A 288,358-nucleotide genomic window follows, 5' to 3' on the forward strand; every position below is an offset into this window, starting at 1 on the left:
AAAGTGTATGTGATCGATTTCCTCAAAATCTACTGAACGGATTTTCATGCGGTTCAAGAGGAAGGTTTACGGAACGGCTAAGCCGATTATAATGAGAGTTTAACTGGAAGTGTGCCGGGAAAACTTTGTGACACACTGATTTCAACGCGGGCGAAGCCGCGGGCACAGCTAGTATATATAAAAACGCGAAAGGTCATTCATCACGAAATCTCCGAAACTATAACACCTACAAACTTGAAATTTGGCAAGTAGGCTCCTTATAGGACGTAAACATCCGCTAAGAACGGATTTTACGAAACTCAACACCTAAGGGGGTAAAATGGGGGTTGGAAGTTTGTATGAGAATCCCATGTTTTTGACGTAAGAGACTTGAAATTTAAAATGTAAGCTCTATAGATAGATGGTGAAAAGGTGTCCAAATAATTTATCTTTAGAAATCAACCCCTTTTTGGGTTAAAACGGGGGATGGTAGGTTGATTCACTCATCACGAAATCTCCGAAACTATACCACCTACAAACTTGAAATTTGGCAGGAAGGCTCCTTATAGGGCGTATACATTTGCTAAGAACGAATTTTATGAAACTCTACCCCTAAGGGGATAAAACGGGGGTTGGAAGTTTGTATGAAAGTCCTATGTTTTTGGAGAAAGAGACTTGAAATTTAAAATGTATGCTCTATAGATAGTGAGAAGGTGTTCAAATAATGTATCTTTAGAAATCAACTCTCTTTTGGGGTTAAAACGGGGGATGGTAGGTTGACTTACTCATCACGAAATCTCCGAAACTATATCAGCTACAAATTTGAAAGTTGGCAAGTAGGTTCCTTATAGGGCATATACATTTGCTAAGAACGAATTTTATGAAACTCGACCCCTAAGGTGATAAAACGGGGGTTGGAAGTTTGTATGAAAGTCCTATGTTTTTGAAGTAAGAGACTTGAAATTTAAAATGTGTGCTCTATAGATGTTGAGAAGGTGTTCAAATAATGTATCTTTAGAAATCAACTCTCTTTTGGGGTTAAAATGGCGTATGGTAGGTTGACTCACTCACCACGAAATCTCTGAAACTATAACAGCTACAAACTTGGAATTTTGCAAATAGGTTCCTTATAGGGCGTAAACATCCGCTGAGAACGGATTTTACGAAACTCGATCCATAAGGGGATAAAACGGGGGTTGGAAGTTTATATGAAATTCATATGTTATTAAGGTAAGAGACTTGAAATTTAAAATGTATGCTCTATAGATGGCGAGGAAGTGTCCAAATAATACATCGTAATCTATATATATAAAAGAGAAAGGTCACTGATTGACATCACGGGAACTCAAAAACCGCTGGATGGTCCATCCATCCAAGATGGACAAAGATGAAATTTGGCAGGGAGGTAGATTATAGTTAGTAGACGTCCGCTAAGAACGGATTTTGCGATATTCCACCGCTAAGGGGGTTTAATTGAGGTTGATAGTTTGTATGAAACATATACAGCAGCTATAAGTTCGCCTGAAAGGCTATTTATACTGCAGCCTGAAAATAAAACTAAAAATATGGTGTATAGAGAGGTTTTATAAAAATAACTATTAAATTATACTAAATTGTGCGTTTGAAAAAGTTACTCAGAGTGATAAACATTTCAAGTGACTGAAATAAAAAAATAATTTGCGTTAAGCAGCTTAATAGTAATGCATATCTTTATAACCACGCGGACGTAGTCGCGGGAAACAGTTAGTGTATTATAAAACAAAGTCCCCAAAAGCGTATGTGATCGATTCCCTCAAAATCTACTGAACGGATTTTCATGCGGTTTCATCAATGGAGCGAGGGCTTCAAAAGGAAGGTTTACGGAACGGCTAAGCCGATTTTGATGAGAGTTTACTGGAAGTTTACCGGGAAAACTTTGTGACAAGCAGATTTCAACGCGGGCGAAGCCGCGGGCACAGCTAGTTATTAATATTATTATATTCCCGTAAGCATTTTTTTTCAACATAAGTCATAATTTTCCTTTTAAAGGCGTGTTACCGTACTCACGAAAGGTATCATGCAGAAAGAGTCTATCTAAGTAGTATCTTTAAACTGTAATGTTAGTTCTAAGTTTTTTTTAATGGATAAATAAATAAATAAATAAAGTGAAATTAAAAAAATGGGCTAGGATTTTTTTTTCACGTTGAACGAACAACAGAAATGAAATTAAATGAAATAAAAATATTTTTTTCGACATAAGTTGAGACTACACATACTATAAGCTAGCGACGAAAAAAAATACAAAAAATAACAAAAAAGAAAAAGAAAAATCGACTGAAAAAAAACTGATGAAAAAATTCTTGGTACTCTCTTAAAATTTTCAGTTCTACAGTGAAAAAAAAACTCAATATGAACATGAAATGCTCAGGAACACGGGACAGAACACCCCATTTGAAAGAATCTAGTAATGAGTCGAACATTCTGTGTATTAAATGTAATTGAAAAAAGAAAAAACTAACCAGGTCAGAGTTAGACGCCCTAGATAGGCATTCTTTGTGACACCTTAGCAACAATACGGTACTTTGATGCTGTGAGCATACCTGGTCGATGGATTGCAGCTTAATAACTGGGTCGAGATGAAAACGGCGTGAAATTTCTTTTTAAACGATTTGTAGGTGAGACTTTATGGAAAGTACAATTTAAACATTTTTGCTAATTTTTCTTATGCAATTACGTTTCCATTAAAATATATTAAAGTATAATTCAGCAAAAAAAATTACATAAATAAGTAACATAAGGAAACATAAACAAGAGTTTAAACAAACAACGCAAAGATGTACAAAGGCGGTCACTAGAAGAACGATCTCATTCAGACAACCTTTGAGAACAGAATACAGTGCTTAATGCACAGATAGAAAACACCAGATAGAAAATGCAAAATGATTTAAAATGAGACTAGAAGTAATAGAAATTAACAAATAAGTAGTAGAAATATGATTGACGTGAATCTAACTACTGGAATAATTGTATTTTCATATAAAAATAATAAATAAAATTATTTAAATAGGCTTCAAAAGCACTTTCGAATAATCGTCATTTTACAAATAAAAATTTTTTAGATTATTATTTTGAAGTGAAGCTACCACTGATTCGGAATGTAGATTCTGTAAAAAAATGGCAAGAAACTCCGCAGTTATTCTTTGGAAAATATTATATAACGCTTTAGCCTGTAACATCCCATTACTGGGCATAGGCTCTTTTCCCATTTAGGGGAGCATTAGGGGAGCTTAATCCACCACGCTGCTCCAATGTGGGTTGGCGGATATATTCCCTACTATGAGTATCGATCGCTATCAGGCGTAGATGATAACAACCGGGACTGACGGCTTAACGTGCTCTCCGAGGCACGGTGGGGAGACCCACAAGAACTGCAGAAACAAATATTATATAAACTATGTTTTACTACAAAATTAGTAATCACTTCAGCCTATGGCAGTCCACTGCTGGACATAGGCCTCCCCAAGTTCGCGCTAGACATCCCAGTTTTCCGCAGTCCTCATCCAGCCTACACCGGCAATCTTTCGTAGATCGTCGGTCCAACGGGCCGGAGGACGTCCCACAAAATTAGTAATATCTTACATGAATTAAGTAGTTGATCAAGGGTCATATGATTGCTACGGAAGTCATACGCTTTACAGATTATGTCGTATTTTCGCTGCAGTAAGGAAAACTGTACATTAGAACATTTTGATTAATGCCAGGTGTGGCGCAATTTCCATTTTATGATGGTATTATTGAGTATTCAAGTGTGCTAAATTCCTTAAGAAAGAATAATTATATAATTTTGGAGACTGTTGCATCTTTCTCGGAGAAATTTTTAAAGCCAAAATTCGTCAAAAAGTACTTTAGGACTATAAGGGAAGAAGGAAAACCCACCTTAAAATGACGATGCGAAATATGATTTAATGGTTTTCTATATTTCGCGTCAAATGAAAGAGAATTTCGGAGTTATCAAATAAATTAACAAATTAATAAAACATTTTGAAACTTAGAAAAATTGAAGACGCAATTAAAATGATTTGGAAAATGAAAGCAGCTCCATTAACACTTAATATCCGCTATTAAATAAATGTGTCCTCAATAGCTCGATAGATAGAAATAGTAGATTAAACAAAAAATAGTTGAGGGCATAAAATTTAACACTTACTACAAGTATAAAGTCATTGTTGTTTATCACGACGATCATCAATTATTACAATATGTTCAAAATAATAATTAAAATATACAGTGCTACAAGATACAGTTCGTATCTTGCAAAGATTAAAAAAAAAAAAACAATCTCAAGTGGAATTTGTAAATGTCTATAGGTCACATTATTCGTTATACAATTGATTATTATATTATTGTTAAGCTATTTATTTCGTTTTTTTTTTATAAATTAACGTTTTCTCGAAAGCTATCCTTAAAATACAGAATTTATTTACATTGTGTTTAATTTAAATATTAAAAAATATATATATATATTATTTAAAGACTTTCACTAGTACTAGGCACTGTCGATTTTGTCAATGTCACGTGGGCTAAATTGTTTATTTTTACAGACAAAAAAAAATGGCCAGGCTTGTCATTGTTAAACTACAACTTAAAACAACAACCAACATAAAAAAGTAAATCTAATATAATAAATTAAATCAGGATAGCAGGAGGTAAGAAACAACTATCTGCTTTTAAATATCGCTTTATGTTATTTTATTTTCGGTACCTTAATAAACGAAAACGTCCATAAACGTTCCAATAAAAATTTAATTATCCACTGTTTATATTGACTTTCCCGAATCATAATTAAGAGTCAAATTAATATTACCCTACTTTAAGGTTATGTTTAATGTTTTAAATATATAGCACAACGTGGATAACCTTTGGGCATATTTTAGCATATAACTATTTATCCAATATAACTTGAATAATGTAGCCTCAAACGATATCTTCATAATTTTCTTTCCTCTAAATGATCTGTTATCAAACCAAAGCGCTATTTTATTGTTGTGTTATATCGAATTTCAATAATAAGTTCTTTTTACACTCGTTTTTTCGTTGTTTTCCAAATAAAACATAATTATCCATAAAAATGTGAAATTAATATTTAAAAAAATATTAATCTGTGTTTGACCACTTAAAAGAGAAATAATTATTAGTTAATTGCAATTTGATTGGTCCGCGGTGTTAGTGAGGTGCGCCGTTTGACCGATAATTATTGTTTTCATCGTTCGTACATACGAGTATATGTTTCATATCCTAATGCGTTTTTCATTTTTTAGTTATTACCGATGACGAATAGATGAGAGAAAGTTCCACAATTAAGCAATTAATGAGTTTTTAATTGTCACGTAGTGGTATTAGTTTTTATTTTATTTTTGATTTTAAAACAATAATATGCCTAGCGTTAACCAAATAATTTTGAGAAATATGCATGTTTTGGAAGAAAATCTGATACGTGTAGCTATTCGCCAATCAGCATCAGCAGCGTGATAGATTAAGTTCCAATCTTTCGTTTCAATAGACGTCTATGACCAGAGTTGTAAGTTTACGCTTTACGCTTCAGCCTGTAATATCCCACTGCTGGGCTAGGCGTCTTTCCCCACGTCGCCGACCGATAGTCGGGGGACTTCGGCCAGCCGGGCGACACGGCCCCACACTTCTGAGAGGTGGCCTTGTTTGTGAGCGAGGCCACCCAACCATTGTGCCGGGACCCGGAGGCTTTATACGGGCCTACCGCTGGGGCGAGGTGGCAAATGCTAACGCGACCCCAACTCCCCACCCAGGCGGACGACTGCTCACACGTGGTGGTTTTTAGTCAGTAGGAGTCTGACATAACCCTCTGGCACCCCCGTGCTGGAGGGTATCCATGATGGATTTTCCCTACGTAAAAAAAAGGCGTCTTTCCCCACAAACATGGTTAGGAGAAGGATCAGAGCTTAATCCACCACGCTGTTCCAATGCGGGTTTCGGATGAATAATTTTATATAGCTGCGTATATATAATTATTATATAGTTGAAGGTTTCTTCCTATCGAACTATTTTTCGAAAACTTCATAACTGTATTATAATTCAATTATTAATATTATTTAATAATTACAAAAACATTCAACGGACAGTCTCTGTTTATACTGATTTCTGAATAAATTTCCAAAATTTTAATATTTGCAACACCAATATACAGTTCATTAAGAACAATTAGCCTCTCTCCTGGGATCGAGGATCTCGCTACATCCGGTTCCAAGATGGCCGACCGGATATCCGCAAGCTCTCAAATGATGCCATCCTAATATAGTTTGCTTGACTATTTATTTTATATCTTGATAAATATTATTAGAACTCCGTAAACGTTGTCTTGCCGCTAAACGCTATTTAAAAATAGGGGTTGGTGGTAGAAGCGTGCGCATTTTTTCAATGCCAAATCATAATAAAATAAATAATAAATAATTTATCTAAAAATTAAAAAAAATTAGGGGTGGACAACCCTTAATATTTAGGGGGATGAAAAATAGATGTTGTTCGATTCTCAGAGCTACCCAATATGCATACAAAATTTCATGAGAATCGGTCAAGCCGTTTCGGAGGAGTTTAATTACAAACCCCGCGACACGAGAATATTATATATTAGACTAGCTGTGCCCGCGGCTTCGCCCGCGTTGAAATTAGTGTGTCACAAAGTTTTCCCGGCAAACTTCCAGTGAAACTCTCATCAAAATAGGCTTAGCCGTTCCGTAAACCTTCCTCTTGCCCATGGTGAAGCCCTTTCTCCAATGGTAAAACCGCATGAAAATCCGTTCAGTAGATTTTAAGCGAATCGATCACATACACTTTTGGGGACTTTGTTTTATAATACACTAACTGTTGCCCGCGACTACGTCCGCGTGGTTATGAAGATATGCATTACTATTAGGATGTTTAACGCAAATTATTTTTTTATACCAGTCACTTTGTTGCTTATCAAACTGAATAACTTTTTAAAAGGCACAATTTAGTATAATTTAATAGTTATTTTTATAAAACCTCTCTATACACCACATTTTTAGTTTTATTTTCAGGCTGTATATGTTTCATACAAACTATCAATTCCAACTAACCCCCTTAGCGGTGGAATATCGTAAAATCCGTTCTTAGCGGACGTCTGCTAACTATAATCTATCTCCCTGCCAAATTTTATCTGTGTCTACGCCCTATAAGGAACCTACCTGCCAAATTTCAAGTTTGAAACTGTTATAGTTTCGAAGGTTTCGTGATGAGTGAGTCAACCTACCATCCCCTGTTTTAACTCAAAAAGAGAGTTGATTTCTAAAGATACATTATTTGGTCACCTTTCTACCATCTATAGTGCATACATTTTAAATTTCAAATCTCTTACTTCAAAAACATAGGACTTTCATACAAACTTCCGACCCCTGTTTTATCCCCTTAGGGGTCGATTTTTGTTCAATCAGTTCTTAGCGGATGTCTACGCACCATAAGGAACCTACCTGCCAAATTTCAAGTTTGTGGCTGTTATAGTTTCGGAGGTTTCGTGATGAGTGAGTCAACCTACCATCCCCTGCTTTAGCTCAAAAAGAGAGTTGATTTCTAAAGATACATTATTTGGTCACCTTTCTACCATCTATAGAGCATACATTTTAAATTTCAAGTCTCTTACTTCAAAAACATAGGACTTTCATACAAACTTGCAGCCCCCATTTTACCCCCTTAGGGGTCGAGTTTCGTAAAATCCGTTCTTAGCGGATGTCTACGTCCTATAAGGAGCTTACCTGCCAAATTTCAAGTTTGTAGGTGTTAAAATTTCGGAGATTTCGTGATGAGTGAGTCAACCTACCATCCCCCGTTTTAACCTTAAAAGGGAGTTGATTTCTAAAGATACATTATTTGAACACCTTCTCATCATCTATAGAGCGTACATTTTCAATTTCAAGTCTCTTACTTCAAAAATATAGGACTTTCATACAAACTTGCAAACCCCGTTTTACCCCCTTAGGGGTCGAGTTTCGTAAAATCCGTCCTTAGCGGATGTCTACGTCCTAAAAGGAGCCTACTTGCCAAATTTCAAGTTTGTAGGTGGTATAGTTTCAGAGATTTCGTGATGAGTGAGTGACCTTTCGCTTTTATATATATTATAGATAACACTTTGACAAAAAGTTTCATCATTACAGCCTATACAGTCCACTGCTGGACACAGACCTCCACAAGTTGACGCCAAAAATAACGTGAACTGATGTGTTTTGCCCATAGTCACCACGCTGGGCAGGCGGGTTGGTGACCGCAGTACTGGCTTTGTCGCACCGAAGACGCTGCTGCCCGTCTTCGGCCTGTGTATTTCAAAGCCAGCAGTTGGATGGTTATCCCGCCATCGGACGGCTTCTTAAGTTCCAAGGTGGTTGTGGAACCTTGTTATCCCTTAGTCGCCTCTTACGACACCCACGGGAAGAGAGGAGGTGGCTAAATTCTTTAGTGCCGTAGCCACACAGCACAAAAAGTTTAAGTCAACATTATTTTGTACTGAAAATTTGAGATACAGAGTATTCAGTGTACTAGCTCGTAGTACGGTCTCAAATTAAGAAAAAATACTAAAATGAAACACAGAGTGACGTCCAGCCAAACTTCAAATAAATTATTATTTAATACAATCAAGTCTTTACAAACAGGAACGAAGGAATTTTATTTAATGTCAATAATACCACAATCAGATAAATTAAAAAAAAATATATTTCATTTTATTCCTTATAATTCTACCTTATATATCATCGAATAATTCGCTAGAAAACATTACAAATATATACGTATTATAGCTCTATGAAACGTTTGTCGAATACTCGTATATTACCGGGAAACTCATAAAGGCAGTTGTTCTACCTTACGATCCGACATTTCCTATCACTGGTCCATACTAACGTCCTGTCCGGATCCATAAGTAAGTTTGTGGTTCTCTACATGCATTGAAATCAAAGGAAGCTATATATTTTTACTAGTTTCGAATAAATTTTTCAAAAGCTTTTCTCTATATATTCACTAATATTCTAAAGATGAATAAACAAACTTATTTGATGAGAAAATTCAGTATTACGCCCTTATTTGTTAAAATTCTCAAGATCGTACTTTTTAACTAAGCTAGTGAAGATTTTACATTGGTAATAATTCTTGAAATTATTTTGATTGATGATGTCATCATAACACACAGAGTGACTCCGACTTGTAAGATTTTCCTAAATGACTCAAGAATTGTGTGTCTTCACTAAACCATTCAAATTAGTACATCGTTACAAATTGACTCATGGCAAAATTTTGGCTAAGCGATTCCAGACCGTATCTTATCAAATAGTAATTCAAACCTTTACGAAGGTAATAAGCGTTTTTAGATCATATGCCTTAACTAAGCGACTCGAGAGTCAATGACGTCACAGAGCGTCTTATGAGTGTACGTTTTCGTTAAGGACTCGAGACAGTGTATGTCTACTAAGAAACTCCGGATAATATAGATTCATTAAGAAACTCTTTGTATTCTATTTTTTTATACCCTATATATATTATATATTATAGTTTTAGATTTTTTGACCTCAATAAATACAAAAGTTATCAGTCCAGTTCGTTTTTTGGCGTATATTGCTGTTTTTATAATAAATAAAAAAATATAGGTTGATACGACAACTAATATAAGGGGACAGTAACCGTAAATGTTACCAATATATTGTTAACCGAAGTTCGGAAATTCAACGCGGATTAAATCCCAAGGGACGTCTAATTACATAATTATATTTGATTTAACTTTGTGTACTAATTTTGGTTGGGTATTGTTTATCTTTATAATAATTTTCATAACACGGTAAATGTTGCAAAGCCATCTGTTGGGCTATTTAAGAGAGTTATTTAATTTAATTTTCACCAAAAGTTTTAATAGACTTCATGATGGGAAAAGGATCATAAAGTCAGACTTAATTTATTGCAATTTAGAATTAAATCATAAAAATGACGAATATAAGAATCGTCTCCACTTCATCTTTAACTAAATACTTTGTGTTAAATAAAAGTAACAATACATTACACATACAACTTTTGGCAGCTTTTTTGCAATACACGAACCTTAGTTAGAACCGGTATCAACCAGAACTTGACCGCATACCGAAAGCCTCTAAAAGCCGGTCGTAAAAAAATAAAAATCTCAATAGAGTGCTTGAACAATGGCCTGGGGGGCAGTTTTTCACGCATGTACGGAGTTTATATACACCCCGAACATTATGTGATGTCAGTTGACAATAATGTGCTATTGTATTGGAGTATTTTATCTATATATTTTGACGATGACGCACGATTCCGTTGTGGAGTGATGGCTTTTGTTATTAAAGTAGGTATTTCCTTGTTGCCCTGTCGCTTAAACATTGACTATACATTTATCTTCATTAATAGATGTATCTCGTGTTTAACGATGTTGGTCAAACTGTTTGTTACGATTAGGTTTTCAGACTTAAGCTTTTTTAATAAATAATAACTTCTAAAATATATTTTTTTAAAATAATACCCAATCAATTTAATATCAATCTCTTGCCGTGGGTGTCGTAAGAGGCGACTAAGGGATAACACAGTTCTACTACCACCTTGGAACTTAAAAAGCCGACCGATGGCGGGATAACCATCCAACTGCTGGCTTTGAAATACACAGGCCGAAGACGGGCAGCAGCGTCTTCGGTGCGACAAAGCCAGCCCTGCGGTCACCAACCCGCTTGCCAAGCGTGGTGACTATGGGTAAAACACATGAGTTCACGCTATTTTTGGCGTAAACTTGTGGAGGCCTATGTCCAGTAGTGGACTGTAAAGGCTGTAATGATGAATTTAATAAATTGAAAATAATAAGTCTATAGTGTAAATGAAAACATTTAACTATTATGTTGGATCTAACCGCATAGTGGTCATTTACCACTTTCGAAATTTATTTGAACTAAATTACAAAAAAAAAGTTCGTGTGCAATTCACACTCGGCAGAAGTAAAACTTCTGAAAGGTAACCTACGAGAGTTTTTTTTTCACGGAGAATATAAAATACTGTGTCATATATTCTATCTCATTCTCCCCTATACATTGACGTGTTTGTTTCTTTATCGTGATGAATTTTTGTTTCATCGAGATTCAAATCGAAACGAGAAAGTGTCCGTTAAATTATAAAACCATGTATAATCGTATAAATTAGAAAATAATCTGCTTAGAATAACGTCTTCAATAATTACTTTTTACTTTCGATTGTGGCTTTAAATAAAAATATTATTGTTATTCGATACCAATATCATTTCTAACGAAATATCTGGCCCTTTGTTTTTTTACATTAAATGACATCCACAGGTCCATCTTAATGGCCTGTTTCGTTTTCGTTACATCATGCATTTTTATTTTTGCTTATCTTCGTACGTTTCTCATTTAACTTCAGATCGGCAATTCTAAGACTGCCTCTAGGCTTCTGTTATTCATGCATCATAACTACTGTGTACTTGTCAAACAATTACGAACCTATTACGCCTTTCTCATATTACGAGTAACTAAGAGGATATTAGTTTGTATGTTTGTAAATAAATATTGTATTAGCACAAAATTTATGACTTATTTTAACTCTCTTCAAAATAAATTTTAAAAGTATAAACACTTGATGATGGTGCTCATTTAGATGTTGATGAACCATTTAATAAAATATCTATTATCTGTCTTCTATGGACATATGAGTATATAAAATTTTCTCTATCTACGTTATTTAATTCATAAATGAAAAATTGTTCACAACCAAAGACTGCCCACAGGACACAGCAATCCTGTGACAGCAGTGAATAGCTACACGATGTAAATTTAATTAATTATCAGTCAAGTCCTGCATGTGTGTGTTTCAGCAAAATCGGTGATGACGAGTAGGTTGACGAATAGTTTAACTGAATTAGGGCACAGCAGGAAATTGCTTCTTCTGTTGGTGAGTAAAGGGAGCTCCTAGGGGATTGGCGATAGGGCCGGTAACGCGCTTGCGTTACTTCTGTTGTTGCAGATGTATATAAGCTACGGTAATCGCTTACAATCAGGTGAGCCGTACGCTTGTTTACCGACCTAGTTATATAAAAAGGCAGCATCTTATTGTTAGTCCTAGTTACGACCAGTGATCCGTGATCATTAACTTAGTCTGTTGTCAAACTCGATTAAAATTTAACACTAATAGTGTCAAAATGAAATAAAACATAATCCTTATTTTACTTCTCACACGTACTTTACAAAATTTTAAACCGTAATATATTCATGAAATACAATTCATTGAATTCCAAAATTCTTTACTACTCTTCCACTTGCACCATCGTTACTACAAACGATGATTCTCAATATGAACTTTATTTCTATGGAAGTAAGGTTGGGATTGGTTTCACTAATAAATTCTATTATGCTGAAGATGTCACATCCAGGATTCTCTCGTAACAAGGTTGTGCACTGGATGTTTAGAATCGCCCATACAATTCACGTGTAGGCTTTTATACTTATATTCTATAGTTATATTTTTATCCAAGCAATTTTTTTAGATTGAAAAGGACTATTTAAGTTTAAAGTGTAAAGTTTTTGGATTTCATCTTTATCACAGCTTTTTCGTTGACGCTTATGCACATAGATTCCGTCACCTTTTTTTTTGTATTAATGGTAGCAGATTCAAATCGATAGCATTTATTCTAAATTTTTTTGCATTCGGTGAAATAAACAAAGAGTTATTTTAAACTATCAATAAGTATTGATTCTATTATGCTTCATATTTTTAATTAAACTTGTAAATTATGTAGTTAATAATAATATAATAATGTCTGTAGGTTATTTATACTATCAATTATTAGCCTTAGCCCTTCTGCAGGATATTTTTCTTGAAGTAATTTGATGACTAAAGTAACAAGTAACATACTTGTACTAACAATTTTAGTACGACACTGACATCTTGAAGTTGAACAAAATATTGATCACGCTATTATTAACTCTTCAGTCTATAATATCCCCCGCTAGGCAAATGCCTCTTTCCCCATTTAGGAGAAGGATTAGAGCTTAATCCATGATGCTACTTCAATTCGGGTTGGCGAATATATTCCCTACTATGAGTAACGATCATAGTAGGGAATATATCCGCCAACCTGCATTGGAGCAGCGTGGTGGATTAAGCTCTGATCCTTCTCCTACATGGGGAAAGAGGCCTATGCCCAGTAGTGGGATATTACAGGCTGAAGCGATGAGTAACGATCGCTATCAGGTGATAACAACCGGGACCGACAGTTTAACGTGCTCTCCGAGACACGGCGGAGAGACCCACAAGGGCTAAGAACCAGACCGGAAATAAATAATTGTATAAACAGAAACATCGGCGGGAATCGAACCCGTGACCGTCGGTGTTTAGGCGCTGCCGACACGGCACACGCACCATTACACAGCGGTCTTCAACGTATTATTAGTAGGGCTAGTTAATATTTTAATTATTTAGATAAAAACAAATTAATATGTATAATTGATTGCATTAACACGAGTTACAGCAAAAACCAGAGAATATTTCTCAAAAAAATTCTCTACCAATGCATGAATCAACTATTATTCTTCCAAATCACTTATTTCAGATACATTTTATTCAGAAATACATAAATTTACAATGTTCCACTCCTAAATCAATTTTACAAGCCCATTTACAAAATACATGAAAAAAAAATCACAAGTCAAAAACATACGGATTCCGTGTATCAACGATCCCTCATACCGTAAGCCAAATAATAAACTACTTTGAACACCACGCGCAGAGATTGTCTAAACAATCGATAGATATGAAGCAGCTGAGAACCTATTGTGTCCGCTCACATTTGCCCATGAATACTGTGTATCCTGAACCAACACAATAGAAATTTGTGGTATGCAGCTCAAACTAAAATCCTTCTTAAGCTCAGCATAAAAAGAGTCTTTATTGCGTAAATGGTTTTGCGTATTTTGCGTGGATACATGGAAGACTGTATCTGGGGTTGTATATGGACCTCATAGTAGAATCAACTGCAGAATGTCTGTACGTTATATTGGGTGGAATTGCGAGAAATAATGGTTTCGATAAAGAAATCCCCCGAACAAATCATTGGGATAGAATTCATGGAATACATTTGGGTGACATACTAGTTATTTGTAATCTAATTTTAAAATATCATATAAATTACTAGCTGACCTGGCGAACTTTGTACCGCCTTCTTTTTTTTTTCTTAAATATAATAATTAATATATCAAAATAAAATATAGCCTATCTTTCAAGTTGGATCGAACTGCACATGGTGTGCGAATTTTATTATAATCGGTTAAGTGGTTTAGGAGTCCATTGAGGACAAACATTGTGACACGAGATTTATATATATTAAGATAGTTAGTCTTAACACACGTTTAATTAAATTGAAATTCAATTTCAGAGTTCTAAAATTAAAAATATTAAAACGCTTTTAAAAATTGAAGCTGTGAGTAAACTCGAGTGGCTTTTGTTAGTTCATCACACCCGATAGAAGGGTTATGCGTCGAGTCATATGCAAATTTGGTTTGGTTGCGGATAGCTTTCTAAGGGTAGATTTTGTTATACAATATTCCGCTCTGTCAGATCCATCAGCCGCTTTGTGGCGAAATGATACACTGAAATCTTGGTATATCATATGGATGGATTTACAAAGCAAGTTGGGTCTTATGTGGTGTTTACGATAAATTTTACACATCGTCATTGCATAATATTATATTTACTTTGAGAAGGTATCATTTGTCAAAAAATAATAAAAGACTTTGAAGGAAGACTGAATGAATGAAATGAGTACATCGATTGGTTGTAATATTTTTTATGGTATGTCTATAATCTAACAATCCTTGACAAAATAAATTCATTTGAAGATTTAAATATTATAAGCTTTTCTAAATAAATCTGTTGAGTAAGGGCAGAGGAAACTCTTTATTAACTATATATAATAACACATAATATGATATTTAATCTAAGAGGTATAGAGTAGGTTAGGTTTTTGCCGTGTTGTGGCACAACCTGTACGAAGCAAAGACCTAATTTGGAATTCAGGTACCCTAAACTATAGACTATTTGCATTTTTTCATTTCACCTCTATTTTTTTTCAAGCAAACCTTTTTATTGCAAAAGAAAACAATATTGTTCAGCATCAGAATACATTTATGCCCTTTAATGCAAGCTCCTTGTAATCTGTAATAATAAAAAGATATTTATTATATTTCATAAACCGTATTAGTATGAATTAATAAAATTTTATTAAACACGTGTTATGCATGGATGTTTGTGCAACCACAATAATATCGGAGTAATAAACTTGAGTTACGAGCAAATATTATTGATCTATCCATTACTGAAATAGAGTTCACTTTTACTTACGCAAGGGATCATAGCCCTTATCTCAATTGTTTTCGGAATAAAATTCTTTGAATGTATTTAAATTAATACCAGCGTTGTCGTCTGTACATATCTTTTTAGGAGGCGTTCTTGATTTGTATGATGTAATATTAAAATTGTATTTCTTGAAGGAAATCTTTTATCTAAATATATAGTGATACTGTAATGAAAGCTGTACCAGCAGATGTTTTCATGCATTTAGATTTACCAAACACGTGAAGAATTTTTTCCTTAAAATTTTGGATAATATGATTATTTTAGATCAGCCTAATTGCTTTTTGGATAAGTCCGTTTAAACATATAAAGAATTTTTTTAATTCACATCATGGTCTTAGGTGATCGTAGTGTATTGCAACGTCACCGAAATATCATTTTAAAAATAACAATCGTGGTTATTGCCGTAGAATCAAGAGCGATAATGAAACCAACTTTTTGCTTTATTAGCTATGCCTCGCGATTTCATTTAATTTCTCGTTAATTTGAATAAACTTACTAAAATATTATATAGCATATTGCCTTCCCCGGTAAACGGACGAACCAAAACAAAAAAAAAAAAAACAAAAAAAAATTCAATTCAGATCAGCAGCTCCTGAGATTAGTGCGAATAAATAAAGAAACAAACAAATAGATCCTTCAGTTTTATTTGACTAGCCCGTTGGCGCAGTTTGTAGTAACCCTGCTTTCTGCTCCGAGGGTTGTGGGTTCGATTCCCACCCCGAGTCTGGGTGTAATATAAATATTTATTTATATATTTATATATGTATTATTTATAAGTATGTTTATCGAAAAAAAATATGTAGCTATATACCAGTCGGCTGTAACCTATAACACAAGCATTAAGTTGCTTACTTTAGGGACAGACGACCGTGTGTGTATTGTGTAAATATTTATTTATTTATTTATTTATTTATTTATTTATTTATTTATTAAGTTAGTACATATCGACCTAAGTGACCAAAAATTTTGCATTGTGATCATACAAATAATTTATTACATACATTTTATTTGTAAGTTTTTTTTTAAATATGATAGTAAGCGATTGTTGAGTTGATCGTAGCTTATAGATGCCTGTAACACTACAAGTATCGTAATCTATATCACCCTATAGGGGGGGCACCTAGAGCTCTGGTCACCTTTTTCACCACATTGACACAACACTGCTTTAAAGCAGTATTATTTAGCTGTGATCTTCTGTAAGGTCGAGGTACTCCCCAGTCGGGTTGCTCTAGATTTTGAATAGGATATTTCCGACTGTGGACTAACTCAGTGAAAATACTAATAGTCAACACTCGCAACTTACTTTTAAATTTGACAATTTTTTACTTTTTTTTTTGATAATTTACACGTACGTCAGTACGTGTACGTAATATTGATTCAACTGTAGAACCTAATTTGAATACTCATCATTTTATTCTCTTAAAAAACCTGTTTGACACGAATAAATTTACTTATATATAAATATTAATCGTATTATTATATTTATATTTTGAATGTAATTTATTCACTCTTCGAGCGTTGATATAAAGGTAGAAACATAATAAATAATAATGAATGAAAATCGATAAAACGAATGGAAAATTTTGACAAAGTTGAATTTCAATTTGCAATATTTATCCGTCTCATTACGCGTTCAGAAGAGCCATTGAGATAATGTATAAATTCATTAAAAGTTAAATGTTTACGTCAATTATGTCATAGCCTATAATAACTGTCAGCAGCATACTACCACGCTTTACTCAGAAAGGAAAAAACTCACATAGAATTATGTTCATTTAAGTAAACAAGCAGTATCAGTTGAAGTGACAGTGGCCTGGTCACTTACTCTGCAGGACCGATAGCTGTTGTAGTAGACGTGTCCTGGAGTGAGACCGTGTCTTTGCAAACGCAGTGTGTGACGTCTTTTGGCCCGCTGGATCTACGTGAGATGTCTTGCGGAAAACTGGGATGTATGGTACAAACTTGGGGAGGCGTATGTTTAGCAGTGGACTGCAATAGGCTGAACTGACTGACTGACTGGTTGAAGTAAACACAAAGAACGTATACATACAAAGAAAATAAAATTAAAACACATAGGTATATATAAGTATGAGTATGAAATAGAAACATTCTAAAGAATTGACATTCATAAATGAAACAATTAAGATTTGGGTGTCAATTTGTTGGACATTAAATTAAATTAAAGAAAATTAAAAAAAATCATTTATCTGCATACTAGTAAACTGACACATAAAAGGGGAGCACTTATAGGTAGGATTTATTGATCTGGCTGCTAGCCGCAAGTGTGCTATTACTATAAATAAACGCCTCACACTCAATGGCCCCTCACACTTTCATTCACCACAAACACATACGCCTAGACCACGAAATACATAATAATAATACTATATACAACTGTATGGATTATACAAATCTCATGAGTGGCAATCAAACCCTCAACCGTGAGTGTAACAGCAGTAAAATGATTTTTATATAAAAAACGGCTACTACAAGCCCACCTAAAGGACTTTAATCTATCACAGATGTGTCCCAGTACCTGGCCAACTCAACTGATAACGTTGTGAGGGACAAAAAGGTCAACTCCGCTAGATTAAAAATATATATATAATATATATATATAAACGATTGATTTATATTAAATTTGATGATGCTCTTCAAATGCTGTGGTCGAGGTCAAGATCGAATATGAAATTTATGAGACACTTTTGTTCGGACTGTAGCGGCAATTTCTGATTTCAATTAAGTTTCCTACATGTAAAAATTAATCATCGATTCTCTGAATAGAATGGAACTTCCGTCATATCGTGCAGTTACTGGCGTATATTCGTTTTAACGTTGTATTACAAAGATAAAATTTTTGGAAATTCGAATTTATAGAATTCTGCAATGTAACCATATTATGGTAGATATATATATATATATATATATATATCTACCATAATATGGTTACATTGCTTGTACCATATATATGGTATATATATGGTACAAGTTAATGTTGCTTATCCATTTTATTTATTTATTTTTATTTTTTCTATTTTAGGGACTTTTGTCTGCCACTGTCTGACTGTGTATGCCAGCCCCATCATACCCTAATTCCCACTATGTCTAAGAAATGGAGAAAGAATCATTGATGATGTAAGATCATCTTAACTAACAAATTTGCTGCATCAGACAAAGGTTCTGTTAACACAGATAAAAATGTACCCATATAATTTTATTTGGTGTAGAATAAAGTGTAAAAATAAATAAATAAGGATTGGTAGATTTAAGTGTTTAATTTTTGTTCATGTGTTGCGTATGTGTTGTTCTTATCATTCCATGACTTGGTCATTATCAAGCCCATTGAACATCTGGAGCACTTTGAAACTAAAATTGTTTTTAAATGTGTTTATAAATGACCAGGATCTTGATAAACCAAAATTATTATAAAAGTAAAATATACACCGTCTTCTTCTTCTTCTTCTTCTTTTATGATGTAGGTTAAATTTTTGATTGTTTTATCATTTTTTAGCTTAAACTACTTATATTGTGAAGTTTACCTTAAGGAAATCTGGTTAGTTGGTAGAGGCTCACGAAGAAGCAATTTTTTCCTGTTCGATTTCTGAGACTAATCTTAACCACACCAGTTCGATAGTATCTGATAAAGATTTGGAATGGAAGTGAAATACATGAGTTGGGATGGGACTTGTAATTGTGTAGACATGAAAGTCGAAAAAATATTTACGCTTAAGCCTGTAATATCCCACTGCTTGGCATAGGCCTCTTCGTCCATATAGGAGAAGGCCTGGAGCTTAATCTACCTTGCTGCTCTACAGCGGGCTATCACACGTATTCCATACTATGAGTAATTATTGAGTATAGTAACCTAGCCTGCAATGCTAGATTACTATATTCATCTATAGAAAATTGTAAGTCGTCGCTGTCACTTAACTATGCCCTTTGAACAGTTAAACCATAGTAAATTAGCACGCCATGTTCAAATAACCAGCTGAATTAAGCATTCAGACAGATCAATTTGAATAAATATACTATCGAATACATGATTGTTTTATTCGGAGCGATATAATCTAGAATTATCGCATAAATAATTTATATTTTATAATTTTTTATTTTAGCATTTTTAAAGCAACTTAAAAAAATAAGTAATTTAGTAATTGTGTTAAAACAAAATTAAGTAAACAATGTTATGATTACCATTTCAAAGTATTTCGTCAAAAGTTTTAATTAATAATTTTATTCAAACGCTGTTTTAGCGGTAAGTATTTGTAAGTTATAATTATTTTGATTAGTCGATACGTAATATCTTAATATTATAGTAAAATATTCATATTTATAAGATAATTTATTTTTTTCATAAAAATATTTTTTGTAAATACATAGTTTTCATTCAAACGTATATAGTCCGGTCAAAATAGCCATTTCAAATAACTAAAATTTCGACAGGGCTGAAGTTTGGTATAGATCTTAGCTACCCCAGTAGAAGTAGAGTGCCAACTATACTTATAGATCCCATGAGTGTTAGTTTTTCAAGGTTATATAAAAATAAATATCTTATAACATACACATACTTGATGATGATGATGATGATGATGATGATGGTGGTGATGATGGTGATGATGATGATGATGATGATGATGATGATGATGATGATGATGATGATAATGATGATGATAAATGCTGATACACACACAGTCGTTTGTTCCCATATTAAGCAACTTAATGCTTGTGTTACAGGTAACAGCCGACTGTTATAGCTAAATATTTTTTTGATAAATATAGATATAAATAATAGATATATAAATATATAAACACACATATTACACCCACACTCAGGCGGAAATCGAACGCACAACCCACGGAACAGAAAGCAGGGCAACTACAAACTGCGCCAACGGGCTAGTCAAAGGTTGAAGCTCCAATTTTTGATTTTCTCATTACATTTACTTGGCGTATCTAAGGTATCTAACAAAATTCGGTTAACTTGAAATGTCGTCATTTGATCAGAATTATTTTAAATGAACTAATATTGCTGGAAAATTTATTTTCTTCTTTAAGGATCTGCTAAGACTTTGAAATCAGCGTACACCCCCTGTTAAAGCTTGTTTGTCAAGGAAGTCTTTGGACCGTAAAATATTATACTATGACTCATTGAAATAGCCGTAAATGTCAACTGACTGAAAACAATGGAAATTTGGAGAAAAATAAGTAAAAGATAAATGTTTTTCTTTTTCTTTTTGGTATAGATATTATTACTTCTCATACAAAAACGTTGATTTTCAGTTAGAGTATATAAATTATTTTCTATTTTAACGTTTTTATTAAAAGCTTTTTATTAGAAGCATTAAAAATTGTTATATCGACCGTAAGCTGCCAATAACTCCTAACTCACATTTTTACTGAAATTGTTTTTTTGCGCCATCTGTTAGCTTTATATCGTAATGATAGAACCGGCAACTTATTTTAGCCGACAAAATGCACTAAGCATCCAAAAAGTCATTACACAAATACCTACTGTCTACAGCGAAATAGTGTTTGGGCGGCAATACCTCCTATCTACAGTTTCAAAATCCAAGTTTATTATTTTTACAGTAGTTAATATAAAATTACTGTAAAAATAATAAACTTTGATTTTGAGTTCGTAAATACCATCCGTAATTTTGTTAATATTTAGTTTTTATACCTAGTCTCCTGTAAACTTGATCTCAAAGCACTTAGGAGGTATTGGCAGCTTACGGTCGATATGTTTCTTTGCTTCATCTACTAATTTATATGCGATCAAGTTAACCACACACACACAAAAACACTCACAAAAACACACACACACACACACACACACATACACACACAACACGTTAGTTAGTTTAGAGGCATAAGAAACCGCACATAAATAATTCAATTATTTTGTTTGAAAATTAAAATAATATCTATGTACAAACAAAGTAAAACATCTATACAAATAAATAAAATTGGAGTGTCTGTTTGTAACATTAAAATAACCGCTTTGTACTAAATGCATATAGATGTATACACGGTACACATACCAAAATAACATTTTTTACAATTTTTGTCTGTCTGTTTGTCTGTTTGTTCCGGCTAATCTCTGACACGACTGGGCCGATTTTGACGGGAGCTTCACTGACATGATGTAATAAGGAGTAACTTAGGCTACTTTTATTTTAGAAACTTATTTATTTTAATGCTCTGCGAACTAAAAAATACTTTTTTGTTAAATTCCACGCGGACAAAGTTGCGGGCATAGCTAGTTAATTAGACTCACATACGTTATACAAGAAAACGACATTTCCTAGGAATATGCACATAAAAAGACAATACTGCTTAAAAGTTTCGTTTGTGAATTGGCTATAAATTAGCCAGCCGATAAATCGGTTAGGTTATACGCCAGTTTGAATTAGGTTAATGGTTGTTAGCCATTTATTCAAGCAGTGCACCATGGACGTAAGTTATGGCCGCGGTTGTGCAGGGCTACTTTATGGTAGTTGATTTTGAAAACGCAGTAGTCTCGCCGTCTCTCATTAGTTTCTTGAAATTTAGGCGGGTTTTGGTCTAGGTACAGTCGGTTTTCAATAATGTATGCATATTATTGATTTCAAACTTTTTTCAGTACTTATAAAATAATATATAAGATTGTGTTTCTAACCTGGATGCCTATAAATTACATAGCTAATAAAGTTGCAATACTTACACATATTATAAACAAATAACATGACAGATAGAATTGTTATTTTATTTTAACCGACTTCCAAAAAGGATGAGGTTTTTTCGTTTGTAAGCAAACACAATTATTATCGTCAAGATGCATAGTAACGTTTTTTGGACGCGACTAATTATTAACTTTATATTGTTTTTGGGTCCAACTGTACGTAAAATGTTTGCTAAGTGAGTCGCTGTTTACTAATGTTTGATCAGAATCCCTGATGTTTGTCCCTGTGGCAGTGATGTCGATAAGCTAGGACATCACGGTCTGTCATGCCTAAAAAGTGCAGGCCGCTTCTCGAGACATGCCGCACTTAACGATATCATACGCCGGTCCCTTGCCACCGTCAACGTGCCAAGTCTACTTGAGCCGACTGGTATTGCAAGAGACGATGGCAAGAGACCGGACGGTATGAGTTTGATTCCATGGAAGATGGGCCGGGTGCTGGTATGGGATGCAACCTGTTCAGACACGCTGGCCCCTTCCCATCTACATGGAACCAATAACAGAGCTGGTGCGGCTTGTGAAGCGGCGGAAAAAAGAAAAGCAGACAAATACAGGGGTCTAGGCTCCGAATATGATTTTGTCCCATTCGGTGTCGAGACCCTTGGTCCGTGGGGTCCTAGTGCTATAACACTTTTTAAGGAAATATCGAAAAGGTTATTCGACGTCACAGGAGACCGAAGAGCTGGCAGCTACTTCGGACAAAGAATTAGTCTAGCTATTCAAAGGGGGAACGCTGCCAGTATCTTCGGAACCTTGCCTAAAGGGACTCCTTTTAATATTATTTTTTAATTATTATATTATGTATATATATATATATACTTAAGGTTTTTTAGTTTAATGTTATTTATCTAATTATTATTATTATGTTCTATAGTATATCCAACAAGAGTATATTTGAATAAGTTCCTGCCTTGTCATAAGTTACTACAGTACCCAATAAGAAAACTTTCGACCTTCAGTAAGATTTTATATTTTGATCAGAATTAACATGTTCATGTATAGAAATACTCAGAATATAGTTTACACTATAGACCTTATTCTAATCAAGCTTTCAGATTTTATGTAATGCTCTGTGGATGAAAAAAATAATTAAGTTGGTGAAATAGCTATTTCATGTATCAAAGTAATTGATATTGGATTATTAATTTGTTAAAAGACAACTAACTAATGAACATTCATATTTTGTATTTTATAGTCGTAATATTTTTTAAGATAATCTAACTTAACAGGATATGCTTTTTTTCAAATATTTTTTATGGATTTTAATACAGTAATTATCTTAAACAAACAGGAACTAAATAAATTAGTTATATATACTAACATTACTTTCTAAATATAAATATATTTACAGGCAACTTACACGTAAGATAAAAAAAAATTTTAAAACCTTTTTCAATTTTTATATCAGAATAAAAAACATTTAACTACGATAAAAATTTGTTAAAACTTATTTTGGTATTGTAAAATTAAAAAAAAAAGCTTGCCTTTCATTTGAGAAAACTGAATTAATTTAATCGTAACCGCTATTAGTGTAATGTTCTAACCTCGTTCAGTTAATTTGAGTGCTATCATTGATACAATTTATAGGGTTTTTATTTGCATTATATGGTAAGTAGTTCATTAAAACTCTTTACTATCTGCTTACTTAGTAATTAATGTAGAGATTTAGAAGTATCCGATACAGATGTTTCAGACCCTACAACTTATATTAAAATCCTTAGTTTCAAGAGTTCTAAAACAAAATCAGACAAAAAATCATAAATTCGTGATACATGATAATTGCCATTGTACTCCAGAACTTATCTGTTTAGACAAAATTATCAGAAAGACCTTAGCCATGAAAAAAACATTGGCAACTTTTGATAGAATACATATATGCTGCGTGGTTACGACAGCTGTACGTCTACCATGAGTTTCCAGAGACGATACACGTTAGCGAGTGTAGTAGAAAATTTGTATGGCAAGTTGAGCAGCGCCTCTAACGGATACTATCATTACTATATTTGGTACCATAAGTTTTCTCAGGACAGTTAAGTTAACTACACTCGTAAATGTCATTCTAGAGCGCCGATATTTTCATACAATTCGCTACCATGAGTAACATATTTGACAGATGTCACCCTGTTTAACGTTACTATTATAGTTGCGTCACTCACTTGAAAAAATCTTGCGAGAAGTTTATAATTATTAGGTTTATATACTATTTAATTGCATTATATTTGGTAGAACATAGCCCCGTTTCTAAAACACAATTTACGATATAACAATATTATTTTCTATATTCAATTTACGAAATAATATAATAATATAATACAAATTATACAATTTATTTATAAAATTATGATCACGATTTACGTTAATAAAGAAAGAGATAAATAACCATAACACTTAAATAAACACTTACTTTTTCATATAATCCACCATAAGTTCGAACTGGGAAGCATTAGTTCTCATTTTTTATATTTTGTTGTTTTAGAATTATTGTATAACAATTAAACAATATGATTGTTTCACAAGTGTTTGACAACAACTTAAGTTAGACATTTAAACTGACGGAATAAATTGAAAAAATTTAAAAGTTCGGAAGTAAGAATATAGCCACCCCTTTTCTTTCCGTCGGTGTCGTAAGAGGCAATTAAGAGATAACACAGTTCCACTATCATCTTGAAACTTAAAAAGCCGACCGATGGCGGGATATCCGTCCAACTGCTGGCTTTGAAATACACAGGCCAAAGACGGGCAGCAGCGTCTTCGGTGCGACAAAACCAGTCCTGCGGTCACAAACGTCTGCCCAGCGTGGTGACTATGGGCAATACACATGAGTTCATGTCATTTTTGACACGAACTTGTGGAGGCCTAGCCCAGCAGTGGACTGCGATAGGCTGAAGTGATGATGATGATGATTACATATGCATGATAAATACATATGCATAAAAGATTTGTAATCAACATTTTTGATATGAAAGTTTTGATATGGCTTAAGCGTGGAACACCTAACTGGATCATTATGATGCGTCATTTTTGTAAGTTTTTAAGTAAAATATTTTTACGGGTAACAGATCCCTCCGGGCTAGAACACTGATCATAACAAGAATGCGACGTTGCAAACGTAGATTTCTCAAATGACAGAAAATACTTCTGTAATGAGTTTTAGTGACCGTTTAGTTACATTATACACCACAAATCTATTCTCAAGATGCAGAAAGCTATGGTGTGGTTTTTTAATCAAATTTAGAATCAATCTAACTTGATCTAGATCACATAGGCAGTATCTTCGATATTATAGCTAAAAGTACCATAGAATTAATATTAATAAAACCTAATTTCATCCAATATGCACGTTCCTCTCCTTCTCGATAATGGGTAAAACTATGCTGTACAAATCGGTAATAGGGCAACCTTATCTACCACCATAGTCTCACAGTTAGACTAAAATCAGTCATCCATCATCAAAGTCTACCGATTGCCATCAAGAATTAACTACCCATGACAAAATATATACACGTCGTTTACAAATTAAATTTGAACCATATACAAATCCAATACATCGTTAAAATAAATACGAAACTATTTGAAAATCGAATACGTCCGACGTTAAGAACAAATTTTCTGACACACGTGAAGTTGTAATCGATTTACGTGCTTGAAGCTGGTAAGTTAAATGAACATTTCCATTTGCTACTGGTAATGAACGGTACGACGGTCTGTATAGTACAAGAGTTAAGTAGTTAAAAAAATGTTTAGTAACTAACTGTGTCCCGGGGGCTTACATGCCTTAATTTAAGAAACAAAATACCTATAGCCTTCCCCGCGGTTTCACACGCATTTATTTAAGGAACAAAAGATCTTCCTCGATAAATGGGCTATCCGAAACAAAAATAGTTTTGTCTATTCGAATCAGTATGGCCAAGCAAACAATCTTTTCAGCTTTATAATATTGGTCTTTATAGAATGATTCACTTGTTACTGTAATATTTTGTACTATAATATTTATTTGTGAAGTTACTCTAGTTCAACAGTTTTTGACGTTGCTTTGTATATTTATAAAGTTGTCACATAATTTAAAAACTTATATAATAAATAAACGCTTCACACTCAACGGACCCCATTAGTATAACCTCCTGTGCCGGGGGTCCGGAAACACACAATACACAAGCACAAACGCCCAGACCACAACAAACATCTGTATGGCCAACACAGATGATTGTCATGTGCGGGAATGGAACCTGCGACCGCTAGCGCAACAACCAGCGATGTGACCGCTGCGCCAACGCGTCGTAATAAAAAAAAAAACAAACAAATACTAAATTAAAACTCATGTAACTCAATGCTAAAAAATTAACAATCTAAGGTAAACAAATATATAATTAATTTTAAAGCAAACTTCCCGACTAGATGAGTAGTGTTATTGCTTTAGTTATTACTGGAGTGCGACCGCAAAACTTAATTAAGTGCCTATACTCAATAACTATTAAGTCTTACTAATAAATCTTTATGTAAATATATTAATTATTAATTCCAATACAAGTCGATTCTTGTTTAATGAGTTTCGAATATTAGTTAGTTTTGAAAAGGGATAAATATTTAGTCGCTTGACTTGTTTTTATGAATTCAATTCTAGAATATTATTTAATAATAGATAATATTAGGTAAGGTGAAATATAGTGGATTAGGCTATCTATAATATAAAAATGAGTCGCTGAATGTGTTGCTAAGTGCAAAACTCGAGAACGGTTGGACCGATTTCGCTAATTCTTTTTTTAAAATATTCCTTGAAGTACGAGGATGGTTCTTACGGAGATAAAAATTCAAAAAAAAAAATTAAAATTTCCGGAAAAAGTCTAAAAACAACACTTTTCTATACTCCCATACAAAAAATTTGTGATAATACTTAAAAGTCAATTTGAACTTTAATACCATACGATAAAGTTTGTGTTAGGCGATACGAAGTTCGCCGGGTCAGCTAGTTATATAATATAATTATCTTATATTTAATTAGCCTTTTGCTAGGATGTTTTTTCAGTTATTCAGTCATTCAGTTCAGCCTATTGCAGTACACTGTTGGGCATTCCCAAATTCGCGCCAGACATTTCAGTTTTTTGCATTCCTCATCCAGTCTAACTGCAATCTTACATAGATCGTCGGTCCAGCGGGCTGAAAGACGTCCCACACTGCGTTTACTGACACGTGGTCTCCACTACAGCAAGCAAGTTGAAGTGGCAGTGGACTGGTCACCTGTGTCGCAGGACCGATGGCCGTTGGAGCAGACGGGTCCTGGAGTAGAGACCGCGTCTTGGCAAACGCAGTGTGGGACGTCTTCCGGCCCGTTGGACCGACGATCTACGTAAGATATATATATCCGACATAGCCCTCAGAATTAGCAAGTTAAATGTTTTTTATTACACTAATATTAAGAAGTCTTGATATTACAATATAAGTAAAATATTTTAAGTTTTTCGTAATTTTAAAACTATAAGTTTAATCTACAATGATATAGTTTATCGTGAACATAAGTTACTGATAAGGTCGTCAAAGATTTTGTCTGATAAACAGATTGTTATCGGTCAAATATACTAGATTATTTGTTTCGATATATTTTATAACAATACTGTTAAGATTCAGTAAAATTGACTCATCAATTCTTGTCAAGCGAACATCATAAAAACTTAAAAATGTAATGCTGATATTCAGAAGAAACTCCGCCAACCCGTATTAGACTAGCGTGGTGCCTGATCTAGGTCTGATCCTTCTCCTACATGGGGAAAGAGACCTATAAGCAGTGGGATATTACAGGCTAAAGCGGAAAAACAAATATCACACTAAAAACTGTTTTGTAATTCTAAAACATTCAAACGAATCACACGTACGTTTATATAAAATTTTCGAACGTGAATATCAGTGTATTATTCTTAATTTAATTTTTAAGTTTCGTTTTAAAAGAAAGATTTAATATTTTAGCTTCAACTGCGAAATTAGACTGTCCACTTTGTCTATAAAAAAAACAATAAAGTGCTAACACTGGAATCGAATAAAGGAAAAGGAATTAGGTCCGAAACTAGGAAACTGAATTTATAGTTCAACCCGTGCAGTGACCATGATGTTCCTTAATGGATGGAAAATTCCAAAAACCATTTTATTGAAAAAATTAGTTTCATTAGTTTCAATCAACTTATTTGTACTGGTGTTCTAAAGCTGAGTTATTTCTTACTATTTTTTAATTTTTTTTTTATTTGATAAAATTACAGCATAATCATTGTTATAAATAATTTCCATCTCAACGATTGTAATAATAATGTTTCACACTTTTTTAAACACAATACTGTCGTAACCAGTTACATCTATCATAACTATGTTAAACTTTATAATTTTTTACTATTAAATATAGCGCTAAAAATAATTTTAATACAAAAAAAAAAACGAAATAAAAACGGAAAAAAAAAATCCTACAGTAACATTGGTCACAATAAAAGCTACAATCTCAAGAGGTATCGAGCAAACTAATCTAGTACACCTGCTACAAGAAAAATGTTGCCTTAACACACCGCCAGTTCGACCTTTTCAGTTTTCAAACTATTAAACAAATACGTTACAAGTGCAGTTTAAGAACTATCGAGACTGGACGAGAGCTCTCCGGGAGAATTAGCGTACTATGTTTATAGTTCTCAACAGAAGTGATAAACAAAACTCTTTATACTTAACAAGTTGTGTCCCGCGGTTTTATGAGCGAAAAACATATTAATATATTATATAGCCCGTTGGCGCAGTTTGTAGTGGCCCTGCTTTCAGTTCCACGGGTTGCGGGTTCGATACCCGCCTGAGTATGGGTGTAATATTTGTATTTATATATTTATACATGTATTATTTCTATGTATATTTTGTATTAATATAAAAATTGTTATAATGTTATCTGTAACACAAGCGTTAAGTTGCTTACCATAGGAACAGACGACCGGGTGTGTATATTATAAGATATTTATTTATGTTTATTTAATTATATATATGGGTGTGTGTGTGAGTGTGTGTGTGTGTGTATGTTCATCGAAAAAAAATGTAGCTATACCAGTCGGCTCTTACTTATAACACAAGCATTAAGTTGCTTACTTTAGGACCAGGCGACCGTGTGTGTATGTTGTTGATATTTATTTATTTACTTAATTTATAAAGCCTATACACTATAACCTTTCTCGTTAAATATACTATCCAACGCAAGAATAATTTTTCAATTGGAACCCGTAGTTCCTATTACAAACTTTACATATTTATAATATCAATATGGATACTACAGCTATAACCATTTCTTATATTTTGAATTCCCTGTCGGCGCATTAAACAGTAAATCTGTTGTTCATTTATGTTATGTTATATTATGTATCACATATATTAGCGCCACCTATGTGCATATTTACATTTATTTCAAAAATTTACAGGATGTATATATAAAATAATTTAATTGTAAATTAAAACATAAACTGTAACAGAAAATAAGTCGTTTAACTTTTATATATAAAAATAACGGAAAATCAAAAAAAAAACGTGACAATATACATTTATAAATAAATAAAAAGGATATGCAGCTAACAACGCATTTATAAAATAAAAAAATAATCCCCTTTGTACTCAGAAAAAAGTTATTTTATTTTTTAGCGTTACTTACGTTTTTCTTCATTTAACTAAATAAAAACTATAAGTTTCTTGGTTAACACCAATACATTTCCTAATCTAAAATTAAACCATTGTATTCTAATATTTATGTTCATTTATTTCTCATTAACAATATCTTCTCCGGTACTCTACTATGCAAATTACTAGGAATAATTACCATAAAAGTGTTTGGTAGGCTTTTGCTATTAGCTATAGATAAATTGAAAATTTACAAAGGACACAATTTTCCTAAATAAAAGGTATACGACATTAATTCTAATAATCCTTTCATTATACAAAAATGTTTCTTATGTATTTGTTTTTAGAAATATATTTTGCATAATAGATATTAATTTACTTTTTCTTTTTTATACAATTGTTTTAATTTATGGTAAGCGATTACCATAATAATTAGACGCCTGTAATACTAGAAGCATTGTCAGCTCGTTGTCGACCCCAACCTCCTAATACTCCGAGGGGTTTGTTGACCTTACTCACCACAGAAACATAACACTGTTTGAAAGCAGTATTATTTGGCTGTGATCTTCTTTAAGGTCGAGGTACTTCCTCAGTCGTGCTGCGCCAGATTTTGAACAGGATATTTCCTGCAGCGGCTTAGTTAAATTTTTTTCCATATTATTATTACTTTCTTTTATAGTATTAGACTAGACAGGTTATATCTTGTCACTGTTCATCATCATCATCATTACAGCCTATACAGTCCACTGCTGGACATAGGCCTCCACAAGTTTACGCCAAAAATAACGTGAACTCATGTGTTTTGCCCATAGTCACCACGCTGGGCAAGCGGGTTGGTGACCGCAGTACTGGCTTTGTCGCACCGAAGACGCTGCTGCCCGTCTTCGGCCTGTGTATTTCAAAGCCAGCAGTTGGATGGTTATCCCGCCATCGGTCAGCTTCTTAAGTTCCAAGGTGGTTATGGAACCTTGTTATCCCTTAGTCGCCTCTTACGACACCCACGGGAAGAGAGGGGGTGGCTAAATTCTTTAGTGCCGTAGCCACACAGCACTGTCACTGTTACTACTGCTCTTTTATGGTTCACGTAAGTATATTGTATACGACTCTAAACTTCTGCTTAAAACAAATTCTGACAAATCGGCCAATCATTATTAAGCAATCTTTCAATCATACAACAAACATTTTTCTTTATGAAAAATTTTTTTTTTCCTTAAAACGCCGATAAGGATCAACAAAATAATGGTAAGATATAAAGGTTTATTGGCAGTATATAACTATCTCTTGCATCCTTCACAGAATTAAAAGAGACAGAAGAACAAGAAGACAGCACTTTATCATACCTTGTTACTAATAAAAAAAAAAATAGATACAATTGAAAGTAAACACAATGAAGGAATTGCAGCAATAAATTTGACCGCATCGATTGCTGGTCCCGTTGCGATTTATGTTTCAACCCTCGTCCCGAACCCGAAATGTGTAGCATCTGATAGTAAAATAGACATGTTCATTTAAACGTGGATTTGTCGATCCGAATTTATTGGGACATAACACTAAGATACAGACTTCGACTGTAAGGAGTCATGCACACTTGCATAGTACATAAAGGTTCAGGCACACTTGAAAACTGAACCCTAAAGTAATTTTGAAAGATGGACCAAACGTTACAAGCAGTTTACAGTTTTTTTACAGAGCAAGCAGTTACAGTTTGTTTACAGTATTTTTACAGTTTTCTTTTCATTGTCTCCGAAAATCTTACATAGTTTTTTATATAAATCATCAGAAACTAAAGATTTTATCGACAAAAAAAAAACAAAAATAGATTTTTTAGAAAAATCAGATAATATTTTGAAGTGAGAATTTTCGATTGAATCCGCAACTGCTAGCGTGTCTGTATCATTCATTCATTTGTCACGTATCGGATAATGTAATAATTATTTTATTAAGTCGATGTTATTTGGTAATAAACAAAAATTTAAATAGTACAGTACTTTTGATAATTACTACTTGGAAACCTTTGATGGGTCGCTTCTGAGTTTATCTCACTCGTTTTATAATTAATATCTGTGTTTATAAAATTTAGGTACGACTAGATAAATACTGAATTACTTAGTCATGGATTTACTTTAATTCTAAAAAAATCCCAAAGCTTCTGTGTACGTAAAGAGATTTTACATTACAATAATTGTTGTGGTGTTGCGGCTACGGTAATCGCTTACCATCAAATGAGCCGTACGCTTTTTTGCCGGCCTAAGTGTATAAAAAACAAACTTGTACAAGTAGTTGTAGTTGTACAAGTAATTGTAAGTGTAGCTTGGAATATTTTTGTCTTAAATTACAGATAATTGTAACTGAGACACTGGAATATCCAGTGCTTTGTGCCTCCCAGTCACGCACTAAAAGTTCTTTAGTATTTCTGTAAGAACACGGTTAGTTCACAATCTGCAACAGCACATGTTCATTGTTATAGACGATCAATAAATAAAAACTTCACACGGGACTCGCTTTGAATTTCTACGAGTATGATTTGCTTCTTACTTATTAAATTGTACAAAATAATTCTTTCATAATAATAATTTTGACATTACCTTCGAATACGTATTTTTTCAATAAATATTATTTTGTCAAGTAATAAAATATTGGTTTTATTCATTAATTTAGTCATACAAATATTTTTATATTAAATTTAGAACAATATTATAATTAATTTATTTTAAATTTTGTTTTTAATATTTAATAAAAAAATAAAACTTAATTTCTATTATTGTGAATAAGAAATTGATCAAAGAATTATATTTATAATAAATAAGTTGCTTTTCATTACTATTATTACAAAAAAATATTTACAGCAGAAACCTGGTCTCGGAAATCTTGAATTTATTGTTTAAGTCAGTTTTGAGAAGGGAAATGTATGTGTCCCAATGTTTTAGGCCTATTTACCTCCTTAAGAGAATGTATCGAACAATGTACCTATATGAAAAATGACGTATTAAAAGTACTTCATACTCCGACTTGAATGAAGAAACTTTTTAATTTGAATTAGAAAATTCTAATAATACACACAGAATTTTCAAATGTTTATCACCGCCTAGCAATAAATTAACTTTAAAAATAGGTTTAATATTGAAATACTCAGACACATTCTTTACTATGAACCGATACCATCTCTAGAGAATAATAAATAGTTATTAATTTATAGTTAAGGTTCATCATCATTACAGCCTATACAGTCCACTGCTGGACATAGGTCTCCACAAGTTTACGCCAAAAATAACGTGAACTCGTGTGTTTTACCCATAGTCACAACGCTGGGCAGGCGGGTTGGTGACCGCAGTACTGGCTTTGTCGCACCGAAGACGCTGCTGCCCGTCTTCGCCCTGTGTATTTCAAAGCCAGCAGTTGGATGGCTATCCCGCCACCGGTCGGCTTTTTAAGTTCCGAGGTGGTAGCGGAACTGTGTTATCCCTTAGTCGCCTCTTACGACGCCCACGGGAAGAGAGGGGGTGGCTATATTCTTTAGTACCGTAGCCACACAGTACATAGTTAAGGTTATGCAAGATTAAAAAAAATTGGTACTTTTAAAATGGTTTAATTTCATTGTTAAATTAATTAATATTAAAGGGGCCGAATGTCACATGAACTTCACCTCAGCGTAGATAGGGTTATTATGAACCACAAACAACGATCCTCTCTCATTAATGCGACCACACATGCAGGGACCGCTCTAAAAAATCATTATCCGACACAAAGGCATGTTCAGACGTGCCACGCCTTTGAAAGAAACCTTTTCAGACAGCTTTTTTGCTTTTAAAGAGAACCTTAAAATGTGAGGTCTTTTTGTATTAATTTTCTCCGCCATTTTTAATTTTAACTACGTGTGGTATTAGCTTTGTCTGCATGTGTATTAGTACAGTTAAGATGGAAAAAGTAGACAGAAAATGTGATTTTTTCACATGAAAGGTCACGTAAATGCATGTATCGTTTCAGCGTATAGTATTTTTAACCGACTTCAAAAAAAGGAGGAGGTTACTCAATTATACCGTGTATATATATATATATGTTCAGGGATAACTCCATCGTCTATGAACTGATTTTGATAATTCTTTTTTTGTTGGAAAGGAAATATTCCTAGTTTTGTACTGGATAAGGAAACCAGGATTTGATGATGGGATCCCAGAGAAATAGAGGGAAACTCTCGAAAATCCGCATAACTTTTTACTGGGTGTACAGATTTTAATGATTTTTAATGTAATCGAAAGCCGATGTTTATCATGTGGTCACATTTAAATTTTATCGAGATCTGATTACAACTTTTGGAGTAATCTTTGATAATGCGTATTTACTTGACTATTTTTCGCCTACCTACGTTGTATTACTTGTCGATAGAATTGAAGTCGGTTTTTCTTCGTTTGCCTACAAACACAATTATTTTAAATGGTTTGTTAGTCAGTTGTAAGAAAAACGTTGAAAATAACGACTTAAAAGAAAATTTGTTACGTTTTTTTTGTTCATATTAAAATGTGGCAAATTGAGCTCCAATTCTTCTTTACGAGAGGAGAAAGAGAGACTACTCTTTTCACCTTTTTCGGTTTTACTGCTTTTGCGTTGATTCTGGCCTTTTTTTGTAAAACTGTCAAGATACTTACACCATCACGGTCAGTATCAACTAGGTGACCATTCTGTGCTGAATATCCACTTAGTTGAAGTTGTTAGTTACTAAAGTTTGATCGGCACGTGATTGACCAGGCCTGATTATTTCAACTTTTGTTTGCCGTCGTAACATTCCTGTTCTGATATCTACACTTAAAGTGTAGACTATTACTACTGCCTTTTACGTGATCCCATTAATATCTGGCAAACATTCAAATTCCTTAGCTTTAATTAACATTGTGAATCCAACTTCATAACACGAACAATACACACGCCCTTGATTTTGTAGCTAAGTGATACATGTATTTCATACATCTTGCGACGTTCTGGTCTACATAAACTAATAACTAAATGACGTAATCACCATATTAAAAAAGCACGATGACGTCAGATACGATGCTACAAACAAATGATTTTAATTCTAAATTTAAATCCCTGAAAATTCACGAATAGTCCAAAATTTTAATGATATAAAATCAACTAAAACCTCCTTTCCATCGATAGATGAAATAGAATTTTGCTTTTGCATAAAATCGCCGGATGCATCGTACTCCATCACTATCATGCTCTGAACGATACGCGTGTAATTTAATTATCGAAGGCCGAGTACCTATATTTTGCTTTATAAATGCGATTATTACTGCCGATTTTTTTATAAATTTATTTTTAAAATTTATGTAACATATTTTATAATTTTTAAAATTAAATTTTAAGCCGTAATTTTAAATTAAATCCTAAAATAATTAAGTAAATAGCTGTGTTTCTGTCAATTCTATATTTATAATAGAAGTACTTTATAAAATAATGTAAAACGAATGGAAAATCATAAACATTGAAGGCAAAGGGAAAGCATTTGAGGTAAGTAATAGCTATTCGATATAATAATAATAACTAAGCTCTATTTATTCCTTACACATAGCTAACATTAATTCTAAACATCATTTGTAGTGTTAGTATTATACTTATTCGAGTTTGTTAGTGTATGTTATTAAACTGCGTTAACGCGTTTTGTTTAAGGACCGCTTAGGCGGTGAAAGCCTCCTCCATTTCCTTCCATTTCGCTCTGTCTCTTGCCAAAGCCATTCGATATAACAATGCTATTTGATATAACTGTGTTTTATTTCAGTTCAAGGTTCAAGTATCCGAAATATTATTACTTTACTAAGCCTACAAAATAATCAATAAAAATTAAAATATCCTATAGATTAGATATCCTTTTCATTCAGCCTAATGAATATTAATAGGTTTCCGGGCTACATTATACGGCATCAGACCATATCGATGAGACTTACTTTTTTTGTGTATATATATATATTAAGTGGTATAAATCTCAGAGAGGCTAACATCTACTAAAATAGGCTATATAGAGCTCATAAATTAACTGTGCCAAAGATTGTCAGACATATCAGCGTTTTTATATTATAGTTCTTTATATGTTGACTAGTTCAAGCAATCACTTTTGTAGCACTATTTTGTCGACGCTTCCATTTTTATTTTAACCGACTATAAAAAATAGGTTACTTTGTCAAATACTGACCAGACAGACCTTGTCATGCAAATTGTCAAACGAGTAACATATAAATATATAAAAATCTGGATCGAGACACCCTAATCACTTAAGGTCAGTTCAAATACTCTCAATATTAAAATAGGTATCTCTGGTTTTGTTTTTTAGTGATTGATTTTAACACATTGTATTTGGCTGATGTCAAAACTCTTTTCCTACTAAGCAAATTCAAGGACAGAGTATTTAAACTGACCGTTAGCTGTATGAAATATACGTTACGACATATTCTCATTCCTAGCAAAGGTACAAAAAAAAAATGAAAAATCGGTGAAGCCAATTTAGAGGAGCGCGTACACAAATACCTTGATACGAAGGTTTTATATATTAGAAAGCACTTTATTTTGATTTAATTATTATAAATAAATTTGAGTCGCGTTTGAAAAACACAGAAGATACTATTTCGTTTTAGGTACTCATTACAAACAAAATGTTTTATCTGTTTTTTTTTTTTTGTTTTCGTCATTTTAAAATTAAATATAATAAATAAATTAAATTAAAAGAGCTATAAAAGCTTATTGTTAAACAAAAAAATAGAAATCCTGTAAAATAAAAGACTGTAATAGGATTAAGAGAATTAATAAATTATTTAACCGTTGCTTCGCGTAGTGGAAAATGATTAAATTGTATTTAATTGCGAAAAAAAGTTAGGATGGTGAATTCAATTAAATAAGGATTATATTTTATAAAATAATATATGAACTTATTAAAGTAAACTGATTGATTGATTGATTGGTTTGATGGCTAAAAAAGTAGATAAATTTTCTAATAACTTGATTCTGACGTTTTTTCGAATTAACACTGAATTTGGAATTTCGCCTGTGAAAACTCCTCTATGGCAGAGTCGAGCAAACTAGTCTAAGCGGGACATGTATAGTTTGAGATAGATAAAGCAGTACTCCTTGCATCCGCTTTGGACTAAATTCACAACTTTCCAGACGGACCGTGGCTATTTAAACCATAAAGGAAGGTGTTTTAACAAAAGACTAAAGTAAGGTAGCCTCGGATTTTTATTATCTTCTAAGACGACATTTAATGATAACTAACAGTTTGGCTAAAGATTTGATGGAATGTAGGAAAAACTTATTAATTTTAAGAAGGCCTTGTATTAAAAATTATATGAGATTTGGTAATTTTAATTTTTTTTTCAGTGCTGTGTGGCTACGGCACTAAAGAATTTAGCCACCCCCTCTCTTCCCGTGGGTGTCGTAAGAGGCGACTAAGGGATAACAAGGTTCCACAACCACCTTGGAACTTAAGAAGCCGACCGATGGCGGGATAACCATCCAACTGCTGGCTTTGAAATACACAGGCCGAAGACGGGCAGCAGCGTCTTCGGTGCGACAAAGCCAGTACTGCGGTCACCAACCCGCCTGCCCAGCGTGGTGACTATGGGCAACACACATGAGTTCACGTTATTTTTGGCGTAAACTTGTGGAGGCCTATGTCCAGCAGTGGACTGTATAGGCTGTAATGAATTTTTTTTCAATGATTAAGGCAATTTCTCGTGTAAGTCCTAACAGCTATGGTTTTGCGAAATGCCACGAAGACACACCAAATACGCTTCTTTTTCAGTAAGGAATTGTATTACGTTCATGAGTGTCAGGGTTTTCTTTTTATTTAGTATAAGTCTGCAAAAAAACAAAAAAATTGTTCATTTGTCTTTCTACAGGTAGCTTTATTTTAATAATATTTAAATAGCATTGTCATAATTATTAAGATAATTATTACACAACCCGGGCGAAAACAATACAGAACATCTATACAAAGTACTGTGAATGTTAACCTTACAAATTCAGGTATATGTCACGATAACAATGCTGGCGTTAAGTATAGAATACATGTAGAACCTACCTTTTTATCTAGAATATAAATACAATCGTATTACAAAAGTACCCCAACGATTCCATTGTGTGACCAGACTGAAGCCCAATTCCGTTTTATCCATACAAGTTATTATCTCTTCAAATATACAAATGGCGGCAAAAGACAATTATTTGCCTTGTAAACATGATTAATTGAGCCCCTAACGTTTTCTATTTTCTTCAAGGAAAAATAGGCGTTATTGTAAAGACTTAAAGGCTATATATGCATGTTAAATGATAGCTCTTACACAGTATTATTGCAAGCGGTAGCTTGACTGCTACCTATTGTTTTATTAGCAAATCTGTTTGATTAAACTTCGGATATAATTCAGTTAAAATTATACATTGTCCCCGATCTAATAACATATATAATATAGATCAATATCATTCCAGCCTATTGCAGTTCACTACTGGACATACGCCTCCACAAGTTTACGCCAAAAAATGGCGTTTACTCGTGTGTGTTAGCCATAGTCACCACGCTGGGCAGGCGGGTTGGTGACCGCAGGGCCTGCTTTATCGCGCTAAAGATGCTACTGCCCGTTTTCGGCCTGTTTATTTCAAAGTTGGATGGTTATCCCGCCATCGGTCGGCTTTATAAGTTCCAAGGTGGTAGTGGAACTGTGTTATAGTTAGTAGTCTTAGTCGTCTCTTACGACACACACGGGAAGAGAGGGTGTGGCTATATTCTTTAATGCCGTAGCCACACCGCATATAGCATATAGATCAATATGCAAGCTTCTTTTGCATAGTAACAGAAATCAATTGGATTAAAAATATCTTACATTTGGGGAAGAACTGTTCTATCCAAAGTAACGATTGGAGCTGATTCCGTCTATTTACTCCAAGGCCCATACTAAACCCGATATATTTCGGACAAAGATTACGTGCAAGAAATTTTTATTTGCGGTAATATCACCAAAGTTCACGAGTCTCCAAGCTTTAGCTCTTCGGTACTCAAAATTCATTAAGTTCCTTCATTCAGGATTAGAACTAACCATACCTCGGTTACTATCAAAAAGCTCTATAGACTGTTATTGATTAATCTCAAACTTTCAAATGCCTTTCAAAAAATATCTAATACATGTGATTTATTGTTAAAATAATCAATATTTATGTACGTCGTCACTCATTATTTTTAAGTATCTAAAGTATCTATAAATGTTGATATCAAGTAACGGTTACTAACTACTTCTTTACTTATCTAAGACAAAACCTAATATTTATTTATTTATTTATTTATTTAGTAAGAGCCACCAACAGAATTACATGTTTAAAAAAACTACAACCAGTTATATGTCAAGGTATTAAATATATACATATAATTCCTCTTAAAGGTAGTTACAGCATGCGCTTTAGATAATTAAGTCGTCTGCTTATTAAAAAGATTTTGAACATTCAGGATTTAAACAAAAATAAAAAAATAACAACATACAATATAAAGAACTATGACTATGACTTTTAAAAATTAATATAAATTAATATCAGTGCTACATATGTTTTGATTTGAGGAATCAAATGACTGTTAAAAGATGTCTAATGACTCGTTTTTAACCGTAAATTCTCTGTAGAGCCTACTTAGTCTAGGGATGATATTCTATATAATAGTTATTTTATTATTTAAAAATTACTACAAACTAACATAACAACAAAAGTAACAAACAAACGTAAGAAAGATTCAACTTCTTTTAATTCTTAAGATATGCGGATTAGCTAACAACCATTATAACTTGAGCTTCTATTAATAAGAGAGCCAAGTCAAAACATAAATAAAATTATGATGTCGTAAAATAAAACAACTAGTTACAAAATTATTCAAACTCAAACTTTAACCTGTTTAAATATTATTGTGATCTTTTAATTATGGATTCAAATTGTTTGCACAAATCCAAATCCGAGCAACTCAGGTAATTAATTTATAACCCACGTTAGGTGAAATTTGAAAAACCCTCTCAGACAAACCTTAAAGCAATGCATAAAAAGCTTAAATTCCTTTGGAATTATTGTATACCAATGTTACAGCCATGTCTTCATTTCGTTTGGGACAAAGGTGTTAATTAGACCTAGAGACGCATTTTGTATTTTATCAGACTGACTGTCCAGTTATTTTATTGCGTCATATAGCGCTGTATTGCTTTAGAACTTGAGTAATTAACGATTTTTTTTTTATGTCACTAGGTCGGCAAACAAGCGTACGGCTCGCCTGATGGTAAGCGATTACCGTAGCTTATAGACGCCTGCAACACCAGAAGCATCGCAAGCGCGTTACCGACCCAATCCCCAATCCCCCCAGGAGCTCTGGTCACCTTACTCACCAACAGGAACACAATACTGCTTGAAAACAGTATTATTTTGCTGTGATCTTCTGTAAGGTCGAGGTACTACCCCAGTCGGGCTGCTCCATATTTTAAGCAGGAAATTCCCGCTGTGCCCTACCCCAGTTAAAAGAAAATAATACGTTTGATTAAACTAAATGAATTAAGTAGTTTTATAATCGCATGATAATATATATTATAATATATTTTCATATAATATTTTCATACATCAATAGTTCTTGAGGGAAAATACTAAGTTATCTAGTACTTGGTATTATATTTAGAACTGGTTTCAATGAATGGATGGATATTAGGGAAAATGTTGGCCACGATTTAATCCGCCTGCTTCAGACTTAAGTTTCTTTAAAATTCGGACATAATTTTTCGACGGCCACGACTTAGACAGAAGATCTTAGTTACTTATTTGAGAAAAAAAAATCTCTAGCATTATTATAGCTATAGTACAACATATTCAGTAGACTTTTAACCTTATTCGTTAGTTTGAAGGGGTATTTGTTTACTGTCCCTCATTACGGAAGATTGTACGAGTTTCTAATTTGTAAACTATTTGATCAATTTTAATGTTATTCATCGTAAGAGGCCTTTGAAAGTTCGTTATTTAACGGAATCTAGATTAGCTATTTTAATTTCATACACGTGCTAGAGGCGTGTAATTAACGTGGAATTAAAAGATTTCGAAAAAAAAAACTTGTTACGCTTAATAAATACTGCTTTGCTTTCTATGGATTTATGGATTACCATAACCTAGAAACGGTCATTAACGGAAAATTGCATTAGTGAAAGTGTTATAAAAGTATACTGAAATATTTTGCTTATTATGATAAAATTAGGTATGATATTAACCAGATCTTTAATTAGAGATTTGAATAGAAATAGTAATTGTAAACGTTTGTTATTATTATGATAATAAAATAATTTTTAACAAAAAAAAACCGACTTCAAAAAGGAAACTAAAAAGTGAAAAATAAATTTACTTAGTACAAAGTAATTCGTATTTTGATTTAGTTAATCAGAAATGATTAAATAAATATTTTATAATTTTGAAGTCGGTGCCAAGTAAAACAATAACTACTCTAGTATCTACTCGTAAGTTGTATTCAGTTTTCTTTCATAATTTATTATTATTCTGTTATTGTTTTGACATATCTAATAATATTTTTTGTACTTGTTTGTTGTGTGTGTGTTGTTTGTATTTGTTATTGTAGCCAGGTTGTTGTAGTATTTACTGTAATGGCACTTATAACTCATACAGGTGCAAATTTCTCATCAATATAAACGAATTAAGTTAAAAAAGCACGTAATTGCTATAAATCGTTGAAGAGTTCCCTCGACTATCTTTCTTCTCCATCATCAGATCGACTCCAGACCTTTATTAAATAGTAGTGCTTTATAGTTACGATTTTTGAAAGTTTCCCTCGATTTCTCTGGGATCCCATCATCAGATCCTGGTTTCCTTATCATGGTACCAAACTATAAATGTCTCCTTTCCAACAAAAAAAGAATTATCAAAATCGGTTCATAAACGAAGAAGTTATCTCCGAACATACATAAAAAAAAATATATATATATACGGTCGAATTGAGTAACCTCCTCCTTTTTTTGAAGTCGGTTAAAAAAAGCGAAGACATTTTAATAGCTTCCAACACAACAATTTGCAGAACAATTGACACACCTTATATTTTTTTTAAAGTTACCTTATCTACTTTTTCGTCGGTAGAAAGTGTTCTTAACTAACACTTGCGGCTTTTTAAGTGTTGCAACTGCAGTTTAAGTGGTTGAACTTGGCTTGGCTAAGGCGTATATTTTACGGTAACAGCTTGAACAAACCCAACTGCTTGGTTAAACCTCGTATCTCTGTTTTCAATTACTTGGAAGAAATTCACGACGTGCGAGGCTACAAGCAACTTTATGTGAAATAATTTTTAATTAGAAGTGTACAACGTAATCATAGTTAACTGTGATGACCTTAGCCTTAGAAAATGATTGACTATGTCAACTACTGACTATGTCAAGGGTTGAATTTTTTTTTGTGAAGGTAGTGAAAGGTCATTTCATTGAGTTGGAAGAACATCATCATTCGGGTCTATGGACATAAACGTCCAGCACAGCACCCTCTATGTTCCTTCCATGCCTCTCAGTTAGATTGTATAATAAAGTATACTTTGAATAACACCATCAGTACAGACAACGGATTCGGAAAGTGGTCACAGTACTATTAAGCTGATTGTCATTAATTTGATCCCTTTTCATGACAATTATTCGTATCAGGCATAAAGACGTTTGTCAAGGTTTAGGCGTTTGTGATATTTTTGAGGATTCCCGAATTCCCAATGCAGAATTTTTACTTCCTGTGAGTGGTTGGGTGTGAGGTGTTTACAGAACGAAATCAAAAACTTGTGAACAAACAAAGCATTCATTGCAAGAACGTTATATGAGCGTCAGTTCTATGGTACGAGCAAGGGCCATCAATTTACATAACATCGACGAAAGGAATATTACTTGCGCTTAAGTACATTGACATAAATAAGTTTTAGAGCCTTGAAGGCTGTTTATATTTGAGACATACCAGTATTTTAATTGAGAAAATATTTTCATCAATACATAAAACACCAGTAACATCATTTTTATAAAGTAAATTAAGATTTTATGATTAATTTAAATTATGCTTTTGATGTGTCTGTACTGAAGCCGTTAACTTCATAATGACCATTCGAGTAATTGTGCCTAGAATTGACATTGACATGTCATTGACAGACTGCTATTTCTTATAAGGAAGTTTTCTACGTGACATTGGCGAAATCATCTGTGCTAGTTTGGCACTGTTGGAAGCCATTAAGCTGAATGAATGAATATAAGGAAGTTATGTTTTGTTTGTACCGATGACATTGAGTGATTCATATGGAAGTAAAGTTGCGGGTGAAAACTAAACGGAAATTCACAATAAATACATAAATCTCTCTCTAACAAATCGAATGCTCAAAGTCTAAATCAATGAACCCTGAAACTCGACATTCGAACAAATTGATTTCAAGTTCCACAAATCTTACCGGGAGGAAGTTGAAATTTGGGTGTCAATAGTTTAAACTAATTTAGTTCGATAGAAAATTTTGTTTTGAATTCTTCGGAGTGCGGACGTCTCTAACTCACAATACAGAATCGAAAACGAAAACAGTGAAACTTTAAATTTAAATGCAATTTATCTAGAGTTCTATTTTATTAAAACAACAGCAAAGTTTGTTTATGTATATTTTTATTTATAAAACTAATATTACTACCCACATGACTATTGTTGGAAGCAGACGTGTTATTGTGTATTCCCTGAGTAAAAATTCTCTATTTCAAGTTTAATTAACTTTCAATAGTGTTTCAAGTACAAAGCTTTTGGTTTAATGTGTGTTTCAACTTTTGCATATATAATCTAATAACTTTGAAGTTGTTTTCCGCTATTTTAAAACTAAATTAGTTCATTAAGAGTGATATTGAAGTGACCTTTATTGTGAACCTACGTGAATAAAATAAAAGATCTTAAAGTCTTCAAATCAAGTCACTCTGTATTCATATGTACGCAAATTTCACAATCTGTAGTTACTGATACGCTGGTGTAGTGGCGTTTGCATTTTTACCGCGCCAATTAGTCGCCGATCCTTGGTTCAAACCCCGAAAGTTCTTACGTAGATCGTTTTCATATTTTATATTCTGAGTTGTTTCTTGTCGAATACATTAAATCAATATGAAGTACGAATGTTGTAAAGCAACCAGAGGTGGAGCCACCGACTGCATTATGTGTACTAAGTGCAAAAAAAATTACCACCTTCAATGTTTATTTCCATCGAAGAATAATAAAGATATTCCTACTGATAGCAAAAAATCATGGATATGCCCAGAGTGTTCGATAGCTCAGCCTCGTCATTTGAACAAAGACAACACGCCTGTTCGTAATACAAACATCGACGAGAACATTAATCTGCGCAGAGGCGGGTCATCGACGGTAGTTTCTTCGCCTGAAAGCGAATCGTCTACACCTAAAATGATTGACACCACCGCTGTTATTGAAATCGTTAAATCTGTTATTTCCACGGAGATTTCTAGCCTCAAAGCTGAATTTAAATCTTTTATATTACCGCTCGAAAATGAAGTAAAAGCTTTGAGGCAGGAATTTCTAAGTATAGGCGAAAGCTTAGACTTTTTTAATACCAAATTCGAGGATCTAAGTGCCAGATTATCGCATTGTGAGGCTGAAGTTAAGCTGTTTTCTAGCAGGGCGATTGAATTTGAACAACTGAAGTCAAAATTAGAATCCATGGAAAACGTGAACAATGATAGGGAACAGTGGGCTCGCAGATCTAATATTGAAATTTATGGGGTTCCTGAAAGAAAAAATGAAAATCTGTATTCTGTCCTACAAAATATAGCAGAAAGAGTTGATGCTAATTTGAATATAGACACGGATATTGATTTCGTTACGAGGGTAGCTCCAAAAAACAATAATAATAAGAAGTCTAAGCCTATTATAGTGCGGTTTTTGTGCCGGTGGAAGAAGGACGATTTTTTATCACTCGCGCGTAAGCGTAAGTTAAATTGCAATGACCTGGGTTTCAATTCTGACAATCCTATTTATTTAAATGATCATCTCACAAGTTCGAATAAATCACTCTTGCACTCAGTTAAGAAGATGGCTAAAGAAAAATGTTATCAATATGTATGGGTTAAAAAATGCTGTATTATGGTTCGTCGCACAAATTCTAGCCCGGTCATGCATATAACTTCGCTTACTGATTTAAAAAAGATGGTTTAAGAACTACTTTTATGTTAAAGGAACTGTAGTCTGTTTTTTGTTAAGGTTATTGATTTTGAATTTGAATTTGATTTTTATCGTATTCTTGATTTTAATATTAATATTACTTTTGGTTTTTAATTGTGATTGCGATTTTTATCTTTATCATATTTTGGATTTTATTTTGCATTATATTTTGCATTTGATTATGATTTTTACTTTAATTTTTATTTTGATAACGAATTTGATTTTAATTGATATAATGATTTTGAATTGTGTCTTTATTGTGAACATGGTTTTAATTGTGATTTTAAATGTTTTTTTACATATTAATTTGATTGTTATTTCTAATTTAAATTTCATTTTATTAATTTTGAATGTATTGATTATTGTTCGATGTTTATTATTTTTTATTGTTTTATTATTGACTATTTTTTACTTTTTAAATAATTATGTTATTATGAATGGGCACATTATAATAATCTTTACTAGTTTTAGCTCATTAGGTATCGGTGAATTTTATGTTATGGTTAGACTTTGGTATTTCAGGCTAATTAAGGATAATCTGAGAATATTTTATGTAATTGTTATCGTTGCTTTCCATCATGATTAATCCGCTCAATGTATATTACCAGAATGTTCTCGGACTTAGAACTAAAACGAACGCCGTGTTTAGAAATTTGTTGCAGCAGGATAATGATATAGTTTGTTTTACTGAGACCTGGTTGCATAAGGGTATTTTTGACACTGAAATATTCGATTCCCGTTACACCGTATACAGAAGTGACAGGTGCTATGATTTGCGAGGTGATAGGATGGGTGGAGGAGTTTTAATTGCTGTTAACTCCAACCTCTCTGTTTATTCTTCCTCGCAAATTATGTTAACTAATAAGGCGGCTGAAGTTTTAAAAGTTTCAATAAGGACTACTTCTTCTCCCGTTTTAAGACTCCTACATGTATTTTGTTGTTATTTTCCACATTGCAGGTCTCAGTACGAAGTCCAATGTGAATTATACGAAATCATTTCACAGGAGTGTCTCTGTCGGGTTGACGATATATTTTTGTTGGTGGGTGATTTTAATATCTCTGAAGCGACATGGTCAGAAGAATATGGACATATGAAAATTTGTAATTATGGCTCTGGAAGTGATTTGGTAAACTGCTTGTACAATTTTCTCCAATTTAATGATTTGAAACAATTTAATTCAATTTCTAATAAAAATGGTCGGGTTCTAGATCTTGTTATTGGTAATTGTGACTGTACGGTCGATAAATGTATTGTTCCCCTGACGATTGAGGATGCTCACCATCCAGCTTTGCAGGTTAAGTTAGCGATACCTACGCAAAAACGAGGTAAAACAGTCTCACGTTCAATACGTTTATTCCGTCAAGCTAACTATGTTGATATTAACGGTGCTCTGGGAAGTGTTGATTGGTATGACATTCTTAATGATCATGACATATCCCGGGCAGTTGATGTTTTCTATCAGACCGTGGATTCAATTATCTCTGATATGGTTCCCACTAAGATTGTAAAGTCTGTTGGAAACTATCCGTCTTGGTATACCCTAGCCTTAAAAAAAATTATAGCAGAAAAGTTAAAATACCATAAAAATGGAAGATTTATAATAGGATATCTGATTACCACACATTTGTCGTTTTACGAGAACGACAAAAATTAGTACAAGTACAGTGCTATGATGATTATATTCATATGACGGAGGTCAGGATACGCAACAACAGTAAACTCTTTTGGTCTTTTGTTAAGAGTAAAAGAACATCCTCTGGCCTTCCTGACAGTCTGTTTTGGTTAGACAAAACTGCTAGTGACGATGAGGAGGTATGTTCATTGTTTAATGACTATTTTAAATCAGTTTACAGCGATGGATCCATAAATGTAACATTTAAGAAGCAAATTCATAGCTGTGGTGGTTTGGATATCGGCCATATAGAATTGTCAGTATCTACTGTTAAAAATTATTTGAAATCACTGAATGTCAATAAGGGATATGGTCCCGATTATATACCACCTATATTTTTAAAGAATTGTTATAACTCATTAGCCTACCCTATTTTTCTCCTTTTTAATAAGTCATTAAGGTCTGGCTCTGTGCCTATTGCTTGGAAGCGCTCGTTCGTGGTACCAGTATTCAAATCAGGCGATAAACATAACGTTCAGAACTATAGGCCGATATCTAAATTATGTACCATAGCTAAAATGTTCGAAAAAATTATCTACGATAACATCTATCCATTTGTACGGGGTATTCTGATTGATGAACAACATGGTTTCGTCGATAGAAGATCCATTGAAACTAATGTGTGTGAGCTGATTCATCGTGTACTGAAAGCTATGGATGGTGGTGGCCAGGTGGACGTCGTGTATACCGACTTCTCGAAGGCTTTCGATAAAATATCCCATAACATACTTTTAAATAAACTGGAGCAAGTTGGTATACACGGTGACCTACTTAGGTGGTTATCGTCTTATCTTCGGGACAGAAGTCAGGCAGTGACAATAAGAGGATTTTGTTCATCTTTTACTCCTGTTTCTTCTGGTGTACCACAGGGCTCTCACCTTGGTCCGTTGCTCTTTAATATCTTTATAAACGATATTTGTAAAGTTTTCGAGCACTCTTCGATATTATTATTTGCAGATGACTTGATGGTTTTTAGAAGGGTATCTGTGCTGCCAGATTGTTTGCTATTACAAGAAGACTTAAATAAATTATGCAAGTATTGTGAGGATAATCAGCTTTCTCTAAATGTTAAAAAATGCAGCGTCATCTCATTCACACGTAAAAAAACGCCGATTTCTTTTAACTTCCATCTAAACGACAAAATTATTGACCGCGTTGCGGGGGTGAGAGACCTGGGTATTTACTTGGATAATAAGTTAACATTTGGGAGCCATATAGATCAAATTGTTGCTAAGTCTTATCGGATGCTTGGCTTTATACTTAGGGTTGGTAAGGATTTTAAAGACTACTATACTCTTATTATTCTTTACAATGGCCTGGTGCGCTCTTTGTTGAAATTTGGGTCTACTATCTGGAACCCTCAATATAAGATATATGTTGAGTCCGTTGAAAAAATACAAGCTAAATTCCTTAAGCATTTGAATTATAGGTTTTGTCGCTCTTATCATGACTTGCCTAGTTTCAATTCACTGGAAGTTCGCCGTACATTAAAAGATCAAATCTTTCTGTATAAACTAGTCAATAATGTTGTCGATAGTCCTTATTTACTAAGTTGTTTGAACTTTAATCTCCCAAAATTTTTTAAACGTAAAAATGAGCTTTTTTATTTGCCCAATACTAGAACTAAATATGCCCAAAATGATTTTATTCGTCGTTCCTGCAATATATATAATAAAAAATTTTATAACGCTGATATATTCTCATGTTCGTTATTAAGTTTTAGACGTAACATTAATCAATTAATGAATCAATGAATTTAATTATTTTATGTTTTATTTGCTTTTTATTATTTTTTTGATTTTCATTTTATTTATTAACATTTTCAATTGTTAAGTTACTCAATTTTGTGTTTTAATTCTAATTTAATTTATTTTTATTTAAATTATAATTTGATCTTAATTTGATTTTAATTTTAATTTTATTTTGATTTTAATTTAATTTTGATTTTGTATTTGTATTTTATTTCTTGTTTTAGATATTTTATTTCTAATTATAAATTTTTTTGCGCTCTGCTTACTGTGTTAGTTGTTAGTGGAAATTTAACTGGTATATGCACTATCTTGTTGATGTTCTTTTTTACTTTGTGTTATATTTTACTGTTTGTTTCCCAAATAAAAATAAATAAATAAAATAAATAAATATTTTAACTCGATTTTTAACGTATGTAGCATAGCTAGAAGTTGCCCGTATTGAGGCAGGAACCAAAAAGAAAAGAATTATTCCTCCCACTCGCCACCGGGGTAATAGAGCGCTCAAAATGCCCGTGGGCGCTCTAAAGACGAAGGCGGCCTGCACGTGGCGGGCCAACCGTCGGGGCGTCGCGGTAGCATACAAAACCGATCCCGTGGCGCCCCGCCATGGAAATGAGGGCACCGCTGTGTTTTAGTGGGTAGTCTGGGTTGGCCAGGAGTCCCACACTCCCGCCGGCCTCGTCGGGTGCGTAAAAGCATTTCCCCGCGAAAAAAAGGAACCGAAAAGAAACGCAGAAAAAGAAAATAGTTAAAAGACATTTGTCATCACAGATATAAAAATATAACTGAGGTAGGGCACAGCAGGAATTTCCTGCTTAAAATATGGAGCAGCCCGACTGGGGTAGTACCTCGACCTTACAGAAGATCACAGCAAAATAATACTGTTTTCAAGCAGTATTGTGTTCCTGTTGGTGAGTAAGGTGACCAGAGCTCCTGGGGGGATTGGGGATTGGGTCAGCAACGCGCTTGCGATGCTTCTGGTGTTGCAGGTGTCTATAAGCTACGGTAATCGCTTACCATCAGGTGAGCCGTACGCTTGTTTGCCGACCTAGTGACATAAAAAAAAAATGCTCCCCGTAACTGTTGACAACAATAATCTATTAAATTCTAGAATTTATGGTAAACTGTAGCAGATCTTATCGTAAGCAATAAAATACCATAGATATATAGAGCAGATATAGTCAGAAACTGATAAAAAGGATCACTGATGTTAAGTAATTGCTGGATCCTATAAACAACTGCAACGCTAGAGGAACTATAAGTGTGTGTCATTGCGCGTTTGTATGATTAATGTGTATGTGAACGTGTGTGAGCTTGTGAAATTTGATCCTTAGATTTTTACCAGTTGTAACCCAACCCCGTTTGTGATTGCGAATTATAACTGAGTACGCATTTTGAATTTCATTCTTTTTGCTCAAGGGAATGGTACCAAATTTCGAAATAGCAAGTACTTAAATCTAATGATCGTGTGAGCTCAAATTGTAATTTTTTCAAATTAATTTTAATTCATTTAGTAGTTTAGAATGGTACGCAGCTATAATACTTTGGAAGTGTGAGGAACATGGTGTTGAGTTCCTCCCCCCCTATCGAAAAGGTACCGAACCCACCAAATAAATATTTTCAATGTATAAAAAGATAAAAGTTGTATAAGTGGTACAGTTCAACTACTTAATTTTTATTAAAATTACTTTTATTTACTTACTTATTGGCTTTTATAATTTCCATCAGTTCATCGCTGTCCCTTTCAAAATAATCACTTCTTTACAATGTTGTTTCAGGGGAAGACTAATTTGCAACTGATTTGCAGCCGTTACTCGGAATCGAATAACAAAAGCTTGCATTGTTCGTATAACAATGAAGCTATCGTTTGCTGGTATCGAATACACATTTAGCACTGGTGATGTTTATTTAGAATTTATATTTGAAAATTTGTGATACGCTGTACATTTGCTATCAGGCTGGTAACAATTAAAGTTTTGTTATTTTTTTCATTATAGTGTTTTCAATTTCATCTGTATAAAAATATAGATATATCCAGCAATAAAAACAAAAATTAACACGGTGGTTTTAAAATGGAGAAGTGAGTCGTTGATGAGTAAAATAATAACTGAAATTTTTTTGGCAAAGTTTTCTCTATTGGAATGAAAAATCTAGTCAACAAAGTGTATATATCCTTTATTGCAAGGTTGAACTTATTTCAGTCACCAGTCAATTCATGATAGTAAGAGACGATGAGACTGCGGAGCAAAGTAGTGCAGCAATAGAAAAGTATGGTCACGCGGGGTAAAATATTTGTAGTGTAACTATTTGACTCGTATTTATTCTTATCATCATCATCATCGCTTTAGCCTAATATAGTCCACCGCTGGACTTAGGCCTCCGCTAATTCACGCCAAAAATGGAGTGAACTCATGTGTCTTGCCCCATAGTCACCACCATTTATTCTTATGTATGACAAAAATTAATACTTCGTAAAACGCTAGCTAGTGTTAGAGAGCCAGTAGATTTAGTAACGCTGTTTAATCCAATACAAGCGGCAAAAGTCATAATTAGTAGAACATATAACAATATTTTTTTATCTTTTTTAACGAGTAAGCTTTCCAGTTTTTTTTTTTTTTAATTTTTTTGTTTTCAACATTTTGATTAAGTTGTGAATTAAATTGACTACAATTAAGTGATCTTAAGATGACGATTCAGAAGTGTTTTGGAGTTTACTTAAATAAATTAAATTTTGTTTTTGATCAACGATTCTTTAATTCTTCTTAAAAACTTTTTAGATTTATTTATTGGTTTGAATTAAATAAAGTAAATACGGGACATATTTTTATGCTTGATACAGCTTATGAAACTCCTGTGATATTTGTTTTAAACATACGAATACGCTTTTCTATTCGAACATTTTTATTTAAAGATTTTGTGGTCTTTGCATCTCTGCTTTTTGCTTCAAGGGATTGGGGTCCAGTTCTTGTCCTCAACCTGGATATGTATGTATTTATTTATATAATAATTAATAAAAAGTTTTAGCTGTATAAGTTCGGTAAGTAAAGAGGTAGAGGTACTTTATGTAGTTCTGTGTTTTTGTGTTGCAGGCGTCTATATGCTACGACATGCGCTTACCAGCAGGCGAGCCGTAGGCTTGATTGTAGAGCTAGTTGTATAAAACAAAATTCGCCTGTTACCTATAACGCAAGTATTAAATTAGCGATGTTAGGACCATATGTGTATGTTAAATATATTAATTTTATATTTATATAATCGTGCAACCTTTGCGCAGACTTAATTAAAATCGTGTTTCTTAGTGCTACAAAGAAAATTATTCCATAATGCTGGGAGCTGTGTGCAGTCGGTGGTAAATGTTGTAAGTGATTACAGAGTTTTTGTTCTAAGGTAGTAAGGAAGAAAATTGCAAAACTTCAAACGCTAACAAGGTTTCGCTACAAAATATCGTTTCGTAGTAAAACAAAACCGAACACAACAACACAATGTGTTTCATTAGTAAAATAATTCTTTAAAGATATAATTTTTCACTTCAGTCTGTAATATTCCAATGCTGGACATTGACCTCTTTCCCCATGTAGGAAAGTTTGATCCACCACGCTGCTCCAACGCGAGTTGGCGGATATATTAGCTATTGTGAGTAACGATCGCTATCAGACGTACATGATAACAAGCGGGACCGACGGCTTAATGTGCTCTTCGAGGCACCATTACACCAGAGCGGTTGTCGATATAATTTTTACTTTGTTTTAATTTAAATATTTAACTTTTCTGTTAAAAAAATTCAAAATTGTTTGTGATAATTGTTTTTTTTTTACTTTTGTTTTTAATAATTTTAACGTAATATGGCAATTATTTTTAAACGAAAACTTTAAGTGACAGGAACTAAACATAATATAACCTCTTTGCTATAAACTTCAAAGACGGGTACCACCTGAAAAGCGCTTTATCTTTTTGATCTTTTTTGCATGGTATGTAACTGTGACTATTATTAAATTTTTTTTTATTAATTTTTCATGTACAACTATTATACACTAACAATTACATACTCGTTGAAAATAAATTATAAATTTTGTAAATACGTTTCACTGAAAATACATTGTAACTTAAATTTAACAGAGGCAACAAAAAATACAAAATTTACAATTATAAGCAATTTTATAAACACATTAAAAAAAAAAAAACTCATAATATGTATATGGTCATAATATGTCCAATTTGGTTATTAAAAAATATTTTAGTTCAATATTATTAACCCAAATGAATAAAACTCGTCATGATTGCAAAAAATTAACATACAAAATTAAATTTAAAAAAAGAAACAGTTACTTACCTCAACGCTCGCCATACCTGCGCAAACCGCGATCCTTTATTGTGCCAGTGACAAACTACATCAGACATTTAATAAAAGCCACGCTGAGAAACGTCCAGCCCTTTGTTATGGACTATTCGTGAACGTGAACGTTTCTAAACTGTACGTGGGCTTATATTATTAACAACTAATATTTTAGATTAAGAACATTTTAAAGCATATTTTTGAAACTTTCAATGTCATTTGGGATATTTATTATTTATTTATTTAACACTTTATTGTACACCAAACACATAAAATAAGCAAGCAACATTAGCAATAATTTGTAGAAAAAAAAAATGTACAAAAGGCGGCCTTATTGCTTAAGAGCATCTCTTCCAGGCAACCTTAGGGCAAAGGAGATTATATATTGGCGGTGTAGGTGTAGAGTATATTTTTATAAAAAATAATAGGAAAAATAATAGATAATAGTATTTATATGAATTACTAGCTGTGGCCGTGAATTTGTCTGCGTGGAATTTAGCAATAAAGTTATATAGTTCAGTTATATAAATAAATTTCTAAAATAAAAGTAGTCTTAGTTACTCCTTACTATATCAGCTATCTACCAGTGAAAGTCCCGTCAAAATTGGGTCAGTCGTTTCAGAGATTAACCAGAACAAACAAACAGACAGACAGACAGACAGACAAAAATTGTAAAAAAATGTTGTTTTGGTATATGTACCGTATATACATCGCATTATTATTATGCATTTAGTAAAAGTGGTTATTTTAATATTACAAACAGACACTCCAATTTTATTTATGTGTATAGATTTCGATGTACGATTTTGGTAAGTAAAATTATCGACAACAAACAGACGGTATGGCGTAGTTTAAGTCCACATACAAATTATTTGTTTTGCTTATGACGGAATGTTATTCTACGTCGGCGAGTATCAGTAAACAGCACAAGTATTAGACAACTCAACAAATTTAGCACTCGAAAACATATCATTTCTAATTTGAAGGACGAAAATTTTTCATCATGATCAACACACATGTATATTGCAAATTTATTTTTTATTCGTACAAGCATATCATCTATATGCTGTTAAAAATCGTAATTATACCTAATATTCTTGCAAAAGTACCATAAAGAAAAATGTCAGTACTAAATAAAGTACAGGCAGTATTTTCACAAGCATATAAGCGAGGTCTAATACAAAATTCTTTCCGTATCGCTAACCAATTATCTAACAGTGGACGATACAGGTTTTCCTAAATAGCTGTTCGCTACAGTACGTGTGGGTAATAAATGCAAATTGGGTGAGCCTCCCGATACTGCCTAAAGTTCGGGCTTGTTTCCATTTGTTTTTCTTAAAAGTCAATACTTTTCAGAAATAATAATTGTGTTTGTTCGCAAACGAAAAAAATTGACTTCAATTACATCGACAAGTAATACAACGTAAGTAGACGAAAAAAATTAACAAACACACTAGTTGTCACTACGAACTCTGGAATCCCATAATTGGATCCTGGTTTCCTTATCATAGAACCACCCTTATATTTATATGCATAAATTCAGTAATTCATTAACCTCCTCCTTTTTTAAAGTTAGTTAAATAAATGATAAATACAAATTTTATTTTGTGATGTAAAACCTAAAACTAAGTTAGGTGCGGGTTCTAGAAACAACCTACTGTGTGGCTACGGTAGTAAAGAAAATAGCCACCTCTTCTCTACCCGTGGGTGTTGTAAGAGGCGACTAAGGGATACACCAGAGACAGTTCCACTACCACCTTTGAACTTAAAAAGCCGACCGACGGCGGGATAGCCATCCAACTGCTGGCTTTGAAATACACAGGCCGATGACGGGCAGCAGCATCTTCGGTGCGACAAAGCCAGCGCTGCAGTCACCAACCCGCCTGCCCAGCGTGGTGACTATGGGCAAAACACATGACTTTGCGCCATTTATTAGCACGAACTTGTGGAGGCCTATGTCCAGCAGTGGACTGTAATAGGCTGAAATGATGATGATGATCTAGAAACAATCTGTTTGATTTTAATTGATGGAACTATCTGCATTCAGATGCAAGATAGTTCGTTAAAACCGAAAATTCATACGATATCTTATTCAAGCTTTAGTTATTTATATTTTGTCCTATTCAAGATATCATATTGGTTGAATGTAATTTTTAATTTATTTTTATCAGAAGATGTGCGTCGCGGTTTCACCTGCATTAATTTGAGAAAAAAAAAAAAACGTTTAAAAATATTTTTTAAACCATTACTGTCCGACCATGGCATCGTTTAATTTGATATTTTATTATCTTCTAAATTAGGCGTCCAAATTAAATGCTATAAAACATGTTCAACCAATCAATCACTTCAGCCTTTCGCAGTCCGCTGCTGGACATATGCCTCCACAATTTCGCCCCAAAAATGGCGTGAACTCACGTGTGTTGTCCAAAAATGTTAATCTTCATAAAAATGCCTTGTCGTTCAACAACCATACAACTGTCTGATAATGATGCAATAATATCATCTTTTCTTTTTTTTTGTCATCATTGAATTGTTGCAGAGTTATTTTAAAGTCGTCTTCGAAAATAATGCATTATTTTAGAACAAATTTGATTGCCATAAACATTTTTGATGCGCATTAATTACGTCACACTTAATTTTAGATTAGCTTTAACTGTTTACGCAACGCCCGAGACGGAAGCTCTCAAAAGGGATTTTTTTCTCCCATTTTTGCAACATTTCTTATAAATGCTCAGCTCCTATTATTTCTCTTATAGCCTTTCTCTGTAAATGGACTATCCAACACAAAATGATTTTTCAATTCGAACCAGAAGTTTCTGAGATGAGAGCGTTTAAACAAACAAACAAACTCTACAGCTTTATAATATTTTTATTATAAATGTGGCAACAAACCAACCAAACGGTTCGTTCTCTTGAAGCTAAGTCGTTGTATCCCATAAATATCAAACGAAAATCTCACTATTTCGGATAAGTTTCATAATTACAAACTTTTTCAGCACATGTTCAGCAGTGAGCAGTTACATTCAAATCGATCAATCAGAGATCACAATGAGACTTATGGTCCAAAATATCAACAAAGTCGATCGATCGTGAGTTCAATAAAGTTTTCAACATCAAAAATAAATTATATTTGAGCTCCACCAGTGTCAACATTGATGTTTCGTACTAATCGTATATTGCTTAGAAATGGAAACATTCCTTCACATCCTTTTAGGCTGTGCTCGTTCGCCAGGTATTTTCGTCCATTTTATCAGTTGTGCGTATTGTTCTGTTCGAAGATATATGGCCGAAATAATTGAGTGTATCATTCTACGAGAGAATAATGTTGTATTTTTCCTTGAGACTATTTAGCGACAGAGAACCATATAGGTTTTTGTATAGATGTTACTACTTTGAATTTTATTTAATAGTAATAACGTGGTTGGCTTTCATACAAAATCGTGTATGTCGTTTTGTGAAATAAAGGGCAGTACTTTTTTTTAATAAAGATATTTTTTTTAAAGTGTGTGAATGTGTGTGTCAAATCCGACGCACAACTGGAGTTCACTCCTCCAGATCGACTGTCTAAATAGCCACAAAAAGGATTACTAGTCTAGAAAAAGATTAATACCATATCAAATGGTAAATACACGAATCAAATAACGCCAATGACGATGAATGACATTTTGTAATAACGCCATCTATCGCCAGATAGCGTTATTAGAAAACGTCGTCGTCTATGGGAACACTATTGGGTTTTACTTATGGCGTCACGAGAAACGTAACGAGGTCAATAGTTCAGTAGATTATAGTCCTCATTTTTTTTTCATATCGTGGGCCTTATATGAAAATCGATTGTTTAGGAGTATACTAAAAATAAAAATAATCATGATTTAAAAAGACAAAATTTATAGCCAAATTTATATAGTAAACAGTAAAGATTATTGTTTCCTGGAACTCACGTACAAAGCATTAAATATTTTACGTATATAATTGTCATTACCGTGGCTAATGCGAATGATGATAATTTCAACATATTCGAGGCGTCAAAATAGTAAGCACGAACAATAATCCGAAACAAACAAAGCCTGGTAATGATCATTAGTCGTTATCACGCACCACGGGACGCTGTTTTAATCACCTTTAATAAGGAGAGTCGCTGTTATGACGTTATATTTGTCACTGAAAAATATTGTTTATTTCAAATACTAATATAATTTCTTGTGTTTCATTCTCTGCGTGGGTTCTGCTTCTTCTACATAGAAAAATAGGGTTATTCCCAGCAGTGAGATGTTACAAGATGAATCGCGAAATCTTCCTGCACGAACTGACAGTTTTGAGTGTGTAGTTATTAGCGAAGTAGTAAAATAAATTAATCAAAATACAAAGTATGCCATTTTTTGCAGTGCACTAAACAGTAACAATTACACATCCAAACTCTAAGATGTAGAATGGACCACGGCTTCATACTACTTCATGTTCATGTGTTTTTAACTTGTAAAATTTGCCAAAAAGAAACTTTTACGTATCGCACAAATACTTTGTACAAAACTGAACTTAATTCTACACCACCTGATTCCTGTTTTGCAAACCAGAAAATCCCTTGTGACCTTTTCAATTTTATTGGCAACACGTGTTAGAAAAAGTACATAGATAAATAAATAGATGATATCATCCAGTTACTGAACTAAAACAATTAAGTTTGTAAAAGTAAGTAATAAACCTTTTTTTGTTTAATAGGAATTCAAAAATGGAAACGCAAAAGAAATCAGATACTAAAAATATTTTTAAGCCGTAGTTGATAACTCCAGCACAGATTAATTAAAAAAAAAAAAAAAAAAACAGTACGTTTTGTTGTCATTTATCTCAAACCACTGGAAATCTTTTAAATGAACTTAGTTTTTAGAGTTCTTATAATCGGTAAACAAGCGTACGACTCGTCTGCGTTGCCGACCGCAATCTCCTCCAGGAGCTCTAGTCACCTTAATCACCATTGGAACACAACACTGCTTGAAAGCAACATTATTTAGCTATGATCTTCTGTGGGGTCGCGACACTTCTCCAGTCGGACTGTGCCCTACCTCAGTAGAATAGAATATCTTATATATAAAATTCTCGTGTCACAATGTTAGTTAAAATACTCCGTAACGGGTGGACAGATTTTTATGAAATTTTGTGTGCATTTCGGGTATCTTAACTTATAGGGGGGTTAAGGGGGTTAATAACATATATGTCAGCGGGTTTATATATAAAAAAGACACTCGACAAAGCCTACATGATAAGTAAACTAAGATGAATCTATTTCCAGTAATATTTTAGAAAATATTTAATATAGATAATTATTTATAAATATACATTAGTGAAAATTTTTTAAATTTATTTTCCACAACCGACATTTAGTGTAAAATTACATATATTATATTTTATTATTTCAAAGCATAGATCACGCATTGGTAAACGAAGCATAAAATCTCGCTGAGTATATTATCAAATAAAAAAAAAAAAGCGTAATTAAACGTGAAATAGGTGATTCGTTTCATGGTAACATGTGCGGGTATCGTTTTTTCCTATTAATAAGTTCTAATTTAATATAACAAAATATTAATAGTTTATGTAATCTGTTATTTTTGCGTTTTAACAATTGGAGCGTGAGTTCATAATTTATCTGTGATAAAACGACACTTTTCATATATCAACATACTATATAGCTCTGTTTGACATCTTTCAATTTATAGTTTTGTAGTAATGTATACAAATAAATAAAATTGTAGTGTCTGTTTGTAATATTAAAATAACCGCTTTTTACTAAATTCATATGTATGTATACACGGTACATATACCAATAACAATTTTTACAATTTTTGTCTGCCTGTCTGTCTGTCTGTCTGTTTGTTACTGCTATTCTCTGAAACGGCAAGACCGATTTTGAGACGGGACTTGTACTGGCAGATAGCTGATGTAATAAGGAGTAACTTGGGATACTTTTTTTTTTATAACTCTGCGAACTGAACAATAACTAATTAATTTACAAATTCCGCGCGGACGAAGTCGCGAGCACAGCTAGTTGTCATGAATAAATTTTCCTTGTAAACTATTTTGTTTAAAAATTTAATTTGTTTTCAATATAGTTGCGTTTATGGAGTACTTTGCTGTTAAATTAATATAAAAAAAATAGTTAAAAACATAAATCTAAGCAATACATATCTACTGCTTGATGTACGTATTTGTTTTCAACGAAATCTTCTAACACTATGACGATATAAATTTGTCTAGATTAATTGATTTAAGTTAGACTATTGTACTATTTCTGACTAAACTATCAATTAAATCTTCAATAACCTTCATATTTTAACCGAATTAATTTTGAAGAGTTCTGCTTCACTAAATTTTGACGCATGCTTTCAAATTATGCAGTAATAGAAATTCAAATAGAAAAGCTATTTTAAACAAAATTACCTCATTAATCTAAACTATCACTAAAAAAACTATGGTAATAATTTCACCACATAAATTTATATTATTTATAAATATATACATGCCATATGTAATACGAAAGGGAATATAGCTTATTCTTTTAAATTTTATAATTAAAACTTCTTCCATATTGATACGACCGTGAGGGTTACATATTAAAGATAATACAAAGTACAACTAGAAATATGCAATGCCTCTCATATATCATCATATAAACGCTAAGGTTTAAAATGTTTGCCTCCCTTTTTAGAAAAAAACCACACATTTACTCCACATAAAATATATATCATTTTATCGATAATTGATTGCTCTACCGGCATCAACAACAAAAAAAAATTATTGCTTCTTTTTTTGTAAATTAATTAATTATTAAAATTATCTATATGACGTTTTTAATTTTAAAACAGCGTCAACATAATTGCCGATCTGTAATTTTTTTATTGTTGCAGTTACAAATCAAGTCACGTATAATAATACCATTTTTGTCCTTTTGTAATGTTAATATAGGTACTTATTTAGTGCGAATTATTCGCACGGGTAAAGCTAGTATTTGTCATATTTTTAGTATTATATTCTGAAACCATAACGAGAAACTTGCTACTATGTGATATCTTATCGCGATTTAACACTTAATGTCGGTTGTGAAAATTTTCATTTGAAATATTTTTACATAAGTATATTTAAAAATAAGTAAATTTATTATTAATATTGAATGTATATTGTTATTTATGTTGTTTTCATGTTTCTTACTTTAGATTCTTGTGTCTACTTCATGACTGTTGTACTAGTAGCGTGTAACATAATATTGATAAGCGTATTAACATAAAATTGATAACAATTAATTAGGTTGATCGTTGATGTATGTTTACTGTCTTCTTATTTTTATGTAGTTTAATAAATAAGTAATCTAAAATTTTATTACTATCAAAAGTCGTTCTGTATATTTCAAACTTAAAATTTAGATACAAATTAAAATAAAACAAAATAGTGTTATATAAATTCAAGCTAAAAAAGTTTAAAAAACAAGTTTTTATATTAATGTGTACAAAATTATAAAGTAAATTTTTCCTTAAAACTCTTTCTATCAACATAATATAACGTCATTACAACATTTACATGTTACAAAAGCTTATCGCGAGATTTGAGTAGGTACTAATTACATTTTAAGAAATATTACTTAGAAAATTAGAAAAAATAAAATCAATCACAGCTAATCTCTAATAATAATAATTATTATTATAAGTGTGAATGTGAGTTTATTTGTTACGCTTTAACGCTAAACTACTTAACAGATCATCATGAAACTGTACAGATATTCTTATGAATATTAGAAGTAACATACCTTTTACTAAACAAAAAATCAATGCGATCAAAGCCGCGGGTAAAAGCTAGTCTTTTAATATTATATAAAATACAACAGGCGTGAATGAAACTAACTTTCTTCTTAAGGGAGTGTTTACTAAGATATTTCCTAAACGTAGAGTCTAAAACATTTTCCTTAGCGAGAGACAATCTGTGTTGGTATGATACTCTATCGCACGTTTATTCCATAAGACGTTATGATCATTCCAATGTTGCGTCAACATTTAGGCAGAGTTCCGTGTGGAATCTGGCGTTCCTTTTCTTCAAATTATTTATTTTTATTTGTCAGTAAATTCATAATTTTATCGTCTCGAAAATGTTTTTGTTGAAGTAGTTATTTCGATTTAATTTTTAAGAATAACTAGCGACCCATCCCGCCTTCACACGGGTGCAATGCTGATACTATCAACAACAAAATACATTAGAAACCTCTAAAATTAACCGTGTTTCTCTACCACATTATGGATATATTATTATATGTATAAACACACTTCAGCTTATCGCAGTCCACTGCTGGACATAGGCCTCCCCAAGTTCGCGCCAAAAATGGCGTGAATTCGGGTGTTTTGCCCATAGTCACTACGCTGGGCAGGCGGCTTGGTAGCCGCAGGGCTGGCTTTGTTGAACCCAAGGAACTGGTACATATAATCTTATATATAAAAATGAATCTTAAAATGTGTTCGTAAGCGTATAACTCAACAACGCCTAGACCAATTTTACCAATTCTTTTTTTTTAAATGTTCATTGAAGTCCAAGGATGGTTTTTACGACGAGCAAAATTCGAATAATTTCCGTGAAAACGCTAAAAACAGCCCTTTTCTTCTTGCCATACAAACGTTTTCTAACTAAAATGTAAAGTTACTTTGAACTTTATTGTTATTCAATAAAGTTTATGTTAAATAATATTATTAACATTTTACGTAAGTTATTAATGATTAAATTGATCTTTTTCGTAGACCGCATTTTAATTTAATTTACATACAGTAAAAATGATATTAAACTAGCTATTTAACATTACCTATTTATATTGTTGCGGGTGAGTTAACAATGGAAAATTCCCATTTTTAAACTATCGACTCCAAATTTGGTACGAATCTCCTATATGTGGTGTAGAAATGATCGATGAGCGAATTTTAGGATAACTCATGCCCAATAAGGATTACGGGGGTGTGCGTTAACAATGAATTTTTACCAAATTTTTTAACCATTTGTAATTAGATCCAACTTGGGAGATAGGGTAGTTTTTATCTTAATTGTACCCGATAGGTGGCGCTGCTATTGGTATGTAACTGCGGAACTACTGAACAAATTTTTATCAAATTTTGTACGCATCTATAATTTTGTCCAACTTGGGAGATAGGGTAGTTTTTATCTCAATCGGACCTGGTAGGTGGCGCTGCTATCGGTATGTAAGCTATCAAATTTGGGAGCATTTTCCGGGCAGGACAACGTCTGCCGGGTCCGCTAGTACATAATAAAAATAAACCTTCCTCTTGAACCTCTATTTATTAAAAAAAACAAAAAAAAAAATTCGTTGCGAAGTTTTAAAGATCTAAGCATACATGGACAGACAGCGGGAAGCGACTTTGTTTTATACTATGTAGTGATTAGGTGATATACTTACATTATATCGATTTTATCCAGACCCATTGAATAGAATTGACACTGAATATCTGTCATTGGTGGTCGTGAATTTTAAATATATTTCTTACTTTTTTAAATATATGTACTTAAAAAGGGACAAAATAAAAAGGCTTCAACGATCGAGAAACTTCTTCACAGTGCGTTAAGCAACTTTATATTCGACTCTTGATCTAACACAAATATCCACTATGAGCGGGTATCAACCTGCGACCGTTGGTGTTCAAGCGCCACCGATACGGCACACGCACCATTACATCAGAGCGGTCCTCTGGTTTAATAATGGAATTAATTAAACTTTACTTATTTCTTTTTACTAATTGGTAAATAAACAGGACTCAGAGTTCTGTTCGAAGGACACTTATATCCAATAATGTTAACTTACATTTAAATCTAGATTTTAACAATTAAAACTAAATTTGCATTGTGCTGTGTGGCTACGGCACTAAAGAATTTAGCCACCCCCTCTCTTCCCGTGGGTGTCGTAAGAGGCGACTAAGGGATAACAAGGTTCCACAACCACCTTGGAACTTAAGAAGCCCATCGATGGCGGGATAACCATCCAACTGCTGGCTTTGAAATAAACAGGCCGAAGACGGGCAGCAGCGTCTTTGGTGCGACAAAGCCAGTACTGCGGTCACCAACCCGCCTGCCCAGCGTGGTGACTATGGGCAAAACACATGAGTTCACGTTATTTTTGACGTAAACTTGTGGAGGCTTATGTCCAGCAGTGGACTGTATAGGCTGTAATGATTGTAATGATTGCATTAAAAAAAAAATTAACAAACCCACCTAATCTGTAGTGCAACAGCACGACTATGTAATCTTCATCTTCATCTTATCATCCTTTTTAATAAGAAAAGATGCTATTACTCTGTAGTGAAAAAATTATAGGCCTTTATAATACAATACATAATAGCTGTGATGTACAGTAAACAACACACGTGCGTTTTATTATTTTGGGATCAAATTTACTAGCGTACCGTACCTCTTAAATAATTGTGTTTGCTAGCAAACGAAAAAAACCGACTTCAATTATATCGACATAACGTCACTACGTAAAAAAAACGCACTGTTCACCAGTACAATTTTCGAAGGTTTCCCTCGATTTCTCTGGGATGCCATCATCAGATCTTGGTTTTATTATGATGGTACCACCCAAAAAACAAATAAGCAAAATCAGTTCATAAGCGACGAAGTTATCACCGAATACATATCACACGACAAAAAAAAAAATATATATATATATATGTACATATATATATATATATATGCCATATATATATGTGTGTGTGTGTGTGTGTGTGTGTGTGTAATTTTAAATCTTTATGTCAAAGCACATTTTTTTTCAACCAAATTTCATTGGCACGTTAAACCACTTTAGCGATAAAATCGGTCAACGAATAAATTTCAGTATACCAATTATTTACTTCGAAATTTCCTCGGCCCTTTGTTTTGCACATGCTTTACCTGCGAAAAGCAGTAAATAAATGCAAATTGTTTGGGAGCGCTCTCTCTGGCCTGTCCCCTCACGCTTCCTTCCGAAGCATCGAGGGGACACTCCCGTTAAGCCTTGCTTTTGATACTTTGAACTGGGTAGTTTATTTATACAAGCCGCCCAAGGTAGCTATCAAACGTTGTCTAGTATGTATTCTTGTTAAGTGCAGTGCTTTAGATGTTATGTTTAATATTTGAGTAAAGATTGCAAATTTAAAAAATCTTGGTAGGGAGGGAGTTTGTATGTCTATCGAACTTGTAAAGGGGTCCAGACCCGTTTTAGAATTTATGCGGTGCCTGGCTCTGTCGGGTTCCAGGATGCAAACAGTACCACCTCTTGTCCAACTCTTGGTGACACCAAACCATCTTCGAGATTGCAAAAACAGTTCGTGTCGGCCCTTGGTGAAAAATTAAAACAACGCGTCCTATGCCTTTTAAATATTCTTTTTGCCATTCCATACTAATAGGCTAATAAATATAATAAGACATGGAATCAGGAGTAATCGCAGGAATTCTGAGATGATCACTCAGCAGCTCGGAGATATGGGACTAAGAGCTATCACGTTTGGATTCTGAAATCCTTAGGACCAGCAAAGTCATTCTGAGTGACCACATTTCAATCTCTTCATACTGTCTTGGAGGAAATTCTACTTCTGGTTCTCGAGAGCAGGGAAAACAAAAATACAGAAGGAATCGGCAATGTACGGCAATTGAATTTCTAGATGAACTGGTCCAGACAGAGTTGAATGTCTTTAAATCTCTTTAGGATTCAGCTAACTTAGTGGCGAAATGTTCCTTAAAATCAGCCAGGTTACTTTTTAAGGACTACATTACAGTAGAATATTTTTTACAAATTCAGAGGTGTAAAATTCTTTGCACAAATACACACAACGTTGCTGGCAGATTTGAAGAAATCAAAGCCTACTTGAAGAATATTAGATTTTCAAGAGAGAAAAAAAAACTTTTGTTGTCAAAATTTTAGAGTCTAATTCATTGTCAGTACTTAGAGATCAGGTTTCCAGCTCTTGTCGGCGTGAGATCGTAAATTTCACGTCCTGAACTACCGTGGCATGGGCATTGTGTTAATAGACGGGCATTTACATGGCGTAGCCTTTGCTTACGTGTAAATTAATACGCCTTTTTCATCATCATTTATTTATGTTAAGGGTCTACCTCTATATTCTTATTATAATTAATTAACGAGAAAGAAAATATTGAACTTATATAAACTATTTTTCTTCTTTATTGAATGACACTAAACACAGTCATTATATAACTGTACGGGTCAACGGACATTGGGTAATATGATTGTCTTTCAAACTAATAATCGACTTAATTTAGGTTATTTATTACGAAATTGTTATTTGTCTGATGCAGATTTCTAATGAAATTGTTATTTGTTTGCTGCGGATGACGTCTGTACTTCTGCTTATAAATAATCAAAATAATCTTAATAAAATTAGTGTTAGATCGACTTTTATTGGATTTTGTTTCCCTCATAAGCTCCTCACATGTCATCTCTCATTCAACCAGAGACTGTACCATACAATAAAAAACCCCCGACACAATAACCCGAGTTGCCTTTAAAAAGTAAAAAATAAAGAAACTCAATCTTCAAGTACCAAACTATGTAGGAGTATTAATAATTCTAAAAAAAATTCATCGCGTTTGGGAACCTTTTTGCGTCGGGGATTAACAAAATAGTAAAGTTTTAAAAAATATCTTCAATACGTATTGGATGGGGTAAAAAGTTTCTTCGTATTTTATATAGAAATTCAAGTTGAAATTACACAAAATTTATTTACAAACATTACAATATATATGTACCATTTTATATGATCAACGATCAATATCTTCAATACTGCTAAGATTACTTCTTAAGAAAGAATCGCAAATGACCACACGGTCCTTTAAGTTTCTTTCAGTGAGTTCATGTGGCATCCATATATCAAGCTTTTTTGTATAGCCAGCCTTTTTCAAAAGGTCAAAAACTGTTTTATGTTTGATTATCAGGTCTTCAGCTATATCGTAACTACTCAAATGTCAATTTAGCTGTACTTTTTCAAAAAAATTGTCAAATTTATCTGTAACTGGGCGACCAGAGCGAATTGCGTCTTTGACATCAAAATTTCCTGACTGAAAACGCTTGAATCAACTTTGTGCTACTCTACTGACTTTATGACAACGCGTTGGCGCAGCGATCACAGCACTGTCTGTTGCGCTGGCGGTCGCTGGGCCATATAGATGTTTGTCGTAGTCTGGCAGTTGGTGCTTGTGTATTGCGTGTGTTTCCGGACCCCCGACACAAGACAAAATCCTAATTAGGGCTGTATGGTACAGTCTATGGTTGAGTGAGAGATGACATGTGAGTGAAGGTTATGAGGGAAACCAAACCCAATAAAAGTCGATCTAACACTAAATTTATTAAGATTATTTTGAGTATATATAGGCAGAAGTACAGACGTCATTTGACGTCATTCGTAGCAAACAAATATCAATTTCATTAGAAATCTGCATAAGTAAAATAACAATTTCGTAATAAATCAGCTAAATTAAAGAGGTTACTAATTAGCAAAACAATCATATTGCTCAATGTGCGTTAACCCGTACAAGGGCCATTGAGTGTGTAACATTTATTATTAGCGTTTGTTATTACTGACCCTGCATTAGATCCATAAATTTCCAAGACCACGACCAAACGTACTGAGAGTTGATTTTACAAAGTTGATACGTTCTTAAGTTAACTTACAAACTTTTACGGTGGACAGTAAATTTTTTTTTATTATTATTAGTAATAATATTTTACCACTTTACCTACCCTGGTTCAGAAAGTTAAGGACTTCATATTTTATAACTTGTTTAAAAATGTATCGTAAACTTGAGTTATTAAGTAATTACTAACAAGCGGTTCAGCTTGTCCGAGTAATCGGTGGCAAAAAACGATATTTTCTGTGATACAAAGCTTTAAGTTGTTCTCAAAGAACTTATTCCAACAAAGTTTTAGCTAAGTGTTAAGTGCGATATTGTTTATAAATGACCATCTTCTTGTTTGTTTCTGATAGATAAAGTTTTCAAATAGTGTTATTTAAAGATATAGTCGCTTTATTTTAGTTAAACGTTTCATGGGATTCACCCGTGTTAATCTAATCTATACAATAAATAAAATTGGAGTGTCTATTTGTAATATTAAAATAACCGCTTTTCACTAAATGTATATGGATGACACGGTACATATACCAAAATAAAATTTTTACCATTTTTGTATGCCTGTCTGTTTATCTGTCTGTTTGTTCCGGCTAATGTCTGAAACGGCCGGACCGATTTTGACGGGACTTTCACTGGCAGATAGCTAATGTAATAAGGAGTAAATTGGGTTACATTTCTTTTAGAAATTTATTTATTTTATAACTCTGCGAACTGAAAAATAACTTTTTGTTAAATTCCACGCGGAGGAAGTCGCGGACACAGCTAGTGTAAAATAAAAATGAATCACTAAAAATATTCCTAAACACAAAACTTGAGAATGGCAGGACTGATTCACCTAATTTTTTCCATTAAAGTTTTCTAAAACTTTTTGAAGGTTTTAACGGAATGAGAAGTAAAAAAAAAAATTGAACAGAAATGAGATATTTTAGAAGACGTAACTATTATTGCAACTTCACTCTATAGCTAGTTATTAACAATTACTAAATTGATATTATTTTCCTCCTCGTGTTATTTCTGTTTGTAGCCTTATTACACAATACACTCACACAATGGTCATAGCAACTGCCTTAGATGTTAATCTGTGTTTTTGTCTGGTTTACGCTTTTGTACTTGTATGTCATAAGTTATTTTCCATTAATCACCTTTATAATAACGTAATTTATTTAACACTTTATGTAATATGTAATTATATAATTTTACTTTGTGCTTTACTAAATTAGGACTTTTAATATAAATTGAGCTACTATAAACAGTATAAGATCTTAGAACATCTATACAAATACCTGGCCACAGTAAGGGAACATTTAATTTACAAACTCAGAAATTTGAAAACTAAATTATATAAATTTTTCCCTTTTTAATATCACGGTTCAGCTTGTAACATTCCGCTGCTTGGCATAAGTTTTTTCTTCATTCAGAAGGATTGGAGCTTAATCCGCAACGCTGCTCCACTACGAGTAGGTGGATCGTGTGAATACAATGATTGTTAATGTCTTTGTCAATAAACAATTTGCAATGTATAAATAAATAAATCATACTACAATAAATTATTAATGTGATAAATGCTTGTTGCGTGCTTTTTATTTTCGTTCCCAAACACATTTTCTATAGATAATATTCCATCACCATATATCTGTTACGTAGCTATTTCGCTCTACATTATTTCGTATCTCAGAATCCGCACACCACATACGTTCCGTAACCAAAAGCATATTGAAAAAAAAATCCTCTCGGAATACGTAGCATCGGATTACTTTGGTTTAGGAGGTATGTGGAACAAAAAATCGGCTACACCTAGCTTAGTCGCGTCTCTCGTATCTTGTTTTATTGCAGTAATATGTGTGTCTAGGAGATTGTGTGATTATTCGTATTCCGATGAAATTTCGTAAAGATGTTGTGTGTTTATTTATTCCCTCTCTTTGATCCTATTAATTTTGACATGTGTTTTATTTAAAAAATATGAAACTATATTTCTGCTACAAGGTGATAATGGAAACTTCTTTATGGAGAAAATTTGATAGAAATTGCTATTAATAGTCCACTCCGCTTAACTGTATGTTCACGGATAAGTATACATCAAGAATAACAATTGATATCGGTTATTTGATCGGAGACCGTTTGCTTTATGTGTTATGCAAGGCACGGTGGGGAAACTCACATGGCAAATAATGAAAAATACTAGTCCGCAATGATTAAATATATATTTTTGTCATCAGCAAAATGTTTATATTGTGAATTTCAATTTATTTTCCGATTCTAGTTCCGAGTCTGAGTAAATAATTATTATACGTGTTACAAATTAATGTTCATATATTTAAAACAAAGTTATAAATATTTATGAATTACTTTACTATTACATAATGCCTTGTATATGTTTTGGGGTAGAGCACAGGATAAAATATTCCGCTCAAAGTTTGGAGCAGACCAACTGGGGAAGTATCTCGACCTTACAGAAGATCACAGCTAAATAAATAATAAGGATCTCAAGTAGAGTTGAGTTTCTGTAGTGAGTAAGGTGATCAGGGCTCCTTGGGTGGTTTGGGGGTAGTGTCTGCGCCGCACTTGTGATGCTTATAGAGTTGCAAGCGTCCATAGGCTACGGCAACTGCTTACTATCAAATGAATCTAATGTTTGTTTAGCTACCTTAGGAACATTCCACTTTGTGTATAGGTATTTAATATTAATTAGGTGCCGTGTTTAATTTTTTAAAGGAATTTTAAAATAAAACATCAAATTAACGTTTTAGAATATTTTTCGTTTATTTTCGCTCCTCAATATTTCACTGAAAATCGACATTTCGACAGAAAGACTTCGTTCAAACTATTTACATCTCATCATTTTCTTTTTTATAACATAATTAATTTTAATTCTCTATAAAGATTTAGATACAACATAATAATTAACTAGTAACATAATTAGATATTAAATATCAGTTTGTAAATGAATAAATAAATAAAAAATTGGACTACTCCGTGAATAGACTTCGATGGTATTATTCAGATTAATACTTTATTTATGAAAAATCAAAACCACAAAAAATATGCCATTAATGTATAAAAATTGTACTAAACTTTGTATAAATAACTTACTATAAAATTATGATTATTATATTAAACCCTAAACCTTAATCTTTATGACGTAATGATGGCGTCACAAACTACATTTTCCATAATAAAATTAAATAAGTTACTTTCAAATAATTTGTTAAAATTAATTTTAATTTAAGTTTAAAGTTGTTTCAGACGAGAGTTAAGTGTGTATTTTTTTATTAAAATGATTACTTTCATTTTAGCGACAAAGGAAATAAAATAGCGACTGAATTTTAAAAAATTATCTTAAAATAATAAAAAAAACTTAGTTTAAAAAAAAGTTTAGTTTAGTTGAATTTGACGTAAATTATATTTAATATTTAATCAACTTTGAATTTATATATACAACATTCTGAACAATACCATCGACGAATACCATAAACTCTGACACCGTGTACTTACATTTTAACAACTCTTTCAACAAAAATCGTTTATAATAAATAATAAATCATTATTTATTAATATTAACAGTTCAAAATTATTATTATATATTGATACGAACAAATATTTTATAAAAAAGATCAAAACGTGTCTTAAAACATATGAGATTATATCAAATTGTATTATACAAAACTTTTATAATATTAACGTTTTATATACAGTCTTCCTTAACGGACAAATTTGTAAACTAATTTTGTAGATGTCTCAATTTACATAAATTTATTACATATCATATTATATCTGGATACGGTGTTCAAGTACACAGGAAATCTAAGCAATTATTTTTATTATATAAACGTATAAATTTAAAATGAATAAATTAATTAAAAGAAAAATCTTGTATACTTGCACTCCGTGGCCAGATAGTAGATGATCAATTTCGTTTCCTGTGCAACCATTTCTTAAAATTCAGCTACGGTACTAAGGGTTAAGTTAGATAATATACAGAATAAGTGCATTTTCCAGCATCAACAAAAGTTTATCTTTCACATAACTAACTGATAGAGTTTGTCAGAACCACAACAGTGCATTAGCATGTTTGTTAATAGGTATTATGTAATAGCATGCAAAAAATAATTGAGATGCGTCATTTCTATTACATTTTTCTTCATATTAAAATTGTTGTGATAGACCTTCTAGGTTGACATACGGCCAGTTTCAATACTTTATCTATCTCTGAATTTGGTTACTCGAGATAGAATTTTTGAGTAAGTTTTATACATATTGTGTCAAATACGAGTACTATCGTTAGTAGGCAAAACCAGAGTTAGGTAAATTATTTTAAACGACCAATAAGTTACGTTCATATCTGTACATAAATTTCACATCACAATATAATTTGAGACCTCTACAATCGATAATGAGTTTAACATATTATCACAATTTCGTGATTATGATTATATTAATCGTCTTCGACTGTACAAATTGTTAGGAAAAAAGTATGAAACGTAATTTGATTCCATTACAGACTTTTCTCCCTCACGACTCGTTTAACAAATTCATTTATTTATATATTTTAATTAAACATTATTTCCGTTACCTACTCTAATCGTAATTATTAAATTAAAAACCAGTTGATTATGCGTTATTTTTTTTTACATGACATTTATGAATTTCACAACCATTGAAAATTAATTTAACAAATTAATCTAGAAACTTTATTCCAATATAAACAAAATATTATGAAATTTATTTTATTAAATCACTTAAAATGATTACGTATTTCAAATTAATATTTATTCATAATTATAATCTAGATTAATCGTGAAATCGATGATATTTACAGTAAATTTACAAACAAATCGTAACAAAGTCCAATATTTCGTTTATCCTAACTATTTAGGTTATTAAAATTAGGCAAGATGGTCTCGGCGTTTTCAGACATTGTTTTCAATTATATCGAAATCTCATTTTAATCAATTTACTTAGTAAACACAACAATACTACGTAATCTTTGCAAACAAACACTAATTGCTTAATTATAACAGAATCTTAAACGATTATTTTATAATAAAGAATAAATATTATTAAATAAATTATACAACGAATTAATATCTTCTAAACGGAAATACAACTAATTTAATTTTCATCGTAAAATAAAAATTAATAGTAAAAAAACAGTATCGACAATATATTAAAGACTAAAATAATTTACAATATATTTACAATGAAAGTTCAAACTCCTCACAGCAACACGTATTAACGTTATTTCGTTGCAAACAATACAAAACATTATCCGAAACAGCCGAAGTCTTACCTTACAATACGTCCGTTAAAATTGAGCATTATTTACATGTCCTAGAGCTGCGTGGTCTGTCAGAGGGGCGTGTCGCGCGGGGGGTGCGGGTGCGGGTGGGGGTGGGGGTGGGGGTGTGGGTGCGGGTGCGCACGGGGCAAGGTGCGCAGGTGTTGTAGTGGGATACAGCGCTCGTTTGTACCCGTGTTGCGGGGTAACGTGCACGACCCGCTCGCGAAGCCCACTGGAGGCGGTATACCCGGCGGTGGAGTCTAGAATTTTACATAAGAATTAATTTGTGTATAATAAAATTTGTTGTACACATTTTGACATAATATATAAATAATGTACCCAAGAATATATCTTCTCTGGGTTACAAATGATAAATAAAAACTTTTTGTAAATGCTTTATATAAGGCCTTTGACATATTTCTTAAGTTCTATTATTTTTAAAGTTTAGCTGACTTTTTCCCATTATTTTCGAGCATTTTTCCAACGAAAAAATTTTGTTTTCATTCTGTAGTTTATCTTCGAAAAAAATGTATCCAATTGTTTTTCAATCGACTAGTACACTTCTTCTCATTTAAGCTTTTGTGTTTATAATAAATAGTAACAAAAGTTCACAAGTATTTTAGAAATTTTACAATTGCTAGAATATTTTTTTTCAATTTAACTTTTATTCCAATATAGTTACGAAAGATGTAAGTTTTTAAAAACAAAATACTATTGAAATAATAAAAAACAACAAGTAACAAATTTTCATCGGGTATATTTTTTTCATCCAGACATCTGTCCCGATAAACCTTGTTAGCTGTAGCAATATTTTTTATTGAAAAGTATTATTTTTACGAATATTGTAAACAATTTTTTGTAAAAAAAAAACAAGTTTTATTAAACAATAGGTAACAATTAAATCTATGTACATGACAGAAAAATTAATGGCTATTAAAATACAAAAAAGTGATTGTTGGTTTATTCGAGTGACTCATTGTTATATTCATTGTATAATAGTGAGTCGTCTATGACTATGGCGTCTGCAAAGTCATCAAATAATTGGGAATATTAAAATGACAATCACGCTAAGTTGCAATAAACTCTTTAACTTATTCGGATGTAAGTGAAAATGTTGATAGAGACTGCGAAAGCTTAAAAATTTATAATTTTTTTAGCACCTCAGATTGAAGGTATTAACAGATTGTCTAGTACAATGAGTTGAAAAAAGACTTGAAAGCTAATTAAGAATTTCTTTCCAACAATCCTGATACCTAACTCGCCAACTATTTAAGTAATCTATATAAAATCTCTATATTGTTATAATATAATTTGCACACGAATGTACTACCAAATATCCTGCCAGAATTTGACTTAATTCCGCCATTCACGCTTCCTCAGGATTATGAAACTTTGTAAACAGAAATAATGTGGTGATTATATCTTAAATTATTACCGACATTACCATAGCTTGAATTTCTTTAAAACATTTGAGTAACCGTAATTGGTCATAAAAATATTTTATACTTCTTTTATTATCTTTATGCTTTGGATAAATCCTAAATTCGGAGTGGATTTTTGTTCTAGACATGTTGATCATTATTGAGGCAATTTCTTTACATTTTAGGGTTATCAGTAGGATTAGAATCGTTTGTCTTTTGTGTAAATGTCATGTGTCTAGTTAGTGATGGCATCTGCATCTTACTCACAGAGTCAGCAGGCGGCGCGGTACGTAACGCGCAGTAGGCGGGCAGGCTACCGCGAACGCCTGCGATACTGCCGCGCGCCCTGCTGCTGGGGGGCGAAATTGTCGACACTTGCTGCTGTCGGTAGTAGTCCATCTAGATGTAAATTAAATACGTAGTATCCTAGATTTAGTTAACAATACAAATATCCACACTTCACCATATTTTGTATAAAAACATGATACAAGCTACTTTCACATTGAAAATGTTGTAACGATAATATTAGTACTACGAGTAGTGTACACACACATATGTGTAAACTATATGTGTAGTATATGTAAATAACTCATTCGGAGGTATTCAAGATATCTATTTAAGTATATAAAAATGCATTTAAGCGTTTTAAAAATTCTATTAAATTTAAATTTGAACTGCAAAATATTCTACAAAAATACACAAATATTAAATAAAATTAAAAATTAAAAAAAAAACAAAATGCGAATTAGTATTTCAAATAAGCAAGTTGCAACAAGATCTAAGAAAACCAGACAAGAAATTCTATGATTTTTCGTAAATGAATATTTAAATAAACGTTAGTAGCAAGTACAGGTATTGATTTTTTATTATTTTTTATTGACATTTAAATTAGTTGATAAGAGTGGAAATACTATCTTAAGTGACGTTATTACTTTGTAAATGAATATACAAAACGATAAAGTGTGAGAGTGAATTTGTATTTATATGTATTTATTTCAGGTTATTATTGCCCTTAAAAATTTGAAATCATTAGAATTTTGTATTAGAAATGGCAATAACGTTACTTTTCATTTTTGAAAGTACCTTGTCTATATTAATACTCTCTCGTGGACAAATACATAGAAATGTTTTGAGAACAAAATTAAGAAATAAAACATTAGTAAATGCAGAGCTAAATAACTTATAATATTACTGGAAAATTCTGTATGATAAGTTTTTATTACCTGCATATGGTCAGTATCCGATGGTATTATATCAGGGTTTCTGTCATCACTCTCACTATCGTCTTTCTCTCGCAGTTTATCTGGAGACGCTGGTTGTGATGGAGGAGGACCAGACCTTGGCTTTCTCTTTGCACAACGCTGTCTGACAGCGATCATGAAAAGCACCAGTACCACCATAAGAACCCCACCACCTCCAACCGCGGCTGACATCGCACCAGACATTTGGAAGGCAGTTCTTGGTAAATCTGTTGGATAATGTTCTAAAATTAACCGATAGCTCAGACCGCTAAAGGTAAAATTAGTTTAAAAACCGTATCTATAGTTTATTTTTATTTTATGGATACAATAGCAACTTAAAAACTGCGGGTTTGATTTATGCCGACCCCTTAATTCAAATCCCTGATCCCAGCAGTAATGAAATTTTTACCATTAGATAATTGCAATATAAAGTTTAAATAAATATTTGTAAAAAATTAAACCCTCTTCAAAAAGAGCTATATTTATGACATATCGAACAGTTAGTAAGAAGTATGTAGGAGAAAATTTATATTAAATATTAATAATTATAGGAAAAAAAATTAAGCATCGTATAATTTACCAAGGCTTTTATCATGGACGTGATGTTTTTCTGGAGGCCTCAAAGTGCTAGCCCTCAGGGGGTAAGGATCTCCTCTCCCTTTAGCATTATATGCTAAGACAGCTGCTGCGTAAACGCGTCCTGGTACGAGACCAACAGCCGTGAACCGAGGAACTGCACTGGACACGTTAGCGACTATTTCCTGTTAGAATTATAAAAACAATTATTATAATATATATTATTATTAATTTTTACACGCAAAAGTATCAAATGGCTTGATTTGTAATATTAATTGAAATTTAACTTTTTTTTTGTCATATAATACGTTATTTTTTTTATACAACTAGGTCGTCAAGGAAGCGTACGGCTCACCAGATGGTAAGCGATTGCCGTAGCCTAATAGACGCCTGCAATACTAAAAACATTGCAAGGGCGTTGAAAACTCCAATCCCGCTAGAGCTCTGGTCACCTTACTCATCACAAAAACACAGCATTGCTTGAAATCAGTATTATTTTGCTGTGATCTTCTGTAAGGTCGAGGTAATACCTAAGTAGGGCTGTTCCAAATTTTGAGCACGCTATTTCCCACTATAACTCAGTTAGATATATACACATTGATCTCCTTAATGGAGTTTTAGAACACGATGAGTGACCATAAATAATCAGAAATATATTGCATTTAAAATCAACCCAAGTATAATTGTGAATCATGCTTTACCTGAGTGACAATTTCTCTAACTTCGAGTAAAAAAGACTGTGGCATTCCACCGTTGAATCCTTCTGAACAACGAACTCCGAACGAAGTGAGTGACGCATTCACAACCGTGCAATTGTGAACTTGATCAGGTCGACCTAGTAAACAAATGTTTGTTAAGACACATTTGTCTAGACTTGTAACAATTATAGAGAAGAATAACAATGGAAAACAAGTTTCTCTACATTTTTTATTAATTTTTACGTGTCTACATGCTATTATGTAATAAAAATATTGTTGTCATCAATGTAGTATGTATTAAAATATTATCTTTTCTACGTGACATTGGCGAAATCATATGTGCTCATTTGGCACCATTGAAAGCCATTTTAACCTGAAGAAGAGAAGAAAATATTATCATCAATTTACTTGGGAAACTTATAAGCTATAAAATTCCGCATAATGTTTCAAGACTTAAAAATACTTCGAACGTGATTAATCTGTTCGTAGATATTTCACGGCCATTATATATTGATATAGATTAAGTTGTGTATCTAGAATGTCGACAATTTTTTTATAAATATGGAAATCTCAAAATGATAGTCGCATTATCTATCTTCATCATCATCATCATTACAGCCTATACAGTCCACTGCTGGACATAGGCCTCCACAAGTTTACGCCAAAAATAACGTGAACTCATGTGTTTTGCCCATAGTCACCACGCTGGGCAGGCGGGTTGGTGACCGCAGTACTGGCTTTTTTCGCACCGAAGACGCTGCTGCCTGTCTTCGGCCTGTGTATTTCAAAGCCAGCAGTTGGATGGTTATCCCGCCATCGGTCGGCTTCTTAAGTTCCAAGGTGGTTGTGGAACCTTGTTATCCCTTAGTCGCCTCTTACGACACCCACGGGAAGAGAGGGGGTGGCTAAATTCTTTAGTGCCGTAGCCACACAGCACTTATCTATCTTAAATGAAAGTATTTCAAACAATTTGATTAATGGTCCAATTAAAGATTACACCATCTTTACTGTTCATACATATATCTGTGTGTCTATAGCTTTTATCTTGACATGACATCAATACTTTCTTACTTGTTATACTATCGATTTCTCCTAATGTATTTTGAGAAGAATACAATTCTTTTGGAGTGATACTTGGCACCGAATCCGATCATTGATGTTAAATCAAGCGAGAATATGGCATATCTAATGAGCAGAATATATTTATCACACATTTTGTCTATGACTAATTTCCACAGCTTGATGATGAAGAGAGAATTATATTAACCTAATTATTTTGTAAGATCTAAGTTTAAGTTAATGTTATAACATTATTCAACATTTACGAGAACAAAATCATTATGAATGAATTTTGTGTAAGCGTATTTCACAATACGAATTTTTCATTAAAAGTAAAACTTGTAAGTGTCACAATACAAATTTTTTTGTTCAAAGTAAAACTTACTCTTGATTATGAAAGTCGAAGCATTTCAGCAGAAATTTTATAACATTTTCATATTTCACTAATCGCTATTTAGTATCTTAGACTACCATATAAGAAACATTAAAATGCAACTCGATAGGGTTCGACAATAATAACAAATTATATGATGTTTCAAATACGCTGAGCCGTATCGCAATTTTACGCGTAGTTGCAAACAAGGCATGTTTCCACAAACTTGGACTATTAGTTTTTCTTGAGGTAACAGATTAGTAGTATACTTACCTTTTGAGTTTATCATGCTACTACTTAATAACAGCTTGTACAACTTACCTGCAGCAATTATGTGATAAACGCAAGGCACTCTTTGTTTTCCAATTCTGTTATGTGCCCAACAAAGGAGTGTACCGTAGTCCATCTCTGTGTGTGGCGTGTAGGTCACCGTGGAACTTGTGCCCGATCTTGAAACGTATGTGTCGCTAACTTCGTTACTATTCGCAGTGTTGTTGAATGTCCATCGAAACTGTAAAGAGTTTTGTCGTTAATATTTTATATACTAAAAAGCTTCTTACATAATAAGCTCTTTTAATATATAATTGTGTAAATTTAAATAAATAAATAAAACTAATTACTAAACATTTGGTATTTTTAGTTTTGTAATTGATTAAAATGAATTATAAACAACACTTGGTCTTAAATATCGAAAATATACATCAAAATATTTTTATTAATAACTAATAGCGATACGAGTATTATAATAGAGTTTTTAAAAGAATAAAAATACCTATCAAGGACGAATAATAAAACTTACAAAATAATTTACATTAATTTTTTCTTGTAATACTTTTTTGACAATTTATGTAATCAGTTGGTTTTGTAGTCCTAATGTCTAATTGCATGCTTTTCTAGTCAGCCCTCAAGTCAAACAGAAAAAAGTCATGATCATAAATCAAATTATTAATATCATTTACAAGAAAAGTCTTTATTATTATAACGATGTTTGAAAAAAGTGTTTAGATTTATAGAAGTTATCTAAAATAAAATAAAAAATAGAATATAAAGCATACTCGATTTTTTATTTTAGACCACACGACTGAAGTAAAACTTCTTTAGAAATAAGGCTTACACTGTGTCTTAGATATACGAAACGAAACGAAACTGGCTATAAGAGAAAGAGAGAAAGAAAATGGGTCCTCGCATCTCTCTCTCTCTTCCTCCGTTCGCCTCACCCAATCACACTTTTCATAATGCTCTCGTTATACATTCACCGGCTTACTCCTCAAGTCAAGCGTAGAGAAGTTTTACTTCAATATTTATATCAATATCGTAAGTTAATGAAGAAATAAATTGTTTACTGAAGTGATGCCAATCTTTCGAAGTAAACGTTATTTAGTTCACAGTTTGCAAAATGTTTTGATGTGAAAAAAAAATTGTAACTCATTTATAAGTTTTGTAGCGAGTTGAAGAAAAACGAGCAAGTCGATTGCCCGCACACTGTACGAATGTTCTCTGGCAAAAATCTAATATGCTATACCAGTTTGATAGAATCAAAATTTCATAAAAATGATTATCATTTTCAGATCCTAACAAATAAAAATAAGAAAATAACAACCACTTGACATTTAACCGCCCAGACGACACACACCTGTATGGCCTGAACAAACATTTTTCATATACGGTGATCGCAACCGTGACCGCTGGTGTATAAGGCTCGTAATTGTTCTGCGTTTTTTTTTTATAATATGATTCTGTGCTGATTCCTGTAGATTTGAGTCCTGATAAATAGTTTTTGAGCCACCTTGAATAATATCGACGTAGGAAAGCATATTTGCTGTAAGTAGACAAAATACCTAAAGTGACTTTTTACTACCATTGGAATCAGAAAAAAAAGCCGCATCGAATGACCCGGGTCGTGTGTCTCTACGATGAAAAAAAAATTACATACGCCGTTGAAAACGCCCGTACTTATATTTTTTTTAGCAAGATTAAATGCTGTATGTAGACCAAAATCTAGTCATTTTAGACATTTTGTACTTACAGCAAAAGAAAGACTGCATTTTTTGCTTTACAAATACTTACTTCTTCCCATTTAAAAACTTAACGCTACTTACAGCATTTTTGTGGCGTGTGATTTTTACATTCGTTTAACCTACAGTCTTAGTTTTTGTTATTTACAGCAAATCATCACGTATTTGCTTTAAAAGCTCACACCACATAAGGCATTTTAAAAACCTGTGATTTTTTAGAAATTTGAGATAATGCATTTTGATAAATCATTTATCAATTCATTTTACTGTTACGCCATTGAAAAAATGATAGTACTTTGAAGTTGTGTCGGTGTTACCGCATCGCTACCGGCTCCGCCCGCACCCTTTGTTCCTTGTACGACATTCTGTTATTGTCTCATTATAAGCGTGGCATTTGATTTGAAACGTCGTGTGTGCTGAGTATCCGTAATAAGTGGCGTGATTTAGATTGAACCTGAGTATTATATCACGAAAACGTAAGTAAATTTTCCGAATAATTATTATTAAGTGTCGATAATTATTAATTACGTATTGTATCTTAATCGAATCTATCTGATACAAGCAAAAATATTTGTAATTTGCCATAATTAGGTTTAAGCATTTTTTCTAGGTAGTTTCAAAGTATAAAAATGATCAATTTACTTGTCCGTCTACAGATTTTTTTATGAATATCGTTACACCTATAATCCCTGACGGAGTAGGCATTTCACCGACGTATTTAGTCTCCAATGTGACTGGTGGCGAACCAACCAATATACTACGAGCACAAACCCGGTTACGAGCTGCAATTGAGGTAGTTTCACAACAGTAAAACCACATATTACACTTTGACATAGCCGGGAATCGAAACCGGAACCTCATGACCTATAATCAGCAATCACAATCAATAGACCAACGAGAGTAACAAGATATTTTTTTAAAGCTGCATTGCTTATTTTAGATGGCGAAACGCAGGGAATGGATGGACGAATTGAGACCTCTTCAAGAAGACATTGTTGAAGAGCATTCAAGAAAGAAATCTAAAATACAAATATTAAGAAACGAACTATACCTACAAGGCAATTTAATTCCGTCGAAATTGAACAACAAAACAATAAAATCACAGACCGATGAATCTAATAATTTTTCGCAAAACAATTGCAAAACGACACCACGACATACATGGAATTTGGAAAAGGACATGACTAGTAGCAAAGAATTGACTCCAACTTTTCGAAACCCAGAAAAATACATAGCTGCAACCGACCATATATTAAGACAAATTATACCGCCACCGCTTCAAGCTTCGGGCTTGAAGGAAATCCCAACAGACTTGCATAAAGATTGCCAAATCACCCACGAAACATGTATTACAAACCACGCTAAATTAGATTTTACTGTAACCGTCGAGAATGAAGATGTTTTGGATGAAAGTATTCCACATTTAACAGCTTGTAAAGCCTACTTTTCAGTTGAGAATGATGGTAAGCAAATCAAAACCCAACGTCTCTATTCTATCCCAGAATTAAGTGGTGATGTTGAGAGCAATATGGAACAGCCTCAAAGTAAATCACCAGCTACTGAGAAGAGAGCTATGATCGAAAGCAACGTAAAATTGATGGACCCTGAAAGTCTACCCTCCGGTCTTAGAACATGTGCAGCATTAGAGAGCCACGTGCAAACGCAACTTCAAGGCCCATCTCTAGTTGCTACTCAAAGTAACGTGCTACAGTTTCGGCGTCCATCTCTAGTACCTTCAACGAGTTTTGCGATTGAGAGCGACGTAGTGCAGGTATCATCTTCAAGCTATTCTCTGATTCCTGGCATAAGTACTGCTACAAATGGCGTTGTGCAGATGCAATTTATTCCTGAAAACAGTTCTACAATTGAGAGCAATATAGTGCCAATAAGATCTCCAAGTCTATCAATGTTCCCTAGAACGAGCGACAGCAACCTGGTACAGATACAGTTTCGAAGTAGTTTACCAGCCCCTGAAACAAACAAAATACAGATAACAGAGGACAGAGGTACCAGAAGGATAAATCCTAAAAGATGCAAATAAAAACTAAATTTCGATAAATGTTATCTTGATTATGTGGACGATGTGGATACGTTATTATTAAATGAAGCATTTGCATCAGATGACTCAACAGATTGGAGTGAAGAGGAAGAGTCATCTGATGAGATGGAAGATGGAGATCAACACACTAAAACTGCAAAAAGAAATAAGAACAAGCAAGGCAAACATAAAGACAAAATAAAAACAAAGACAAATCATAGGCATATAAATATAGAAAAAAATAAAACAAAAGCGTTGATTAAAAAAGAAAATGAAGAAAAAAAGGAAAAAGGGAAACAATATTTAACTAGAAAAGGAAAATCTATTGAGGAAAAAAAAATGAAACCAAACCCATGTACTGGCAAAAAATGTAGAAATAACTGTGAAAACATAACCGAAGAACGGCGTATAAATTTATTTAACTATTTTTGGAATCTTCAACCCATCCAATCTCTCCATCCAATCAATCCATCTCAATGGCCTACTATTGTAGAAATAGCCAGGAAGAACCCCTTTCCTTACAAAGTAACCACACTTGAAGGAACAAATTTTATGGGATTTGAAGAAATAACAAATAATACTTTTAAGAAAAACCAAAGAATCAATATTTCAAAGATGCGTGTGGTTACATTTAAAAGGTGTAAACCAAATGTGATGTATGTGAAAAACTCAATGTTGCCACAAACTGAAACAATTGAAGTGCAATTGAGCAGCCTCAATAGTGCAATGCCGAAATCAAATTTATATTTGACTAAGTTACCAATATCCCAACAAAAATATAATGACTTAAAAAAATTAGTAGAGAAAAAAGTGATTCCAAATATTTACGCCAAAGAATATTTAGGTTTTAAGTACAGCTGTAAAACAAATGACTGTTTACCTGAAACCGATGAAGATGACTGAAAAAAAAATGTGAATGATTCGCGATAGCATAATTTTAATATCAATGGTTTATTTACTTTTCCTTAAATATGCTTTTGATTGAACACAATGTCTTCATGTTAAGTTTCAATTATAATTGTATTTTGTTATATCTTTCGTTCTATAAAATGAGGCAAATTGGCACTAAGTTTCTGTTTTTTAATAAACATTTATTTTAAATTATTTTAAATAAACATTCTTTGATTGGATACAATGTTTTTATTTACATCTTGCATTCCTAACTAGTTTTAGGGCCTTACTTTTTATATTGAATATTTTATTTTTTTACGTTTTATCTCTTATATATAAGAGAAAAATACTTTTTTAATTCATCGTATTGTTGAAACGAACTTCCGGCAGTTTATTTAGAGTTTCAAATTTTGTTTCAACAATTCAAAAGACCACATTTTTCTTACAAATGGTAAACGACATTTTTTTTCAACCAAACATTACATTACCGACTGACTCACTGCATTTCTAGATCTAATCATACTTATAAATTGAATCTAACATTTTGAATTGCAGTACCCAAATAAGTAAATTTACTACATACAGCATATTTACCGCCTGTAAATTAATAATATTTCCATCTACGCGTACATTTTTCTTCCTTAGTTACAGCATTTTAAAGGTAGGTGATTTAAAAAACTGTTTGCTGTAACTAGCCAAACATATACTTATAGTAACTTTGGATAAAAAATTTACATTGCAAATAGTGTCTGGCAGCTAAATAAACCTATGTTTCAAAAATGGTAGCAATATCATGGATAGGTCTGACACTATTAATTTTTTTCCGAAATCAATAAAGTTTCTTGGCTCTGGTGAACAATTGCAATATGTCTACTTACAGCAAATATGTTTTCCTACGTCGATATGTATTGTACGCTACTAGTCGATGTAAATTATTTTTTTATGTTTCAGAACCAATATCTTACACCTCAATTTTCACTGAGGTAGGCTGCAGCAGGAAATATCCTGCTCATGATCTGAAGCAACTTGAGTGGAGACGTACCTCGACCTTAAGAAGATCACAGCTAAATATTACTGTTTTCGGACAGTGTTGTGTTCCTGTTGTGAGTGAGGTGGCCAGAGCTTCTGGGGTAGATTGGGGGTAGGGTTGGCAATGCGCTTGCAATATTTCTTTTGTTACAGGCGTCTCCAAGCTATGGTTAATCACTTACCATCAGGTGAGTGCTATGCTTGTTTACCGTTTGACTTGTAAATTAAAACAAAATATTAGCAAATGTTAACTGAAATTAACATCGCTGGACCTAATTTTCTGATTTGGTTTTTCTTATAATCTGTGGTCAAACTTAATAGTAAAATGTTCACAGCGACAAGAAATAGAGCACACTGGAATCGAATAACTAGAACAACAAAGTTATGGTTAATACAAGATTTCTCGACGTTTCGCATCTCAAAGAAATGTATCTTTATTTTCTTTAGCTTAGTTGGATGGTATTATTCTGAGTTATGTTATTTTACCATTTACGCAGAGTACACTTTGAGGATTACTTTAGAGACGTTATCAAGTCTAGTTTCGTCATTTGGTTTTTCGTTTGTGCTGTATTCATTAAAATCCATAATTTGTACTTAGTTTGCATACATTTTTTTTATAATAATTAAATTTTCCTTGTAAGGAGTAATTTATACACCAACCAATCGTCTGTAGGAAAAAACTTTCAGTGATAGAGCGGCTACTCGATTTTTATTAAAAAAAATGTCAAATATTGTATTCAATGTGTGTAATAAAGTATTAAATGAACAAATCCTTGTATCAATAATACACAATGAGTTTGATTTTTTAACAGACTTCAAAAAAGGAGCAGGTTACTCAATTCGACCGTATATATATTATATATACGGTACGGGTGTATTTTCGGTGATAACTTCGTCGTTTATGAACCGATTTTGGTAATTCTTTTTTTGTTGGAAAGAAAATATCTCACGTGTAGTACCGTGATAAGGAATTTGATGATGGAATTCCAGAGAAATGGAGAGAAACCCTTGAAAATCCGCATAACTTTATACTGAGTGTTCCGATTTTGATGATTTTTAATTTAATCGAAAGCCGATGTTTATCATGTGGTCACATTTAAATTTCATCGAGATCTGATCACAAATTTTGGATTAATCTTTAATAACGTGTATTTACTTGACTATTTTCCCGTCTATCGACGTTGTATCACTTTTCGATGTAATTAAAGTCGTTTTTTTTAATTTTCCAGCAAACCAAATATTATTTTAAATTTTTATATTTGTAATTTCTCCCTCTCTATCTTTTTTTCACTCTCTTATTTTAATGTGTTTGTTCAGAAATACATTCATATATACGTAAAATGCCTTGTTTAAGCTTATTTGATGAAGCACTACTTTACACATTAACCGGTCTAAAAAAGAATTGTTAAAGATAAAATACATAATGAAATAAATTTCAAACTAATTGCTTCTTTACAGTCATATCCTATATTTGAAATTTCTAAAAGTTATATGTGAATAGTAAACGTTGATAAATGACGCAATAATTAATGATGTTTAATGATTGAACTTTAGGCAAACATTGTAAATAATTATAACATCTGTTCATTTCGAATCAACAAACATGACCATGCATAATTATATTCTAATACTTATTAGCAATTCTATATTGACATCATATTTAGCGAGATCAATAGTAATGGAACGGAAATTACCGTTGAATAAACTTTATTCTTCCACGTCATGAACTTTTACCATTTATTGGAACAACGCTTCGTAAACTATTTCGCGTCCATCAATCAATTTTACGTCACCTTTATCAAATAAAAAAGGATTTAGGGGAAGATTTATTTCATTTTTTACTTTTCTGCTGATGTTTCGGTCAATTTTATTAAGTACTCGCTGTTCGCTTTGATTTTTATAGGCTGGATTTCCTTTACCGTTGCGTGGGTTTTTGTTGAGGTCTCAATGAGTGTCTCAGTTCATTTATGTTTTCGACCAGTTTCAAAAAAGGAGGAAGATTTCAACTAGAATGTATTTTTTATTTACGTTACCTTATAAATTTTTACTGGGTATACCAATTTTGATAATTATTTCTTTATTTGTAAGCCGGTGCTTGTCGTGTGGTATCGTTTAAATTTAATCAAGACTTGGTAAGTACTTTTTGACTTATCTGTAACAACGCGTATGCACAAGACTTTTTTTCGTCTATCTACGTTTATTACGGATCCATTTGATTGATGGCGGTTTTTTTCGTTTGCGAACAAAAACAATAATTTTAACAAATATCAGGCTCAGCTGATGGTAGGCGATTACCGTAGCTTATAGACTCCTACAACACCAGAAGTATCGTAAGCACGTTCCCGACCCTACACCCAATCCCTCCAAGAGCTCTGGACACCACCCACCACAGGAACATAGCACTGGTTGAAAGAAATATTATTAAGCTGTGATTAACTTAAGTTCAAGATACTTCCCCAATCAGGTTGCTCCAAATTTTAAGCAGAATATTTCCTGCTATACTTCATGTACAAAAAATTCGTGTAAAATAAATTGAAGTTACGGCTAAGGCACGATAAGGCGATTTTAACATTACACGTTCACGTTTATATTATTTTTTTCCATATATATTTTTTTAGCTGGTACCCGCGACTTCGCCTGCGTAGGATTAGTAAGCACTTCGAGTAGCTTATTATCTTCTCAATATCTATCTTTATATTAAAATTCATCAAAATTAGTTCTGCGATACAAAAATTAATTTCGTACTACCAAATGTGCATTAGAAATATATTATCAATTTTTATTGTATTAATGGTTCGCTGTTTTTGCGATAATTGCTTACTCATGAAAGATAGATATACTTCTGAGGACTTTTTGGTCGATCTAATTAAGATAAATATTTCTCTTATACATTATATACGTGTAAACCTCTACAGGTTTTGCAGCATACGTCAGAATGCTCGCAGATGGCAGATTTTTTCCGACATACTTGACAATTATCATTATATTTTGGACAATGTTTATACTATTTTTATAAATTATAGCCTATCTGTTATTCTAATTTATAAGCTGTATTATTGTAAACTTTCATTAAAATCCATTCAGTAGTTTTTGCGTGAAAGAGGAACAAACATCCATATATCCATATATCCATACATCCATACATCGATACATCCATACATCCATACACCCATACATACAAACTTTCGCGTTTATAATATTAGTAGGATTATTGCTTATTAAAAATAACTTTGCAAATAAATAGGAATTGTAACTGTGGAACACAAAATTTAGTTTACGTTTCTATCTGATTTGAACAGAGCTACTTGTATAATATATCAATTGATATTTAGTATCTAAAATATACTGTAAACTAAACTATGATGGACGGCAATATTTGTATGAATTTACAATTCCACCATCATTGGATAGTTTAAGAATTCTAGTAATTAATAAATAAATAAAACAAAGTGTATGTCAAAAATATACGTGTGTTATGCGAAGTGTTACTCAGTAAGTCATCAGAAACTACAAGACACTAAATATTCTGATAACATATGTGTAGTAGATTAAAAGTTTGTTTTCATTTTTGAATATCTCATTAGTGCAGTTTGTAGTGACTCTGCTTTCTGTTCCATACGTCGCAGGCTACAACTTAATGCTTGTGTATATTCACCTATAACACAAGCACTAAATTGATTACCTTAGGAACAGACGACCCTGTGTGTGTAATTTAAAAGATATTTATTTATTTAATTAATTTACGTCGATATACTTACGCTAACTTCTGGCGGGTTTGCATCAACGTGGCAAGTAATATGAGCACGCTCTTGTTTGGCTACTCCATGTACCCTTTGCTGGGAACTCCTGCAAGTTGGTGCGTCTATAACAAACAATTTATTTGTCAGTATAGCTGTTAAATTGAAAATGATAAAAGAATGGGCCTTCTTTAATTGTTATTGGTAAAAATATCTGACGTAGGTACAACGGTATCCAACTTGTATTCAACTTTCTATTCGTAACCTTTAAAAAATTCTAGTTTAGTCATTGAATTGTGAAGTCGTTGTTTTATCCCCTGCTCAAAAAACATATCAGAATATTATTTGCGAAAGAAACTTTGTCAGAAATCAAAAGGAAAAGACTCTAAAGACGGTAAGACATATGAAACTCACATAAAACGTCCAAAGAGAAAGGCTTGCTCTCCCCATCACCTTCAGCGTTGAAACCAACACATGTGTAGTTACCAGCCGTCTTCCTCCCAACACCTTGGAGTACCAGCGACTGATTGCTGATTATAATACCCTGACCTACGTTATGGTGCAGGGTCTTACCCTATAAAAAATTAAATATACAACAGTTGTTATACAGACTAAGATTCTGGGTAACTCTTATTTGAAACGGAACCCTTGACTATTAATAGTGCTCAGAACAATTACAAGCAAACAGGAAAATCCCTACTGGTTCACATATTGTTTTCTAATGTTTACGCGAATTTTACTCATTTAATAAAACACTTTTTTCGGATTTTATCGCGGTTTATTGTTAACTTTTGATTCCCGACGTTTCGGATACTTTACAGCAACCATGGTCACGGGAGGAGTGACCATGGTTGCTGTAAAGTATCCGAAACGTCGGGAATCAAAAGTTAACAATAAACCGCGATAAAATCCGAAAAAAGTGTTTTATTAAATGAGGAAAATCCCTTTTTAAATTCCCTTTTTTAAGTCTCAATTAGTCAATAGTTTTAGTGATCATAAAATTTTAAAAATTTGAAAATATTCAATTTATTACTGAACTTTTTTTTTATAAAATAAATTGAAATTATCGACATACATTTAAATATAATTGACGCTAAACAAACATTACAATTATGATTTGTTTATGAAGTTACATTAGCAGATATAATAATCTAGACAATCAAAATAAGATATTATTTTTTTTATTATATTCGGTCAACTAGAAACTAAAACGACAAATTAATATTAAAACAATCTAATCTAAAACAATCTTCAGAAGTATATTCTGAATTTGTCCAACTTATGTTTGATTCAAAATACTTAAATTTTTTCCATTGAATATATTCCTTTTTTGTTTACGTATCCGTACTTCAACATTAAATTAATTTAAAAAAGCCATAGCACATCAATCTTCAAAACAATTTTCGATTGCTTTTAGATTCGTACGTAATTATATACCTTTGACATAATCTCGAAATTTATTGAATATGTTATAAAAAATATCAATTTCAAAGGGATTTATAAAGAGGTTCATTTCAATATAAGTACTTACGTTGTGTCTCCACTCGACTTTATAAACATAGGGATGGGCTTTGATGATGCAATCGAAGTACACATCCGTGCCCTCCCTAATATTAGTCGGGTCTAAATTAGTGCCGAGCCGTACCATCGTTTCTGGAACATCTGGTGGGGAAATTAAATTTTATCGTCGTGTTATAATAGTTAGGTTAAATTTACGATATTTAGTGTGTCTAGATGATTTAGTTTGTTTGTTGCTTTATGTTTTTATATATCTTTATAAAAAGTTATTTGTGAATTCGCAAATTATATTATAGTTTCATTTATTTTCGATTATATGTTGATGATCCGTCTCCTCAAGATCGTTTGTTACGTTTTTTTTTTTAAACTACTGGTAATAAATGAAAAAAACTTAAGGTAGAAAATATTACAGCGCCTATTATAGTTTTTTTTCTAAGACGATTTTACTTTTATTTCCAGAAATTAATTAATGACCATTTAACTATTTCACCAATATTTTCATCTGACTAAGAGCAGTAGGTGTGGGTTTAGTATAAATGTATGTGATACTTAAATATTTCTCCAGTGGACAATTGTAGCAAACTGTAAAAATTGAACATTTCACACACACGGAGACTATTTTAAAAGTTTATTTTTTAACAGATTTTTTTCTCATATATCAAAGGCCCAGAAACATACATACACAAGTAAAACACCCAAACTACGACAAACATCTATACGGCCAATACAAATATTCGCCATAAGCAGGAATCATATCCGCGACCGCTAGCGCAACAACCAGTACTATCACCTATTACTGATACGCAAATGCATTATCAAATATTACACTTTTTTTCTAGAAACATGGCTTAAATAAAGTTAAGCTTACACTGAATATCCAGCAGCCAGTCATCTTCAAGAGCAGGTACTGATGGCATCTGAGGGTTGGAGGCGCGACACGCTAGTTTCGCTCCAGCATCAGCTTTGGCCAGTTGAATGGAGACTGTTGACGTTGTTGTGTTGCCATCCGTTGATAGCTGTTAAGATTTTTTTTAATCAATAATATTAAAACGTTGAACTAAGCTTTAGTTGTAATCGCTAAAGATAATATAATGGTAAAAATGGCATTTATTTCTCTAAATCGCGAATAGTTAAAAATATGATTTCGTATGTTTGTATCCTTATGTCATGAAATAATATTTTTAGAAGTTTTAAAAATATCATTAAACAAACACATTTTCGTTTTATTTTTCTAAGAGCAAAAATACAAAAGATAAATAAAATATTTCTAGAATATAGAAAATTCTTAAATATTTTTCTCGCGTTATGCACGTAATTCATTTCTTCGAGGCAGTGTTTCTCAATCTCTTTAAAGTAGGAAAACATGTAACTTTTATTTTTTTCTTCATGTAATGATAAATCGTTCTATATTTTTTTTCAAAACGAATATTAGCTTATGTATTTTAAATATTGTATTAATTTTAACTTAATAAATAAAAATTTTAACACCAATGACCAGTAACAATAAAGTCTTCGCCTACTAACAACCAAGTTACACCTGTACGCTTTAACAAAATATTAAACATGGCAACGTTAAAATAGTCAGTAGTAAAATGTCAATAAAAACATATTGCGGATATCATTATTTTGAGATGAATTTACTAGAGATGATCTTCATCAATCTGCTTGATCATCATCATCATTTCAGTTTATCACAGTCCACTGCTGGGCATAGGCCTCCACAAGCTCACGCCAAAAATGGTGTGAACTCATGTGTATTACCCATAGTCACCACGCTTGGCAGGCGGGTTGGTGACCGGATCAATCTGCTTAATGGATAAAAAAATATTTTATTTCTACTTTAGTATCTTAAATACAAAATTCCTGGCCAGGCTATATTATATTTGTCAACCGCTATTCAAACCAGCGCTCATTTTGATGTAAGATTTATTTAATAAACAAGTGGGTGAAAGTAACTAGTATCAATATATATTAATATAATTATCTGTTTATACGTGTAAACCCAGTACTTATCGCACGAAAACTTCTACAGGTTTCGTACCGTTGGTAGGTATTAAAGTTATTGTTTAAGCTTATGGGTGCATTTTCAAATAAAAATAAATTTTTAAATTTTGAATTAACTGTAGCCTGGTCAGTATTTTTTTTTTTTTTTTTTTTAGCTAGCCTTTTCCTACTTTTTTCTAATATACCAAAATAAATACAAAAAAAAATGACAACAGGTTGAGAGCCACTGTCTCAAGGAGTAAGAATAACAAATGGAGTGACTCCAGTTCTGGATAGCGTCACTGACACGTGACATCACTTATCTCTAACTCTTCGCAAAGTTATTTACGGCCGTATTTCCACGTCTAATTTAATATTTGTTGCAACAGTTCTTTGAGACGGGATGATAGGTATTATTTTTATGAATTATATTTTTGTTCAATGATATATATTAGAGACTATTTGATAAAGTTTTATTAAATGTCGTGTTTGTCACATTGTACGCAGTTACTTTTGATATTTGTATTGATCGACATGATACGAAAACACTGAATACATTTTCGAACATGGTAATAGAATTTAAGAAAGAGAGAACGTTCAAAATTTTCGTAAATGGTTATCGTAGACTGTAAACACCCACAATACCAGAAACACAACCCTACTTTCGTTGTCAACACAGCACATCTCTTGGGGATATTTTACTTACTACAGGAACACACACATATGCTAATACTTAAAAGTAATATTATTTGACTGTGGTAATCTTCTGTCCTTTAAGATGTCTATATACAAGACACGGCAATGTTCTTGACTATTAAGTCACTTCATAGTTATTTGACCGTTACCTCTGCATGTCGCGTTTAATGAGTGGTATTAATATGTAGTTACGTCACATTTGTTCATATAGCGTGTAAATGTTAGGATCGATTTCCTAATACCAAATAACATTCGTCTGAATTCGATTAGGCGTTTTTGGGTCAGACACAACATTTTAAATTTGCGGTTCCGAATTCAGACAACCCAAATTAATTTGGGAATTTAATTGAAGTGATGTAACCTTTAATTCTAATTTTTGTCTAAATTTGAATGTTTGTCCTACATTAAAGTATTATGAGCGATTACATTTAGGTCAAAATAATTCTTATGATAATGTGGTGTCACTTATTAGGAGAAATAGCGGTAAATTTTTCAAATGGTTTTGTCATTGAGCGACAATTACAAAATCAAATCGCCAAAATTTTCGAGTTAAAACATGACATATATTAATTCCAAACAAACTTTTGACATGAAAAGAGATATAATGATAATAAAATTTAATATTCTTCAACAGAGGAAATTTAGAAGTCGTTATATTCAAATGTCCGCTTTATCAAACAAATGAATTGGCCTTCAATGTTTTAGACGTCGAAAATAATAAATCCGTAACCTCTCCCTCATTAAACCGTAAATTTAATCTGTTCTCATTGAAACTAATTCCTTTAATAAAAGCGATTTAATTAAATCGTCTTCTATCGTATGAGTGGATGCATTTCGTTTGATGCGATACGACAGGTATTCACTCGTTACAATGATGAAATAACTTTGATGGCTTTGTGCTACGTTATTGAAGGGTATTTGTTAAAATAATTACAATATAAACGTACGTTTATGGAACGTATGGATTGTGTATTGAGATCGGAAAATTATGATACATATGGAGTTAGAATTTATCTTTATTTATTCATCTAATATATAAAATTCTCGTGTCGCCGTGTTTGTAGTTAAACTCCTCCGAAACGGCTTGGCCGATTCTCATGAAATTTTGTGTGCATATCGGGTAGGTCTGAGAATCGAACAACATCTATTTTTCATCCCCCTAAGTTACAGGGGGGAGGGGGTTAAGAGGTTTAATAAAAAGATGGGGTGGATTGAGAAGGTTAATAAAATATATGGCAAAACAACGTTTGCAGGGTCGGCTAGTATACGTATAACAATATAGTGAGTGTATGTCATTACGGAATTTCAGTAACAATCTCAGTCACGTCATTTATTTGTAACCAGTGCAAGCATTTTTAATCGACGAAACAATGCTTGTTGTGTATTTCATATTGAAAAATAAAATATTATGTTTTGTTTTTTCCTTTTACTAAAAAAAATATTTTTGTGCCAGCAATTTTCGCAAATATTGATTAATGGAAAAAAAAAATATGGATATGGATATGCATATTGGAACATATATGACATTTTCATTGAATCAATTTTGAAATATAAATATTAACATTTTATTCATACATATATTTTTATTTAATACTAGCTGCACCTTCGCGCGTTGCTATGCTTTTTAACCGACTTCAAAAAAGGAGGAGGTTACTCAATTCGACCGTATTTGTATTTTTTTATGTACGTTCGGGGATAACTTCGTCGTTTATGAACAGATTTTGATAATTCTTTTTTGTTAGAAAGGAGATCCTAAGTGTGGTACCATGATAAGGAAACCAGGATCTGATGATGGGATCCCAGATAAATCGAGGGAATTCCTCAAAAATCTGCATAACTTTTTACTGGGTGTACTGATTTTGATGATTTTTAATTTAATCGAAAGCCATAACATGATCAAATGCATAGTTACGATTCTATAACGGAAATACAGACAAACATTCATTTTTATAAATATAGATCAAATAAGGAAATTTGTAAACTATCGATTATCATTATTAAATCAGATTAGTTGTGTCACGTTAAACAATTTAAGAACCAGAATCAATTACGTTATAAATTCAAATCAAATATAATTACATATATTCTAAGATAAAGTTTCTAAATTTTCCATAGCCTATATTCTTAGCTCGGGTCTCCCTTACGACCGATTTGAGTACGCCCGAAGCGCTGGTTGTCCCATTCAATCTACATTTATTACATCTACGTGCCCTTATTTTAAGTTGACTTCGCGATGTTGTTCCTCATGGCAATAAAGATTACGGGTACCTCGATAAATTCAGATGGCGCGAAATTAGCTTCTTTGAAAGTTACGAATTGATTAGGCATAACAAAGACTGCCTTTATAAGTGGTTATAGAATGGATGGAGATTATACTTTATTAAATTTTGTTCCTTAGTTGTTGAGCGGCCAAGTAATATTAGCTGTTATGTACGTCACTTAAAATCGGAAAGAAAAATGTGATTATTTTAACGGGAAAGTTCATTAGTGTCGCAATTGTGCGGGGAAAACATGTTCTGCTGTTAGAGATTTTTTTTCTGAATGATGTTAAAAATATGTTAGTTTTAATGTATACGAATTATTAAATGCTTATTTTTCCTATAAAGTGTTTACTTCAATACCTATTTATAATTTAATATCTATTTGAACGAGGGTGATGTAATTAAGATTCGAAAATGATAGCACTACGGTGAAATTTATTAAAAAATATATTGAATGAAAAATTAATTATTGATAACGACAAAAATGTGTATTAAATTGAGACTGACTAATGAAAAAGAAAATTTATTTTATCAAAAAACTTATTGACGATTAATGAAAATTATATTTCAGAAATTAAAAAAAAAAATGTTATTGAAAGAAATCGTCCAACTAGTTCACAAGCAAATCAGGCAATTCATGTTAAATAATATTTCAAAACTTGTATATTTGAAATCCTATGTCAAAGAAAATTAAACTTTCTCACCGTCTCCTTAGCGTTGTTTATCCTGTGCCCATTCTTCCACCAGGTGATGGACGCGGGCGGACGTGACCCAGAACTTTGGCAGAGAAGATCGTATCTCCTACTCGCTGATAGAGGCTGATTCGATCCGAGAATATGTACGTTCAAGGGAGGAACTGAAATAGAAATTGTCTGATAATCTCATGCAACTATCGGTCAAGTCATGTTTAAGTGATATAGGGATATCCAAGTTGAATTAAACTTTGGGTCATTGAGTTTGTAATATTTACAATACCTACCAATACTTATAATACCTACCAATACTTATAATACCTACCAATACTTATAATACCTACCAATACTTATAATACCCAATATTATTTACCCAATATTTATAATATTAACCGTGATGCTTTCATTCAAATTATTTCTTGTATTGAAAATTTAAAGAACATTTTTAACAGAGTTATTTTCAGTTATTCTTTTGTCGCTATGTGCAAATTGCACTATATGAGTTTAACGTATTTTTAGATGATAACAACCACTAGTGGTCGAGTAGTCGCCTAAAACACCGACGGTTTGCGGGTTCGATTCCCGTTCGGGATGGATATTTGTATTTGTACAAACATTTCTTTCCGGTTTGAATGTCTGTCCTTGTGACTCCTCACCGTGCCTAGAAGAGCACGTTAAACCGCCGGTCCCAGTTGTTATCATAAATACTTGATAGCGATCGTTACTCATAGTAAAGAACATATCCACCAAACTGCAGTGGAGCAGCGTGGTGGATTAGGCTTCAATCCTTCTTCTATATAGAGAAAGAGGCCTTTACCGGTGGGATGTTACAGGCTGAATTCGATGCCGATATTTTGATGGTACACATTCTCACGTGCAATAATTCAGTATAATTGTCATTCTTATAGTAGCCCACTTGCAATAGAAATAAATAACTATCAAATTAACAGTAAAAAAGTGTACAAGAATAAGATTCTATATTCCAAAACCCACAATTTTTTTTATAACACCACATCATGGTTTAAAAATATCAAAATTATCTTAACAAGGAAACGAAATACCAAACCATGTAATTTATATATACTTTTAACACGCTAACACCTCAAAGGATTAAAAGACCTAACAAATTTAACTGAATACCAGTAAAAGGCATCACATTGAACGTGGAGTAATACAAAATTTAAAACAGCATAAAATTGTTCAGACCTGACTCGCAATGCTCACCCGAGTAAAGAATTTGCTACTTTTATAACGAGCAAAGTTGACAGGCGTCGTTTTCAGTCTTCGAGCGAAACGAATGCTCGTTCTGATATTTAGATCATCTCAATGTAAAGAAAAGTTTCAAGTGTCTTCAATTATTTCTTTCGATAAATGAAGTTTTTACATTTTCCGTATCCTTTTTTATTCTTAGTTTCAATTAATAATACAATACTTAATTCAATATCACTGAAACTTTACACCAAAACGTTAAAATGTACTTCAAAAAATTGCGTGCGTACAAAGTACGCATGTCAGAAGTACTTCTTTGGCAATCTAATTGAAAAAAAAAACTAATTAAAAAAAACGAATTGAGAAAAAAAAGCCAACTTCACGCATAAAACTACTGTTTTCAAGTAGTATTGTGTTCCTGTTGGTGAGTAAGGTGACCAGAGCTCCTGGGGGGATTGGGGATTGGGTCGGCAACGCGCTTGCGATGCTTCTGGTGTTGCAGGCGTCTATAAGCTACGGTAATCTCTTACCATCAGGTGAGCCGTACGCTTGTTTGACGAACTAGTGAAATAAAAAATAAAAAAAAAATACAAATACTGACCGCACCCGACGTTGCTTAACTTCGGTGATCGGACGAGAAACGGTGTATTCAATGTGGTCCATACCACGGTTTCATATCATGATGAATTTTTTATTCCAGTTTTTTTAAATAGAAATTGAAAATAAAAAAAATATAAATAACCTATTTTTGTATAATAGTATCTTCTTTCATAATGTAATACGTAAAAAGAATATTGACCTGGTACTGATTTGCTCACGATTTAACCTGCGACCTCCACGAGGTTCTTTACTTTATAAGCTTAAAAGCAGTAAAAAACTAAGGTTTGAAAGAAAATATTTGTTTTACCTTCTGACCCAGAAAGAGTTTTTAATTTTTCAAGCGTGTTAATTTCGTTTTGTATGTAAAAACGTTTATTTGGTTAACCATTACAGAATTCATAATGTCATGAATAATTTTAAAATGGAACGTGTCGAGTGGCTTATTATTTGGATGTCGCGTTAGCTCCGTGGTCTCTGGCATTTTAAGATTTTTTCGACTGATTTCTACTTAAACATATATCGTAGAATACATTAAGGTTCATTATAAAATTATTATTTATTATAAGGTTATAAGTTATAAGTTCATTATAAGGTTATTATAAGGTTATGCTTATTAAATTTCTCTTCTGTAGCATTCTTAGTAGAATAGTATGTAATCGTATATTCTATTTCATCTCTTCACAAAATATTTAGTTATGTGATAGAAATGTTTTGTTATCGGGTCGGATCAGAATATAATAATTAATAATAAACGCTTCACACGGATCCCCCAGTAGGATTTTCTCCTGTGTTGGGGGTCCGAAAACATACACAATACACAAACACAACGCCTAGACCACGACTAACATCTATATGGTCGATATATAGTCGTTAATGCGTGGCAGATGCAGGCTGCACTTCAATCCCGGCGCTTTTTTCGATAAGCATATCGCGAGTATAAATCAAATAAAATTACCGTCCGTATTTTTTGACCACTTGGTGCGAATCGATTGCAACTGTAGTTTATACAACTGTAGGTGTATAGTAAATTACTGTACTTACAATTCATATCTAATGTAAGCGTTGTTTCAATAGGGTGTGCTCTCATGTGGTTTGACGCTCGACATGTCAGCGTTGCTCTGACATCGGCTCGGGTCAGAGGTCCCACTCGGAGGACACCCCTCACCGTGGTCCCTTGTAACGTCGTTGCCGGAGTGTCTGTTTCCTCTTCGTTCCTGAACCATTTGACCCAGGGTCTAGGTCGACCTAAATGATAGTGGATTTAAAGTTAACTATAGTTATGACTTGAAATTCAAATTCTATGTAAATTGTTTTGAAAATATTTGACAGATTATAGAATCAAAGATATTTAGAATTTACAAAAATTAGTTAATGATGGACATCTTTTTATTAAATTTTAAATATTTAAACAATACAATTATGCATAAATAAAAGTGAGGGTAGGAGAGTATTATCACGACTGGAAATATTAATATAGAGATTCTAAGGTAAAAATAAAAAAAAAAATCTAAAAAAAATGAAGTGAAAAATATGAGTATTAAAATCTTCAATATATAATTTTTACAAACTCACCGCCGGATACGTCGCATTTGAGCGTGAACGTGTCGCCTTCGACGTACGGTCCAACTATTGCTTGTTTCACGTCACCCTTGTCATCAGTAATCACCATTTTGCTGGGTGGTACTGTTGAAGTGAATAATACATACATTAGCGATGTAAAGAAAAATAACATACATACTTATTTAATAAATATAAAAATTAAACGGGTGGACGTATGTTACCCATTTTGACGGGTGGATGTATGATACTCAATCACGGCTAAATAAATCTAGTGGAAATTTGTCACAGATATAAGTTTAAACTTGAAACAGTACTAGACCATTTTCATAAAAAAATTGAATAATTCCTGTTTAAGAATTATTTTTTATAAACAGATTTTTGACACGATATTTTTTTGAATAATTTAGAATTTTTTACTTTACCATAAAAATTTTATTACAAATAATCGTACAATTCCTACACATTAAAATTTCCACGCAAGCCATGAGTGATAGCTCGTAAAGTATAAAACGAATTTATGACTGTTTTTATTGTTAATAGTGCAGCTATTGAATGTCTTCATCGATAGTCAAATGTAATACTATTTTAATAGCCCATAATATTATTCCACAAAAATATTTTTAATGCACACCGTGAAAATGTTCCAGAAAAAACTGCTTCAAAATAATGTTAACCCTTAATTACTCGCACAAAGAATATTACATTACTGCTCGCATGGGGTCACAGATGACCCCAAACAGTATAAGTAGTTTTTAATATATTTTGAAATATACAAGTAAATGAAACTATTTTATTATTAAAGTGCTTTGTTTATTCTATAATATCTATAAGTAATAACATGAATTACTAACCAATTATACAAAAACAAGTTAAACTAAAATTATTATCAATAATCAACAATTTGTACTTAGGTATACTGAGATCATAGTATATACTCGTATTTTTTAGGAACTCTCCCAATCACTCTTGTAACACTGTTGAAAGTATATCTCAGAATGATCATAGCACACAAATCTTGTACATTTCTTGCATTTTGTTGGTACTTTGCGATCACATTTCCTCGGCAGCTGTTGCAACGTCCGCGTTTTGCAGTGGTTGGCGGGACGCGATTTTCCAACTCATCCACTTCCATCAGACGTTTTTTTACCTCCTTAGGAGTTGCTCTGACTTCAAGTTGTCGTTTTTGGTTATTATGAATAAGTTTAACAGACAATTGCCACAAGAAATTACGCCTCATGTGAGTACGTGATTTTTCGGTATTTACTCGATGTACAATGAGTGCATTTATGCCTGAAACATTTATCAGATGGAAGGAAATGGCTAACGGCGACCGTTTGGTTCACCTCCCTACATTGAATGTACTACACAAGTGATCATTGTTGTCCATTCCTCTATTAGTGCTGTTGTAAAATGTTATTATTTCAAGTTTTTGCTTGTCAGTTGAGGCTGGGTCGATATGAGCTACATGAGGCATGGAAGATAACAACACAACAGCTTTATTTGGTTTTTGAACATAAGAAACCTGACCCTCCCACTTCTTCTTCATCAGAACCACCAACCATTGCGCAATTTGCTGTTCTCTCCTATCCATGACTAACTCTGACAAAAAGACAAAGCTCGTAGTAAAACGGAATTTTTTGGTAATTTCATTGTATAAAGATGAAAAAAACATATTTATAACAAACATTTATTCACTGAACATACAATAACACAAACATAATTCATAATACACAAAAAAATACATAAAATAAAAAACTTACCTCTCCCAAAAAAGTAACGTAATTACTCGCACGGGGTCAGCGCTGAAGAGTGCAGCGACGCATCCTTCCACTCCTGTGACTTGGTCACTAGTAAAATACAAACTTAGACGCGCGTTATGAAGCTAGCGAGGGCGCGAGGGAAATCGGGCCGCACCAAGTGCTTCATTTTTTAATCCAAAAATGGTTTGACCCCATGCGAGTAATTAAGGGTTAATATAGATTTTACTAAAGTATTATTTTGATTCATCTTATAGTCTACATGGACTGAGCAAAGCTGGAAAGTTGCCATATTAGTTTTGATAATATCCAGGAAATGTGAATTCGATCATCCGCTTAAAGGGTTTAGAATTTCAAATCTATACGACAGCAGCTATAAAGACTTTAAGCAGTTCTTGATTATGACAACGCAGAATGAAATACGTTCTTAGCGATTCGCTAAGATTTTCAATGTGCTGCATCTAGTGCAAAGATGCTGTTTGACAGCTCTGTAGTACAACAGAATAGCATAACATGACATGGGTGTATTCACGGTTGAGCAAAATTTTACCCATTCTGACTCGAAGCTAATAATAATTGATATTTTAGACTTTAATAAGGAATTTTTAGGCGGATGTAGCCAAAACCTCCGCAAGCTATTATTGAAATAGTGTATATAGTGAAAGTTGCAGTACATTGAAATAAATTACTATTTATCGACTTTTTTTGCTCCACTTTTACAAAATTCTGGGTACCGCCCATGCAACGTGAAATTATAATGTTCAGAGTTAGAATTTGATAATAGTTCGATGTGAGGCCTGTGAATTTTAAACAAAACTTTTTGGCTAAGAAATTAAGAATTTCAATTGATGTAAAGTTATTTGATACGGCGGCGGGAAGACTCTGAAAATCAATAGTCATATTTCAGCGAAGTATATTTCTTTTCTTTACTTTAATATCGTTCATTTTTTAAATGAATATCGTTGTACATTCAATTAGAAAAATAACTGTAGAATATGTTGTACGTATAATTAGAAGAATAACCTTAGAATAATAACAATAAAATTTAACCTATCTTAACAATAAAGTTAGTTTTTGAGTCAGTTTAATGGTATATTTTCACAAAATGGAGCCAGATAAAGATAACGGTGAGCAAAATATCTATACAAATAAATAAAATTCGAGTATCAGTTTGTAATATTAAAACAACTGCTTTTTACTAATTGCATATGGATAAATACACGATACATATACCAAAATAACATTTTTTACAATTCTTGTCTGTCTGTCTGTTTGTTCGTTTCTGCTAATCTCTGAAACGGCTGGAGCTGATATAGTAAGGAGTAACTTAGGCTACTTTTATTTTAGAAATTTATTTATTTTATAACTCTACGAACTGAAAAATAACTTTTTTGTTAAATTTCACGCGAACGAAGTCGCGGGCACAGCTACACCAAATAAGAAAAATAATATAATGTCTATAAATTGCCTTTTTTGTGTATCTGTCTGTATTCAAGAAGAATATTTTTATCATACAATACAATAAAATATAAATATATTTTATTGTAAAACCAGTAACAATATATGTTACATAAAATATGCAAGAAAAAATAACAATAAAAAAAGAAATGTAAAAAAGGCGGTAAAAAAGAAAAAGGAAAGGTACAAATTATTCTACTGAAATCAATAATTTAATAAAATATTTTACTTAAGTCATTCCGATTTTCATTCAATGTTAACTCTCAATTGCTTATTTACACAAAAAAAGTAAATAAAAATTGGATTGTAAGGTATTTTTCTTTGAGACATTTCAACGATGTTATCACATACCCACTTTCTTCGAAATCATGGGATATTTAAGTTTTATTTATTTAGAAACTTACCACATTATTCCCGAATGAATGGGACTATGCTTTGTTCCTCAATGAAATATATATATCAATGTTCTTTCGAGATAGATCCTAAGTTATTAAGCTAAAATAGTTTTTATTCTGCGGCTGAACAAAGCTTTCTGTCCTATACAAGAGATAGGTCCAGCTTAGCTACCGCAGTTTGGTGGATAATTATCTTACTACGACTCCAGTATCATCTGGTTTTTATGAAAACTAGTTGAATGGATGTTGTTGTGTTTTCTTAAAAATGGTATACAGCCTCAAACCCACAACCAACGTCATTAACGTAATTTTCAAATCACAGCTGCTAAGCGCATTAGCTACATGTGTAACAAATTTTATTGTGATCGATGACGTGACTGAGTTAAAAAGTAAATGAAAATAACTTCCTAAGACAATATTATCAAGAAGAGCTGTTATCTAATTAAGTATAAGCGTTATGATTTATTTAAAAGAAAAACACTCGTTTTGTTTGCGTTTCTTGAACAGACTCTCGGGAGCTACCATTCTATTAAGACTACTCTTAAGGCTTTTTATAGACTGCTATTTTTTGTATAATTTTACATTTATATTTATAAAATATATTAATTATAATCTGGATGGTTTTTATTAAATTATTGTACATTTATTTCAGTCGACGTCTCTTGTAATTTGATATGCCCTCTCATATTAATATTTTTTGTTTAAAATAATGTACTTATTATTGAAAAATTTTTCATTACAAACTTTATGTTATTTATAATCCATACTAATATTATAAATGTGAATGTAAGTTTTTTTGTTACGCTTTCTCTCGAAAACTACGTAACCGATTATCATGAAACTTTGTAAACATGTTTTTCGAGGTATTAGAAGTAACATAAGATACTTTATACAAAAAAAAAAAAAAAAAATGCGGGCGAAGCCGCGGGTAAAAGTTAGTTTTATATATATACGAATTGTATTAGTCTTGGTTTGCAAATAAAATAAAAATAAAAAACAAACATAATTTTCGTGTTATAGAAGAACAAATTTTAAATCATTGTGACTACATCAGTCAAATAATTAGGTCCTCATTTATATACCATGTGTATCAAAACGTATACAGAATTCATAAAGTTTCCACAATTGAGATTTTTTTTATAAAGTAACAACATTAGAATAACAGCTATTATTTAGGCAGCAAGCCCAGTTGTATTTTTAAAACTGGTGTCTTTAGATAAAACCCGTCTTTAATTTTTTTAGCCTTTTAATGTATCTTTAAAATTTCTAGTTTTAGACGTAAAGAAAATAAGTATCTTGTTACATTTGCTTTTACTATAAAACCTTAATGCAAAACTTACATTAACTTAAATATTTTAAAAGTTCGGTTCGTCTAAATCCAGTTCTGAATGCAGCTTAAAGCATACTCAGTAAATTTAGTTTTTTCCCCCTCATGTTTTAAATAGCTTGGCAAGGGTAATTTCGTAGAATATTCTAGCTAAAAGTGTCGCCTGTTAGGTACGAAGTCTAAGAAACCCCTTTTGGCATTTTACCAAAGCAGGAAAGAAAGATAAACTGTACTGCGATAAAAACATATCCACAAATTCATTTTCTCCTTAGTTCGTTTTAAAACGCTTTACAAACTGTTTTGCTCCATATCAGCTTTGAAGTGTTTATTACTAGATTTTATTTGAGGCAATGTATTTGTCAAGTAAAATTATTTCAACAATTTCATTTATATATTAGTAAATTATTCGAAACGAAAAATCAAAAATTCATGTGATTTTTTAATGCTAGCCACACTTAATATTAATAACCAAATAGATGAAATAATCGAAAATACTTCATTTGAACAAGACAATCAATGATCGCCTTAATTATATTTGTCGAAATATTCTTTATAAAAACAGTATGGTTTTCGATTCTTGGATGTTTTAATGGTATTCCCAGTAAATCATTAAATAGTAAATTGCAAAAATGCATACTGATGTATTTATGTTATTTTATGTTTAAATTATGAGCCTTTGTGCCTTTCACGGAATATTGTGCAGACAGCTCTAAATAATCTTATTGGCTGGAGTCGAGTGCACTTCAGTATGATACACATAAGGGAGGTCTTGAAGTGCCTTTTTGGGATCCATATGTATGAATACTTGAATATATTATTTCGTATTTCTTTAGAATTTTGTTACTTTAAAATGAAATTTACAAAGGATGTAGCGTTGCGATTGACGTCGTTTTGCGTCTTTGATTCAAAATATGTCTTGAAGTGAAGAAAAATTTATTTCGACGAATTCAAAGTGAGAAGGCAACTTCTGTGAAATACTTAACTTTTCGTTACTTGTTGAAGTATCAATTATGTTTGTTTTATTATAGCTTAAATAAGTGATCTCATATTTCCGTTTAATAGTAAGTTAACTCCGTTTAATAGTCTAAAATTGATCCTTCGAAATTTAAATTTAATTTAAAAAAATTGATAGTTTTTTAGAGTTAAAATTTATTATGTTGACAGTAACACAAAGTGTTAATCCTAGTATTACAGCTTATTAATATGACATCGTTCCTGAAGCCACAGCACTTCCCAAATAACCTCATTGTTACTATCGTATTAATCGCCTCGACACTGGATTTACGTCAATGTTAACGTTTGTAGATAGCCAAGGTTTTGTACATAGTAATTATTTTCGTAAAATTTTCCATCTTTTATTTACTATCATCATATATATAATGCGCCAAGGTTAATATGTTTGCCTCCCTTTTTAGAAAAAAACCTTGCAATTATTCCACATAAATTATATATCATTTTATAGATAACTGCTTGCTTTTCCGGCGTCAACAACTACAAAATTTACTATTGTTTTTGTTTTTGTAAATTAATTAATTATTTATTAAAATTATAGAGGTATAATGATGACTTTAATTTTATTATTTTATTTAATTTAATTTTGAAACAACGTCAACATGATCGACGGTCGGTAAATTTTTTAATTATTTTGGGCGAATTATTCGCACGGGTGTTGTTAGTGTCTCTGTGTGTTAGCAATATGTAAAGTTTTACACTGTTTTGACTACCCAGTTGACGCAGTTGTAGCCCTTTCTTTTTCGGGGGTTGCGTTCCTGGGTGTAATTTATTTATTTATATATGTGTTATTTCTATGTATATTTATCAAAAAATATTTACCTATAACAGTCGGCTGTTACCTAACACAAGCGTTCTTACCGTAAGAGCAGACGACCGTGTGTGTATGTTATAAGATTTGTATTAATTAACAAAATACGCATGTTTGTACTATATAGATGCTTGAGAATAGTTTTAACAACATTTTATAATTACTATTGGTGATTAAATATCGTATAAGTTTGTAAGGGCGAGTTAGCCTAAAAGTGTATTAAAAATATAAAAATAAGCGAGCTATTGTTAAACAAATTGTTAACTTATATGAACTAATATTCAATATATTCAAAATTCCAAAACAAACAAAAATTTATATTTTGCTGTAAGTTGTAATATTTTCAACTTCCCTATCATAAAATGAGGATATACCATTTCGAAATGAAATTACGTTAGCAGTCGATTCTCTCCAACATGCTACCGCCTCGTGTGTATTTTAATTTAATTTGGAATCATCATCATCATCATTCCAGCCTATTGCAGTCCACTGCTGGACATAGGCCTCCACAAGTTCGCGCCAAAAATTCGCGAACTCATGTGTTTTGCCCATAGTCACCACGCTGGGCAGGCGGGTTGGTGACCGCAGGGCTGGCTTTCTCGCACCGAAGACACTGCTGCCCGTCTTTGGCCTGTGTGTTTGAAAGCCAGCAGTTGGGTGGTTATCCCGCCATCGGTCGGCTTCTTAAGTTCCAAGGTGGTAGTGGAACCTTGTTATCCCTTAGTCGCCTCTTACGACACCCACGGGAAGAGGGGGGGTGGCTATATTCTTTGGTGCCGTAGCCACACAGGATTCATTCATTTTTAAAATAAATTAGACCCGGACTTGGACTTTTATGAAATTGTAATACATTTCTCTATGGAGTCGTTATATCTTTACGTTTCCATTATTATAATACCTTCATCTGTATGATATCCAGTATTTGTGAATAGCGTCGAGATTTAAAAGAAAAGTGTATTAAAATACGAGTAAGAAGCTTCTTTCGATTTCTGCTATGTTAGGATTTTTCTAGTTTTGTTGGTTTAGTTACGGTAATATTATACAATTTATCATGAATTATAGAATTTTATAATCAAATCTGAGGACAGAGTTATGTTTATTAAATATATAATGTACTTGACGTGTTTTTTCTATGTAAATTTTTGTTACACTCTTCATTGAGGCTAGCTTCTGCCCGCGACTTCGTCCGCGTGGAACTGTTTCTTTGGGCTAACTGGGGAATCTCTAAAAACGAAAAAAAAATATATATCTGATTTTGAAACATTTTTCATTGTTGCTCCATTGCTGTTGATCTTAGCGTGATGATATATAGCCTATAGCCCTCCTCGATAAATGGGCTATTTAACACTGAAAGATTTTTTAAAATCGGACTGGTAGATCTTAGGATTAGTGCGTTCAAACAAAAAAACAAACTAACTCTTCAGCTTTATATTATAAGTATAGATGTGTGTTACTCTAAAAACCTAACTAAATTTATACTCAGAATATTAATTACATACAAAAGTAAATCAATATTATCTAACTTATGACATAAGTAGGACTTACCTATTACAGTTAAATTAACTCTTGAATTTCTAGTTTGTGCCTGTTTGAAGTCTACCCTACATCTGTATATTCCTTGATCTGTTGCTCGAACTCTGTCAACGCCGAGTTCGGCTGGTCTCCTCTCTGGCAGGAAGTACGCTCTTGATGCGAACACACTCTCGTCCGACCACCGCTCGGCTACACCGAAGTCTTTTTCTCTGGCATCCACGCTGTGGAATAAATTTTATAATATAGAAATTTAAACATTTTTTCAATTCGAAGAATTGAGTCAATACCATTACACTCATTACAATTAAATAATATAATTTTATAACTATTTTAATTTTAATTTCACTCAATAATCTAAAGTTATTAGTGATCGATATAATTCTTATTTATTATTATTATTTGTAATGTAATCGGTAAATTGAATAATTTCACACTCTCTGTAATCTCATTCATTTAAGTTTGCTTGGTTTCGTAAGGCGCCACGTACTTATTATGTGTTAATAATCATTGGAAACTGTTCTATTGATGATTTTTGAAATATGTGCTTCATATATCAACATTAAGTCGAATATATTATGTACCTAATTACCTAGTGATAATGTCGACAAAACTGATGTCCGGTCAAACTCGAATAAGTTTATGTGGCATCTTATTAGTAGTAATTTATTTTATATTCTTACATGTATTTTAATAAAATAAAAATTATTTATTTATTTATTTATTTATTTTATTTATTTATTTATATACACTGTTTGTTTCCAAATAAATAAATAGACGCAACGTGCATTGCAGTTAGCGAATGCAATTTAACGAACGGTTTTAATTAAGCTGCTTCGTCTGCTGAAAGACAAAATGATTATTTATTGACAAATTCCATGAGATGTCAACGTACGTTATTTATTGACAAGTACGATGACTCAAACTTGTAACTATTAAATAAAAATAAATAAATAAAAATAGTTAAATTTTTAATAACAATACATTTTGATTGTACATCCATAGTGTATTTGTGTTAGTACCAATATTTACATACAAACTATGATAATTATTGTTAGTAGGATTATAACAAAAAACAAATTAAAACATAGTTGTCCGAAGGTTTATTGGCATAGCAATTTTAACGATTTTATCGTATTCAACGTTAAAAATCGTTTAAGCTTACTAAACATAATCTTTGAAAAAAATAAAAAAAAAACTCAAGCCTGAGTTAAGCTATTTATTACTACAATTTGCTTACAATTTACGAAGATTTTTCTTTTCTTTTTACAAATTAAGTAACACCTAAACAAAAGCAATAAAAGAAAAATCGTAATTTTGAAATTCACAAACTTTCTAACTTCGAGATTAAAAGTAATCATACAAATTTTCCACAACTTAACCTAAATTTTCATTATCACTTACCAATTAGATTTTCTCTCTTAAATTATATTTGTGCAGACAACTCGAAATATCAAAGTCAGAGCTTTTTTTCATTAAATGATAACCGTATCTTAACTCTAATTTACTGAAGCGATAATATCATTGTGTTTTTGTCATTTTAACGACTAGCTTATGATTTTGGAAATGAAAAAATTAAATATGTCACTTCAAACATAATGTGTCATAAGCATATACATGTACTAGATGCACCTCGCAATCTCACTCGCGTAATTTTGGGATAAACAGTATGAGAGTAAAACTAGAGATTCATTTTTGGTCTCTAGCTTTGAATTTCAACTTGACTACGAACTTCAATTTGACGACCCGTTGGCGCAGCGGTCACAGCACTGGATGTTGTGCTGGCGGTCGCGGGTTCGATTCCCGCTCACGACAGACATTTGTATTGGCCATATAGATATTTGTCGTGGTCTGAGTGTTTGTGCTTGTGTATTGTGTGTGTTTCCGGACCCCGATACAGGGTGAATCCTAGTGGGCTAGGTCGACAAACAAGCGTACGGCTCACCTGATGGTAAGCGATTACCGTAGCTTATAGACGCCTGCAACACCAGAAGCATCGCAAGCGCGTTGCCGACCCAATCCCCAATCCCTCCCCAGGAGCTCTGGTCACCTTACTCACCAACAGGAACACAATACTGCTTGAAAGCAGTATTATTTTGCTGTGATCTTCTGTAAGGTCGAGGTACTACCCCAGTCGGGCTGCTCCATATTTTGAGCAGGAAATTCCTGCTGTGCCCTACCTCAGTTAAAAGTGTGAAGCGTTTATATTTAATTTTATATAAAAAACAGTCTAATAAATAAAAGATAATCGCGTGGTTATTAAATATGATGAATTAAGTATAATTAACATAAAATGCAGCATTATACCCCAAAAAATCTTTGTTTGCAAGTTTCGGCAGATTATTTTTTTCATAAGGTCTTGAGAATTGTGTTTCTTTTAACAAATACTACACATTAGTGTAAGATACTTGGTGCATCACAAATTATGGCACAAAATATAGCTTTTTTAAATCTTATATTTCCTCCTTTTCACTGCAAAGGTCACTAAGTCCAGGCTTATCATCTCATCGTCACTGTCACAAAAATTATGTGGTGTCTTGGGACACCAGGTCGGAACGAAGTTCCTTCGGATAGTATAGAAGCAACACAATTTAAATAAACAAAATGTTGAATTTTATATATATTTTCTAGTTGTTGATTTTTTTTTTATTTTGTTGATTAGTAAAAAATTAGGAACAAAAAATAATAATAATTCAAACTATTAAGTGAAATAAAAAAACATGTCTTTATTAATTTTTTTCGACAGTATAAAATTACATAAATAATTTAAAAAAAGGTTTACTAGTAATATTTTAGTTTTACAAACGTCATATTATACAGTCGTGTGACTGATATCACGTCACTTCCGTCATATATTTTTCTTACGGTTTTAGTATCAATTTTTTTTCAGTTCGATCGCCCAGCCAAATACCAACCCTGCCGTAAGGAACTTCGTTCCAAAAGTGTATATATGTTAAACATGTGTATTTAGATGTCTCCTAATGTCACTGAAGTCTGACTCACTTCAAATTCACGAATAACTTTTTTGATTTTCCTCACATACACCACCTTTTAGGCACACAGATATTTCTGGTGTTGTAGGCGTCCAAAGGCTACAGTAACCGCTATTTGCCACGATAGATATAAAAACGATATTTATTACAACATAATTAATATGCGTTTTATATGATAATATGGAGCTCTTAGCAAAACTATAAGAGCATGCGCCAATTTTGGAAAATACATCAAGAATAACTTCAGATCGACAAAAGCTGGTTTGTCTCTTGAATCATGTGATAAGCCAATGTTATTTTTAGCGACATGTTTCTGTAATCGGCTTAGTAATGTCGTATGAATAAAACATACAAGTCTTGACTTTTTACCTTTAATCCTATTTCGACCTTGGTTGCTTGTTTCATATTTCAACTTCTGAATCAAACAATGAATAAGGGAATGTTGAACTGGTAGAGAAACTCCTATGTACAGACTCCTATGTATTTGTTTTTATATTTATCCTACACATAAAAATATGAGCCTCTAGGAGTAGATAGGCAATTCGGAAAAAAACATTTTATGGGTAAGAGAGGTCTATCTAAAGATTAATAAGTTTAAAAAAGCTAAGACTATATACATATTTAATTCACCTAAAATTCAGATTTCTGTCATAGACGAGCGTAAAAAGGACTATTTATACATACATACACACATATATACTTACACATATAAAAATATATACATACATACACACACACACATAAATATATACATATATGTACACATAAAGTAAACTACAAATCGCGACATTTATGACTTAATTAGCGACATATAATGCTTTTTAAGGCGTTGCTTGAAGCAAGCTTGTGATGGAGCTTGTTTTATTAAAAGCGGAAGAGAGTTCCACAGACGGACGGCATTAACAGTAAATGAATTGGAGTAGAAGGAGATAGAATGGGGAGGAATTTTCAGAAGAAAATTGGATTCGGATCTAAGGGAGCGTTCATGGGAATCGCAAAGAAACGTGAACCGTTCTTTAAGGTAATGAGGGGCATTAGGATTAAAAAGAACACAGTAGAGTAGAGTAAGTACATGGGTATTCCTGCGAAGGTGAATTGGGAGCCACTTGAGTTTACTGCGAAAATCGGAGACGTGGTCATATTTGCGAAGACCAAATATGAACCTTATACAGAGATTTTGAAGGCGCTCAAGCTTATTTAGTTGCTCCTCTTTGAGATCCAGAAAACACGTATCTGCATAGTCAAGGATTGGTAAAAGTAGTGATTGTGCCAGCGCAATTTTGTTAGGCAAGAGAAGAAAGTACTGGAGTCGACGGAGTGAACCGACGGCTGCAAACAATTTCCGGCTTAGCTCAGTTAATTGAGGTGACCAAGAGAGATGACGATCGAAAGTTATTCCCAGATTTTTCACTTTATCGCCGACATTCAAAACAACTTTGTTGAAGAGTACAGGAGGTAAAAGTAACCAATCAATGCTACTGACTAGTTTTGGACTACCCACGATAATCACTTGAGACTTAGCAGGATTAACTTATTTAGTCATTATTTAGTTGGTGAATACTCGTGGGTAGATCAGCCAGCTTAGAGTGAGTGTATATTTGAAGATCGTCTGCATTCAGGTGATAGAGAGAAGATAAGTTGGTAGTTATTGAATTTATAAATAAAGAAAAAAGAACGCCGACGCCCATACAAGTAACTTTGAAACCAGTCAATTACTGGTGGAGATATGTTAAAGGAACTTAACATAGACAACAGTATATCGAAGTCCACAGTATTAAAGGCATTACTAAAATCAAGTAAAGTCAGAACCGTAGCCGGATTGAAATGGATTTAGAAGATTGTTTAAGGAAAGAAATGATGTCAGCTGTTGGTGAACAAGACGCTCTAGAACCTTGGACAAGAAAGGTAGGATAGATATTGGGCGGAAATCGGAGAAGTCAGATGGACTGGATTTCTTAGGTACAGGAAATTCATTGGAGTATTCATTGGACTATAATAAATTGTTGGAAACGAGACGGAACTTTATATTTTCTTGTGCATAGTATTTTAAATGGTAACACTAAGTACTGTATTATTATATATTCCATTATTTTAACAGCTAGGTATATATTTCTATCAAATATTTTTCATTTATTTTGAAGTATCAATTCATGTTTTTCAACAAAAAAAGTGATAAAACGTTCTTTCGTTTTTAACAATAATGGTAAAAAAAAATCACAATGTGATATTACAATATACCTATTTCATAAAATATAATCGCTTTAGTTAAACCGTATTTTGTGAAAATGGCGCGTAAAACACACAAATAAATACAGTCAAATCTAGAACCTTCTATTGAGAAGAATCATTGGATTAATCTCAACTAGAAATGTTTTTGTATCTAACGTTTATCTTTGTATATAACATAATTATATAAGAATAAGAAATACGTACGAATAAAGTATTTCGTCAAAGTGTGTGTTATGTTTACGAGTAACATGATACTGAAAGAAGTCGTGACAAATTAAATAATGAGAAAATGTCACAGTGTTACCTGTCACAAAAAGCTGGTATGAAATAACATACGTATGTCCTTAGCTCGCCTTGTTTAGAGTGATTGAAGGTTTGTAAATTCATTTAATTTTTATCCAACTACGAACGAAAGAATATTCTTCATTCGATTGTGTATAATTTTTATTTTAATGTTGCAATGTTATAACTGGTATCGTCATCCGTTAAATACTCTAATTAATAATTTAAAAAAAATGTCCAGGCGAAATTCATGTCGTCTTTTTTTCGTAAACATATTTAAACATTTTTTAATATCATATCAAAAATCGACCGTTCCAGCGGGGATCGAACCTGCATCTCTGACAGACCGTTTCGGTTGCTCAAACCAATTAAGCTATGGAGCGATGTACCCGCTAGATCGAAATTTTGATATGAAAATTTTATATTCGGTCTAAGCAACCGTGGCGCCGTCTATAGTGAGTTCTTTACAGAAACCCGTTAGTAACTATTTAAAGTTTAATATTACAATGAAAATCTTTGACAGGAGACGACACAATGCTTTTTTTAATTTGTACGATTTTATTTTAGTGTTACTCACACCGCCGCCTTACTGACGCCGCGTTGGCGCAACGGTCACAGCCATGGATTGTACCTGTTGCGCTGGCGGTTGCGGGTTCGATCCCCACACATGACAAACATTTGTATTGGTCATACAGGTACAGGAGCAAAGACGCGCCGCCAAGTGACGCGTCTTGCGACACGACTTGTCGTGCCGTGAGGCGCCTCGCGTTCCGGAACGATGCTCGTAATAGCCAATCATAGGGGTATGGGTATGTACAGTTGCGCTGCGTCTAGTGACAGGATCCTGATCTGCGTAGTCACTGCGCCGGACGTCTCGACCTGGAGGGTAGCGGGATCCGAAGCACGGTGCACCGCTGGCCGACCGCAGGCAGTAGGGGGCCCAACTAGTAGGTTCGCCACCTATGAAAGGCTGCCCCGCCACCTAGCGAAAAATCCAGGGATGGCTTCCATCGTGCCGGTTGGCGACCGGTGAGAGGACCCGATGGCGATTTCCTGGGGGGTTCGGGCGTCCCCGCAGTCTCCAGTCGAGTCTTCTTTAGTGTGGTTTCTGCAAAAATCGTGGAGTCTATAGACGCAGCGCCTCGTACAACTACCATTTCCCCTCCTATTCACCCCTTGACCACAATGAAGAACAAGAAAAAAAGTAAGGTTAAACAGCGGCTGCACCTCCTCTCTCTCAAAGTGCACCTCACCAACATACGAGGATTGCACTCAAATCTCGTTGCAGTCCACCACCACCTGGAGACTGAGAGGCCGCATTTACTTTTTCTTACGGAGACGCAAATTGGTAGCCCAGCAGATGTAACGTACCTGCAGTACCCTGGGTATTCGCTCGAACATAATTTTAAATCTCACGCTGGAGTCTGTATGTTTGCTCGTGATGATGTTTGCTGCCTCGCTCCTTGATGCAGGTAGTGCCTCACCGCCCAGACATCCACCTTGCGACTCTGTTATGTCAGAACTACGCATTCGCCAAACTGAGGTTTTGAGAGTACTCCGTAACTTGGACGTGAATAAGGCTAGTGGTCCTGACGAGATACCAGCAAGAGTACTTAAACACTGTGCTCCTGAGTTGTCTCCTATTCTCACGCGCTTGTACCGCCTCTCTCTAAAATCTGCTCAAGTCCCTAAAGCATGGAAGATTGCCAACGTACAACCTGTACCTAAAAAAGGTAGTCGTGCCGACCCGGCTAACTATAGACCTATCGCGATCACCTCCATACTGAGTAAAAGTTTGGAGCGTATACTGAATCAAAAGCTCCTAGCATACCTCGAGTTGAATGACCTCCTGTCGGACCAGCAATACGGTTTCCGCCGTAACAGGTCCACGGGGGATCTTTTAGTGTACGCCTCGCACATCTGGGGCGAAGCCTTGGACAAGCACGGAGAAGCGCTAGCTGTCTCACTTGATGTATCGAAGGCATTTGACCGGGTCTGGCATGAGAGCCTATTTAGCAAGCTTTCAGCTTACGGAATACCCCCGGGCTTGTGTGACTGGATATCAGATTTCCTGAGTGGACGATCATTTCGGGTGGTCTTAGATGGCTCCTCGTCTGAGTTGATGGCGGTTAATGCCGGTGTCCCTCAGGGATCAGTTCTCTCTGCAACCCTCTTCTTGATTCACATAAATGACCTCCTCAGGCCCGGTATCTTTGGATACGCGGATGACAGCACTGTTACGGAGAGATACGTGTCCGGTCCCCGAGCTGGTGGGGCTGAAACTCATGAGCATAGAGAGGCCCTGGTTGAACGCATGAATTTGGCTTTGAAAGAGGTATCCGATTGGGGTGACGCCAACCTAGTCAAATTTAATGCTTCCAAAACACAAGCGTGTCTTTTCACTGCTAAACGGAGTCCATTCCCATTAGCCCCAACTTTCCGGGGTGTATCTGTTCCGATCACCGATAGTATTGATCTTCTAGGCATAAATATTTCGTCCAATATGAACTTCGGACAATGCATAGAATCCAAGGCAAAAATTGCTGGTAAGAAACTTGGTATCCTCAATAAAGTCAGGCAGTACTTCACACCGGAACAGCTTCTTACTCTCTACCAAGCACAAGTTCGATCGTGTATGGAGTACTGCAGCCACTTATGGGATGGCTCTGCCAAGTACCAGCTCGCTGCTTTGGATTCTGTGGATCGACGCGCCAGAAGACTCATCGGTGACAAATCGCTGGTTCGCTCTAGACTTCAAAGTCTCGAACATCGGCGCAAGGTTGCCTGTTTGTCGGTATTTTACAGGTTATATTTCGGAGAGTGTGCTCTAGAACTATACAATTTGGTTCCACCATCACCTTTCTACCACCGAACCGCAAGGCATCGCATGAATCTGCACCGCTATGTGGTTGAAATCCCACGATCTCGCACTAAACGATTTGCTTCCTCGTTCCTAATTCGCACCGCTAAAATTTGGAATGCCCTTCCGGCTTCCGTTTTTCCAACGAACTATAACTTAGGTATCTTTAAATCAAGAGTGAATAGGCATCTTTTAGGCAAGCGCGCACCACCTTAGGCTGCATCTTCACCTGACTTCAGGTGAGATCGCAGTCAAGCGCTAGTCTATATATTTAAAAAAAAAAAAAAAAAAAAAAAAAAATACAGGTGTTTGCCATGGTCTGGGTGTTTGTGCAGTCCTTGTGGGTCTCCCCACCGTGCCTAGGAGAGCACGTTAAGCCGTCGGTCCCGGTTGTTATCATAAACACCTGATAACGATCGTTACTCATAGTAGGGAATATATCCGCAAACCCGCATCGGAGCAGCGTGGTGGATTAAGCTCTGATCCTTCTTCTACATGGGGAAAGAGATCTATGCCCAGTAGTGGGATATTACAGGCTGAAGCGTGATTTACTCACACATTAGGGTCAGACTTACTGTGTGGGTAACACAAAAATAAAAATATACAAAGTAAACATATTTATTTTAGATTCAATTTTCTTTTACACAAACATTGTCTTGATAATAAAGAACACAAAAAAAAAAGAATTATCCAATTCTGTGTAGTCACTTAGACTTTATGCGTGCACATATACTTCAGCGATTAATTTTAATTTATATACCAGCTCTGAACACTTATGTACACACTTTGTCACTTTTTTCTAACATATTAATACTAACTTTCGAGTAAACACGTGCTTCTGCAAATATATTCAACAAAAACGTTAGCAGCGTTCACATTAAATGTATCAACATCCGCCATTTCATTTAATTGCCGCTATCAGCCCTGTTCAAATATTTATTCAAAAATACAAACGCAAAACTATTAGTTAACTCACACTTAAGCCAAAGTAAAACGTACCCTGTTTTTGTTCGTAGTACAAATATTAGCATTACATTTTGTGAGATTACAGTAGACTTTGGTCCTAGTTTGAATTTGATTTTTTAACCAAGATTAAATCTTTACATAGAGCAGTCGGTGGTTTTATTTATGAAGACATACATATTTTATTTCTCAATTTTGTCAATATACGTATATTTTTTAAATATTATACAATTATTATTCATTTACTGATTTTCCTTGCGCGGTTTCGCACTTGTAGATAAGACGGTCGTAGATATTTCATTTTGTACCATTATATAACTTATGCACTTACTGATAAACGTAACATTCTACAAGCGAATGAATTTTTAAAATCGGTCCAGTACTTTTTGAATTATTCCATTACAAAAAAGACAAAAATGAATGTGAAAATCGGACTTACTATAAACATTTTAAGAATTTTGATTTCTACTCTTAGGATGAAATTAACCTTTTTTAATACTTTTAAAGGCTGCATAGCAATAACAGTTATGTTGTCTAATGAATCGAAAATGTGTAAGTAATAATGTTTACACTATTTTTTTATCATCAATAAACAAAAACATAATAGGAAATTCCAGCATACACAGTACATACTAAGTGATGGGGAGCGGTTACCGTAGCTTACAGACGACGCCTGTAACACCAGAAGCATAGCAAGCGCATTGCCGATCCTTACTCTAACTCTCTCAAGAGCTCTGACCATCTTACCGAGCACAGAAACACAACACTACGTACGAATAGTATTATTTGGCTGGGATCTTCTGTAAGGCTGAGGTACTTCCCCAGAATATATCCTACTGTGCCCTACCTCTATCAAATAATCAAACTACATATCTAAGAATAAAGTTTTGTCTGCAGATCTATGACAGGACAATAGGAAATCAACAGTTTGTTACAGTAGTGAAATGAACTATACAATTAAATATGAGTAAAATACCTGTAAATAGGCGTGCCTAAATCTTCTCTGTACCAGAGAACTAGTAGAACTGCATCGTCTTCGTCTTGCGTGGCGACATCACACGGCAGGTAGGCTGGCTCACCCGCCACTGCTACTACTTGCGTCAGTGGCGCTGAAAAGAAGAAATAGTCTTCTCAATTTACTGATATATTATAACAGACAAATACTCTAAGCATTAACGTTTGTATTTGTCAAAGGACAGGTGAATTATTGTATAACTCTGTCTCGCTAAAATTACTAAGTTCTTTTTAAGTATATTTCGTATGTTAATAGTTATTATAAAATGGTAAGTCTTTAGATTAAGAGCCCTCGAATTATCTAACTTCAAAATTAGACCGTTTATCGACATAATTTCGTTACAAAAATAAAATAAAATAAAAATAACCCTAACCTATTTAATTTCAAAATTAGACCGTTTATCGACATAATTTCGTTATAAAAAAATAACCCTAACTTATCTAACTTCAAAATGACGGCTCTTAATCTAAAGAATAGCCGTTAAAATATGGATAGTCACAGAAAAAAATCCATACGATCGTGACGCGTCAAATCTTGGAACGTAGCTAGCATTTCAGACACGTTATATATTTATAGACCCACTACTAGTGATCTAATATTTCTAGATTTAGTAGCTTTACATAGTTTATGGCTAATTCATTCGTATCATATCCAAATTCCACTACATGTTTCTTACAAACTATTTTATCTACATATCAACTAACAAAAATTTATTTTAGTATATTTTTAGTTTGGTTGACACTGTTTCCAGTCAAAGGAAACTATAGAAAAATCAAGAAAATGCACTTCCAGTTGTTTATGCAAATCCAAGGAACCATAAAATGTAACTGAGAAACAAATAGTCGGTAAGTAAAGCTAGTGGTAACGGATATCCGGTTCTTGCTGTCCGATTATCTATTCCCGTTACCCGGTCCGGGTAGAATGAGAAAATATAGTCAAAAGCTAGAGTATCCGTTACTGGGATCGTTCTAATTTATGCACTAGTGCATCTACGTAATGGAATATTGTTGTTTCTTTTGCAACCGTTTCAAAATGCATCGCTTGACCAGGTAATTAATTATTCGACGTCTTTTCAAGTGCACGAAAAATGTTGGAAGGAACGTATTAAAGTTCTGTTTCGAGGTCTTTTAGTTTCGGTTTTGCGTTTCCAATTATTTTTTGAGCCTATTCGATGATTTATTGATCATCATGAAAATAAACTTCTTCATTATAACATTGTTTACTCCAATTTTTAGATTATTACTTATTTGAATTTAGAATAAAATATTGGAAACAAAAGTATCGGCAGTTTGTGTTATAAAGTTAACATAAAAAAATTAAGTAGACTATTATTAAATTACAAATAATAGAATAAAAATTCAAATAAATTAGGGGAAATTGAAATAAAAATGGAAGTGAAATCCCATTTAAACCAAAAAAAAAGAGAGTATAGATACATTTAACCAATAATGCAACAAATCGAACTAAAATGGAACCAAATTGGAACAAACGCAACCCTAACAGCCAACTCCCGCCTAACAAGAGATCTTAGTTAACAACCAAACGTCCAGCATTCAATCCAACTGACTATTTGTAGAATAGGGATAACATTTTCGACGTATACTCTTGTTATTGGTACACGATGCTACAGGAAACGCTATTAATTTCCGAACGTCGAGCTCTGTTCGTATCCTGAGTGTATTTCAAGATGTAGTTTCACTTCTAATGGTTTTTTTACGATTTGTTGTCCGATATTGGAGAAATTCAAATGTCCATTTCTTACAATAAGCTTTGTTTTTAGTTGACTACAAAAAAAATATTTGCTCGCTAACGAAATAAAACCGACTTCAATTACACTGACAAGTAATACATCGTATGCAGACGAAAAAAAAAGTCAAGTAAATACGCATAGATAACTCAAAACGTACTCGTAGCATCTGTAGAACATGACTGAGAATACTCAACGAAACATTTATTTCTCACTTGAAATCTATAGTTATTGATTCATAATACACACTTTTAACTACATTGAATACGATATGACACTAATCAATTATACGCCACTTTTCGAGCAGCAACGCTAGCCGCACAATAATTAAACTTCTTCTTCAAAATTTAACTGCTTCTTCACTTATAAATTATCATATTTATAGGACAACAATACCGCCAATACATGACGAAGATGGCGACTAACCAATCAGAAAATTAGTATTAATTATTCGGAAGATGGTGTCTCCATCTTTCCGGTACTTCAACAAATAATAATCAAAATAATAATGATATAATCTTATAAAATTATTACAAGGTCACATTTAAATCATAACAGTATTTATTGTGCAACTACCCTGCAAAACAGATAACAAAGATAGTGACTGACTAATCGTAAATTAATAGGTACCATAATTAACCATTCGGAAGATGGCGTCACCATCTTTGTACTGTTCCGGTATTAAGTGAGTAAACAATAATAGTAATATCGACACAAAATCCAATATTTTAGTAATTGTCAGAATTACAAATTTAAATGCTAACACATCACAATCGTTTTTTTTTATTGGATTTGATACACCAATTAAAAAGTTCTGAGGTGACACACATAAATAAAATACAGTTGAATTGAAACTTCTACTTTTTAGAAGTATTTTTTAGTAGGTTAAAAAGGAAGAGCGTCTATATCAGTCTTTATGTATTTTTGTACGGTATGATAGCCTATATAATAATATTGTCACCCATCGATTCCTTATGTTAACACGTACATGGTACATGGTAAAACGTAACGCTTTTCTCAAAGAAATTAATGTTATTATTCAAAGCTTAACACATACAAAATTCCTTTCGTATATATTGAATTTTTTAAAGTTCTTAGAACATTTGCGTCAAACTTTTTTGTTTCTACTTAGTTGATCCTATACAGGGTAAATATGACCAGCTTTATACTTGTATACCTGATATGTGGTTGATATCCTCAGTGGTAGTAAAAAAAAATGTGTGTGTGTGTTAACTCAAACGCACGACTGGGGTTTACTGCTTCAGGTCGACTTTATAAATAGGCACAAAAAAGACTTACTAGTCTGAGAAAAAGATTAATACCAAATCAAATGGTAAATAAACGAATCAAATTACGCCAATGATTACAAATGACGTTTTCTGATAACGCCGTTTCTAATTCTATCGCTAGATGGCGTTATTAGAAAACGTCGTGTATGGGAACCCTATTGGGTTTAACCTATGGCGTTATGAGAAACGTAACGAGGTCATTCGTTGAATATATTATACTCCTCATATTTTTTTCGTACCGGGACCTTATAAAGTCCATTCTTAATGAGTAAACACCAAAAAACTAAATTACCCAAGATGTTAAAATCAGAGCTGTGGTCAAACAAGACCTGTACTGAGTATGCTTTAAAGTGAGGTCCCTACACCTGTATATTATTTATTACTAATAAATAAATAAATATCATATAACATACACACACGACCGTCTGTTCCTACGGTAAACAAATGTGTTATAGATAACAGTCGATTGATATAGCCATAGTCCTGTTTATATAAATATACATAGAAATAGTACATATATTCAATTCAAGATTCAGGCGGGAATCGAATCCGCAACCCGCGGAGAAGAAAGCAGGGTTACTACAAACTACGCCATCGGGCTAGTTTATTACTAACAATTTTCACTATCTAAAAAGTGTTATTTAAATAAACGACCCTTAATCGAGGGTAGTGTCGGCAATGCACATGGAATACTTCCATCAGGAGAGCCATAGATTTCTTTCCTGACCTAGTTGTATAAAAATAAAACAAGGCAACTCAACACAAACACAAACCCATCTCGTGGTAACCACCTGTAACGAGTTTAAACATTAATCAGATTGATTCTCCTACTTTCCGTGGTACACCTATCCCTGTGTCCGATACCCTCGACCTCCTTGGCATAGAGTTAAATTCTAACCTCAACTTTGGCAATTACATTGAGTCCAAAGCGCAAACTGCGGCCAGAAAGCTTGGCATCTTAAATAAGGTTAAGCGATATTTCACGCCTGAACAGCTTCTTACGCTGTACAAAGCTCAAGTCCGATCGTGCATGGAATATTGCAGTCACTTGTGGGATGGCTTAGCTAAATATCAACTCGCCACACTGGACTCAGTGGAACGCAGAGCCAAGCGGCTAATCGGTAATGCCAGTTTGGTGAAATCTCTTCACACTCTGGCTCACCGAAGAAAGGTTGCCAGTCTAACGGTCTTTTACAGGTTGTACTTTGGGGAGTGTACCTTGGAGCTGCACGAGCTCATACCCCCATCTCCTTTCTTCCATCGGACTTTCAGACGTACCGCAGGCTTTCATCCCTACTTGATTGATATACCTTTCATACGTACAAAGCGCTTCGAATCATCTTTTTTAATGCGCACAGCCAAGGAATGGAATTCCCTGCCGGCGTCTGTATTTCCGAGTTCATACAACCCGAACATGTTTAAAGCGCGAGTGAACAGGCTTCTTCTGGGCGAACTCGCTCCATCTTCGACCTCGTCTGTGCTCTAGAGCTAGACTGAGGTCAAGAGTAAGCCCATAACATAATAAAAAAAAAATGTGCGTTATGATAATATAATAAATTTAAACGGACATTCTATGTTTGCTTACAAATTAGGAAAAAAAGCAAAAAAAAAAGAGTGGAACATAGTTTTTTTCAGTCTAATCGAGACGGAATGCTCATATTTACATATCTCACAAATAGATCATGCGGGTCCTTTGACACAAACGAGTAAACAAGTAACTACATGTTGATGATAGTTGATTCGCTTACTAAGTTTTGATTTAATCTTTATATCTTGATTAATTTAGCCGGTGACATTCTACTCTTCCCGTGGGTGTCGTAAGAGGCGACTAAGGGATAACAAGGTTCCACTACCACTACTTAAGAAGCCGACCGATGGCGGGATAACCATCTAGCCGCTGCCATTGAAACACACAGGCCGAAGACACGGGTTGTCTTCGGTGCGACAAAGCCAGCCCTGCGGTCACCTGCCTGCCCAGCGTGGTGATTATAGGCAACACACATGAGTTCATGCATTTTTGGCGCCAACTTGTGGAGGCCTATGTCCAGCAGTGGACTGCAATAGGCTGGAATGATGATGATGATGATTCCACGGATAGCTACTGGCCCGTTTCTCTGCGTAGGAATTTCAGAGTTTCGAGAGAGAGGGAGAAAGAGGTTGAGGTTGATTATGTAAAAAAATTGTATTGAAAATATTTATCAGCCTTGGAGTAAAAATAAGACAAATAAACTTGATTATAACTATAGATATTCCACAAGATACAATTTGTATGGAGTCATTTGAACTAATTTCCCAATTATAAAAGTGTATGTGTGCAATTCACACACGGCAGTAGTGTAACTTCTGAAAAGTCGTAGGAAGGTAGCATTCGTTCCTTTGACGATGATTAGGGTCTCGTAAAAAGCTCATAAGCACAATACAAAACGCCTTGCTTACGCGTTTCCTTCACATTTTTGTGTTTGTTTCTTTATCGTGACGCATTTTTCGTTTCATCGATGTAAGAATTATAACGATTCTAAAGAAGTTTTACTTCAAAATTTGTTTTCTATAATGAAAAAAAGCTTAACTTTTATAAAAATACTAGCTGACCCCGCAAACTTTGTTTTCTCATATATGTTATTAGCCCCCTTAATCCCCCCCCTATAACTTAGGGGTATGAAAAATAGATGTTAGCCAATTCTCAGACCTATACGACATGTACAGAAAATTTCATAAAAATCGCTCCAGCCATTTCAGAGGAATATTGTAACTAACATTGTGACAGGAGAATTTTATATATAAGATTTTATGTAATGTAATGTAAGTTAAATGCCATACGACGAACTCGAGTGTTGCGGTTAGAAGCAATTTGTAGCGACCAAATTTAACACGATTTTCAAATTTAGTAACGTATGCTTTTCTAGAATATAATGGACAGTATTTATCTTTGTAAATCTCAATTTATCCTAATGATAGTTTAAGCTAGGAACATTAAAAAAAATAAAGATAAGGATTAATAAATAATATTTTGTTTTTGGAAATAAATTTCTTTTTTACTGCTTTCAATAATAATAATAAAATACTATGAGTCAGATTTATTATTATACCTTTATTTGGGATTAAAATTTAATAGAACATAATTATTTTATGACTATTATTATTATTTTTTATATTATTATTAGTTACACAACAATTAAACAGCAAAGTTTCCATTATTAGTTAATTCATAACAGCACTATAGCATTGTTTTAGAGTATCGTTTATGAAAAATATGTAAAAGAACATGTATTTACATAGTTATTACATATTTATTACTAAAAAGGTTTACTCATAATGAAAAATATATAATTTCAAGTTGGAAACCTTGTCCATAAAAAATAAATTAACATTAAAACAGCATAATATATATTAGTTTAAACGAAAACCAGATATATTTTAAGCAAAGTTCTAACATAAAATTAGCATAATCCCAACAAAGCGTGCAATAGTCACCCAAAGTTCCGATGGTCTCTCTTAAATATTATGTTAATATAGCTATTATCAAGCGGCCCATTCGTCGTAGCACCAAATTGTTTAAAAGCGTTATTATCCTCAAACTGCAAATCCAAATGGGCGGAAAGTAATAAAGATTGGATAGCACAAAGGAGAGAATGGAAACACGGTGATGAAATAGCTATAAATCGACCGGATCTTTTCTAGTTTTACCGTTTTTATCATAAGTGTAAAAAAGATAAGATCCAATTCGGTTTGTAAAATAAAATTCAGATCAAACAGTATTACCGCGTGAAAGTTTATTTCGAAATAAAAATAAACGAAAAAAATACACGATGATGTGTATTTCAGTTTTTGTTTTCTATATTTTCAGCTAACAGCGCTATACACGTTTATGCGTTATTTCGTACGAGCACTTGTACAGCGCCACTAGCTAAAAGTCCGGAAATTAAAATTTGACTATAGCTATTTTAGAAATATATTTTTTAAATTATTTTAGCTACACATCACTCATCATCATCATTTCAGCCTATCGCAGTCCACTGCTGGACATAGGCCTCTACAAGTTGGCACCAAAAATGGAGTGAATTCTTGTGTTTTGTACATAGTCACGACGCTGGGTAGGCGGGTTGGTGACCGCAGGGCTGGATTTTTCGCATCAAAGACGCTGCTGCCCGTCTTCGACCTGTGTATTTCAAAGCCGGTGGTTGGATGGTCATCCTGCTATCAGTAGGCTTTTAAAGTTCCAGGTTAATAGTTGAACTGTGTTATCCCTTGTTCGCCTCTTACGACACCCACGGGAAGGAGAGGGAGGCTTGATTCTTTACTGCCATAGCCACACAGATAAGGGAGTATCTATTGGTAATACTTGGAAAAAGAAACACAAAAAGACAACAATAATATTGTCATTGTTGTATGTGTGTTTTTGCGATTTGCATAATAAACATTCCAGTGTAATTAAGGGCACGCGAGCCAACTTGAATTTCACCGTTAATTACTTTGGCAACACATTCAAGCTGTATAAGAAACATGTGTGTTTACAATGCTAATGATATAAATATTTTATGTTGCAACACAATATTATATTTTAGAGTTTGTTAACCTTAATTGTCTCTATTGTATATTTAAAGTCAACTGTGATATTTATAATTGAAGTAGCTATCGATGGAATACAATACAAATTCACACTAAGTTTCATATGTGAATCTCCTTGGAGTATACTCGTATATGTATCACCGATAAAGTTAATTATTTTGTAAGATTTAGTACAACTTCATTTGATAAGTTTTTAACAAATGCAAAACTGGATATTTACTTTGTTTAATTTTTATTTTTATAGTACCTAAAACTTCTTTGCGCATGCTTGACTTAGTGAGTAAGCTGGTAAATGCATGTTTAGAATGTTATAAAAGTGTGATCGGGTGAGTGGAATTAGTGAAGCTAGAAAGAGAGAGAGTTACGTTTCGTAAGTTTTACTTCAGTCGTGTGGTCTAAAGCACACTCGTTTTATTTTCCCCTTTTCTTTATAATTATAGAAAAATGACTAACAAATATACCATATATTCCGATTTACGTACGAACGTGAATTAACACGTACGTACAACTTTGTAAATTTTGTATGATAATGTAGTTTAACTGACTTAAATATAAAAGTTACCTGAATGCTCTGTATTTATTCCAGCTATTATAGTATGAATGGAAGCTGTTGCTACCTTTTCTACGGACAATTTTATTTCAGAGCTCTGTTTTACCTATTTGTTCTGCGTTAAAAAGTTGCAATTGTGCCAATTCCACGGCAAAGTGTCTGAGAGCCCACGCTGACTTTTGGCTGGGTTCTGATTTTTTCGTTTAATCGTTGGACGATTTTTAATAACAACTTACAGTCGGTCAAAATATTTCGAACTATTTTACATTGATGTAACGGAGTACTTATTATTTAACGTCATATTTTGACTAAGCAATTATATTGACATCACGTTGCATAGTTTGAACATTTAAATTAAAAAAAAAAAAAACAAATGTAAATAAATGGTTGTATGCGAATAAAAAACTGGTATTCAAACTTATAATTTAAATGAAAAAAAAAATTTTTTATTTTCAAACACTTAATAATATCCAGACGAAAAGAGAGCATAGTACCTACCAAGTACCAAGGGCTAAGGCTGAAAAAATACTGATTATTAACATTTTGTGATTTTCATTGCTAGAATTAATACCAATTTGTATAGAACTACCGTTTGTTTTTCACTTATAATGTAAACATAAATTACTTATTACTTAAATACGTTTCCTTTATAAGGAGCAATACTTTAATTTGTATCAATTTCTTTTATTATCCGATAACCACGAACTTAGGAATAGTTTAAAAGCATTGTTTTTTTAAAGATCAAATTTTTCTGACATTTTCTGACCCCTAAGATCTTGCAGTTTATATATGGATCTTATTTTGAGACCTAGTGCCTATCAAAAGCCATGAAAAAGTTCTTAAAATACTTTTATTTTGATAGTTAATGGACATAGGTATCTTGTTTCTATACAACATTTTCTTCTCTAATAGAAATAGTTTATCTGATTATAATGTCGTATAAATAAACACACGTCCCAAAACTGTTTCCTAAGGATTTTCAAAAATCCGGTTCATATTAGGCGCAATGACCTACAGAAAAGAAAAAAAAAAACTAAATATAAAATTAACTGTAATACAAATATATGATGTAACACAAATATATGATGACATTCAAAGTTCAACTTCCCTATGTAAACTATATTCTAACTGAAAATTTTCGTAACTCGTACAATACTGTAACATTATCAGCGACTCAAATACCACATGACCTCGTACTTCCCCTGGGAAATCTCACTTGTCTCGTCGTGAGATATGACGTACTGATACGTTAAGGCTACCACACGAGTGGTTTATATGAGGACATAATTCAAATAAACTAAAAAAATAAAATAAAAAATAAAATAAAATAAAATAAAATTATCGTTAGGTTATAGTTTTATCATTTGTCGTTTGTATATTTTACTAATAGGAAGTAATATTTAAATTTAATAGTCGTATAAAATAACTTGTAAATTTATTTAGATCAGTAATAAGTATGTCTGACAAAGTTATCAATTTGCATTTTATCACAATGTATAAAATGGTAAATGAGATTGATTTTGAACAAAATCCTTTATCATTAATCCTTTATCATCCTATATCATTTCATTTATTACGATCGATAAATATAATATATAATAGGTAATTCTATTATAGGTTAATTTCTTGCATATGTTGTCATGCCAACAGCCGCCATTTCAAAACCAAAGTCATCCATACATATTAATTTTTTGTTCTTTCTATGGTCACATACAACAATTACGAGTATATCCAAGATTCATCTCATTTTCGGCTCTTTTACGAATCGATCAAATTTGTTATTCCTTAATAATTTCTAACTTCTGATATTGACGAGATATTTCTGATTCTTACATTAGATCGGTAGATTTATTTTTTAACCAATTTTTCATAGAAAATTAGAATACTTTTAATTTTACTCCAAAATTATCCGGACGATTCCTACAAAAACAAAACGCGTGGTGATGCTAGCTTATATACATATGAGGACATTTGGCGGAAAAGTAGTTAAAGGACTCGTTTTTATTTAACCACACGGAAACCCAAGAAACTCGAGGAAGTAATACAACAACATTTGTATGTTATATGTTACATCATAGAACATAAGCATACGAAATGACTTTGATTAAATATTGTTTTCTTAGATTATAAATATATTTATGAACTTTATTACTGTTATACGTTTGTTTAATGTGTTATCTTTTTAACTGATTTCAGAAAAGGAGGAGGTTATCAATTATGCTATTTTTTTGTGTATTATCTCTAACTTTTTATTGGGTGAATCGAATTCGATTCACCAAATTTTCTAATCGAAAGGTGGTGCTTGTCATATTGTGATCTCTTTCAAATTTGATTGAGATTTCTCTAATAATGCATATTTACATGACTATTTTTTCATCTACCTACGTTAGTAATACTGGTCAATGTAATTAAAATTTATTTTTATTTCTTTGCGAGCAAGTTCCACCATTTTTTCAAAGTTGGTTATAAATAGAATGCCAAAGAATTAAATATTAATTGGGAGCAAGCTTGTTACCCAAAGTACGTACGAATAATTCGGAGAATATCAAATGATTATGAGCGATTATTGAAAGCGCTTATCGAAACGCCGGACACTGGAAGTAATTAGCGGCAGATACGCTTGACGTTAATGACGCTTGCGGCGTACAATTTCTAGAATTGCTAACGTTATGTATCGGTAAATATACAATATCATTCAGAATTTCATTATCATACTAATTAATACAATTATTAATTTCACTGTAAAATTACGTATGGTCAGATACTTTTTGTTATGTTGAATTTGTTAACGTTGACTATTGTATCGGCAAATTCTTGTCAAATCGTTAAATACGTGACCATATGTAATACATAATTAACATACATAACATAATTTAACTTAAAAATTTCAGTACATACACACAATCATGGATGTTACAAATCTAATTTTATCTCTTTTACAGTGATAAAGTTAGAAATCTAAGTACGCCCACAGCGTACACAGCTAGTCATTAGGTTAATAAATAAAATAATGTGTCTGTTTGTTGTTTTTATAAAATTTCCATCATCAAACAGTTTTATAAAAGTAGTATTTATTCAGTTTGATAAAATTTATTCTAGTCCTTCACACGAGAAACGACATTGGCTGTTACATTGCAACCCTTACACTTTATAAAGTAAAACTTTTTTAGCTCCATCTAACTTATATTTCCATCTCAACTTCCGTTCGCCTTATCCGATCACATTTTTCGTAACGCCCTCGTCACACAGCTTACGCACTAAGTCAAGCGTGCGTAACAAAGTTTTACTTAAATAACCAGCACATATCATTAAATTAAATAAACAAGTTGCCAAAATGATCGCCGAACTTCGTGAGAATATGGCAACTTACAAAGAAGAAAATTAAATTAAATATACCTACTACGAAAAGTCCATAACGAATATGAGCAGAATATTATACCTAAATTTACAGTAACTTGACATACGTAGTTAGTTATGTTAAAATAATTCTATTTAACGTTCTATTTTGTCACTTGTTACGAATTTCACGCGGGTTCATTTCGAAATCAGCTCGGAATTTGTTAGACTTCAAAGTAATAATCTTCTGTTACGATAAAGTTTTCAGTTTCAAGATGGAAGTAATTATACTTGAGTCGCAGCGTTCCCCCATCTAACGACTTGTATGGAGTTGAGCGGAACAGTACATTTTTGTGGAATTATTAGCCATCCTCTACATTTACGCGCATCAATCCCGTATTTAGGAATAGTTTGAGTCCAATAGTAGCAACCGCCATTTTTATTGCTGGGTGAAGGCGATTTAATACATACATACATACATATACATATAATCACGCCTCTTTCCCGTAGGAGTAGGCAGAGACCACTTCTTTCTACTTGCTACGATCCTTACATACTTCTTTCGCTTCATCCACTTTCATTATTCCCTTCATACATGCTGTTCGGTTTAGGGTACTCTTGACCTGGCCTTTTTTCAAGACGCCCCCCCCCCAAGGCGATTTAATACTATCATATATAGATATTTGTATTGGTTTAAATATTTTATTCCGGTCGGGATGTTTGTCCTTGTGGGTCTCCGCGCCGTGTAGTTAGGCAGTGTAGTAAATTAAGCTCTAACTCGTCCTCAAAATGAAGAACCAGAGCCATGTCGGTAGTGGGATGTTAGAGAATTAATTACTTATGAAAAAAATTAAAAGTAGGATAAGTTTATCTGGTTTTAAACTATATCTATGCTTAAGTTTATCTTTTGTTTTAACAGAAGAATAACAAGTATCGTATATTCAAACTTTAGGTTTTACAATACTTAGTAACCAGGCTACGGCGTGCGGATTAAAAATAAGTTTTAGTTAGGCAGCGGCGTGCAGTTATCGTGAAAGAATTTTTATTAATTACGCATAACTTCTACGGATTGACGGATTTTTCATTAAGGCAGGGAACAGCAGGAAATATGCTGCTAGAAATCTCGAGCAGCCCGACTTGGAAAAGACCTTAAACTTACCGAAGTTTACAGAATTATACTCAAGTAGTATTGTGTTCCTGCTCTTGAAGAGAGCGATGCTTCTGCTGTGGCAAGCATTTATAGGCTACGACGGCTACAGCCAGGGGACCGTATGCTTGGTTGCTACCGTCATATCAAAAAAAAAAATTCTGAATTTTTAACTAACAAAATATGAAGTAAATGATTTAATATATTAACAAATTTATTTATTTTAAATGTCTAAGATGTACAAGTAAAGAGGTAACAATAAAGTAAGTTGATCACATTTACTATTTTTATATTTATTGATTTGACTGAAATATCTTTAACATATATAAAGATATCTATATATATATAATATCTATAAGACAAATTACTAAAACTTTTAGCATATTTAAAAACTTTAAAGTATTCATAAATCTTATTCAAAAATAAACTACTATATATAATAGACTAGCCCGTTGGCGCAGTTTGTAGTGACCCTGCTTTCTGCTCCAAGGGTTGTGGGTTCGATTCCCACCCCGAGTCTGGGTGTAATATAAATATTTATTTATATATTTATATATGTATTAGTTATAAGTATGTTTATCGAAAAAAAAAAATGTAGCTATATACCAGTCGGCATTAAGTTGCTTACTTTAGGAACAGACGACCGTGTGTGTATTGTGTAAATAAAAAAATAAAAATAAACGCAGTGTAGTCATGTCTCAACGTGTGGTCAAAGCTTATAATAGACGCTGTCTGTGATTCTCTCTTAATTCAGTATGTCATCATCACTCGCATTATTATTTAATATTTTGATATTTAAAATAAATATAAAAATATAACTATTATGTAGATTTATAAATAGAAATGAATTGCTAAACTTGTTGCTAAGCGTAAAGTAACTAGGCTAATTTTGCTGTTTTTTCAGATTTTCTAATAAATAATAAATCAATAAATAAATATATCATAACATACACACACGGTCGTCTGCTCCTATGGTAAGCAACTTAATGCTTGTGTTATAGGTAACAGCCGACTGTCATAACTATATATTGTTTTTATAAACATACATAGAAATAATACATATATAAAAGCAAATATATGTAAACATATAAATATATCCTAATATTACACCCAGACTCAGGCGAAAATCGAACCCGCAACCCGCGGAACAGAAAGCAGGGCCACAACAAATTGCGCCAACGAGCTCGCAATACTTTATAGGATATTCCTACCCAATTAAAACCTAAGAAAATTGCGCAGAAACAACTTTACGCGTTTAACACAATTGACACATGTCTAGTCAGGTAGTATTATATATACGTAAAATTATATACAGGTTAGATGTTTGCCTCCTTTTTTAGAAATAACCTCACAAGTACGCCACATAAATTATATATCATTTTATAGTTATTTTTTGCTCTACCGGCATCCACAACTAAAAAATATATTATTGCTTTTGTTTTTGTAAATTAATTAATTATTAAAACTATACACTCGTATATGACGGCTTTAATTTTGATACAACGTCAACATGATTAACGGAATTATTCGCACGGGTATTTCTAGTGTAACATAATATTCTAAGACGTAGCTTTATCTAATTTTAATATTTAAACAACAATTTTGTTATTGTTATCAAAATTCTTTAAAAAAATGTAAATAAAATAGGAAAAAATTTCATTTCCTTTCTTGTAATGCTACACTTAAAGTGGGTTAGAAGATTAGACTTACCTTTCCCAAACACCCTAGATACCGTCAAACCCTTTGGGAGCTTAGATAAAAATAATTCGAATAAAATTATGGTCGCTAAAATTTTAATTGTTTATTGAATAAGACGTCTCGTCCTTGTTGACAAATATTTAGGATATTTATAATTGGTATTTTTTCCTTTGTCATTTCTCACTTAAAATGATTTAAACTTAAGTGATTATAAATTTTTTTGCTGCTTCAGTAATTGTTGATTGTTGTTTTTGATAATAATTTCTACGGTTTTGATAAAGTTGATTTATGAAATTGAAGGATAAGTCAAATCATTCTCTCTTTGTGCATGTCTCCGACTGCATGTTATGTACGACGTTGCATAAAGTTTCGAAGGACTACCGTATTAATATATTTTAAATGTACAGCGCAAAATGTTTGGTATTGTTTCTATTTATTTCGCTGACTTTGTGTGCATATTGAATTTTTATCTTGTTCCAGATTTTTCAGTTGATTTACTATTAGTTGTTCTTCACGCAGGCGGGTTTTTTGTTTTTTTTTAATTATTATTTTTTTATCTATCTATCTATACTAATAAACGGAGAACCGGTTTTTTGTTCAGTTATACTGCGATGACTACTAAACCGATCGGAATAATTCTGATACCATAAGATGCAGCGTGTTTAGGAGAAAGTTTTAGTACCCAAGTAGAAACTTTTTCGTGTTCCTTAGCCAGACCGAACCGGACATGCCCGATCTGGACCGGATATGTAACGCATAAGGATAAGGTATGTAACGCATACAATTTGTCTGGACCTGATCAGGATGAGATGAGATTTCCTGATCGGGTCCAGATCAATCATCTGCGTTACATAGCTTGTCTGGTCCGGGTCGAGTATGCCCGGTCCGATCCTTTTAAAAAACACGAATGTATATTCTTGAAAAAATTGTTTAATAAAAAAAAGTGAATTGATATTATAAATATGTTGCTTAACATAATTATTATTATATTTATTTCCGTTACTTTTTTTCCAATGTATTATTTATTTTTGTTTTTACTATAAATATCACTTATTTTTATTTATTTTTATATTATTAATTAATTATTATTATAATTGAATTTTATTTATTAACTTCAATTAATTAACGACTAATTAACTACTTCCTACTACTTACGACTACTCCACTTTGTTGAAATAGACCCCCTGCTAGACTGTCCTGATAACTGTATATATACTAAGTGCGCTTAAAAACATCGATAGCGTGATTCAGGCTTAGTCCACGTAATTTCTTTCAGGCTATCCTAATTTGGACCAGACCTGGTCCTGATGCAGTTATGCCTTACCATACATGGTTATATTTTACACCAGGCTATCCTTATCTGGACCGGACTAGGTCCTGATCCAGTATGCCGTAATATACTTGATTGTATTTTACATCAGGCTATCCTTGTCTGAACCAGACCTGGTCCTGATAGGCCTTTCATAGACAGAGGTCGCTTGTATTTTATAAATTATATTCAAATATTCGAAACTATTTCTATAGTAACATACCCTCTATTAATTAAATATGAAAACAATAAAAATACGATGCATAATAATATAATAACATATACAAATATTGTTTTAAAACTACATATGAAACCAACCAGTTGCTCTAATTAAGCTTTCGCATTAAACTAACGCTAAACAACACACGGAGCTATGCTTTTTTACGAGCTGTAATTAAAACTGAATTACGTTTCATTGGAGTTAGAAAAACGAAAGAACGCGACAACTGAAAACTAATTAGAGCGAGTACGTTAATGTCTGACTTAATTTAATTTCATCGGCCTTGGTGCCATCTTGTTGCATGTGAGGGTATTTGAAAGTCAAGTTTCGTTACGAGAAGTTTGTTTAATTACGACGGTTTGAGGGTTATAATTTGCATAGTATTTGTTTAATGTGAATACTCAATAAAAAAAATATATTTTTAAGGGTAAATTTATTTCATAACTTGATTATCTGTCATACTCGTACTACCACATGTCATATAATTGTATATATATTTTTGAAGTAAAAATTTCTACACGCACGCTTGACTGGGGAAGTAAGCTGGTGAATGCGTGACGAGAGCGTTACGAAAAGTTTGATTGGGTGAGGCGAACGAAAGTTGAGAGGGTATATAAATTAGTGAATGTAGAAACAGAGAGAGTTACGTTTCATAAGTTTTACTTAAGTCGTGTGGTCTAATGCACACCCGTTTTTTTATATACATATTTTTAACACACACACACAAAATTGTCTGTTCCTAAGGTAAGCTATTTAATGTTATAACATTAGGTAGCAGCAGATTGTTATAGTTACATTTTTTATTCGCAAAATACATATAAGTAACACATATATAAATAAAAACATATGTTAAACCCAGACCCGGATCGATGATAGAACCCAGAACCCGAAGCAGAAAGCAAGCTCATTGCACACTGCCCCATCGGGCTAGCCCAAAAAAAAAATTAATGGTTATCAAAATTATATTATCAAGCTAAAATGTTGCCCTTGTAGTTGTTGGTCGGTTCACTGCAAGTTGATAGATAGTTTCTCTACAAAGAATAACATCATCAGGTACTTATACTACCTTATACTAATATTTTAAGTAATTTGCGAAGTGAGAGATAATATAAATAAGTATATAAGATAAAATAAGAATAAGTAAAGTAGATAGGGCTATTCGTAGGACGAATAGAACTAGAAAAATTATTTATATAAAAACACAAACAATAAAGCTTTCAAGCAGTGTTGTGTTCCTGTTGGTGAGTAATGTGACCAGAGCACCTGGGGGGAATTGGGGATAGGGTCTGTAGGTTCTGGTTTTGCAGACGTCCATATGCTGCAGTAATCACTTACCAACAGGTGAGCCGATGTATATATAAAAAAAAAGAAAAAGAAAAACAATTATCTATGTCAAAAAAAGGAATCGAACCCATGACCACATGATTGCGATTTGTGGTAATTTAAGCACAACTCCACGAGGTTCATAATTATCATTTATCTTCTATTTGTAAATCGTAATTAATGCGCTTTAATACGTATTAGATTAATTGAAATTTGTGGTTCAACGTTCTGCTCCACTTATCCCTAATAATATTATAAATGTGAACGTAAGTTTGTTTGTGACGCTTTCACGTGATAACTATTTAACCGATTATTATGAAACTTTTTACACATATACTTGGAGGTATTAGAAGTTACATACGGGAAACTTTTTATTAAAAAAAATACAATGCGAGTGAAACCGTTGGTAAAAGCTAGTATGAGATAAAAAAAGCATAATCCTTGTTATAACATTAATAAATAGGTAATCAATTAAGGTTGGAAACATTAATATATTGTTCAAAATCTAGATCGCATGAATATAAACTATATAAATAAAAATGAATGTTGCTAAGCGCATAATTCTCATATCGAGAATGGCTCGACCAATTCGGCTAATTTATTTTATTGTATGCTCCTTAAGGCCCACGGAAGGTTTTAATACTAAAAATAAAAAGTAAAAAAAAAATACTATTCACTTTTTACAGAACGAAGTCTGTTCGGGCAGCTAGTATATGATATAGATATCTTGTATATTGTATTTTTTATACAACTAGGTCGGCAAATAAGCGTATGGCTCACTTGATGGTAAGCGATAACCGTGGCTTATAGGTGGCTTCAACACTAGAAGCATTACAAGCGCGTTGTCAACCCTACCCTCAATCCTTCCAGGAGCTCTGTTCACATTACTCATGACAGGAACACAACACTGCTTAAAAGAAGTGTTATTTAACTGTAACCTTCTGTAAGGTCGAGGTACTTCCCCAGTCAGGCTGCTCCAGATTTTGAGCAGGATACTGCACCTCAGTTGATATAGTTAAGACGTAGAGACATTTCTGTTGTATGTAAAATCATCACGACATCTCATCTGTATAAGTTCAATCTATTTGGCCTTAGTCCGTCTATTGCAGACGATTTAGACAGTGTCAGACAGACACCGCGTCGCCTAGAACACTCTTCAGGAAAACGCAGAGTTGAGAGTTCAAATATATTGCGTTATTCAGTATACATAATCGCTATGTCAATAATAAAAATACCTTTCTCATCTTTAGCTATGGCGTTTTAAAAATTAATAAATAATAAACACTTCACACTCAACGGCCCCCAGTAGGATTTTCTCCTGTGTTAGCGGTCCGGAAACACCCAATACGCAAGCACAAGCACAAGTATAGACATATTAGTCATATTAGAAATATACTCGTAGATAAAAAATGTTTAAAATATTATACATATTTACCATTCACAGCTTAAGAACTAAATATTTACAGATAGTTTTGGTATAAATCATGTCCGCGTGGAATCGTGCCAAGGAAAGATTAGAATTAGACATATTAGAAAAATACTAATAATAAAATTAAAATATATAATATATTAAAATAAATAAATAAAATTATACGCAAACTTGGTAAAATTCAATAATTAGTTCTAATACCCACAAAGAAGATACAATATAGAACTTAATATTAGCTTAATCATCTTGGTGTATTTGCATCATTGAAAGCCATTAAACCGAAAAAGTTAAGTTAAAAGAGATCCTGGAAATGGTATCAATAGCGGCAGTAAAATTTTTATTTAAAGTGTTATGTTTTGTACACGTTATACAGAGGCGTTTTACTTATTAATGCAGCGTATGTTAGTATGTTGAAATTTTTATCTGATTGATAGAAATGCAGTTACTTCTTTCCTTCTACAAGTATGCTTACGGCAAAATATGTTTTGAGATGTCTCTTTTAAGAATAATCCCTTCAAAGATTATTGTAAAATACGACGAGACGGGGCAGTTGTCACTGTTACTGGCTGTGTCACATAGCGAATAGTCAGTCAATCAGTTGAGCCTATTGCAGTCCACTGCTGGACATAGGCCTACCCAAGTTTGCGCTAGAACATCCCGGTTTTCCGCAATCCTCATCCAGCCTACATCAACAATCTTACGAAAATCGTCGGTCCAGCGGGCTGGGCGGGAATTGTACAGGAATTAATTACATGTTTTTGACGTCTTAGCGTTATTGTACTTGTTTATGTTGTGTATGTATGCTCTGAAAACTTGACCAGTATTTACATCCTACTGGACCGTTGCGTGTAAGATGTGAGATGACACTCAATGTTTCCAAACCCTCGTTATAGAGGCTTAATCCTATTAGAGGCAGTTTGGTTTGCGGTAAGTATTATTACTTATATATAAAATGTGTGATTTTTAGCGGAATACATACAAAACAGTAAATCGTAGTCAGAATTTGAACAATAAAACTTGTTTTATTATTATTTAAGCATTTACTACCAGTAATAAAACACGTTCGCTCGTTTTTATTTCAACAGAATATTCGAAACGGTTTTGTTCCCATTAAGTCTAGTGCCTGAAACGGAGATTGAAATTTATTGGCAGATAATAAAATCAATTCTAGTATTATACACGAAAATGTTTTAGAAACTGAAAAAAATGAAAATAAAATATTGCAAATTGTTTCACTTTGAACCCATAATGGCTTTGCACGTGTGATATTAACAAAAAAAAGAAGAAAATATGTAGTTTTTTGAAAAAAAAAAATGAGCGTGTGCAATTCACACACAGCAAAAGTAAAACTTCTGAAAATACGTAGGTACGTAGCCCGTTGCATTTTGTACTGTCTACGATGATCATGGTCTCGTGAAAAAGGTCGTAAGCGCCGTGCAAAGCGCGTCGCTAACGCAGTTAGAGCAGTAATGTCTTCCATCTCATTCTCTCCCATACATACTTTTTGTTTCATCGAGTTTAAAATCACAACGATTCTAAAGAAATTTTATTTATAAATAAAAAAAACAAATGTCAACATTACATATTTGTTTATCGTTATAGAAACCGACGGCAGAAGAATATATATTGAACATTATGTTTTATTGATTTTCGTCCAAGATTGATGAGATAGCCCTGAAGATAGCTCACGTAAATCTTGACCGAAAGGGGTTAGCAACGTTGAATTTTTTAAATATATGGAATGTTTACGAATTCAGGACGAGCAAGGAGTTCAGCTCGTGTTGGTCGTGAAGTAGCCTCTCTTAGATCTCAGATTTTCATCAAAACTATTACAACGAAATAGTTTAAGAAAATAGGGTATAGGCTTCCTTCATAGGGTTTTCCCTGTGCCCAATATTTGGACATTAACTGACCACTATCATAAAATATTATAAACCATCACGACATCCGTTCTGGTGTAACGGTGCGTATGACGTGTCGGTGGCATCTAAACACCGACAGTCGTGGGTTCGATTCCCGCTTGGAGTGAATATTTGTGTTTACACAAATATTTATTTCCGATCTGGTTGTTAGACCTTGTCTCATTACCATGCCTCGGAGAGCACGTTAAGCTGTCGGTCCCAATTGTTATAATCTACACTTGATAGTGATCGTTTCTCATAGCTGGTAATATATCAGCCAATTCGCATTGGAACAGCGTGGTGGATTAAGTTCTGAACCTTTTCCTAGACGGAGAAAGAGACCTATGCCCAGCAGTGCGATATTACAGGCTTTACAGGCAGCATTATCATGAAATACAGTAGAGAGTTAATATTTATGATGCTAATGGTCTTTATTGTTACTGAACTGCATTTAAATTAAAACGTATGATTGTGAATACACATTCGTGAAAATGATGTACGGGTTGTTATTTTAAAGGACATTTTGTCGGAGGTACAATCAGTGTACTTACGAGAGTCACGCAAGCGGAAATTTTTGCAATTTGAATTTAAAGGAAAGATAGAAGGCCCTGTGCCAGCGCTTATACACATCCCAAAGACGGCGTTGTTAAATTAATATTCTTTATTTCGTGTACCGAACCTATACACACGTGCCCTGCTTACACCCACGCACAAAAGCGAACAAAATAAAAATGAAGCATAATAGAAACATCGACCGAAACATAACTAGGTGCCCAATAAAAACAAATCATAATACTAAACACGTTACCGAGCTGTTGTTGTTTACTCGTAAATGGATACACCGACCACATTACGTATTCCGTTGAGTTCCTTCCATATTTCTTCATTCTATGCAATGAATCTCTTTTAAATTGTGTTAAATTGTGCGACCTTTTTTCGTATAAACTAAAGTAATGTTTTTAAATATCTACCTATTGAAAACTAGACTGAATATACCTCTAAACTTTCAGTAGGTTACCCAGTTCAAAATATAAAAAAGTTGACCAGAACAAACTATTGCTAATTGATTTTTGACAATACGTGGCCAAGTTCACGCCAGACATCCCGGTTTTTTCGCAATCCTCATCCAGCCTATACCAGCAATCTTACGTAGATCGTTTAAAATCAGGTAATCCTTCGTCTTGTTATATGCTCGTTTTCATGAATATAATGAATACTCTTGCATTCAAGTGTCAAAATGTCTTAGGTAATTGAAAACCAAAATTTTGGTTTTAGCTCCTCAGTTTTATTTGCTTTATTATGAAGAAACTACAGCTGTAGAGCTTTTTCACGCCATTTTTTTAAAATATCTATATTATACAGACATAGTCGTCTTTTCCTAAGTGAGAAACCAGCTGGCTGATACAGCTATATATTTTTTTTGAAGTAAAATTTCTTTACGCAAGCTTAACTTGGTGAGTGAGCTGCTGAATGCGTAACGAGAACGTTACAAAAAGTGTGATCTGACGAGGCGAACCGAAGCTGAGAGGGAGATATAGGTTAGTGAAGATAGAAAAGGGAGAGAGTTACGTTTTTACGAAGTTTTACTTTATTCGTGTGATTTAAAGCATACTCATATTGTTCGGTAAACACATACATTAAAATAATAATCACATAGTATATAGTAGATAGTATAAAACAAAGTCGCTTCCCGCTGTCTGTATGCTTAGATCTTTAAAACTACGCAATGGATTTTGATGCAGTTTTCTTAAGTAAATAGTATAATTCCAGAAGAAGGTTTATATGTATAATACATGCATTAATTTAGTAAAGGAACACTGATAGTTTTATAGAGGTTTCTAATGTGATGGTTTCTAAATGTGCACATTTTTTGCAAATATTTATTTTATACTAGCTGTGTCCGTGACTTCGTTCACGTGGAATTTAACAATAAAGTTTTTATACAATTCGCAGAATTATAAAATAATTAGACTTCTAAAATAAAAGTAGCCTAAGTTACTCCTTATTATATCAGCTATCTGCCAGTGAAAGCCTCGTCAAAATCGGTCCAGACGTATCATAGATTAGCCGACAGACAAAAATTGTAAATAATGTTATTTTGGTATATGTACCGTGTACACACCCATGTGCATTTAGTAAAAAGCGGTTAATTCAATATTACAAACAGACACTCCAATTTTATTTATTTGTATAGATTTTATATTTAGTATCAGCATTGCACTCGTGCGAAGCCGCGGCGGGTCGCTAGTAATAAATAAATAAATACATATATCACACTCAGACTCGAGGTGGGAATCAAATCACCCGGAGCAGAAAGCAGGGTCACTACAAACTGCATCAACGGGCTCGTCACTTTTCGTGAAAGTATGATATATAAGTCGAAAGCAAATTTCCAGTTTAGTACCATCTAAAAGTATGAATAATCTAGAATTTTCACTAAAAATTATCACAGACCAAACTATCTACAAATATCTTTTCCAACGAACGTTTTAACTTAAATAAAAAAATAATCTGATTTAAGCTTACTGATAATATTATTCTGCTTGCATTTTCCTAGTTACGTATATATAGCCTCATACGTTGTATGTTATTTATTTAAGCATCAAACATTAATATATACATTTAGCGAACAGCAACGCTTGCTAACGTTTAATTCAGACATTAACTACACTTGAATGTGAAGTGGTATGCGAATGTGCTAAATTATGCTCTTAGGTAACAATTAGCGGCAAACAGGAACGGAGAAATAAACGGAAATTAAAAAAGTGAGTTATTAATAATAATTTAATTTTGTTGTTTGAATTGAAAAATACTTCATGGTTGGTAGAAGAGTCAAAATTATGACTGAGCTGTATCTATGGGTTACTAATTTATTTACCATACAATGTTTTTTAAGTAATCAGACAAAAATGTTAGTTTAAGGCCATATCCACGTAAATTAGTAACACGAATAGTGGCAGCAAATTGTGAGAATGTATTTATGGATATAAGTCTGTTACTTTTTAAGGCGAATCGTCTGAATTCATTGTGGTGGAAGTGGTTATATACTTATTTTGAGATACAGAATAACCAGAATATTGGTTTATTTGTCAAAATCGAAATAAGTAAAAAGTCATATAAATTAATTTAATGGACAAAAATATACCCAGTAAAATTTGTGAGGTGAAGTTTTTTTTAAATATAATTTTAATTTCAGTGTAACACGCTTTTCATAACCCAGCCATTCCCTAATCAAAGCAAGATTATTTAATAATCCCAGTATGAGATTATTGTTTTACGTGTGAATAAGGCTGTGACAAAGAGCCTTTGTCGAATACTTTCATTTTCAATTACTACTAAAGCCGTGAGAACCAATAAATATCCTCTTTCACCTCGGCTCACCTGATGGTAAGAGATTACCGTAGCTTATAGACACCTGCAACACCAGAAGCATCGCAAGCGCGTTGCCGACCCAATCCCCAATCCCCCCAGGAGCTCTGGTCACTTTACTCACCAACAGGAACACAATACTGCTTGAAAACAGTATTATTTAGCTGTGATCTTTTTTAAGGTCGAGGTACTACCCCAGTCGGGCTGCTCCATATTTTGAGTAGGAAATTCCCTCAGTTAAATCAGGTATGAAGCATAAAAGTTTAAAAGCTTGTTAGTGTGTCGTTATCCATTTTAAATATAGAAATACATTAATATAAATGTTTGTAAGAATGTATGGATGAATATTTATTCTGTCATGAAAAACTTACTTAGCTGATTGTAATGAAATTGGGTACGTACAGCTAAGCTAACTTTACTCATTAATACACGAGAACGAACATCAAAATCAAAAATTATTATTGAAAGCGAAAAAGTACTTTAATACTATAATTTGTTAGGTGAAATAATCACCTAACAAATAACAAAACACAGCAAATTCCAACATATGACAACTTAAAATAAATTTCAACAGTAATGACACAGACTGACAAGCGTAAATGAGTTTAACATATAATTATATCTGCAAAGGTAGGGAAGGCTCGACACAACCCATTGATTGATTGGTGTGAGGTACGGGGAGATACAGTAAAAGGCGCACAAGTGTTCCGGACAACGCTCTGATTTATTCTGCATACATATAATGAAAATACATGTCTTATAAACTAAATGTTACTACACTACACCACCGGGGCAAAATAAAAAAAATAAAAATTAATTACATAATTAAGTTTTTTTTTTTTTTTTGTATAAGTATATAATGTAAATATGAAAAGTTTTAATAAGTAAAAGTAATAGTAATAAAACAATTAGTATGTATCTAAATATAGTATACAATAATTTGAAATGATTTAGAAATAAACATTAATTATTTATCTTTTACAAAAAGTTTTGTTCTATTTTTATGAATAATTTCAATTTTATTATTTCTCAAAATTTTTACATTCGGTTCCTGCTCTTCAATAACTAAATACGGGCCATTATACAAGGTATCTAATTTTCCTCCTGTTTCATTTTTTACTAATAACATATCATTTGGTTTGTATTTTATTTTATTTACCTTTTTATCATATTTCTGTTTTCTTTTCTCTTTAGACTTTAACAAATTTTCTCTCGCATCCCTATTAGCTGTCTGTAACCTGTACTTTAATTCTAAACTGTAATTGTCTGGATTGTATAAAGGTTCAATGTCAGAAGAAATTCTACTAGGTATTTCACATGATTTTCCAAAAACTAACTCGTATGGTGCATATCTTGTACTTGAGTGAATTGTATTATTATATGTAAAACACCAAAATGGTAGCCATTGGCTCCATGTCTCTGGATGGTTATCACATTGTATGCGCAAAAATGAACCTAAATGTTTATGTGCATTTTCAAGAGAACCAATAGTTTGATGATGGTATGCAGTAGAACTTAGTTTTTCTATATTTAGTAACTTACAAACCTGTTCCATTGTATCCGATATAAATTCAGTTCCACGATCCGTAGTGATGACCTTTGGGATTCCGAACCTTAAAATGAAATTATTCACAAAATTCTTAGCTATACTTACCGTTTCCTTATTTCTAAGAGGATATGCCTCTACAAATTTACTTAATTCACATTGTATTGTTAATATATATTTATTATCTTCTAAATCTCTATCTAATGGACCTATTATGTCTAGAAAAACTTTTTCCAAAGCAGAACTAGCTGTGGTTGTAATAACTAGGGGTTCCTTAATATGCCTAGAATGTTTACTTTTTTGACATTTTTCACACTTTCTAACGTAACTCTTAACATCATTTTCTATTCCTGGCCAGTAGAATTTACGTTTTATGTTATTTACCATTCTGCGAATCCCAGCATGTCCGCTTGTGGGTAGCAGATGATAGTCGTTCATAATAAATTGTTTTTCCTCGTCACTATCTATTCTTTTTATACCTTTCAAAATACAAATCCTTGGACCGTTATATTTATTTTTACTTTTTATTTCTTCTATAAGACTCCTTATAAATAACGCGTTATCTTCTTTCTTTATAATGCATATTTCTCTAATTTCTAACTTTTCACATATTTTCCTCAATTTTTCCACAAAAACGTCTCGCGTATAATGTGCTTTAAAATCAAGGTTAACATATAATATATTTTTATTTTTATTAAATGCGAAACATTCAGATTCGACATCCATATATTTTTTCTCTTTCATTTTTCTTAGTTCTTTCCCTTGTATTAAACTTAACTCAACTGATCCACTCGGTATTCTAAGTATTTCCACAACACTTGGTTGATCAGGCCAATTGTTCGGGTCAATACTTGGAATATCGCTTATCATTCTATCATCTCCACTTTCATTCTTTCTTTCTGCCTCTTTTACTTTCTTAGCCTGTGCTCTTGTTGTTACTGCTAATAACCTTTCATTCATAGCTTTCAAATCTTGGGAAGTCATACTTATTCGCGATAAAGCGTCCGCTATTACATTTTCTTTACCTTTCACGTATACTACTTTAAAATCATACTCTTCTAGTGCTAACCGAAATTTTAAAAGTCTACTTGAAGGGTCTTTTAGTCCAAATAGGTATATAAGGGGTTTATGATCCGTCATAATAGTAAAAGTACGTCCAAATAAATATGGTCGAAAATATTTTACACTCCAAACTATGGCAAGTAGTTCTTTCTGTATAGTTGGGTAATTTAATTCAGCTTTATTCAAAGGTCTACTAGCATATGCTACAGCTCTCATGTTATTATTACAAAGTACTGCACCTATTGCTGTCCCTGAAGCATCAGTTTGTAATATAAATTCTTTTGAAAAATCAGGGTATTGTAGAATGGGTGGATTTATTAAAGCATTTTTCAAAATATTAAATGATATCTCACACTGTTCAGTCCACTCATATTTGACATTCCTCCTACAAAGTTTATTTAAACAATTAGTTAATTCAGCAAAATTTTTAATAAACTTTCTATAGTAATTACACATTGCCACAAAACGTCTCAACTCATCGACGTTCGTCGGTATTGGGTAATTTTGAATAGTCTTAATTTTGTCTTGGTCTGGTTGAATTCCTTTAGAGGATATCGTATGGCCTAAATATAATAGTTCTGTTTTTAAGAATTGACATTTACTCGGATTTAGTTTGAGATTGACTTTACGTAAGCGTTCGAAAATTTCTATTAAGTTTTTATTATGTGATTCTAAATTTCTTCCGAAGCAAACACAATCGTCTAAATAAATAAAACAATTTATATAGTTAAGACCTGACATAGCTACTGACATGACTCTAGAGAAAGCGCTGGGACTGATCTTTAGCCCCATAGGTAGACGTTTCATTTGAAACTGACCTGTACTAGTTGTAAATGATGTGATTGGTCTAGATTCGGGTTTTAATGAACATTGATAATATGATTGACTTAGGTCTAAATGAGAGAAATAAATTGCGCCTGATAACGAATCCAATATCTCTGTTATGTTTGGTAATGGAAATTTATCATCCTGTATTACTTCATTTAACTTTCGATAGTCTATAACTAATCTCCACTTTTTATTATTTTTGTCATCTGATTTTTTGGGTACTAACAATATCGGACTGGACCATTCACTTTGTGATGGTTCTATTATGTCATCAGCTAACATTTGTTTAATTTGTTTATCTACTTCAGGTTTTAAACTATGTGGTAATCTATATGGTTTTATATAAACTGGATTTACATTTCGTTTCAAATTAATTGATTGTTCACACAAGTTAGTAGTCGTAAGCTTATCACCGGGTAAATAAAATATGTCAGCATACTTTGAACAAATACTCTCTATACTGTTACGTTCACTTGTACCTAAGTGATCAAGTTTCAAAGATTGCAACAATGTTTTTGCACGTGTAGAGTTCGAAGTACACTTATCAAAAGAACAAACATTATACTCTTTTAATGGTAATAGCTGAGGTTGAAAAATTGGAATAATAATTTCTTTGTCACTAGTATTCATTAATCTAATAGGTATTATGTTATTTTTTGGTTTTACTATTAAACTAGCTAAAAATAAATTTTCTTGTAATTCTTCCTGTACAATCACACTATCTTCTTTCACATCTGAATTTAACTTTATATAATGAATAGTTTCGCATCGTGCTGGTATCGTTATATAGTCTGTACATAATTTAGGTGAAGTATATAATGGTATCTGGCTTTGTTTTTCATTTGTTAACATTAATATATTTTTCTCTAAATCGATAATCGAATAAAAATTGTTTAGAAAATCTAACCCAATTATTCCATCTGATTTACAAGGTAATTCCTCAAACAAATAAAATTTGTGTTCATAATTAGTTCCATCTAACGCCTGTAAAGTTAAATAAACATAACCCTCTGAATATGTCTTGCCACCTATACCGTTAATGACTATAGGGTCTTTATGTATCGGTGTATGTTTCGATAATATACTACTACGAATAGCCGATAAAGATGCACCGGTATCTAGTAACCACGAACATTTTTTTCTATAGATATTTAAGAATATGTATTTTACATTGTTTTCGTAATTTAAAATATAATTTTTAGTCCCGAAAAAACTGTTTCGGTTCAGTAGTTTTTTCTTCTTCAAGTTGTACCGAACAAATATTTTGCTTACTACGGTTACCGCTACTATTGTAAACTCGACGGGGACCTCGAGTCGGGGTCGAGTGGTTTTTGTTAGAATAATATCCTGAATTATTATAATTATTTTTAACATACATACCTGTACGAGGGGTATTATTGAGATTGTTGTTCCGTCCACGATGTGAGTAAAAATTAGTTTTATTGGTTCGTCCGCCTCTGCCTCTTTGGGAAGACCTATAGTAGGGGATTCGATTACCTCTTCTTTGCGCGTTGAATATATTGTTAGACGATGAAGGTTGTCCCAACTCCTCGTCTTCAGCAGCACGGACTGCATCCTTCAACTCGGAGTAGTCTCGAGCTGATATAATTGTGCTGAGTCGCCTATTACGTAATCCATCTGCAAATCTTTTAATCGCTAATTTTTCATTAATAGGTCTCAATATCTCACAAGCCTTCGGGTTTCCGTTGCTCTGTGCTATAGTGAGGCCTACAAATAACTCAGATAATTTATCTCCATACTCATGAATTGACATATTATTTTGAGATAAGTTATTTAATTGGCTAAGTATCGCATTTGCTGATTTTTTTGTTAATAAAGAATTTCTAATATCATGGATTAAGCTCTTTACATCACTATATTCGCTTTTTAATTTTAATTTAGCACATTTAGTTAACCTGGTTTTTAATACAAATGAAATTAATAATTTTTTCTGTGTGAAATCTACAAGATACTCATCATACATTTCAATTCCGTCAATAATTTTTTCAGTAGTTTCTTCCGTATTATCCATTACGGGAATTAAAGAAGTAGCAGTTTTTAAGTCGAACCTATCCATTTTTGTTATTTCCGATTTTTCCATTATACTATCCACACAATTAATTTTGTAACTTAAAATTTTATTATATACTAATTCAATGCGTTCTAATATTCCATAAACATAATCTTTTAATTCAACTTTACATTTTTGTTCGTTAAAAATATTAATAATATCTTTATATTCACGAAATAGTTTTTCAGCTTTTACAATTTTTTTATTCACATTACCTGTATATTGTAATCTTCTAGTGGGACCTAATTTCCTTAAATCAATTTGAATTTCACTTAACTTATTTAAAATAATTTCTAATTCTTTTTCCATATAGTTTTAAACTTACAGTCAATATTACACATAGTTCTTACATATTTTACGTAAATATGGTATGAAATCTATACACAGAAATTAACAATAGAGGGGAAGGAAAGGTTTTCACTTCACATATTTTCACTTTTCATTTATATTATTATTACTTTTTAACTTTTTACTTTCACTATTCACTTTTCACTATACCGTATCTCCTCCGTCAGCGTTTGTAGGGTTGAATCTGCCAGAAAACCTCTGCCGAATTCTCGTAAAAAATTCAGACTGCATTCTTTTTTCTATCCATTTCCTTTCTTTATTTCTCCAGCTTTTCCATGCCAAGTAAACCATAGTACAAACAAAAATTATTAGGGCCACGGTGATTAAAATATTACTCGTTTTTATGTTACTTTCGATTTCTGTAATTCCTCCAGTGTTACTCCCTGCAGCGGCATTCTGCGTTATTAATATTTCCTTATCTTCGTTTTTCGAGTAATTTTTCCCCATATTATTTATTAATTAGATATAGTTTTAATGAAGGTCTCACTTTATTCACTGCTCGTTATAAATTATAAATTCTTTAAAAGTTGCACCGAGGCACGCTGGAATCCGTCGCGTTTGCGTTTTGCGCCGGTCACCCGACACTCGCAACCGCCACGGCATGGCAGGGTCGCCATGAGGTGTGAGGTACGGGGAGATACAGTAAAAGGCGCACAAGTGTTCCGGACAACGCTCTGATTTATTCTGCATACATATAATGAAAATACATGTCTTATAAACTAAATGTTACTACACTACACCATACAGACATACATTAAATAATATAAGTCATCCTAGGTACACACATGTAATGGCGTTACTGAGGGACATGTTTGCTCTTAATAAATAGCTAAAACTATTTGTCATTACTATGTTCTGTTTACACGAGATTAAATTACTTTGAACATTCAAGGAAAAATTACTTTAAGAACACACGCACTCGTTTGTTACGTAGGAATTTTCTTATGTTTGTAATAATACATAATTGTAATATTACAAACATAAGATAATAATATATTTAATTGTAGCAATCAGCACTATTGATATTAAAATCTCAAGATTTAACAGGCTTATTAGCCTGTTAAATCCCACTGCTGGGCAGCCTATTCCTTCATATTGAATAATTGTGTTTGCTAGCAAACGAAAAAAACGGACTTCAATTACATCGACAAGTAAACATCGTAAGTAGACGAAAAATATGCAAACGCACTAGTTGTCACTACGATTTTCGAGGGTTCCCTTCGATTTCTCTGAGATTCCACCATCAGATCCTGGTTTCCTTATCATGGTACCACCCCTGTGATATCTCCTTTCCAACAAAAAAGAATTATCAAAATCGATTCATAAGCAACAAAGTTATCCCCAAACAAACCTCCTCCTTTTTCGGAGTCGGTTAAAACGGGCGGAAAATCAATCCACAGCGCTGCTAAAACTCAAATTGGCGGATATACTCTCTGCTATAAGTAACGATCGTTATTAGATGACTACGATAACAACCGGAACCTACAACTTCACGTGCTTTCCAAGCAAAAGTTACGCTTTCGAAATAGTATTCTTGTAAGCGATTTTTTCCATACTTATTTTCGATATTCTTTTAATACCGATAAAAATTTGTTGTTTCCTCAATTTATAAGGAGTTTCGTAAGTAACTTTCAACGGGAAAATTTAGCATTATCAATACGAGTCGTATTTCCAATTTTATAAGACGAAGATATTTCCAATATTAAGCGTATTACTTTATGTTAATACTTATTTAATAAGTTAGAAAAAGTTGAAACGGCACAAATAATCGTCATTAATTCCAAATAACATCTTTGTGCCATTAGCAGTCGAAACACATAAACCTAGTAGGAGTGTTTTTTTTTTAATTTTCTGCACCTTCCTACATTTTCCTTGTTTTATAACTTCTAACTGGCGACAAGATAGCTGATGTATTTTTGCCCAGCGATTCAACGGGAAAATGCTGCCAGTATTCTAGGCACTATATTACACGTAATCATGTAGATTTATACCTGCAACTATCTGTAAATATTTTTTTCTTAAGATTTGATTTATAAATATTTACAACATTGTTAAATTTTGTAATAAATATTTGTCTATTTTAATTAGAACTGTCAACTTGTTTAAAGAATTTTATTGAACTCTTAGTCAGAATTTATTATTTATTTTTACATTAGAAATCCTACATATTAATAGCGTTTATATATTAATTATGAGAGGAAAATAAATACGGCTATAACCATAGGTTCATTAAGTGATAGATAAAATCTTATATTATCTTACCCCTTACCACAGTTATGACTTTAACTAGGAATTGCCGTAATATTTATGTCAGTCAAGATTTCGATAAATAAATTATGAAAATTATTCAACAGAATCAGGTTTAATACTTTACAAACAAATCTTTCATTATATAATAAATATGTATTATTATTTTGATATATTCAATTATTATACTTAAGAAAAAAAAGGCGGTACGAAGTTCTCTAGGTCGATTAGTGGGCTGTAATATATCTTGTGAATCCTTTTTTTCTAATTTAAACTTTTGTACACTATTTCTTGATTGATACTTTTGTGCTGCAACTACTGTATTACATTTATATTGAAAGTAATCCGAGGATAATGGTTCTGATTGTACAACAACACATATGTTTTAGTTATAATACTTGTTTATTTTTATCTACTGTACAATTATTTTTTGATCTTAATAAAATTAAATAAATAAAATATAGTTTATACTGGTTTTACAAAATAAGTTTTTCAATTTTGTCTTGTATATGCCTTTAACTAAACGAGTTACTTTAGCTTATCGCAGTCCATTGCTGTCCTCAAAAAGCTCCTCATTTTTAGCCAATCATAAAAAGGAACATCGCTATCGTGTTGCTTACCCTACTTTCGCTTTTAAAACAGAAAGTCGACGGGAGCTCTGATACTCACCACAAGAGCAAAATACTATTTGAGTATTATTTGGCTGCGACATTCTGTGGGACTGAGGCATTTCCCCAGCAGCTTTCCCCACCCCTACTGTACCTTAGAAAAATAATCAGAATCAAATTAATCTATGTATATTATTATAGTAACGTGATACTATAATTATACAATGTGTTGTTATTTTGTTTAAAAAACCCACAAACACAAACATTTATTCCAATTATTATTTATACCTTCAATATTGTTTTAATTACCTACAATTACCTGTAATGAGCGTTCTATTTATAGATACCTTTTTTTATGTAACTAGGTCGGCAAACAAGCGTACTGCTCACCTGATAGCAAGCAATTAAAAACCTGTCACTATTTTTACATTTTAAACAGTTTTTGAAGGACATTGAGTTTCTCATTTCACGATTTCATCGCGTTGTCTTGCGTGTATGTTTATCTTCTTAAATTGCTTTGAACTTCTAAGCGTAGTAAAAGTTTAGTTACATCGTTACGTGCTTTCATTCGCAAATCGTTTTAGATATCTAGCACTACAAATTTAAAAATCGTGTTGTTTGTGAGAACGTTTTAAATACTAAACTTTATATAAAGTTTCTTGTAGATTCCTAATCTAAAACGTTTTTCTAAATTACCGGGAAATTATAAAAGAACTGAAAATTTGCTTTGTATTGACAATCTTTTGGAGATTTACTTAGGAGTGATCTCACATTGTCACTCAAGAAACCAAAAACACAAAAATAAATGTCACACACTAACTGCCCTATGTAGGCCCTAATAGAACATACATAAATTATATGTCGAATTCTAGAAACTCACTATTTAACGTGATATCTTGTACATAGAATAAAAAAATCTCACTAACGTGATTTCAAATTAACATAAAAGCACAGTCTAATCTAAATTACTCAACAACGCGTTGGCTTAATGGTCACAATACTGGTTCGTGGCTGTTGCGCTGGCGGTTGCGGATTCAATTTGTATTGGCCATACAGATGTTTTCCGTGCTCTGGGTGTTTGTGCTTGTGGGTCTACCCACCGTGCCAAGGAGTGCTCTCCTGTAATTAATCAAGCCGTCGGTCCCGGTTGTTATCATGTATATAGGGAATATATCCTCCAACCTGCACTAAAGCAGCGTGGTGTATTAAGCTCTTATCTTTCTCCTACATGGGAAAAGAGGCTAAAAGAGGCTGAAGCGAGCGAATCTAATTATCAGGCTATTTATTAAATGTACATAACGATATATTGCACGATAATACAAATCAGCAATAATTATAATAAAGCAAAGTGAGCTTTGTAATTAAATTACAAGTTCGCTGGATATCACCTGATTAGTTCTGTCTAATATCGCTGAATATGTATGCCACAATAATTTCATAACATGTTTATGATTGTATAAAACGAGCTGTTTCCCGCAGTTACACATGTGTGTATTTAAATAATAAAAATAGCCTATAGTTTTATTTGGTAAAGATCAACTCAGAGTATCCTACACAAAAAAAAGTAATAATTTGGAATCAGTGGATCCTGATATTAGCGCGTTTAAATAAATAAAAATACAAACAAACTTTTTGGCTTTATAATATTAGTTTCGGTTCCTACGTTATTTTTTTATAAGTACCTTTGCGGTTTGCGCAATCGAATTTCAGAGAATAACTTTTTTTTTTAATTTTTTTAACGCCTCACAGTCAACGGACCCCAGAACTCTCATCTGTGTTGGGGGTTCGGAAACACACACACAACAAACAAGCATAAATACCCAAACCACGACAAACATCTATATGACCAATACAAATATTTGTAGTGAGCGGTGATCTAACCTGCGACCGCCAGCGCAACAGTCAGTACTTTGACGCGTTGTCAAGGTTAGTGCTGGTTGCTGACATGTGCTTAAATCGTGATTATGACTTTTTTTTTATTTTCCTCATAAAGATTCAAATCTTTATATATTCAAATCGCGATAGATTAAGGTCCAATACTTTTTATGTGAGGAATATACCTCTATTAGCAATAGTATCGTCATTAAAAGAATACTAATTGTATTTAACTTTTAAAAGACAACATTTACAACAATTGGTCCCTACTTAATTATTTAAAATCATTATGTTACATTGATTCTAATTCAAGTTATAAATCAAGAATCAACTTGAATAAAAAATGAGGTTAATATTTTAAAACTGTCAGATACCATAAGTATTACTAACTCAATGTTCAATAAAGGCGTGTCTTTGATAGATGGCGACAATTTGATCTTTGACGATATCCCACTTTTATCATTTTCCTAGAATTTAATAGTGTCTTCATAAAAAATGCCTTCAGAGGTATTTTGGTTTGCGATATTAATTTCTGGATATTTTATTATACGGAGAAATTTAATAGAACATTTTTCTTCACGTTTTTTGATAAAGCATAATATATTTTTTTCTTACTAGTCTTAACCGGTTACAAATTTAATTTGATGTATTATATACACATGCTGGTTTAATTTTATATATTATAGTAAGCCCTTTTTGTATGTACTGCTTAATTTTTGGTAAATATTTCAAGACAGTTAAAAGCGCTTTTTTGATAACTTCAACGAATAGAAGTATTTTAATTGGAATAAAAACTTGACTTTTTTTACTTTAACACGCTTAATTGCTTTTTTTGTCTGTTGTGAATTTACTCTAATTCTTGCTACATCTAAATATGAGTAGTGATCGTTTGGTACACATTTCAATGGGCGTCAAAACTAAAATATTTTGCAATTATAACGTATAAATTCACAAATTAAGAAACTAAAAATGGCAACCTAAAAGAAACAAAACTTATCGCATTTCATAAACCATGCACAATATTTCCTTCCAATGACAGGAAAGGAAATGTCAATAGTAAGGAGCTTTGTTTTCAAGATTTCGGAAATAAATTTAACGCCCAAGGCCGAGGTTCCCAATATTCCGAATAAATCCCGAGTTGAATAGACTCCAAAATTGCTATGATCGAAACGATAAGGCATATCTGCGTTATTCTTGGTTCTTTAATATTTTTACAAATAGGTTTAGTTTGGTTGAAAAGATTAGAGGATTCAAGAGCATTAACTAAAATATCATCCATGTTATTAGTAAAACAATTGAAAGTGTCTTAAATCTGATTTAGTACGAAAATAATTCAATCTTATTGCAGTTTTAAAATTTTACACCTGTGTAAGTGAAAATACATTCCTTTTTATTTTCAGCATGAAGCTGAAAAGGCAATCAGATAATAATAATTAGAGTATTTTATTATTGAGGTTTTCTCCTTGAGTGATGTTTTAATTTTAAAATATCACGGTAATTAAATAATTTTATAAATATAAATACTCCAGTCGTCGTATCATAGCTGGGACACTGAGTTTTCTATGCTGAGTGTCCTCTGAAAATTTAGATCAACTGTTTCACAAAAATAGCACACAACAAACATATTACTAAATTCATAAACTCATATTTCTGGATGAAGAATTTGCACGAGAATTGTTTTAAAGTTTGGAGATAAATGTCAAATAATTTCGACAGCAGTAAAGCAAGACACTTTTAGATATATGTTCATCTGAACAGTACGCTTAATGGACACCACACCTGAGGATGTTTCGTTATTATTTTAAGTGTTCCGTACATAAATCTAGTACAGTATATGTCAGGATTTATTTATTACTGTTTTTAACTGTCTGGAAAATGATGAGGGATTTTCATTAGAAAGTATTACCAAATTTAGTTATATAGCTTAGTTTAATTAATGGTAGATTGACGACGCGTAAGTGCAACGGTCACTGGCTTGTGGCCGTTGCACTGGCGGTTGCAGGTGAGATACCCGCACATGACTAACATTTGCATTGGGAATACAGATGTTTGCCGTGGTCTGGGTGTTTGTTCAGTCGTTATGGGTCTCCCCAGCGTGCCTCGGAGAGCACGGTACTATTTTTCCTAACTACTTATAATGAAAACAGTCCATACCCGTTTCGTCTGTACCTGCTATCGTCAAAAATTGAGAATCATTTTTGAATTGAGAATCAGCTTTAAAGTTCGTGTTAACATCGTTCGAATATAAGATTAACTCTAATAAAATAATTTTTAACAAAAAAAAACCGACTTCAAAAAGGAAACTAAAAAGTGAAAAATAAATTTACTTAGTACAAAGTAATTCGTATTTTGATTTAGTTAATCAGAAATGATTAAATAAATATTTTATAATTTTGAAGTCGGTGCCAAGTAAAACAATAACTACTCTAGTATCTACTCATAAGTTGTATTCAGTTTTCTTTCCTAATTTGTTTCATTGACTATTAGGTTGAATACTGTTATTATTCTGTTATTGTTTTGACATATCTGATAATATTTTTTGTACTTGTTTGTTGTGTGTGTGTTGTTTGTATTTGTTATTGTAGCCAGGTTGTTGTAGTATTTATATATGTGTATGTGTTAATTACGTTAAATCGTTATAGATTTATAAACGAAGTGAAATTATTCTTAAAAATTATTTAAAATATATTATAACAAAATTAACCCAAATCCACCAACCGAAGCCATCGATTGTTACTCATATTAAGAAATATATCGGCCAACCCGTATTGGAGTAGCGTGGTGGATTGAGCTCTGATCCTTGACATAGGGAAAGAAGCCTATGCCCAGCAGTGGGATCTTACAGGCTAAAGCGAATTAATATTCGTGTTAATCAGTTCTTGTCTAATTATAATAAGGATTTTTAGCAACAAGAAGACTAAAATAACGCTGAAATACCTATAAAGGATTTTTTATTTGTATTAGTAAACAAATGACTTTTAGAAAAAACTTTTAAAAACAACTTTATGTTTTTCGCTTGTGGCCATCGATATCTCTTCTATCGATCTTTGATTCTAAGCTTTTATATTGATAAACATAATAATAGCTGAATTGACCAACTTTTTTTTTGAAATTGGATAAAAATAAGAAAACATTTTCGATAGTTATTTATGACCAATATATTGAGGGAAACATCTTTCTTCTTCTGTAACAATCGCCAGACTATTTTCCAATACTATTGCGTATGTATTAATAAAGAATAAGAAAAGTTGTTTTTTGTTCTTTGATCGAGAGATTTGTGTCAGGAAGGTCTTTTTTTATTAGACGTAATAGTTTTTGATTGTTATATAAGAGAACCATTAATAGTCTTCAAATAATAAAAACAGAAAATAAAAAGTAAAGTGTCGTGACGATAAGCAAATAGAAATCGTATATAAATTTTTAAAATAATAACAAAATATGACGACTGATATTTATGACTGATATTTACATGACCCATACAAAAATTTGTCATTCTACGCTTAAGAATGTAACACCCCACTGCTGGATAGTCGCCTCGTTCTCCATATAGGAGAAGGATCGGAATTCAATCCACCACGGTGCTCCACTGCTGGTTTGCGAATTCATTCCCTGTTATGAATTTGTACGTAACGATGACTATCAAATGTCTATGATTACAACCAAGACCTTATTTTGCTCTCCGAAGCACGGTGGTGAGACGCATGAGGACAGACAACCAGACCGGAAATAAATATTTGGACAAATACAAATATTCATTCCGATCGGGATTCGAAGTGTAGAGAGTTAATAAAAAAAAATCAATAACTTCATAAGTTAATATTTACATTTGCGCAAAAATATTCAATAAAATTCACATACCATAAATTCCAGCAGTAATCTTCAACAATATGGTTTTACAAGTCCGCACATATGATCTCACTCGGTTTGGACAGCCGCCCGAATCCCATAGATTTTCATAGCTATGCGTGATGCCAGCGTGATGTACTCATAAAGTTAATGGTGGCTTGAAGTCTTTGTTTTCTGCGCTGATGAATGAACTTATTTTATAACATTTTTGAAATTGTCTTATTTCTGGGTAATTTTATTACATTTTCAAAGTACCTTGTACAAAATATAACAAAAATTTGATAATTGTGTTAGCCTGCAAAAGAAAAAAAACTTCGAGTGTGTGGGTCTTCTTGACATGCCCGTGGGTCTGTCTGGGTATGGGCCTCGAGGTTACCCTCTTTACCCGGGCTTTCTTCACCGGGGTTTCGCCTCCGGGGTTATATCCTTTCAGCCCTATTTGGGCCAGGGTCATAATGCCCTTAGGGTCTTCGCCTTGCTTGGGGTCTTCGCCTTAACCTTGAGGTCTTCATCTTTACTATGTCGGGATGTCCTCCCCCGCGTCGTTCGGGTCGTCGCCACCACTGTCCGCGATGGGTCGGCTTGGCGGTGGTTGCAGGAGCTCGCGTGGTAGAGGACGCCCTTCTGGCGGTCTCGCATGTAAGGGGGCAATCCCGTGGAGGTATACGCACGCGCCTTTGTCCGCGCAAGCAAACATGGCGCGCGCCAGTCGGCGCACGTACTCCTCCACGGTAGGCATCCTGGTGTCTCGATGGAGTACGTCATTCTTGACGTACCACGGAGCTCCTGCGATCAGGCGCAGGCAGTGGTTCTGCTGGACTTGCAATCTTCTGGCCTGGTGCGCCGAGCAGAGAGCGTACCAGGCCGGGGCCGCATACGTCAGGCGCGAGCGGACGTAGGCACCGTAGACCATCAGCTTGGTTCTGAGGGCAGTCTCGATGTCCAGACGGAGTGAAGTTTCGACCGGGCTGCTGCCGCATGGCTCACCGCACGATTGACGGTGGGAACTATGCGCAGCCTCCGGTCGATGACCCCCAGATAAAAGATAAGATGAAAAAAACTTCAATCACTTCAAAAAGTGATACATTTTCGACGACGCGTTGGCGCAGCGGTCACAGTACTGATTGTTGCGCTGGCGGTCGCGGATTCGATCCCCGCTCACGACAGATATTTGTATTGGCCATATCGATGTTTATCGTGGTCTGGGTGCTTGTGATTGTGTATTGTGTGTGTTTCCGGACCTACTGGGGCCCGTTGAGAGTGAAGCGTTTATTTGTTTTTTTAATCAGATCTCAATAAAATTGAAAAGAGAACACACAACAAGCACCAGCTTATGATTAAAAAAATAATAATAATCAAAACCGATATATCCATTAAAAAGTTATGAGATGATATATTACTAATCAGATCTGGACCAAATTGAAATGGGATCACATGACAAGCCTTTCGGTTAAAAAAGAATCAACAAAATTGGTCAGCCTAGTACAAAAGTTCTGAGGAACCTTCTCCTTTTTTGAATTCAAATAAATAAAATAGCCCAAATGGTCCATCCGTTTTTGAGTTTTGCTCTTAGATATTTTTTTATTAATTCATATCAAGTTATAGTTAGTAATTGGTCAATAGTGTTTCAAGACCAGATATTTTATGGTCAATCGTAATATTTAAAATTTTGTCCTGTATTACATTATCAGTGGGTATTTGATTTTTCTAATAAAATTTCCAACGTACATTTTTTACACCAATATATTCCAAACGAGGTAATAAAAAATAAAAGGTTAAACTTGATATTGAAAGGAAATAATTTAATCCAAAAAAAAAAAACGGATAGCAACAAATCAACCCAAAGGCAACTCAGCTGCAGCTATAACCATATCTCATAAGAGCGATTATCGGATGCCGCATCCAAATAATTCGCACACAATCAACATGATATATCTTTATTCCGCACACACGAAACCCATCCATCTAGCAATGGTACAACGTGACCGTTACCCATATTTATTGCTGCGTACAAAATCCGGAAAGCGGTCAGCATTGATCGATGGTATTATGTAGATTTTGTATCGCAAGTATATTATGGGCTTCCGCGCCTATCTCGTTATTGAATTTGTGAAGGGAAAAGAACAAGAGAATATTTCAATTTAGTCAAAAGTGTAGTGTGTGGTAGTTTGTAGTGTGTGAATGTTATGTATTTTTTTTTACTTGGTCTTTCATGAGGTCACTTTATTCTACTACAAAATCTACTTAGTATTTAGCTTTCATTTACTTTCTTTTTTTTTCAATTTTTGTTATATTCATTCTTCTCGTTTTTGGGTATTCTTTATTTTGTTATTGGTGTTGTGTAGGAATGTCAATCAAATCTATGAGTATAAAATTTTTTTCTTTTATACATTCATAAAAATCTAAAACAAGCCTTTATGCTAGTAATTATTTTGTTCGTATAGAGTATATTTTAATATCTATTAATCTTCATATATAGATCTATGTTATTGTGTACAATAAAGCTGTTTATTATTATTATAAATATAAATATCTTATAACATACACACACGGTCGTCTGTTCCTATATATGATAAATATTATTTTTCCTTACTTTCAACTTAATGCTTGTGTTACAGGTAACAGCCGACTGTCACAGATAAATATTTATTTGGTAAATATACATAGAAATAATACATATATAAATATATAAATACACATATTACACCCAGATTCAGGTGGGAATCGAGCCCGCAGCCTGCAAAAATTGCGCCAACGGGTTAATCAGTTCATTAGTTGTCGGTCGGATGGCCAAGAAAGTGGTGTACCAGTTTTGATTTAGTTTACTGGTCATCGAAAATTACAACAAGGTTCGTTATTGACAGATATTACTGAAAGAGAGATATAATAATGACGTAAACCTAATTGATAAGTATTCACACGTCATTATTATAATAACATTTTAATCTCTATTAGGTATAAATAATATCGTTACCGACAATCAGAACAAATAAAAAGACGGCAATAGAAGTTGTCAGATCGATCTGCAAGCGAAACTAATCTTTATCACCTATGAATCTGCAAGCGGCATCCAACCTTAGGGTGGTACACCACTTTCTTAGCCGACGGGTCATGGGTAATAATATCTATCAAATATCTACTTTTATTGGTCCAATTTTGAATCAAAAGCGTCGACGACGCGTTAGTACACATGTGTCACATTGTATTGGACATACAGATCTTTGCATTGGTCTGGGGCGTTTGCGCTTGTATATGGTGTGTATTTTCGAGTAACCGATACAGGAGCAAATTCTAAAAATATAGCACAAAAAAAAAGATAACATACATCAAAGTGTGGATTTACTCGTTCCTTTGTTAGTTCTACATTTAATCCAGGCTTTTAAAGCTACTTAATGTATAAAGAAAATCTAGGTGAAAGAGATATGCATAGTAACCTGAGGGGAAAATCCTCAGTCATGGCATTCATTTAACAATCCGCAAGGGAAGGTTAACAAGTTACCCGCTTTCCTATTACTGAAACACTTTGACCAAGTATAAGAGATTACCCTGCACATTTAGGTAGCGATTAAGTTACAAACGCTTAGTATAGCATAATTTGGTCTAATAGTTGATAAAGCTTATTTTTTATTAAATTCTGATAACCCTTTATCACGTTAAATCGTGTTAATTATTATGTGTACTAAGGAAGTTTAGATGGCAATTACTTTTTTTATACAGAATAACTTAGGTGTTTAATGAAATTAATATTGTTGATTATTGATTGGATTTACTTTTATCATTGTCCACTGAATCATTGGGCTTTGAAAAGTTCCTATATACAAGCTACATGACTTTACACGGTTACAAAACATATTGAGTAGCCCGTTGGCGCAGTTTGTAGTGACCCTGCTTTCTGCTCCGGGGGTTGTGGGTTCGATTCCCACCCTGAGTCTGGGTGTATTGTATATATTTATTTATATATTTATACCTATATGTATTATTTATAAGTATGTTTATAAAAAAAAATGTAGCTGTACCAGTCGGCTGTTACCTATAACACAAGCATTAAGTTGCTTACTTTAGGAACAAACAACCGTGTGTGTATTGTGTAGATATTAATAAATTAATAATAATAAATTAATGTTGTTGATTAGGATGAAAAGCATGTCATCAGATATTTAAAACTATAACAGTAAGCGCGCTTTGTTTCCCGAGTACGAACTCGGGAATACGAATTTACTATACTATTCTAAGTCATTGCTATGATTTGTAAAAACTTATGCTTTTATTAATTTTTCACCTTCCTTTTAAACATTATATACTAAATAACTATAATAACTATAGACTCTGAAAAATAAAAATGTATGCTCGCTTTCTAGCATTAGTTAAAATACGTAATATTTATGTAAAGTTGGGTTAAACATTTTAAAAACACTACTTCTAAATCTTTGCTGAATGCCAATAGTTATCAATGTTAAATTCATATACTACTGTAGTGAGTGTGAGTGTATGTATACATTTAAAAAAAAACCCGTCAACGTCGAACTATATGCTTTACTAGACAGTCACAGGACTGTCGATTTGTAGTTCTAATGATAAATCACCTATGGTATTATATTGCATTTTTAACGAAAGGCATGGGTATTTAGAGCCGAATAAAAAAAAATCATAATATACTACTAACCTTACTTGATTTAGCCTGTAACGTCTCACTGTCGGTCATAGGCTTAAATAAATGTTTTTATTTTTATTTTTATCTGGAATAATTTACAAGTAAATTACTTTGAAGGTTTCAAAAGTATAGCATTTGTCTATATAAATGAAATAAACAATTTTGTCATACTTTCAGATGTCCAAACTATTTTTACCAAACTATTTTTATGCGGGCCGAGACAACGTGTCATATCACGGAATGTTTCAAAAAGTTAAGGATTCTGAAGCTATTTTCCTTTACCTAAATAAATATTATTTTTCATAATTTCCTTTTTTATCAGGTTAAAAATTAATAATAAATAAATATCTTATAACACACACACACCGTCGTCTGTTCCTATAATAAGCAACTTAATGCTTGTGTTACAGGTAACATCCGACTGTTAGAACTATTTTTTTAATATACATACAAATAATACACATATAAATATATAAATACAAATATTACACCCAGGCTTAGGCGGGAATCGAACCCGCAACATGCGGAAGAGAAAGCAGGGCCACAAACTGCCCCAACGGGCTAGTCATGAATAATGAAATAATGAACAATTTTTGTTTGTAGTTTTAAGACGCACCATTGCCACGATTCCATATTATTTTGACAAAGTAGGTAACCCAAAAAATGTAATACTATATTTAGGTTCTCTATTGACGGATATTGACGGACGGTAAGTGGTCTTAGTTTTTAGAATAGCTAGAGAATTATTGTCTCATTATTTAGGGTTCTGCACTCAAAAGGTGCCAACCGAGTCATAAAACTTCACAGTTGTTAAGTGTGTTTTTAAGCGACTGTACATAATTATACATTTTTTTTTATTACTGCAATAACAAGAATTTTATTAAAAAAAATATCAGATGAAGTTAAAAATAGTATATTAAATGAATTAAATCTATTACCTCTTAGAGGTACGTTTCTAGTTCGATCGTAATAAACATGTATGATAAAGAAATGCGCGGTAAAGAACCCTGGCCTAACTTTAGCCACTTCCATTTTCGTCGGCTTTTACTTGGGTTCACACACTCATAAAGATGCTGAATCCGATGAAAAAATCTGTCACGACTCTTTTGTTATTAGGATATAGAAATACTATTGGAAAGGGAAACCAAAAAAAAAATACCTTACGACCTCTTTCTCGACTAAGTCTTCGTATTCTGTCAACTGGGTCAACGGGCTTTGGGTCGTGTAAAAATATAAATATATATATACCCGTATCTTCTCCCGTGTAGTATCATTCAGGGCTTTTGTTCCCGTTTCGAGCGGGGATTATCTCGCTATGATATCTAGGCTGAGGATATCTACACGTTAGCACCAAAGGGGTGTAATTGCATTTGCTTTCCTAATTAGGTGTTTAAATATTTGTATATTTTAATTTCCTTTTGTAAAGGTGAAGGCTTTTCTAACCAAAATCTAGCTAAGTATTATTATTTGAATAATTAACTTGTGTTTTGATAATTTTTGTTGACTTGTTAAGTATTAAGCATGTATATATGAATACGTATATTTTGTGTGTATGTGTTAATGAATGTATGGTGTATGTATGTATTTTATTGTCCATTATTTAATTATAAATTTGTTTATACCTTTTAAATACGATTTTGCTCAATTTCTTATAACTATAAACATGTTTTACATGCCTTAAAATTTTCTTGGTTTTATTTCACACAAATAGTACAAATATCGGTCTCCCCATCTTGTCTCGTCAGCGTGGTGAATTAAGCTCCAATCCTTATCCTATATGGAGAAAGAGGCCTATGGCCAGCAGTAGGATGTTACAGGCTGATTCGTCTTGAATTCATGGTTATGATTTTCTTATATTAGAATACATAGAGATTAAAACTGAACCAGACAGTATAATATTTTATAAAACACTAGCTGTAGTCCACGGTTTCACACGCATTAATTTAAGGAAAAAAATTGCCTATAGCCTTCCTTAATAGATAGGCTATTTAAAGCAAAAACAACGTTTCAATTCGTTACAATTGAAGTAGTTCCTGATTAGTGCATTTAAACAGGGCTTTAATAAGCTTTATAATATTTTATGAAAAATAGTTATTCCATTTTGTCATAACTCTATATCAAATTTTATCTTTATAATATGATATCAACTAAAAAGGATAATAATACACGAAATCTCTTAGTGCTGAATTATTAGAGCCATTATTAAAATCGCTGGATACGCGTTAAAACCACAGAGGGCCTACTCGAGTTTCATATTCCTATAATAAATCACGGTACTTATATCATCAAGGTCGTTACGCTGTGAATGAATTTCCGGGGACTACCTCTGTACAATAACGCCGTATCTTAAGTATCCATCTAAAGGTGAGTTCATATTATATAACATGTTATAAAATATATTATAAAACACTATCCAACACATCTACTTTATCGTCGATAATATTTCTGAGCGATTGGAGCACTGAACTCAGCACGTTGATGTTTTGTTATTCGTCTTTAATTGTAGGTAAAGCTTATGTCAACTATTTATACAGACTTTACATACGTTAATCATGGTCTGGACGATTGTATTTGTATTGCATGTTTGTAATATCCTGCGTTAGATTAAAAAAATGTTACTTATAAGTAGGAAAATTATCCATGAAGATACAATAGAACATCGTAATAATTAAGGCTCTATCACTTCACCTCTATGAAGAGAAGGCCTTTACCCAGCAATGAGAAGTTTACAGGCCATTTAACTCTAGTTCACTATCGTGTATGATCTATATTAATAGAATTATGCTTGTTTTCAAACAAAAAATAAGCTGACTTCAGTAAAATGACATCAACAAATAATACAACGCAGATATACGAAAAACTAGTCAAGTAAATACGCGCTATCAATGATTACTCAAAAAGTAATTATCAGATCGCGATTGACTTTAAAACTAGTCAAGTAAATACGCGTTATCAAAGATTACTCAAAAAGTAATCATCAGATCGTGATTAAATTTAAGTGATACCACACGACAAGCACTAAATTTCGATTAAACTAGGAATCATTAAAATCAGTACACCCAGTGAAAATTATGAGGTAACAAAAAAAAAAGACGAATTTAATCTCCCTCTTTACAAATACAATAAATTACTGTGTTTTATAATTTTAAATAATCTAGCCTTCATTTTATATTACTGAACCCACTGAATAGACGAAGGCAGCTATGTTACTATAGATAAAATTTAAATTATATGTAAAATAATTATGATTAGACTGTAACGCCTACCTTGAAATAGAAAAAAATTAAAATAAAAACTGCATGTTTTTAGAATAAAAAAGGACATGGGTTCATAAGCCGGTGGATGTATATCACATGTAAAAAAAATTATGATTAGACAGGCAAATCTATGAATTTATATTTTAAGAAGACATCAAATACGGGTGTTACCTTTGACATTAACTTGTCTTGTGTGTTTTAAGACGAAAAAATAATAATAAGCCAGAATCCAATTTAAGCCTTAGATTTCGCTGAGCTACTCGTATTATTTAGACGTCACAAAAGCTATTCTATCCAAAAGATATTTTAATTATATTTATTTCAATTATTAAAAATCTTTTTATTGCAATTTTTTTTAAATTTTAGTACAGTATGTTTTGTTTTCTTGAATTATTTCACCGATCACCAAAACTTAACTACCAACGGATATAATCTCTTTCGTTGTTGTATTCGTCAAATAAAATTAGACCTCCTTTCCTGTATCAAAGGATTTTTCAACAGAATTTTGGATTCATATTACCATACCATTATCATCTAAACAATACTAAGAGAACAAAATAAATAGTTCCACGGAACAACCAAATTTTCCTCTAATCCATCCACTATTTACCCTTAATTGTAGCTTACTTAAATAAATAGAAGTTCCTATGGCAAACATTCTAATTCATATGTCAATACGAGGCAGATGCGGGTAAGGGATTGTGCACAAAGACTGAATGCAAATTCGTATGAACCCGGATATACTCACGGTTTTACCCGGACCAGTTACCCGGACCACTTTAGTTCATTTGAAATCTCAGCTAAAAGTATGCGTGAAGCGTTTTGAAAGCTTCGAGAAATTCGGCTGTTTTACGAATGTTTAAATTTCAAATTTATATTTTGTAAATATTTTCTGTATAAAAAAATTCTCTTCACGTAATTTATTTATTATAAAAACTACAATCTTGTAAAAATATTATTTGTTATAAAAAAGATTTTCGAAGATATTTTAAATATCTTTTAAAATGTTTCGCTCCTGCAAATACATTTCTATTCGATATGAATTTTAAATTAAAACATTATTTAAAAATCGTTTGAGTGTGAATTCGAATTTCTAGAAATTAGTCTCGCAAACTATCGTAGTTTAAATTAAGTACTAAAACTAGATTAACGCAGAAACATGAGTTCCTGTGTGTTGAAATTTATCGACTAATTCATTCGACACGCTACACTTTAGTTTATTTACTCGTTATAAGCGTTAACTCTACATGAAAAACTAATTTCAAGTCAATTTTTTTTTAAGTTAGGTCTGTCGAAGTATGTGTTGTACCTTAATTATACAGTACAATATGAGAAAAGTTACATAATGAATCATTATTCAATACTAATAGTTGTGTTTGCTAGCGCATGAAAAAAAACCGACTTCAATTACATCGAGAAATAACATAATGTAGGCAGAAAAAAAAATACTCAAGTAAACACGCGTTATGAAAGATTACTTAAAAAGTAGTCATCGGGTCTCGATCAAATTTAAATGGGACCGCAAGACAAGTATTAGCTTTTGATTAAAAAACTAATATTGAAATCGGTCCGCCCAGTCAAAAGTTCTGATACATAAAAAAAATACAGTTGAATTGTGAACATCCTCTCGTTATTTGAAGTCAGTTATAAAAGGACAATTTTGATATCTATTCATTAGGTTATCGCAAGTTGTTAGTTAGCAGTTAAGTATTTTAACATGTAAGAAGGTACCAATGTAAATTTTTATAGAAAGGCCGGCGAGAGCAATTTGCTTACCCTAAACCTACTAAAAAACCCAATTGTAACAAATATCTCATTTTATTTTTATTATTTTATTTATTTAAATATTTTTGAACACAAGCACAAAATGCAACTTTTTGAAAAAAGTAACGATATACGTAAGTAATATTATATACGTAATAATCATGTTGCATAAGTCGCAACAACCGGCCTTATTGCTAACGCAGCGACTTCTTCCAGGCCCTATGGCAGCGAACTAGAATTGTTAGTGCGGAAAGAGACGCAAAAAATGTAATATCGAACATAAACATAAATACATACATATATAAAATCTTTAGCTTTCGGACAGGATTTCTAAGAATTCTTTCCCTTACTGCTTTCCCTGAAGCCTATTTCTGACACAAACAGAGGAGGTTTCATTGTACATATTAATAGCCCGATACACAAACATTCGACTAATACGTAGCGTAGCGTGCTTTGTGTAATGCAATCACAGCGATTCGGTTCTTTATCTTATATTTGTTCTATCTAATTCGGTTCTATATGGTAATCACCCCACTCCAATTTCATATCACAAAATATTTTAAAATGTATAGGCGCGAAAATGAGTAAACACGATGAACAATAATATAAAAATGACAGATTCCAAATTCAAATGTAATATTTCATTTTATTTTAATTGTAACAGTATTCATGGCCAGATGATGTATACACTTGTTTATTGTTTGTGTGTTAAGTAACAACATATTGTGAAACTAAATATTACAAAACTATACTACGAATAGATAAAAATCTATCACATGGATATCGTTTTGGATATGTTATAATTTGTCATTTTAGTAGTAGTGACAATAACTGTTCTGTGACATCATATTAATTTCAAGAATATAACAAAATCAAAAGACTTCAAATCACTTAGCTATTTTATATAGTTAAAAGTTACTTAGGGCATTATTTAATACAAGTAAACATCAGTGGGTTATCGGGATCTAAATAAAAAAGCAATGCTTCGCTTATTTTAAATTCAGTATTATAACATCCTTATTTTTAACTTTGCACTAAATTAAAGCTTATTGACATTGTTACTGACACTTTTTTTTTATGTTTTATTCATTATTTAAACACTTGAAGTTCACTAAATTGATTTTAAATTTCAAATTTGTTACGCAGCTAATGTTTCATGCGCATCAAGCGGTAATTTGAGGTTCGTGTTTAAATCATTTTCATCCTCCTCGAATATTCTGCCTAGAATAAAATTAATTCTGTGACTATTCAGTTGAAATTTATGAATGTAATGGGGTGGAACCAATTATTTTAGTTCAAAACAGGTATCCAATATTCTTGAAACTTTACACGAATATAATATTCACATATCATTTATTTATAGTTTGTCCCATTAAATCAGATAAGTTTGAGCACCTGTACAACAATTTCAATCGAGATCACCATCCCGATATGCCGCAAAACAATTTATTGGCGCTGGAATTCGTGAAACGTGAATAAATTGGCTCGATGCTGAAGCAGCCGATTGCGTCCGAACTATTCGGGAACTTTCAGAAAGCGAGCCTTTTAGTTTTGCCTTTGTTCTTATAGTTTATCCCATGTTATGTTAAAATGTTTATTCCGCTGTAAAAGCTTTGAAACTAGACACAGATTTCGTTTTGAAGCGAATAAATTTATTGCATTAAACTGTTCTCGTTGTAAAATAATTAGATAAACTTTAAAAATTGCGTTGGCTCATAGACAAGTGTACGTTGAGTCTCAACGACAAAAAAAAAACCACAATGACAAATAATACAACTTCGAAAAAAAATATATTATTTAATAACACATTACTCGGGATATCTGAAAAAGTACTCAGATCCCGATTAAATTCAAATGAGACTGACTACAAGGTAAGCGTCAGCTTTATTTAAAAATATATAGGTATATCAAATTAAGTATACTCGATAAATTTTTATAAGACATTATTTCCTACTTTTTCTAAATCGCTTAGTAGAAATTAATTTATTATTAGTTAATTTATATTAAAATTGTAATTATTCTTCACATTCGTTATTTGAATTTAAATATTTATTACAATCTATATCTCTTTAAAAACTAAACTTTCAAATACACACCAGTTCCAGTATTTATAAAAATAACGCAACGTGAAAAACAACCGAAACAAATTCGTGTCATACAAATTGTTTCATTTTTTACGTCATACCGCTGTCAAATGCTATTATTTTTGATTGTGGATCGTGGAAAAAGCGTTAGTTATCCTTTTAATTAGTCGTGTAGCTAAAAATATCACGACCTAACATATCACAAAGTAGCTTAGTCGGGAAAATTTTATTTATAAGTTTTATTGTCCATGTCATGGTGTTAAACATTGAACTCCTCCGAAACGGCTCGACCGATTTTAATAAAATTTTGTGGACATATCGGGTAAGTCTGAGAATCGGCCAATATCTATTTTTCATACCCCTAAGTTATAAGAGGGGGGCAAATTAAGCGGGTTAATAACATATATGACAAAGAAACGTTTGCGGGGTCAGCTAGTTTATATGTAAAACTCTACGTAAACTACGTTTTTGTGAGCTATTTTGAATTCCCTATACTTCGGTACTGTTGCAAACGCCATCGTCCCGGATGTACGTTCGGTAATCAATCAAAGATTGTTTTCTAAAACTTTCCTTAAATAAATTGATATTAAATATCGAAATCGAATTTAGAATATCGTCTTTATTTAAATCAGTTAAAAATAAAATATGTTATTTTATATGTATGTAATATGTTATTAACCGACTTCCAAAAAGGAGGAGGTTCTCAATTCGACTGTATTTTTTTTTTATATACGTTATATCAGAACTTTTGATCGTGTGAACCGATTTCGACAAATTTTATTTTAATAGAAAGGTGGTGTGTGCCAATTGGTCCCATTTAAATTTATTTGAGATCTAACAACTACTTTTCGAGTTATATCTAATAATGCGTTTTTACTTGACGCTTTTTTCGTCGGCATTACATTGTATTATACCGCATAACTTTCTACTGGATGTAGTGATTTTGATAATTCTTTTTTTGTTGGAAAGAGGATATCTCAAATTTAGTACCATGATAAGGAAACCAGTGGGTCTACCATGAGTTTCCAGAGACGATACACGTTAGCGAGTGTAGTAGAAAATTTGTATGGCAAGTTGAGCAGCGCCTCTACCGGATACTATCATTACTATATTTGGTACCATAAGTTTTCTCAGGACAGTTAAGTTAACTACATTCGTAAATGTCATTCTAGAGCGCCGATATTTTCATACAATTCGCTACCATGAGTAACATATTTGACAGATGTCACCCTGTTTAGCGTTACTATTATAGTTGCATCACTCACTTGAAAAAATCGTGCGAGAAGTTTATAATTATTAAGTTTATATACTATTTATTATGCGCTATGTTTGGTAGAACATATATTGCTACGGAAATGTTAGAAGCAGCTACATTAGAAGACGAAAGACAGCAGCAAAAAAGGCTTCCAAAGTGAAATGCATCCCCGTTCGTAAAACACAATTTATGTGACTAAAATTATGATCGCGATTTACGTGAATAAAGAAAGAGATAAATAACCATAACACTTAGATGTACACTTACTTTTCCATATAATCCACCATAAGTTCGAACTGGCAAGCGCTAGTTCTCATTTTTTATATTTTGTTGTTTTAGGATTATTGTATAACAATTACCTAAACAATATAATTGTTTCACAAGTGTTTGACAACAACTAAAGTTATTTAGACATTTAAACTGACGGAATAACTTGAAAAAATTTAAAAGTTCTTGAGCTCGCATGAATTCACTGTAATATGCTGCTTTGCATTTTGTCGGATTATTTTAAACTTCGTTTAGACTTCACTTCATTCGAATGTCATCATGTTTACTCTTTCTTTTTTCTATACGGAAGAAAGAGATGAAGATATTAGTAACTAATACCAATATAACGCATTTGAAACTATAAGTCTTATCGAGTGCTCGATAGACTGTATAGTAAAATTTAGAATAACTCATAATAGGTATGGTATAGATAACTATTCCTGTTGCGTTTCTACGTTTACTACTGTAGCTATGTCATGTGCGCTTGTAACAAAAACTCATGGTAGAGGTACAGGATCTGATGATGGGATCCCAGAGAAATCGCGGAAAACTCTTGAAAATCCGCAATAACTTTTTACTGGGTGTACCGATTTTGATAATTTTTAATTTAATCGATAGCTGATGTTTGTTATATGGTCACATATAAATTTTATTGAGATCTGATTACTACTTTTTGAGTAATCTTTGATAACGCGTAGTTACTTGACTATTTTTGCGTCGATCTACGTTGTATTACTCGTCGATGTAATTGAAGTCGGTTTTTTTTTCGTTTGCGAGCAAACACAATTATTTTATGTGTATTTATCATGTTATTACAAGTAATAAAAATGATTTTGTACAAAGTACATATTCATATTTAAATAACATTCCATCGTATTTTTCAGCAGACATTGCCTTCCATTTTTAAAACATTTCAACTCATTAATATGTTACTCCAATTGTATTTTTTCCTACAATATACATACTCAGTACATTTAGAATGTCTCGCAATTCGTTTTCTGATCCATTGATTTCTTTCGCGAGTAATCGTGAAAGAAGGAACATTTTGAAGTAGTTCCATCTTATTATGCGATACTTCACTGGGACAAAATAGAATAATTTCCCGAAGTGCTGTTTTTTCGGTTTTAATTTCGTTCCCAAATGGTGCCAGCGGAACTGTGTTGCTAAGATTTCACTTTTAGTTTGTCTGTTATATTTCTGTTAAATAATTCTTAATCGTATTCATACAGTCGTCTGTTCCTAAGAAACTTAAAATTGGTGTTATATGTAACCACCGGCTGATATACTAATTATTTTTTTTTTTTTTTTGTTAAATATAATGTAATAATATCAATAATACTATAACTAGACCGTCAGCGTGGGACCACGTCCTAGTTTTACTAGGCAGTCACAGGACTGTCGATCTGTAGTTTGTATGACAAATCGCCCGTGGTATTAATATAATTACAATGCATGCTTAACAAAAGGCATGGGCATTTTGAGCCCGTGGATGTAAAAATTATTAATAAAAAAAAAAAAAATAAAATAACTAGACTATAGATGAGAATCAAAACAAAACTTTGGAGTCAAAGGTATGAATGCCAGTCATCAAAATAATAATCAAAGTTTATTCAAGTTGGCTTCAGAAGTACTTTTAACTCATTTTTGATGTGAAACATCTATAGGCGAGGGTAAACCCAATTGTTGGCGTGGCGATACAGGCCGTGGCGACGCATTGCCACGCTATATCATGCGCTATACTATACTTAATAATAATAATTTAGTTGCGATTTTAAATAAATTTTTGATTGTTTTTTTTATATAAATAAAATATGTTTATATTAAATAAACTGTCATTTTCTGGATAAATTTCGTATTCGTGTTCACATCTAACAGCCGCCACGTTAAGGATGACATTTTTGTAAAAATTACATTTCAATTGATTTTGATTCTAACAATTATGATAATTAATGAATATAGTAAAAGTACCATAATAAAATTCCAATATTGCAATTGATACAGAAATCGTATCACAAAAACCTTTAGCTTTTTGTACTTCAACTAAAAATAATAAATAAAAAATATAAATAATGATAGACATGGCTACCATAAACAATATTGCGACTCATAACCAATTAAATTGTTTGAGCGATGCAAATATGACAAACTTGTATAGTATTAAAATATTTAAATTAGTTTAATATCATGTTACTGATGATAACACATTTTAATAACATTATTGTGAAACAAAAGTATGCGTTAAGAACGATTACACTTATATAAGATAATTGTGTTTGCTAGCCAACGAAAAAAAACGAATTCAATTACATAGTCAAGTAATACAACGTAAGTCGACGGAAAAAAATAATATACGAACTAGTCGTCACTATAATTTTCGAAGATTCCCCTCGATTTCTCTAAGATATCATAATCAGATCCTGGTTTCCTTATCATAGTACTACCCTTAAGATATCTTAGGATATCCCCTTTCTAACAAAAAAAGAATCAGCAAAATCGGTTCATAAACGACGAAGTTATTAACGCATAATATATATACGGTCGAATTGAGAAACCTCTTCCTTCTCACACGAGATCTAGTTTCAGATCAGATATGTCTCGCACAATTTACTTCCCATATTTTTTTCCATAGTAACCTCCAACAATAACGTTAAAAGTTATTTCGACGCTGCGTTGGTATATTATTCACAAATACAGCACAGTGTGATAATACAGTGGTCCTGCCTTTGATATTTGACGACAATTTACCGCATGTACTTCGCAGCGCTAAGGATTGTCACAGTTTTTTATTTTTATTATATAATTAAAATAAAATATTATTAAATAGTAATTTATTCAAGTTCTTACGAACGCGTACTTTCGTCTCACCTCTCCACACGATTGCCCTGTCTAGGCTTCGTTAGGCAACTGTGTGGACTGTGCCTATAGTGTGCTATCAGTACCGAGCTTAAGCCCCGAACGTGACAAATAACTATTTAAATAGGCCGTATAATTGTTTGTCTGGATTTGTGTCATTGATGGGTATATTATACTTAACAGTATTCATAGTTTTATTTATTTATTAATAAAAAAATTCAAATATTTTAATTATTAATTAATTTATCACCGAGTCTTATCTACTGAAATGATACTCATAGTTGTCAAAGACACTCATATTGCGAATATTTATTTGTACATATAATGATTTATTGCAGATTTAAAAATACAGGGGGGATAGGGTCAGAAACGCTCTCGCGATACTTGTAGTGTTGCAGGCGTCTATGAGCTACTATAATCGTACTATAAATGACTACTATAAATGATCAGGTGAGTTGTACGCTTGTTTGCCAACCTAGTTATATACAAAAAGAGGACGAGACTATTCGATATTATATCTTTTTGGTAATCTATTTACAAGTTTTACCTAAACCACTATTACATAAACAATAGATAGATAGTTTAACGTCAAAATCGAAGCACTTATTCGTCGTTATAACTAGCCTAAGCATATAAGTACCATAATAGTCAATTTTGCGTTACCCTTGCCCGGGCTTTATCTAGGGGACAATAAAAATCCGGGTATAAGGGCCATAGTGGGATCATTGTGCACACAATGTAGGAAAATAATTGAAAAGCTACGCGCGGGTAAATACAAGAGTAATAGAGACATCCTTTGTCTTCTATTTTACAAAATGTCTTGGTTTATTTCATAAGAGGCTTGTGTCTGTGACTCTGTTTGCGTATGAGATTAACGCGAAATAATCTGTATTATTAATAAATATTATTTGACTGTAAGCTTATTTTGGAGTCGCACTGTGGATTATTATCGAAGAAAGGTTGAAGTTGAGGTCACGTTGAGTTTGAAGAGTTTTTTTAAGGGTATACCAAAATTTTTTTTGCACTAACGAAATTGCGTACCTATTCTTCGATGTTATTTAATTAGTTCGAAGTCACGCTTTAATGTTCTGTAGCGTAATTTGTATTGTTTTTAGTGTATTTGTTTTCATGTAGCAAAGTTAAACATATATATATATATATATATATATATATATATAGATATATGTATAATAATAATTTTGCTTATCACTTTTAAAAAATGTTTATTGACATGTGTCTTTGTTTTATATAATATAACTAGCTGACCCGGCGAACTTCGTATCGCCTAACACAAACTTTATCGTATGGTATTAAAGTTCAAATTGACTTTTAAGTATTATCACAAATCTTTTGTATGGGAGTATAGAAAAGTGTTGTTTTTAGACTTTTTCAGGAAATTTAATTTTTTTTTTTTAGAATTTTTCTCTCCGTAAGAACCATCCTCGTACTTCAAGGAATATTTTAAAAAAAGAATTAGCGAAATCGGTCCAACCGTTCTCGAGTTTTGCGCTTAGCAACACATTCAGCGACTCATTTTTATATTATAGATATATATTATATAAAATAAAAAAATAAAAAAGTATATTTGAACTTCGTCGAAGCTTTCAGTACTTTTCGTCGTTTTTCTTTGCGTTCAATCTAGTGTTATTTTGTAGGGCGGGTAGTTGTCTAAAAAATACATAATATAAAAATTAGCTCCTACTTATTGCTTTTAGCAAAGATGTATAAAAAAAGAGTCTTAGAACGAAAATCATTATCAATTGAGTTTTCATTGTTGACTGTTCATATATCAATTACTTATGATATTTTTAGCAGTTAAATATCTACTATTATATTATCCGTAAAAAGTTAGGAATTAAAAATAATAACTTTTTTCTGAAATTGTTCAGGGGCAGTAAAAAATATTTCTCCATCACTAATTCAATGATAGAATCGTAGAACATGACTAATTTGTTATTTAAAATGTCTTTTTTAAACTGTTCTAAACGTGGATCAATTATATCTTACATACAAAACAACAAATAAATACTGTCAACGTATTTCAAAGAAACATAGGATTCTAAAGATAAAACATGGTTTATTATCAGTAATGTTTAAAGACATCATTATTATTCCCCTGTTTTTTTAACACTATAAAGAAATATTTTCAAAAAGTAACACCAACTGGTTTAATTTCAAATATTTCGTAAATAGTTCGACATACGAAAACGTGTCAAATTCTTTGTTTAAACAATAAAACACTTATAATTATTACACATTTTATTTTTCTGGCGCTAACTTGGGGAGGCCTATGTCCAGCAGTGGACTACAATAGGCGGAACTGACACATTTTATTTGATATAAAAATACATTGTCGCAAGATTAACCTATGTAGATGAACAAGGAATTTAAGATGATCTTATTGATTTCATTTTTCAAATTACCAAACTGTGTACGTGAGAGTACTTATTTCTCGCGACAAGCTTTTATGTCATATAAATTGTGTAATGTCTTTATATGTTGACGGTATTTAAATAAAATTTAAATTATCAAAAATAAAAGCTTGTCTTTTAAAAACTTTGTTACTTTTAATTTATTTGGTAACGTACTTTCATAGATAACAATACGTGCTTTATTATTACTTTATACATGTCAGTATAGATAATCCCAAACACATTAAAAATATTTCACGATTACCAACCCAGAAATACTCTCGAAGTAAAAATGGTACCATCACTTAATAGGAAAAGGAGCCTGTATCTTGCTATTTGTCGTTTATAATATAGAACACTATAATCATTATCAAACGGGAGCATATAGTAACAATTTTTTTAAATATATATTTAGATATACAAGAGCGATTATAGCGATAGGCAATAATCATAGACTCTTCTCAACATCGTTCTTTAGAAGTTGACACTTCTCTTTTTATAGTATTAGCACGCATACGTCACCCATCACTACATAGTTTAAAAAAAAGTCGCTTCCCTCTGTCTGTATGCTTAGATATTTAAAACTACGCTATGGATTTTGTTGCTGCTTTCTTTAGTTAATAAAGCGATTCTAGAGGAAGGTTTATATGTATAATACATGCATAATATAGTAGAGGAACACTGATAGTTTTTGTAACCGTGCGAAGCCGGAGCGGGTCGCTAGTAAAAAATAAATAAATTTGATTATATAAAATATTACATATATATTTATTAAAAAAAACTGTCCAGTATCGAATCATCACTGACGACAAAACGATACAAATAGCTGTCATCATTTCGAAATTTCCCGAAATTCAGCAGTACCCGCGGATCTACGTATTAATTTCACGCAACATAATATTATACGAGAGGAGTGCGTTTAAATGCTACATACATATTTATGTACATATAAATATTTATTAAGAGATAGATCGATACGTTTTATTGAATTCGTCCCTTTCGTTATTGTGTTTCGTATTGAAATTATATTGTACTCGTTATGAATAATAAAACAATGGATTTTATAACAATTAACATTTAATTAACAACACACAACAACAACAACATTTAATTTATTTTACAACATTTTTAACATTTAATTTAGTGTGTACAAAACATTAAAATGAGTTATATTTTTTAATGTGGGTGTGATGATTGTTATCAGATAATCGTTTTAAATAAACAGTAATAGTAATAATAATAATAATAATAATAAATTTACTATATTATTTATATAAGTATTTATTATAATACATGTATCTATTATATATTAAGCGGGTGGAGTGACATCCAGTCATATAATAATAATAATACTTTATTTTTTCAAATAAAAAGATTTATTGATATCTGATCATGATTGACTTTAGTAGTAGAACTGACCCAATATGTAAGTATTTATTGGAAGATAACTTTTTTTATACAACAAGGTCGACAAACAAGTTTACAGCTAACCTGATGGTAAGCGGTTACCGTCGCTTATTGACACCTTCAACATCAGAAGCATCCCAAGCGCATTATCGATCCTACCAATCCCCTGGGAGCTCTGGTCACTCATTACTCATCATCAATTACTCAACACAGGAACACAAAATTGCTTGAAAGCAGTATTATTTAGCTGTGATCTTCTGTAAGGTCCAGTTACTTCCTCAGTCGGGCTGTTACAGAATTCGAGCAGGATCCTTCTGTGCATAGTTACGTCTAACTTTTGAGGTCCCTAAAATTACTACATACTATATATCACATTACATTTATTTGTAACCTACTCACTAAATTGATACATTTTAAATTATCATACATACGTATTAAATATTTTCTACATTGAAAAATGATTTATAAATTATGAGCTACTCAAATAGCGATTTGGTGTGATTCACTATCAACTATAATTGTGTTTGCTCGCAAATGAAAAAAATTCGACTTCAATTACTTCGATAAGTAATACAATGTAGGTAGACGAAAAAATTGTTCAGTAAATACGCGTTATCAAAGATTACTCAAAAAGTAGTAATTAGATCTCGATCAAATTTAAATGGGACCGCAAAAAAAAACACCAAGTTTCGATTAAAAAAAGAATCATCGAAATCATCGGTCCATCCAGTAAAACTTTCTGATGTAATATAAAAAAAAATACAATCGCATTGAGAACCTCCTTCTTTTTCGGAAGTCGGTTAAAAAGTAGTAACAACACAGTAACACAGTAAATACGGATAGAGAAACAAAGTTGTTCTCTTTTTTTCTTTTGTAGAACATAAAACAAAAACAACACTCGGTTACATTATGTATTAGCTTAAATTCCATAATCCAGTCCCAAATGAGCTCGTAGAACTATGAACCATATTGTCTAAGAAATAAGATCTATAACTATATGGAAAATAATATAAAACATGATGCGATGTTGTGGGCTACCGTAAGAACTATCTATATTGAGGTGTATGCCTGATACGTACAAGACAACATTTTTCAAAGCCTTGGGAGCTAAAGGAAATTTCCTTATACGGAAAATAGAAGAAGAGGATTCTTTGATGAAAATAATATTACTCGAACGGTTACACGATAGATAGAACAGTCTAAGTTTCATATTAAAAGTTATTATGGACTATTTTGGTAGTTTAAATTTAATTTTTCTTCTTTTAACCAAGTACCGGTAGATGTAGTTACTTGTATCAATGTTAGGTATACACTGCACTGAAAAGGTTTTTGTTTTTAGTAGTATTTAATTGAGTATTTTTTTTTAAATTGTATCATTGTTGTATTTGATGTACAATTGAAATAAAAAAATGTATGTATTGTATAATTTTATATATTATATAATTCTTATCTCTTATCTTTATCCTTCTCCTACATGGGGAAAGAGACCTATGCGTATTTGCTGGTCTGAAGTTATAACATTATAGTTACAACTATTGTTAAAAAACGCACGCCAAAAATTAAACAAATATTTTTTGTAGTACAAATGGCATGGGCAACTAAGAGCCCGTGAATATTATAAAATATAATTTAAAACAAAATAGTAAAAAAATATATAAAATCGAAACTTATTAAAACCGAACGCTTCAGGTTTTCTTAATTGACGAACATAATTACAATGAACGTTGTGGGTAATATCCTAAAATAGCAAATAATACACGAAATACATTTTAACTTCTCAACAGATTGGACCTGTGCTTACCTGATAAGTACAAAAAGGTTACCGCGAACCCTTACCCTTTAGGTGGGCGGATAGCCTATCTGGCTTTCGTTTAAATTGCTCCAGACTTAAGGAATTGACGCTTTAAAAAGGATAACGTTTTCATTACATATAAATTGATAGACTATTTCTTTTTAATGGGATTTTTGTTAGTCTTAATTTATTTTCATATTAAAATCCATAGTAAATTTGTTACTTTATACCAATGAGACTTATAGCAGTTGAAAAACTAGGATAGTTTTACGAGCTGTGTGTAGTAACTTCTGGTACGTTGGAGCTAGTAATGACTGTAAAATTGGCTATAGATTTATTTTAACCTGGCGTCAGGAAAAATCAATTACCTACAGCTGAGACAAGAAATCGAATTAGTATATTAGTCAAAGCAATTAGCTGATACTAATGTTCATTGTAATTATGTTAGTTAATTTAGAAAACCAAACAAACTCGAACGACCAACGCGTTGGTTCGGGGTTTTGGGTTCGATTCCCACCTGAGTCTGGGTGTATTCGAATGTAAAAATAATACAGCACTTATAGTTACAGTAGCCGTGTCGGCGGTGCCTAATCAGCGGCGGTCCCGGGTTCGATTCCGCTAGTGGATATTTTTGTTTATACAAATATTTGTTTCCGGTATGGTTGTTAGTCCTTGTGGGTCTCCCCATCGTGCCTAGGAGAACCCGTCAAGCTATCGGTACGGTTGTTATCATTTAGACCTGATAGCGACCGTTACTCATAGTAGGGAATATATCCGTACAATTTAACCCGCTTTGGAGCAGCGTGGTGGATTAAGCTTCTACGTGGGGAAAGAGGTCCATGCTCAGTAGTGGGATATTACAGGCTGTAGCGTAAGTATAGCCACATTAACAGCTGTTAAGGTGAAAGTTTACAAATCAAACGTAAGATCATTAATTCAAAAGAAGTCGGGTCAACATATAGGCTACATATTATCACGCTATCACCTACGGGAAACGAGCAGTGAACCTTTATTTCTTCAACGCATTCTGTAATAACGTGTAATTTAACGACGCGTATTTGAATGTTGTTGTTATCATGTTAATAACCATGCTATAAGCTTCACACTATAAATAAAGACATTCTGTAGTATATTTAGTATCAGCAGAGCACTCGTGCGAAGCCGGGGCGGGTCGCTAGTGTATAATAGAAGAATATGGAAAGTACAATATAGGTAGTGTATTATGTCCGAAAGCACTAAATAGCTCCGCGAAAGTAGCCTAAAGCTTTATCATCAGTTGTGCGAACAGATTGTGTCTAGCGTCCACATATTGCTGAGCAAACAATGCTCAGAGCGGCATTCACAATGATGTGGGTATACGTCAGACTCCGACATAAGCCCTGCGACACACCTCCTTTCTACGTTTCATAGGACAACGTTTTCCAAACTTTATGTTTTATACGTTAAAGTATAAACCAAAAAAAAAAACATACATTTGTAAAACGAGCAAATATTTTGTTAATTTAAAAAATAAATAAGAATATTTTTGTAAAAAAATAAAACGTGCAGTTATGAAAATTGTTTTAACAATTAAATAACACGGCAGCAGTGAAACTTCTGGAAAGTCGTAGCTTCCTATGACTTAAGTAGGCCGTTGGGATTTACTACGCGTTTTAAACAGCGATGTATTCTATCTCATTCTCTCCTTTTTTTTATGTCACTAGGTCGGCAAACAAGCGTACGGCTCACCTGATGGTAAGCGATTACCGTAGCTTATAGACGCCTGCAACACCAGAAGCATCGCAAGCGCGTTACCGACCCAATCCCCAATCCCCCCAGGAGCTCTGGTCACCTTACTCACCAACAGGAACACAATACAGCTTGAAAACAGTATTATTTTGCTGTGATCTTCTGCAAGGTCGAGGTACTACCCCAGTCGGGCTGCTCCATATTTTGAGCAGGAAATTCCTGCTGTGCCCTACCTCAGTCTCCTATACATTTATGTATTTATTTCTTTATCGTGAAGCATTTTGGTTTCATCGGTAAAATAACAACGATTCTAAAAACGTAAGTTTTACTTCAAAAATAAAATCCAGATGGATTTTCTCAAATCACAATAATTCATTGCTAAAAAACCTACCTACCTTACCTACTCATAGTTTAATTGTTTGCAGTAGAAATAAAGTCAATGTATAAAGGCATACCAAGGACTGAATAATATTATGTAGATAAATGAAAAAATAATACCCGAAAAATGAGAACCTCCGTCTCAAAGGTATACGAGTGACTATGTTTTGAAACCGTTGGCTTTGGGCGTTCCTAGGAAAAATATTTGTTATTCTATTTATCTAAGATTTATGTGTACACTTTCTTTGTGATATACTTTTGTAGTTTATCTTATTTAGACATTCGATATTCAATGGTTTTATTTACAGATTTGCCGGATTTTAGTTTGTGTGTACGGTTTCTTGTTGTCTGATATATTTTACTTTACGTAAATAATACTAGATTTACTAATGTGTGTAATCGTGTTGTGTAGTGGTAGAAAAGGTATGCGTGTTTCTTTTAATTAAAAATATATGTCGAAAAAAATTAATAATTTCTATGATACAGAAAATAAGTATTATATTTCTCAATGTTCTTTCACATTTGTAAAATAAAACGGATTCATTTTATTGTAAATATTAATAAAAGGTCTTTAATGTCGTACAATTTCAGAAGTACTAAAAATTTCCTTTAAGATGATATCGCTAATAAAAGTGCTTATTACCGTCATAATTATATAACATTAGACGTTGCTCACGATTTCAACCACCTTTTTATTGCCACGGTTACGCTTTCATGGTTTAGATGTTCTACAAAGTTTTGCTTAAGCAAATATTAAATCTGAATACGTGGTATGTGCATTATTATCTTTATCTTTCTGTGTATAAAATGTTACCAATCTTAATTTTAAAAAGTAGTTTTGAAAAGACATTCGGCATTAATCTACACAGAAACTAAGAGAGGGACTATTTTAAATAAAAATAAAGTTTGAAATGAGTTAAAAAAAATCAGTCCACAAAGGTCCACACGTCTAATTACAACAGCGTATATTATGTTGTTTGTCACGTGTAATCCGGCGTAGGACGCACCTGAGCTCGCCCCAACTCAAATTTTCGTTTTAGCCCCCGGCTACATGCTGTGCGGTATATGTACATATTGTTTTTCCTTTCAAAATCTAAAACAAAATCCGGCTCGGAAGGACCACTTTTTATATAATTTGTCTATTTGCCACTAGCTTTTTGTACTTATTAAAACAAAATTATTAAAAAAAATAGTCATTTTACCGAAGATTTATATAAAGATTGAAAATAAATAAATTAATTTCTTAAAAAAAACGACATTTAGTAAAACTTAAATATGGCAAATTAATATCTACATTTTCATCGTTCACGCTATCAAATGTGTATCCATGTGAACCTACCGTTTTGTGTGTTGACGTCAAGATGAGTCCCAACAATTTATAACCGAATGAATATCCTGTGGCAGCTGTCAAAGTTTGCCCGTGTGTGGAATCATCAGGCTCGAGTGAAATGTGATTTTGATTTATTGGAATTGTTCCCGTAGAACAGCTTATATTACTGACTGTCTATCAGCATGTTGCTTAGTGGGGTTTTAGATAGTTACAGAACATCTTCTCGATATATAATTTTCATAACATAGCGTCTGATAACACTACCCACGATAGTGACGATTGTGAGTGATATTGTGATATATGATAAATGGTACATCTTTGTATAGTATGAGCGTACCTGAATAGTACGTGCCTTTTTATAATCGTATGTATATAACAATACACTTTATTGTACACCAAAACAGAAATAATACATATCGATTTTAACAGAGGATCATAAGGTACAAAGGGTGGCCTTATCGCTGAAAAGCGATCTCTTCCAGGTAACCTAGGGGCCGAGCAGATGATATTATGTCGGTGTAGGTGTACAAATTGAGACATAAACGTTTAAATATATTTACTTATTTACATACAAACATACACACATACATGCATACATACATAAATACATACATACATACATACATAAATACATACATACATACATACATACATACATAAATACATACATATATATAATTTTATTCACGTTGATTATCAAGAAAATGCTTTCTGGCAGCCTTTTTAAAAATAAAAGCGACTGTACACGTCTAATATGCAAAGGTAAAGAATTCCAAAGTCGAGAAGCTTGAACAGTGAAAGATTTACTATAAAAGGAAGAGGAGTGAGAGGGAATTTCAAGAAGTAAACTATCCTTAAAACGAAGACTGCGTTCATGGAAATCACAAAAAAAATTAAATCGTTGCTTTAGATAAGCAGGTGCAACAGGGTTAAAAAGAATAGGGTAAAGTAAGTTGAGAATATGATTATTCCTGCGAAGGCGAATTGGGAGCCACTTAAATTTTTTTTTACGTGATTCAGAGATATGATCATATTTACGAAGTCCAAATACGAATCGTATACATAAATTCTGGATTCGCTCAAGTTTATTAATCTACTCTTCAGTAATGTCAAGATAACATGTGTCTGCGTAGTCCAGAATTGGTAATAGAAGACTATGTGCAAGAGCAATTTTGGTGGGAATTAGAAGTAGATTACGCAGCCTGCGAAAAGATCCAGCTGAAGCAAAAACCTTACGACTGATTTCACAAATCTGCGGTTCCCATGATAGGTGTTGATCAAAAATAACACCTAGATTCTTCATATTTTTACTATACGGTATATTTGGGATTACATAATTTGTTTTTACGATAAGTTTCCTTGAGCTGCGCCAAAGTAAATGGTTTTAATTCAAAGGTCGCAAGGATCAAACTAAGCTAGAACTGCTAAATTTTCGGGCGACGAAGTCTGCTAGTTTTAATATAAATATGTGTGTAAGGTCCAGAACTTTCCAAAAACAAGTTCGTCACTAAGGAACGTCGTCGATTAAGTCCGAACTCTATTTCACAATAAGACACGACAATTTTGTCCAAAAATAGGCAATTTTGCAGGCTATCGTAGGTATAGACAATAAAAATACCGCGTACCATACATTTACAAACCAATTACAAGTGTTGTCGATATAATCTCAGTCTATTTAATTAGACTTTTGAAGGTAATCATTCATTCGCATATCTCGTCTGAATAACGAAGTTTCTAATATCGGGTGCCAGGTGAAGGGCACTTTAAGGTTATCCTTTATTAGGATATCGATCAAACCTTAATAACGGTGACTAATAATTGTAGTTAAAACTGTGATAAATTTAGATATTTCAGTTCACAAATTCACGTTATAATTAAAATAATTAACTTCACACAAAATAAGTAACGAGTTCAAACTAGTAATTACGACATCGAATTGTAATAAGCTCGAAGGCAGTATTTATGAATATAGAAGCCGAAACTATTTTTGTACAAAGCTAAATTTTTACGTCACAAAATAAAAAAAGGCATAAAGAGAGTTTATAGGATTTTGTGGACGATAAAATTGCAAATATGCAATTTAACCCATACAGGGAGTACGGGTTTTCGGCGTTTGATCTTGTGAGGGGAAATAATAGGACAGAAACCAGACGGCTTATATTAAAATTGTATAAAGAAATTTCCTTGAAAAAATACAATGTAATACATTCACTCAGAATAGGCTAGGAAAAAAATTTATTGTTATTAAAACTTTTATTTTAAAACCTCCTTCTAAAATTTGCAACCAACGTAGAGGTGAAAAAAAAAATCAACAAATCAAACATTAAATGTTACCAGTAATAATTCTATTATAATAAGAAAAAAAAAAATTAAAAAAGAAATTTAACAGAATTGTTTGAAGAAGATTCAAACTAAAAGTTTCGTTGTGTCACATCAGACAGCAGTTTTGTATCATATTATATGTCCAAGATCCAAGACTTAATGTCAATCAATATGAAAGCCGCTATTGTGTTTTCGGGTTGATATTATCCGAATACGTTCACCTGATTGTGGGGTGTTACTGTCATATTTGATATGAGTAATGATATTTTGGTTAATGTTGTCATAGTTTTGTTTTTATTATATTGCTATTGGTTATTAATTTATACTAAGAAATTGAACTTTTAGCTTGCTTCTACTGCTAGAGCATCGGATGTAGGTACAATAAAACCGACCTTCCTTCATGTACTTACCAGATAAAAAAATATTTTAGAAAAATACGTTTCTAAATACGTACTAATAGGATCTGCAATGATGATAGTGTCGGCAACTGTTGTTTGTAAACCTGTTTTCTTAGACACAACATAATAAAAACCTGGCTCACTTAGTTTAAATGCTAAAATTACTTCATTATAAATAGCTATAGAATCGTAAAAATAATGAAACTAATATATTAACGTAGTAATTAATTGAGATATAATTTAAAAAAAAATGATTTATGCTATGAAATGTTTTCTGCTAAAAGTAGAAAATTATATTTAAATTTTTTTCTTAATGCACCAAATGTCAAATAAAGTGTTCCAAATTTGAATTTATAATGAAAGAAGAAACGACCTGAATTCAAAAGAGATTTTTTTTTTGTATGAATGATGAAGTCTTTATCTTTGTTTTTAATATAATTTTATTGTGAAATAATATTGCGTTATAAAATTCAACCATTTGTATTCAAATATTTCTTAAGACTGTAATTTAATATTGAATGTGAAGCTCTATAATAATAATAATAATAATAAACCACTTTATTGCAACTAAAGATAGTATACATAGCAAACCTTAATTCTAGACACATATAGTGCAATGGGCGATCTTATCACTAAATAGCGATCTCTTCCAGATTACCCAACAGAAAAAAGCTAGCAGTGTAACGGGCTTGCGCAATAGTAATAACGTTTAATCAGAATACATATATAAATTTCTACAAACATACATACATATATACACATGCAACTAAAATACAATAAATAAATCATATAAATTTATATATATTTATATACACACATTCATACATATACACAAACACGGGTACATAAATACATACATACAAACACATACATATATACAAACACATACACATATATATACATATACATAAAAATACACATATATAAGCCAATGAATAAACGTACGCGATAGGGAGATGGGTACAAACAGTGGAAACAAGTATGCATAGACATGCTATTTAAGTCATAGTGAGGTAGAAATGCTTCACGCGGTTTTTAAAGACAAAGATAGAAGGAGACTGACGAATTACTGATGGTAGTGCATTCCACAATTTAACAGCCTTTTATTGTAAATTTTCAATATTTTTATTCGTTTGTTATAATTGGCTGTAGCAGTGTATAATTAAAATAACATCATGTTTTTGTTATCAAACGGAAACAATAACTGTAATAATTAGGTAGACAATCGTATATTAATTGATTGTTTGCTTTGTTTATTTTTGAAATTTTTATCTTGTTTGTAAATATTTGATTATTCAGTGAATATTTAAGAATTTTCAATGTTATTTGTGTTTTAAATCTGTTATTAAATCTCTTACCTTACCCTCTGTGAACTGAATCTAGTCTGATAGATTGACGATGATTATTCATATAATTATATATATTTATATATATATATATATATATATATATATATGTGTGTGTGAGGACAAGGTAACACGAGATGGTTATTAGTTAACGGTTGACGAGCTTCTTAGAATTCGATGGATTCACCGTATCCGATGGGAATAACTCCGTCGTTTATGAACAGATTTTGATAGTTCTTTTTTTGTTGGAAAGGAGATATCCCTAGTTTGAGCCATGATAGGGAAACCAGGATCTGATGATGGGATCCCAGAGAAATCGAGGGAAACTTGAAAATCCTCGATTTTAATGATTTTTAATTTAATCGAAAGCCGATGTTTATCATGTAGTCATATTTAAATTTCATTGAGATCTGATTACAACTTTTGGAGTAATATTCGATAATGCGTATTTACTTGACTATTTTTTCGTCTACCTACGTTGTATTACTTGTCGATATAATTGAAGTCGGTTTTTCTTCGTTTGCCTGCAAACACAATTATTATTATTACGAGACTCTTTGTCTCCTGAGCAAGACATTCGTAGTAATGTCGAAATATCGAGCTCCGCAAATTGAAAATAAAAAACATGATAGATATCCCGTTTTTTGAATAATTTTAATAAAGTTGGAATAATAAAAAAAAAATATTAACTACGAATTTATTCTTGTACAGAATTAAGTTAAACCTCAAATGTACAATAGAAAATATTTTAAAATTTTTATTTACAACCAACTTCAAACTTTCAAACAAGTTGGATTGTTACAGTTATAATGAGATTTGTTAATGTCTATTCGGGTTTATTTATTAAATGAATATAAAAACTTTATATTATTAACATACATTTTATTATGACATGACTATCACTTGTTATAAACTTTTTCAGGTTTTATTTATCCGTTTCATGCAGATAGTTTTTTTTTTAAATATATATACTCGTATGTTAATAGTACGTATCTTTTTTTTACGCATACGCAGCCTTTATCATCCCACTGCTGGGCATAGACCTCTATCTCTATGTAGGAGAAGGATTGGAGCTTAACCCACCACGCTGCTCCACTGCGGGTTGGCGGATATCTTCTTTTTAATGATAAATATTATTTCGTTATTATCGATAAATTGATTCTTTCTCTGGATTTTATTTAAAAGTTGTTCCACCCTTTTCCCAAATAATCGCGAAATAATATAGTTTAGTCATACTGTAATGTGTACAGTTTATACTTGAGTGAGAGACGATATGTGAAGTAAGGTTAATGAAGTTAAAGACCAAAGTCAATGATAGTCGATCTAATACAAAATTTATTGAGGTAGTTGTAAGTGTACCTATATAGGTACAGAAGTCTAAGGTATATTCAAAGCAGTAATTCCAATAGATTGCAAGGAAATTGCTATGCTAAGTGTGTGGTAACCCGTACAGATCCCATTAGAAGGTTTTTTTTTTTTAAATCGGTGTTAAGATTTTAATTTGGTTACCCTAAATAATAAATTTCTATCATCTTATACATGTTAATCGTGTACTTTTGTTATCGCATTCATTTTTTTATTTTTTCAATGATATTTCGTTCCATAAAATAAATGTGGTGATTTTAATAATTATATAATTACTTGCTGTACTCTGCCCGCGTTGCTACGCTTTTTTTTTTGGTCGTACCAACTCAGAAACTTGTGGGCTCATGCACAACACTTTTCTGAAGATTATGACATGATCAAATGAATAGTTTACGATTTTATAAAGGACTACAGACAAACATTCATTTATATATATACAGATTATATACGATCTTTTTTTTAGTTATAATGATAAATTTAATAATTATTTAAATATTAATGAGTATGTAATAAATGTAAAATAATTTCCCTTTAAAATAATAAGGATAAAAAACACTTCAAGCTAGACCGGGTGCGGAGTATCAGCAATTAGAGAGACTAAGAAATATTACTTCTTAAGAGTCTTAGAACTAAGCTTACCTTTGACGCGTAGCACCGAGACAATAAAAAATAATTACTTAAAGTAACTATTATTACTTTTCCTTACAAAGCTACTGTTTTCCAGGTTAAGCACTTGATGAAATTTTTTAATGTGCTAACTTATATAATTTATTAGAAAGCCCTGTTGGCGCAGTGTGCCATCTGGCCTTCTTCTCGAGGGGTTGTGGGTTCCACTCGTTCCGAATATTTGCTTAGTATGTACATTAATTTAGGTTTAAAGAACTTTATTTTCTCAAGAACATTACAGTTCACTTATGAGTATTGTACATATAGATACTTTATTAAATATGTAACAAACAGTTCGACCGTATTTGTTTAAATAGGTAATGACTCAAAAAAGGGAAAGGTAGCAATAAAGAATCATGTTTATTTATTTGTTTACTACGAGTATTATGAATCATATTGTGAACACGGTTTAGTTTGTCTTTTTGTTTGATTGAAGGTAGTTGATAAATTAATGTGAATGTTTATGAGTGATTTTTTTGTTGTGATTGTATATGTATATATATATTTTTGTTTATTTGTTATATTTATTCATTTGTGTTTTATGTTTATTTATCCATTACATTTTAAGTATAATTTTTTTTTTTTTTTTATTTAATTTTTTTTTTTTTTTTTATTTTTTATGTTTATTCATTTATGCTTTATGTTTATTTATACACATTATGTTTCAAGTATATATTTTTTTAATTTACTTTTGTATGTAGAAAGGTTTTCACATATTTTTATTTCATTTGGTAGTTTATTGTACCTCATGACACCATCATATAAAATGTTTCTTTTACCGTACCCTGTTCTTGGTGTAATGAGTTTCAGTTTGTGTGTATTTCTTAAGTTGTGTGTATACTCGCGTTTGATAAAAGCTGTCTGCATGCGGATGTGTCCAGATAAAAATTTTTTTATTAACATGCATATGTTTACAGTGTAAATTTGCTCAAGGTTAAGTATTTTAGTGGTTTTGTATAACATAGAAGTAGGTGTTAGCTTGGGATATTGGAATAACACTTTAATAGCTTTATTTTGTGCACGTTGTAATGGCATGATATTCGTTTTAGCGGCGCTGCCCCAGACCTCTATTAAATATGTAAGTTTAGATTTTATAAGCGCATTGTACAGCATATATCGTATTTTAGGTGGTATACAAGAAGACATCCTCCGTAGCGCGCCAATGAATTGTGTAAGTTTACTTTTCAGGTGTTCTATGTGGGGTCGCCATGTCAATTTATCGTCCAAAATTAAGCCAAGGTACTTTTCTTGGTGTGATCTACGAAGAATTTCGTCGTTAATACGTAATGATATATCGTCCGGTATTTTTTTATTTTTTGCACTGAAAATCATGTAAGAACTTTTCTTTTCGTTAACTGTTAGTAGATTACATTGACACCAAATGCTGTATTGGCGTAGATCTTGCTGTGCTTGTTTGACCAATTCTGTTAGGTTCTTTCCGAAGTAAAAAAGACATGTATCGTCAGCATATAGTGTAATATGTCCAGTTAGATTGATATTAGTTACATTATTGACGTAAATTAGAAATAATAATGGTCCTATTACGGATCCCTGGGGAATACCGCAGGTTAAACGTTGGGGATTGCTTGTGTAGCTTGGTGTACCGATTTTAACAACTTGTGTTCGAGTTTCTAAGTATGATTGAAATATGTCGTAAGCAGGTCCGGATAACCCTAAATTTATTAACTTAGCTAACAGTAAGGAGTGACTAACGGTATCGAAAGCTTTCTGAAGGTCGATGAAGATACCCAGACAAAAGTTTTTTTTATCAATCTCTGTATTTATTTTCGTTATTAAATCAATTACTGCTGATACCGTTCCGGATTTTTGACGGAAACCGTATTGTTGCGTAGAAAGGAAACTTAAACTCTCCAAGTGTGCCATCAGGCGCCTATATATGACACTTTCAAAAACTTTTGAAATCACAGGCAGCACAGAAATCGGACGATAGTTACCCGGATCAGTTTTTGGTCCGGATTTGTATATCGGAGTTATTTTTGCTATTTTCAAACTATTAGGAAAAGTTCCTGTAGCCAAACATTTATTTATACAATCTGTTAAATTTTTTACTATAAGGTCACATATGCAGATAAGTGATTTTGTGCTGATGCCGTCGATACCTGTACTACACGATTTGTCTAAACTTTTAATGATATTTTTTACTTCTTTAATGGTGCAAGGTTCAAAATGTGTTATTATATGTTCGGGTTCTTCATTTAGGTAAGTCATAGTGTTAATAAATTCATTTGGATGATATTTTGGTATTTTTTGAGCCAGTTCAGAGCCGATTGATGAAAAAAATATATTAAATTTTTCGCATATATCATTGCCATTGTTAATTGTTTTACCTGATACAATCAAGGTAGGAAGATATGAGTAATTTTTAATTTTATTGTTAGCTAACGTATTAATTAAACTCCAAAGCTTTTTTGAGTCATTATTACAATTTTTAAAGGAATTATAATAAAATTCTTGTTTTGTGTTTCTAATTAATTTGTGTAAGTTATTTCTTTCGGTTAAAAATTGACGTTTTAATGTTTCGTTTGTAGGATTGCCTTTAAGTTTCCTCCATAGATGATTTCGTCTGTATATTCCATTAGTAATATTTCTGTTAATCCAATCCTTCTGGGGTAAATTTAATATTTTTACTTTTTTTATTTTATTTGTTTTTATTTTTTCCAATATATAAGATTCTAAAGTAGTGTAGTTGTGCTCTTCATTATTTAGTATATTTTTCTTCATACTTTCATATAATGATATGTAGTTTATTGCTTCATATGATGTCCGTTGTAAGGGATTGTGTCCATGCTTAAGTAGTTCCACATATATTTGTTTGTGATCAGATAGCGGCGAGTCAATAATTGATAGATGAAATTTCTCATTATGGATATTTGAGCAAATATGATCAATTTATATATGTCAAATTATATCAAATTTATATATGTATTACATCCGTGAATGTTTATTACAAAAAGTGTGTATCTAGTTTTTTTCACCTGTGGAGGCAGGCCTCATCAGTGGATATTACTGTCTAGAAGAAGAAAAAGAAGAGGAAGAAGAATAAGAAGAAGAAGGACAAGAAGAAGAAGAAGAAGAGGAAGAACAAGAAGAAGAAAATCATCTTCATTCGAAATATATTCATTTTAAAACTAGATGTACTCCGCGGTTTCACCTACAAGATTAGCGCGTTCAAGCAAACAACCAAACAAACTAATTTATCAGCTTTATGACATAAGTATAGATAAGATATCACTACTACAAATTATCCATAACGTAAAACAATACCCATACAAAGTCAGGCAAGTCGCTAGTGAATACATAAAGTAACTTTGTTTCAGAATAAAAGCAAAAACATATGATTCACAACAAAGAAACTTGTTTTTGAATCTATTTCTTTCTACAGAACTGTATTTCAGTGCATTTAATAATAAAATCATAACTCGGCCTTTCAGAGCAGAGTTCCTATGGAAGTGCTGAGAGGAAGCGGAAACTGTACGTATTCCAGATTATATTTTTAAGTGGAAATATGTGGAATAGAAGAATAAAGTTATTTATGTATTTTGTAAGTCTCTATTGTCTTTGTCGTAAGGCATTTTTTTTTTGTTTTGTAATTCTTAGTTTTTACAGTATACTGTCGTTACAGTGGTGCAGATAGCGGATTTGTTTTACGCTTGGGGCTGATATAAATAAATAAATATCTCCACAATACATACACACGGTCGTCTGTTCCTACAGTAAGCAACGTAATGCTTGTGTTATAGGTAACAGCCGACTGGTATATAGCTACATTTTTTTTTTCGATAAACATACTTATAAATAATACATATATAAATAAATATTTATATTACACCCAGACTCGGGGTGGGAATCGAACCCACAAACCTCAGAGCAGAAAGCAGGGTCACTACAAACTGCGCCAACGGGCTAGTCGAAAAGATAAATATGTGATTGTATTTGAATAAATATTAATTTTTCCCTACCTATGTCTATCTAAGCTAGAAGAATTTTTCATGGTTTAAATTTCGAATTCACCGAAACAAACTTATCGAATAAATTGTATAATATGTCACATAAAACACATTACCATTGCATTTAGATTAATATGTCATTTATGGTAAACAAAGTGTGCTTAATCCGCCTTTGACAGAACGATATTGTATGAAAAAAGTACAGATAGGCTTTGTAGGGCTGTCAAGCGAGATATCGATCGGGCAGTTTTGTTTTATGTGACATCGCTTTTTGTTTGTACCGTTTTATTTATATGATATAATCGTAATATAACAGTTCCGTTGTTGGATATATTATCGATGTACTGTCAACGATTTAGGTGTTTTTTTTTATTCCAAAAACTTTTTTTAGTCAAAAATCATTTTACCGAGGAAGAAAGTAAAAATTATTTTTGGCTACGATTAATATTATAATGAAGTAGAGAATAAGAACGTTTTATGTTTCTTTGTAAGTTTCCATAACTAAAATTAATTTAAAACATCCTTTCAAATCGTCCTTGATGTAAATCTGTCCACAATAAACAATTAATATAAATGTAATTCTGGTACATTCGCGGACTTTACTATCCTTGTCCAAATAAGTAGTACGTTAGTGTCCAGGACCACACCCGAAAGAATACATACATAAAATTGCTGGCCGAGGCAAAAATTTGTTTAGCGTATACAAACGTTTAACATCATTTTATTTCATTGTGGAGAACATAGTCTAGTTTCTAGCTAGCAACGTGGTTATACAACAACTTATCATCGTCTTGTTTATGTAAATAGCAAAAGTTTATTTTAAGACTAATATTATCTCACAACAGACATAAGGCGCTTGTTATGTAATGTTCTCTTTGTTAAAGCTTCAAGAGTCCCTTAAAAACTTGCTAGCGTAGATAGAGTTGAAAAGAATACAAAGAATTTATTTTTAGATTGAATGACTTAGAGAAGTCTAAATATATGTATTTTTGTATTTGTATTTGTACTGGGCTCGATTTTCCGCATTTAGATGCAAAGGTGGTCCATTATGCGTGAAAAGTGGGCTGACTAGTTCAGCCAGCCCAGCTCCTTCCAGAAGCTCAGAAGCCTCCTGGGGCGTTCACAGGCTTCTCGGAGCGTCCTTATTTCCTTAAGGATGGTAGCCCGGTGTACGGCCACTCCCTCGCATTCCAAGATTACGTGGGCGGCTGTTTCTTCAGCAGCCAGACAGCCCCTGCAAAGAGGGCTGTCTGTTGCATTCATGATGAATAGTTGGTGAAGTCTAAATATATACAACAAGAGGACACAACTACGAGTACACGGTTTCTTCTGCATTGAAGTGAAGTTTAGTACTACTATTGACTCACTCACTTACCCGCCCATTTCAGCCTATACAATCATAGGCCTCCAAGAGTTCGCGTCAAAAATGGCGTGAACTCATGTGTTTTGCCCATAGTCACCACGCTGGAATGGAAAAATATCCATCCCGGGCGGGAATCGAACCTGCAAACCGTCGGTATTTTAGGCGACTATTCGCATAACTGCACCAGACTGGTTGTTAGTGGCTGTAGATGTTCACCGATCAATATAAGTTAACGTTTCTATGCTCAGTAAGCTTAACGTCAAAACAATCTTTTTTAACACAAAATAATTAATTTGAATACAGAATTAGAAATAATTTGAACGCTTGTGAAGGCAGAAAGTCTTATACTTTAGTGGAAACGTTTTTTTTTTCTTTTTATTTTTTTTTTTTATTATATTATTGACTTACTTTTGATCCTAGTCTAGCTCTAGAGCAGAGATTAATAAATTATAAATTACACACGTCGCTTCAGCCTGTAATATCCCACTACTGGGCATAGACATTTTTGAATATCATATCAAAAATTGACCGCTCTAGCGGGGTTCGAACCCGCGTCTCCGACTGACCGTGTCGGCGCTCTAGCCACTTAAGCTATGGAACGATGTACCCGCTAGATCGAAATTTTTGATATGATGATTTTTATATTCGGTTTAAGCGAACCGTGGCACCTAATGTGTGTGGAACCTAATGTGTGGGTAACACAAAAATAAAATCGTAGATACTGGGCATAGGCCTCTTTCCCCATGTAAGAGAAGGATCAGAGCTTAATCCACCACGCTGCTCCAATGCGGGTTGGCGAATATATTCCCTACTGTGAGTAACGATCGCTATCAGGTATACATGATAACAACCGGGACCGACGGCTTAGCGTGCTCTCCGATGCACGGTGGGGAGACCCACAAGGACTGCACAAACACCCAGACCACGGCAAACACCTGTAAGGCCAATACCAATGGTAGTCATGTGCGGTGATCGAACCCGCAACTGCCAGTGCAACAGGTACAATCCATGGCTGTAACCGCTGCGCCAACGCGGCGTCAATAAATTACAAACGTAATTAAATAATTTTAAAATTTCAACTATCTTTTAATTTAGGATAAAATAACCAAAAGTAATATACTATAGCAAAATATAAAAATATATATCACCGACATTTATCGAAAAATCTTTTTTATACTAAAAATAAAACTAAAATGAAGTTTGATATGAATAATAACATCCAAGGGTAAGTTCGAATTTATGCGCAAATTTGCAAATTTTTTTTTTTTTTTTTTTTTTTTTATGTCACTAGGTCGGCAAACAAGCGTACGGCTCGGCTCACCTGATGGTAAGCGATTACCGTAGCTTATAGACGCCTGCAACACCAGAAGCATCGCAAGCGCGTTGCCGACCCAATCCCCTATCCCCCCAGGAGCTCTGGTCACCTTACTCACCAACAAAGACTTGCATTATTAAATTACATGCAGCAGACGCGTTATCAGTCAGAGCGTCAAATGCAAATCGAAGAACGGAGCGCAATGAAAACAGTCTTGAATTCTAAGTTATCAACATTTTTAGGGATACCAAGATAAAATAAATAGTTCTCTTAATGTAAGCTGCAGTAGTGTACCAAGTAAACGATCACTAACAAAAATAAAAATCGGAATAACAAAAGCATGGGCGTTATAAGCCTGTTGACATAACTTTATAGATATAAAAAAAAGTTATCAACATAAAAAATATGTCCCATATTGCGCTGTTAATACGAGTTGTACGGTCTTATCAAATGTCCGATTTTAGCCGAACGCACCTTAGTAATTTTACAAAAGTAGCTTATACAAAATCCTTCAAACCTATTATGTTTATTTGCTTATGATTAGAATATTATTAAAAAAATCGTTTACCGAAAATATTTTCTTAGAAATATGAGGGTAAAGATAGCTAAAACCTTGTTTCGATGCGATCGAATTTCAGCTTAAAATATGCTTAAATTTACTTGAGGACTTAAAGTATGCGTTAAGTTACTTTTAAAGATAAGGATAATTTTAAAGGTTAAATAGTTTAAATAATATAAAACCTTTTAAAAATAAAAATACCCAAGTCTACAATAATATAATAGTTGAGAATATTTTACGCAAAAAACCGTCGCAGATAATTGGCTAATCTGAAATAAGAAACCTCTTTGCATTACCTAAAAATAGATTTTCTTTATCAGAATTCGCTTTCAACTTCGAAGATAAAAGGAAATAAACAATGGAACGAAATCTCGTTTGCGTCCCTGCGACAGGACAATCCGATGGCCGTAAAACTCGCGATCACCCTGGGGACGTCATGGAAGTTGGCTAACCACAGTTGAAAATGTTTGAAATTTTATAACTTCATCTTTATACAAATTGCTGAGCAGATTTGAATAGAGTCATACTTTTTGAAATATTTGTTTATAAACACGTCAAAGGATTTACGATGAAATGAGCACTACGTAAATCAGGGAAAAGTACCTGGGTGACCGAGCTCAGCTCGGTATTTTTAGTAAATCGTGAAGGATTAGTAGTAAACCGGGTAGGCAGTCCTAGACCGTATGTCGGCTTCAGCACTTGGGTGTGCACTACCGACCAAACCCCTGCAGGGAGCCTTCAGCCGCTTTAATTGGAGGGTCCCGGATTTGCAGGCAACAGGATCCTTCCAGCAACACGCTGGCCTCGGTGAAAAGGCATTTTTATTTGTACAAATATTTCTTTCGATTTGGACGTCTATCCTTGTGGTTCTCCCCACCGTGTCTGGAAGAGCTGCCCAGTAGTGGGATATTACAGGCTGAATGCAAACACGTACAGATTTATTTACTTTTTTATTTAAACTTTTCCTCTTTAACCCTTTTTAAATCAAACAAACAAACTTCAGGATTATTTATTAATATTTTTATTATAATAATTATCATATATATATATATATTTGTTAATAGATATTATTATCACAAGTGTCCATTACATTATAGGCATTATAGGCATAGGCAGACCCAGAGGAATCAATCCTTTTAATTTAACTAAGCAAATATACTTCGGAGGCTCATTAATTACACAATATTTCAGATATAGAAGAAAGAAAAAATCAAAATGTGTAGGTGTGTCAATTTAAAACACTACCCTTCTTTCGAGGTAACAATGTAAGAAGGAGCAAGGTCGACTATCAAAAATGACGTGGAACAGTCGATTTTGCGGAGAAATTGAGTTATTACGAAATACCCTTCAACGTAAGATCGTTCTAGAGGCCTATAAATGGAACGAAAATATTTTTGTTAGTTCTTTCCTCGAATGTCTCCCCTCCGAAATTTGATTCCACACCATCTTTGGAATATATGTACATACATTTTTGTTTCACTCTTTGTGTAAAGAAGAAAAATTGTTTTAAAATTAACGCGAGTATTTTGAAATCTTTTTTAAAATTGAAAAGTTTTTACTAGAGCGGTATTATATTTTTAGTTTTGATTAAAAACTAGCTAAATTTTAATTTGAGGTGACTCTCAAAGTATGTCTATGTTTCTATGTATTATATTTCACTACATTCGTTCCACTATAAAATAAATATATTTTTTATAAATAATAAGTATATAATAGCAGCTTTACCTTCTAATAAACCAAATTAATCTATTTGTATAAACACAAAACGAATGATTCGAAATAAAAACGGAATTTAAGTTCAAAGCTAAGAATCTTTGTTAAAAACATTCACTAACAAAGGGAAACATTCTGTATACAACTTCAATTCGAAGACCATTCGAAATAACCGTTCCTTTTCACGTAAAAGTGCTCCCGACACGTTTTTACAAAGTTTATTTAAGTAAATTTACACATACCATTTGAGAGTAATGCCTTTCGTCACATTCAAAACCCTCGTAAAACTTTTCTGGGTTAAATGCAATGTATGAAAGGGCATAAGGCTAATGTTTCTGTTTATTCTATTTTTATACAACTTTTGAATAGGGTTTAATGTATGTAGGAACGTTACGTGACTATATTTAACTTGAATAGGTTGAGGTGGAATAAGTAATCAGTGGTAATACACTATTCAATGATGAGCTACCACAGTTGCCCGGTAGTTATATGTCAAGGTACATAATTTTAATTGGAACATAGGTATCTGTCATGTTTTTGAAGTTATATATCATTTGGCCCGTTAGGGAAAAATGATTAGCATAAACTATTACGACGCAGGCGCATACCGTTACAAAAAACCGCCACCCTGAAATTAGCTAGTCAACGAAGAAGAAGTTAGCAACGTAAAGTTAGCTAGCCAATGAAGTATAACTTCTCACGTGCGTACATACATACACATATACTTTTTTCATTTTCATAAATTAACCTTATATAATGTTTTATACATGCAACACACATGAGTTCACACCATTTTTAGCGCGAAATTGTGGAGGTTTATGTCTAGCAGTGGACTGTGATACTGTGGACAGTGGGCTGAAATGATGATAATGATGATGATGAATGTTTTATAAAGTTGGGTAAGTTTGATATCCAAATTACCTAGATGAAGTAAGCTCTTCAGAAAGTTATGGTAAGCAAAATTAAAAATAATTATTATAAATCGCTTTTTGATAGAGTTTAATCGTAAGTGAATGTAAGAAGTATTTTATACGTCTATTTCACAAACAAGATTAAGCCTTCAAGTAGCAATTTACGTAAAATATTTCGTCTCAAACGTCTCTAATTTGTCTCCAAAGAGTGCTCAGAATATACTCCAGAAATATTTTTAAAATTATGCATTGAAATAAATAATATCAGTTGGAAGGTTATCCCGCCATCGGTCAGCTTTTTAAGTTACCAAGGTTGTAGTGAAAAGAGAATTACAAGCAGCAGTCAATTTTTTTCTACATAAAAGCGTTTACGAATGTTATAAAATTTGAACTGAAGGTGATTTAAATATAATTTTCTAATACTAGGCCTTTTAAATGTAAAAAGATTAAATCCTCCATTTTGAGTTAGCGAATAATTTTCTTACGAGGAGAAAAGATCATTCAGTCAAATGTTATTGATCACAACTCGACTTCAACAAAAAAATTATTTATGTCTGAAGTGTGTATGGTTGTCTGTAAGAAGTCATTCTAAGCGATAAGACCACGATTGTACATCTGAGAAACCCACAGAGGGTCACAGCGGTGAGAGCCATATGTGGATACCGTACGGAGTCATCGATGGCGGCGACATTTCTCGCGAGCGATTCGTCCTGGGAACTCTAGGCGCACGTACTTGCGGAAATGTACCGGTACCGGTCGTGCCTTCAGTACGGGGACAAATTCTGAGTGGGGATCAGATACGTAGGATCAAGGCTCAGGCTTAGCTCTGCTCGATTAGTGGACGGAGGTTCTGGTGTCTCCAGCGGCGGATTTAGCGAGGGTGAACTCCATTCATACTACCTTCGTCGCTGGGTCAAAACTCGGCTCGGAAATATTTGTGATATTCCTGAAGTATCCAAACGACAGACTAACTGTAAATCTAATAAATAATAATAAATAAACGCTTAACGCTCAACGGCCCCCAGTAGGATTTTCTCCTGTGTCGGGGGTCCGGATTCCGGAAACACACACAATACACATGCACAAGCGCCCAGACCACGACAAACATCTATCTATATGGCCAATACAAATATCTGTGGTGAGATTAAACCTGCGACCGATCTTTGATGAAACGTAATTTTTCGTGTCACTTTTGGATAATTATTAGTAGCATTAATAACATAGTTGTCTATTCATGAATAGTTAAAATTAATTCAATTCCAAAATCTGTCGAAATCAAAATTATGTTCATATAATAATTAGTCTTAAATGGTAATTTTGAATGTTCACCTTACAAATTATAACTTGATAAGTCATTATAAATAATTACTATTAATGTGAGGTTACCACCGACCGAAATACAGACGAGCAGATGTTCTCAGAGTTAAACAACTACAAAAAAAAAAAGAAAATAAATCTATTCACGAATTATTAAAAGCAAAGATACAAAACGTTCAATATGATTTCATCATCTCTGTAGCCGTAAGGCTTAACCAAAGGCCTCCTGTCTTAAATTATTGCTTATTAAATTACGTAACTATAGAGCATTCGTCTGTGATTCCATGAATATTTATAGCGTCTCCGAAATTAAGAGCATAAATTGCATAGAAACAAACGACGAACTATTTAAATCAACACAGTTTTGATTAACTTTGAGCAAACGGCAGTTAATTAAAGAGCGACAAAATCCACTAACGAATTTCTTTGAAATTTAACTAGAAAAAAAGTGCAGGTTTGTTCGGATTTCTGTTACGTTTTTATGCATTGTGGCGATGTATGGTTAATGGTAGCGTGATAATTTAAAACTATTTTCATCTGACAGTAGTAAACATGTATAAATTTTGATTTTAACACAAACAGATTTTGATTAAAATTGTAAGACTATCGTAAAGCTTAATCTCTTATTATTGATCGTACAGTATTTGATTCATTACGTGTAGGAAACTGCGTCGTACAATAAAGCACAAAATTTAATTGGTATACTACCTTCGGTCTTAAGAAAGTTGCAATTAATCCTGTGCACCGCGTGTGTGAATTTGTTTTTACTAAATTCTTGAATACGTTAAACTTTTGAAGGATATTGCATTTTATTTTGAATTACTACCAAAATTAAAAATAAACCGTGTAATAAAATGAAAAAAAAAAAAATTGAAAGGATTGATAGTAAAAAAAAAACTGTACTTTTCGTATGTCAGATTGTTTTAAAACTTCTCGTATATTTTTAAAGTAACCTATGTTCGCTGTCACGACATTATGCAAAACGTATAAATGAGAATATTTTACGTCGCCCTTTCGAAAACGGATCCGGAAGCGAGAGAATGTTACGGTCGTAATTTTTTTACAGCCAGTTTTATTGTTTGTAAATTATATGAGAAAAAAAGTTAATGTATTTTTATTAAAAAAAAAACGTAAGCAAGACGTGATCATATAAAAACACGAAAAATTGAAACATTTCCTTGTTGATATCAGAAATTTGATTCCGATCTTTGTGTAGTATATCTTAGAGTTTATTATTTGACGGCTATTTTACTTTCAAGTAAACATTGTTATTCCATTAAATGTAGAGAGTAGAGTATTTTAAAAACATTATTTACTAAGAAATATACAGCGTTTGAAGTGAAAAGCGTATTTCACCTACATAATAATCAGGTCCATAATAACTCCGCCACGTAGCCATTTCAAAAGCCAGGAAGTAAAGATTGCAAGGCAATGTATAATTTTATTGCCGTTTTATGGATAAGCTTAAATGTATGGAATCAGATGGTCGGTTTAAAATAAATATAAGGCACCTTTAGTGCCGACAGTAAAATTGAGAAGCGGTATTTAGTTATATGTACATGTATTTTATTTATTATTAATATTTGTGACTTATATAATTTTTATTAGCTACTTTCTGACTTAACTGATATTGTCCTATCTTGTGAACTATAAAACGCGTGATATTTAAGAAAACGAATGTGCTTTAGACCACACGACTGAAGTAAATCTTACGACACGTAACACTCTTTCTATTTTCACTAACTTACATCTCCCTCTCATCTTCTGTTCGCCTCGCCCGATCACAATTTTCGTAACGCTCTCGTCACGCATTCACCAAATTATTCCCAAAGTCAAGCGGTCGTAAAAAGTTTTACTTCACTTTAAAAAAAATCTGGACAAGCACGCCCTAATCGCCTAGCAACATGAAATATGCTTTTCGACTTATTCTCTAACCTACCACATTAACACAAAAAAAAAAAAAAAAAAATATATATATATATATATATATATATATATATATATATATATATATATATAAATAGATCGAGCTGTTTTGGACAAATTTGACCGCTATCGTCGGCTCACGTGACATTTTTATAAATTGTTATAAATGATATTAATATATTATACCTTTTTTAGTTTATTTTTAGTTTCTAAGTCAAGAAAACGTCTAAAAATGTACCAGGCATTAACATGTCTCCATAACATACCAACTAAAAATAGGCCTACGTCGACACTCGTGGGAGTCATACAACGACCCACGCTTATTAATAACATACTTGCATAATTCTAGGATACCCTCGCGGTTTGATACGCGCTTACGTATATATGGCTACGATTTCACGACGAGCCGTAGCGTGAACTAAAGTGCGGTAACGTGTCTTCGTTAACATGGTTACTGTCATCAAACTTTAATAAAATTATCGGACATAAGACGATGCGAACGCGAAAGTTTTATCAATATTTTTATTAATTTAACTAGGTCGTTTATTTGCTATAAACGTACGGCTCACCTTATGGCAAGCGATTACCGTAGCTTGTAGAGGCCTGCAACAGCAGAAGCATCGCAAGCGCGTTGCCAACCCTCAACCAATACCCTCTGGAGCTCTGAATTCTCACCACAGGAACACAACATTGCTTTAAAGGAGTATTATTCAGCATTCACAGTATATTAGTTCAGAGAATCAACGAGGCTTAATGGATGATTTTGCTTTCTGCTGATAAAGATTGTCTCAACTTATCATCTAAAGATAATGGCTTAAACTATTTTTTTTCTTTACAGTAACTATATTAATTGTGCTAACGTGTAACATTTATGTCCCAGATTTTTTTTTTGTATATACAAATATTCTAAAACTTACGTATTAAAAAATAGTAATTGACACAGTTTATGTTTTATATCTATACAAATAAATAAAATCAGAGTGTCTGTTTGTAATATTAAAGTAACCGCTTTTTATTAAATGCATATGGATGTATACACGGTACATATACTAAAATAACATTTTTTACAATTTTTGTCTGTCTGTCTGTTTGTTCCGGCTAATCTCTAAAACGGCTGGGCCGATTTGACGGAACTTTCACTGGCAGACAGCTGATGTAATAAGGAGTAACTTAGGCTACTTTTATTTTAGAAATTTATTTATTTTATAACTCTGCGAACTGAACAATAACTTTTTTGTTAAATTCCACGCGGACGAAGTCGCGAGCACAAGTAGCTTAGTTACATCAATATTTTTAATACCGAAATATGAGATATAGAGTTTATCGTAAATACGTATATTGCACAATATTACAAAAATAAATTTACTCAACAGTATACTGTTTGTATTTTTCTCCTTTATTTTACATCTTTCTTGATTTGGTGTATTATTATATAAACAGAGGAAATTATTTCCTTATACTCGACGAGACAAAATATTCATTGCGTAAATTTTCTGTCGATACTAATATTATAAGGCTGCAAAAGTCTATAAACACTAGCGCGTTCTGTTCTGCTATCTCAGTCACTAATGGCTCGATTTGAAAAATAATGTTTGTGTTGGATAGCCTATTTACTAAAGAAGGCTATAGGCTATTTTTTTCTTAAATAACCGCGCGTGAAATTGCAGGGCACAGCTAGTATATTAATAACTACATAGAGATAGTATAGTTTATGCATTTTTTGTTTAAACGAAAAAGTTGTTTCATTGAAAGTAGATAAGTTATAAACACTTCACTCTCGACGGTCCTCAGTAGGATTTTCTCCTGTGTCTGGTTCCAGTAAAACTTACAATACACAAGCAAAAACGCTCAGAATATGACAAACATTTATATGGCCAATATAAATGTTTGCCACGTGCGGGTTTCGAACACGCGAACGCCAGCGCAACAGCCATAAACCAGTGCTATGGCCGTTGCGCTAACCCCGTCAATACCTTTAGTACCATTAAAACTTAGGTATTTATTATTTATTATTATTTATTTGCACTTTTTGCACACTAACACAAAAAGTAACAAAAAAATCAAGCAAACAAAAATAATAAGCATAATTTTGGTCGGTGGACTCACGTCTGCATTAGGGATACTAAGATAGAATAATTTGTTTTCTTAATGTAAGCTGCAGTAGTGTACCAAGTAAACGATCAGTAATAAAACTAAAAATCGGAATAACAAAAGCACGGGCATTATGATCCTGTGGACATAACTTTATAAAAAAAAATTAAAAAATAATAATAATAAAGTTGCATTAGTTGCAACTTATAATAAAATAAAAATAAAGAGAAGAATACAAGAGACCTTAGCATCATGATAGGACATTGAGCAAACTCTTTCAATATAATAAAGTAGAGAGCAGTACAAAAGTTTATCCCCGTTGTATTCCTGTATGCAGTGTTTACGGAAACTATTTCCACTATCCAGTATCAATTAAGAAAATCTATGGATTTCAAAATCAAATTAAAAATTATTTAATTCAGTAGGCTTCAAAAGCACTTTAGAATCGCCATTTTATCTCTTTCTCTATGTAGGAGAAGGATTGGAGCTTAAGTCACCACGCTGCTTCACAGCGGGCTGGCAGATTTGTTCCCTACTATGAGTAGTAAAAGTAAATCCTAGTAGAGTCCGTGGACAGTGACAGTGGGGTATTTACAGGCCATATTAGTTCAGTACATAATACAGCCAATGAACCAAAAAATGGTTTGTTAAATATTCAAAAAATCTTTTGTTGCAAAAAGTATATTAATATTGGCCACGGCTATTAGGCCGTACTCCAAAATCGTTGTATAATTTTATTATCATATTATACAGCCTCGCCATCCTCTGCTATTACGTTCACTGATGTATAATGCGTTGAATTTAAATAGATTACTTTGTTAACCAAGTGAATGATAATAATTAGTTTTCCCAAAGTTATATAAGCGGAATAGTACTAAGTTTTTAAGTATGAATATTTTATTTTGGTTTAGGTTTATTTATTTATGTTTATTAGGAAGACATACAGTTTGATATACATTAAAAATAAAATTTAAGTGACATACATTTACCAGTTAAGTCTTCACATAATAATAGCACAAATAATAGCAATTAGTACATTAATAAAAAAGGCATACTAATTTCAACTCTAAGGGTCTAAATTTAGATATATATTTTCGTATACCAAATTAAAATGCCAATAAAATATGATTGAAAACAAAAAAAAAATGACAACAAAAAAAGTTCAGACATTTAATCTCATAAACACATTACTATCGTTAACGCTTCAGCCTGTAATATCCCACTACTGGGCATAAGCCTCTTTCCCCATGTAGGAGAAGGATCAGAGCTTAATCCACCACGCTGCTCCAATGCGGGTTGGCGGATATATTCCCTACTATGAGTAACGATCGCTATCAGGTGTACATGATAACAACTGGGATCGACGGCTTAACGTGCTCTCCGACGCACAAGAACTGCACAAACACCCACACCACGGCAAACACCTGTATGGCCAATACAAATGTTTGTCATGTGTGACGATCGAACCCGCAACCGCCAGCGCAACAGGTACAATCCATGGCTGTAACCGTTACGCCACCGCGGCGTCTATCGTTTACATTATAACATAATTGTATTTTATAAAGGTGTGTGGGTTTAGTAACGTTGTATTTCATGCAAGATATTACCAATTTTGTATTAAAACACAGTTAATTTTTAGAAAGAGTAACTGTGGAGTTCATTGCCAGTTCTTCTCTGCAGAATCTACATTCCGAACCGGTGGTAGCTTTACTTTTAACGATAATTAAAATTTTAATTTGTAAGATGACGATTTGAAGGTGCCTTTGAAGTCCAATTTCATCTAGACGTGAAAAAAATAGAACCTAAGTGATTTAATGTGTAGACAAGAACATTTATACAAAATATGTTAATTACTGAAACAACTTTATATTCTAAATTTATTCATACTACTGATATTATATTAACATATTATAATTTTATACAAAATATGCGGTTAGCAATAAAATGAATGAATAATTATTTTAACAGAACTACATACATATACAGTGCTATTTACGTATATTCTCTCAATAATAAATCTTACCATGAAAAATAATTTTGCTTATTTTCAAAAAAATCATCGACAAATATAGTAGTGGGTACTTTTGAAACTGAAGTGGGGCACAGCAGGAACTATCCAACTCAAAATCTGGAGCAGCCCGACTGGGGAAGTACCTCGACCTTACAGAAGATCACAGCTAAATAAATACTGCTTTCAAGCAGTGTTGCGTTCCTGCGGTGAGTAAGGTGACCAGAGCTTCTGGGGGGATTGGGTTAGAAACGGCAACGCGCTTGAGATACTTCTGGTACTACAGGCGTATATAAGCTACGGTAATCGCTTACCATCAGGTGAACGGTTGTTTGCCGACCTAGTTATATAAAAAAGGTACATTACATATTTTTAGAGATAAAACAAAAGTTACTCGTCAGATCTCACTAAAATTTAAATGGAACCATACGATAAGCACTATATTTAAACTAAAAATGAATCATCAAATTGTTATAAAATAAATAGTTATGAATAATAATAATACATATTATTAATAATAATATGATAATAATATAAAGTAATATTATAAAAAGTTATGAAGTAACACATAATAAAAAAAACGGGGCAAGCGCGAGTCGGAGTCGAAATTGAATGATGATATGAATTTCAGCTGGATACCTCCACGCGTTCCCGAGAAAAAGGGTCTTGACAGACATACGGAAAACAAAGTAAACATATAAGGGTACCGTTTTTGCCTTTTCAGGTACGGAACCTTAAAAACAATCGGATAACACTCACTTTTGGAGTCGTTTAATAATGTTTGATTCCTATATTTGATAAAAATAAATAAAATATCTTTTAATGAAATCTAAATTGTATAACTTACATTATAAGACGTGTATTAAGTGTAACAAAGCCCGCAGTATAACAAAAAAAATCTATTACTCACACTTTTACAAATGATACGTTTTCCATCGTTGTTCGGACGCACGCAAAGTTCACATCAACGTATACTTACTAATAATAAAATCATTATGTCGTTGTGTGAGTAATATTATCAAATTTGTGGATGTATTACGTATTTGATAGAAAAATTCCTTCCATGTGTATGTTTTTCAACGTGTGTATTATTATTTATAATGTCAACACATACATACATAACATCATTACATTACATACATAACATTACATTTACATTACATACATAATATCATAAACATAAAATGTCTATAAATAAAATGACGCAGTTTTTTTTTATAGTTTATTGCAATACGATATATTTAACCTCTGAGTTGGACGGTAATGTACAATCTTTATATACTTCAAAACTGAGCTAAAACTTCTTTTTTCTTTTAAATAAAAGTATTTGAGATCAATTCTTACCGCTATTATTTATATATCATAACATAGTGTACAACAAAGTCACTTCCCGCTGTCTGTATGCTTAGATCTTAAAAACTATGCAACTGATTTTGATGCGTTTTTTTTTTCAGTAAATAGAGAAAAAATACGTAATATAGTAGAGGAACATTGATAGTATTTGCAAACGTGCGAAGCCGGGTCGGGTCGCTAGTTATATATAAAAAGGGTGAAACTTTAATAACTTAATACAATTGAAATAAAGTTAAAATATATTTAATAAGACCAAAACTGTAAAAAGGACCAAAAAGACGACACGTTGGCGCAACGGTCACAGTACTGGTTTGTGGCAGTTGCGCTGGCGGTTGCGGGTTCGATCTCCGAATATGACAAACATTTGTATTGGCCATACAGGTGTTTGTCGTGGTCCCGGTTATGTACACCTGATAGCAATCGTTACTCATAGTAGGGAACATATTCGCTAACCCGCATTGGAACAGCGTGGCGGATTAAGCTCTGATCCTTCTCCTACATGGGAAGAGATGCCTATGCCCAGCAGTGGCATATTACAGGCTGAAATGTAAGACCAAAATTATTTCTTTTAATTTATTATGGAAAAGGTAAATACTTATGAAGTAATAAAGAGCATACGTCAGAAATGAAAAAGTTACATTTAGTTACAGCACAGTTAAGTAAAATTGTCTTGTCATTCGATGTACCCATACTTACGCCCTACATATAGATACAGCCCCAGAGATTCTTCAATAGTTCATGATAATACTTCTTGATTGCTTTCCAGCAATTTTCGACAGCTGCCGACGGAAGAGCGCAACCGTTTACTGTCATTGGATAAAAATTTGACGGGTTTGGTTTAACCAGGTCTTTTTATTATATTAGAAACTAGCTGTGCCTACGTCTTCGTCCACATGGAATTTAAAAAAAAGTTATTGTTCAGTTCCCAGTTTTAAAATAAATACTAAAATAAAAGTTGTTAAGTTACTCCTTACTACAATATGATTTAAATTATTATAAATCCATAAAAAATACATTCTATTAAAATGTAAATTACATAAAAAAAGGTATTAAATATCTAAACATTTTTTGAATATCATATCAAAAATTAACCGCTCCAGCGGGGTTCGAACCCGCGTCTCCGACTGACCGTGTCGGCGCTCTAGCCAATTAAGCTATGGAACGATGTACCCGCTAGTTCGAAATTTTTGATACGATAATTTTTATATTCGGTTTAAGCGAATTAAATATCTTTTATTACACATACATATTTCAAAACCAAAGGAACTAACTTAACTACTTCATTAAAATACTGAAGGTGCTACATGAGTACCGATCTTTATATGTTGAGGATATGTAGATTTCAAGCATAAAAAAGTGTTATACGAAAGATACTTGTCATTCAATAGGACACTCAAACTGAAGTCATTCAACTCTATTCACTTTTCAGCTTTTGAATCATCGGAAAGCGTTCACGCCTTTATTCAAGATAGTCCCTTACGTGTGGTTAATATGGAACATAGCATGTTTTTGAATTATTTCATTACTAAAGTGTTAGGGTTATAGGTAACAATATTTGTATTTTGAAAATTTGCAAGTTTTAGGAGAAATGTTAGAAAAAATAATACATTTGATTCTACGAATTATGCCATTTCGTAGCTGAGAGACACGGCAGGCATATCCATCAAGAATTACCTCTAACGTACGCGTACCAAGCGTTATGTGACCTTTACAGTATCCGCAACATAGACATTCTATTTGAAAGGTACTATTACATAAAACTAAATTTTTCTGAAGTCTATACGCATCACTTACTACATTTATCCGTAGAATTCGCACACTATTTGATTAAGTCATGTGATCTTCGTACTCTCACTTAAGGTTTCATTGTATTAACATGATTGTGATGGAAACAAATCATTATTACTGCGTGTTAGATTAATAATTATAATAGAATTTCTACTTGTTCCTTTATCATATTAACAGAAACGATATTAATTTAAATAATTATTTCCAACCTTAAACATTTAAAATCAAACAATCGCAACTCCATTTCATTACGAAAGGAAAAAAAACGCTTTGAGTTCTTAAATTGAAAAATCTTTTAACGGACGCAATACCTTTACAACTTCTAACATTAATAAATCAGCGATTTAGCGATCCATTAAACATAATTAGAGAAAAAAATCCACAGCACTTCAAGCGAATTATTACGAGAATTAAAAAAAAAAAAAACAAAAAACTTTTTTAATCACACAAAATGTCTACCATAGAGAGGAGTCGAGCTGATGGAACGTAACCAACTTTGTTATGAAGTCCAGCCAGCGATTTTGTTTTTAATTATAAAAGCCGCTCGGATTAATAAAAAAATAATTTGTCTCCTATATAAAAAAAAAAATATATATATATTGTTAGGAGAGTGACGTGTTTCCGGACCATAGAGGGGATTTGAGTGGGAGGAGTCAATTTGTGTATAAAGGCGCTTGCGAGCTCGGTCGGACACGATTCGTCTAGTCTGCTTGCCAAGGGGAATCTCTGCCCGATCGAACGGTCAAACTACCTGTGTTATTTCATTAGTGTGCAGTGTTAATCTTTATCTTTCGACTTGTTATTAAAAAGTTAGTTATTTTGATTATTGAAGTGATCATTCTGTGTAAGTGTAACATTATAGGTTTAAATATTGAATAAGTTAATTGTTAATCGTTAGTTTAAGAAATTATAAAAATTACGTAATAATTATAATTTTCGTTATTTGTTGTTTTTTTTTTAATAAAACTCACTTCTGGTTTATAAAATCAGAAGTGGGATAGGCCATACGCGTCCAGACCCGCTCTGACCACTAATATACGGCAGTTTGACCTTTCGTAAACGAATTTATTACTTTTTTTTTTTTTTTTTTGAGGGTAGTTTTGAATAAGATACCGAAGTTTTATAAGAAACGAATCTTTTGCTTCAAGGAAAGTGTTAGTGATTAAGGTTAAGTAAAAGTGTATCTCAGTGAGTTCTGGTGAGTATAATTCAATTAATCGACGTGTACAGGATTGCTATTGATTTTTATTACGATATTGCTTTTTATTTTTGCTTTGTTGCGATTCGCAGTTTCCTTATTAGCTTTACTTTCTTGATTTGTAACAATAAAGTGGTGAAAATGCCCAACGGTAGTCGTAAAAGTAGAAGCCGTTCTAGGAGTTACGAATCACGTCGCTATCGTCGCGATTCACGAACTAAGAGTCCTGAAGCAAACTCTAGACGTCGCAATGCACGTCGCAGCTATCGCAGTTCACGAGCAAGTAATTCACCAAGGCAACATACTTCTTCAAACAATTTAATAACTCAACAAATGGAACTGATACTAGGTCGATTAACAACGCTAGAGGAACAACAGCGTGCGCCCCACGACCTGACCGCTGCCGCTGCGTCACGAGCAACGCCGCCGCCACCGCAATCGAAGAAGCGTGGTTGCGTGTCGGAGGCGGTGACGGCAGCACAAGATGGTGCAGGCCACCGCAACTCCGGGTCTCCACCGCCTGGGCGTTCTGTGAGTGCGGCCGCTTATCGCGATGCTAACGTGACTGATCGGCTGATTGACGCCATATGCTCCATCAATACAACGGTAAGGTCAAATCAACCATATTTTATTTCAAACTTCGATCCCAGCGTTAACGATATTAACATCTGGTGTGAGGAGGTAGACCGCGCTAGGGGTTTGAACAATTGGAGCGATAACGAGTGTTTATCTCGCATTGGTAATTGCTTAAAGGGGGACGCTAGGACGTGGCTCAACGAATGGGTAACCAATGATCGGAGCTGGAGTAATTTTAAAAGGGAATTTAAGCCTTTGTGCCCTAGAAAGCCCGATATCGCAAATATCTTGTATGAAGTAATGAGCACTAATTCTGATAGGTATCCTACATACGCGGATTATGCTCGTCGGTCGCTTCTCAGGCTGCAGATAGTTAAGGGATTAAGTGATGAGTTAATTTCTGCAATCGTGATTCGAGGTATTACGGACCCTCAGATTCGCGCATCAGCTACAAATGCAAAGTTACTACCCAACGAGTTAGTGGAATTTCTCTCGATCTACGTTAAATCGAATTTGTCTAATTCAAAGAGACCTAATACCTCAAATAACGATCGTTTCTCGAAACCTAGTTACGATACAGGTTCACGTAAGCGTAGATTTAACGACGGGGTATGCTTTTCATGTGGGAAGCATGGCCATAAGTCTTCAAATTGTTATAAACGGACGAAACCTATTTTTAGCGATAGTAAAGGTGGTGAAAATAATCCGAAAATTTATCCCGTTCCTAGTACTACTAAAGTTGAACAGTGTAGTTTCTGTAAAAAACCTGGTCATAGGATCGAGACCTGTTTTGCTAAAAAGAAGGCAGAATCTAGTAATGCTAGCAATACTAACTTTTGTCGTGAGAATTGTGGTAGTCGACGTAATGATATAGTCGTCGCAGTCATACAGGGTATACCTGTTGATGTCCTCATTGATAGTGGTTCAAGTATTTCATTAATCTCTTCCACACTATTGAAACACTTTAGATGCGCACGCAAGCCTGCTTTCAGAGTTTTGAGAGGCATTGGTAGTCAAGAGGTTGAGTCTACATTTTATGTTACATTACCAATAGAGTTTGACGAAATTACTCTGGAAGTGGACTTGCATGCAGTGTCACCAGAATTTCTAAACACTCCACTTATAATCGGTACCGACGTGCTGAATCGTGAAGGGGTGACTTATGTTCGTACTCGCGATCAGCAACATCTGACTTATAAACACGGTCTTACATCCAATGTGATGTGTGTTTCGTCGACTGCTGCTATCCCCGTTAAAACTTCTTTGGTTGGTCATGATCTAGATAGACTGCTTGACTTAATCAACGAATTTTCGACGTTTCTCATCTCTGGTACCGCTGCTACTACAGTAAATACCGGTAGCATGTCAATCAAATTGACTAACACAATACCCGTCAAGTATAGACCGTACAGACTTTCGTTAACAGAAATTTTGAAAGTCCGTAAGATCACTCAAGAGCTTCTTGATAAGAAAATAATTCGTGAATCAGAGTCTGAGTATGCGAGTCCGGTACTCCTCGTGAAAAAGAAGGACGGGTCGGATCGCATGTGTGTCGATTACCGCAAGTTGAACGAGATTACCGCCAAAGACCGTTTTCCTTTGCCATTGATCGATGATCACATCGATCGGTTAGGGAAACATAAATTTTTCACTAGCCTTGACATGGCCACGGGATTTCACCAGATTCCAATGGCCGAAGAGTCAATACCTCTCACGGGATTCGTAACGCCAGAAGGTCATTACGAGTATTTAAAGATGCCATATGGCCTGGCGAATGCTCCCATTGTTTACCAGCGTATCATATCAAAAACCCTTCGGCGTCAGTTGGAATCTGGTAAGACCCTTGTGTATATTGATGACGTGTTAATACTTAGTAATACAATAGACGAAGGCCTTATTTACTTACGCGACGTAATTCAAACGCTGACAAAAGCGGGTTTCTCTATCAACCTAAAAAAGTGCTCATTTTTATCAACGCAAGTCGAATATTTAGGCCGCACTATAAGCCAGGGTCAGGTAAAGCCGAGCAAACTTAAAGTTAAAGCTCTTGTAGAGTCCCCCATCCCGAAAACGGTCAAGCAAGTTCGTCAGTTATTAGGTTTGGCTAGTTATTTTCGCCGGTATATACCTAGTTTCGCAATTAGAACCGCCCCGATTACTAAACTGACAAAAAAGGGCGCATTGTTTGTCTGGGGAAATGAGCAAGAAGAAGCACGGCAAGTATTAATCGCATACTTAACAAGTGAACCTGTATTAGCAATATACGATCCTGGTTTACCAATTGAAGTCCACACGGACGCGAGTTCGATTGGGTATGGTGCGGTACTGCTTCAAGTACACGAGAATGGCAACAAGCGAGCAGTTGGTTACTTTAGCAAACGAACTCAAGGCGCCGAGCCTCGATATCATTCATATGAACTCGAGACTCTGGCCGTTGTTAATGCCCTGCAGCATTATAGACATTATCTGGTTGGTGTTCATTTTAAGGTGGTAACCGACTGCAATGCCCTTAAATCCACACAGCAGAAGAAAGATTTGCTGCCACGAGTTGCCAGATGGTGGATGTATCTTCAGGACTTCGACTTTGTCCTGGAGTACCGCAAAGGTACATCGATGTCGCACGCAGACTATTTGAGCCAAAATCCTGTAAACGTTTGCGAAGAGCGCAAACAGCAGAATTGGGCTCGAATAGCACAGGCTGCTGATGAAGAAACTCAACAACTTATTCAAAGACTGACGGACGGACAGTTAGATGACAATCGCTATATACATAAGAATGACCTACTCTTCTATAAATACTCTCCTGTCGGAGAAGAATCCAGACTTCTGTGTTTTATACCAAAAGGTCACAGGCTCAGCCTACTTAGAATTTTTCACGACGAACATGATCATCCTGGCATCGATAGGACTTTAGAGCTTATTAGAAAGCATTTTTGGTTTCCATCCTTAAAATTATTTGTGCAAAAGTATATAAGTCATTGTCTCATTTGTTTAACGCATAAAAAGGTTCCGAGAGCCCCACAGCAACCAATACATTCTTGGGAAAAACCCTGTACCCCTTTTGAAATCATTCATGTTGATGCACTTGGCCCACTGCCTCAATCAAATGGTTATCGATATATTCTGATTGTAATAGACGCTTTCTCCAAATATTGCTTGTTGTATCCTATGTTTAGTCAAGACTCTAATGAATTAAAACGACTCTTTACGAATGTTATTTCCTTATTTGGCACACCAAAATTAATGGTAGCTGACCGAGGTAGAATGTTTCAGAGTTCAGACTTTATGAAGTTCGTATCTGAGTTGGGCATTGACGTGCATCTTATAACCCCGGAGATGCACCGTTCAAACGGGCAGGTAGAACGCTACTGTCGGACGTTATTGAACATGATCCGCATACAGTGCAATTATCGCTTGAACGAATGGGCAGACATGATGTGGCGGTCACAGCTAATCCTCAATATAACAAAGCAGAAGACCACTCAGCTCTCACCATTAAACGTGCTCGTAGGGATTGAAGCAGCCACACCTGTCATTCGACAGCTAATACGTGATGTAGCCTTAGACAGCTCTCACCCAAATCGTGAAGCGTCGAGAGAGATGTGTAGACAACGGGTTTCTGAGCGCTTAGCTCGGAATCAGCGGCTGCAAGATACGACCGTGAATGCTGACCGGAAAACCCCACAAGCGTTTGAAACTAACTCTCTTGTTTTTGTAATTAAGCAGGCGCAATCGACTGGCAAGCTCGACTCCGGCATGCGCGGCCCCTATCGCGTGGTCAAAGCGCTTCCCCACGACCGATATGAGCTACAGCTGCTGACGGGCTCATATGGAAAATCGACACAGGCTGCGGCCCAGTTCATGAAGCCGTGGCGTGGGGAGTGGACTCCGGAGACCTGCGCTGCTTACTTTGAGGGTAAACATACTCACTTTGTATGATAAGCTAACGTCGTGCCTATGTCATACAGGTGGGACTTTTCATGATAAGCTAACGTCGTGCCTATGTCATACAAGTGTGGATCCTACATGATAAGCTAACGTTGTGCCTATGTCATGTGTCAATACTTACTACTAAGAAATAAGCTAACGTAGTGCCTATGTTTCTTGTTAATGGAGATAGCTAACGTAGTGCTTCCTCTCTGGTGTTTGTTTGAACTATGCTAACGTAGTGCCTATGGTTCATTGTTTATAATTTTATGGTACAAAACGAATAAGATTTGTTTTTAGTGTTTTACAACTGGGGCGTTATTTATGTTCTCAGACGCAGATAGCAACGACGACAATGCGGAGTCCACGCCTGAGCAAACTGCCTCGTACGATGTACAGGCTACAGACGAGATGATGACTGATCCGACGCCAAGCACCTCCAGAGCTGCGGATCCGATACGAATCCATGCAGAGGAGGACGAGAACGTCCTCCAGTCAGGAGAGGCCGTGTTAGGAGAGTGACGTGTTTCCGGACCATAGAGGGGATTTGAGTGGGAGGAGTCAATTTGTGTATAAAGGCGCTTGCGAGCTCGGTCGGACACGATTCGTCTAGTCTGCTTGCCAAGGGGAATCTCTGCCCGATCGAACGGTCAAACTACCTGTGTTATTTCATTAGTGTGCAGTGTTAATCTTTATCTTTCGACTTGTTATTAAAAAGTTAGTTATTTTGATTATTGAAGTGATCATTCTGTGTAAGTGTAACATTATAGGTTTAAATATTGAATAAGTTAATTGTTAATCGTTAGTTTAAGAAATTATAAAAATTACGTAATAATTATAATTTTCGTTATTTGTTGTTTTTTTTTTTTAATAAAACTCACTTCTGGTTTATAAAAATATATATATATATATATAATATAATATATATATATATATATATTCAATTTTATTTGCTTTTCACTTTGTGTGCACTCTTACGCCATTCTGTTATTTCCACGAATAAATTGAACAAAAATCATATACAGACGTCGTAATGATTTTATATTGTACGCCTCGCTTGGCTATGTACGTGAACACTCAGCAACAGTACACCGCATACTTAACGAACACACTGGCTTACACCAAATTCATCGAGACAGTATTTCGTTGTGACATACCTGAAACAAATACAAAACAATAATTAAATATGGAATTTTATCATAGCAAAGTGAGATAAGGCATTTAAAATTATTGAAACAATATAGAATAAATCAAGTAAGGCGAAACCTACAAAGATCATGTGCATTTCATAGAGTTAACTTGGGTTAGCGACTATATTTGTATTACCTTTACTTGATCATCCAGATTAATTCGATTTTTAATCCTTTATACGTATTCAACCAAAAGTTCTAATCATCTTATCGCCGATACTAAAGGCTATTATGCCTTGAGTATCGGCTTTAGTTGCAAATTAATATGTTAGTAAAAGTTGACCTTTGTAATGTCACAAAGCCTTTAGAAATATTGATGGAAGAAAAAAATACTAAGCATGCCTTACATCATAACTCACGCATTATATTATTTTTAAGTCTTTGTGAAGACTCTAAATTTTACGTGTATTTGATTTAAATATAAAAATTAAATTAAATTTTAAATTCAAGTCGAAGCACTAGATCAGGATACGAATATATACACAGACTTTTTCACCCTTAAAACATGCATACAAAACGAGTCAATGAACTCCTTACAAAATTTGTTAAGTAATAAAAAAGAAAAATTGTCTGGACGTTCGTTCTAATTAAGTTCAGGGGACACAAAGTTAATCCGCCCTTAATCCCATCTTAAACCTCGTTTTAATAAGCACGCGTTTAATTTTAATTAAAAATTCTCACGTCCTTTTTACGACTGGTCCGGGAATTTCGGTGTTTTATGCATCATGAAGTCTGTTTTGTTCAGCGGTAGCTTTTAAGGTAGTCATTTGACTCCTTTTTGATTTATACGTACTATCGTCAAATACAATATAGTGGTATTGGGATAGATTTTTGATTAGTTTCTTTAAAAACATATCATATCAATTTGCTTTTGAATTTTATACATATATATACTATGTCTATAAAAATAGACAAAATTCTATGTATCAAAGGTACCATACATATTTCACTATCCTGATATCAGTTATACAACTTAAGTAATATCTATGCATAGCCTGTAATATCTCACTGCTGGGCATAGGCCTCTTTCTCCATGTAGGATAAGGATCAGAGCTTAATCCATCACGTTGTTCCAATGCGGGTTGGCGGATATATCGCCAACTATGAGTAAAGATCGCTACGATCGCTTCGAAACGACTCCCCAAAATATGTTTTTCCATCTCACGGACAGCCGTCTAACGCTGCACTTATAGTACCTGGTCTTCACCTAAAGAATCTTTCTGCTTTTGCTTCATCGGCTATTAGTTTAATGACCTATGGTACTTCAGAACTACCTATTTGCTAATATACCCAAAATTCACATATTAAAATCTGAATAGCTAAATATTAGAACGTAAATTCTCCATTAAATATTTGGACAACAGCATAAAAACATAAATTATAATTTTAATTAATGGTTTACATTATGGCTGGACCGTTTATGGGGGCCTAACGTTAACGATGTATTATCTGCAACGGACAAACACATAAACAGTTTAGCGTCACCGGGATCAGTTAGATGAGGTCATAAGATGTACTAATTAATATACACAAAATGTATACGTATAATGGGTAATTTGTTATGTTGTTCGTGTAATAAAGGTAGAGTATGGTGAAGATTGTGAAGTGATGTGGGTCTCCCCACCGTGCCTCGGAGAGCACGTTAAGCCGTCGATCCCGGTTGTTATCATGTACACCTGATAGCGATCGTTACTTATAGTAGGAAATATATCCACCAACCCGCATTGGAGCAGCGTGGTGGATTAAGCTCTGATCCTTCTCCTACATGGGGAAAGAGGCCTATGCCCAGTAGTGGGATATTACAGGCTGAAGCGTATGGTGAAGATTGAAGGTACTACATATACATAGTACAAACATTTTTTAATTAAGTTTGATAGTTAAACTTTGATTCGCATCTCTAGATATTTTATTGCATATAAAAAAACCAGCTGTGCCCCTCAGTTTCACACGTGTTAATTTGAGGTTAATATAGTCTATAAACTTCCTCGGTAAATGGGATATCCAACACAAAAATTATTTTTCAATTCGAACCAGTAATTCCCAAGATTAGCACGCTTATACAAATAAGCTTTTCAGCTTTATAATAATACTAGTATAGAATATCTATGTTACTATGAATATCAATTTTTTTTAATTAAATTATTAAAATATACCAAATTAGCTTAATGGAAGATTGATTTTGTTCCTCGTTTTTTTTTTTTTTTTTTTTTTTAACAATGGAGGCAACCGAGTGGACAAAGCCATATGATGTAAACAGCTACCGTCCCAAATGGACATCTGCAACATAAGAGTAGTTGCGAGTGCATTGCCGACTTTAGGGAAAATATGTACACTGGACGCTTGAAACCCCTCAAATTATAGCGCTTAGAGAATATCCTCAGGAGTAAGGTCATTCCACAATTTGCATGTACGCGAAAAGAACGTGAATGTAAATCTCGTATATTGATTGCAAGCCAAGCATCCAAGTGGTGTGGATGACACTTAGTCCTTCAGCGAAAAGTGTGATGGTGAAGTGACGTTTTTACTCGTACAAACAAAAATCACTGTACAATCTGATACTGTGTAGGCTGCCTAGTATTTATTGTTTGTTTATGTATATTATATTTATTTGTATTACACATATATTACCGTTTACTATTTAATTTATAAACTATTATTTTATATATATTTAATAAACAATCATATTCGCACGATACCCGTAGTATTTTTTTTTAAAACCACTAGGTCGATAAACAAGCGTACGGCTCACCTGATGGTAAGATATTACCGTAGCTTATAGACACCTGCAACACCAGAAGCATCGCAAGCGCGTTGCCGACCCAATCCCCAATCCCCCCAGGAGCTCTGGTCACCTTACTCACCAACAGGAACACAATACTGCTTAAAAATAGTATTATTTAGCCGTGATCTTCTGTAAGGTCGAGGTACTACCCCAGTCGGGCTGCTCCATATTTTGAGCAGTATATACGGCTACTGCTCACGTACGAACGTACGTACGTAGTATACGGCTTATTTGACATTAGTTATTTCTCTCGTAATTTTTAAATTCAAATTAATTTGGCATTTTTAAAGGAACGTTTTAGAAAGAGTTCAGAGCGCATGATCGAGAATTTTGACAAGGGCTAGCGAGAAAAACGTGATTTGGTTTTTTAACAAATAAAATTTGTGAATAACGAATATATATTGTTCAAGCGCTAAACTGTAACTAAAATATATTGTTTAATCACCAAAACTGTATATAATGTTACTACTTTAAATGAAACTAAGTTCATTACAGGTACAAAGGATATATTTTCTTAACTTTATTGTACACCCTATTCAGTGGAATCTACAATATTAACTTAAACACATAAATGTTAATCAATATAGAAATACTAACTACGAAATAAAGATTTCTTCCAAACAACCTTCCGACTGACAATAAAGGCTAAAAAGTTATTACATACTTAAAAAAAAATCTTAAAATCAAATAAAGACTTAAAATAAAATAAAGTTATCTGTTATCTGTGGATAAGTCAATATTTTAAACAGATACCGTGTCGTGATATCTCCTATACATCATTATTGAGCTATATATTAAATAAGAAATACTAACCAAGGACTAATTAGTAAGACTCAAACTTTTAACATTCCGGATTCACGCACAAAGTTCTCACGTATGAGGTGATGCAACTTGTTTGACTTAGAATTTTATACCTGTATAAGTCTCGGTTTGAGCTATAAATGTCTAAAGCTATATGCTTCAACTTCTTCAATACAGCAAGTTACGTCTAATAAATTTTACCCAGTATTAACTTATAAATTACTATGCAAACATTATAAATTCACATAAATTGACAAAAAATTCAAACTCGAGCGGAAAACGACCCCTCAAACCGCCGGTGTGTAAGCGCCAACACGGCACATGCAACAATACACCTGAGGTCAGTTAATATTATAAACAGGAAAAAAGTAGAATAAATTTATACGGAAATTTTAGCATAGATAGTAATATACGCAAAGGTTTTTTTCGTGGGCACAGCTAGTAATAAATAAAATCATTACAATATCTATTTTTAATTGAATTAAAACTAAAAAGCAATTCATGAGGGTACAATATATTTTAATGGTTTTGAATAGTCTCTCTCTAAACCCTTACCAAGGCGAAAGTAGGTATTAAACGTTATTCTCTGCCTATCACCGACATTCCATATTAGAGTAACAGTACAAAACTTTTGGGTAAGATTACGTAGAAATTGAAATTAGTTGAAGTGTTATTATAACTATTATATTGTATTGCAAGGACAAGAAGTATTCCGTTATTGTTGCCGATTTCTTTAACAGCTTAAAAGACAGCTAGCTCACGTTATCTGCTACTCGTAAATAATGAGTGTGTGCTCTCCGAGGCACGGTGGGGAGATCCACAAGGACTGCACAAATACCCAAACCACGGCAAACATCTGTATGGTCAATACAAATGTTTGTCATGTGCGGTTATCGCACCCGTAACCGCCAGCGCAACAGTCACAAATCAGTGCTGTGAACGTTGCGCCAACGCGTCATTGTTGTCGTCGTAATTTGACTAGCGTGCGCAATTTACAGTGCTTTCTGCTTAGGGGGTTGTATATTCCATTCCCGCTTCCGAATTCGACTATACCAATATACAATAAATGTATGTATGTATTATTGATAAATTACATTACCAAATAATAATGTACCTATTCATATCAAACTGAAGTTTTTTTTCTTCAGAACTCTGATGATTTTGAGCCAGATTTATGCCTCGGTCACCTTTTAGGACCCTCACAGGAAGAAGTAGTGCTATTCTGCTCGGCCGACACCACACGACACGAATGAACTTCATTTGAAACCCGGAATGGGGTCTCCGTCAAGTATTCGTGCCATAGCTCTAAAATGCGAAAGACTCCTGCAGCCGAATTGGCTCCACACGTATCGACTCATCGTTCCTGTTGGCCAGCCAGTGAGGTCGAGAGGGTGGCGCAGAGCTTAGGCAACTCTGCGTTTTCCTGTAGAGTGTCCTAGGCAACAGAGTGTCTGTCTGACACTGTCTAAATCGTTTGCAATAGACGGACTAAGGACAATAATTTACATTAAACTAAATAAAACACATGACGATTCAGTCTGTAACATTCCACTGCTGGGTATAGGCCTGTTTCTCCATTTAGGCTAAGAAATGGAGCTCAATCAACCATGCTGTTCGACTGCATTTGGCATGTATATTTTCTACCATGAGTAACGATCGCTATCAGGTATTTTGATAACAACCGAAACCGAGAGCTTAATCTGACATGATGGGAAGACCCACATGGTCAGACACCCAAACTGCAAAGATTTATTTCTACACATACAAATATCCATCCCGAGCGGGAATCGAACCGTAAACCGTCGGTTTTTTAGGCACCTACACGCACCACTACACCAGAGCGGTTGTTACAAACACGTACACTAACGTTACTCATCTAAGGTACAGGATGACCTTGTGTGTATGTGTTAAAATAAAAAAAAATCTAGCTTAGACTTGAAGTAACTCAAGAATCCACGTCTTAATCCACAGAAACAGGCAGGTCTGGCTCAATTATCACAATAACCCCATTAACTTTATTCACAACACAGACACGTTGTCAGAATTTCATTATCTATAATAAATGGAATTCTTTTAAGAGTAGTTATCTTTTAAAATAACAAAAAAACAACCTCATTTGAACGCTACTAACGTTTCAAAAGACCCTAATTCGAGAGACAATTATTTATCTCAATAGCGAAAACAGAGCTACGAGTGTATAACGACGTAGAACACAAAACCTCTGATTGTGGTATGAGCAAAAAATACTAAAATTCCTACATGTATTACTTATTATATAATTGTTTACACACACATACACTTCAGCCTATCGCAGTCCCAGTTTTCCGCAATCCAGCTACCATCAGCAATCTTGCATATCGTTTGTCCCGCAGGCCGGAAGGCCAGAGGCCAATAATTGATGCAAAAAAAGAAAAATACTGTTTTAACAATAATATGCATTTATCGTATTTACTTTTGATTTCTTTTTATACAGCAATTGCAAAGCCTTATGTGATATTTTGAGCTTTCATTGCAAAAATGTTTTGAATGTAATGTAAACAATAACAGGGGTCATAATGTTAATACATTTTGCTCCCACTCCATCTGGGTTAACGTTAATGTTAATTGCTGCTTCAAAGTGCGCGTTAATAATGGCACTAAAAGTAACGATATTTACTTCTAGCTGTGGTAATATAAATCTGATACAAAGCAAAATGGCGTGTTCTAGAATGATCTACCAATGAGAACGTATTAATAAAAAATATTACATGGGGATTGATTTAATCCCCATGTAATATACCACTGCTATAGGCTTCTTTCCTGATGTAGGAGAACGATCAAAGTTTAATTCACCACGCTGTTCTAATGCGGGTTGGCGGGTAAATTCCCTACTATGAGTAACGACCACTATTAGGTGTACATGATAACAACCAGGACCGACGGCTTAACGTGCTCTTTGAGGCATACTGGGGAAACCCACAAGGACTGCACAAACACCCTGACCACGGCAAACATCTGTATACCAATACAAATGTTTGTCATGTGCGGGGATCGAACCCGTAACCGCCAGCGCAACAGCCACAAACCAGTGCTGTGTTCGTTGCGCCAACGTGTCATCGCTCGTTTACTAGTCTAGTTGAACATTAATTTGTTTCACGAGTATTAAAAAGATAACTGTAAACTGTAACTAAAATTATATACAAATATCGATACCTAAAGTTTTGTGTATAATATGCATTATTACAAAACTTAGACAGTTAATTTTATATCAGCTAAACTTTAAATGACAATTGTATTATAATATATTTTCAGTGATATAATGTAATTTCAGAAGTTTAGGTTTCACATTAACATGATTCAAAATTTATCGCGTAATACGATTGCAATTATCTTATTGACATATTTGGGTAGAGATATAAAAACTGGCGCTCATTAGCCGCAATATTTTGTACCTATAAATAAAGCAAAAAACAACTTTTTTTTTTAAATATCGTTATAAATTAAATAAAAATCATTAGTTATTAGTTTTAATTACAAGTAACATCAAACGTTGCAGACCGTTTATCTCGCTGCAACGTTGGATCAAATGTGAACGTAATAAATCACTGGTCCCATGAAAAGGAATTTTACTTTAATTAAAGCTTCACAACTCGACGAGTTAGTCGCATGTTTAATTAAAAACCCGGACTGGCTAATTTTACATATGAAACCTTTGAATTTTAAACAAACGTAAGTCTAACTCCCTCTAAGTCTATATGGTTAGTCTGTTTTCTTTTACGCCTCTTTCACTAACGAATTCGCTCGTACTCAGTACGTTTTGGAAGGATATAATTAGTTTATAAAGCAAAGCTGCCTTAGCTTTGCTTCATTGATTAAGCTAAAACGAACAGTTTGTATCTAATTCCAATTAACATTTCTCTTACTTTTATTGTGTTAGAAATTCGTAATGATCACGAAATGTAATCTCCATTATTATTTTTTAATTCTAATTGCCCTATTTAACTAGAATTGTTACCAAAAATTATAATTCTCTGCTAGTGCTGTTTTCAATGTTTTTACATTCTGATGAAAAGTTGTAAGTCTTATTTACATCCTGAATCTAAACTTAATAACAATTTATATCGAAATTTGTCTGTTGATAACACAAATAATCGTGTGAATGTGTGTAAGCTAAACACATTTTTGAAGTTATATTTCTTCGATACGCTTGCAGACCGTCACAAAAAATTGACACTCTGAAGTTGGCTAGACAACGAAGAAGAAGTTAACAACGTAAAATTAGCTAGCCAATGCCGTATAACTTATTACATGCTTACATAAGTAAACACACACTTTATAAATATTTTTTTTAATTTAGTAATTTAATTTAGATTGAGTTCCGCAATGTTTTAGTAAAAACAACGAAGAAGAAGTTAACAATGTGAAATTAGCTAGCCAATGACGTATAACTTATTACATGCTTAATTAGCTAGCCAATGACGTATAACTTATTACATGCTTACATAAATAAACACACACTTTATAAATATTTTTTTTAATTTAGTAATTTAATTTAGATTGAGTTTCCCAATGTCTTAGTAAAACTTTTGAAAATGAAGCTTAAAGTCGTATTAGTAATACTATTGCAATAAAACAGAGTAGTGGCCATAGTAAACAAGACAAAAAAAAACCGTGAAGGAAACACCATTCGAACGAAAATAAAATGTCGACTAATTTCATCGTTAAGTTCGATGAACTCGAAGTTAATGTAAAAATGAGAATAGTTTCCGAAAGAAGACATAAAAGTTTTTATAAAAAGTGAACACAAAACTTTATTGGAAAAGGTAAATTTTCACTTGACTTTGTTGAAAGTTTCAAATTATTCAACGTTAAAGAAATCGCCTTTCAAAGTCCGTTGACTTTGTTATTTTCTAAAGATGCACATTCTTAGGTTCTCAATGGAAACTTTATCGAAAATAATAAAATTACTTTTTCAATTGTTTGTTCAGTTCTATCACCTGGTGGTAGTCGTTATCGTTAAGTTTATCGTCTGTACCATCAGAGCAGATAGGTACAGAGAAAAGATCTTGAAAATTCTACTTTCTTTTAAATGTAACTATGATATCGATTAGCCATCATGAAGAAGTTGACTGTTTAGTTTTTTACATAATTATATATTGTGTACATGATGTGGTGATGATTGGTTGGCAGAACTGTGAAAGCAAATAAATATTTTACCAGCAATTATGGATTCGATCTCCTCTTACGAAAAACTATTGCATGGGCTATATTAATAGTAGTTGTGCGATGTATATATTTTAAACATACCTACTTGGTACATTCTCCTCCTGCTCGGGATCATTTTGTGTAATGTGTTTATTAATTCATTTATGAATTACTTTTTTAGATTAAAGTTACAGAATATAATTTAAAATAAGAGGTAAAAGAAATAATAAAATTCCTTTACAGAAGTACTTGTATCACTAGAATATATAAAACCGTTACTATGTAGACAAAAATAAATTAGGGTGCAAATGTATAATTAGAAAGACTAATAAAAATATCACAATTCATTCTGGATTTAATTTTTTCATACACTTCGATAAGAATCTCCATAAATACCATTTTACCACACCAAATGAAGCTACGCTCTCGTACGGTACTTCGAACAAGCTTACCAAAGAAATAATATAAAAAGGCTAACCGAATACGGGTTTAATTTGTCTCTTTCGTCTGACTCTACGGATCGTACAAGCTACAGTCATAATGTATTTGCTGTTGGATTGCGAGCTGGTAATAGAGACGCGATCGAAAGAATAGATTGCTTTTTCAGTTGACCGAAAAGTTAATTTAACTGTTGTAACTTCTGAAGGTAATGAGTTGGCAAGTTAATTGAAGCATTAGTCCTCTCCTTGAACTGTCCGTTTTTCGTTGAAAACTGTGCTAATGTACGTGGTCGGGTAATACGAAAAACGAATAATCATAACTTGACTTACTTACACATTAGATAGTAAAAAAAAAACCGGTAAAGTTAAGAACAGGAAGCCATTAAGGATCTCGCCATAACGTCACCATCGTTTCGTCGTTATATGTCCTACTATGAACGATAAGACCGAACGAAAGACACCTCACACCAGGATTCCATGGTGTGATGAAGAGGCTTTGATTTTCTTACTATATTGAACCTTAGGTTTTCTTATATCTTGTCTGAAAATGATGTCACAAAAGATATTGCTTTTGTTACTGCAGAAACTACTTCAAACGCTTCACACCCTGTAGTTACAATATAAACAAATGTAAATATCAAGATGTCGGCACTTGATATTAAAGCAAACCGACGTTCCGACGCAACAAGCCGGAAATTAAACAATCTGAAGCACCTCACCATCTTACGACGCTACTCAGATAGAACGAATTAAATTAAGTTAAATTAATTATTATTATTATTATTATTAAAAACAAATATATAAATTTCTACAGACAACTTATATTGGTAAAAAAATGTTTCAATTGGTTACATGTTGTTCCATTGTTAATATTTATATTATTATTATTTATTTATTTTGATATCTAACCCGGTCTATATTGATTATTGATATGTTAATAACCTGAAGGTAAAATCGTTAAGTATATGCATCAAGACATATTTACTTTTAATTTATTCTAGTTGTATATGTAATAAACAAAACGCTACAGATAAAATATGAAACTTTGAACGGCATAAAAGTATTTTAACTACTAAGTCAGTTATTGTGTGTATAAATAAAAATCAAATACGACAAATATGTATGTATATATATATATATATATATATATATATATATATATATATATATATAGTCATCCCCTCTCTTCCCATAGGTCTCATAAGAGGCGACTAAGGGATAACACAGTTCCACTACCACCTTGGAACTTAAAAAAGCTGTCCTATGGAGGGGTAACCATCCAACTGCTGGCTTTGAAATACACAGACCGAAGACGGGCAGCGGCGTCTTCGGTGCGACAAAGCCAGCCCTGCGGTCACCAACCCGCCTGGCCAGCGTGGTGACTATGGGCACAACAACACCATTTTTGGCTCAAACTTGTGGAGGCCTATTCCAGTAGTGGACTGCGATAGGCTGATATGATGATGATTAGAATGTGATTTTGGTGTAATTGTACGTGTAGGAACCTAAACACCGGCGGTTTGCCGGTTCGATTCCCGCTCGGGATGGATATTTGTATTTGTAAAAATGTTTATTTTCCATTTGTATTTCTGTTCTTGTGCGTCTCCTTACTGTGCCTCGGACTGCATTTTAAGCTGTTGATGCCGGTTGTTATCAAAAATACCTGAAATAGTATCAAGATCTACCGAAAAGGTCAGTCTGTGGTTTTTTTCATTTGAGTTTGAATAAAAAAAAATGTTTTCATTGATTATATAAAAGTATTTCTAACTAGTTTTATTTATTAAATTGGATTCATAAAAACGGAACATGGCTCTAATTAGATAGAACGGGCTTTAATACAAAATAACGGCTTGGGTTACTGTGACTGAAATCAACCCAACAACACCAAATTAATAATATATACACATTCATTAATTACAAAACTATAAGAAATAAATCAAAGTATAAAAAAAAAAACCTACCGTAATACATCATTCAACACAAAAAAAAATAACAAATTACGGTGCCGTTAATTCTAAACAAAAAAGCCGAGTAATATAGGTCGTTACGGAAAAAACGAGTTAACAAAATGGCGGCTAAGTTAAAAATAATGGTTTCGATTACGATACCTATAAAGGGTATCAAAATGTGTTGTTTGTTAATGTTGCCAATTACAGCTATCCAATTACGAAAGGGATGTGATAAAAGAAAAGAATATGATATTTTTTTTTAATATTTAAAAAAGGAATATTTTTAATTAATTCTTATGTGTACTCACGTTATATAAGATAGAAAAAAATGGGATGTTTTTTTTTTTATTTGGCACATAGACTGTGACGTAAGCGAAGTTGTTATTCCGTTTCCGGCCTTGATATAAACACAAGTGCAGTTAAATTTTGATTCTTTATTATTTATTTTGTGGTACCCACACAGGGAATTCTAGACATTTTAAAGTGTTTTGTTAAATTTTAAGTTTTTAAGCTTTCAAGGTAACTAAGGTTTTAATTTTACGCGACTTATCGCAATTTTCATTTCGAAGCACCTAATATTTCAAAAACGTTGTCACGCTATAGTCACGTGTGACTGAGGATCTACAAATTTTATGTTGCTATTGTGTAATTAAATTTAAAAATAAATAAATTTATACATTATGTAATTGCAAAATTTCGACGGTGAACCCTGGTCGAAAATGTCCTTGGAAGCACACAGAACTAGATGAATTATCTTGCAATTATGTAAGAGATAGAACATAGAGAGGTAAAGTCTTTCCAGCAGTTTCCCAGATCCAGAAGTCTGCTAGTATTGGGCTGTCGATAAATTGGGCCGATGACTTACGGCTGGAGTACGTTGAATATAGTGCCTATAAGTGGATCAGACTTAAAATGATTAGAAGAAAATAATACAGTATTTTGCGTTTTTTTTTTTTGTTATGTAAGAGCCAAGATCCTTTTGTAAAGTGCTATATAATGTATGTTATTTTAGTATATGTACCATTTAAACACATGTATTTATTAACAAGTGGTTATATATTAATATTACAAACAGACACTCCAATTTTATTTATTTGTATAGATCGATCTAACTCTTTATTAAAGACATGACAATAATTTCTGTTTCAAAAGTTTTATTATTCTGCCAGATTCTATTAAGTTTTGTTTGCTTAGGTTTTGGAGTTCCTTATTCGAAGGGTGCTGACTAAATTCTATAATTAGTTAGTAACAAGTCTTAGGACTTCGTGTACGTTTTCAAATAAGGTAGGGCACAGCAGGAAATTTCCTGCTCAAAAAATGGAGCAGCCTGACTGTGGTAATAGGTACCTCGACCTTACAGAAGATCACAGCAAAATAATACTGCTTCCAAGCAGTGTTGTGTTCCTGTTGTTGAGTAAGGTGGCTAGAGCTCCTGGGGGGAATTGAGGGTAGGGTCGGCAACACGCTTGCGATGCTTTTAGTGTTGCAAGCGTCTATTGGCTACGGTAATCGCTTTACCATCAGGTGAGTCGTACGCTTGTTTGCCGACTTAGTTATTAAAAAGCGTCTGCTTTTCGCAATTATTCATCTGTGAAACTGTAACAAAATATATTTTACAAATGACATTTATTACTAAAGATTTTCAGGAAAAATGGCAACAAAATGTGTTTGTAAGCGTTACAATGGTTTCTGTTCCAGCATCCTTCATAAGGTAATACTTATTGCGTTGGACTGGTTTTATAACTCTGTGTGCCTATTACGCTTTCACACCTTCGCAACTAAAACGATTTCAATGAAATGTAAATATTATTGGTGCTGAGATAGATGGGACCCTGAAGATCATTTTGCAATTTTTGTGGTTCTTTGATGCGGACATCTCTATGAGTACATCTCAATAAATGATCCTAAAATATGGCTGCGTATTATACAATAAAGGAATCAGTCAGATGCCAACATTTTGGTGTCTCGTCTGTACCTTTAGTTCTTCCCTAAATTTCCTCAACCTCAAATCATCCTCCTCCTCCTAAATCAGTGCTATGTTTGTGGTACTATGATAACATAACATCAGATAATTAATTCGTAACTGTTCGTTTGGTATTTAAAAACAAAAAAAAAAAAAAAGAAAATAACGTAAAACGGATTACACTCTCATCTAACGTTAACTAGCTATAAATATGGTACAATTGTAAGCTAAATTATATTAAGCTCAAAATATATTACGTGTATACTAAAAATATAAATACAATACTACTTATTCAATATCTTTTCTAGAAATGTAAAGAAAGATCCATTATTAGTTTGTTAAGAATACATTAATCAAAACAATGCAAACATAATTCAAAGTAACAACAAACATTATAATAAAATTACTCCGTAGAAACAAGGAAAAAAATCGGGTACAATAAACGGGACTGCTACTTGTTGAAGCGGAATTAAAACAGTTGATTATGAAAAAAAAATATTTAATAGAATTTATTTCAATATAAAACATTTGAGAAGTTCATTTCTGATAACAATCAATCATCGAAAATATCATAATTTCACTTTTTCACATTCTCACGTTTTAATCACAACGCGGAGTAAGTATCGAACTCGTGATCGCTGATATTGTAGCCAGTTTCTTTTTTCATAGAACTATTTCGGCAAACGAGCGTACCGCTCACCTGATGGTAAGCGATTACCGTAGTTTATAGACGCCTGCAACACCAGAAGCATCACAGGCGTATTCCCGACTTCTATTTCTCCAGTCAGTTCCCGAGTTCTGATTCCTGCTTTGACCTATCTATGTTGATATGAATAATGAGTCAATCTATTATCAAAGTGTATGTCTGTATTGTACGTGTATATAAACTAACTATGATGAATCTGAACAGAGAAAGAAACATAAATATCAATCAATTACCAAGTACTGAAAACCATACACGAGATAAGTCTACTTCCATAATAACTTTTGGTTAATACCAAATAATCTACCGATATATCTTTTGTTTTTGTCTCAAGATAAAGTATTAGGCAACTAATCTGTTATTTCGTTTTTCCTTAGCACAGTTTCATCACAAAATGGCGTAAATACAAAAAAAAAGATATGAAACGAGAACAATCGACCATTTGATGAATGGTGAGGCAATTTACTGTTCTTAGCTCATTTAACAAGATTTTTTTATGATGTTATGCTATCAATAGTGTTGGAAAGATTTCCAATTCCTTTTAAATGTTTCTTAGAATTGGATCGGGTTATTTATAAGAAAAGTGGTGTTGAATACAAAGTTTATACAACTCATAATCGATAAATTATTAAGATTTTTTTAAAGTAAGACTACAGCTATATAAGAATGATTTTACTTGGCATATATAAGGAAGTACGTAAGTCAAAGTGTAATTACTATATTTTTAAAAGTAAACAATCACGCTGTTATATACTTCGTACAATTTATTTTTGTGATATCCACACATTAGGGAATTCCAAATTTTTTTTTAATATCATATCAAAAATCGACCGTTCCAGCGGGGATCGAACCTGTACCTCCGACTGACCGTGTCGGTGCTCTATCCAATTAAGCTATGGAACGATGTACCCTTTAGATCGAAATTTTTGATATGATGATTTGATTATATTCGGTTCTAAGTGACCGCAGCGCCGTCTATAGTGAGTTCTTTATAGAACTCGTAACTATTCAAAGTTTCATATGTAAAAATAAATAAATTAGAAAAACGTTTACATCACGTGATACCGTTGTTTGGGACATCCTTTTAAGTAAGTGTTTTACCTGTGTCAGGATGTCCCGCTTTTCCATATTCGTATTTATAAAATTAAAACTTAACATTATCATAAATCAATCACAAAAGACAAAAAAGAGAGTTTATTTATGCATGTTTTTGTATATTACAATCAGACGGAGATGCAGGCAAGCAGGATGCCCGAAGTGATTATTGTTTTTAAAATTTCATGTTTTTAATTTATAATGTACTTTAGTTATATTATCATTTCTACTATAAATTTATTATTTTTTCATATTATATTGAAATATTATTAGACATAAAGTACATTACGAAATACCTTTTTTTATTATTAAATCACATTCACTGAAACAAGAAAATTTAATACAGAAACATAATGAAATGGCAACTTTATATTCTTCATAAGATATTATGGTATAAAAATTTAAACAACATAAGAAGCATCTATTACAAAACTAATTAAGCTAAAACAGGTAATTCGGGCAAATATTAGCTTGACTAATATAAAGCTGTAAACTCTTCGTCGAATTATTTGCGTTTTTCTTTTTCTGGGTCAAGCTAAAAGCTGAAATTTTTATACGTCAGAACAATGCACGCGTTCATTGCATTTTCGCCTTTATGTGTTACGGTATACGTTAAAAGTGAGTTTATATTTAACGTTCTGCCGACTTTGACAAATGGCGTTGTGAATGTTAAGGGGCAGCCATTTCATCATAGTAATTGTTGGTATTACCCTCATTTTTTATGTAATGAATAGGCATCTTTTGATACATTTTCTTTGTTATATATTTGATTTTCAATATACTGACAGTTTAAATACTATTTCTAACGTATTACAATAATAAAAATGGAAAAACCAACTTCAAAAAAGTGATGATTTATGGATACAGAATCATTATATACTTCAGTGTTTTTGACATTAATTTTAGTAGTTTAAAAGTTAAAATTCACGTGATGACATTAAACTACTCTGACATTACTGTAAATAAAACATTCATCAAAAAATTATCACAAAGCAGCAACTTCCTATGGACGTCTTGTACTATTTCTGAATAATATGATATATCAGAATAATTACAATTGTTCATACTCAAGTAATTATGTTTAATGTGTAAGATGAAAATTCTAAGATGCTTTTGAGGTCCATTTGAATAAAGGTATTTTGATTTTGATCTTAATTTTACAATCACAATTATAAGTTTTTGATTAAAAATACCAATCTACTAACTCTGTCATGTAAACTATATGACAAATCAATTATACGTCGTAATAAGTAGTAGAGCCTTTTTAAACCTATAGTTAAACCTAGAAAGCAACTTTAAAAAATAGAAAAGTCAATATAAATTATACCTATCTGATAAATTCGTAAATTGTTTAGACTGAATCAGTGTAAATATAAAAGATACATTTTACTTACATATATATCTTATATATAAAATTCTCGTACCATAATGTTAGTTACCATCCTCCTCCAAAACGGCTGGACCGATTTTTATGAACTATTGTGTGCATATCGGGTAGGTCTGAGAATTGGCTAACGTCTATTTTTCATACCCCTGACTTTGTTGGGTCAGCTAGTACTTTTGTACAATTAGACACTGTTTGTTTTTCGAATTATTAAATATTCATCCTACGATTGAAGAAATATATTTATAATTCATACATCTACAATATTTTACCTAAAATCCAATCGTACTTTTCAAATTTCGCTACTAGAAATGGAGTGCTTTAATTAAATGCGGATTAAACTCACGCTCTAATTCGATACTGGAGATTTTGTTTCAATTAAAATTTGAACATTTAATTTATATATTATTTATTTATTTATACTTTATTGTACACCACAACTACATTTTACACAATAAACACATTTAAAAAATATTTACAGACTGTGAAGTACAATGGGCGGACTTATGGCTATTTAGCCATTTCTTCCAGAGAACCCAAACCCAATTTAATTTAATAAGCATATAAACAGAAAAAAATTGTGGTTTTGTTTTTTATTTTATTTTTTATACAACTAGGTCGACAAACAAATGTACGGCTCATCTGACGAAGACGTTTGCATCACCAGAAACATCGCAAGTGTGTTGCCGACCCTACCCCCAATCCCTCCTATGAGCTCTGGTCACCTTACTCAACACAGAAGCACAACACTAATTAAAAGCAAAATTATTCAGCTATGATATTCTGTAAAGTCGAGGTACTTTCCAAGTTAGGCAGGATATTTCCTACTATGCTTTACCTCAGTTAAAGTTTGTCTCTTTCAGTTTGTCTGAAAGAATCTTCTGTCTGAATATGTGAAAGGAGAACAATAACAAAAATTTAAGGTTAACATAGATATAATACTGCAAATATTGTCTTTACAATCCAGATTTGCAAATTAACAGGGCAAAAGCGTAATGGATTAAGTTGTAAACCTTCCTTAAATATTTAAGTTATTGTTAGATATTATTTATATTAGACTTAAGGTATTTTCCAAGAGTAAGAAATCAGTCTCGATGCGGCACTCGTACGAGAAGGTGGCGTTCATATTTTTTATGTGTTTACATCGTCGGACGACCGATCGGCCTATTGTTTACCAAGTTGCGGCGGTCGAGGTCATCCTCGACCGCTTTGCTTATGAACATCATTAGTGAATAATATGTCGATTATTGAATATTTAAGTGACAGTGAGATGTTTGAGGAGCAAGGAGATGTAGATAAGACGCAGAAAAGAATGAGAGAAGAAAGTGAAAGTGAGTGGACAGCCGTAGGACAGGGAAAAGAGAAAAAATTAAAAGAAAGCGAAAAAATTGAAGTTTACATCTCAAGTAAAGAAAAATTACCCAAACAGTTTTCTTTGGCTAGAATTTTTAAAGAACAAAACATTTCGGATATTATTAGGGTAAAATATTTAAATCCATTTAAAGTCAGAATAGATATAATTAGCGAAATAAGCGCACAAAAAATCGAAGAATGTCAGTATTTCAAAGATAAAAATTGGCGAATCCAGAAGGCGTTAGAAAGGAATTTTTCTTATGGAATTATAAGAGATGTAGACTTAGATTTAACGAATGAAAAAATTTTTGAAAAAATTAGATGTGACTTACCAGCTCAATTAATTTCCGCTTACCGTCTCAGTCGAAGGAATCTGACAGAACCGGGGTGGATACCCAGCGAAACTGTAAGGTTGTGCTTTAAAGGGGCTTTCATCCCTGCATATGTATATGTTGAAGAATTGAGAGTCAAAGTAGAAAATTACGAATTTCCAGTGACACAGTGCTCTCGTTGTTGGAAATTTGGACATCGTAAAGTTAGATGTCCTTCTTTGAAGATAGTGTGCCCGAAATGTTCAAAAAATCACGAAAATTGTGAAAATACAATATTTAAATGTGTCAACTGTTTCGGTAATCACATGGCATTGTCAAAAGTATGCCCTAAATTCTTAAAAGAGAAGAAAATAAGAAGTTTAATGTCTGAATTTAATTGTACCTACCGAAAAGCTCTTGAAACTTATGTACCACCCGAGGTATATGATCAAGAAGAGGAAAGAAAAGAAAACGAAGAAAGAAACGAAGAACAAGAAAGAAGTCGAGAAGGCGAACCTCTACTATCTCAAACGGAAAACTTAAATTGTCAAGATTATCCAACCCAAAATAGTAGCACATCAACCTATGCAGGCGTCACCAAAAAGAAAAAAATAATCAAAACAACAAAACAATCTAAAAATATATATTCAAAAGACATACACCCACAATTTGTTTTTAATAATAACGCTCAGTCAGATAACGAAAGTATGGAAGGTAATCTTTGTCATGAAAAAATATCCCCAACGAGAAATCCAAATGATCACACAGCAAATGATTTTAATATTGGAGAATTATTAAGAAGATTGAAAGAAATTATATTCTTAAGAAGAGCAACGATGCAATCTAAGGTTGTAGCGGTATTTAAGTGTTGTATTGAATGGATTATAATTACGGTAGTAGAAAATGTATCAGAGTGGCCAATATTAAAACTGTTACTTGATTATTTACAACGTGAAAATGACTGAAATAAAACAAAAAATTAAAATTAATTTGATGCAGTGGAACTGTCAAAGTCTCAAACCTAAGTTAGTTTTGTTAGAAAATCTTTTAGTTCAAGAAAATATCCACGTTGCGGTGTTGAGTGAAACATGGTTGGAACCGGAGAGTGCTCTGAAAATAAGCCATTATAACATATATCGGAAGGACAGGTATGATTCATATGGTGGGGTTGCAATTTTAACGCACAAATCAATAAAATCACAAGTACGCAATATTCATAACCGTAATACAGGTATAGAAATTTTATTAGTTAAGCTATTTAATTGCGATGTAATAGAAAACATAATATCTCTTTATTGTCCACCTTCGGTCAACACCTGCCAACTTGACTGGGAGCATTTATTCGCGTTTTCAAAGAGTAAAACATTATTGCTTGGTGACTTTAATGGTCACCACACAAACTGGTCTAATAAAATAGATGCTAGAGGGAAGCAAATTATGGATGCGTTAATGTCCGATAATAGTTTTGTTACACTTAATAACGGGGATATAACGAGAATTAAACTTGTAAATGGTGTGATACAACAGTCATCACCTGATATTTCGTTTGCTTCAACGGATATCGCTCTCAGATTCGATTGGAGGGTGTTGAATGAAACCTTAGGAAGTGATCATTGTGTTATAAAAATTAATGCACATGTAAAAGCAGAACCGAAATGTATAGCTCGCAGGAATTTTAAGAAAGCGGATTGGAATTCTTATACTGAGTTACTTCAAACCTTATATTCTGACTTCATTATATCCAACGATTTACAACACGATTACAATAATTTTATAGACTACATGAACATTGCTGCTGATATTCATATTCCATTTGTTAAAATTTGTACAAATCCTACAAGTAATTTCTTGCCTCGCCCTTATTGGAATCAAATTCTTTCAAAATGTGTAGCAGAACGCCGTTTAGCACTGTCGCAATTTCGCCGTAATCCAACTCCTAATAATTTGACTTACTTACGGACTAAAATACGTACTTCTCAAAAGTTAATGCGCAAATTTAGATCACAGTCATGGCAGGCTATGTGTTCTTCTTTAAATGAGTCATCAACTCAAACAGAGGTTTACAATAAACTGAAGTGGATAAAGGGCTACAAAGCATACGGTAATTATATTGATGTAGGAAAGGCCAATGAATTGTTAAAAAATTTAGCACCAGATTACGTACCCACTCACAAACAATCATTTTCATCCAGTAATATCAAATTAGAATCAGTTATAACTCTACATGAATTAGAAAAAAGCATTAAAGTGAAGGACACCTCTCCCGGATGTGACAACATATCGTATTCAATGATGAAGAATTTGCCGTTGAATGGTAAAGTTTTGTTGCTTTCTCTCTACAACAAGTTCCTCATTAAGTCATTTGTACCCATCCAATGGCAAGATATCAGTATAATACCAATACCAAAACCCGGACGTGATACACAAAATATTTCCTCGCTGAGACCAATTTCAATGATCTCATGCGTTTGTAAGGTTTTTCACACCGTTCTACTTAATAGATTAGAATGGTTCATTGAGAGAAACCATATTTTACCTGAGACTATTACAGGTTTCAGAAAATGCCATTCAACTCAACATAATCTTGCTTCTTTAGTCTCCAGAATACAGTTAGGGTTTACAGAAAAATATAGTACGGTATGCTGTTTCATCGATATAGACAACGCGTATAATAACGTTGATGTAAATAGTTTATTACATACTTTGGATAGACTAGGGGTAGGCACAAAAATCTGCAAATATTTAGAAAACTTTCTGAGAAATAGAATCCTTAAAATTCAAACAAATAAAAAACAAGTTTGTAGAAGTACTAGTCGTGGATTAGCACAGGGTGACCCTCTTTCGCCATTACTATTCAATATTGTAACTGCCTGTATATCTAAAAGCGCAAATAACGTGCATATTTCTCAATATGCTGATGATTTCCTTTTCTATGCATCGCATGAAAATGTATTACAAGCTGCTGAAAGAATACAAATATCTCTAAATCTAGTTTCAGATATTATGTCAAAAATAGGCCTAGAAATTTCACCAATTAAAAGCAAAGTTATCATTTTTAAAACTAGTAACAAATCTTGCAATATCGAATTAAAAGTTAATGGAATATCATTAGAAATAGTAGATCATTACAAATATCTAGGACTTTGGCTTGATAAATCTTTAAGGTGGTCCAAGCACATAAACGAAATAAGTAGTAAAACTGTAAAATATATTAATATTTTTAAAATTCTAGCAGGTTCACAATGGGGCATACATCCACGTCATTTAAGACGACTTTATACATCTTTGGTCCGAAGTAAGTTAGATTATTGTTGTTTCCTATATGATAACAGCGCGCAGATACATTTAAAAAAATTAAATTTAATACAAAATCAGTTTTTACGTATCATTGGAGGATTTATCAAAAGTACGGCAGTCCATGTCATGGAGTCTGAACTACACATTGAACCACTTTTATTTCGTAGATATTATTTGGCAGGTAAATTTTGGCTAAAATGTAAATCAACCGCAAATAGTGAAATTATTAGGCTAGTAGAAGAGTTAAAATATGCTTGCCAAAGTCTTTATTGGAGAAATAAGAAAAAGCCTTTATTAATAACAATCCACGAATGTCTTAAAGAAAATTATGTTAAAGCTAGTAGTAATTTAGATATGTTTAATTTACAAACATGGATGACAAATTTTGACCTATGTAAAATAATACAACCAACCATAGAACAAATTAAAAAACCAAAAAAAATATATGACTTTGAAATATTAAGAACTATTTGTAATGATTCAATACAGCAAAACTTTCCAAATCACTATTATTTGTTTACTGATGGATCTAAAAACCAAAGCGATGTTGGAGCAGCAGTGTTTGATCCACAAAACGCATCCTCCGTTAAATTTAAAATAGATTGTAATATTTCCATTATGCATGTAGAATTAATTGCCATTGCGGAGGCTGTGTCATATATTAAGAGTGTTGATTACAGAGATTTTGTAGTTTTCACCGATTCGAGGAGTGCGCTTCAACATATTTCTCACTGTGGTTATCCTGGTTTCCGGGGTGTTCCAATTGCTTATGACATTATAGAGACTATAACCGAGCTCCACACAAACAATAAAAATGTTACGTTGCAGTGGATACCTTCTCATATTGGCATTGCGGAAAACGAAAAGGTTGATAAATTGGCTAGGGAAGCAGGGATTGATGGTATACCTTATCAGTGTTTACCTCTCTATTCCGATATTTTAATTAAGTTGAAAGCAATTGTAATAAAATTTTGGCAGGAATACTTCGACGAAAGATCAAAAAGTAAAGGTATATGGTATAGAACCATACAGCCAACCTTATGCAACCATCCTTGGTTTCTTGGTGCCAATATGAGCAGATCCGAAACTGTAACTGCCTTCAGGCTGCGATCCGGACATATTCCGTTAAACAGCTTTGCTGCATTAATGGGCAAATCTACATCACCAACTTGTTTAGAGTGCGATAAAATAGAAGATGTGTTGCACATAATGGCTGAATGCGTCCGGAACGAAGCAGAAAGGGCAGAATTTCTTGTAAGAATTAATGTAAATACTTTTGATACTGGCATATGGAATAGTATTCTTGCCTTTCCAACGTCTGGAGAGGCAAGAATGCTATACAGATTAGTATTAATAGGTTTAAGACGTCGATATTTGTAGACTACTTTAGAAATTAATTGTATAGTAGCTCACATAGGGGTGACATGATCACTTCGTGATCAAACTCCTTAAAAAAATAAAGATTAAAAAAAAAAAAAGAGTAAGAAATAAGAGAAGTAAATACAGGTTTTTTGTAATAATTATAATCTAATTTTTGACAGTTTTATGTTGTGCTTTAGACAAAGCCATAGGACAGATCATACATAAACGTCATGACCATAATGACAACCAGTTAAAGACATAGTCCAGGCTGTTGCACTGTTGGTGGCGACTTTGATCCTCGTCCATGAGAATTTTTCCCAATATATATGTTTGTCGTTAGTGCTATAGATTTCTAGAATGTTCTGAATGGTGAAGTACCGATATGGGTTAAGATCCAATCTTTCTACTGTATGAAGAAAGAGGCCTACGCCCGCGGTATGTTATAGGCTGAAATCGAAACAAATCAAATTATATTCTGTACGGTTGGGTTCATACTATGTTTTTTTGGATTCCCGACATGGCCTTATCGTAATGGGTTCATTGAGTCCAGTGCGATTGAAAAAGTATAACGCATAAACATGTGCATTGAGAAGATTATCCAAAAGAGCATTTAAAATAACATTCAAAGCATTTCATTCAGGCCGCATTGTGCTTACAAAAGCTTTGTTCCTAGTACCTTTGTCTCCTATCATTCGCACAATAGATAGAGAAAAATTGCCTTCCACAGCCGTTATCAATTTATTTTGTAATAGCTTTCGTACATGCTTATTTTTATTCCTATTATATTGTTGTGATTACATTTTCTCCAATATCGTTTTAGTTTTGTTTGAATTTAAATTAACTTTTCAGTTGTCTGTATTAAAATACTTCTTTATAACTTGACTGTAGAGATATTTGTATGTCTATCTATTTGGACATGAATAAGCAATTATTAATTTTACTGTAGGTTTATCTTAATATACTGTAACTAGCTGACTCAGTAAACGTTGTCTTGCCGCTAAACGCTATTTAAAAATAGACGTCGGTGGCAGAAGTGTGATAATTTAGGGTTGTATGTATTTTTCAAAGCCAAATCATAATAAAATGAAGAATAAATAATTTATCTAAAAATAAAAAAAAAATTAGGGATGGACTACCCTTAACATTTGGGGCTTGAAAAATAGATGTTGTTCGATTCTCAGACCTACCCAATATGCACACAAAATTTCATGAGAATCCATCAAGCCGTTTCGGAGGAGTTTAACTACAAACAGCGCGACACGAGAATTTTATATATTAGAAGATATATTACGTAAATATTCGTCATAGTTCCAAAGAGCTTTTGAAACTTATTTATAAAGAAAGTTCTGTGTTTTCTTTCTTACGATCTTTTATCACAACGACATATAAATGACAACGATAATATAATTCTAACGAGCTTGAGGTTACGTTACGCTTTACAATTACGTTCAGAGTCTAATCTAACATATGAATCATAGATTTATATCAATTTATAAGCTTTAGCGATTGTAATAGCACTAAAATATCGCAAAATCAAAATTTTCATTATAAATCACAGCAAATATCCCATTTAATACATCAATCATAGCGACAGTGTAATTAAAAGTATCAAATGATGTGAAAACCAACTTGAAAATAATAAAACAAAGATCAGTACATAATAAAATCAATGCTATGGATTTTTAACTAAATTTAGTGGATGGTTTTAACCAAAATTCTACTCTCTTCTATCAAGAGATACATTTTTTTTAAATTCATGTAACTATAATGTTAAATCTGTAAATATTTTTGTAAATATAAGTAACGAGCCTTTCTCCAAACGAGTACTCAATGAGAAGATTAACACGCTATATTATAATGTTGGAAATAATAAAACTTTTTATTATTATTATTATAGCTGATATACAAAGTATATAATTATAATCAAAATCACATCTATCCAACTAATCTCACTTTATTTTTAAGTCACATAAATTACTAACAAAATTGGTAGGTGTGTGCTAATAACGTCAGTGGTCACGTGTCGGTCATTAATTTAAAGACTCTACATTTAATAACGTGTACTAAACAGTTTTAAGCTTATCTATACAATCGACCCTAAAAATTTAGACGTAATTTTTTTTGAAAACTATCATTAATTTGAAATTTATTTCTTTAATGTTTGTGATAATAGAAAAAAAAAACGAGCGTGCTTTAGACCACACGACTGAAGTTAAACATCTGCATAATAGGTCTGCACTGTGTCTTAGATGTACGAAACGTATCTAACTGGGCATGATAGAGGGAAAGAAAATGTGTGCTCGAACCTATCAGATTTGACAGTTTTACTAAATTAGGCATAGACTTATAAGGACAAACAATCAGATTTGAAACAAAAAATATTGGCACAAACACACTCAAACACCTGCCCCAAACGGGAACCCGCGACCGACGGATTTTAGGCGCCTACATGGCACACGCACCACGGTTGTTGGGGATGCAGTCATCAAGAAAATCACAAGCGCGTTACCTAAACCGCTCCTGTTGTTATTACTGCGCATTCTCAAGATCTCTGTTTACTTAACATAGAATAGTTCATGTTATGAACAGCACCAGTTATTTGGCTATGACTTAAAGTATAGCGAAAGAGCTGACTGATCGTTAAAACCCGAGTGTTCATTTTCATTTTGAGTGTTCGCAGTGTAGTTTTCATTTAAATATTAAATCTGGAGTGTTTCTTATTCCTAAAATAAACTCTCTAATGAATTATAAATACATAGTCTTAATTTGTATTAAATTGGACTTTAAAAATATATTCGCTTTCACTCAAATGAACAAAGTAGATCTGTAATGTTTATGTATTTGCATAATATTGTATGGAACATTGTAGGTACGTCTTAATTCTCTTGTTTATTTTAAAATGAAATTTCGCCTCTTTGATATTATAATTTAAAGCTTACATTTCTTTATATTATAACGCCAGGAGTTATGGCATTGTAAATTTATCTTGATGATGAAAAGCAAGTCAAATTACGAATCTTAAGATAATATTCAACGTGAGATTGGATTTACGATATTTTTTTTTTATTCAGATGAAAAATGAACTGTAATAAAAATATATAAGCCGTTACGAATATAAAGAAAAATAAACTACATCGTATAATGAGAAAAATGAATGGATTCCTTTAGGGTACAAATGTTTAATTTCTATGTAAAACTTTGATACTAAAATAGAATGGTTATCGTACATTCACGATAGACTTGAACAAAGGATATGAAAAAATATATTTGTTCAAGATTTTTTCTTCAGTCTAATTGTTTTTGACGGAAAATTAAACGAGTTATTTATTTGTACTAATATTAAAAGATCGAAAGATTTGATATTTTTGTTTGTTTGTAATGGATGAATAAAAAACTACCGAGTCGATTTTAAAAGTAATTTCATCTGGAGAATGGTACATTAATAATGAGTGATAAAGGATATATTTTAAAACTAGAAAAAGTATTCGCCAAAATTCTGTATCATCAAATCGTAAACATGCCTTAATACAACTTTGAAAACAAATATTTAGTCATTTTAGTATCAGTAGAAATAGTTCAATTGCAAAATAATAGTAAATGTTTAATGTTAACTATCCATGTAGATTGAACTTGTCACTCACATATTGCCACGATACATTTGATAAAGGCTCACGCGGAAACAGTTTTCATATATTGTGTAATTTTTGACCGACTATAAAAAGGAGTTGGTACTGAATTTGACTGTATTTTTTTATGTGTGTTACCTCACAACTTTTTCTGGGTACTCACCCATTATATCTGTTTCGATGATTCTTGTTTAATAGAAAGGTGGTACTTGTCGTGTGATCCCTTTAAATTTTAAACGAGATCTGACAATATTTATCTAATCTGACATTATTATCTATATCTAATAATGCAAATTTACTTGTTGTATCGCCTAACTGCGCTGTACTTGTCCATATAACTGAAGTCGGCTATTTCGTTTGCAAGCAAACACAATTATTTATATTTCAATGTAAAAATACAAATAAGTGAATTGTGTAATAATAAATTTAAACTTGTGAAATTTCAGTCCGTTCCATTGTCCTAACGCGAACGACCCCAATAAGCCAACACGTCGCGTGTCCACTATCAATTCCTCCCAACTGAATCTCACGTGCTCAATAACAATTATTATGAAAAAATCCCTTGATAAGGGCTTATGATACATACTACTGTTTACAATTTCATTTTTATGACATGAAACGTAAGCATGATTAAATGCTGTTACGTTTCGTTTTGTGTTAATGTCATTTTCTTTTTAATAACATATATCACTAAGTCGGCCTTTTTTCCTTGTATTTTTGTCTCCTGCTTGTACACAGGGCTTGTGTATGGTAAATTATCGCTTAAATATTTAAAATAATTTTATGTCATCATAAAATATATAATAAATTCAGCCTGTAATATCCCACTATTGGGCATAGGCCTCTTTCCCCATGTAGGAGAAGTATCAGAGCTGAATCCACCACGCTGTTCCAATGCGGGTTGGCGGATATATTCCCTACTATGAGTAACGATCGCTATCAGGTGTACATGATAACAACCGGGACCGACGGTTTAACGTGCTCTCCGAGGCACGATGGGGAGACCCACAAGGACTGCACAAACCAAATGTTTGTCATGTGCGGGGATCGAACCCGCAACCACCAGCGCAACAGGTACAATCCATGGCCGTAATTTGATAAATATATAATGTTTTTATTTAACTTTCAATGCCAGATTTATGTTCAACTGAATGTATAAATTATTATTATTTTACTAGCGACGTCTGTCCATCCGCATTTTTTCACACGATAATTAATCACCAACATGTTATATATTAAAACCTTTTCCGAAACACGTTGCTTCTTATTCCGATTATATTTATTATATCAAGTATCATCATCATCATTACAGCCTATACAGTCCACTACTGGATATAGGCCTCCACAAGTTTACGCCAAAAATAACGTGAACTCATGTGTTTTGCCCATAGTCACCACGCTGGGCAGGCGGGTTGGTGACCGCAGAACTGGCTTTGTCGCACCGAAGACGCTGCTGCCCGTCTTCGGCCTGTGTATTTCAAAGCCAGCAGTTGGGTGGTTATCCCGCCACCGGTCGGCTTTTTAAGTTCCAAGGTGGTAGCGGAACTTTGTTATCCCTTAGTCGCCTCTTACGACACCCACGGGAAGAGAGGGGGTGGCTATATTCTTTAGTACCGTAGCCACACAGTACATCATACATACATATCAAGTATTATTCCGATCAAATCAGCTGTTTTTGCAGTATAGGCGAATAAAAAAACCGGCTTTCCAATTATTAGTATAGATTTACTCATGGATTATAACTTTAATCAAATGAATTAATTTATTAGAATTTTAAAATTAAACACCCATAATTAATTCGATTTCCATCCGAAGGTTGTCTGGAAGAAATTGATTTATGCGATAAGGCTGCCTTTTGTACTTTTTCTTGTTTAGTAATTTAGTACCTGGGTGACCGATCTTAGCTCGGTATTATAAAATATGAATAATATTTTTTTACCGACAATGATAAAAAACATAAATAAATATAAAAAATCAAAAATAAAAATAAATAAATAAATAAAAATGATAAAATACGAATAGTATTTTTCAATTTGACATCCGTCATTAAATAAAAAATAACGAGTGCAGTTAGAAAAAAAAAGAAAAAGATAATAATCGACCGAGGATTAGAACCATGGTTTTTTCGATCGCGACTGGTCGATTTCCCACCTGAGCTGAGTTTAATAGTATAAGATTTATTAATTATTATTAAATAAAATGTATTCATGTTAAGACTGTCACGGAGAGACAAAGATCAGATTCATATAGATATTGTGAGCAGGATATATCCTGCTTGCTCTACCTCAGTTATATACACTGATAAATATATACTAAACCCAGAATCGTAGCTTAAGTCTAATTTACAGCCCTAGAGAGAAAAACATGGCCTCTGCCAACTTCACTAATAGGCCGGTCATAAAACAATATTTATATATGTCGCCTATTCACTATAGGACTTGATAGAACACATAATCGATTTTTAAGCGACTTAAAAAAAATCAAAAGGTTCTCAATTTGACTATATTATGGTGTTTATAATCGAGATCTATCGAGTAGTTTTTGGTAATACGTATTAATCGACTATTTTTTCGACTACCAGTGATGTAGTTAATGATGTTCTCATTAAATGACTTGTTGATATAAATTTAAGTAGATATTTTTTTTGTATGATACTGGCAGATATTTGAGAGTTATAGATTCGTGACATGAATGGCCCCTTTAAATTTTAAGCGCACGTCTAAAATATTAATCCTCTTAATAACTGCACAGCGCAACTAAAAAGTTTTTCAATCCATACTAATACTATGAGTGCTGCAGTAACTCTGTCCGTTGGCTTATTAATTTTTGACGATTTAATCGTTTAGCTGGATTTGAAGATTAAATTTTTATTTTATATAAGTTTACGCTCAACAAAATGTAAAAGGATATTAAGAACCAATTAAAACTTAAACATGTTTGATTTAAACATTTTTTAACATCATATCAAAAATCGACCGTTCCAGCGGGGATCGAACCTGCATCTCCGACTTACCGTGTCGGTGCTCTAGCCAATTAAGCTATGGAACGATGTATCCGCTAGATCGAAATTTTTGATATGATGATGTTATATATGTTTGATTTACTAAAGAGTAATCGTTTTATACATTCATATTTTTTTTTTTCATTTTTTTTAAAGTATAATCACTGAATACATCTAGCATCATAAAAAAAAATGATTATATTTTACATACATTACAAAGTCTACGTAAAGTACTTTAGCTATGTTTAGTATGTACGTGGTTTATGTAGTTTGATCTCGTTAATTAAAATTAAATATTTAGAATCTCATCAAAAATGTAATATATAGAGAAAACAATAATATTTCGAAATACCTTTAATTTGGGCTCGACACATCCTTGAATTTATTATGTTGTTAAACGTTAAAAGTTTACGCATTAAAACTTTGATAAGATTCAAAACTTACCTCTTAAATGTCTATCTCAACAGAATTTAGTTATATAAACATCAGTTCGGTTAATTTAAACCAAAAAGTTAATTAAAAAAAGAGGAGTTACATTTGTTTTTCACTAAGAAGGTGGTAAACAAGCGTATGACCCACTCGAGACCTTCTGCAAGTTTCAGGTAATTTTGAGTAAAATAAGTTCTGCTGTGCCTTACTTATTACTACAATAATATTCTACACTTACTACAATGGTTAGACCGGCAAATTCCTATAGAAACTACATTACCAATGCGATTAAATTGATAGTTTACTAAATATATAAAAGTACATTTAAGGGATTAATAATTGGGTTTTGTTGAAATTTCATCAATATCCGTTCCATAAATTTTTGTTAGGTGACCCGACTCTAAGTACACGCGGTGTTGTTAGGTGACCTACAAGACTTTATATTAAATACAGCGTGATTTATAGTAGGTTTTAGTACAAGACTAGGTGTAACACCACTTTTTTCCTTTTTATAATATTCTTCTTCAAATAGATTAGACCAAACTTAATATTTAAACGCAGAATCGAAAAAAAAATCGAAAAATGTCACACACACACACACACACACACACACGAACGCACACAAAATCTTATAGACACTACTAGCTGTGCCCGCGGCTTCGCCCGCGTTGAAATCAGTGTGTCACAAAGTTTTCCCGGCAAACTTCCAGTGAAACTCTCATCGAAATCGGCTTAGCCGATCCGTAAACCTTCCCCTTGAAGCCATCAGGTTATGAAGATATGCATTACTATTAAGATGTTAAACGCAAATTATTTTTTCATTTCAGTCACTTGAAATGCTTATCACACTGAGTAACTTTTTGCAAGGAACAATTTAGTATAATTTAATAGTCATTTTTATAAAACCTCTCTATACACCACATTTTTAGTTTTATTTTCAGGCTGCAGTATAAATAACCTATCAGGCGAACTTATAGCTGCTGTATATGTTTCATACAAACTATCAACCCCAATTAAACCCCCTTAGCGGTGGAATATCGCAAAATCCGTTCTTAGCGGACGTCTACTAACTATAATCTACCTCCCTGCCAAATTTCATCTTTGTTCATCCTAGATGAATGGACCATCCAGCGGTCTTTGAGTTCTCGTGATGAGTGAGTTAGTGACCTTTCTCTTTTATATATATATAGATTACGCTGCATTATTTGGACACCTCCTCACCATCTATAGAACATACATTTTAAATTTCGAGTCTCTTACTTCAAAAACATAGGACTTTCATACAAACTTCCAACCCCCGTTTTATCCCCTTAGGGGTCGAGTTTCGTAAAATCCGTTCTTAGCGGATGTCTACGCTCTATAAGAAACCTACTTGCCAAATTTCAAGTTTGCACCTGTTATAGTTTCGGAGATTTCGTGGTGAGTGAGTCAACCTCCCATCCCCTGTTTTAACCCCAAAAGCAAGTTGATTTCTAAAGATACATTATGTGGACACCTTCTCGCCATCTATAGAGCATACATTTTAAATTTCCAGTTTCTCACTTCAAAAACATATGACTTTCATACAAAATTCCAAACCCCGTTTTATCCCCTTAGGGGTCGAGTTTCGTAAAATCAGTTCTTAGCAGATGTCTACGCCTTATAAGGAACCTACCTGCCAAATTTCAACTTTGTGGCTGTTATAGTTCGGAGATTTCGTGATGAGTGAGTCAACCTACCACCCCCCGTTTTAACTCCAAAAGCATTTTGATTTTTAGAGATACATTATTTGAATACCTTCCCACCATATAAAGAGCATACATTTTAAATTTTTAGTCTCTTACTTCAAAAACATAGGACTTTCATACAAACTTGCAACACCCGTTTTACCCCCTTAGGGGTCGAGTTTCGTAAAATCGGTTCTTAGCGGATGTCTACGTCCTATAAAGAGCCTATCTGCCAAATTTCAAGTTTATAGGTGTTATAGTTTCGGAGATTTCGTGATGAGTGAGTGACCTTTCGCTTTTATATATATTATAGATTATAGATTATGCATGGCGTACAGAGCGTGGCGAGAGGCGTGGCTAAAATTCACTATAAATTTTATTTCTACGTAAATATATAATACGTAATACGTAATATATCACGTAAATATTACGTTTTGAGGCACGTGATATATTTGTTCTTTAAATGCTTCTAACACATAAGAATAAAAAAATATTGTCCTATAAAAGAAAGGTAAATAGTGCTAAATAAAGAACAGATAACCTTAATAATGTTGGATATACAGCAATTTCAGACTCGATTCAGCCATTAACCATTTACCAAAAGAATAGTCGCCTAAATTGTGGGCAAAATCTTGCCAAATTAGTCAATGTTCTCTAGAGAGTCTCTCAAGGAGAAATTGTACTGTAATTACACAAATTACCTCACAAAATAGTTCTAGTTTCAAAGGTCTTCCATCGTTGCTCTGAGATCTTAGACTTTATAGTTATCCTTTGACCACTATCAAAATCTTAATGTCTTTGAGTTAGTAGATTTCAAGTCGAATGATTAACTTGATCATTCAATATTTTGATACTAATTTAAACTCAGATTTATTGAGACAACTTAATGATCGGAATTATATAGTTTGATATTTTTTGGTACTGTACTTTTAAACACAAATATACAGATATTTGAAATATACTACATATTTTAAAATCATAGAATCAAAATTATTTTAAACTAGCTGTATCCGCGACTTCATCCGGGTGTAATTAAAAAAAAATGTTTAGTTCGCAGAGTTACAAAATAAATAAATTTCTAAGATAAATAGATTAAGTTACTCTTTATTACATCAGCCATTTGCTAGTAAAAGTCCTGTCAAAATCGGTCCAGCCGTTTCAAAGATTAGCCGGAACAAACAGACAGACAGACAGACAAAACTTATAAAAAATGTTATTTTGGTATATGTCCCGTGTATACATCCATAAGTATTTAGTAAAAAGCGGCTATTTTAATATTACAAACAGACACTCCAATTTTATAGTTTTCTATAGTTTTTGTAAGTCCGTTGCTTCTAAATACGTTTGTGTCAAAATTCATAATCAAGCTAGAATAATTTTTCATGGCTTAAATTTCGAATTCACCGAAACAAATTTATCGAATCAATTGTACAATATGTCACATAAAACACATTACCAATTCAAGAAGGCTAAGAAATTAAAAAGCATTTCAAGTATTCTACTTTAATTTTGTTTTTATAAAAACTGATTAATCTAATAAGCAAAAAATAATTGTTCTGATCAAAATAAGTGCGTATTCTTTATTTTTAAAGAAATGCTAAAATATGAAAATAAAAATGTATCATATTGTTTTATTTCGACTGCAAAAACGTACTTTTATCTTAATCTCTACAATTATACACAATTTCCATAATAATCGTCTAATTCATAAAGGTAACTCTCGTGCTTAACTACAAAGCACTTCAAGATGTAGCGACACACGCTACTACGAGATTACGTGCCCTCGAGGTGTTGAACATATTGAATATGCATAAATTAATCAAAACTTGAGGACATATGCTTAAAGCGAAGTTTGATTTGTTGAAACATTTGTTTGCTCGTTGTTTTCTCTTGACGATTCGACGTAAACGCTTCAGGCATTCGTTGGTAATGACGTCGCATGAAAAGTTACCCTTTCGATTTTAAAAATTTATACGCATAAAGGTACATATTTTTAATGAGTGTTATACCTACTAAATTTTGAATAAAAATCTTCAAAGCATAGTTCATTATTTTTTAAAAGCAAGTCATATCTTCAAAGCGCTTTGAATTGAAATATATTTTGATAATTAATAGGCTATGAAGAATATACAATTTATGAGAGGACGTGAATAATTTATTATATCTTTTACATTACATGGTGTACATATCGGTTACTAGTTAAATGATAATAACAAAAAATTAATGTAACAATAAGAAACTATGTTAATAAAAATTAAGTAAGGAGTATATTTAAAAACGTATTTTTTCATTCATTCCGTTGGTTAATCTAATAAACAAAGTCATTCATCGCATTGAATATTTCAAGCTGAGGGCGCTGGTCAGCAATAATAATGAACTAATGAATATGCGACGGCGGTTCTCGTGAAAGCCGAAAGCTTTGTGGATTTAAATAGCTGTACGGAGCATTTATTACTCTAGCCTTTGAACCAAGTTAATAATGTAATCGATGGACTTGACACAGTATTAAGCGATGAAGATGAAATTTTTAAATGTCAACGAACAAGAATTAGTCTTTATTTCGTTTTACTTAATGAAGGTAGAAAGAGATTAACGTAAATATTACAAAAAAGCACAGGACAACGAAACGTCAGCGGTTTATGATTTAGAAAGAGAAAATGTTTAATTTTAAATAAGACATAATTACAAATTTATCCAGCCGTTACAACAAAATCTCCTTATCTGCATTGAAAATTTGTTCTCCAAAATAAATCCGGTTGGCTTGAAGATAAAGAACAACCGTAACCCTTTACATAGCGTTTACGCTTGGGAGAAAACGAAATTATACAGGGCTTAAGTAAAAGCCTAAACAGGCGTTTCAGACTAGCGCTCCCTCTAGCGACCGCTTCAGTACTTACGAGGATTCACTCATTTTACTTTCATAAGGCATATAACGTTACGCTTATAGAACTTTTAACGTAGCCCCATAAATTGTTTGGAACTCAACGCTCCCTAATTAAATACACACATTTGCATTGTACTGTATTCAACTGATGTTATTATAAAGTTTGGCCCGTACTGAAGGAAGCGCCCTGAGCATAAATTAAGCGAAAATGTGTTTTAATTCCTCGAGCGTAATACAAGTTATCCATTCTCGGTTTCTTTTAAATTTAAATGAGCACAAAATTTTTAAATATGCTTTGTTTATTTTTAATATAGAAATTATTATAATGAGTGTATTTTACGACAGTAATTTTGTTACCGTGAGGAATTAGGACAATTTGATTATAATGCAAAATTTTACATATGGGTTTTTATTACAAAATTAAAAGTTCAATTTGAGTCTTAAATAGAAAAATAATTACGTCGTATGTACTGTTATTCTCTTCATATTCTATTGAAAATAGAACGACACGTGTCTGTGTGCATGATAGTCGAAATTCCTTCATATTTACTCCATACAACAAAAATTTTCAATCCCATCGAAAATTATCGTAACTTGGATAAAATAAATAACAAGCATTATGAAATAAGTCACTAAATGAAGTTAATTAAATTAATAAGCCTCATATACTGTGCACTGTCAATGCACCATAACAGTACATCATCTAAAATCAGATCATTAACGTTAAAATCAAAAAAATTCAAACAATACACACCAAAGACGGGAATATACCATAAATAATGTGAAAAAATCCAAGCAAAGCTCAAGATTCAAAGCACAAGAGTCATATATGATGAGGCCAATTAACAGCCGACATTGAGTAATGTTCTCCGTATAATGCTCGAAGGAAAAAAAACGGAAGGCGTCCGGATTTATTCTCATTGTAAAGCCTACGGCTTGGGAATGTTAGCGCCTCGCAATTCAAACCGCGTTATGATTTCTTGGTGAGATGTTTTATAAAGAACGTATTATTTCGTTCCTGCGTTTTAATATAAAATATTTCTTATTTAATATTTTATATGTAATGATCTAATTGATTATTCTGTTTATATTTCAGTAATACTACGATTATAACACGTTATATTTGCTTTTAGTATAATAATACCTTTCTTCAAGAACAATACTGTATTTTAATGTTGCGTTTTTTTCTTCAGATTTATCAAAAATTTTAATTCAATGATTTTATTTTTTTAAATACCACCCGTTATTATGATTACAATTTCGTCAAAAGCAAATAATCCAATTGCAATTTCACATTACCAATTAAAATCATCGATCGAATCAAAAAATTTATTCAACTAATTAATGATTCGTTATGATAATATTCATTAATGATTACATCGGACATTTCACTATTTGCGAACCAATTTACAACTCAATTGCGCTGACTTCATGACTTTTGAATGCACTTCACAATTGTCGTCGAATCAAAAAACCCGTATGAATAAAGTCACGTGAAACCGCTAGCGTAGTCCACTTTTTGCAGATTAAGCCAATCGTATTTAAATGACAAAATTTCTCGTTTAATACAAAAATGATTACAATTTCTTTAAAGCATTAGTTATTTTACGATTATTGAAAAGATTAATATGATAATGTTGCAGTATAACATAATATATAATTCATCTAATATTTCATTACTGTTCTACTTTGTTGTAGTAATGAAAAGATGGACGAGATTTCTGTCCGTATATCTTAATAATTGCTGAATGCAAACGAAAGAAAACCGACTTCAATTACATGGACCATTAACACAGCGTAGGTAAATGGCTCAATACCTCCTCCTTTTTTGGAAATCGATTAAAAAATGGTCACTAAAATACGTACACTTAAAAATCTGAAATAGTCAGAACCCAATGGCGACATATATACACATATCAAACAGTAATATCGCATATATTAGATCAAATGTCAAGAAATTCGTAAACCCGAATTTCATTTTAGTTTTTTCAGTTGATAAATTCAGATATTATGACAGTTTGTCCGATATCTTTACGGAAACTTTTGTAATCAAAGCTGATTCAACTCATCGAGAAGTTATTGAATCGGGTCAAAATAATTCTCGACTAGCTACCTGTTATTGATTTCTTTACATTTTGCGAATTTGTAAATCACGAACAAAATATTCCGATATTTCTCAAAACGAACTTCAATATTATCATCATCAGCATCACTTCAGCATATCGCAGTCCACGGATGGACATAGGCCTTCCAAAGTTCACGCCAAATATCCCGGTTTTCCGCAACCCTCATCCAGATATCACCGGCAATCATACGTAGATCGTCGGTTAAGAAAAGAGCGTTCCAAAATGTATTTGCCAAGACGTGGTCTCGAATCTAGGACACGTCTGCTCCATGACCGGTCAGTACTGTGACACACAGGTGATCAACCCACTGGCACACGCTTCAACTTGCCACTTCAACTTGCTAATTCTGAGGGTTATGTCGGTTCTTTCGTTCTCTCGTGGTTAGTCTCATTTCTGATCCTATTTTTGAGAGAGACCCCAAGTATAGCCCGTTCCATTGCACGTTCAATATAGTACGTATGAAAACGTACGAACTGTTCTTTTGTACTACGAAGAGATATTTGTAGTAGATTTTTTTAAATATTTCATATATTTTTTTATAAGTTTTAAAAGTATTTTAGCATTTCTTTGTTTTGCCTTTTTGATGACCCTCTTCCGTTTTGTTTTAAAATCTCCTCTACCCCGAGGTTGTCTGGAAGAAATCGCTTACCTAGCAATAAGACCGCCTTTATGCATACTATTTTGTAATTTTAATTTTTTAAGATACCTATGTACTTTAACTTGTATTCACAACAAAGTATATTTCTTCTTCTTCTTCTCCTTCTGCTTTCATAAGTATAAGAAGCACTTACTTATAATAATTAAGATATTCTATTTAATATTTCTATATCACTATAACAACAAATAATAAAATAAAAATCTAAAAACTAATACAGGTCATAAAAAAAACTTAATTTTTCGGCGCTTTTGCACAGAACATTTTGATTGCGAGTTGAGTCGTAAATGTTTTTTTTTTATTACTATTAATGTATTTGTTCTAACTTTTATGAAAATCAAAACAATCTAGTATAAGTAGTTGAAAGGAAAATGTTTCAAGTTCTGCGTATTTTAAATTTAGAAATGGTTATCGCTAATCCTAGAAATGGTTTATCCGATTTAGAGGCGGTTTTCACTAATAATTATATTGTGGTAAGCTTTACTTAACGTTTAGTGTTTGTTTTGTGTCAATCGGTTTATAAATAAAAAAGTTAGGCCAATTTAAAGAATCACGTTGAACACGTAAATACCCAAACGAATAATAATCCACATCAAACCAAATGATATATCCAAAAAATGCTGTCCAAAATCACTATTCCACGCGGACGAAATCGTGTGCAAATCTAGTATAAAATGTAATTAAAAATCAATTTTTATTGTTTTAAATTACTCATATTATATCAAACAAATCTGGAAAACTTGCCAAGACTTAACAAATGAATTAAACAATGCAGAACACAATTGTTCTTAAATTATATTATTAAAATAGTGAATATCAAACAGTGACAACTAAATTTGTTACCGGTTCAATTCTATTAAATCTCGTCTATGATATAACTAGACGACAATGCGTAACAGGCTGGTGTCAAATTTAATCAGCGGGTAGACTTTGACAAACGCTATATCGGCGAGGGAAAACTAATTGTTGAGTTACTATCATTGGAAAGCATTCACGCCACTGTTACGGATACTATAGAGAGTTAAGAGAAAATATATGCAATGCGAGCAACGAGTAAACGACAATTTATTGAAAATTAAGTTATATATTAATAATATCTGTTTATCAAGTTTATTACTGTAGCAATTTGTTAATATGGTCAAATAGATGAAGATGGTATCATATTGGAAAAACATATACAAATTAACACTTAGTGCCAATATTATGTTTCTTTTTTTGATCGGCTGATTTTGATTTTCGAACTGAGTTAGGGCACAACGGGAAATATCATGTTCAAAATCTAAAGCAGCCCGACTGGGGAAGTACCTCGACTTTACAGAAGATTAATAACTCTTGAAACTAAATAACTTGACTTGATTCAGCCTGTAAAATCCCACTTCTGGTCATAGGCCTCTTTCTTTATGTAGGAGAAGGATTGGAGCTTAATCCACTACGCTGCTCCATGTGGATTGGCGGATATGTTCCCTAATATGAGTAACAATCGTTATTAGGTATTGAAATTAATATCATATTTAATAATCTATTCTTTGACTTAAAAAAAAACTTGAAACATATACTACCGCACCGTCTTACACGTGATCTAAAACCAATTTTGCCGGATTTATTACATTTCAAAATGTTTTATAGCTTGCAACCCTAATCGTTTATTCAAAATTAGAACATAGATAAGCACTTATATAATGCTTCGTAAGGATATTTGATTTGGATATTGTCAATAGTAAAGTTACGACAGCGTTGAATCTATTCGTCATCGCAAGATGTTGACTGGCTTAATTAATTCAGAATTTATTGTCCAAAGGGTTGAGCCGTTTTACATTTACTTTTGTTGGAACCTCGTATTTCTTTTTGGGTTGTTTGAAATTAGTTTCTGCCGTCACTCGTTTGTTTTCGTCGTTTGTGATCTACTATTGTTTTGCCTAAAGCGATTCAATTATTTTGTTTATTTTTCATTTTTCTTCTTTCTTTTTATCTGTATTCTATTTTTCATTTAGATTTTATGAATCGTTATTAAAATTAATAATGTTTGAACTTATACGTCGTGATTAAAATATTCCACGTACGTATTCTTTTAAAAATAATAATAAGCAATTGAAATAATTTATATGCCGAGTAAACAATATTTAATTACTTTTTGTTTCTTAAATACCTACCAATATATCCATATTTTTCTTTGTTTTTAATTTAGGCTGTGTTAATATGATTTTACGAACTGTTTTGTTGATTACTCGTTATCTTTGGTAAACGATAAATGTACAAACTAGACCCTACACTGCGAATTGAAACAAAAATTCAAAGCATTATATTATCATGAGATTAACCCATTAGCCGACAAAGTCAGCCCTGCGGTCACCAACCCGCCTGCCCAGCGTGGTGACTATGGGCAAAACACACGAGTTCATGGCATATTTGGCGAAAACTTATGGAGGCCTATGTCCAGCAGTGGACTGCGATAGGCTGAAGTGATGATGATGAACTCGTAGGCCAGTGCAGTGATCCTGCTCTCTTCTTCGGTACTTGTAGATTTTATTCCTGCCTCCAGTCTGAGTGTAATGTTCGTATCTATATATGTACGTATAATATGTAATATGTAAGTATATTAAACAAAAAAAAGGTAATTATATCAGTCGGATCTTATTTATAACACAAATACAGGCATTAAGTACTAACTTAAGAACAGACGATTGTATGTGTAAGTTAAAAGATCCCGCTGGAGCGGTCAATTTTTGATATGATATTCAAAAAAGTTAAAAGATATTTCTTCCTATCTGTCACTTATATATCATGTCCTGAGCCCAAAGACCAACGATTCCACGATAAGATCGCCTTTGTACACCTTTTTTTAAGTTACTACTGTTTGTCTATATTTTGGTGTACAATAAAGAATAAATTATTATTATTATTTATTTTTTATTTTTTCTGTTTACGTCACTCTTAAGTATAGGTCGTGTGATATCACACCAAAATCATCGTTTCTTGGTTTTTATTGTTGCTCACCTACTAAAGCAGGCCTTTATCACATAGTAACTGTTATATAGCAGCTGCTACACAAATAATATACAGGAGGGTTGCACTGTTGGGCTTAGGCTTCTTTCTTTATGTTGGAGAAGGATTGGAGCTTAATCTATCTGCTTTACTGTGGGATGGCGGATATGTTCCCTACTATGAGTAACGATCAGGTATTTATGATAACAACCGGGAACGACGACTTAGCTTTCTCGCCAAGGCACAGTTGGAAGATCCACAAGAATAGACATCCTAACGATCATTTTATCATAGGGGGAGATTTCAATATCTCGCATATTATGTGGTCACCATCGGGCCACACGACCCAAAGAAGCGTTTCTACGGACTTACAATTAGCGACTGATTATTTAATCGACTCATGTAACCTATCTGGATTTTGTCAATATAATTTATGTATTAATAAATGTAATAATATTTTGGATTTAATATTTAGCGATACCCACATTGATGTTTCTCGATCTTCTACTGCGTTAGTCTCTGAGGATGGCTATCACCCGTCTTTGAATTTAAATGCACCGGATCTTATGTTGCCTTGTATTAAACGCGAATCTTTTATAAAGTATTGCTTCTTTAAAGCTGACTACTACGAAATCAATAACTTTCTACGCAACGTTGACTGGCATACAATACTTCAGGGAAATAACATAGACGAAATAACTCAAAAATTTTACCAAATTATTAATAAAGTCATACATGATTTTGTACCAAAAAAATCATTCCACCAGACAGATAAATTTCCCGTTTGGTATTCAAGACCCTTAATACGCGTAATAAATGACAAACTCCGAGCGCATAGGCGGTGGACTCGGCACGGTAATCCCAGAGACTACGATGAGTTTTCTATTCTACCTAGGCGACAAAAGAAAATCCAAGCAAAATGTTACGATTCGTATCAAGAATATATACAAATAAATCTTAAGAGGAACCCTAAATACCTGTGTGGTCATACTTGAAAACATTACGTAGCAACAACACAGGATACCCCAACGTACTAACATTAGGTGACAATTCTTACCGCTGTGAAGCGGACGCTTGCGAAGGTTTCAGCCATTTTTTCGAAAGTGTATTTCAAAAACCAGCTTCTCAATATAATCTTCCACCACTAGCGGAATCAACTGATACAATTCATAGGCTAAGCTTCTCTGAGGATGTGGTTTTAAAATTGCTAAAAAGTATTGATCTTAACAAAGGCCCAGGTAGTGATAAGATCCCCCCAACGTTTATAAAAAACTGTGTTTCTTGCCTAGCTAAGCCGTTGACCTTAATTTTTAATTTTTCTTTAAACGTTTTTGGCACTTTTCCTAGTATCTGGAAAGAAGCGTTAGTTATACCCATTCATAAAAGTGGTTCCCGTGGTCGGATTGAGAATTATCGGCCAATCTCAAAATTAAACTTATTTTGTAAAATCTTCGAAAAATTAGTATACCAATCTATAAGTCCGTTAATTCTCTCTTCGATCCCGGATGAGCAACATGGATTTATGAAGAGGCGTTCTACTGTAAGCAATTTAATGGTATTCACAGATTACATCTTTCGCTCAATGGATAGTGGTATTCAAGTTGACGCTATATACACAGATTTTGAAAAAGCGTTCGACAGGGTTAATCACGTAATTCTGTTACACAAGTTGCATGCCCTGGGTATAAGAGGTGACCTTTTTAGATGGATAAGCTCGTACGTAACAAATAGGAGTCAAGCCGTAACCTTGGGAAGAGTGCAAAGTTCTTACGTTTCAGTTATTTCTGGAGTTCCTCAGGGGTCTATACTGGGTCCATTACTCTTCAATGCGTATCTCTACGATATTGGTTCATGTTTAACTTACTCTAAATTTATAATGTTTGCGGACGACAAGAAGATTTATTTAAAAATTAATAACATCACTGATTGCCACAAAATACAATGTGACCTAAATAATCTATACATATATTATTTAACTAATCGTATAACTGTAAACACAGCTAAATGTCATCAAATTACTTTCACTCGTAAAAAGAATCCTATATTATATACTTATACTATAAACAATGTCCCCATCGTAAAAGTGGATTCTGTTCGAGACCTAGGGGTGATACTAGATTCCAAAATGACTTTTGTAAATCATATCGATACAATAATTTCTAAAGCATATAGTCAACTAGGTTTCATATCACGAGTTTGCAACACATTTAAAAATATAGGTTGTATCAAAATTTTATACTTCTGCTTCGTTCGAACTATACTGGAATACGCTTGTAGTATATGGGCCCCTGTATACAATGTACACATCGACAGGATTGAATCACTTCAGAAGAAATTTATAAAACTTTTAAATTTCAAAAGTTACAGAATCTGTCCCACCTATGTTGATTCATGTAAACACTGCCAAATAGAATCCCTATCCCAACGTCGTAAGCAGTATGATATTATTCTATTGCATGATATCGTGAGTGGGAAAATAGATTGCAGTGAGCTTTTATCCCAGATTGAATTCCGAATACCATCAAGACGCTCTAGACATATTAAACCATTGTTCCATACACCTCGAGTAAGAACTAATTACGCACGTAACTCGGTCCTCTGCCGTATTGTCAATACGTATAACACGCAGTATCCAAACTTAGACCTGTTTTACCTAAGAACGAAGACGGCACTTAAAAAAGAAATCAAAATGATGCATTTTTCGTAGTATCATCAAAAATATTCACACCAGCACCTACAGATTTATACACAAACCCACACTAATACACCTTCGTCTTACATGCACACACCTACACGAACACGCATTCACCTTTTCATGTCTTACACTCACCTCTAACTGCAGTGCAGGAGACCGAACATAGCCGTTTACTTTTCATTACTTTCTGTTATTTTTTAAATATAGTGTCTAGTTATGTATTTTATAAAGAATAATATTTTTATATATCAATGTGATCCTATTTTGGCCATATTTGTAAATTATATTGTAACATACTATTGTAACATAACGCTGTCGGATTGCCTATAAAATAAATAAATAAATAAAAAACCGAATAATACAAATATATGATTATTATTGATATATAATTATTATATTTATTATTATTGTTATTATTATTATTAATTTAAATGTTGGGTTTTGCGTAAAAGCAAGTTTGATAAATTTCCGTTACCTCACACCAGCGGCCTTAATCTTTAATATTCGTAAGACACTGAGGTGAAAATTCATCTTATTAAACGAAATGAAAGAAAGATTAAAATTTTCTGCTTAAAAATAATCTTCCTAATGACAAATTTGGGAGCGTCTGAATGGAGTTGATAACAACATGTTCTACGATGATTCTTCCAACATTTATCAAGGAGGCAATAAAGTCTAAAATGCGATGTAGCATTTTTAGTGATTAACCTTCGAACCTCGGACCTGCCTCTTGGTGCAAGTCCCCAGTTTTACGATATGGACATTTCTATGCAAATCCGGAGGCTTTGTCTTTTAAGGCAATCACTTAAATTCGGGTTATGCTAACAACGCTATTTTGTTTTTAGCAAAACTTCGTATTTAGCGAGGCGAATTTTTGAGTTTTTGTTCTTGCTTTATTAGCTGTAATTTGCAATATTCTCGTTCGTTAGCCGCAATGTAGAATAAACGTTTTCTTTAATTTTAAAATACTTCGCCAATAAAATAAAATACTCTTTATTTCAAATGTTTCTAATTATTAGTAAAATATTTCTCAATCTTTTCTAGAAATGTTTATTTTCTTTATTTTTGTTGACTCACGTTGACGTTACTAATTTATGACATAACCATAACCATATTCTATTTAAAATTTTAAAATATTTTATTATTATTAATAAAAGTACTAACAAAAGGTACTTTTCCAAATTTTCATTTTCTAATTTTTATAGGTGGAGTCCTCCTATACAGAATTAGTTTAAGCCACTCTGATCCCTTTACCAATTCGTTTCACCAGTAAGAATTTATAGATCGCTTCTTTGTGATATATTAGTAAATAAATATATATTTCCAAAACAAATCTTAAAAACATAAATTTTGCTAATACAAATACTTTGAGCCAGTCCAATTTATACGATACAAAGTATTCAGTGTCATTCAATACAAAATCGATTTACAATTTTATGTCCGCGAAGGATTCACCCACTCCAATATCTACAAACTTTCATTAACGAGTCACTTGTCTTTGGTCGAAATTGTGGTCTTATATTTTTATTGCCTTTTTATTATGAGGATGTTTAAATTTTGCATATTTTTTTTCCTATAACTTTCTGATATTCTAACTATGGTATATGGTGTGTTTCAGATTTGAAATATATTGTTCGTAATTAGGTACTAATGTAAGTTCCCTATTAACGTGTGCTGTTTCAGAAGAACTACAACCAGGTTACTAGTTTAGGGCATATAGCGCGTAGAGTACCAGGAGGTGTGAAAAATGCGTAACGACGTCATCCAAACTAAATTCTTACTAACAATTATACGAAAGTTTGTGAGGATGGACGAATGTTTGTTACTTTTTCATTTTCATTCATTTAAATGAAATTTTGTAAGCTCAAGATCTATAATGCCACATACTTGTTACGTACTGTTGTATCGGAAATAACGCGGTTGAAACCGCGTCGCGCAACTAGTTTTATATAATTTAAAATGGTATTCTCAAGGAATAGAAAAAATAACAAACATGAAAACTTATTTTAGAATGTAGACTTGCGTCAGTTAATTTGAAAGTTTTTATGTGGAAGACACACCATTATGATCATGTATACAAATAAATAAAATTGGAGTGTCCGTTTGTAATATTAAAATAATCGCTTTTTGCTAAATGCATATGGATGTACGTATATATGGTACATATACCAAAATAACATTTTTTACAATTTTTGTCCGTCTGTCCGTCTGTCTATTTGTTCCGGCCAATCTCTGAAACGGTTGGACCGATTTTGACAGGAATTTCAGTGGCACTGATGTAATAAGGAGTAACTTAGGCTACTTTTATGTTTATTTTTTTTTATAACCGCGAACGGAACAATAACAATTTTGTTAAATTCCATGCAGACGAAGTCACGGGCTCAGCTAGTTGTAAATAAACATACTTTTGGCATGAATATCAAAGTAAACAGAGTTGAAACACGCGAGCTCTATAGTCAAGAACGTAAACATAAAGTAGGGATCTTAAATAAATAATCTTAGAACAAAGTCTCTAGCGATAATGTACTTTTTACGACGATAGAAACCATCCAATCTCGTAAAACTAGCGCTCGTTACGCCTTATCACTCGTCGGCTGAAATGTTACGAGTTAAATGCACTAGCCAGTACTTTTATCAAGCCGTAACCGCGCTTTCGATATGTTCAATCGCCTTTCAAACTTAAGTTCCATTTGGAGCTATTACGTTGAAAATATTACACGCCTTAGTAAAAGATAAATCGTTTTATGTTTACTTTTTATATCTGTGGATTTGTTCCTAAATCTTCCTTTATTTGTGACTTGTGGTGTGGTTAACAATAAAAAAAGTGTGCTTTAGATCACACGACTGATGTAAAACCTCTTTAGCAATAGGCCTGCACTGTGTCTTAGATATACAAAACGTAAACTGAGATAGGGCACAGCAGGAATTTCCTGCTCAAAATATGGAGCAGCTCGACTAGGGTAGTACCTCGACCTTACAGAAGATCACAGCAAAATAATACTGTTTTCAAGCAGTATTGTGTTCCTGTTGGTGAGTAAGGTGACCAGAGCTCCTGGGGGGATTGGGGATTGGGTCGGCAACGTGCTTGCGATGCTTCTGGTGTTGCAGGTGTCTATAAGCTACGGTAATCGCTTACCATCGGGTGAGCTGTACGCTTGTTTGCCGACCTAGTGACATAAAAAAAAACGTAAATGAGTATTAGAGATAAAGGGAAAGAAAACGTGTGCTCGCATCTCTCTCTTGCTCCGTTCACCTCCCTCAATGACATTTTTCGTAACGCTCCCGTTACGCATTCATCAGCTTACTCTCCAAGTCAAGCGTGCGTAAAGAAATTTTACTGCAAAAACAAGATGACACGCGAAATTTCAATATTAATTGTTTAATATAAAAGTTCGAAGGGCTAACATACCAAATGTAACTAATGGATGGGGTAGCACCTCGCACCATCAATCTTGGTAAAGTGCGTTCAGTATCCGTCAGGCCCTATTAAACTTCCCCAAGTATAGTTTGGTTAACACGAAAAATTCGAATAAGTTTCCATTTATCTGCCAATTATAGGGTATGTTAGTTTTTTTTTTTTTTATATACAATTTATTCTTCCTAAGAATTAAGATATCTCTTATGACCTTGAAGTGACAAGAATCTTACATTTATTTGTGTATTTATGTAAGATTCGAGTATTTTCAAAATATGTCTTACGACTACAGAATCATTCGTCTTTACAATTATTTTAATTTCTTGAATATATTGACTACAACATTTTGGATTGCTGTCATCATCATTACTTTGGCTTATTGCAGTCCACTGCTGGACATAGGCCTCAACAAGTTCGCGCAAAAATGGCGTGAACTCATGTGTGTTGGACTGCTATACTAGTGTCTAATTGAGAATACAACACAAAATCTGTGAAACTATTTGCCAGTGGCTGACAAAATAATTTTTCGTTCGTCTTGCCGATATGATTTAAGAAAAAAATAACTCTTATTTTACCTCATAGGAATACAAATTCCGCAAATGATTAGGGCTTTGGTTATTAGAATACCCTAATGGATGTATTTGGGTTCACGGATTTTTGCCACTTTTTCATCCAAAAATCAAATTAAAAAAAATTATAATCTAGATGACTATTGACATGTCTACTACGACCTCTGTAAGGCTTGTAAAAACATCTATACAAATAAATAAAATTGGAGTGTCTGTTTGTAATATTAAAATACCCGTTTTTTTACTAAATGCATATGGATGTGTACACGGTACATATACAAAAATATCATTTTTTATAAGTTTTGTCTGTCTGTCTGTTTGTCTGTCTGTCTGCCTGTTATTCCGGCTAGTCTGGGACACGATTTTGACGGGAACTTCACTGGTTGATGTAGTAAAGAAAGGCGAAAATTGAGAATTCTCTGTACCCTCTATTCTGTAATTTCCAACCCTTTTGCTCCTTCTTATTTAAAATCTAAATTTAATTTTCTCTCTAACACTCATTCTAGGGATCTTCGTTCTTCTCTTAACCTTACTCTATGCATACCTTCTCATAAATCTGGTTTTGTGTCTAATTCTTTTACAGTTAATGCCATCAGACTGTGGAATGAGTTACCGGTCAACATCAGGAACTCTCCTTCTCAACTTTCTTTTAAAACCCAGGTTAAAAAGTGGTACCTAAAAAAACTCTGTCAATAGCCCCTCCTTATTTATCTTTTTACTCTCCTCATCTTAGGCTTACACTAAATATAACTTCATGTCATGACATTTCTTCGTGTGTTTACTTTTGTTTGAACGTATTTTTTTTTTCTTCTCTTTTTTTTATATATTTTGTTTGTAGTATGTATATATGTATATATATAAGTATATTTATGTATTTATATGCGAATGTTTATTTTGCTTATATTGTTTTATAGTCCTACCTCAACACTTACTTTTACTATTTTTTTACGCCTTAAGGTTGACTGGTAGATAAGGCTGTACGGCCTTAAGTCCGCCTTTTGCGCAACGTGTTATCTTGATGTGTTGTTATGTTGTTTTTTTTTTTGGAGTTGTGTAATAAAGTTTAAATAAATAAATAAATAAAGAGTAACTTAGGCTACTTTTATTTTAGAAATTTATTTATTTTATTCCGAGATGGACCGACGATCTGGTCAGGGTCGCGGGAAGCTGCTGGATGCGTGCTGCGCAGAACCGATCGTCGTGGAAGCTTTAGCCCTTTCAGACCTGAGATTTTTTTTTAACTCATATCAATGTAATTTTTATAATTTTTGTAGTATCTAGTAATGTGAGTAATGAGAAAATAGTAAAAAAATTCTGTTTTTAACCAGAGTTCTTAAAGGTACATATTACGGTCGTGAGCTCTGGGTCTTACTTCTACCTGCGCACGATCGTGAGTTCCCAATTAAATGTTATATATTTAATGATTAACGTGTTAAATTGAATTTATTTGCATATGTTCACTTAAGTTATAGTGATTGGGGAGGTTTTAAACATTAAGATACATAAATAAGCGTATGTGTGATTGCATAAATGAAACCAAAAATTAATAAGAATAATTATATTTATGTTTAAGTTATTAAATCACAGTTAAGTTAATATCACACATAATGCCCTTCTGGCAAATTAAAAATAAGTAAATCGTATATTATTCTTAAAATTAAAAAACAATTAGGCTGGTAATTTAAATTCTTTCAGTCAAAAACATATCGTAAAAATTCTTTAACAAACAAAAAACCAAATGCTTTCCACGCGATAAAAATAAAAAAATCTTCTAATATTACCCTTAAGTAGAGTACCTAGCCTCATGTTTTCAGTCTTCATTATAATATATAAACTAAAATAATTAATTATTTTAGTCTTATTTAGTGTGATAAAGGTAAAAGCAGTCTTTGTCACGACTAATGCATAAATAAACATCACACTTACGAAATCTAATTTTAGACCGTGAAGAACAACTCTCGAAACGACATTTACGTGGAGCTTTTATATCATCAAAAGCAGGCAAGTGGTCGTAGCCATCGTATCTTTTGCCAACCGAAGGATTGTTTGCTGGTTTGTATCGACGGCACATATTATTTTGGATCTCAACAAGTGGAGACGATTCAAGCCGGTCTCTATCAGGTGTATTAATAAGCGTTTCAGCTATTTGAAATCTAAATGTCATTAGATCCTGAATGCGGTGTTTTGGAATACCTTTGGCTAAGGAGTCGCATCTGTATAGTCGCCAAGCGTTTACTACAACTAAGTCCATAAAGTGAAGTATAACTTTCAAAGTCCACTTACGTGTTTTCATAAACGTTCTATAGTATTCCATAGACTGGTCTAAAACATCTACACCATAAATGCATTATAGGATGTCACTATCTTTGGAGCATCGACATCAACATAACATTTTTGCTTCTTTTCGTATCGTTTAACTATTTCTATTGACGTACCACCAGTGCAGTTTGAAGCTGTAAGTACAGCTTTGCTGTCCTTCCATTTAACTAAAACTATGTCTTTAGATACTCTTTGCTCAATATCCCCCCTCTTCAACTTTTTATCGTCTTTAAAGCTCAGTTTTTGACGTTGCGGAATACGATTAGCCGTGATTGTACCGGTTCCATGATATCCGAGTTTCATTAGTTCATCCAACAAAGGGATGGTCGTAAAATATCTATCAAAAAAGATACAGCTTCCACGAGGTACACTCTGGATGAGGCGTAGCACAACTGCAGGTCCGAGTCCAAGAGGGTGCGAAAGTGCGGGATTTTGGCCATAATATATTTCGAAATCAACCATGAGCCCTTCACTAGTGGTGACAACAAAATTTTTAAGACCTACTGGGCGAGGCTTGTTTTTAACTAATTGTCTGAGGTGACACTTCCCTGTGAAGGGAATGATTTGTTCATCTACCGAATACCTTCCAGGCGTTCTTAAAATTTTTTTGCAGCCATTTTTGACTGCATTAATTACCGGTTGCACCTTCCAGAGAGGATTAACTGAGTCTTGAGAGGGTGGAGAATCTGTTTCCACTACGTGTAAATTATTTCGCAACGTCATAAGTCGGTCTCTTGTCATTGCACACGTTATCATTTCAATATTAATTTTTTGTCTCCAATACATAGCGATTCTAGGATAAGATAAAATTCCCATCATAAGGTGAGTACCATAAAGTATTTTCATTTCATGTTTAGTAGTTTTTAATATATCGCCAGTTTTTCTCATGTGATACATATTTGTACATATTGACATGTGTTCAAAAAAATCGTCATTGTAATAATCTTGGAAGTATTCAATAGGTGATCTAATTACAATCGGTTCTGGGTGGTCAGAGTAATTGTGTGACTTATCGATAAAATTAGTTTTTTTCCAAATACGTGGAGGTTGACTTACTTTCACTTTGATCAGATTATTGAGTTTTTTGGTAGCTGAGGGTCCTCCCTCATTGTTATCTTGAACATCAATAGTAGAAATCTTCCTTTTTTTGCCTCCCTTACGCGGTGGTGTCGAGTCAGCTACACAAGGTTCTTCGTTTGGTGCCAAGTCTTCATTTTCAACCTGCGGCGCGAAAAATTCTTCATCAGCATCGTCCACTTCTAAGTCCGAGTATTTTCCATCCTGCAGCAAGCTAAGCACTAGCTCTTCATTTAATGGTAACCCTAAAATAAAATAAAATACTAAAAAAACACATAAAATTACACTAACTCACTTTTGTGCGTTAGTACAATTGCGACCTTGAGCTCACGATCTTGCTATACCTACTTTGCAACGGTATAATTTCATAATCAGATATATTTTACATAATATGTTTATAATATTCGATTCCTTAACCTTTAAACAATGTATAAACATTTGAAGAATGATATAAAACAAATAAAATTTGGTAAAAATAAGTAAAACTTACGATGTCTTGTCCGGGAGTCAGTGAACGCAGCCATCTTGCCGGCCGGCCCGCACGTAACGACTACTACACTTTTCGGCGAATACGAGTTCCTATTGGTTGCTTGACGAACTCACGATGATGTGATTTCGGTTTGGTGCTTAGAAACGAATTTCGCGCGGATTTTGAATTTTTTGAAAATGTAACTCACGATCATGTGACTCAGGTTCGAAAGGGTTAGGGGCTTATTCCCAGCAGTGGGCGTTCGTGAGCTGATGATGATTATGATGATTTATTTTATAACTCTGCGAGCTGAACAATAACTTTTTTGTTAAATTCACAGCTAGTTTGTCATAAGACAGAATTGAACTCACGATTATTAGCGTAACAGTTACTTTCTCTTACCATGTTCTTTCTTAAAATTTTCTTGCTTATATCGCTATAATTCCCTTGACTCATTAATCGTTTCCAAGATCAGATGAGCTACTGCGATGTTTTACTTAAATTTGTTTGATATCTCCCCTGTCCCCTATAACAAGAGTTTTTACACAGAATGTTTCAATTTCGACGACGCATTAGTACAATGGTCACAGCTCTGGCTTGGATATTCTATTACATACAGACGATTGTTTCCGGACTCCCGACCAGGAGTACGTTCTATTGGTGCCGTTGAGTTGAGGTATTTAATTATTTATTAAGGAAATAAAATTACATATTTTATTCTAGAACTCTTTAAGATTAAAAAAAAAATAAGCTTAGAACCACTGAATGAAACAATATGTAGACAAATAAAGGTGTGAGCTAGTTAGACAAATATAGTTCACTAATCTTTAAGGCGTTATTTTTGCTTTATAAAAATTGGGACGAATTAATTTAAGAAGCTATTTGTACATCTTGTATTGTATCTTTCTTTATATGTGTCTGTATTTCGGTGTACAGTATAAATAAATAAATAAATAAATAAGCTGAAGAAAATTCGTATCAAGCTTTGTCAAGTGTATAATTTAATAGTAATAGTACAAACATATTTAAAAATTTTATTAAGTGAATTTTGAAATTTAAATATGAATAGGAACTTTTATAAACTCAAAAAAAAATCATACTCATCTTGATTAAACACACTAAAAATAATTTCAATAAATTTCCTTGAACTCATTAAGATTCAAAAATTATTGTAATCATTACTATGAAATGTTCATAACAGAATAATTTCGACTTTGTAGCTTTAAAATATATTACGAGCGCGTCATTAGCAAGGCATCGCTTTGTGGGTCAAATGTATCTCAACGACGAGGGGTTGACCTAAAAACTGTACAGAATGGATCTCGACATCGGTGGCTTTAGAGGTTGTCGAAGAAAGAGCTCGTACGCTTTCTATGAACCCTCACCGCAGTGTTTCTCCCTTGCGAGCTATTGACGGCACTTGGGAGGGTAATATGGTAAAACATTAATGAAATAGTGATAAGAATCAATGAGAATAAACTATGTCGTGAATAAATGTACAATAAGATTTATATAATTCGACAGATTTAAAATTACTGTTATTATTTTATTTTAAAGCCATGATTCACTTGTACTTCCACAATTATTGATAAATAGCAAAGTCAGTCTTGTCAATGTCCTAACTGAACAACAGACACTCACCGAACATTGAAGCATCTATTCTGATACTGGCAATTCCGCAAGGGTGCTAAAGCCAAAGAAGAAGAAGAAGACGCCATGATTCAAATTTTGTGACACAACGTGGCGTGGTGGTCGTATCGTGAAACCGTATGTCGTCATTGCGATGCAATGTAAAAGCATGCGCATTGGTCAAAAATTATCACCTAAAGTAAAAGTAAATCCGTTGAATCACCACATAGCGTAACCTTCAAGACAAATCAAGTTATAGGTAAGTTGACAGTTAAAGATTGATATGATTCATTTGATTTCAATGACTTTTTTATTTAAACTAAAACCTTTACGAAGTAAGCCGTGAACTTTATATTTTGCTGTTATTTTTATGTGTTAATAAGTTATTTAATATTGATAAATAACAATAATAACAAAACGCCTCACACTTACACGCGCTACAATCTCAAGCCATTGTCGTGACCATTGTGCTAATGCGTCGTCATATACGTTTTCGTTGTTGTGTTAATCATAAACTAATGTCTAAAATATTATACCGATTGAAAAACGATATTTGAATAACAATTTCGTAAGCATAATACGGATATGAACATCGAATATTCTAATAATGGGATGTCGAGCCAGAAATAGGCGATTAACCACATTATTTACGCACACACTTATGGACATTATATACATAACATAATAGTGCATTTGAAGCATAGTCCAATAAAGAAAATTTTAATTTCATTTGATTTGAATGGAAAAATGATACGTAATATTAATTTGGTTAATTATCCAATTCGATAATCGATTCAACGATATGGAGTGGCGAATTGTAATTAGGCGTTTGATTCGATCGGCTAAGGCGATTATATCCACCAAGTGCTAACTTAATGGACTAGCTCTGGATAATAAAGTAGATCGTAGCATTACATTGGTATCAACGTAATACGTAGCGTTCGGGAATTACAAAATTGTTCGGTGCGATGTGAGTTCAGAAGGTATGGAATTATTGTGACTCCTCTAAAACTGGTTAGTATTAAGTATTTATAATATACGTATATGTGCTGGGTGGCTACGGCACTAAAGAATTTAGCCACCCCCTTTCTTCCCGTGGGTGTCGTAAGAGGCGACTAAGGGATAACACAGTTTCACTACCACCTTGGAACTTAAAAAGCCAACCGATGGCGGGATGATTATCCAACTGCTGGCTTTGAAATACACAGGCTGTAGACGGGCAGCAGCGTCTTCGGTGCGACAAAGCCAGCTCTGGCAACACAGATGAGTTTGCGCCATTTTTAGTACGAACTTGTGGAAGCCTATGTCCAGCAGTGGACTGTGATACGCTGAAGTGATGATGATGATGATGATGATGATGAAGATAGGAAGAAAGAGAGTTACGTTTCATAAGTTTTACTTCAGTCGTGTGATCTAAAGAACGCTTGTTTACTTATTTTATTGTTACACATATTACAGCATAAATTAATCATAAGTGTGTTGTGTTTTTTAGTTTTACAATCGTTCAAGAAATATTTTGGGACGGAATCTACCAAAAAAAAAAGCTTTCAAGGTATTTCTTCAATTTTTAGATTAGTCTTTCCTTTCCAGTGTATAACAGCTTCTAAGTTCGTCGAATGATTAGAATTATGAACTTAAATGACCCGTTAACGCAGTGCATACAGTAACTAGATAATGCGTTGGCGGTCGTAACTTAAAAAAAAATGTTTATTTAAAAAAATATTACTATCAATAAACTTTATTTTAAAAAAAAATATAATAATTTCAAGTTTTTTAATTGTACTAGCACTAGATTATAAATAACATTGCTCCCAACGGGGCTAACTATGGGCTAAACCCGAAATAGAGATTAATGATGAGAGATTAATCATTAGTATTTAACCTTTGAACATGACAAATACTTATAGACCATTTAGGTTTTTTTATAGTTTGTAATATTGTGTACACTGAGTTGATGGACTCCCGATACAAGATTTGAGTCTTTAGAATAAACGTAAGCGATTTAGTTCTAGTGAGGGCTTTTTAATGTCAATTATCTATTTCCTCATTTAAAGATATTACTTTTGTAAGTACGCTACTTTTACACTATTTTGTAAAAAGGTTTTATTTTAACAATAAAAAAATCATTCTAAGTTTTTTTAAAGGCAATTCTATTAAACCTTTTTTGTTACTTTGGAGTTTGATGAAATAGTCTACAATAAAAAGAACATTTAATTGAATAGAGCAACTATTTTAGATATTTAAATGAAAAAATTTACGTCATTTTTTCTACGAATTAATTGAATAAAAATCTATGAAATATTTTTTCGTGATAAAAGCGTAATTTCAATTTTTTTTACCAATTTAAAAGAATTTAAGAACAAACTGATGTCAATGCGTGTAGTTTATATTATGTCCGAACTTAAAAATATATACGAAAGATATTGAGCGAATCAGCCCCCAATAAAATTACAAGTATATTTTTATAATGTGACATAAATGTAAGTAATTCTATAATATAAAAATGAGTCGCTGAATGTGTTGCTAAGCGCAAAACTTGAGAACGGTTGGACCGATTTCGCTAATTGTTTTTTTAAAATATTCCTTGAAGTACGAGGATGGTTCTTACAGAGAGAAAAATTCTAAAAAAAAAAATTTAAATTTCCTGAAAAAGTCTAAAAACAACACTTTTCTATACTCCCATACAAAACATTTGTGATAATACTTAAAAGTCACTGTTAGGCGATACGAAGTTTGCCGGGTCAGCTAGTATATTAATATGTGACAACTTATTCGAAATTTATCAAAAATATGGTAACACTGACGCATTATTTTTAACACAATAAAAGTGGTGGATACAATTTTACGAAGCAAAATAAAAATTATTGTCACAACACCCACACATGTACAGATAAAAAAATAGTCCTCTATAAATGTGATAGATATTATATGTACTTAAATGGAGTTAATTTATATTGTTTTCGATAATTTTTGTTGACATTACATACAACTAAGTTATTATGAAATATATTTCAAGTTTTTTTTTCACCCGAAAATTAATTTTATAATTATTACAACGTTGAAAAATTAATTCTAGGACAGACTTAATATTTATAAATAATAAATTGCCTAAAGTTGTTAGTTGTCATATTTCTTATAATAAAAACTTCTTAAGATCAATTACACTGGCAAATATATTGTTTTCGGGCAATTTGGTTTTCCGGGTCATTTACAATACGTTTCGTAACAGAAAAGGCCTTACGGTGAAATCACTTTTCTCTTAATGTTCCGCTGTTCTATGTTACAGGAAATAGCGATACACCTGACGCTTTATGCGATTTCTCTTGTATTGACATTTACTTTTTGTACCTTAAGTTATTTGTAGAATATAATCTTGTCACTTATTAAAAAAAAAATGATTTTAATTTTATAAGCAATTATTGATTAAAAATAAAATAAATTAATAATTCTTTTAGATAACGTAATGTTAACAGCAAACCTGCTAATGCTCTGTTAGACTACCACAAAGATTTAAAAAGCTTATACAAACGTGAATGTGTCATTGACTCCGCAACTGTAAATTCAAACACAAATACCTAGTTGTGACTACTGCACTAATCCGTTTATTGATCTCGCTTTGAGTAATTAAAGTCCAGCTGCTATATTTAGAAAACAGTTTGTTTTTATTATGTGAATTTCGAACACGATGATGATAATGATTATAAAACGAATCGTTTTTAAAATATAGGAATTGGGCTAACTAGCCAATCCATATCGGCCAATACTACCAAGTAATCAGATTCAGATCAATTCGTTGAAAACAGCACAATTCAACATATAGGTTATAAGAATATATACTAAAAATTACAAATGCTTAAATGCTATTCCTGAACATGTTCCAAATAAGCCACTTGGATACGAATATTAAGTATATGAAAGATATTTTACTCGCCTTTCAGACGTTGAATGATTATACCAAGAAACCGCGAGAAAAATGACACGATCTCATATTCTCATGCTAATGTAGACCGAGCAGTTCCTTGCATAATGTTATTCTTTGGATCCATACCAGTTACAAATTTATAATAAATCCTTCAATTCAATGTGGGATTTGAAAGCATATTAACACAATAAAACAATTTTTTAAGACATAGGATTTATTTAAGTACTCGAAAATTTTGTCTAAACAATGAGTCATATTTTTATTCATCGGAATAGATCAATAATATGAACAAAAATATGGCAAAATTTTAATAATTTCCTCATGACACAAATAACAATTTGGCACATGAATAACCTAAATTATTCATTACTATTCTATATTTTCAGCTCTTTCCCTTATTGAAGAAAAGTTGCCCCACTCTCTTCTCCTCCCAAGGATAACGTTTGCTCATAAAATATGTGGTAACAGGATGTTATATGAACAAAAATTGTAAAATGAAAATTTACTTGCTTATTACTTTTATTACTCTAATTAAAACATATTACACATATACAAAAATGGTATAAGTAATAAAATACTGCCCTGGTGTAATTGTGCGTGTGCCGTGTCAACGGTGCCTAAGCACTAACAGTCACGGGTTCGATTCCCACTCGGTGTGGATATTTGTGTTTGTACAAACGCTAATTCCAGTCTGGGTGTATGTCTTGGAGAGTACGTTACGCTGTCGGACTCGCTTGTTATATTATACACCTGATAGCGATCATTACTGTTACTAAGGAATTAATCCACCGACCCGCAGTGCATAGCATGGTGGATTATATGCCTATGCCCAACAGTGGGATATCACATGCTAAAATATACAAAAAATATATATAAGCTAATACATTATATTATTATAGTTTCATACAGTGCAGTGTTTTATTACAGGTAATCAGATATTATTACAAGAAATTAAATAATTTATTATTAATAACAATAATTGGTCCCACTGTAAAATATATTTAACTTGCTTCTAGAATATTCCTCTTACAATTCAATCAGATATCTGAAGCTATGTTTTCGAGGGCTTCAAAGTCTCCATTCAATCTAAATATTCACTAAACAGTTTTCATTCTGACATTGATTCAGTGAGACTAATGTTAGGGTCAAACAGAACGTTAAATAGATCTTATTAATTACCTACCAAGTTATTTCATCAAACTCTATGTAAATATACCCAACAAGTCGTGAACGAAGGTTCTTCATTCATCAGTAAAAGAAAGTTTGTAACTCAACAAGATTACATTTACTAACGATCAAATTGTTAAATCGTTTTCAAGTTTCGGGCCTTTTGCTACGGTTTCAAGAATTAAAAGTGATTTAAGATCGTTTCACGGAACACGATTGACTAATAATTCCATTAATTAATTTATTTATTTACTAGCTGACCCCGCAAACGTTTTTTGCCATATATTTTATTAACCTCCTAATCCCCCCCCCCTTATAACTTAGGGGAATGAAAAATAGATGTCGTTCGATTCTCAGACCTACCCGAAATGCACACAAAATTTCATGAGAATCGGTCAAGCCGTTTCGGAGGAGTTTAACTACAAACACCGCGACACGAGAATTTTATATACCTATAAGATTTTTTAAAATCGTCTTCATTACTTTTTTTTGAACTATATAATAAAATCACATATTAACTAATAGCTAATTTTGACATTGACTCAGTAACTTATTTATGTACATTATCTTCAAATTTACAACGATTCTTAGAGGTTTCACTTCAAAAATGTTTGTAGTGGTGTCGCTGTGTATGTGTTTAAAACACATGTTTTGGTCTCTATATCTACAACACTAAGCTAGTTAGTTTTTAAAAAAAGGATGAGGTTTGTTTGCGGATAACTTTGTCGTTTATGAAACGATTTTGTTGATTCTTTTTTTATTGAAAAGAAGATTACTCAAGAGTAGTAGTACCATGATTAGGAAACCAGGATCTGATGATACAACCCAGAGAAATCAAGAACCTTCGACAACCGTAGTGACGACTGGTGCGTTTGTTAATTTTTTTCGTCTACTTACGTTGTATTAGTATTATATACATTAGTAATTGAAGTCATATTTTTTTCGTTTGTTGGCAAACACAATTACATTTAGACCACAGCGTATACACGCTAAGATGACTTTATGCATCATTTTTGTTGCCTTCACCCAAGTATTTTATTTTTCATACCTGAAACAAAAAAGAAATAAATTATTATATCGATTGATTTACGTTTCCATACAAAAAGATTTTTTTTTTATATTTATTTCAAATATTGGAACAATGAGACTTATGACAAAAAAACCTATTTAAAAGTAATTTGTAGCCAAGACTGTGGTTTTTTCCCCCAAAAGATAAATGAAGTCATTAGAGCTCGTTGATAACAAGATCTGGTTTTAGAACTGGTCATTATGCTTGTTTATAAAAGAAGTCGTAAAAGTAAGTCATAATTACGACGCAAGGACGCGTTGGCGTAACGTTCACAGCGCTGGCTGTTGCACTAGCGGTTGTGAGTTCGATCCCCGCACATGTTGTATATTTGCATTGGCCATACAGATGTTTACGTTTCTGAGCATTTTTGCATGTCTATTGTGTGTGTTTTTGGACCCCCGACGTCAGGAGTGATTTCAAGTGGTCAGAGTTGAGTGTGAGGCGTTTATTTATTTATTTATAATTAGTACTAGCTGACTCGGCAAACGTTGTCTTGCCGCTAAACGCTATTTAAAAATATGGTTCGGTGGTAGTAGGCTGAAAATTTAGGGTTGTATGTATTTTTCAACGCCAAATCATAATAAAATAAAAAATAAATAATTTATCTAATAATTAAAAAAAATATGGGTGGACTACCCTTAACATTTAGGGGGATGAAAAATAGATGTTGTTTGATTCTCAGACCTACCCAATATGCACACATAATTTCATGAGAATCGGTAGAACCGTTTCGGAGGAGTTTAACTACAAACACCGCGACACGAGAATTTTATATATTAGATTAAATGCAAAAATAGTATTAAATTATGGTAAGCATTGCTATGTTTTGATTGTAACATCTTTTATATAACATTGTACTAGATTATTACTAGAATATGCTAATTATTCTAGTCTGCGTCTGACAAGGTACTAATTTATATACAAAGCGATTGCCATCTAGCCTCTGAAATCTGCGAGGACGACCCAGTCACCATTTAAACTAGAATAATTTCCGAGGAATAACGATTTTCAAGTGTTCTTGGGTAGCGACCGAAAGTAATAGTTTTAGTGGTCTCCAGGGCATAACAAGGCTTTAAAACAATCACCTAAATCAAGAAAAGGGTACTTGTTATAATAAATTAGGTCACCCGTAACTATAGCATCTGCAAATTCACCGAAGTATTGTGAAACTCAAAATGACAAACGCGATAAATCCCATGTAAGTAAAGGTATTATTGGCCGTGAAAGCTTATAAAGTTATAATGAACTAAATCATCGGTAGTCACTACAAATTGAAACGTATTATTAAAATAAATCCAATATTAATTAATTTACTAAATTCACACATCCAAACATTTGTATAATCAATTATATTGTTCAGGCTCCGACGGCATCAGTTTCGTCACCCGCAATTTCCGTGAACAACTAATAATAGAAACTTGAACCTACACACAAATATATAGGTTCTATAGATATATGTATATAAAATTAAATGTAGGATGACAATACTTTCATGTTTTAAAATACTCTTTATTCATAAGTTAAATTTGAATTTTTTATGTTACATTTAACCAAGTAATTTTTTTGAATAATATATATATTAAGTCGCACAAATTGAATATTAATGGTTTAAATATACTTTAGTACGTTTCGTCCTTAATTTAACGCGGGTGAAGCCGCGTGGCACAGCTAGTAGTGTATATATATACGCGCATAACTTGCGAATGACTACACCAAGTGGAATAGTTCTTTTTGTATTTGGTTGGTATAATAAATAACAAAAAAATGGAAGTTCACAATACAAAGGGCTACCAAATATCCATGTTTTGTCAGAATAATATTTGTGATTAATACTTTTTAAATTTAAAAAATCGAAAACTAAAAAAAATGTACGGCGGTACCAAGTTAGTAATATATTTGGAGACTACCCTCATTTATGTGCGTGTGTACTTATTATATCATAATATATAATTCAAAAAATTCTCATATAGTTTATATCACACATATAAACGTCACACTATCACTCGCTGGCGTTTAGCATTAATCATTAATATCAACCAACCTATCGAGCGTCGAATCAATGCTAGTGGAACCAAAATACGACGAATTTAACGATATTTAAATCGTAAAATGGTGAGGCATCTATATGTATATATATATATATATATATATATATATATATGTATATAAATGGATATTTGTTTGTATGTCCTGTGTACAATCGTAAACTATGCATTTGATCATGTCATGATCTTCAGCAAAGTGTTGTGCATGAACTCACAAAGGTTTTTGAGTTGGTACGACAAAAAAAGCGTAGCAACGCGCGCAGAGTACAGCGATATATTTTATAAGAAATAAATAAATGATAAGCATTTACTTCAAATGTTGATTTTATGCGCTAGTAAGAATAAGCTTATTCAAAGGTTAGTAACAATTTTAAATAATTTTACGGTCGTCTTCTTAATCTAGATAGATTTTGGCACATTTTGTATGGAGCTTACGTCAACTATCTCTAGTAAGTAAATTCAAAGACAGATAGAATATTGAAATCGGCCGTTAAAATGAGTGACTTCTGATCTCTCTCTCTCTCTCTCTCTCTTATTGGTCTCTCATGTCTGAGGATCATGGTCAGCATCAGGGTTTCTCTCCATGGCGTCTCTTACGACCGTGTAAAACTTAGTGGCAGATGAGTTTTTGACTTGGTCTGTCCATCTCGTTGGTGAACGACCGCGCGATCTTTTACTCTCCGTGTTCCCAACCACAAACTTGACTTCTGATAAAACTCCTGTGTTAAAGATGTTCATAGCTAGCTCAGCTATACTCAGCGACGAAACAATGAGAGGTTACATCAGTCAGCCAACGCGTTCAGATGGTATTCTACGCACCGCGCACTCGCGCCCACAATAAAGGAAGAAAAAACAAAAGAAATAAAAGTAGTTATAGTAGCTCAATCTATGGAAGATTATAAAAACACTAGCTTTTACCCGCGGCTTTGCTCGCTTTTTTTTAATAAAAAATATCCTATATTACTACCTATATATTAATATAGGTAGTAAAATAATACCTCAAAAAAATGTGCAAAAAGTTTCTTGATGATCGGTTACGTAGTTTTTGCATGAAAGCGTAACAAACAAACTTACATTCATTTATAATATTATCTTATAATTAGGGATGTACTCTGAAAAAGTATTTTCAAGTTTCAAGAGTTTTCGAGTTTAAAATTCATATTGTGTTTCATGAAAAGAAAATTTTAAATGAGTAATTTACTAGAAACAAGTCCATTTAGCGCCTTTAGTCGAGTGTCGGAATAAAAATATTTAGTATTCTATTGTAAGACTGTACCTGTTTTTAAAAATGCGGTCTAGGAATAGTGTCGAGCAATTCCATTAATAGTAATCTTATATAAAAAGGTCCTCATCTGTATTCGCCTTAAGATTACAAAACGAATGCAACGTTGTCACGCTAGACAATTCGTTTAATTATTTTGACAGCATTTTCAAGTGTACTGAATTTTCTTAAGTAGCAAATTACGTCACATCGTGTTATGTCATATGTGTTAAGAATATTTGTAATTTTAAAAATATACATTTCTCACGTATTTTTTGCGATCTGTAAAGGAAAAGGACAAATCTGCGTATTTTTTTCAGTGTTCTCTCTGCTACCAACTTCGATATTGATGACAGCTATGTTTTTTTTTTTTTTTTAAATTAACATCCACGGCTTCAAAATGCCCATGTCTTTTGTTAAACATGCATGCATTACATACCACAGGCGATTTTTTAGAACAACTACAAATCGACAGTCCTGTGACTAACTAGTAAAACTAGGGCGTGGTTCGACGCTGACGGTTTTTTCCCCTTACAAATACTCTTTTATCACTCACCATTCATTCATTCATAATTTCTGAATATTTTATTATTTTTCTTATTTATGTCTATATTTACACTTATTTGCTAGTTATCATATATGTACACTTATTTCCTAGTTACCGTGATGATAGGTATCTTAACCTCTAGTTTAAAATAATAATTGCACAAATTATAGTTATGTATGATAACATATTGCACGTTAGAGGATATATATGTATGTTGCAGAATTTCTCTTGACCGTTGAACGTGAGACGAAATTTCAGTACAAACTTAACTTGAAGTTTTACTTGCCTTGTCTACTGTGTCATTTAAGATCTTTTACCTGTGTAGAATATATCAGGCATCAAAAGCAGTCAACATAAGTTACAATTAACCTAACAGCTATCAAATAATAAAAAGGTTGAACATTTCAAACTGAAAGACATCATAATGTGTTTGCTCGTAGCGAAGTATAATTATATCGACCATGTAGTAAAACGTATGTAGACGAAAAAATAGTCAAGCACGAGTATATACGGATCTTATTTAAATTCAAATGGACAAGTGACAAGCGCCATCTTTTGATTAAAAAAAGAATCATTGAAATTGGACTACCGTGTAAAAAGTCAGGACTGACCGACGGACGGAAGAAGAAAAAAATAATAGTAAGGCGAATACCCCAAGGGCAATAAAACCCTGGCCCAATAAGGCCGAAATAAGGTGATCCCGGAGGCGAAGGCCCGGTGATGAAAGCGCTGGTAAAGAGGGCAACCTCGAGGCCCGTACCCAGACAGATCCTCAGGCCTGTCAGGAAGAGCCACACACATCTGTAAAAAGTTATGAGGTAACACAAAAAAATACAGTCAAATTGAGAAACTTCTCTTTTTTTAAAGTCGGTTAAAAATAATGAATGAATAAAATTCAAAAATAAAAAATTGCACCTGGAATTGAAATAACAATGATGCACACAAATCCATTCAAACAGAATACAAACAAACATCGAACTCAGTCGCTCACACACACAAGAATAACTCGTTCTGCGTTCACCATTGAAAGTTGTTTACATGCCCGACATGTATTCTACTCCAAAACTTCAACCAGACGATGAGTTACCAAATAATACTTATATTACCAACTATTTCACTCCAATAGCTCCGAAATTAGTTACAAAGAGAGATAATTATGATACATATGATATATTACGAGTATTTACGGTAACTTGTATATGATTCATTTGTTTATTTATAAATCTGGTGTATTATAATCTATAATTAAATAAATTTAAAGTTTAACATTTGTATTATTATTTTAAATAACAAATTTACTGGTGTATTATAATCTATACTAATATTATAAAGCTGAAGAGCTTGTTTGTTTGTTCGAACGCGCTAATCTCAGGAACTATTGATCCGATTTGAAAAATTCTTTCTGTATTAGATATAAGATTTTTTTTCAAATTGACGCGTATAAAACCGTGGGGTACAACTAGTTTTAGTTAGTTTAAGTTAGCTTATAATTAGGTTTCTATATACATACAGATATATACATATATAAATCTGTCAGTTCTGGTCAGCACGTGTCAATTCATCCCGATAGGCAACATTTTTTACCTATTTCGTAGATAAAAGCTATTAAAGTTTACAAAAACATACAAAATCAGAATATTAATTAAATTTTAAATTTTCAGACACATTTTTATACGCGATAAAACTTTAACTAAGATATTTATAAATGGAAAATTTTATGTAAAAAATCCCGTAAACATTATCATTTATGTACGTGGTTATTTTTGAGTGAATATTGCCTGAGTTTCGGGATGGACGAGTTTTAATTTGGGGAAAAAACATGATTGAAGTAAGCTTTCATAGGCATTTACCGTACCGTGTGATAATACAGCGCTATTACTAAGATTCTGTTTGGTCATTGGTTCATTTATCACAAGGCTTTATCAATGAAGTTGAAAGGATAGTAACTTGACATTTACAAAAAAATAAATAGTGTATTACAATTGATGAGGATTAAATAATGATTAACTAATCGGCTTTATTCTTAGTCTGATATTCTCATTTCTCCTGAATTTACCTCGATTTTAAGCCCTTTCTTGTTATGATAAATATTAAAAAAAAAACTAACTTATGTTCCATTGTGCGTTAGTGTGTGTAGTTTTAATAGAAATAATCAAATAAATAATAATTAAATATATCAAAGAAAAAATAATTATATAATTTATTAATTAAAAATAATTAATAAAAAAAAATTTGAAAGAATAATGTGTTTAAAAAAAATACACATTAAAACCATACTAACAAAACAATGCATCAATGGTATACATATTTTAATGCACACAAAAGTAAGTATATTTATAATTTAAAACCAGGAAACTAATAATATATAATGAAATTACACTTTCATACCTTCTGGTGAAAGAACGAAAGAAAGAAAGAAAGAAATAAAGAAAGAAAACTTGTTTAGTGCGTGTGTATATTCATGTAATAGACGCGTTTTTTTTTCTACCTCCAATGACATCACAATTCTCTGACATCTCAAGCCAACATACAAACACCTGTATTTCTACCTACGAGTGTATTCGTATGAACAAAGCCTTACTTCCCTTTAATGAGACGGGTGAATACAACCCCTTGCGGTTGGCGCAACTGTGTACCGTTATTGTATTCTCAGGTAATTTATATGTACGCTGATGTAAGCAAGAAAACGTTTCAGGCTTATTATACCAATAAATTCAATTTTTTAAATATTTTTGAGGATATTCTACTGCAGTGGTTTTGTAAATTAAAAATGCTGCTCTATTATAATTATAGCTACTGCTAGATCTACTCTTAGAATATTTGTATGGACAATATATGTCAAATTTGTCGTTCTGTAGCTTTAACATCAGAGTTGAGTTTTCAGCATATCGACTTCAAATTTTATTCTACTTGGAGTGGCGAAGTGGGAGGTGTCTATTTATTACCGACTTCAGTAAAAGGAGGACGTTCTCAATACACTTTAGGTTTTAAGGTATGTGGTGTGTGGGGAAAACACATGAGTTAACGCCATTTTTGGCGCGAACCTGTGGAGGCCTATGTATGTACTATCTAACAACGAATAGTAAATATAAAAAATTATACGAGCAAAACCGTATGAAATATCTAGTTAATATTATAAATGTGAAAATAACACGATCCGTTACAATGTCGCGGTTAACCCAATAAATCGATTTGGATGAATTTATTATTGAGATAATATAAACGTAGAGATCTCTAGGGATGTGGGATGTGGTATCAATGATTTAAAAGGTTCGGAATTTCAACATATAACATATTTCACTTTGGAATATAGCAGCCTTTCTGGAAAACTCAGTATAAATTCTCATTTTGCCTTTAAAAGTAGTTTAAAAAAGGAGTTAGTTCTTCTTTGTGTATTTTGTTTTTATTTTATTTTTTTTGTTTATTTATTTTTTATTTAAGCACACTGACATTCTCGTCAATTGTGGAATCAAGGAAATATCTAGATTTTTCTCAATATACTGTATTGTAACATTCTTTGTAACATCTTATCGTATTATTGTAATATTTTAATCGTATTATAATAATGTAAATTGTAATGTATCGTATTATTGTAACGTCTTCGATCTATGCTAATATTATATATTTTTTTTTTGTTTGTTCGTTGTTTAAGCGTGTTAATCTCAGGAAATACTGGTTCGTATAGAAAAATTATTTTTGTGTTTGATAGCCAGTTTGTCGTAGAAGTCGATAAATTTTTTTTCTCAAATTAATTCATATGGAACTGCGGGACGCACCTGGTGTTAAAATTTCTTCTAAGAATTATGGAGTTTTTGAAGTAAAACTTCTTGAATTGTTTTGATTACAATGAAATGAAAATATGTCGCGATAGAAAAAAAAAACACGTAAATGAGAAAAAGAAAGAAATAGATATTATGAGATAGAATGAGAGAATAGATATGATGATAGAATATTATGAGAATGAGATAGATTACACATTATTTTAAATTCTCGGAGAAAAAATTCTCGTAGGCTACTTTTTAAAAGTTTCACATCTCCCGCATGTAAATTTTAGACATAATTTTTTTACATAGTTTTTATGCTCAGGGATCAGTGTCGACAAAATAAAATTAAGTGTCCTCAACAAAATTTTATAATGTCCTAATTATCTATACAAATAAATAAATAAATAAAAATGAAGTGTCTGTTTGTAATATTAAAATAACCACTTTTTACTAAGTGCATATGGATGTATACACGGAACATATACCAAAACAACATTTTGTACAATTTTTGTCTTTCTGTCTGTCTGTATGTTCCGGCTAATCTCTGAAACGTCTGGACTGATTTTGACGGGACTTTCACTGGTAGATAGCTAATATAGTAAGGAGTAACTAAGGCTACTATTATTGTAGAAATTTATTTATTTTATAAGTCTGCAAACTGAACAATATTTTTTTGTGAAATTCCACGCGAACAAAGTCGCGGGCACAGCTAGTTATAAATATAAATGAGCTGCCTACATATTTGTTTACGATATTATGGTGTATAATAACTAAAACCTCTTCGAAGAGAAAAGCTAGTGCAAGCAACTTAGAACGGCTCTTACAACGGAACGAGCTTTTGTTTTGAGAAACTTTTCAGACTAAGGACCTCATCGTATTTAGTTTTTTAATAATGAAAGTAATGTTTTATATTTTTCTAACTTTTACGCAGGTTATATTTTAGAATCATGGATAAGGATAAAAAATAAAATTTAGAATATATTCCGACAAGGCTTTAGATTAAGAACCGTCGAATTATCTAAGCTCAAAATTTGACCGTTTATCGACATAATTTCGTTACAAAAAAAAAATAATCCTTCCCTACCTAACTTTAAAATGACGGTTCTTAATCTAAAGCCTAGCCTATATTCCGATATTTCTAAGGTATCATTATTACGCAGCTCGCTTACCAAATACAAGTTGGAAATTTTCATATGAAAGCTATTCGCCAATAAATACGAAAAATCAATGAGGTAGGGTACAGCTGGGTATACCCTGCTCAAAATCTGGAGCAGTCCGCCTGGGGAGCACCTCGACTTTACAGAAGATCACAGCTAAATAATACTGCTTTCAAGCAACGTTGTGTTCCTGTGGTAAGTAAGGTGACCAGAGCTCCTGGGGGTGATCGGGGCTACGGTAATCGCTTACCACATCACGTGAGCCGTACGCTAGTTTGCCGATCTAGTTGTATAAAAAATGTGTATTCAACACCCATTGTTAGGTCCTATATTGATAGGTCTACTAATATATTTTGAAGGGACTTCAACATCATTACTACTCTGCCCTATTTCTGATAATAATTTGTTAAATTCCACTTTTTACGTTGGAAAAATATTACATAGTTCAATATAAACTTCAACGTGCACTTAAAAGTAACAAATTGAAGCTATTTCTAACGTTTATAAATAAGTTGTATGAAGCAAGTGCTACACCGAATTCATCTCTTTCTAACAATAGTGTATAGATAAAGACGGCACGATATAATGGGCGAAGAATAGTCTACGCCACAGAGAGATATTTCAAGCAGATCGCTACTAGGAGCGTCGAGGGTATAATATTGTTCCACACTTTGCAGCCACGAAATATACGACATTCGATGTCGAATAACCGTTTATTGTGTTCCATTTTTAAATATAAAAATTTTAAAATAGAAAGTAGTTTTTAACAGATAAACAAGCTATAAAGTAAATAGTAAAAAAAGTTTTAAATTATTTTAGTAATAATGAATGGGTTCCTTTTTTAAACAATTCGGTAATTAAAAAATAAAATACTCGTATTCGTACTTTTAATATTTTTTATAGATCGCATTTCATTCAATATTTAAATGTGACAGGTGTCCTATACTGAAAGATGTAAACTATTTAACTTTTTACACTTTTTAAATTATTTTAATTGTCTTTAATGTAAATCTCAATGCGCAGTAAAGCATTAAAGAAATAAATAATTAATAGTTGTTGACATATTGTGTTTTTACACCATAACTAAACTTATTTAAAAAAAAAAAAAAAACAATTGTAACTTGTATTGTAATGTAATTTAAAAAGAAAACAGAAGTATTACCGTAAAAAATATTACATTTTAAAATTTAAGAATACCAATAATATTTTGCCATTTTCATGACCCCACATAACCAGCCTACATCCCGATGGAGCGTTTGTTTTACGCCCCCTATTTTCCCCTTCCATTAAGCTGTATTAAAGGACACACTTCAGAGACACACTAGGTATTAAAAGAACTATTGCAGACAGGCATTATTAAGGAATATCTAAAGAATAAGACTGAAGGATACAATGAATTATTCTTTTCGTGATGAACGTTATACAGAAATTGTTGAAATGATTTTAATATCAATTTAAGTTTATGAAGTGTGAAGTCATGTATGATACTAAATTTATCTTCTTGTTTCAATTTAGTTAGATGTCGATTATTTTTCTTACATATATAACTAGGCCGGCAAACAAGCATACGGCTCACCAACCAACAAGCGATTACCGTAGCTTATCTGTTCGCAAGACTAGATGTATTGCAAGTGCATTGCCGATCTCATCTCTAATTCACCCCAGGAGCTCTAGTCACTTTACTCACCAATAGGAACACAACATTGCACTGGAAATTTCCTGCTGTGTATCTGAAGTAGGGCAGTAAAACCTCCGTTAACTTGAAAGTTCCTCTCCTACTCTATTCCTATAATAAATGAGAGTTTGTGATAATGGATGTACTTCTGTACATCTACATCTGTACTTCTACTCATCCTCTCTTTCCTTCTTCTCACACAATCTTTTTGACGCAGAAGTTGATGAACCCATTGTGATCAAAGTTTTTACATAGCTAAGTAATTTTTTTTTCTGAAACTTACAGACTAATAGCCTACATTAATACAACTAACTATTAGAAATAGTGTCAAATGTATTATTATACAGAACTTCAGTTTCCAATTATAATTGCAATAGATTTCGTAGTTTACGTAAATAATAGTGACACACAACTGTTCGTACCAATCTTTGGTATTTATATAAATATAAATAAAAATGAATAATTAAATTTATTGCTAGTAACAAAATTAGAGTGCAGTTGTAACAATTTTAACCGATTTTTTCGTAATAGTTTTTAGAAAGTTTTTACGGAATGAAAAATTAAGAAAACTTATCAGAAAATTGGAAAAACATACTATAATATTAGACAACGTTGTCTCTAACAAATTTTAGTTTCTTTTAAGACTCTTCTTGTAGTCGACGATAAATTCAACCGTTATGAAAACTTCAATTTTCAGAACGATTTAGAATAATAATATATACCTTATGTATAATCCGTCATTGTACAATGAAATAGCGTGGCTAATAAACCTCAAAATTTTTCCTTTAGAATAAGAAATATATAATTATGAACGTATAAAAGTTAGACAATCCCGTAAGACCCGTAAAGACATACGAAATAATAAAATTTATATAATAATACTTTTTGTTCCAAATAAAAAACATTGAATGCTATAAATTTCAGTGAAAACCCATTTCAAACAAGCACCATCTAACCTAATACTGTCTAGGTCAGACATTATACCGATCGTGGGCTAACGAAGCCATTCGCCTGTCGATGAGAAATTCGTTGAGTCGTAAATCACTGCTTTCTAGCTAAACTACGACTCCGTTGTAGCTGGAAAGCATTGCCTCGGTAGTCTGTCCGTTTTCTGATGCCTTTGTTTTACCGAACCACTTCTAATACTATGAAGCTGGAAAGTTTATTTGTTTGAAAGATCCCTGGATGTAGTAATCCAATTTTAGTAATATCATTGTTTTCTGTCAATAAATTAATAAAAAATATTTTTAGTATAAAATATAATATAACGTACAAAAATATGACAGAATGAATTTTATAGTTACAGTTTAACTCATCTAAACTGACAACCATAGTATAAAATTAATGATATGAATTCTATTTAGATATATTAAAAATCAAAGTAATATTACTCTTATTTAAGAGCCGAATTAAAAAACAATAATTTCCGGGTCACGCGACAAGCTCGACGAAAACGTTGAAAATGTAATTTCATATTCCACACTCGTCGTCTCAATAAAAACGTTATGACGAGGAAATTTTGAATTCCGAACAGCATTCGTATTTTAAAAATTTTGGCTTCAGCTTCCAGCCCGCGAATCAGAATGATTGCCAAGAAAATCTGACCAATCTTCGGCTGCGAGTTCCGGATGTCATTCGATTCGTGGCGGAAACACCCGAACGGACGTTAACAGCTGACCTTAAACACCTTGTTCCGTTTTTAAAATTTTATAGCACTCTTTTAGTATTTAAAATTGTAAAGATATTTGAAATATTTTATTTTAGGCGTGAAAAAAAGCCACAGATCCAATCAAATTTGATAAATTATGCTTACAGTAAAGCTAAAAAGTTAGTTTGTTTCGTTGTCCTTTACAGTTTGCTTAGAACCTGGAACACCGTATCCGTAGCTTCTCGACATAAAAACACTTTGAAAACCTATTGTGCTTGGCAGGAAACTTTAAAAGAGTGGGTTAATAAAAACTATATGTAAGCTATGCCAGTTCAGTTCTGTAATAATAATAAAAAAAACAACGAACAGATATAAAAACTCTTTGTAAACGATCTCGTTAAAGAATATTTTAGTAATAGACGAGGAAACAAAATAAACAGAAAATGCAAATTGTAATGTTTCGTAACGAATCAAAAGCATCAATTTCTATTAAAACAAACAAAAGCGCCTTAATGTAACAAACTTCTCAACTAGGCGAGAAGTGAAAATAACTTATGGACCTCGTTATGGAAAATACAGCTTTTAATTTGGACCAAATATAGTCGTTCGAAAATAGACTTTAACGTGTCTATATAAGAAGTATAGTGGCTTGTATTAATAATTATGATAATAATTTTCTATTCTCGATCATAAAAGATGATTTGATATAGTTTTGTTTGTTCGAATATCACCTACCGTATTAGCAATAGTTGCGTTGTCTTGTATAGCTAGGAAATAATAATTGTGTTTGATCGCGAACGAAAAAAAAACCGACTTCAATTACATCGACAAGTAATACAACGTAGATCGACGAAAAAATAGTCAAGTAATTGCGGGTTATCAAAGATTATTCAAAAAGTAGTTATCAGATCTCGATAAAATGTATATGTGACCACATGATAAACATCAGCTTTTGATTAAATTAAAAATTATCAAAATCGGTACATCCAGTAAAAAGGTATTGCGGATTTTTGAGAGTTTCCCTCGATTTCTCTGGGATCCCATCATTAGATCCTAGTTTCCTTATTACGGTACTAAACTAGGGATATTCTCTTTCCAACAAAAAAAAGCATTATTAAAATCAGTACATCCAGTAGAAAGTATGCGGTATAATACAACGTAGATCGACGAAAAAAGCGTCAAGTAAAAACATATTATTAGATATAACTCGAAAAGTTATTGTTAGATCTCAAATAAATTTAAATGGGACTAAATGACACACACCACCTTTCGATTAAAAGAAAATTTGTCGAAATCGCTCCACCCAGTCAAAAGTTTTGAAGTAACATACATAAAAAAAATACATTCGAATTGAGAACCTCCTCCTTTTTTGGAAGTCGGTTAAAAAAATTGAAATTTTTGTTAAATACCTTTGCGTCATCTAGATAAAAGAGTACGTATAACAATAACACATTTATGTTTGTACTTTTCTTTTTAGTAACCGTCTATCTCGATATGCATTTAAATTATAATAATAATTGTATTCCCTTTATTACAAATATGACTTCCACTGTCAATATTCTACACTTTTAAAATCATCTAAAAATATAGTCCCTATCACATAAAATAGATTCCCAACAAGCAACGATACAAAAAATCTTCACACTATTATTTAAACAATTTTGGGAAGGTTTTTATGTATGTCATTTTATCAAGTTTGGGCGTAATAGAGTACCTAGATTCAACGTTTTATAGGCAAGTTGCTATACAAATGGATTCTCGGGTGCTTACGAGGCTTATATCGGCTAAATCTTAAGATATACAACAAAATAATGCCTAAGGGAATTGTAGCTCTTGAAAACACCTAAGTAATAACGCTATTGGAGTGTAAAACATCCTATCTATTTTCTAAGGTTAGATTGTAATAAATATTTTGTTAGAAATGTTACAAAGCCGCAATTTGTGAAATCAATGTATATAGAATCAAAAATAACTGGTATGTAATATTTTATAGCACTTAATAATTTATGAAGACTATATATTAAAATATAAATTAAAAAAATCGCTGTGTGGCTACGGCATTAAAGAATGGTATTAAATAATATAGCCATCCTCTCTCTTCCCGTAGGTGTCGTAAGAGGCGAAGAAGGGATAACACAGTTCCAATACCAACTTGGAAGTTAGAAAGCCAACCGATGGCGAGATAACCATCCAACTGCTGGCTTTAAAATATACAGGCCGAAGAGCAGTGTCTTCGGTGGGACAAAGCCAGCACTGCGGTCACCAACCCGCCTACCCAGCATGATGACTATGAGCAAAACATGAGTTCGCGCCTTTTTGAGCGCGAAATTGTGTAGGTCTATGTCCAGTAGTGGGCTATAATAGGCTGAAATGATGATGATGAGTATAATAATGATGATAGATGACATATTAAAAATATTACCGTTCGTGACTAAGAAATTTAAACTTAAGTCATTATTTTTGTCTACATATTATGTCTGCTATTTTCTTTAAGTGTCAAAGACATGGATCCAGCTTTCATTATTATTTAGATCGATTCTAATCACACGTAATCCTATTGAAATTTTACTTAAAAAGAAATTGCAAAAAGGTTTATAGCCCAAAAAAGGTGCCAGGCAAACATTAAAAAAATAAGTAATTAAGAGGAAAGGATACCAGCTCTTTCTCCATAAAAACGTATTCGACTGTTTCCTACCTGGATAATGACACTAGATCAACTATTTTTGTAACATAAACCATTTAACTGCCATGACCATGCCCCTATGTCTTGGTTTTTTTCATATTCTTATTATCGGGGAGTAGGAGCCTTCGAAAACTAAAAATATTGCCCAATTTTTTAAATATTTTCGGACATTCATTTGAAAAAATTAGGCATGTTCCCAAAAAAAAGGACAAAGCGGCATAGCTCATGGTTTTTTTGTTACATAAAAAAATTGGCATGTTTTGGGGAGAAAATAGTCGACTAGGAAATACTGTTTTGGTCAATAATTATTTACCTAAAACGGTGTGAACTGCAGTTGTCCCTTTCTTGGTTCGGGGCGCAGTGGCGGCATACAGCGAGACAGAAACATTTTATTCAGACACCTATTTTTCAAAAGTATTTCAGGTACTCTTTCCTTTTAATGACCACCATATAAACAAAAACCTTAAAAACTTACTGACAAAATTAGTTCCGAAGATAAGGGCCCAATTACCGCTACCGAAAGATGAAATTGGCTTGAATACTTGTCGCCTAAATTCTACATTATCATCGGAATTGCAAACATGCAAACACGCGAACATGAAAACCTCGAGGTAGTTAGTAAGTAAGTATATATAATCTACCTTATCAGCAAGAAGCGCTGCGCATAATTATGCATAATTATATTTAAAGCTGTTTACAGCGCTTTCATTTGATATTGTACTAATTAAAATTTTCCTACTAATTTGACACCTTATTCAAGAGTGGAATGTGACAAGAATATACATTGCGCCTGTTTCTTTCAGTTCCTTAATCCTAATTAAAAGAACGTTTGCAAGTGTAACACTCTTCAGAATTTTAAAATACGTAAGCTTAATTAACGCAAATCCAAGAGATACTGCAGTCAAAAGAAATATCTACACTATACAAGAAAATTAATGAATATTTTATACAAATAAAAATAAAAATAGCGAACTACAGGAAACCAACAAGAATGTCGTACATTGAACAAAAACTATGCGTCTGATTATTTAGTCTTAACATATCAGGTGCAAGATATAATACGCTGCTCCAGTGTTTTAAAGCAAGAATTTCAGAGATAACCAACTGCGACACAATGGGTGCGGACATAAAGACTTGTCCTACGAAACAAAGAACCTGTGCATAAGGCTGGGAAGTGACGCCTCTCGTCCTACTTGCGAAGTAGGAACTGCAAAGTGAGCGGAAAATTTTTGTTTGTTAACACATGACAATTATATTTATAGAATATTTACGGACTATTGTCTCACTTTTTTGTAGTATAATGAATACATTTGTCATTGTTTGGAAAACTCAAGATGAATATTGATGATAATGAAACTTTTTTCTACGATACAAACTTGTTTTTTTTTTGCTTTTTTTCACAAGGTTTTTCTCACGAAACTAAAAGATCTTAAACGCTGTAATATTCTTTAAATTTTTACACTTAGTTTATGATTCGTATATATAAATAAATTGAAAACATTTGATTTTAGAAATGGAAAAAAATTCTATAGTATGTAAATACCAGTTATAACGTGCCCTTTTTTATAACATTTTTTTTAAATATAAATTATAGACAGTTTTATCACTGTCCTGTAACAGCGACATTTCGTTTTAATTTATGGAATAACTTAACAACAACGAATGTTATCATCTAAGATTTTTGGAAGTCAGGGATGTATTAAAATTATGCGGTACGAGTATCGCTTGATTTTGTTACAGTTAATGCTTACCCTCTTTCAGACAAACTGATAAGAAAAAATGTCGTTACTTTTTTTTACAAGAAATATTTTTGCTTCATACCTTCTAATCGCCATTTATTTGTTGAAGGCTATATAGTTCCCTTATAAATAAAAATGATCTCATAACATTTATCACTTACTTTCAATATGTGTTTCATTTTAACCTTTTCAGCATCGAATCCGAAAATGTAATTAATTAAGAAAGTCATATAGAACCGACGTGTTGGGGTGAAACTGATGAATGGGACGCATGCCACGAAAGATAAAAAGGCCTATTCATTTCGAAGATTAATATTATTACTTCGCTTTCAACGAACAAGTCTATCTTAATTCGCAATTTAACCAAACGTTAGTACATTATATGTTCTTTTTATTATTTTTTCGTAGGCGTTTTTAAAACAATGACAAAGTGCTTTCACACATTGACATACTTTGACAAATATATTTTTATCTGTTAAGGAAAATTATTTGTAACAAAAGGAATATTAAGTAATTTTAAAACGTCATAAATATTTATGAAAAAGTCCCGCATAAATTATGACCGACTTTTGCTGTTTTGTCAATAGAATCTCATTCCTTTAATCATTTCCTCTTAAAGACTTAACAATGATACATAATTGAGGATTTCAAAGCCCAAATAAATGTTTGACTTGAATACCTGTGATTTATCTATGGGAAATGAGGTGGTGGTTTTCTTTAATTTTAATATTGTCGTAAAAACTGTTATAAATTATTTTAATTAAATAAATTTAAATAATGATTTGTAGTAGGAAATGTATAT

The 288,358-nt window shown here is 32.8% G+C and overlaps 3 protein-coding genes and 1 long non-coding RNA gene across 4 annotated transcripts; 2 read left to right on the top strand and 2 right to left on the bottom strand.

The window, feature by feature from the left end:
• Positions 1-71,721: 71,721 nt before the first annotated feature.
• LOC123662135 lies at positions 71,722-144,975 on the bottom strand. The gene is made up of 20 exons (XM_045597020.1): positions 144,699-144,975; positions 143,192-143,476; positions 142,828-142,936; positions 141,913-142,758; positions 141,308-141,378; positions 115,843-115,975; positions 105,555-105,763; positions 97,263-97,373; positions 96,732-96,935; positions 93,894-94,045; positions 89,118-89,265; positions 88,263-88,393; positions 87,146-87,305; positions 86,753-86,856; positions 77,343-77,532; positions 75,593-75,726; positions 74,896-75,076; positions 74,298-74,542; positions 73,342-73,473; positions 71,722-71,913 (listed from the first exon to the last, which is right to left on the bottom strand). Exons 1-20 carry the CDS (start codon positions 144,973-144,975, stop codon positions 71,722-71,724), a joined length of 4,014 nt encoding a protein of 1,337 aa, XP_045452976.1.
• Positions 144,976-167,086: 22,111 nt separating this feature from the next.
• On the top strand, positions 167,087-184,081 carry LOC123662331. The gene is made up of 3 exons (XR_006744481.1): positions 167,087-167,228; positions 176,507-176,513; positions 184,072-184,081. It is a non-coding gene; the product is annotated as an uncharacterized LOC123662331 (long non-coding RNA).
• Positions 184,082-230,211: 46,130 nt separating this feature from the next.
• Positions 230,212-235,315, top strand: LOC123662136. The gene is made up of 3 exons (XM_045597021.1): positions 230,212-231,208; positions 231,870-233,828; positions 233,874-235,315. Exons 1-3 carry the CDS (start codon positions 230,212-230,214, stop codon positions 235,313-235,315), a joined length of 4,398 nt encoding a protein of 1,465 aa, XP_045452977.1.
• A 26,401-nt stretch (positions 235,316-261,716) lies between these two features.
• LOC123662137 (piggyBac transposable element-derived protein 3-like) lies at positions 261,717-263,330 on the bottom strand. The gene is made up of 2 exons (XM_045597022.1): positions 263,272-263,330; positions 261,717-263,026 (listed from the first exon to the last, which is right to left on the bottom strand). Exons 1-2 carry the CDS (start codon positions 263,303-263,305, stop codon positions 261,717-261,719), a joined length of 1,344 nt encoding a protein of 447 aa, XP_045452978.1. The 5' UTR covers positions 263,306-263,330.
• Between the last annotated feature and the right edge of the window lie 25,028 nt (positions 263,331-288,358).

The sequence above is a fragment of the Melitaea cinxia genome, chromosome 18 (genome assembly GCF_905220565.1).
Source record: "Melitaea cinxia chromosome 18, ilMelCinx1.1, whole genome shotgun sequence".
Classification (NCBI taxonomy): domain Eukaryota; kingdom Metazoa; phylum Arthropoda; class Insecta; order Lepidoptera; family Nymphalidae; genus Melitaea; species Melitaea cinxia.

Excerpts from the sequence above, each read along its gene's own strand:
- LOC123662136 (XM_045597021.1), top strand. The coding sequence starts at position 230,212 with ATGTCGATTATTGAATATTTAAGTGACAGTGAGATGTTTGAGGAGCAA. Across the intron at positions 231,209-231,869 it reads AGATTATCCAACCCAAAATA|GTATAGAAATTTTATTAGTT; the intron begins GTAGCACATCAA and ends ACCGTAATACAG. Across the intron at positions 233,829-233,873 it reads CAAGCACATAAACGAAATAA|GTTCACAATGGGGCATACAT; the intron begins GTAGTAAAACTG and ends AAATTCTAGCAG.
- LOC123662137 (XM_045597022.1), bottom strand. The coding sequence starts at position 263,305 with ATGGCTGCGTTCACTGACTCCCGGACAAGACATC. Across the intron at positions 263,027-263,271 it reads TGACTCCCGGACAAGACATC|GGTTACCATTAAATGAAGAG; the intron begins GTAAGTTTTACT and ends ATTTTATTTTAG.
- LOC123662135 (XM_045597020.1), bottom strand. The coding sequence starts at position 144,975 with ATGTCAATTCATGAGTATGGAGATAAATTATCTGAGTTATTTGTAGGC. Across the intron at positions 87,306-88,262 it reads AAGTCGAGTGGAGACACAAC|GGTAAGACCCTGCACCATAA; the intron begins GTAAGTACTTAT and ends AATTTTTTATAG. Across the intron at positions 71,914-73,341 it reads CCGCGCCGCCTGCTGACTCT|ACTCCACCGCCGGGTATACC; the intron begins GTGAGTAAGATG and ends GTAAAATTCTAG.